Source organism: Canis aureus, chromosome 27 (assembly GCF_053574225.1).
Source record: "Canis aureus isolate CA01 chromosome 27, VMU_Caureus_v.1.0, whole genome shotgun sequence".
Lineage (NCBI taxonomy): Eukaryota > Metazoa > Chordata > Mammalia > Carnivora > Canidae > Canis > Canis aureus.
Window position 1 is genome coordinate 13,266,306 of NC_135637.1, and position 238,974 is coordinate 13,505,279.

At 41.8% G+C, this 238,974-nt stretch overlaps 2 protein-coding genes, 2 long non-coding RNA genes and 1 pseudogene across 11 annotated transcripts; 4 read left to right on the forward strand and 1 right to left on the reverse strand.

Annotated features, from left to right (window-relative positions):
- Positions 1 to 1,644: 1,644 nt before the first annotated feature.
- On the forward strand, positions 1,645 to 26,411 carry TRAFD1 (TRAF-type zinc finger domain containing 1). Of its 2 annotated transcripts, XM_077875680.1 has the most exons (12): positions 1,645 to 1,794; positions 4,107 to 4,172; positions 8,136 to 8,271; positions 8,382 to 8,435; positions 11,423 to 11,828; positions 12,877 to 13,083; positions 20,524 to 20,600; positions 22,148 to 22,378; positions 23,631 to 23,751; positions 24,608 to 24,947; positions 25,177 to 25,249; positions 25,480 to 26,411. In XM_077875680.1, the coding sequence occupies exons 2-12, from the start codon at positions 4,126 to 4,128 to the stop codon at positions 25,537 to 25,539; spliced, it is 1,752 nt and encodes a 583-aa protein (XP_077731806.1). In that variant the 5' UTR covers positions 1,645 to 1,794; positions 4,107 to 4,125; the 3' UTR covers positions 25,540 to 26,411. The 2 variants fall into 2 exon arrangements, with proteins under 2 accessions (XP_077731806.1, XP_077731807.1); XM_077875681.1 differs by lacking the exon at positions 12,877 to 13,083.
- A 17,429-nt stretch (positions 26,412 to 43,840) lies between these two features.
- On the reverse strand, positions 43,841 to 232,604 carry HECTD4 (HECT domain E3 ubiquitin protein ligase 4). Of its 7 annotated transcripts, none has more exons than XM_077875698.1 (77): positions 232,273 to 232,604; positions 178,924 to 179,441; positions 174,727 to 174,816; positions 173,988 to 174,118; positions 170,831 to 170,939; positions 170,001 to 170,139; positions 166,708 to 166,878; positions 150,566 to 150,758; positions 146,964 to 147,122; positions 143,104 to 143,217; positions 142,245 to 142,385; positions 136,934 to 137,166; positions 136,408 to 136,553; positions 134,783 to 134,853; positions 134,058 to 134,163; positions 133,361 to 133,481; positions 132,556 to 132,678; positions 130,350 to 130,474; positions 128,497 to 128,650; positions 127,874 to 127,974; positions 125,827 to 126,025; positions 123,366 to 123,512; positions 122,146 to 122,250; positions 120,693 to 120,856; positions 119,892 to 120,125; positions 118,527 to 118,719; positions 118,234 to 118,338; positions 117,637 to 117,725; positions 116,908 to 117,083; positions 114,779 to 114,914; positions 114,521 to 114,662; positions 114,252 to 114,418; positions 111,848 to 111,994; positions 110,989 to 111,173; positions 108,931 to 109,084; positions 107,761 to 108,041; positions 107,319 to 107,508; positions 107,094 to 107,168; positions 106,088 to 106,169; positions 103,879 to 104,081; positions 101,856 to 101,991; positions 100,846 to 101,028; positions 100,222 to 100,386; positions 99,660 to 99,829; positions 98,603 to 98,718; positions 91,303 to 91,406; positions 89,345 to 89,506; positions 89,089 to 89,237; positions 88,734 to 88,813; positions 86,295 to 86,458; positions 85,414 to 85,651; positions 84,489 to 84,625; positions 83,945 to 84,071; positions 80,170 to 80,307; positions 78,473 to 78,609; positions 75,625 to 75,785; positions 72,602 to 72,783; positions 71,202 to 71,407; positions 70,769 to 70,899; positions 70,279 to 70,484; positions 68,530 to 68,709; positions 64,638 to 65,944; positions 63,427 to 63,634; positions 61,246 to 61,469; positions 61,001 to 61,152; positions 59,012 to 59,118; positions 58,391 to 58,514; positions 56,249 to 56,439; positions 54,412 to 54,558; positions 53,478 to 53,597; positions 52,634 to 52,789; positions 51,017 to 51,120; positions 50,589 to 50,810; positions 48,661 to 48,827; positions 48,092 to 48,287; positions 47,340 to 47,562; positions 43,841 to 46,717 (listed from the first exon to the last, which is right to left on the reverse strand). In XM_077875698.1, exons 1-77 carry the CDS (start codon positions 232,447 to 232,449, stop codon positions 46,581 to 46,583), a joined length of 13,353 nt encoding a protein of 4,450 aa, XP_077731824.1. In that variant the 5' UTR covers positions 232,450 to 232,604; the 3' UTR covers positions 43,841 to 46,580. The 7 variants fall into 7 exon arrangements, with proteins under 7 accessions (XP_077731824.1, XP_077731825.1, XP_077731823.1 ...); XM_077875699.1 differs by having other exon boundaries at positions 123,366 to 123,485; positions 132,550 to 132,678; XM_077875697.1 differs by having other exon boundaries at positions 59,012 to 59,115; positions 132,550 to 132,678.
- On the forward strand, positions 102,487 to 103,675 carry LOC144299878 (protein MANBAL pseudogene; annotated as a pseudogene).
- On the forward strand, positions 110,981 to 115,131 carry LOC144299879 (uncharacterized). The gene is made up of 3 exons (XR_013366522.1): positions 110,981 to 111,182; positions 114,219 to 114,532; positions 114,829 to 115,131. It is a non-coding gene; the product is annotated as an uncharacterized LOC144299879 (long non-coding RNA).
- Positions 200,312 to 211,408, forward strand: LOC144299488 (uncharacterized). The gene is made up of 3 exons (XR_013366192.1): positions 200,312 to 200,544; positions 203,184 to 203,313; positions 211,265 to 211,408. It is a non-coding gene; the product is annotated as an uncharacterized LOC144299488 (long non-coding RNA).
- Positions 232,605 to 238,974: the final 6,370 nt, after the last annotated feature.

Genomic DNA, 238,974 nt, shown 5'->3' on the forward strand with positions numbered 1-238,974 from the left:
TTTGTTTTAAAGATTTTATTTATTTATTTAACAGAAAGAAAGCTCAGAGCACAAGTAGAGGGAGCAGCAGTCAGTGGGAGAGGGAGAAGCGGGCTCCCCAACAAGCAGGGACTCGGACTCGATCCCAGGACTCCAGGATCATGACCTGAGCCAAAGGTAGACACCTAACCATCTGAGCCACCCAGGCACCCCCAAATTCCAGTTTTTTGATGCTCTGTGCCAGGAACCTATGACAACAACTAGATCTATTCTTTTTAAAATTTATTTATTCATATTATTTATATATACATATATATTGCTTTACAAATATATACAATTTTTTGTTGGTAGATATATTCTTTATGGTGTTGTAGCATGTATCACAATTATTGTCATTGGGCCTGTCTCCGTGGTAAGCTCTGGGAAGGCAGGAATTCATCCTGTTTGCCATTGAAGCTCTAGAATCTTATTTGGGTCCTGTTAGATAAGGTACACTCTATACATTTGCTGAGAAAAGCAATGAGGTTGGCTCTGAAGTAGTTCTAGATTTCACGTATTGCTTATGCTATAATCAAAAATAACACTTCATAGCCAACATGTCTATCAGTAGAGAACTAGTTGAATAAATTATGGTCTGCCCATACAATGGAGTAACTATCAAAAAAGAATGAAGCTGCTGTAGATAGAGATGTGTTAATAATGGATAGATCTCTAAGATTATGTAGTATCACCAACAAAAGTGCAGAATAATATTGAGTGGTATACTGTTTTTAATGGACAGTGTAAAGTGTTTACATCTTAAGTGTACAGCTTAGTGGCTATTTACCAATACATCTGTGTTTACCACTTTGCTGATTGAGATCTAGAACATTTCCAGGACTTGGAAATCTTTTTCATATTCCCCTGCAGTCCATACCCTCCAGATGGAACTCTTATTCTGACTTCTCTCACCTTACATTAATTTTGCCTGTTTTTGAACTTTATATCTTTGGAATCCCACAGAATATGCTGCCTATTGAAATATTTTAGTCTGTTACAAATAAATAATGCTTTGTAATCTACTTTTCCTGCCTGGGCGCTAGCTATATCATGAACATTCTGCAATAAAAATCTGCAATAAAAATCATGATTTTAAATTTCTGCATTGTAGGTAGTATATTCTTGGTTATATTTAAATGTTTAATTCTATTTTTTTATTCATGCGGGAAGAGGGTTTCAGAGAGTCCATACAGGCATCTGTGGAGAAAATAGGGGTCAAACCTACGTCTCAGGTGCTCAATCTTCCACTACAAAAAGCAAAGTGCTCAAATATGGATAGAGCCTTGCAGAGGTCTTGCATGAGAGCATTATAATAGCAACAAGAATGACTAATAAGTATTAATAGCTCATGACAAGAGAACAAATGCTATTAATTGTCTTAATATATTAGGCATATTAGTAATGTTTGTGCAGTATTATTCACGCAAATATTACTAGCGTATGTCAGGGACAGCTGCTGAGACCTGAGAACCGGGCCCACAGCTCAGAGCCCCGTTGCCCAACCCAGATGTGCAGGGGCCGAGACTTCCAGGGATTCACGCCCGTGAAGCTCTGAGGAGCCAATCAGCACGCAGGAGGCGGGGCCCCGGGAGCGACAGCGGTGCCATCCAATGGGCTGATAGATGGGGTCGCCCCTGGCCAATGGGCGCGCTCCTCCTCGACGGTCGGAAGTGGGGAGGCGGCTCTGGGGGGCCGTTGTTCGGCGCGGGGGCTGCGTGAGGAGTCTCTGTGTGTGCGGCTAGCGGGGTCGGCTGCAAGTCCTTGCTATCGTCCCGGGTGAGTGTGGCCGCGACCCGCGCCCGGGGACCCCCGCTGCGGCTTCGGGCTCGGGAGGAGGCCGGCATCCCGAGGGCGGGGTGTGTGGGCGAGGGGGCTGTGGGCCCCGGGGGGTCGCAGCCGCCGGGAGAAAGACGGCCACGCCGCGGCGTCTCCTCAGGCCACCGGGGAGGCCACACTTTCTCCTCAGGGAACCCGAGCCTCGGCAGCCCCGGGCGGCGCCGCCCCTTCGCAGCCTTGGCCAGGGTGTCGGGGAAGTGGGCGTCGTCCGGAGCGCCGCTGTGGGCACCGCGCCCCCGGCAGGGCAGGGCCGCAAGCCGCCGGCTTGCGGTGTAGGGGGCGGGGGGGTGTCGTGCCGGCCCAGTGAGGGCTCAGGCCACGGACCGGTGTTCGAGTCCCCACTCCGACCAGCTGTGAGGCGCCTAACTGCCTCTCCAGAATGGGATAATAATGGCTTTCACCTCGTAGGGTTGCGGTCTGGAGGAGAGGGTCCGTGCAAAGCGCTTAGCAGCCAGACTGCTGCTAATTGCGAAGCTGGTGCCCTCTCCGCACCACCACCCCCATCGCCGAACTCCCCGGCGGGGGGGTGGCGGTTGGAAACTGCCGTCTGCGCCGGGACCCGAGGGGGCAGCGGCGCCCCGGATCCCTCAGAGGGGCTCCTTCTAAGGGTGAAGTCTTGCAGCACCAGGGCACGTCCTTGCGCTCGCTCGCTTGCTCCGTACAGCGGCCCTTTGAAGTATTGTCGGTTGTCTGCCTGAAGAATTCGAGGCCCAGAAAGGTTAAAACCCCGTTACTGCAGCGTGGCGGATCCACCCAGCTCGACCCTCGAGGGGCCCACTCCCAGCCCCCCTGCCGCCAGAGGGCACTGCCCTCATCCGAGGCTCTCGACTTGGTTTAGTTTCTAGAGCACACCTAGAAGCAGACGGCCCTGAGAAAAGGATCTGGGTTTCTCCGTTTGGGGAACGTGATTTAATTTCATAGGTCGCTACTTCCTTCCCCTTAGTTTACATTTCGTACGGGAGCGGTTATCTTGAGTCATGTAACTCCCTAATTTAAAAGCTTTCCGTTGTTTACCATTGCGCTTGGACTATAATCCGTTATCTTTTCTGCACTGCATGATTAGGCCTTCTTGAATCACTCACCTTTTTCATTATGCTTTTCCAGATGTACCTTTACTTTCTCTTTCATTACATTTTAGGCCCTCTAAGGGATTTGGTTTTCCCCCCACTCCAATCCTCTTTTCTTCCTCTTTGCACTTCAGGTCTTAGTTTAAATGTCATCTTCCCACAACATTCTCTCATCGCCCTTATCTAAAGTAGATTCCCTTCATCTCCATTTGTCTGTACTTTTCCATCAAAATACTCACAGTGAGGTATTATCTATTAATTTGCTTATTTTGCTCTGTCATTAATCTGTTAGACACTATATTTCTTTAATTTATGAAGTATTCTTAGTGCCAGTGTGGCACACAGGGTCTCAGTCGACCTGTTGAATGAGTATGTGCTTTGAAAAGTGAGTTCATTCGGCAATGTCAAAACCATCAAAGAGCCCTTTTGGGGCAGTATTTAAGACCATTTTTGTGTCATGGAAAAGAGTAACCTAAAGTAAATAGTGGTAACAAAATGGCCGGCATTTTACTCTGCAACTGACATCTTGTTTAAAACGAAGGAAAAACTTTACAGTGCACAGACCTGGCAGACACTCTCAACTAAGGATCAAAGTTAACATCATCTGTAATAATAAAACTGTTGACATCATGTGCTTTCTGATATAATGCACTGAGATGAGCACAACATCAGTTCTGTGGTATTCTTGCCAAAAAATGTATTCATCATGAGAAGACGTTGAACACTTAAACTGAAGGACATTCTACACTTAAGATTTTGAAAGATGAAGAAAAACTGAGGAAGTATCCTAAATCAAAGATTAAGGAGAGAGAAAAAGATTAAGGAGGAATAACTATATGTGATATGTGACCTTGGTTTAGGTCTTGAATCAGAGAAAGTGAATTAGATGATTCATGAATATGATTTATAGATTAGTTATTAACATTGTATTAGTGTTAGTTTCCTGCATTTGATCATTTTACTGTGGTTATTTATGATGTATTGGGTGATTATACAGGATTTTTTTGTGCTTTTGCAAGTCATTTTAAAATGAAAACAAAGTAAAATCTAAGTGTACTGGGTATTAAACTGATTTAATGTACTAGTTTGGTAACATTTTCTGTGTACTTGTTTTTTGTTTTTATGTTCTGCATGTCATCCTAAAAGCAGAAATGTAATTGAAAGTTTACACTTCTTCCTTTGTAGTTTTCAGGAAGAACTAAAGATGGCTGAATTTTTAGATGACCAGGACACTCAACTGTGTGACAATTGGTGAGAAATTAAATCTAAGAAATGTTGGAATGAGAACAAACTAGTTTCTGTTAAGGATTGGTTTATTTATTGGTAGGTTAAAATTGGAACCATATATCATGTGGAAATAATATGGGACTAAAGCCTTTTTCACAATTTCATATAACTATTTTAGTAATGTAATAAAATGGTAGGTTCAGGTAGCATAGAGAAATGAGTAGAGTGATGAGGTGGAGCTGGCAGTCTGGAACTCTGGTACCTACCTTTAGTTAATGACTTGGACAGTCATCCCACTGTTTTAGAGCCTCAGTTTCTCTTTTTTCTTTTCTTTTCTTTTCTTTTCTTTTCTTTTCTTTTCTCTACTTTCTCTATTCTTTTTTCATGAGAGACAGAGAGAGGCAGAGACACAGGCAGAGGGAGAAGCAGGCTCCAATGCAAGGAGGTCTCCAGGATCACACCCTGGGCTGAAGGTGGTGCTAAACCTCTAAGCCACCAGGGCTGCCTGAGCCTCACTTTCCTAATGTATAAATGGATTTTTTTTTGTCTCTCTGAAAAAATACATTTTAATTTTTTTTAATTTATTTTTTATTCTTAAATTTTTTTTTTTTAAGTAGGCACCATGTGCAGAATGGGGCTTGAACTCACAACCCTGAGATCAAAAGTCCCATGCTCTACCAACTGAGCCAGCCAGGCACCCCTCATCATACATTTTTTTAAAAAAATACAAAAAATATACAATGTTTGGATTAGATGAGTTTTTTCCAAAATGTGTTACAAAGATTTCCCTGTGTGGCTCTCTTGGAGATGATTGGGAGCAAGTTTAGTGACGTAGGCTCTACATCTAGCAGTGAGAGTAGTTCAACCGGAGCCACTCAGCTGTTTTATAAAAACATTTTGCTTCAGTAATGGTCCACTGCTTTAAATTAAAAAAAAAAAAAAAAAAAGTGAAAGTCTTCTGGCAGTCCAGCTTAATCATTATCACTTCATGATTCCAGAATTGTTTGTGAAGACTGAGTGTAGTCTTAGATGTTAAGCTTCCTATTTTGGTGTGTTTAACCCACGTGAGTGACAAGAAAGGGCAACTCTTTCTAGCTGAAATGAAACTTAGGAGTGTAGTTAATAATTTCCTAAGACTCTGGTATTTTAATGATATGTAAGTGCTCTTACAGAAAGCTAAAGAAGAAAGCAAAACGGAACTGTGTTTATGTACTATGTTTAACTTACCAAATTGTGGTAGAAGAGAAGAGATGTTGAAGAAGGAAAATAATTTGACTCAGATTGGTATAAAATTCAAGCCAGATAACAATTTTTATTTTTTATTGTCTTTTTTTTTTTTTTTTTTGCTCAGTCTTTCAGCAGAATTAGTATGTAATCAGAGCAACTGCTGGTTGCTATATTCTTTCCCTGAACAGAATTAAGATTTTTTTTCTAAGAGAGTATCCTGCCTTGTAGGGTATTTTTTTCCTATTATGCCACTATCACTTTTTGCCCCCCCCCCCCTTTTTTTAAGATTTTATTTATTTATTCATGAGAGACACAGAGAGAGAGACAGAGACACAGGCAGAGGGAGAAACAGGTTCCATGCAGGGAGTCCGACTTGGGACTTGATCCAGGTCTCCAGGATCAGGCCCTGGGCTGAAGGCAGCACTAAACCACTGAGCCACCTGGCTGCCCCCATTTTTTTTTTTTTTTTTTTTTAAGATTTTATTTATTTGGGGGAGAGAGCACGAACAGAGGGGAAAGGGAGAAGCAGGCTCCCCACTGAGCAGGGAGCCCAACATGGGGCTTGATTCCAAGACTCTGGAATCATGACCCAAGCCAAAGGCAGCCTCTGATGGAACTGAGCCACCCACCCAGGTGCTCCAACTTTCTGCCAATTTAAAAACCATTTTAGCTTTGTGTTTTATATGTACTGTTACTGATACAGAATAATCACTGATGGAAATAATCACAAGAAAACATTGTGATTGTGTAAGAAAGACATATTGGCAGTGACATCAGTTAAAATACTCTTATCGGTTCAATTTGAAGGAATCTCAAGGCTGGGACAACATAAATAACTATGCTAAGGGGGTTAAAAAAAATAAGTTAATGGAAAGCTAATGAAAACAGGGTTATTCAAAGCCACAGCAATTTATTTAAAGGAAAAAGATTAGCACAGAAGGGTGACTAAGCCAGCACAAACTTCCCATCTAAGAAACCATGTTTAAATTCCAGGTTTAAAATTTTTGTTTTTAGAGCCATATTTCTATTGTTCCCTAAGAAAAGTTAAGGTAATCTTCAAAATGTGACCTGCCAGGGTGCCAGCCTGATTGAGTTGGGCATAGAATTTACTAAAAATAAAATAATACATTTAAAAAGTTTAGAGGCACCTGGCTGGCTCAGTCAGTAGAGTATGCAACTCTTGATCTCAGGGTTGTGAGTTCAAGCCCTACATTGGGCATGAAGCCTACTTAAAAAAAAATTTTTTTTCTTAAGTTAAAATAATGAGCGGCCATTATATCCACTGGGCCAGTAAAAATAGTTTGTTATGATTGAAGATGTTCTTGGAAGTTCTCTCTCTTCTGTTGGGGTAGAGTGTGGTTCTGGGGAACAGGAGCTTCAGTGTTAGAAGGCTTCAACTTATAGGTGTGCATGGCTGGCTCAGTGAGTTCAAATCAAGCCCAGTGTGGGTTATAGAGATTACTAAAAACAATACCCTCCCCCACCCAAACTTCAACTTTTTATTTTTGCATGTATTCAAGAACTGATTTCTGGCTCGTTGTGTTTAGCATTTAGAAGGCTACTGAGAATTTTTCTGGAAGCTTTGGCTTGCCTTTCAGTCATTTCTATCTAAAATGAAATTTCATCTTTAACTTTCTAGTTCCTCCTTGGGGCTTTTAGCAGTTTTATCTAGGTACAGAATTGTGTGCTGTCATCTCATTTAAAACATCTTGATTTTATTGGTAGATAGGAAGCAAGTATATTGGTATTTTGTCTGGTTGGAATGTTTTATGGGACTATCTTGGCTGCTAAGTTTAAAAAGAAAATAAAACCAGCAGACGAATGTTACATGTAATTGTTGCAAATATCTCTTTCAAAGTTTCCCAAGAGGTGAAAATGTATCCTAGTAAATACTCATACCCTAAAGGTCATACCCTAATAGCTACATTTGATTCTTGTTGCTTTATGTTATGATTATGTGGTCCTCAATATTTTTTGGTCTAATACTAAAATTTTAGTAGCCTTGGGGATATAGAACGTTTCTGTGTCAATAAGTTATTTTGAATAGCCCTGTAAAATAAAAATTATAGACCTATTTTCTTGATTCTTACTGTTAAAAGAAAATTATTGTAAAAATTATGAATCTCAGCACCCTAAGCAGTAATTATTAGACAGCTTTTTGTGGCATTTGTGCATGTATGATGTATAATCATGATACAGCTCTACTTTCATTTTGTTGGTGTACATTTAACGTAGCCATTTTTTTTTATTATTTTTTTTTTATTTATTTATGATAGGCACACAGTGAGAGAGAGAGAGAGAGAGAGAGAGGCAGAGACACAGGCAGAGGGAGAAGCAGGCTCCATGCACCGGGAGCCCGACGTGGGACTCGATCCCGGGTCTCCAGGATCGCGCCCTGGGCCAAAGGCAGGCGCTAAACCGCTGCGCCACCCAGGGATCCCTTAACGTAGCCATTTTTTATTTATAAATAAAGATTTAATTTATTTGACAGAGAGCGTGCAAGCAGGGGTAGCAGCAGACAGAGGGAGAGGGAGTATCAGTCTCCCTGCCTAGCAGGAAGCCTGATATATAGGGCTCAATCCCAGGGTCCTGGAATCGTGATCTGAGCTGAAGGCAGACACTTAACAAACTGAGCCACCCAGGCGCCTCACCACTCTCTTAATATTTAAACATTTTTTAGTCTGGCCTGATTTTCATGTAATACCACTGTGCATAGTTTAGTCAGTAATGCTTGCCTTTCCCTTTGATCTGTTTCTGTAGCAAAAAAGAGATTCCTGTGTTTAATTTTACCATCCATGAGATCCACTGTCAAAGGAACATTGGTATGTGTCCTGTCTGCAAGGAACCATTTCCTAAATCTGACATGGAGAGTCACATGGCTACAGAACATTGTCAGGTGAACTACCAAGTACTCAAATGTTCATAAATATTATACTTGCTATTTTGCGATAGCAAGTGGTCATGTTGTCACAAAGCCAGTTTACTGATTGTCACTTCTTACCATAGGTGACCTGCAAATGTAATAAGAAGTTGGAGAAGAGGCAGTTAAAGAAGCATGAGGTTAGTTTCCTTGTACCATGAAGAGCATGAGTCACCATGGGCCAGTATTACTGAACCACATGCAGAGCAATAATCTGATTGAGTCTTATTTCTCTATCAGCTCCACGAACATTGTCTCTTAAAGCCTATTTAAGGCTTTGACTTTTTGCTGTCAGATTCAGCTATATGGCTATTGCGCCACATGCTCAGGCCTCAGAGCCTTTCTCTTTGGAACTGAGTCTGTCGTTTCTGTTGGGTTTTAGCTATTGGCAACCTCAGTGAGTGCTAAACCAAGCCTGGACTTGCCAGTGTAGTATAATCTCTTTAACACGGAGCTTGCCTAATATCTTGTAATTTCCTTTTGACTTCCTTAATCGTTCGGGTAACATGGTGTTTATTTTTATTTTATTTTATTTTTTTAAAAGATTTTATTTATTCATGATAGACACACAGAGAGAAAGAGAAGCAGAGAAACAGGCAGAGGGAGAAGCAGGCTCCATGCCGGGAGCCCGATGCGGGACTCGATCCTGGGGCTCCAGGATCACACCCTGGGCCAAAGGCAGGCGCCAAACCGCTGAGCCACCCAGGGATCCCCTAACATGGTGTTTACACCCAAAGAAGTTTCTAAGACTGTATTTGGTGAGAACAGTATCATTTAGTCCCTAATTGAGATAAAACTGGCCATAGTTAAGTGAACATAGTTTTTGTGAACGAGCATATTAATTCACCAGTTAAAAAAAGAATCCCAACTATTTAGTTGGTCACACAGTGTGTATATGTAAAAATTGATCAAGGTAAGCACTTAAAATTGTGCATTTCATTTTATGTACCTAAAAAGATAATTTATAATATAAAAAAATAATTCATATTCATTGTAGAAAAATTGAAAAATATAAGAAGAAAACAATAACCATTCCTAATTCCACAGCACATATTTAAACATCTTAGAAATACTTTGGCACTCTTATTATTTTTTCTGAGTATTCAACCTATGTTTTACTAGGCTTCACCAACAAAGGGGGGTTATGATGTCACATTAACAGTAATGAGTATTTCTCTGGCTCTAATTTTTACTTGCTGCATAAAACAACCTCCAGACAATTGTCCTGGCTTCCATCTTCTCCCCTCCAACTATTTTGAGGAGTAACATTATAATACATCAATTATTATAAAGGTACAAGCACAAAGTATATCCTAACATTACTGCAAATTAAACCAAGATGGTTGTAGACCAGAGATTAAAGAGCTTTTTAATTCTCAAAAAAAAAAAAAAAAAAACTTTATTTGGTGTTTTGATGAGTTACTAGCACTTTTTAGGACTGTTAACAAGATACTGTATTATCTGGTATGTGCCAGCAATTTTTGCTCTTGGCTGTTGAGTAACTCTTTTTTTTTTCCTTTTTTTTTTTTTTGGCTGTCGAATAGCTTTAAATCAGTGGCATTTTTCTAATTCTTTTTTTTTTTCCCAAAAAAGACCTTTCTGAATTAGTGTTACAGCTACATGGTATATAATTTTATTTATTTATTTATTTATTTATTTAATTTTATTTATTTATTCATGAGAGACACACACAGAGAGAGGCAGAAACACAGGCAGAGGAAGAAGCAGGCTCCATGCAGGGAGCACGATGTGGGACTTGACCTTGGGACTCCCAAGATCACACCCTGGGCCAAAGGCAGGCACTAAACCACTGAGCCACCCAGGTGTCCCTATGTATTATTTTTTAAAGATTTTATTTATTCATGATAGAGGGGGAGAGAGAGACAGGCAGACAGGCAGAGGGAGAAGCAGCCTCCATGCAAGGAGCCTGATGTGGGACTCAATCCTGGGACTCCAGGATCATGCCCTGGGCTGAAGGCAGGCGCTAAACTGCTGCGCCACCCAGGGATCCCTGGTACATAATTTTAAAGTTGCAGAAGTGTATATGTAAAAATTGTCTCTCTTCTATTCCTGTTCCTAGGCCTTCTTTAATCATTTTCTTGTGCTTTTTACAAGAGGTATTTCATGCATGCACAAAACAATGCTAAAAATGTTTAAAGTAGCATTTAGAATAGGACTTGGGTTTAGTTTGTATGAAAAGAAATGTTTGCTCTTTGGCACAGTGGTTGTAAAATACCTAAACTTTTGAAATGATGTTACACTGAAGTTCTGAGTTTAAGTTCTCAAGTTTGGAATGTGCCTATCAGGGTAACATATGCCTTTATGTCTTTTTAATTTTTTGATGTTTTAATTACAATTTCAAAATCAGTTTTGTAAAAAAAGTTCTGTCCTTCATCTGCTGAGTATTTACATTCTTTGGGTCATCTTCACTGGTAATTCATGGTTTATTTGATCATTTTAAAGCCAGTGCTATATACAAATGTGCAGATTAGAAAAATCTGTGTCTTTCTAAAGGACAGCCTCTTTTCTTCATTACTAGATGCTTAAAACAGATAGGAGTAGTAAAGGGAAATTGGGCTGGTAGAGCTTTGACAAACATACCTGAATTGCTGTGCTTCTGCTATTTGCTCTTGGGCTTTTCTGGCTAGTTTTGGGTTACTTTGTAATGTGTGCACAAAATGATGATAGGGTGGCTGAGTAGATTCCTTCTAAGAATTTCTCTCTGTTGGGCAGCTCGGGTGGCTCAGCGGTTTAGCGCCTGCCTTCAGCCCAGGGTATGAACCTGGAGTCCCAGGATCGAGTCCCACGTCAGGCTCCTTGCATGGAGCCTGCTCCTTCCTCTTCCTGTGTCTCTGCCTGTCTCTCTCTCTCTCTCTCTGTCTCTCAAGAATAAATAAATTAAATCTTAAAAAAAAAAAAAAAAAAAAAAAAGAATTTCTCTCTGTAGATCCTGGTGACAGAGACCAAGAGGGAAGCTGTGACTCTTAAATGCATAGGAAGAAGGCATGGCAGACAAAGCTAGGGTTGGAAGAGAATATTAAAGAAATATTTTTTACTTTCTTTTCTCTGCATTAAAACATAGCTTCTTTTGGATTGGCATACTAACTGCCTCATTACTGTGTTGCAGGAGACTGAATGTCCTCTACGGCTTGCCCTTTGCCAGCACTGTGATTTGGAACTTTCTGTTCTCAAATTGAAGGACCATGAAGATTACTGTGGTGCCCGGACGGAGCTTTGTGGCAGTTGTGGGCGCAATGTCCTGGTGAAAGATCTGAAAACTCATCCTGAAGTTTGTGGGAGATTTGGGGAGGAAAAGAAAGATGAGGTTGCCGTGCCTCCTAATGCATATGATGAGTCCTGGGGTCAAGATGGAATCTGGATTGCATCCCAGCTCCTCAGGCAAATTGAGGCTCTGGACCCACCTATGAGGATTCCCCGAAGACCCATGAGAGCCTTTGAATCAGACCTTTTCCATAGTAGGACTACCAACCAAAGGAACATGACAGCCCAGTTTCCAATTCAGAATAATCTATGTGAGTTGTGTTTGGATTAGAAAACGAATGGTATCAAAATCTTGGCAAATGATAACAGTTTTGGGGGCAAATAGATCTTAATTGTAGAAACCTGACTGTGGTTGGATAACATTAGAAAGAATACCTAACTTTACTCTAGATTGGAAATAATAGAACCTTTTTGCTATTGGATTATAGCTAGCATGGATGATGACGATGACAGTGACAGTCCTGTTAATAGCTAATATTTACTGAGTATACCCAGCATATGCTTCAGGCATTTGTAAAGGGCTTTATATATATCAAATGATTTAGTCTTCACAGGCATTCTTCTGAGGGTAGATAAGTGGTATAGCTGGGAATTGAATTCAGGCAGTCAGACTTCATGCTTCACACCATTCTGTTATAGTGTAGAAATCTATGAAAAATGTTTAGTAGCACAGTGCTTGTCTCATATAGCTCAATAATTTTGGGTATTAATAAAAACTAGAATAATGAACCTTTTATCACAGCAGAATTAATATTTGGAGCCCTGTGAGAACAGGAAGACTAGGCCTATTTTATTCCTGCACAGATGCCTTTAAACCTTGGATATTTGCTAGGCATGGACTTGAGTAAGGTAGCAACATCTCTATTTTTTTTTTTTTTAAGGTTTATTTATTTTAGAACGTGAATGCGAGTGAATGGGACAGGCAGAGGGGGAGAGAGAGAAATCTCAAGCAGACTCCACACTGAGTGCAGAGCCTGAACGCAGGGCTCAGTCTCATGACCCTGAGATGAGGATCTGAGCCGAAATCAAGAGTCAGATGCTTGGGATGCCTGGGTGGCTCAGCGGTTGAGCATCTGCCTTTGGCTCAGGGTGTGATCCCCAAAGTCTCGGGATCGAATCCCACATCGAGCTTCCTGTATGGAACCTACTTTTCCCTCTGCCTGTGTCTCTGCTTCTCTGTGTGTCTCTCATGAATAAATAAATAAAATCTTAAAAAAAAAAAAAAGATGCTTAACTGCACCACCCAGGCATCCCACTACTATATCTTGAATACTGGTTATTATTTTTTTTTTCTTCCAGTGGAAGAACAAGAAAGACAGGAAAAGAATAGAACCCGACAAGCCTCAAAAGAGGGTGGTGAAGACAGTGCAAACTTGGACTTCATGTTGGCCCTAAGTCTGCAAAATGAAGGGCAGGCCCGCAGTGTGGCAGAGCAGGACTTCTGGAGGGCTGTATGTGGTGCAGAGCAGTCCTTTGAAGGTTCCAGTGCTCTGAATGACATGAAGGGTAGGTTTGTTTATTCTGCACTAGCCCCTGTCTCTACAGGTTTTTTAACTCATATCTATATAATTTGTAGAAAATCAAGAATTTTTCATGAGATAAGATTTGCCTTTTTTTTTTTTTTGCTTTTTCCCAACTTTTTATTATTAAAAAACCTTAGAAGACTTTTAATCATAGAAAACTGGGGGGTGCTTAGGGGGGAGTGGGTTGGGGGGATGGGTGATGGACATAAGGAGGGCACATGATGTGATGAACACTGGGTATTATATAAGACTGGTGAATCACTGAACTCTACCTCTGAAGCTAATAATACATTATATGTTAATTGAATTTAAATGAAAAAAGTAATCAAAAATACAAAAAAAAAAAGCACTGACGGTAAAAAAAATAGTACAGTGAATGTCCATATACTCCTTATTTATATTTGCCAATTTTAGTATTTTCCACTTATATATTTTTATGTCTATCCCTGAACCATTTGAGAATAAATTGCAGGCATAACATTTTATTCTTACTTTAGCATTTATCTTAAGAACAAGGGTATTCTCGGCGCCTGGGTGGCTCAGTAGTTGAGCATCTGCCTTTGGCTCAGGGTGTGATCCTGGGGTCCTGGGATCGAGTCCCACATCAGGCTCCCCACAGGGAGCCCGCTTCTCCCTCTGCCTGTATCTATGTCTCTATCTCTTGTGAATAAATTAATAAAATATTTTTTAAAAAAGAACAAGGGTATTCTATGTAAACACAATATGCATATTAATTACTCTTAGGAAATTTAACAAAAGTTCCCTACTTAAACATAATATATCATTTGGAGCTTATTTTATTTACAAAATCCAAGATTACACATTGTATTTAGTTTTTTTAAGGTTAATTTAGGCCCCTCCACCACCACCCTTTTTTTCTTGTAGTATATGGATACTTTTTGAAGAGTCTAGAATAGTTGTTTTGCAGAATATTTCTTTCTCAACTTGGATTTGTCTGATTGTTTTCCCTTGGTTAGACTCAAGTCATGCACTTTTGGCAGAATTCCCACATTGGCGATGCTGTGTCCTTCTCAGGATTTCACTTTATCTTATTAAAATGAGATCTATTAAATACCTCCATTATATGAGTAGTTTTTCCTTTTATAATAACTAGGTGCAGATGTTATTTTGAGGTTGTGAGGGAATGAGACATTTATGGAATCTTTTATTTAGCAGTTTTTTGTATTCACTACTGTTTCTTGCTTGAGTTAGATATAACTGGTGATTGTACATTGGTGATTTTTCTGTTTTTTTTTTTTCTTTTTCTTTTATTTTAATTTTTTTTTTTTTTTTTAATTTATGATAGTCACACACAGAGAGAGAGAGAGAGAGGCAGAGACACAGGCAGAGGGAGAAGCAGGCTCCATGCACTGGAAGCCCGACGTGGGATTCGATCCCGGGTCTCCAGGATCGCACCCTGGGCCAAAGGCAGGCGCCAAACAGCTGCGCCACCCAGGGATCCCTGTTTTTATCCTTTGTTCTACAGGTTATTATTTTTTTTAAGATTATTTATTTTTATTTATGATAGACACAGAGAGAGGGGGGGCGGGGGGCAGGCTCCATGCCGGGAGCCTGACGTGACGTGGGACTTGATCCCGGGGCTCCAGGATCGCACCCTGGGCCAAAGGCAGGTGCCAAACCACTGAGCCACCCAGGGATACCCTACATTAGTTATTCTATAAAGAACTTTGCTCCCCTCCCTGCTCTCATTTAAAAAGAATTCTGGAGTGCCTGGCTGGCTTAGTCTCTGTGACTCTTGATCTTGGGGTCAAGAGTTTGAGCCTCAATGTTGGGTATAGGAATTACTAAAAAAAGCAATAGATAAAAACAATTGTGGCTTGGTGTTTTGGTTTTGGTTTTTTTATTATTATTATTTTTTTAGTATTATTGGACTATTGGACTCATGGATTAAAACTAAGTTTTTAAGAGTAAAAGTTGGATTGTGTTCAGTGAACCACCCCTTTGAGTCTTTTGTTTGGAGAACAGTATATTTGAGGGATGCATGTCATACATATATTAAGTGTTGGAGTTGTTAAGAGGGTTTGGGGACCTAAACTTAAGCAGCTGTCAGCTATAAGTTTTCTTCATACCACTATGTGAATAATAATTCCAAAAATAATAGGGTAGGGATGCCTGGGTGGCTCAGTGGTTGAGCACCTGCCTTTGGCTCAGAGAGTGATCCTGGGTAGTATAATTCTTCACATCGTGTTTATTTTTTATTTTTTAAAAGATCTTATTTATTTATTCATGAGAGACAGAGAGAGGCAGAGACATAGGGAGAAGCAGGCTCCCTGCAGGGAGCCTGATGTGGGACTGGATCCAGGACTCTGGGATTACAAATTTTCAACTACTGAGCCACCCAGGTGCCCATTTGTTTATTTGTTTTAATTGAAGTGTAGTTGAGAAATTAGTTTCAAGTGTACAACATAATGATGCAACCATTCCATACATTATGAAATGCTTACCACAATAAATGTATTACAGTGTTATTAATTATATTCCCTGAGCTGCACTTTCCATCCCCTTGAGTAGAGGATATTTAAAAACGATTTGCATCTATAATAAAAATGATTGTGTATGAATTAAATAGGTGAATTACATGGTATGAAAATTATATCCCAATAGATCTGTTAAAGAAAAAAGTAAAATTATTTTAAAGATTTAAGATTGTAAAAGTGTAAAAGGAAGCATAAGTCTCCTTCTCACCCACTGATAAGTCTCCTGGTTCTCCCCAGAGGTTACCACCTCCAGTAGCTAACAGGTAGCCTATATTCTTTGTACATCAAAGGATGTGAATATGTAATATGAGATTGTTTAAAAGCTGGTTTTATTAGACTTTCTGCATCTTGGGGAGTAGAACAGGGCTTGCCAATGTAATGTTTGGCTTTGGATTCTTAACCATTTCTAAGTTTGGCAACTCTTTATGGGATGTTGGTATTCAGGTTCTCCCCTTTATTACCTTAGATCTGTTTTTTTACCTAATAGTTGCTGCTGCTTTCTCTTAGGAAAATGCACTAGTCCAAAGAAAAGCATTTTCCAAAATCTGAGCATCATCTTTTAATGTGAGTCCCCTTATCAACCTTTCAGGCTTGACTTTTATGATGCTAAAGAAAGTAAAATGCAGTAGCATAGTAGTGACAGGTGAAGACTGGGTTCAGTCTTTATTTTCTTCTTTCTTGATCATACCTTAGATTGTTTTATTGACTTTTGTTTGTTTGTTTCATTCCATTTTTCTTCTCTGCTAGTTTGGAATTTATTTTAATGGATTTATTCATGAGACACACAGAAAGAGTCAGAGACCTAGGCAGAGGGAGAAGCAGGCTCCCTGCGGGGAGCCCAATGAGGGACTCAATTCCAGGATGCCAAAGGCAGATGCTCAACCTCTTAGCCACCCAGGTGTCCCTAGTTTAGAATTTATATTCTCTGTTCTTGTGATCGTTGCCCTGTAAATTTCAACATGTTTATTTACTTTAACAAAGATTGAAATCAACCTTGTCACACTTAACCCAATTAATACAATACCCTTAGAATTAGGATCATCCCTTTATAACTTAAAAACTACTGACGTATTGTTAGTGTTCTCGTTTTCTTTTTAATACCATGATACAGACATTTTTTTCTTTTTTAAGGTTTTATTTATTTGAGAGAGAGAACGAGTGATGGGTAGGGACAGAAGGAGAGAGAGAGAGAGAGAGAGAGAAGCAGACTCCCTGCTAAGCAGGAAGCCTGATGTGGGGCTCGATCCCAGGACCCTGAGATCATGACCTGGGCTGAAGGCAAATGCTTAACTGCCTAAGCCACCCAGGTTCCCCAGATACAGTCATTTCTTGTTTTATATACTCATTGTATTTGTTTATTATATGTTAACCATTTTCTTTGCTCACCCTTTCTTCCTTATTTCTCAGAACTTCCTTCTAGGATAAATTTCTTCTTAAGATACATTCTTTGGAAATTCTGTTGAAAGTGTCTGGATTATAAATTCTCTATCTTCTCTGTCACACAGTTCTAGATTGCCAATTATATTTCCTGAGTTCTTTGAAGATATTCTATTTCTTGGCTTCTCTTGTTGGCTATAGAGAAATCATCTGTTAGTGTTATTTCTCTATAGGTACTTTGTCTTTTCTGTCTGACTGATTTTAAGATCTTTTTGTCTTTGAGGTTCTGCAGTTTCCTGATGATTTCTCTGGCTTTAAATTTCTTGGGATTTGCTCGCCTTCCTGATTAGTAAATTTAGTATTTTTCATCTACATGGAAAATTGTGATATGTTATTTCTTTGGTTATTTTGCTTGTCTTCTATTCTTCGTAGTCTTTTTCTTTGTTTTTTAGAGATTTTATTTATTTGAGAGGGGAGAGAGCATGCAGGCAAATGCAAGAGGGAAGGGGTGGGGGAGCACAGGGAGAGGTAGAGAGAATCTCAAGCAGGCTCCCCACTGAGCACTGAGCCTGACACAGGGCTTGATCTCATGATCCTGAGATCATGACCTGAACCCAAATCAAAAGTCTAATGCTTAACCGAGTAAGCCAGGCGCCCCTACATGTTTTAGATTTTACTCTATCTCCCATGTTTCTTAAATTTTTTGTTTGTCTTCTGTGGTACATTCTGGGTAATTATAAATGTCTTTTTTTTTTTAAGATTTTATTTATGTATTTGACAGCACAAGCAGGGGGAGAAGCAGGCAGAGGGAGAGGGAGAAGCAGGCTTCCCACAGAGTAGTGAGCCCTATGTGGGGCTTGATCCCAGGACCCTAAGATCATGACCTCAGCTGAAGGCAGACACTTAACCAACTGAGCAACCCTGGCATTCCTTAAATGTTTGCTTTCTAATCTGTTGTTCAATATGTCCGTTGAGGTTTCCATTTCAGTGATTATATGGTTTTCATTTATTGTATTTGAGGTTTTTTTCTAAGGTTTTTAATTTATTTATTCATGAGAGACACAGAGGCAGAGACATAGGCAGAGGGAGAAGCAGGCTTCCTGTGGGGAGCCTGATGTGCGACTTGATCCCAGGACCCCAGGATCATGCCCTGAGCTGAAGGTAGACACTCAACCACTGAGCCACCCGGGCATCCCTATTCTATTTGAGTTCTGTTTGATTCTTTTTTTCTTCAATTTGCCTCATCATGTTTTAAATGATGGGCTCCATGCGCTCAGTGGAGAGTCTGCTTAAAGATTCTCTCCCTCTGCTCCTACTCATGTGTGTACATATGCACTTTCTCTCTCAAATCTTAAAAAAAGAAACAACCCAAAACACTTTTATATCTGGGGTAGTCATATTCCACTTCGTTTTTAAACATCTCTTTAAACATTTTAAATATTTTTCAGTATGGTTCTAAAATGTATCTAAAGTCTCTTTTGCTCTATGTTGTTTCTGATGACAGTCATGGTGGCTTACTGCCTCCTGCATGTGTATGGTTTTTTTTTTTTTTTTAATTAATTTTTTTTTTATTTTAGAGAGCATACAAGTGGGAGGGGCAGAGAAAGAGCGAGATACTTCCAAGCAGACTCTGTGTTGAGTGCAGAGCCTAGCACAGGGCTTGATCCCATGACCCATGAGGTCATGATGTGAGGCAAAATCATGAGTCAGACATGAAATGGACTGAGCCACCCAGGTGCCCCCTGTGTGTGTGTGTGTGTGTGTTTTAAGAATGTATATATATTTTTTATTCATGATAGACATAGAGAGGCAGAGACACAGGCAGAGGGGAGAAGCAGGCTCCATGCAGGGAGCCCGACATGGGACTCAATCCCGGGTCTCCAGGATCACACCCTGGGCCAAAGGCAGGTGCTAAACCACTGAGCCACCCAGGGATTCCCCCTTATGTGTGTGTTTTAACATTAAACTTGGGATCTCTGGGTGGCGCGGCGGTTTGGCGCCTGCCTTTGGCCCAGGGCGTGATCCTGGAGACCTGGGATCGAATCCCACATCAGGCTCCTGGTGCATGGAGCTTCTCCCTCTGCCTATGTCTCTGCCTCTCTCTCTCTCTCTCTGTGACTATCATAAATAAAAACTAAATAAAATAAAATAACATTAAACTTTCTTATGTGTTATGAGAGTATTTATATATGCTTCTGGCAGGTGCCTAGGGATACTATTGAGTGAATTGTTTTAATATTTTATTTATTTTTAAAAGATTTAAGACAGTGCAAGGAGGGAGGAGAGGGCAGAGAGAGAGAGAGAAAATCTTAAGCAGACTCTGCTGAGTGTTGAGCCTGACATGGGGCTCCATATCATGACCCTGAGATCATGCATGACTCAGGTACCCCCTAGGATAATTTTAATTGAAGTTTTGATTGGCTTGGGCTTTTAAACATTATAAGTATAAAATTATGTAAAAGCAAATATCGATTCTAGACTCATCTGGGCAAAGGCCAAATGCTAGCAACTGTTGGTAAACATTTTTTCTTCTACCCAGATTGAAGACCTAGGCAGGCAAGTTTTCTTAACTCTTCTCATTGTTTACTTTCTAGTTTGTTTTTTGTTTGTTTGAAGATTTCATTTATTCATGAGAGAGACACAGAAAGGGAGGCAGAGACTCAGCAGAGGGAGAAGCATGCTCCCCATGGGGAGCCTGATGCAGGACTCAATCCCAGGACCCCAAGATCATGAACTGAGTGAAAAGTAGACGCTCAACCACTGAGCCACCCAGACATCCCTGTTTACCCTCCAGTTATTCAGCAGTCTTATTAATGCTGTTGTGTTTGGGGAGTCCTGGGTTTAAAACTACTCTTATTTATTTACTCATAAAATTACTTTTATTGAGCATCTTTTTTTGTATTTTGTACTGGGAAAGATTTTTTTTTTTTAGGATTTCTGTGTACCAGTCCTAAGTGAGCCTCAACTTCTTGATCTATAAAATGAGGGTAATGTAGGATCTCCTTTTAAGTTTTCCTTGAGGATAAAGATAATACACAGAAGCTTTTAGATTAGTGCCTATGGTTTGTACACATTTACATTCTTCCTTAATTAGAGTAGTGGGTAAGCAACTACTTTACTCTTATTCAGGAAATTGTGGCAAGTAAATCTCCTTTTTCATGCTGGACCTTTTTCCCCCTAGGATTTGTCTTTTAGATGGTTCCTCTGGGAGGATTTACAGCCTCACAAATTGCTACATCTAAGAAATGTCATAGGAAGTCAAACTTTTTTTTTTTTTTAAAGATTTAATTTATTTGACAGAGAGACAGCACAAGTAGGGGGAGCAGGAGGCAGAGGGAGAGGGAGAAGCAGGCTCCTGCCAAGCAGAGAGCCTGACAGGGGCTTGATTCTAGGACCCTGGGATTATGACCCAAGCCCAAGGCAGACACTGACTGAGCCACTCAGGCACCTCAGAAGTCAAATTTATATATATAACTTCACACGGGGGATAAAAAGTTGAATCAAGTTCATTTTTGTCATTGAGTCTGACTGTGTGGCCTGATACTTAGGTGCAGCTGACCGGACCATGTTGCCTTGTGAATTTTGTGAGGAGCTCTACCCAGAGGAACTGCTGATTGACCATCAGGTGTGTTGTGAGTTATTTGAGGAATGTGTGCAGGCCATAGTTGGTGTTGTAGGCCACATGAGATCTTGAGCAAACTAATTTAATATACCTGTGGCAGGAGTAGCAACTGTGTTTCTTACCATGGTGTAACTGACCTAAGGTTAGGAGACCTTAGCTTTTGTTCTCTTTTGGAAAAATAATGTTCATTTTATTTTTATGTTTTTAAGATTTTATTTATTTATTCGTGAGAGACACACAGAGAGAGAGAGAGAGAGAGAGAGACGCACAGGCAGAGGGAGAAGCAGGCTCCATGCAGGGAGCCTGACATGGGACTCGATCTCAGGACCCCAGGATCATGCCCTGGGCCAAAGGCGGTGCTAAACCGCTGAGCCACCCGGGCTGCCTAATAATGTTCATTTTAGCAGGCCTGGTTGCTCTCATACTGTGGTGGCTAGTATACATTTCTACTGGCCATCTTAATCTGGTGTCATTTCATGTCACAATTTTGATTTATTGGAGGTATACTGAAATCTTTGTAGTTCCCTGGAAAGGTTAAGAATCTTTTTTGCGCCTTCTTTTTTCTGCCTGCAAGATGTGTGGCCATCCTGCTTCCTACTCCTGCTTCCTCAATACACCCAACAACACAGACCCTTTACTTGTAGACTTGGTTCTGACATGACTTTTAGGAAACCATCCTGAGGGATGTTCTGAAGTCAAGGTCAGAGGTCCCACCTGTGTCCTTCTTGAAAGTATGCCCACTTCTCTTTTAGCCTGTCATGGTGTGGTGTCCTGATTACCTGTTGATCTGCACCAATTGCTGAGTTCCTCGAGAAGGTTCTGTGTTTTCCTAGCTACGGAATCTCTCAATACCTGGTGTATGAAAGGCTGTCACATGCTTTTTGAATGATTGAAAAGTTCTTGAGCCATTTAGGAATGATTAGAGAATAACCTTTGTGTTTGAGGATTACCTGGTGGAGGGAACCACTCTTTACCTCAACACTTTTGCTCTCTCTCGTCCAGCATTTCTGTAACTATTAAGTACTTCCTGTGCTCTAGGTGGAACATAGATTCCCCCCATAAGTGGAATAATTACAGTATTTGAATATGTCTACTTTTTGTTTTGGGAGAGTAGCATAAGAAAACCCATTATAGTCGTAACAGCCTCTTTATGACTGTGGGAAGAATCTTGACTCTTCTCAGTTTAAAAAGAATCATTACAGGGCTCCTGTCAGGCTTAGTTGGTAGAGCATGTGACTCTTGATCTCAGGGTTATAAGTTTCATCCCACATTGGGTGTAGGATTACTTTTTAAAAGAAAAAAAATAATCACATGAACATAGTAAAAAAAACTTTAAAACAGCACAAAAATGTTTAAAATAAAAGTAATGTTCCATCTTCATTTGCACTAACCCTTTTTAAGTCTCTCCAATATTAAGCATTATTGACATTTTGTGACTTTTAGACTGTGTTTTAGGAATGTAGTGTTTTCCTTAATGCCTGCTTTTTTTTTTTAACATGGGTTTTTTTTTTTTTTTTTTTTTTTTTTTTTTTTTTTTTTTTTTGAGACAGACAAGCTGTAATCCTTCCTGTGCCTTACCTTCACTCAATATGGGCAGCACTTCCCCCAGAGGGGTGGAGGACCCTGATGTCATCTTCCAGAAGTTTTTGCAACAGGCTGCGAATAATCAGTTAGACTCTTTGATGGGCCTGAGCAGTTCACCCCCTGTGAAGGATAGTATCATCATTCCATGTGAATTCTGTGGAGTACAGCTGGAGGAGGAGGTGCTGTTCCATCACCAGGTAAGAATCCCTAGAGGACCTGTCCATTTCACTCCATGCAGATCCTTCAAATGAACCTAAAATTTTCAGAAGTGAGAATATTTCTTTAGCTTTTAAGTTGCATGCATACCTGACCTGGCTTTTGCCCTGTTCTGTGAACTATCTGAGGTGTACACTACCTTAGGCTTTCAGACTTTATCTCTGTCAACTAAAACCATAATGTCATTAAGTGAGGAACCGAGTAGACAGGACTCCATTTAAGCAGACATCCAGGACCTGGCAAAAGGATTTACTTTTTATTTATTTATTTTTTTAGAGGGTAGAAGAGCACATGGGGGAGGCAGGAGAGGAGGGGCAGAGAGAGAATCTTAAGCAGGCTTCACCCTCAGTGGAGCCAGATGCAGGGCTGGATCTTATGACCCTGAGATCATGACCTGAGCTAAAATAAGAGTCGAGTGCTTTAACCAACTGAGCCACCCAGATGCCCTGTGCCAAAAGGATTTTGATGAGTTTCCCTGAGGTCACTAATAAACATTTTATTTTTGACCAAGCAAATTCTTCCTGTTGTGGTGGCATTTGTGGTGGCATTCCAGGAGACCTGGAGGTCTGGTTCTGGCTTTACCTTTATGTTTGACCTTAGATAGGTCCTGTCCTCTCACTGGAGAGATCTATCAGTGAAGGAGTTAGACTGGACAGTCTGAAGCTCTTTTTCACCTTTGTAGTGTAGGATTCCAATCTGTTGCTAAAAAATACATTTTCTGCCTACATTTTCTTGTTTGTTATGAGGAGCTGATACTGGAGGTATGTTCGGGGTTATTTCAATAGTTGACCCTATATAGCTCTTGATAGAACATCACACATTTCATTTCTGTAAGAAGGATTTCTCCTTTTGGATCAAGCAGTAGACCCAGTAACTGCTTGTTGTCTCTGAGGGGAGACTATGAAATAAGTAACCATGCAAATATTCTATGATCAAAGTATTGACATGCTTTTCCAGGTTCTTAAGGCCAGCCTTCCCTTCATCCTGGCAGAGTCAGAGTGCTTCTTTCAGTGCCTTAGGTGCTAATGGGAATGATTGTGCCATTCCATATGTGTTTCTTCTTAGTCGCAGGCCCTTCCTCACAGTGGTTGTCAAAGTCATGTCTGTCTCCTCCCTTCCCCACTAAGATGTGTTTACCCAGCCTGTTCTTCCTTCCTTTCCTCTTGCTGCTCCCTCTCAGTTATCATAGGAATGATTCAATCTTGAGGAACTAATTCTGGTTTTTCTTGTTAGGACCAGTGTGACCAACGCCCAGCCACAGCAAACAACCATGTGACAGAGGGGATTCCTAGACAGGATTTCCAGCCTCCAGAGACCTCACCAGACCTGCCCAAGAGGCGTGTCAGACACCAGGGTATTAGCCAGGGCTGAGCCAAGGCCACAGGTCTGCTGCTGGCTCAGGCCTGCTTACCACTTCTCAACTGCTACTTTAACATGGGGGTTACCTGAATTCTGAATTACTAGGCACAGTAGGATCACATTGGGGACTCTTTTGAGGCTAATTGTGGTCCCATGTTAGACTGAGCTTTTTTTTTTCTTAAAAGATTTTATTTATTCATGAGAGAGACAGACAGAGACAGAGACACAGAGGGAGAAGAAGGCTCAATGCAGGGAGCCCGATGTGGGACTCGATCCTGGGACTCCAGGATCACGCCCTGGCCTAAAGGCAGGCGCTAAACCGCTGAGCCACCCAGGCGTCCCTAGACTGAGCTTCCTTAAGTGTATTTATAGGGTAATGGCTTTGGGGACAGCCACAAGATATGCTTCTCAGTGCTTATTCAGATGCAGGTCTCTTATCTGTGCAGTTAGTGGATAACTTGGAGATAATTTTCACACTTCACTATGTCTGCCCTGGGTTCCTGCTTCTAGTTGAACTAGGTTTAGGGTACTCAAATTTATTAGTAACATTATTTACAAACCTCATGAGGTGGCAATTAAGCTGTTTTTGAAACCAAACCACTACAAAGCCAATTGAAAATCATTTTTCGAGATTTGCTGGCACACCATTGTTGAATACTCAGGAGACTGTATTTGAGGACTCAGGTAGTAAGCGTGAACAAAGTGTTCCTAATCTTGTCCTGGAGATGTGTGTTTCAACAGTAAGGCAATTGTCTTCTACCCAGAATCCTATTATTCCTGCCCCAAATCCAGCACCAATAGCAAGAGCAGGCTTTTCCCAAAAGCTGGTGCTTTCTTTTTTCTCTTCTCAGGAGACCTATCTTCTGGTTACATGGATGATATCAAGCAGGAAACAGCTAAAGGGCCCACCTACCCTCTTCCCCCCAGCAGACCCATTAATAATATGACAGCTACTTATAACCGACTGTCAACATCCACATCAGGCCCCAGACCTGGGTGCCAGCCTAGCCCTCCTCGCATACTGAAGCTCAACAACTTAGACAGCCAGGATAGCCGGGGACGCAATCGAAACAGCCATAATGCGGCCATGGTCACCGGACATGTTCCAGTGATTCATCCGGGACGAAATCTCTACCCAGAAAACCTTGTACCCTCCTTCCCCCGTGCGCCCTCAGGGAGATACGGAGTAAGGTAAGAATCAGTAACCCAGGAGTGGTACTTGGGAGTAGCTCCGGAGAACAGAATATGGACTTTGCTTGTATTGTGACCTGATTCCAATATGTTCTTTTGCTTTCTGTGGGTTTTTCATTGTTCATTTTGTCTGCTGGTGGAAAGTTGCTATTGTCTGGTTCTGGCTGTTTCTGACTTTTATTCAGAGACATCTTAGGAACTAGTTTCCAATCCTTCTCTTTTATTTCAGTGGTAGGAATGAAGGTGGCAGGAACTCACGGGTCACCTCCACAACAGCCAACTACCGCAACAGAACTGCAAAGGTAAAAAAAAAAAAAAAAAAAAGAACTGCAAAGGTAATTGGGGATCCAGCCAGTAATGCTCAATGAGGACTCAGAAATGAGTGGGGCTGGCATGGTTCTTGGAGTCAGAAGAGGTGGGCATTGAGCAGTGGATGAGGTTTTCATAGAAGTTTGACATTTCTAGGGTTCTAAAGAAGGAGGGCTGCTTTACACTTCCTCCTTTCTACTTCATTTGTTCTCTTGTTTAATAGGCAAAACCCCCCAAGCAACAGGGAGCTGGAGATGCAGAGGAGGAAGAAGAGGAGGAGTAATGGCGTTGCAGAGAACCTGCACAGTGGTTTCATCTTCTCTGCAGAGCAGCACTTGTGTGGTTCAGGCCCCACCTCTTGGGCTCTATGGGCAGGGGAGGTTTTACAGATTTTAACTTTTTCTAGGTTATGGCCATTTTGTGTCTTTTGAGATTGTGGGAGTTTGAGGGTTCGGGGGGAGGGTTAGCAGGGAGGCTGTTGAGAAATGTTTCATCTTTAGCTGCTGCCTTTTGGCTGCACAGAAATATAAGTTATGACCTCTCAGCCCACCAGGGTTCCATCTTTTGACATACTATTACCACTGCTTCTTGGTGCTGTGAAGTCCTGGTGGAAAGAGGAGAGAGAATTCTGGAAACCTGGTACTCACCAGTGTAGTGATTCTCTTCCCTGCTGGGGCCTCAATTTGGGAACTTTTAGGTAACCTCTCCTGTGTACTGCCCCTCCCCAGTCTAGAATTTGGGCCTCTAATATGTATGGAGGCACTCTGGTACAGTGTTCAGGCCAGTTGCAATATATGTTAGGAAAAGGCTTTGGAAATGAGTTGAGCTAGAGGTGAGTGCACTAGTGGCTTTGTTTTAATGTGCTTCTTTGGCATTTGGCATAACTGCCTCCTGTTTCTGGTGGGGAGCACAGCTCCTTTGTCTTTACTGTCTTCTGATGGAGAAGGCTGGGGGCTCCCTGTTGCCACGAGGGCCACACTGAGCTCTGCCCAGATCAGGACTGAGGCCTAAGCTCCATGGCTTGCTCTGAAAGCCAAGTATCAGAGCCCCCATCCCCTCTTTTTATTTTACTACTACTACTACCATTATTATTATTATTATTATTATTATTATTAACATACTTGTAATAGAAATAAAGTTTGTACTTGGAGTTCAGCAGAGTCTTGTGGTTCCTTCTCCTTTGCGCTCTCTGGAGACCTCAGGGAAGGCAGAAAGAACAGGCTGGAGTCAGCCCTGAAAGGGGATGGGGAGCAGGACTAAGCTTTCTCTGTGCTTCCTGGAATAGTTCCAGCATGAGCTTCTTCTCAGAGCCAGACATTCAAGATATAGTTTTCTAGGGACCCCTGGGTGGCTCAGCAGTTTGGCGCCGCCATCAGCCCAGGGCGTGATCCTGGAGACCCGGGATCTAGTCCTATGTCGGGCTCCCTGCATGGAGCCTGCTTCTCCCTCTGCCTGTGTCTCTGCCCCTCCCTGTGTGTCTCTCATGAATAAATGAATAAAATCTTTAAAAAATATATAGTCTTCTATTGGATTTTGAGGAAATGGATGGTTTGTTGCAGCTCTGGTGATGATCTGCGATGGAGATGGGACTACTTCCAATTGAATAGAGAAAGGCAGACTTCTTTCTTTCTTTTTAAAGATTTTATTTATTCAAAAGGGAGTGAACAAGAGCACAAGGGAAGGAGGCAAGGGAAAAGCAGACTCCCCACTGAGCAGGGAGCCTGATGCAGGACTCCATCCCAAGACCCTGGGATTATGACCTGAGCCAAAGGCAGACATTTAATCAACTGAGCCACTGAGATTTCATGAAAGCCTTGGTCCTGAGAGTGGTTGAGCTTTAGCAGAATTATCCATTACCCCTCAGCACTTCACAGTTTCCACAGGACTTTAGTTCATGTTGGTCATGTTGAGCTCATTTGTTTTTCTCCTGACAACCTAGTGGGGTGGGAAGAGATGTAAGAATTGCCTTTTTTCATCAGTGGAAGAGAGTGATCTGCATAAGGTTATGCAGATTAATTCATGGCAGAGCCAGGTCTCAAATCCAGGTCTGAGTTATACTGAGAAAAAGAAGTGAGACCAGAAAAAAGAATATGGAATATAAAACTATAGGGTTTTTTGGGTATGCTTTATGTCAGTTATACCTTAATAATAGCTCAGAAAGAACTTCTTGTCTTTGATGAAAGAAGCCAGAAGGACTGAGAGACTTGTGCCACTTGTGGCATGATTGAAAATCCCCCTGGAACTTGAAGAAGGTGTGAGGAAGAATCCTGTGGCAGAGAGAGAGTGATTTGGGGCTTGTCACCTATAACTTTAGCTTTTGGGGATGGAGATGGATGAACTTGTTTTCCTTCGCTTTGGTTGGATTAGACATTCAGTAAAATAGTAATTTTTTTGGTTTTACTTTCTTTAGTATTTTCTAGTTTCTTTTTTTTTTTTATTTTTTTTTTAATTTATTTATGATAGTCATCAGAGAGAGAGAGAGAGAGAGGCAGAGACATAGGCAGAGGGAGAAGCAGGCTCCATGCACCGGGAGCCCGACGTGGGGTTCGATCCCGGGTCTCCAGGATCGTGCCCTGGGCCAAAGGCAGGCGCCAAACCGCTGTGCTACCCAGGGATCCCAGTATTTTCTAGTTTCTAAATGTTTTTATTTACAATGGATATACTTTTTGAAAAGTTTTTTGAAGATTTCATTTTAGAGCACATGGGTTGGGGCGGGGGAGAGGGAGAGAGTGTCTCAAGCAGACTCCCTGCTGACCCTGGGGCTCAATCTCACAATCCTGAGATAATAACTTGAGCATAAACCAAGAGTCAGATGCTCAACTGACAGCTACTCAGGCATCCCTGAAATATTTTTTAAAGAATTGTATGCACCTAAAATATGTATAGCTAAAAAGACTCAAGAAGTAATTTCTTGTTTTCTTTCCTCCCCTTGAAATTCTCTCCTAAAAATTGCTTCTTTTTTTTTTTTTTAAAGCTATTCTTCTGGTATTCACCATCACATTTCCAAATCATGGCATTTGACAGCATTGCTCTTATTAACCATTATTATATTTGCTTTAGCATTGTATCTGTAATTTTTTTCCTAAAGTCAAGTTAGAGGGAGTTTTGGATGTGGTGCCCTTTAATCACAACTGCTTTAAGTGTTTATTTCCTAAGAATGAGGACATTCTTTTAATTTAACCACAGTGCGATAATTAGGAAATTAACATTGATACAGTACTATTATCTTCTACAAACCTTTTTCACATTTTACCAATACCAAATTTGTCCCAGTAATGGAAAAAAAAAAAAAAACATTTTATTTGTTCTAATACTCAAGTATAGTTATTTTGCTGACAAGGTATGGTCAGCTGGTTCGTGTGTCTTTTTTTGGCGTGGCCAACTACTGCTTGAGCACATCCTTTCTGGCACAAGATACTCCAGGTTCATTTTGTATTTTCCTTGCCTCAGGGCCAGAATTCTCTTTCCCAGAAACCTTGGATTCTTTTGAGGAGAAAAGAGTGGTTAGAAACCATCATCTGGGTGCTTGCCATGTACATGAGGTTACTGTGTGGAGGCAGGAGTTAATTGTCCTCTCAGGAGACAGCTAGGAAATATGTGTGTTCATATATGTATTATGTATGAGTGTTAGAGATATGCATATACTTAATTTTAGGTCTGTGTATACCAGCATGAGTTCATAATCATACATCCAATTTCAGTCTGTCATCACAGGATTTGATTCTATCCTTTGCCTTCTCCAGCAATAAGAAATCTGGCTGGAGTTATTCTCAGTATGTTTACTTATTTGCTCAGTCCTCAAATACAGAGAAAGTGGTTTCAGAATTGCTAAACCTTACCACTATAGGAAACATAACCTACTAATAAACTAAATATCTGTTTATAACTCTTTTTACTTTATTATAAGAGTATAGTCAAAATGTGTTAAAAATTTTAAGTTCTGGGGCAGCCCCGGTGGCTTGGCGGCTTGGTGCCACCTTCAGCCTGGGGTGTGATCCTGGAGACCCCAGATCGAGTCCTGCGTCGGGCTCCCTGCATGGAGCCTGCTTCTTCCTCTGCCTGTGTCTCTGCCTCTCTTTCTGTGTCTCTCATGAATAAGTAAAATCTAAAAAAAAAATTTTTTCAAGTTCTTTTTTTGAACCCCACCCATCCTTTAGTGTGTTAGGTTATTCACTGGAAATACACTTAATCTTGGATTTTGTATTTTTAAGATTTTATTTATCTATTCATGAGAGACACAGAGAGAGCAAGAAAGAGAGAGAGAGAGGCGGAGACATAGGAAGAGAGAAAAGCAGGCTCCACCCAGGGAGCCTGATGTGGGACTCGATCCGGGGACTCCAGGATCACGCCTCAAGCCAAAGGCAGACGCTTAACCGCTGAGCCACCCAGGTGTTCCTATCTTGGATTTTTGTTTTTATTCCATCTTAGGGATTTCTCCCCCCACCCTCAGACTTGTTTATTGTATTTTACAGTATATGAAGTATTAGTATGGTTCCAAGTTAAAACTACAAAAGGTTTACTCAGAAGCATCCCTAGCCCTCATACCTTCCACTCTCATTCAACATCTCCAGCCTTTCACCTTGTTTCCACGCACTGTCTGTGGGCAACCAATCACATTAATTTCTATTTTATTTTTCTCCGCCTAGATTTTCTTGTGTCTTTTTGCCAAAATAACCAAATGTGTGTATTTCTTTTTTCCTCTTTTACACCAAAGGTAGCATATTATAAATATTCTTGAACTTTTACTTTTTTCACTTCACAGCATATTCTCAAGACCACTCCCATTTTATATATATTTATGATATACCTCATTTTAAGAATCCCGTCATTGTGTGAATGTCCTATGGTTTATTTGCCCACTTTCCTATGTGTTGTTTAGGTTGTTTCCAGTATCTTATTATTAAAAATAATGTTGCAGTTAATACATTCTTATTTTATTTTTATTTTTATTTTTTTTTGGAGAGAGTGCAGGGAGGGACAGAGAGAGAACAAGTGAGAATCCTAGCAAGATCCAAACCCAGCACAGATTCCCGTGTGAGGCTTGATCTCACGACCCTGAGATCATGACCTGAGCTGAATGAAACCGAGAGCTGAATGTTTTAACTAATTGAGCCATCCGGGCACCCCTTCAGAGAATAAATTTGTTTCCTTATTTGTGAGAGGCAGAATTTTAAGTTGGCCATGAAGACTCCTGACTCTTGATGTACGTAGCATACATGTAATGTACATGTACATGGTGCACCTGAGGGTAGGTAGGGCTGTGAATGATTGTTTTATGACAAAGGTGTGGAGAAATTTTGCAGGTGTAAAGTCTCAAATAAATTGGCTATGAGTTAAGGAAGATTATCCTGAGTGTGCCTGACCTAATCAGATGAGCCTTTAAAAGGGACTGGGAGAAATAGACCAATTTCTTGAAAATCACAAACTACCAAAACTCAACCATAAGTATGACACCCTTTATCAGATTTTACCAGATACTGCTATTCAGATCTTTTATTTTTCCTGAGTGAACTTTTAGTTTTGTCTTTCAAAGAATTTGTCCACTTCAGTAAGTTAAATTGGCACAAAGGTGTTCATAATATTACTTTATCTAAAAAGTATCTGTAAAATCTGTACTGATAACACCTATCATTTCTGATATTGGCTATTTTTTTTTCTTTTCTCCTGATTGGCTAGAGCAGTGATCCCCAAAGTTTTTCTTTCTTAAAGGCCAAATAGTAAATATTTAAGGCTTTGCAGACCATTACGGTCTGTACTACTCAACAATGCTGTTAGTGAACGTAGCCATGAATATTACCTACCTCACTTCCAGTGAGACTTTATATACAAAAACAGGCAGCTAGATTATGAGCCATGCTGTGGTTATTTATTTATTTTAAAGGTTTTATTTATTCATGAGAGACACACAGAGAGAGGCAGACACATAGGCAGAGGGAGAAGCAGGCTCCTCACAGGGAGCCCGATGTGGGACTCAGTCCCAGGACTTGTGACCACGCTCCAGCCGAAGGCAGACGCTCAACGACTAAGCCACCCAGGCATCTTGGCAACCATGGTTATTTTATTTTATTTTATTTTATTTTATTTTATTTTATTTTATTTTATTTTATTTTATTTTATTTTTATTTTATTTTTATTTTATTTTATTTTATTTTATTTTATTTTATTTTATTTTATTTTATTTTATTTTATTTTATTTTATTTTATTTATTTTTTTTTTATTATTTTTTTTATGATAGTCACAGAGAGAGAGAGAGAGAGAGGCAGAGACACAGGCAGAGGGAGAAGCAGGCTCCATGCACGGGAAGCCCGACCTGGGATTCGATCCCAGGTATCCAGGATCGCGCCCTGGGCCAAAGGCAGGCGCCAAACCGCTGCGCCACCCAGGGATCCCGGCAACCATGGTTTAGAGATTTATTGATTTCAAAAAATCAACTTTGGTCCCAATGATTTCCTTTACTGTTTTCCTGGTTTGATTTCATTGGTTTACATTCTGATCTTTTGTTTTCTTCCATTCTAATCTTTGTTTTCTTCTGCTTGCTTTGAGCTTTTTTCTTGTTCTAGTTTTAGGTCAAAGCTGAGATCGCTTGAGACCTTTCTTCTTTTCTAATGTGTTTAGTGCTATAAATTTCCCTAAGAACTTATTTGCCTGCATCTCACAAATTTTGGTGTTTTTATTTTCATTCAGTTCAAAATAATCTGATTTGTCTTATGGGCTATTAATATATAATTAGTTTCTAATATTTGGATATTTTCTAGATTTTTTTCCAGTGGGAAACAGGTTTATTTTCTTTTTTTTTTTACATTTGTTTTTATTTAAGACCGATTTGCCAACATATAACACTCAGTGTTCATCCCATCAAGTGCCCTCTTCAGTGCCCGTCACCCAGTTACCCCATCCTCCCGCCCACCTTCCTTTCTGCAACCCTTTATTTGTTTCCCAGAGTTAGGAGTCTCACATGGTTTGTCTCCCTCACTAATTTTTCCCACTCAGTTCCCCTCCTTTCCTTTATAATCCCTTTCACTATTTCTTATATTCCCTGTATGAGTGAAACCATATGATGATTGTCCTCTGGTTGACTTATTTCACTCAGGATAATACCCTCCAGGTCCATCCACATCAAATGGTGGGTATTTGTCCTTTCTGATGGCTGAGTAATATTCCATAGTGTGTGTGTGTATGTATATATATATATATATATACATACACACACACACACACACACACCACATCTTTATCCATTCATCTGTCGAAGCACATAATGGGTCCTTCCCCAGTATGGCTATTGTGGACATTGCTGCTATGAACATTGGGGTGCAGGTATCCTGGTGTTTCACTGCATCTGTATCTTTGGGGTAAATACCCAGTAGTGCAATTGCTGGGTCGGAGGGTAGCTCTATTTTTACCTCTTTGAGGAACCTCCACAGTTTTCCGGAGTGGCTGCACCAGTTCACTTTCCCACCAACAGTGCAAGAGGGTTCCCCTTTCTCCACATCCTTTCCAACATTTGTTGTTTCCTGTCTTGTTAATTTTCACCCTTCTCACTGGTGTGAGGTGGTATCTCATTGTGGTTTTGATTTGTATTTCCCTGATGGCAAGTGATGCAGAGCATTTTCCCATGTGCTTGTTGGCCATGTGTATGTCTTCTTGGGTGAAATTTCTGTTCATGTCTTTTGCCCATTTCATGATTGGATTTTTTGTTTCTTGGGTGTTGAGTTTGATAAGTTCTTTATAGATCTTGGATACTAGCCCTTTATCTGACATGTCATTTGCAAATATCTTCTCCCAGTCTGAGGGTTGTCTTTTAGTTTTGTTGACTGTTTATTTTGCTGTGCAGAAGCTTTTTATCCTTATTAAGCCCCAATAGTTCATTTTTGCTTTTATTTCCTTTGCCTTCATAGATTATCTTGCAAGAAGTTACTGTGGCCAAGTTCAAAAAGTTTGTTGCCTGTGTTCTCCTCTAGGATTTTGGTGGATTCTTGCCTCACATTGAGATCTTTCTACATTTTGAGTTTATCTTTGTGTATGGCGTAAGAGAATGGTCCAATTTCATTCTTCTGCAAGTGACTGTCCAATTTTCCCAGAACCACTTATTAAAGAGACTGTCCTTTTTCCAGTGTATATTCTTTCCTGCTTTGTTGAATATTAGTTGATCATAGAGTTGAGGGGCCATTTCTGGGTTCTCTATTATGTTCCATTGATCTGTGTCTGTTTTTGTGCCTGTACCACACTGTCTTGATGATCACAACTTTGTAATACAGCTTGAAATCTGGCATTGTGATGCCCTAGCATTGGTTTTCTTTTTCAATATTCAATATTCTGGCTATTCAGGGTCTTTTCTGATTCCATACAATTTTTTTTTAAGATTTTATTTATTCATTCATGAGAGACACAAAGAAAGAGGCAGAGACATAGACAGAGGGAGAAGCAGGCTCCATGCAGGGAGCCTGGGACTCCGGGACTCCAGGATCACGCCCTGGGCTGAAGGCAGGCGCCAAACTGATGAGCCACCCAGGGATCCCCATGATTCCATACAAATCTTAAGATTATTTGTTTCAGGGTAGCCCCGGTGGCGCAGCGGTTTAGTGCTGCCTGCAGCCTGGGGTGTGATCCTGGAGACCCTGGATCAAGTCCCACGTCGGGCTCTCTGCATGGAGCCTGCTTCTCCCTCTGCCTGTGTCTCTGCCTCTCATTCTCTCTCTGTGTCTCTATGAATAAATAAAATCTTTAAAAAAAAAAAAAAAAGATTATTTGTTTCAACTCTCTGAAGAAAGTCCATGGTACTTTGATAGGGATTGCTTTGAACATGTAAATTGCCCTGGTAGCATAGACATTTTCATAATATTCTTCCAATGCATGAGCATGGAATGTTTTTCTTTTTTTTTTTTTTTTAAGATTTTATTTATTTATTCATGTGAGACAGAGAAAGAGGCAGAGACACAGGCAGAAGGAGAAGCAGCCTCCATGCAGGGAGCCTGTTGTGGGACTCGATCCTGGACCCCAGGATCACGCCCTGAGTCAAAGGCAGACTCTCAACTACCGAGCCACCCAGGCATCCCATGGAATGTTTTTCCATCTCTTTGTGGCTTCTTCAATTTCTTTCAGAAGTGTTCTGTAGGTTTTTGGGTATAGATCCTTTACCTCTTAGGTTTATCCCTAGGTATCTTATTCTTTTGGATGCAATTATAAACGGGATTGATTCCTAAATTTCTCATTCTTCAGTCTCATTGTTAGTGTATAGAAATGCAACTGGGCAACCCTGGTGGCTCAGCGGTTTAGTGCCGCCTTCAGCCCAGGGCCTGATCCTGGAGACCCGGGATTGAGTCCCACGTCAGGCTCACTGCATAGAGCCTGCTTCTCCCTCTGCCTGTGTCTGCCTCTCTCTCTCTCTCTCAGGAATAAATAAAATACTTTAAAAAAAATGCAACTGATTTCTGTGCATTGACTTTGTATCCTGCCATATTGCTGAATTGCTGTATGAGTTCTAGCAATCTTGGGGTGGAGTCTTTTGGGTTTTCTTTTTTGTTGTTGTTTTTTCTTGTTGTTGTTTTTCTTTTGGGTTTTCTATATACAGTATCATGTCATCTGTGAAGAGGAAGAGTTTGACTTCTCCTTTGCCAATTTAAATGCCTTTTATTTCTTTTTGTTGTCTGATTGCTGAGGCTAGGATTTCTAGGACTATGTTGAATAACAGTGGTGAGAGTGGACATTCCTGTCGTATTCCTGATCTTAGGGGAAAGGCTCTCAGTTTTCCCCCATTGAGAATGATATTCACTGTGGGCATTTCATAAATGGCTTTTAAGATAATGAGGAATGTTCCCTCTATCCCTACACTTTGAAGAGTTTTAATCAGAAATGGATGCTGATTAAAACTTTCTCTGCATCTATTGAGAGGATCATATGTTTCTTGTTATTTTCTCTTGCTGATGTGATCATGATTGTTTTACAAATGTTGAACCACCCTTGCTTCCTGGGGATAAATCCCACTTGGTCATGATGAACAATCCTCTTAATGTACTGTTGGATCCTATTGGCTAGTATTTGGTGAGAATTTTTGCATTCAGGTTCATCAGGAATATTGGTCTATAATTCTCCTTTTTGGTGGGGTCTTTGGTTTTGGAATCAAGGTAACGCTGGCCTCATAAAACGAATTTGGAAGTATTCTGTCCCTTTCTATCTTTTGGAAAGGCTTTAGTAGAATAGGTATTAATTCTTTTTTAAACATTTGCTAGAATTCCCCTGGGAAGCCATCTGGTCCGGGACTTTCATGTCTTGGGAGGTTTTTGATGACTGCTTCAATTTCCTCCCTGGTTATTGGCCTGTTCAGGTTTTCTATTTCTTCCTGTTCCAGTTTTGGTAATTTGTGGTTTCCCAGAAATGCATCCATTTCTTCTAGATTGCCTAATTTATTGGCATATAGCTGCTCATAATACGTTTTTAAAATCGTTTGTATTTCCTTGGTATTGGTTGTGATCTCTCCTCCTTCATTCGTGATTTTATTAACTTGAGTCTTTTTTCTTTTTAATAAGGCTGGCTAGGGGTTTATATATCCTATTAATTAATTCTTTTGAAGAACAAACTCCTGGTTTTGTTGATCTGTTCTACAGTTCTTCTGGTCTCTATTTCATTGAGTTCTGCTTGAGTCCTTATTATCTTTATTCTCCTGCTTGTTGTAGGCTTTACTTGCTATTCTTCAATTCCTTTACGTAGATGCAAGATTAGCTTGTGTGTTTTTTTCCAATTTTTTGAGGGAGGCTTGTATTGTGATGTATTTACCTCTCAGGACCCTTTTTGCTGTATCCCACAGATTTTGAATGGTTGTGTCTTCGTTTTCATTAGTTTCCATGAATCTTTTTTTTTTTTTTTTTTATGATAGTCACACAGAGAGAGAGAGAGAGGCAGAGACACAGGCAGAGGGAGAAGCAGGCTCCATGCACCGGGAGCCTGACGTGGGACTCGATCCCTGGTCTCCAGGATCGCGCCCTGGGCCAAAGGCAGGAGCCAAACCACTGCGCCACCCAGGGTTCCCTCCATGAATCTTTTTAATTCTTCTCTAATTTCCTGGTTGACCCATTCATCTTTTAGTAGGATGCTCTTTAACCTCCACGTGTTTGAGTTTCTTCCAAATTTCTTCTTGTGATTGAGTTCTAGTTTCAAAGCATTGTGGGCTGAAAATATGCAGAGGGCAATTCCAATTTTGGTATCGGTTGAGACCTGATTTGTGACCCAGTATGTGGTCTATTCTGGAGAAAGTTCCATGTGCACTTGAGAAGAATGTGTATTCAGTTGCATTCGGATGGAAAGTTCTGTATATATATCTGTGTAATCTATTTGGTCCAGTGTATCATTTAAGGCCCTTGTTTCTTTGGTGATGTTCTGCTTAGAATATCTGTCATTTGCTGAAAGTGCCATATCAAAGTCTCCTACTATTAGTGTATTATTATCTAAGTATCTCTTTACTTTGTTTTTTTTATTTTTATTTTTATTTTTTTAAAGATTTTATTTATTTATTCATAGGGACACACAGAGAGAGGCAGAGACACAGGCAGAGGGAGAAGCAGGCTCCATGCAGGGAGCCCGACGTGGGACTTGATCCACGGACTCCAGGATCATGCCCTGGGCTGCAGGTGGCACCAAACTGCTGCGCCACCGAGCTGCCCTACTTTGGTTTTTAATTGATATACGTGGCGGCTCCCACATTGGATAGACCTTTAAGTATGATATAGTGTCCGTCTTCATCTCTTAACTACAGTGTCTTTGGTATAAACTCTTATCTGATATAAGGATAGCTACCCCAGCTTTCTTTTGAGAACCATTTGGATGGTAAATGGTTCTCCACCCCTTCATTTTCAGGCTGGAGGTGTCCTTAGGTCTAAAATGAGTCTCTTGTAGTCAGCATATAGATGGGTCTTGCTTTTTTATCCAGTCCAAAACCCTGTGTCTTTTGATGGGATCATTTAGCCCATTCACATTCAGAGTAACCATTGAAAGATATGAGTTTAGTGTCATCATATTACCTATTCAGTCCCTGTTTTTTTTTTTTTTTTTAATTTTTATTTATTTATGATAGTCACAGAGAGAGAGAGAGAGTCAGAGACACAGGCAGAGGGAGAAGCAGGCTCCATGCACCGGGAGCCCGATGTGGAATTCGATCCCGGGTCTCCAGGATCAAGCCCTGGGCCAAAGGCAGGCACCAAACCGCTGCGCCACCCAGGGATCCCCAGTCCCTGTTTTTGTGGATTGTTTCTTTGGGCTCCTTCTTTCTTTTACAGGATCCCCCTTTATATATCTTGCAGAGCCAGTTTGGTGGTCACATATTCTTTCAGTTTCTGCCTATCCTGGAAGCTCTTTATCTCTCCCTCTATTCTGAATGAGAGCCTTGCTGGATAAAGTATTCTTGGCTGCATGTCCTTCTCATTTAGTTCTCTCTCTCTCTCTCTCTCTCTCTCTCTCTCTCTCTATATATATATATATATATATATATATATATATATATATATATCCTGCCAGCCCTTTCTGGCCTGCCAGGCCTCTGTGGAGAGGTCTGATGTTAATCTGGTAATTCTCCCCATATAAGTTAAGAATCTCTTAAATGTCTCATGCTGGTTTAAGAATTTTCTCTTTATCGGGATCCCTGGGTGGCGCAGCGGTTTAGCGCCTGCCTTTGGCCCAGGGCGCGATCCTGGAGACCCGGGATCGAATCCCACGTCGGGCTCCCGGTGCATGGAGCCTGCTTCTCCCTCTGCCTGTGTCTCTGCCTCTCTCTCTCTCTGTGATGACTAAAAGAAAGAAAGAAAGAAAGAAAGAAAGAAAGAAAGAAAGAAAGAAAGAAAGAAAGAAAGAAAGAAAGAAAGAAAGAAAGAAAGAAAGAAAGAAAGAAAGAAAGAATTTTTATCTTTGAAATTTGCAAGTTTCACTATTAAATGTCAAGGTGTTGAACAGTTTTTATTGATTTTGGGGGGGTTCTCTCTATCTCTTGGATCTGAATGCCTGTTTCCTTCCCCAGATTTGGGATGTTCTCTTTCATGATTTGTTCAAATACAGTTTGTGGTCCTCTCTCTCTCTCTCAGCCTCTTCTGAAATCCCAATTAGACATATATTCTTCCTTCTCAAGCTATCATTTACTTTCCTAAGCCTTTCCTTGTGGGCTCTTTGTTTTTCTCTTTTTTCCTCAGCTTCCTTCTCACCATCAACTTGTCTTCTATGTCACTCTCTCTTCCACCTCATTAACCTTTGCAGTTAGAGCACCCAGTTTGGATTGCATCTCATTTAATCTGTTTTTAATTTTGGCCTGATTAGATCTCAATTCTGCAGTAATGAAATCTCTAGAGTCCTTTATGCTTTTTCCAGAGCCACCAGTAGTTTATAAGTTGTACTTCTGAATTAACTTTCTGACATGGTATTGAAATCCAAATTCTGTAACTCTGTGGCGGAGAGCATTGTTTCCGGTTCTTTCTTTTGTGGTGAATTCTTCCTTCTAGTCATTTTGTCCAATGCAGAGTGGCTGTATGAGCGGGCTGAGTAAAAAATATCAACCACGCCCTAAGTAAAATACACCCTAGATGTTTCCGAAGAGGTCAGAGACCAGAAAATAAAAAAAAAAGAATAGAATAAAATAAAACAAAAGGACCACTCGTGAAAAATTTTAAAAGAATGTAGTAAAAATAACAAGCCAAAAACCAAAAACAAAGAAGAAGAAAAAAGAAAAGAGAGTAAAAAGTGGGGGTGGGGGGGTGGGGGGGTGGGGGGGATGGTGGTGGTGAGGAAGTGGTAGTGGAGAGAGAATGTAGCCTACCTGAGGGGTCCTAGACTAGGGTGGTCCTCTTGGTTCTGAGTGTATTTTGTTCTGTATGTACAAAATGCTCAATCCCACATTTATATAAACCAGCAATATTATATAAAGCCCCAACATTGACCACAAAAACATAAACAAGAGAGGGGAGCAGAATGGGAAGGAAGAGAGAATATAATCTCACAGAATGAACCAGCATGGTGTTCCACTTGGTTCTGGGTATATTTTGGCATGTGTTAGGCAGGACCATTATAAGAAAAAAAACTAGGCAGAAAAAACAGAAAACAAATACCCATATCTTGTATACCTACCAAAATTAAATTGAATATGTTGAAGGGGATCCAGAAGTGAAACATATATCTAAGACGTAATTTTATTTTATTTTTAAAAATTTTATTTATTTATTTTTTAAACTCCATCTTTTTTATTTTTATTTTTATTTTTTTATTTATGATAGTCACACACAGAGAGAGAGAGGCAGAGACACAGGCAGAGGGAGAAGCAGGCTCCATGCACCGGGATCCTGACGTGGGATTCGATCCTGGGTCTCCAGGATCGCGCCCTGGGCCAAAGGCAGGCACTAAACCGCTGCACCACCCAGGGATCCCAAAATTTTTATTTATTTATGATAGTCACACCCAGGGATCCCTAAGACATAATTTTAGAAATATGAAAGGAAAAAGGAAAAAACTTAAAATAGTTGGTAAAGTATTGCAGTTAAGGTGGGAAAAGAGAAAAAATATTGGAAAATTTTAGTCTGATATAAAAACGAGTCGTAATGGAAAAAGAAAAAAAAAAAAACCCTCTAGTTCTAGTTCTATTTTCCCTCAGTCCTGGAGCTTTCCAGTACTGCTTGTTCAGTAAACTTTTTTTTTTTTTTTTTAAGATTTTATTTATTTACTCATGAGAGACACAGAGAAAGAAAGGCAGAGATACAGGCAGAGGGAGAAGCAGGCTCCATGTGGGGAGCCTGATGTGGGACTTGATCCCAGGTCTCTAAGATCACGACCTGAGCTGAAGGCAGGCGCTCAACCGCTGAGCCACCCAGGCTTCCCAAACTTGGTCTTTCCTTGTAATTTCTAGCAGTTCTTCTGGGGGAGGCATCTGCTGTGCTGATTCTTAGGTGCGAGTGACTGGGAGATGTCCCACCCCTTGCCGGTGCTGGGCTCATTATAAGCTGCTGTGAGACTTTTGTTCCCCAGAGGCCCTGCCTCTCCCAAGCAAAAGGTGAAACAAAGAGGGGAAAAAAAAACTGGCAGTGGCCAGATTTCCAGCTTTGGAGTCGAGCTTCCCGCAAGTAACTACCTGCAGTCTCCCAGTCCGCACTGGCCTAGATGCTCCAGGGCCAGTGCAGGTGCACTAATCACAGCTTGTGGTGGGCTCAGTGGCAGAAGAGTTCTCCCTTTCCTGTGCCCTCCCTGCTTCCGCCTATCCCAGGGGAATGGAAGATCACCGGGTTTGCCCATTTGGGTGCCCTGGGTTCTGGGGCCATGTGCCGTTGGACCCGGGCTCCCAGGCACCGCCTCTCCGGAAGGGAACAGGGTACAGCCACCTCCATCCATTGCTGGGATCTAGTGTAAAGGCCGCTCCGGAGCTGGCCCACCTAACCTACAGGCTTCTCCCAAATGCCCCGGAGGGTTGCGGCGCTCCAGCCCTTTACCAATATGGGACCGCAGTTTGCAGTGAGCTTTCCCCTGAGCGCCCCTCCTCTTAACATTCCTTCCCGGAATGTTGAGGCTTCACTGCCCCTCTTGCGATTCTGCCGGATTTCCCTGCTAACCACTTTTCTGTCAGGGAAAACTCCGGCATGGATTTTTAAAATTCCCACATCTCCAGGGCTGGGCTTTCATATCCTGGAGGCTTTCAACGGCTCTGCTTTAGCCCTGCTGGTTGCAGTTCCCCTTCCCTAATTCATTCCTTTTTTTTTTTTTTTTTTTTTGCCTTCCTACCTCATTAGAAGCGAAAACTTTTCTCTGTAGCGTTCCGGCTGTTCTCTCTTTAAATCTCAGGTCAAATTTGTAGGTGTTCAGGATCTTTTGAAAGTTATCTAGGTAAGTTGGTGGGACCATCTTGCCCCTCCCCCTAGATTTTTTAATTTCAGAAATGGGGTTTGAACTCATGACTCTGATTCCGAGAATCATATGCTGTCATGACTGAGCCAGCCAGGCGCCCCCAGATCATTTTTTAAGTAAAGCGCCACACCCAAGTGTGGTCCCTGAGGTTAAGACCTGAGCGGAGATCAAGTCGGACATGTGAACTGAGCCACCCAGGTGCCCCACATCAGGTTTTTTAATTTTAGTTGTTAAAGTGGGGAGGTTAAGTCTGGTTTCTGATTATCTATCACGGTAAGAATTGGAAGTGTCCTGAAAGCATTACCTTTTAGATTGTTATAAACCCTGATGCCAATTCTGATTTGGATGTAATTTTTCCCCTTGAAGCTTTTTAGGATGTGGTATTTAAAGACTTTCCCTTGGGGATCCCTGGATGGCTCAGCGGTTTGGCGCCTGCCTTCCGCCCAGGGCATGATCCTGGAGACCTGGGATCAAGTCCCACATTGGGCTCCCTGCATGGAGCCTGCTTCTCCCTCCCTCTGCCTGCATCTCTGCCTCTCTCTCTCTGTGTGTGTGTGTGTCTCTCATGAATAAATAAAATCTTAAAAAAAAAAGACTTTCCCTTGTATGTCTGTATGGATTTTTTCCATTTAAAGAGCTGGACACTTAGCACTTTGGAAACTTGTGACCTCTTGTTTTTCAGAATTATCTTGTGTTATTTTGGTAGTTTCTCTCATTTTCTCTTTGCAGAATTCCAATGATAGTTGGATGTTGGCCCTCTTTGATCCTTTTTTTCTTTCATAGTCTTTTTACCCTACTTTATGGGAGAGTTCCTCAACTTTATCCTTTCATCCTTACATTAAATGTTTCTGATATTTCCAAAACCTTTTATTCTCTCCACAGCCTTTTACTCAATGGGTGCAGTACTTTAAAGGTTTTTTGTTTTTTTTTTGTTTTTTTTTTTTAAGTAATCTCTACATTCAGTGTGGGGCTCAAATTCACAACATGACCAAGAGTTGCATGCTTCATTGAGCCAGCCAGACATCCTGATGCACTACCTGTTCTCATACTTTGTGCCATAGTTGTTTCTTAGATATCTTGTTCAACTCTGTAATTTTTATTTTGGTGTATTATAGACTTTTCCTCAAATCTGTTTCTTGGCTGTCTCTAAGACTGGGGCACTAAAAATGAGAAGCTTCCTTAACTGTTCACTGTAGGGCAACAGGCTGGTATTTTCACTGGAGAGCTCCTGCTGTCAGAATCTGTAGCTGCCTGAGTCCAAAAAAGGGTCTTCCAGGCTGCTGTGTAAGCCTAGGGTGGGGCTGGAGTCTCAGCTGCTCAGGTGGTTTCTCCTGGGTAGGACTTCTGGCTTTCTTCAGGGTGATGGGGTTGAAATTCTGCACCTTAATATGAATTTACAATCTTTGTTTTTCTCCTGGCACATGGGGCCTCTGATTCCTTCTTCCCTTTACAGTGTTTCATTTTTTTGAGGAAGGTACAAATAAGATTGCTTCCCATGATGTGCTCTTAAGTCATTTATTCTTCCGATAGTTGTTCTTTCAGAAATTGTGGATTGAAATGATTTTAGTTTCATGATGATAGAATGTGTGCTTTTATTTCTTGATGTTCTCATTTTGGTATACCTGTATTTTATGGTGGTGGTGGGAGGACACTGAGGCATTGGGATTTTTTGTTTTGTTTTGTTTTTTAAGTAGGCACACCATGCCCAACATGGGGCTTAAGCTTGACCCTTAGAGCAAGAGTGGCATACTTTACTGAAGTAGCCAGGTGCCCTGGAGTACTTGTATTTTTAAGAAACTATCCATACCGTAGCACATCCCTATAGAAAAGTGCATGGTAATATGCAGCTCACTGTGAACACATAATCTGTCCTCACCACCCATATCAAAAACATTAACCAAGACACCAGAACACCCCAGACTCCCATTCTCTTCTGGGACCCAAGACAACCACTATCTTGACTTTTAATGTTAAAATAGATCAGTTACTTTTCACCATTTTCACTATTAAATGTTTTGATATTGATCTAATGCTTGATTTCTTTTGTTGAACACTGTGTTTATGACTCATTCACATGGTTGCATGTAGCGATTGTTTGCTTTCCTTCCTCTACAGTATTCCAGTGTGTGCCAATGTGGCTATTACTATTACTGCTGTGAACATTCTATACACGACTTTTGGTGAACATGTGTATGTATTCTGTTGGATTACACCTAGGAGATTGCTGGCTTTAGGGGATGTGTAGTGGAGGGTACCAGTTTTCCAAAGGAATTGTTGGTTACCTTCCCCACATCAGTATGTGGTTGGTTCCACATATTCCCCCAACCATAGTATTGTCTTTCTAGCCCTTTTTGGTGGTAGCTGTATAGATTTTTTTGTGATTTTATTATGCATTTCCCTGATGAGTAATGAGGATGGATGCCATCTATTATTGGATAATGTAGTTTTGAATATACTTGCTTTTTTTAAAGAAGGAACTCTTTTAAAAAAAGATGGCCTCAGCCATTCTGGAGAGGAGAATCATTGCTGTGCTCAGCAAGGTGTCTCCAGTTGAGGCACCTCACTCCCCAGTTTCTCTTGTCCCACAGACGTCTTCTCTTAGCTGTGAGTGGTTGTTTTTGCTGTTTCTAGCACCCTGAGGCAACAGACAGAAGGAAAAGTTGCTTGTTCCTCATCCAAGAGGACTCTTGCTCTTCCTATAATAAAGACATAGGTGGGACACTTCCACTAAAAGTTAGCATTTATTAAGTACAAGTAAGGTACGGTCAAAGGAAAAAGAATTAAGTGGGTCTGTGGGAGGATTCCCATGGAGCAGGAGGAGGTGATAAGCAGGTCAAGGAGACTGGATTTTCCTGAATGCAGACCACAGGGTTCCCTTTGGGGGTGGCAAGGGACAGTTGTGCAAGAAGAGGACAGAACCATGGATCTTAGGAAAGCAGCACGAAGTCTTTTTATCTTCTCTGCATTTCCCATACAGTAGATAGTAGATAAATCCACTGCCAGCTCCCAAGGGAGGATATGTGGCCTAGACTCTTCCAATGCAATGATCCACTTGAGGAAAATCCTCACACTGGCATAAGAGGCTATACAGGAGCTCTACTATGAGCAGAGGACAGAACATGCAGTTAGGTTTAGCTCCAACTTTGGATTTCCATCCCTTCAATCACACTTCCTATCTGAAAACCAGCCTCAAAGAGTCAAATGGGAGGAAGGGGTAGTTTATAAGCATGATGGAGTAAGAATCACATCCAGTACGGAGGCCAAATTCCCAAACACTGGCCAGCACTTCAGTAGCACAGCCATCTAAGCCTGTCAGCCTCTGAGTCTTTTCAGTGAGTAGATGATCACACAACTCTTCAGGTAGATCAAAATTAGATGAAGGTTATTTATTGGTGCGACTTTTTTCCTGTAGTGAGCTTCCTTTACACAGCAATGGTGTAAATAGCATCAAACTGAATGAAAACTTTGTTAAATGCAACCATAAATAATTATAATAAATATACATCAAGTAACTTTACAGCACACTTTTTTTTTTCTTTTTTTTTTTTTTTTTCTTTCTTTTTTTTTTTTAGGGCCAAGGTTTGAATCGGTCTGGACCTCTCAATGTGCTCTCTGGGAGAAGCAGTCATGTTAGCAGCAGCATCTCACTCACAGCTGTCACCAAGTGATGGGCCAAAAGAAGCTTCCCAAACCCCCTTTGGGGAGGTAGCTGACAATTCGGAGTCCATTCAAGGGATGGGAAGGATTGGAAGGGACCAAGAATGTAAAAATACAGAGAGGAAGAACCACGTCTTCTAATCCAGAGGCTCTTTCGTTATGCAGAAATAAGAGGATCCTTGTCAGGACTACATCCTGGTGTGACCTCCACTCAATGGGGCTCTCACCGCTAGGAGGCAGCAGCCAACCCTCTTCCTTTCAAGCAGGGAAACTGCTTGCAGGCGCTCACCTCCATACCGGACTGCTCCTGCATCAAATGTAACCAATGCAGCCAGAAGGATTAATCCGGTTTTAGCTTTTCCTTAGGTTGGGGAATCACTTCTATTAATGGTCCTTTATGCATTTCCTAAGAATAAGAGGGAGGAGATGGATCCTAATGGCTCTAACTCTAAAATCCATACATCTTTCTGACAGGCCAGGGCCACAGCAGAGAAAGAAGCACAGCTTTCTCTCCCCAGCATTCACACTCCAGAGCCTTCTAGTCAGCACGCACTCCAAACTTTCAGTATTCACAATATTATACAATAAATACAGTGATGCAATTCCATGAGAACTGGCAGGGCCCTAAATGACAGTGTCCAACAAGATGGCATATGCTGCTTGTGAACAAAGTACCATCGGACAAAGACCTGTTTGGGGCACGAATGCACTGGGGGCAGTGGGTGAGCATGGAGCAGCTCAGCCCTGGCACACACGTTCACACGGGGTGGCAAGGGGGTGTGGGGTGGGTCTGGCCCAAGGGGCAGAATGACCCCACAGTGGGCCTTGGAAGGTCTTAGTCACTGAAGTTTACCCTGAATTGAGCAGAGCACCTCAGTCAGCTCTTTTTAAAATGGGGTGAGGCCCGTTCACAAACACTATGGTGAAGGTGGGCTGCTTCTGAGTATAAAACGGGGGGTTGGCTTGAATCATGTGCTTTCCTGTTCAGAATCTCAGAAAAAGGCCCCACTCGAGCACTGTCCCTCCTCCTTGTAGTGTCCCCCTCTGCTCCTGGAGCTAGACACGCCTGGCTATGCGCTAGGGTCAGGATGGACCTGTGGGCTTCTTGGAACACGCAGCAGAGAACTGTCAGACCAGAGGCCCAGAAGGGACAGCTGAGAGTTGTCTGGGGGGAGAAGGGATGGGGGAACCACTGGGGGCTTTTCCTCAGGAAAATACAGCCGATGAACCACATTCCAGAGCCAGAAGATTAACACGGGAAGCTTTCCCGGTGTAAGCCTCCCATGTCTGAGTAACTGACCCGGCCACCTCAAGATGCAAGGAGGGCTGCAGGAGCTGCGTCCAGGATCAACCAGCTCAAGGCAGGAGGGGCAGGGCCACAGGCTTAGTTGTGAAGATGCTCTGCAGAGAACAGGATGCATTTCCTGTGTGGCCATTGGCATCTCACCCCCGTCCCCCCCCCCACTCCCTGCTGGGTGGAACTAACCGGGGGCCTTTCAGCATCAGAATCCAGTGGCCATGAAAGACAATGTCCAGGAAGATCAAATGAGACACAGGCTGCCTGGGCACTAAGCTATCCTACAAACATACCACAAACAGGTAGTAAAAGAACCAACCCATCACGAAACATACAAATACAAAAGGTTAAGTCTTCCAGGAAGCCCTGGAATGTGGACAGGAGTTCAGAAAAGCAAAATGTCGCCAACTCCTCACGTAGGGCCTGGAGAGACGTGCCCTCAGTGGCAGGCTTCCCAAGCTGGCGGAGTGGTGCCTCAGTGACGGATTCACTCTGGGGCTCCCTTCCCTCAGCCACTTAGGGGGTCTTCACGGTAGTGAATGGCACAACGAAGTTTCTCCAGCATGATTTCCAGAGAGGAGTACTGGGGAAGTTTGATCATGAACATGCAGGTCTCCACTCGGATGTAGCGAGAGTCTGGGGAACCTGCAAAAAACCCCGCCAGGCCAGTATTAGGAGGCTGGGTTACGATCCCAGAGAGGCCTTCTCTGGGCAGCTCTAAACCAACCCCAAGGCCCAGCAGGAGGAGAGGCAGGGCGGGGGCAAAAGATTTCCGAGGAGAGAATGGCAGACACAACCGTTGTACAGCACAGGCACCACTGCTGACTTGTGAGGGACTCTGGTTGTACATAGGTTTGTTTGGCCAGCAGAGGGCTTTATTTTATTTTTCCTACATTTAAAAATTGGAGGGATGCCTGGGTGGCTCAGCAACTGAGCATCTGCCTTCAGCTCGGGGCGGGATCTCTGGATCCGGGATCGAGTCCCACATCAGGCTCCTTGTAGGGAGCCTGCTTCTCCCTCTGCCTGTGTCTGCCGCGCTCTCTCTGTCTCTCTCATTAATAAATAAATAAAATCTTTTTTAAAAAGTTGGAAAATTTAAAAAGCTAAAAATCCAGAAATGTTTTAAGTATCAGAATATGTCAACCTTAGGCCTGTACTGACTCTTGGCCAAGGTTAGGTTTGAGAGGCACATGGCACCTGCCCCCCACCCTTCCTCCCACAGGGCCTGTGTGTCCCCACTTGGAACATGCTGAGGTGAGGCCAGTACCTGCTGTGCCATCTGGGGGGGCAATCTTCATGGGGTAGGGGGGCACGTGGGCTGTGTCAGGGCCCCCATCTTTGCAGGGGCAGGTGAATGGGATGCGCTCCTGGTTGCAGGCAAACTTGATAAACTTGCACAGCTCCTCCTGGGCAAACGTCTCTAGCGCCCCCCAGAAGAACTCAATGTGCTGATCCGTCTCCATCAGCCCCACTTGGTACATGGTGTGGGCCTGAGGAAGAAAGGCCCCCCAAGATGTGAGCAGACCCAGGACCTCCCTAGGCCAAGCCACCTGTTTGGGTGACTGCTGCCTGCACATCAGTGCGGCAGGGAGGCTCGACCAAGGTTACCCCATGGACACGGGGCGGGGCGGGGGGGGTGTGGGGCGGGGCAGGTCCTATCACCGTTCTCCCTGGGTGGGAAGTCACTCAGGCAAGGTCTTGCAGCTGGAAAGAAGGAACCCTGGGAGGCCAGGGTCCAGCCCGAGAGAAGCTGGCTGGGGCATGGATGGGGCTCTGCAAGAATGGCCTCCACCTTGGCATGTGGCTGAAGACATGGGCCTGGAGGCCAGCGATCTGGGTGTGAAGCTGACCCTGCCACATGCTCCAAGGTGACTTCTGCTAAGCTTTGGCTTACTCAACTGTGACGGGGGGTGGGCATGGCTCCCCCACACATGGGGACAGAGCACCTGGCACACAGGGAGTACCCGGGCAGGTCCCTGCTGCCAAAGCCTGACTCCCCGGCCCACCCAGGCTGCTGACCTTGAGGAACTCGAGATTGATATAAGGGAGGCCGCAGGTACGCAGCTCCATCTCCAGCGGGCTGAGTGTGGTGAGCAGCTGCAGGGGGATGATGGCGCCCAGGCCTGCTCTCACGGCCGTCACACACTCAGCGTTCTGTAGCTCCCGCAGCCGTAGGCTCCGGATGGCTGCTGCATAGATGTCCTTGTTCTCCCACCTGCAGGTGCGGGGGGAGGGGGGGCAGTGAGGGAGGGGGCCTGGTGAGGGAGAGTGCCAGGGTGGCCCCTGGGTCTCAGGGCCACACCCACCCAGCAGAGGTCCCAGACACTGGATATCCTGGTTCTGAGAACCCGGTGAACTCCTCTCCTGCCTCTGGGTGTCACCCACCTCACAGCTGGAATTTTCTTAATACAAAGTCCTTTTGTTGAACATATTCCACCCTTGCTGGCACCCCATGTCCTGCTTCACATTCCTCTAACTGGTGACATCCATCTGTCACCCGCCCCAGCCCAGGCTGCCACAGTCCAGGTGCTGCTGGGACATCCCTTCAGCCAGACTGGTCTGTCCCCACCGTGTGCACACACACTCACGCCACAGGGATGTGCCGGCCACGGCTGCACAGCTCCACCTCCTCGCCCGTCATGGTCAGGTAGGTAAACCTGCAGCATGGCTTGTTGGGGCCCTCAGGGCTCTCGGTGGCCAGGTGCTGAGAGGCAATCTCGGCACACAGGGCCTCTAGCTCAGTCTCGTCGTTGATCTGGAGGGCAGAGGAAGACTGAGGCTAACTGCCTGGCCCTCCCAAGGTCCCCTGGAAGATGGAACTCCAGTCTCCAGTTGGGTAAATGCCAGGCACTATATGGACAGGGACTACCCTCGGTCATTAGGAAGGTGCACATGGCACAGGCCTGCCCAATCAGAGTTGCCATGAATTCAGGGTTGGGTATGTGGCCGAGGCCTGGCTAATGAGACCCAAATTGCACGGGTTTTTTCTGTTACCATTTGGAAGCAGCAGCCTTCTTTCACTGGTGTGGATGTGACTGTAAGATGGTACATCTTGTACTATTGGGGGCCATATTGAAACTAATTACTGATAATGCCATTCAGCCTTGCCTGAAGCCAAATCTATCCATATTTAGTTTTAAAAGCAAATCATTTTAAAAACCAAAATTAGGGTCCAAAAGACATTGATGTGCATGCTGGGCTACCGAGGAGATGGTTGGATCTGGCCCAGAGGAGAGTAGACCTGTGAAGGCTACAGGCACAAATGCCCAAAATTCAGAATATTTCTTCTTGGTTCGTGTGCCTCAATCCTGATACAGTTTGCTATCCCAGCACCCTCTGAGGCTCTGCCCAACCCCTTCAGAAAGGCCTTGGCTGGACTTCCTGGATGCTGTCTCAGATCCCCTGTGTGCCCCAGGCCCTTGCTGCTACCCACAGCACTGGGAGGACTTCTCAAAGCAGTGCCTGGCGGAGACTCATAGATCCCCAGCCCATGGGGGCCATACTGCTTTGACTTTAGACAACTCACTGTCATCCCCGTTTCTGCTGAGAAGCCAACCATTGATCCAAAAGCCTGGCTTTGGTGCTCCCTTGTGCTGGCTGATCTCAAGTGGTGGCTGAGGGGGACAGCAGAGCACCTGGCAAAAAGGCCTCCTTCGGCTGAGGCTCTGTTGAGAGCAGGCTACAGCCAGGCCTCAGACACAGTCTCCTCCCATGAACACAGGCAGTTGGCCTTCAAGGGGAGGGCTGGGGCAGAGGTGCCCCCACACCCTGTCTCTAACTTGAGGAGGCTTTTTAGCTGGACAGGCCTAGATTCCACTGGTGGCTCTGTTCCCAGCCAGCTCTCTCTGAGCCTCCCTCCCTTCTGGCCTCATCATGAGGACATGTACACACAGCCCTCCGTTACAGGGCCTCACATACCAGGTGAGAGCCCAGAGCCTGACCCACGGCAGGCCCCCATGACTGCGGACCAGCTGGCAGGCGGAGCACTGAGCACACAGCCCCTCGGGGGCTGGTCTGTGTGTGCAGACAGCTGTGCTCTCGCTATCTCTGTGTGTCTCAAGCACAAGGAGGAGGAGGGCCATGTTCCCAACCCCTTCCCCAGCCAATCTCAGGTGACCCCAAGAGCCAATCTGGGCTCTGAGGCCCTGAAACCAAGTTCTTAAAAGCGAAAGTGGGTCTGCCAGTAGTAGTTCCCCTCCCAGACCTCCGCCAGTCAGCTGCCGGGAACCCTTCACCCCTGTGTCTTTGGAAGGCCTGTCATGGCATGTCAGTCACTCCTACTCCACCACTATAAAACAGGAAAAGAAGCCAGAGGGGCTTCTGTCCCTATGACATAAGCTGGCAGAGATGGCTCAGGCTCCTTTCTGTTCTTTGAGAGATCCCCATCGGTCTTCAGGCAGAAGGCTGGGCTCCTGCGGCACAGAGGACCAGGGGACAGCGGGCTGCAGAGGCAGTAGTGAGCCCGGGGGACACTGCTCTGGAGCTCTGCTGTCCCCAGAATGTACTATGCACTTACACTCTCAAATTTCTTGACGTAATTGTAGGTGAGTATGTCTGCTTCCTGTAGGTCTTGCTCAGGGTCCAGGGGCTCCCCCACCAAGGTCTTCCAGAAGGAGGGCAGGAGGTCCAGGGGAAGAGGGACATCTGCTCGAATTGCAATCCCCAGCAACTGGCCCAGGAAGTGCAGCAGCTGCTCCTCCCCATAGGTGATGGGGCTAGGGGTCAGGATGTACTTGCCCTGTGAATGGAAGCAGAGGCAAGGTGACTGACCAGAGCTCCCACCCGGGAACAGGAGTCTCCAATAGGCAGCAGGAAAGCACCGCCAGCTCACGCCCCTGAGCCAGAGCCCTCCTGCTGGTGCAGTGAGAGAACACAGGGCCGATGGCGACACACACCCAAACCGGGGCCACTACCCCACAGCTGCCCGGGCCTCGGGCAGCTTACCTTGTTCTTGTTGACAGCGGAGCTGGGGCACAGCAGCAGAAGCGACAGCGAGGAGCTCTGCAGCTCTTTACACACCTGCCACAGGAAGTGCCTGAAAGAGCCACCTGTGGGACAGAGGGGGTCCCTCAGCATCGAGACCCTCGCAGCCCAGCCTGCCCGCAGGCCCCATCCCCAGCTGGACCTGGATGCAGCGGTACCAGAGGTGACAGAAAATTCACCCGAGGGTAGAGAGACTTTGGGTCAAGTCCTATGGTGCCACTTACTAGCTGGGTGGCCCCGGAAATCACTTCCTGGTGACCCAATCCATCAAACAGGAACAGTAACTGGACCTACATCCTGGGCTGGCTTCAAGGATTCAAGGAGATGAGATGCAGACCCTCAGAGGGGCCGCCTTCTGCAGCCAGAAGCTCACACTGATTTGCAGGCTTGTCTGACCGACATCTGTCACTATAGGTTGTACCAAGGACCACCCATTTTACTCAGCCCTGCACCCCACCCCCCCGCCACCCCAGTGCTCAGGATCTGCTCAGAGAGCATCTAAGTGTCTAACTGCCAGACTGATGCGGGGATGCCTACAGAGGGCAACAGGCGGCTGTGGTCCTCAGTGTTTCTAACTCCACACGTGCCTTTGGCTTTTTGGCCAACTCCTCTCTGTGGCTGGGTCTTCTCTCTCTGTGCCTCCCCCGTCAGTGCCCTAGGGGCGGAAGCTCTGAGGATAGTTGTGTGGACACATTGCTTGGTCAGAGCCAGGCAGAGGACCTGCTCAGGGACAAATTTCCTCACTCAGCTTCGGTGGGGAAGCAGATTTCTGCCTGCTGAAGTCACCAAGGGCTGGGCCGTGGAATCAGACAGACCTGGGTTTGTGCCCCAGCCACCTGCCTGACCTTGGGGAAGCTACCTGCTGGCGTGCCAGTTTCCCTATCAGTCAAGTCTCCTGTGCAGTCTTGGTGCTCCAAGGAAGGGCAGGTGTTGAGGGTGGGCCTGACATACTCTGTGTACTCAGTGGGTAAGAGCACTGAGAGGACTGGAGGCCCTGCCAGTACGGGATGCAAGGATGCGAATGGGGATGGGAGATGGAGTTGCCCCAACGGCCATCGTTCCCACTGCGTCTGGCTGAAGAACTGGGTCTCTTCTCTCATCCAGAGTGGGAAGTATTTCCTGAATGTCTGGGGCTCACTAAGCATGGCTTAAAGGGTCACCAGGGAGCATTTTCTGATGTTATCCCTCATCACCACACGGGGAAATGACAGAAGGGCTCCCCCAGCACCCTGTCTCTCACGGGACACACAGGGCCCAGCTGAACCCTGAGCTTAGGGGATGAGGCTAACCTGCACTGATGGCATCTCTATGGTTGCCCCTCAGCACTGATCAGAGGTGCGGTCCCTGAGCCCAGGTGATGCTGGGCTGAAGTCCCTGGCAAGCGCTGGTTCCCACCCAGGCCGGGGCAAGTCCCTGGGGGCTGGGGCTGGAGGGCCTGGACAGGCTGGTGGCTCTGGGGCCAGTCCTGGTTTCTGTGCCGCAGACTAAAGTGCCCAGGTATGCTCACACTCTCAAGAAAAAGCCCCCCTCCCCCTGCCCCTAACTGGCTGCAAGGAGCCGGCCAAGGGCTACACTCACTGGTGCCGTGGACCTCCTCCCCAGTAAAGCGGATGTTGAAGGCGTAGGTGGGGTCGCCACCACTAGCCAGCTTCACACAAAGCTGAGATGACGACACCGAGGCCAGCTGCCGGGCAGCCTGGCAGAAGTACGAGTTTTCCGAAGCTCTGATCTCCCCTGCAAAGAGACAGGAACCAGGGAAACCCTTCCAGCACTGTCATCTGCTCTAACACCCAGGACAGATGCTCCCCAGGCCTATGCCTACTTCTTGGCCCTTTCCCTGCCCCTGCTCCAGCCACCCTGCCTTCTCTCTGTTCCTGGAGTATCTTCTAAGCCTCAGGCACGTGGCTCCCAGACTCCTCTCTATCCCTAGGGGAGCACCCCGCACCCAGGTCCATGCTCTTCTCTCACTTCCTGTGTGTGCCCTCCATGCTGTGTGTGTGTTCACATGCCATGGCCACCGCCCGGCTGCCTCCTCAGGAGCCACTGCCCCCTCTCATTTGATGCCGGGACCCCAGCTCTAGCAAATCCATGGTCAACCAGAACAAATCTCCACATCCCACCCGCCCCCCACCGTTAGCTGTGGCCCCGTGCCAGCTCTCCAGTGAGCCGTGCAGGAGAGGCGAAGCTCCAGGATGTGGAGAGCTCCTTCTGCCTCCCTCCTTCCTCTTGTGCCCAGGATGCAGGCTCACCAGGGGACCCTGAAGGTGGGAGCCACGTGCTGGGACACTCAGAGGAGGAGGACAGAAGCAGCCAGATGAATGTCTGGACTCCCTTCTACAGGCCTCTTTCATGTGCAACAAATCAACTGCATCTTTTGTTCAACCATGGCCACTCTGCATTTTCTTGCTCTGCATAATCTTACCTCCCACGATTTCCAGTGGGTCCAGAGTGATCTCGGGGGCCGCATGGTCAGCCGTCCTCTGCACTGTGGCATTCAGGACCCGATTCATGACGGTCACCTTCGTGTCGTAAAAGATCAGCCCTGAAGGGAGTAATGTGGGCCAGAGGCTCAGATGCGGCTGCCTGCCTGCCTTCCTTGTCGTGCCCAAGGCCTGGCGGAGGACATGCTGCCCCTCTGGGCTGACTGGGGTCTCCTGGGACGCCCATCAGGTCCCTGACTTTCTGGGGACACTTTGTCAGTACTGGCCCAAATGGTAGCACATAAGCCCCAGACTGTCATGCCCAGGAAGCACCTTGCTGGCAGAAATACATAAAGTACAAGGAGGCTTGTTGTAGCATTTTCTGAAGTGGTGAAAAATAAAACCCCAGAAGATGAAGGTGCAGAACATAACATAGGCTAGGATATCATCCACTTTCGATTTTTAAAAGTATCATGTGTGTCTATTTGTATGTGAACAGGAAAATCTGAAAGGACAGATACTCAGCTATTGATGATGATCATCTCTGGGATGCAGAGGGCAGACAGTGAATCAGAGCCACTGCTTTTTTTTTTTTTTTTTTTTTTTTTTTAAGTAGGCTCCAATGTGGGGCTTGAACTCATGGCCCTGCGATCAAGACCTAAACTGAGATTAAGAGCTGGACACTTAACCGACCAATTTAAGTCAGCTCTACACCCAATGTGGGGCTTGAACTCACAACCCCAAGATAGTCACATGCTCTTCTTACAGAGCCAGCTAGGCGCCCCTGCAAACTTTAGTAAATTTAATTTTTCAGAGATTAACTGAAGTCACCACTCCGGGCTCTGTTAATCCGGGCCCATGTATGTTACATGTAGGGAGAGGGTCCTCCTAGGCTGGTAACTGTGGGGTGTGGTGCTGGCGGGCGCAGGTGCTGACCTTTGGCCTCCTTCAGCAGGGCTGCGATGCTGTGGGCATACATGGGTGTCTGGCGCAGCTCCACCAGGGGCAGGAAGAAGGTCTCCAGCGTGGTGTTCAGGGACTGGAGCAGGGCGAAGCGCAGGCGCAGGCTCTCGATGGGCACATCTGCAGAGCATGAGGGGCAGTCAGGCTGAGACTCTTGGATTGTGAAAAAACTCAGGTCACCCTTGTCATTGGAGGTAGGGGTGGGCAGGAATCCTGCAGGGGATTTTATCCCTCGACCCACAGATGCTGTGAGTGACTCCCAATCTGTCTGAGCCCGTGCCAAGCAGAAACAAAGGGTGAGGCCCAGGCTGGCCATGCAGGAGGCCTTCAGCTCTCAGGGATTCCAATGGCCCCCTGAGCCTGTCTTTAGGCTTATGCCAGGGCTGCATCCTATGCTATTTTTAACTATCAATTTTGAAATAATTAGACTTCTAGTTACTTGCAAAAATAGTACACAGTCCTGTGCATCTTTCTTTCATCAGCTTCCCCTAAGGCAACATCATAGGTCAAGACCAGGACATTGAGACACAGGAACACTGTCTTGTTTTGCCTCACATTTGTCTACCTTCCAGCTGTGAGAGACAGACAATGGAACAATTTCTTGCCCATGTCTATCTTCCAAGTATCTGGAAGAGAGCAAAGGGCCAGGACTTGTGGCCAAGCAAGGGTGAACAGACTCAAAAGCTGCCCATGGTAAGCGTGCACAGGCACAGAAACTGGTCCGGGGATCATGGTCAACATGTTGTAACAAGGGTCACCTTCCAGGGATGGATTTATGGAGAATATTTGTTTTTGGGTGTGCACGTGTGTGTGCAGGCACATTCCTAGCTTTTTATTTTTTTTAAGATTTTATTTATTAATGAGAGACAGAAAGAGAGAGAGAGAAAGAGAGAGAGACAGAAACACAGGCAGAGGGAGAAGCAGGCTCCATGCAGGGAGCCTGATGTGGGACTCGATCCTGGGTCTCCAGGACCAGGCCCTAGGCTGAAGGCAGGCGCTAAACCACTGAACCACCCGGGCTGCCCAACATTCCTAGCTTTTATTTTATTTTTTAAATAATAAATTTATTTTTTATTGGTGTTCAATTTGCCAACATACAGAATAACAACCAGTGCTCATCCCGTCAAGTGCCCCCCTCAGTGCCCGCCACCCGGTCACCCCCACCCCCCGCCCTCCTCCCCTTCCACCACCCCTAGTTCGTTTCATTCCTAGCTTTTAAAAGACATGCTGCTCTCTAGAGATCAAGGATAATGCCTCTAAGGCACGTTGCCGGCTCTGGTCCCTGCTCCCTCCCAACATCAGCCTGGCACTGGTGGTGGCTTCTAGGCAGGGGCCTGGGTGTGACAGCCTCCCAGCTAGCTGCATGCCTGTTTGCCACTTGCTTACAGGAACACGGAGAAGGCCTCACTCATTTAATTTAGTTGCAACAACAGCTTTGTGTCTTTCTCCCTTTTCTTTGCCCATATGGTTCATAGCAGGTGATCCTAGGACTCACTCGATGGCCACGAAAAGCACATCTAGTCTTTCTTTCTTTCTTTCCTTTTTTTTTTTAAGGATTTATTTATTTATTTATGATAGACATAGAGAGAGAGAGAGAGGCAGAGACACAGGCAAAGGAGAAGCAGGCTCCATGCCGGGAGCCCCACGTGGGACTCCAGGATCACGCCCTGGGCCAAAGGCAGGCGCCAAACCGCTGAGCCACCCAGGGATCCCACATCTAGTCTTTCTAAACCCCCTGGACTGTCGTAAGAGATGCCCCCAGGCAGCCTGGGGGCAGTCCCTGACAGCCACTTCCCCAGGACCCACATACTCAAGAGACAGGCCACTCTGGGGTCGGCGGCATCTGCAGGATCCAGATACACCTCATGGGGGTGGAGCCGTGCGGGTGTGATGGCAAGGTGGCGGCACAGCCGGTTGACGTACTGCACGAGCGCCACATCCATCTCCAGGGTCCATTTCCTTGATGCTTTGTGTGCATGTCGGACGTCGATGCAGGCACACCTGGGGCCGGGCAAGAAGGGCGAGGTGGGGCAGTGGCCACGTTCCAGCTCCCGACAGGTGTCTGGAACAGAGCCTCGCTTCATGGCAGGTTTCTTGGTGCTGGACCAAGGTGTTGACAGCCCCTGCGAAGGGAGGAGCTCCCCCACACCGCCCGGAGAAGCCAGCACAGTAGGCCTAAAGGGAGGAGTGGTGCCACCTCCCCAGGCTCTGGCCACATGCATCCATGTGGGCCTCCCTCCTGCATGTGGGCAGAGGGCAGACGGCTCAGGATGGGGCTCTAGAGTCCTTGGGTTGAAATCTAGGCTGCCTGGTGACCTGGGCCACCAAGGTGGCTGCTTTCAGAGCCCGGGTTTCCTCCCCTGGGAAATGGAGCTAGGGGGCAGCTTGGCCTTGTGTGCTGTCCCCAGAGGTGGCTGAAGGTGCCAGCCACTGGTCTCACTGAAGCCACGACCCTCAGCAGAGGTCTTATGTGAACCTACTTCTAAATACTGAAAAAATCCAGCCCCAGAAAATGTCAGGAGACACATTTACTGAAGCTTTACAAAATGACCATCCTGGGCACAGAATCATGGGAAATCTCTGTGTCCGTGATTTTTGGTGAGTGTGCCCCCCAGAAAGGCAAGCAGGCTGGCTGGCGGGTGGATGGGTACCTCCCACTCCAGAGCCCATGGCACCTCACTAGGCTACATGCCACACGGGGTGCCCCCTGGTAGGAGGGCCTATCTTGGGGCAGTGGCACAGCTTCTTGAGACAGGTCTCCTGGGTCCTTCCCAAGGAGGGCTGAGAGAGAGACAGCTTCCTCCAGAAGGGGATCTCCCCCTCTGCAGGAGGGTCCCCTCATAACACCCTGTAAGCTGGCTGACTACAAAAGATGCCACTGGCCCTTAGACCAGGTGTGGGGTAGGGAGGAGGTGGCAGGGTGCCAGGACGGGCCCCATGGGGCCACAAACAAGCCCTCTAGCTATAACAATTGGGAATTCATTTGCAGGACAATCTGTGCCCTTCGCACTTCAAATGCATTTTCTAATCCAAAACGGGATTCTACTACTCAAAAGCCCCCAAAGTCATCTGTCTTACTGGCTTCTAAAATAAATCAGAAAACTGGACCAGGGTCAGACTCTGAGCCTTCTGTGAAAGTACAACAGGACGGTGGTGAGCAGCAAAGAAGCCCCTGAACTCTGAAAACGGATTTTAAAAGAGATGCTTCCTTTAAAAGTGATGTTCCTTCCCTGATGCCCGAAACGCACTCCTTGCTGTGCACCTGGGGGTGAGCACCTGAGTGAGGGCAGGGAGGTTTCTTCTAGTTTGTAAGTACCACGCCTGCTGCCTGCCCGGAGAAAGGAGAAACCATGTTTGGCCCTGGGGACCTGGTGAGCAGCTGCCAGGCAGGGAGGGAGAGTGAGAATGGAGACTCAGAGACAAAGCAGGACTCTGAGGAACAAAGGGTCTTTGGAATGAGAAACTATCCCCCTTAGGGACTGAAGTGTGTCTGCCCATCCCCCCAATGTGTGAAGCCCGAACCCCCAATGTGTGAGGAGATGGGGCCTTTAAAGAGCTAACTGAGGTAAAGGAGGCCCTCCTTTACCAGCAGGAGGCCGTCCTCCTCAGAGGTGGGCAGCAGTGGGGACGTGCTGCACACTGGCAAGGTCATGTGAGCACAGGGAGAAGGTGACTGTCCATAAGCCAACGAGAGGCCTCAGCAGAAACCAACCTCCAGAACTGATGCCTTGACCTCCAGAACTTCGAGAAGATGAACTTGTTGTTTAGAACAGAGTTTGTTTCCAAGTGGGTTCTAAAACCCACTTTGACAGTTACAAAAAGTTAGAAACTCAGTAGGCCTTTAGAGCAGCAGATGGAATGGTATCCAGCAGGGATTTTCTTGGGGATGCCTCTGGTGGCTGAAAACAATTTTTATGCAAGGTATCAATTGGGTAGAGGGACAACTTCTTACCTCTCAAAGTGAAGGTCATAACCACAGGATAAAATTGCCCTCCAGACACTACGGATGTCTTGCTTGGCTCGGTCAATAACAAACTTGTGAAATCCTTCCAAGGTTAGATATTTCTCCTCAGGGACTGATGGAGAAATGTTGAGAGTTAGGAGTTTGGAAGAACCTCCCACAGCAGGGACCTCGCGGAATGCCCTGGTGGCATCTCTGGGGGGGCCCAATCCACCTGTGCCCCACCTCCTGGCCCTCCAGGGTCTGTCACTGGCCTCCACCCACCACCTGAGGCCAACCACAATCCCTGACCTCATGGGGTCAGCAAGCCACAGCCTGACTTCTCCAGCTCTGCTTGGGCTTTTATGAGGCTCAAGTTCTAATGCCCAGGTAAATGCCTCCGGAAGCAAATTTCTAAGCAGATTTCCAGATCTTTACTTTCAATCGCTATCATCTACTCTTTGCCCTGGGAGCATGGTATCTTGGGAGCTATTTTGACCTCCATAAATTCATGGTCAAAGATGGCATCGAGGATGTGCCTAACCCAAAGCCCAAGGGAGCCCAGGCAAGTTGGCAGAAGCCAGGAGGCTGGTCCCAGGGGCCTGCCAGTCCAGGCCCAAGCTGCTCATTCACCTTCTTGTTTTTTGGTGGGTGACTTCTCTGGGTCCTTCTCATCTGGCTTGCTCTTTTCAGGGGACTTTGGCTTCACAGTTGGCTTCTTCTCACTTAAGGCAGTCCTGCTGTAGACCAGAGCATTGCAATCAGAATTCCTGTGTTCACACCTCATCCTGACAGAGGATGCACTGAGCCTCATACATGCATGAGTTCGGACTCCCGCAACTACAGTCCCCGGTTCCCAAAGGGCTTCTGTTCCTACCAAGAAGTTCCCTGAGCAAATCAGGAGGACAAATGGATGCTTTCACTGTGAGACATGCTTTTCATTCCTTCTACAACCTTTAGAGCTGTACTAAGAAGTAGTCACTAGCCAGATATAGCTACTTAAATTAAAAAAAAAAAAAAATACAAACTCAGTTCCTTGATCACACTGGCCACATTTCAAGTGTTCAGTAGCCACATGTGACTACTGGTGACCGCATTCAATAGCAAACAGGGAAACTGCACAGATTTCCATTGTAGAAAATTTTATTGCACTGTACTGATTTATGAGCACAATTTATGTATGATTTATTAATAAAGACACTATTTTTCTGATTCTTCAAACAATTCCTATTGGAGACTCTCACCAGGTAACGTTTTGCTACCAAAGTTTCAATTTTGACTTCTTGAGTTATTTACCTAGGTCTACAGAAAATTCTATTAAATATCTATGCATATCCATACATGAAATATTATAGAGCTATTAAAAAAAAAAAGGAGGGTTGCCTGGGTGGCTCAGTCTATTAAGTGTCTGCCTTCAGCTCAGATCATTAACCTGGGGTCCTGGGATTAAGCCCCACATCGGGATCCCTGCTTAGCAAGGAATCTCCTTCTCCCTCTCTCTCTGCCCCTACCCCCTACTCATGCTCTCGCTCAAATAATTCCCCTCTCAAAAAGGAATGAGGAAGTTCTTTTTGTGCATATATGGAATCACCTCCCAGATTAGCAGTAAATGGAAACAGCAAGGTACAGGCCACCATGTGAGGTATGGGGACATCTGGGCATGTGCCCATTTCTTGTGTATACACAGAAGAGTTCTGGAAGGCTAGGGAAGTAACACTGGCAGTCTCATGGAGAGGGACAGGGAGCCTGGAGGATTAAGGGGAAGAGGAATAGCTTTTTGCTGCATATGCTTTTGAATTCTGTACTATTTTAGCCATTTAAAATTAATTTATTCTGGGACACCTGGGTGGCTCAGCAGTTATCTGCCTTTGACTCAGGGTGTGATCCCAGGGTCTGGGATCGAGTCTCACATCGGGCTCCTGCGGAGAGCCTGCTTCTCCCTCTGCCTCTTTCTCTGTCTCTCATGAATAGATAAGTAAAATCTTTTAAAAAAAAATTTATTCTTTTGAGAGAGAGTGAGCTTCTTGGGGGGAGCACAGTAGGGGAGAGGGATAATCTTCAGCAGGCTCTACGACTAGTGTGGAGCCTGACTCCACGCTCGATCTCACCACCCTGAGGTCACAGCCTGAGCCAAAACAGAGTTGGATGCTTACCTGGCTGAGCCACTCCGGTGCCCCTTTAGCCATTTAAAATTTAAGAAAATAATATATATATGCATCAATAAAAGCTTAGGTACTTAAACTGTTAAAAGTGTTTGCTATGTGTGGGGTAGTTATATATTTTTTCAATATGCATTTTATAGTTTTTCTATAATAACTATGTATTATTTGTGTGGTTAAAAGAAGTCAGATTTCCTTTTTTAAAACAATTCTGTACATTTTGGATGGTTTATTACTTCAGACTGGTCTGCTTTTGTCTGCCTGTGTGGTCCAGATTTTACTACACTTGTGGATAGAATGAAACATGCTTTTTCAGTTGATGAAGCTGGGGACCAAAATGACAGCTGCAAAGGAGAGCCAGGGTGTCCACTCCCCAGAGGCCCAGAGAGCCTGGCAGGAAGCCTTGGAGGAGGAGGCCCTAGGTCCCTGCCCAGCCCATCTTCTGAGTTCCTCAGATGCCCACCTGACACTGTTGAGCACAGCCTTGTCCTTGGCAGGTGGCTTGGTGATGGGCCGCTTAGTGCTCACCACTTTCACGGGGTGCTGCTCTTTCCCGCCTTTGCTGTACTTGCTCTTGTCGAACTTGGGTTTTGGCACGCCATATTTCCTCAGGATCTGCAGAGCACCAAAGGGAGATAGGGGTCTCCTCAGGGTCACCTCAAGGCGTGCCCGAGGCCCAGCCTCAGCATGGTGGGGATGGGTGGCTACCTGGGTGAGCTGGTCCTCCAGCACCTTTTTGGGAGGCCGGACATTGGTGAAGAAGAGGTGGAGGAGGTTCCCTGGTGTCTGGGAGTTGATCTGCTCTTTGCTAAGATAAATGTCCGACACTTTGATGGGCTTTGCTGGTGTAAGGCTCAGCATCTGCTCTGAATGGGCACAGCTCTTAAATATCTCTGTGAGCACCTCTCTGGCACCGGGCACCAGCTTCTCACCTGTTACAAAATGGGGAGAGGACAAAACAATTCTGCCATGAACATGCCACATCATGATAAGCCCTGCAGATCTCTGTTTCTCATATACAACTCCCGTTCTGAATGTAGGTAACAGACGTTGAGTGGTGATGACAAGCTACCCACTGAAACCTGGTTTCCCCTTTCTGGGCACACACTGCAGCTGCTGTTGGGTGTGGTCCTGTGATGTGGGACGTGAACCACTCCCAGTCTGCTCTCTTCTGCGCTGACCCCCTCCACTGGCTGCCTAGAAATGACACCCCCCTGGGATGGCAGACCTCGGCACTCCCCCTGGATTCTTCCACGTGCAAGAAACACACTTCCACTGCATTTGAGCCACTGTACTCTTAGGGCTACTTATTATAGCAGTTTAATCTACCTTAACACATTTGTGATGGGCTGTTCCAAAGGAACAGAAGGATACAGAGCCTGAAAGCATTGTTGGTGCAAAGCACAAGTCGTCAAGCAAGTTTCCTATTAGAGAGTATGGTTCAAAAATGGCACAATGAGCAGGGGTGGGAAAAGAAAGTTCTCACATATAAGAAAACTGTCCACGAGCACGAGAGAAAAAAAAATTTTTTGTTCCCAAACAAGTGCTCCAGAGGATGGGCCTCAGGAATCCATCAGAACCCCATCTGATGCTTTTCGTGGCCAAAGACCCAGGTACAGGGGCTAAAATGCCTTGCTCATCACTCCCTTCTCCTTCCTGCCCCGCCCACAGGGCTTCACGGGCCCCAGGCTGAGGAGGGAGTGGACTCAGCAGGACCCTAATTTAAGAGTCTCTAGCAAAATGTGTGTGGCACCAACATGGCCAAATGACCGAGTAGAAGGTCTGACTAGAATTGGACCAGGAACTAGATCTAAATTCAGAGTCAATGTACAAAAAGGTTGGCAGAGCATTAGTTATGGCAGAAAAAGGCCTCAGACCTTATGGCAGTCATCTCCACGTGGGCTGCAGAGAGCTGAGGGGCCAAATGCATAGTAATACGAGGCTGGTGCTAAGACTGGGATGAGGAGACCCAGGTGGCCCCCACAGGTGCAAGATTCCCCAAAAATGCAGTGATCAAGATTCATATTTCAAAATGAATCAGAAAAAGAAATCAAAATTAATATATCAACAGTACTGTGCCAGGCCATATTAGAGCCTGATGTGAAAGGAATAATCAGTAATACCGATTCCATTTTTATTTAAAATTTTACTATTTAAAATAGTAAAGTCTGTTCATTTGTGGGTATTTTGTCTTGATTTTAACTTCTATAAATATTCAGTTAAAGTGTTATTTTATCGGGACAGCTGGGTGGCTCAGTGGTTGAGTGTCTGCCTTTGGCTCAAGGCGTGATCCCAGGGTCCTCGGATCAAGTCCCACATCAGGCTCCCTGCAGGGAACCTGCTTCTCCCTCTGCTTATGTCTCTGCCTTTCTCTGTCTCTCATGAATAAAACCTTTAAAAATAAATAAGTAAAATAAAATACTATTTATCTAGGGATGCCCACTTAAAAATTTTTTTTCATTTAAATTCGATTTTGTTAATATAGATATAGAGTGTATTTGTATTATCAGTTTCAGGGGCAGAATTTGCTGATTCATCAATTTCATTTACAAGACCACTTCTGAGCCCGAGGCAGGCTGTGGCACATGGTTCCTGGCGCTCTCTCAGCAGGCTGGAGCACAGCAGGCTAGAGGCAAGGGTGCCCTCATGGTCCTCAGAGCCCTGCCAGCTTCCATGAGCCAAACAGAGAACATCTGTCCCATCTCCCGAGAGCCACCCAGCATCTTCTCAATTCGGGTGGCTGCCAAAATTCCTTTCTCAGGTAGGATATTAAAAAAGTAGTAGATATTGGGTACAGAGAGAGCAGAGGACTTTGGCTCATTTTTTCCTATAAATTTAAAACTGCCCCCAAAAAAGTCTGTTAATTAAAAAAAAAATTCCATAACCCACCTTTAATTGACTTATCATTGAAATAATCCTCTAACCCTGGGCTCCCCTGAGTATCAAACAGGCTCTGATTTACTACAGACACAGTGAGAATCTCTTCTGTTGACATCTCCATCAATTCATCTTCACCATCCAAACTTGACAAACCAATCAAGTCATTATTGTTAAATAAACTTGCTCGAATTTTCTCAATTTTGGCTCGGGATCTTATCTGTGTGAACAGAGAGAAGGGTCAGGATTGGAGTAATGACCTTGCTTGCCTTCCCACCTTTCCCTGAAATCCTCTCCTGGTCTCAGTGCTGTGAGTGCTGACTCACGCGAGCTGGCCTCACTGGGAATGTCTCTGCTTCACACCAACTGCAGTAACCTGGAGGGGGACATCTCAGCCAGAAATCTCTGTTGCTAAACCCCAATCAGGTCTGCAGCTTTACTTTCATGCCCAAGGAGCTAAAGTCCACACTCAGCTCTGAGAAAGCCCCCAGGAAGAAAGTGCATATATTAAGTGATTCCAGGGAATAAACCAACCACTGGGTTCTTGAGCTCTCCTGTTAGTGCTCTGGAAGAGCAAAGCAATACCCTTTCCCTTCTAGTGCCTTCCTCATCATATCCAATAATGGGAGGACAGCTTTATTCTGAGTCTGACTCCCCTCACACAAGGGTGAAGACACAGGATATAGGATTTCCTTTTCCTTTTTTTTTTTTTTTGGATGTAGGATTTCTAAACAAGGAGGCTCAAGAAGCAGATGGGATTTTGAAGTGGAAATGTGACCTGGAAACTCAGAATCACCCAGAACAGAATGGCAAGTCTGTTCTCACAGGATCAGCTAAGATCCCTCCCGCTGATAACAATGTTTAAAACCACCTAAGGCCACTCAGATATATACCGGTGGGCCTGAGCTGGAATGCACTTGATAAAGACCATCCACTGGGAAAGGTCAGGCCCTTGAACCCCTCTGTCTCCCTCCCATACTCAGCAACAAACCACATTTACTTCATGACATCAGGCTTGAATTCACTCTTCAGAATGTGACCTCAGACACAGATAATCAACATAATAAATCATGGCGGCTTCCAAGAGCTGCCTCAGGGAGCCCTAATATCACCTATCGCTTAATCCCTTGGAAATAATACTGGGATGTTTAACAAGGCGGGGGGAGGAGGGGAATTCAAGCTGCTCATGATTTTAGTGGTTGCCAAGGCATGAGCACTGTTACCTCCACGACTGCGAAGCCTTTGATGGGGCGTGCTGCGAGGGCCTGGTTGTCCAGGGATGTGACTGTGTACATGGAGCCCATGTCTGACACAGAGGCTGTCTCCGCATTGTCCAGTGGCTCCCCCAGGCTCCCCAGGCTCCCCAGGCTGCCAGTGCTGCATAGGGAGATGTCTAGACTCTCCTGGCTGGATACCACGTGGGGCTCCAATAAGCCAGGAGGGATGGGTGGCTCGAGGCCCGAGGGCAGTGGATCCACAGAGAGGTCACTGACTGTCTGAGAAATACCCTGGGAGCTGCAGATGGAGGCCTGGCTGGTGGAAGCAGATGCGCTGATGCTCATGGCAGGGGTCAGGCTGCTGGATGTGCTGACCTCCAAACTGTCCGTGCTGGGGAAGCCAAGGGTCTTCTCTGGTTCAGCTTTTCCATCACCACCCTCAGCCTTATCCTTTGGCTTCTTGGGGTCTTCATCCTGCAGGGGGATGTAGATCTCATCTTTAAAGACCCCACCGTGGGCATTGCAGGCCTTACGGATAGCACCCCTGACGACACCCTCGTCCAGGTGGGTGGGGATTCCAGAGATCACCAGCAAGCGGCTGTGTGCGGTGGGGCCTACCAGCGCCTGGCAGGCGTCAGCGATGGCATCGCTTGTCACACCCAGCCCCTGTGGGTCCTTCCTGGTGAGGTGTCGGAGAATGATGAGCAGGGTGAGGGCTCGATGAAACCACAGCATGTCTTCTGGCTTGCTGCCCCCAATGCTGAGCATGGCAGAGTCTGACTCCACCGAGCGGGACGACTGGCGTTTCCCAGAGGATGAGGCCTTTTCCCGCTTCATCTTGACTTTCTTCCTCTTAGACAGGAGGCTGGGGCTCTGTGGTGTCTGTCCCGGGGAAGAGGACGAGGAGGACGAGGAGTCACTGAGATTTGGAGTGGTTGTTGAGGTCACCCCGCTGGCTGTGACGCTCATGTTGGTGGGCAGGGTCACTTCGGCCACTGCCAGGCAACCTTCCATGAGTGCGTGAAAGTATGTAGAGAACCTGCCTTGGTCGGTGGTCACCGCTGACCCTGAGCCTCCGCATGTGCTGCCCGAGACCCAGCTCTGGGTCTCCTCATCGTATAGCTTATGGAGCTCCGACTGCAAAGCCATCAGCATGGCCAGACAGGGGTTCAGCTGAAGGGCAATGGAGGAGGACAGGCCAGCAGGGTGCTTCCTCTGCTCCAGGGCATGCACTGTGCGCAGCAGCTCTGCCAGGAGATGGAAAACAAGCTCCTTCACGCAGGCCGCCATGTCTGTGGTCCACAGGAAGTTTCCTGAGGCAAATATAAAACAATAATAGCAGCTGTCACTTGTATGGCACTTGTTCCTTACTGAGGACTGTTCCTGGCACTGTGTTATCAATCCCTATCTCACAGATGAAAAAACAGAGGCTCAAAGAGCTGAAACCTGGTTGATGGCCCCCAGAGTCTATGGTCTTAACCCCTATGCCACATGATTGCACAGAGCTGGGTTCTATGGCTCACACCAAAAAATATTTCTTTCTTTCTCATAAGGTTTATCAAATGAGTTGGTGACAAGTCACAAGAATAGTACTTCCCAAATCATGAGATGCTTACTATTGGGGACACACAATCCAATTTTATCAGACAACCCAGAACAACAAACTGACGAGATATTCCTTTTATTTTTGTTTAAGATTTTATTTATTTATTTGAGAAAGAGAGAGAGAGAGAGAGAGAGAACGAGCAGGGAGGGAAGAAGCAGAACCCCTGCTAAGCAGGGAGCCCAACGTGTGGCTCAATCCCAGGACCCTGGGATCATGACCTGAGCCAAAGGCAGACACTTAACCAACTAAGTCACCCAGGCACCCGAAGGTATTCCTTCCTTACTCCCCTTCCAGTCCTGATTTTGTCCACAAGAAAGTCTTACTGCAGGAAGTGTATCTTTCATAGAGAATGCGCCACAGACCCAGAGCCTCTGACAGGCAACAATGGTCAAATTTCCTAATGGAAACTATTTTATAGTAAACCTTCTAATTATGGCAAAGGATACTAATTTTTCATTTAAAGTGGCAACATAAAGTTTCCTTTAAAATTAAAGTTTAAAAAAAGGAGAAAAGAGCTGATTGCCAAAAAACCAAAACAATAAATACCAACAGGCACAATTCGTAGGCATGGCAATCACATAAAGATTGTAATGAGGAGGACTGAAGTTCAGGAAACAGGGTCTAGCACAAGAAGATGGGTCACAGGTTTGTTCCAAGATCCCCTTCGTGTCAGATGTGCATCTTAAATTCACATTAAGCTGCCTGATCTCCTAGGGGTGATGCTGCTTTGTAACTTAACTGAAAATAAACTCATGCTGGTCATGCCACGTGGGGTCCCAGGAAACCATTCACAGAGAACAAGCAAGTGCCTACGGGCCTCAGGGGCACCCCTTCAGATGCTCATGTGACCTCCTCGCCATCGTCCTTCCTCTGCTTTTTGCCACCTCTGTAAGAGGACAGCCTTAGAGAGAATTATCCTCCACCCAGATTGCAAATGGCAGCCGTGAGTGGAGACTGCCCACAGACCTCTCCTTCTCATGGTGGTTTCCTGCTCACCTTCCTTGATCCTATGCCCCAAAGTATTTTAAGGAATTTGAAAGGTGCCTGGGTGGCTCAGTTGGTTAAGCATCTGCCTTCGGCTCATGTCATAAGATCCCGGGGTCCTGGGACTGAGCCCCGCATCAGGCTCCCTGCTTCTCCCTCTCGCTCTGCCACTCCCCCTGCTTGTGCTGTCTCCCTCTCTGTCAAATAAATAAAATCTTACCAAAAAAAAAAATTTAGTTGCCAACATTGAAAAACTGGGAAATTCACATCAATATCTACATTACTGGCTTTTCTTGAAATAAAATATAATAATAGCTGGCAGGATCGGGGTCACCTTCTCATGTAGCAATGAGTGACAGGGCTCAGAGACTGGCAGAGCATGAGGTGCTCTGGCCCACTCTCATGTCCCCCACTGACATCATCTGTCTGACCCCTGAGGGCATGCAAGAGGACTTTTTCCCTCCTACATCATAAATAATTTCAAAAGTATAGGGAAGTTGAGCTACTTATACAGTAAACACCTGTGCATACACCACCAGGTTCTCCCAGTAACACTCTGCAGTATTTGCTCTTATGTAGCTACCTATCTACCCCTCTATTCACCCAGAAACTCATCTGGTAGTTATTTCAAAATAAGTTGCAGACGTTAGTCTGTTTTATCCCTGAACACTTAGGCAGATATATCACTAATGAAGTTCAATATTTATGTAGAATTTGAGGTGAATTTACATATGGAAAAATACACAACTCTGAAGTTTACCTTTCTATTGAATTTTACCAAAATGCAACCCCTTTTAACCTTTCAGGAACTATGAAGTTATAATGTTTGATCCTGCAACATTATTTACTCCTACACCACCTTTCATCTCCAAAGTTATGAAAATGGCACATATTCATGTTTTAAAGTATGATAAAAATAATCTAATTTTCATGATTAGTTGTCACCCCTCAAAATAATAATACCCTGCACTGTCATGTATGTAGAAGGTGAGATTGCAGGGACGTCTGTCGGGACACAGTCAGCTAAGTGTCTGACTCTCAGGGTTGTGAGATCAAGCCCTATGTTGGGCTCTGTGCAGAATCTGCTTGAGACACTCATCCCTTCCCCCTCCTATGTGCTCTCTCTCTCTCTCAAAATAAATAAATAAATCTTCAAAAAACCAAGAAGGCTAGGCTCTATATGACTGTCAACTCCATAAGCCCTTTTCAAATGACACCCACCTAACAAGAGACCACCAGTGACAAGCCCCTTCCTCAGGCACTGAGCTAGCTCTCCCAGCCCCAGTGTGGGAGGAAGGTAAGCCTTACCCAGCAGCTCCACAACTTGCAGGAGGACAGATGTGGGGATGGTGTCGGGCTCATCTTCGGATCTCCCTTCACCATCCTCTGACCTCCAGGACAGCAGCTGTTCCGTGAAGGCCATAGCCAGAGGGAACTCCAGGGGCAGAGAATGCAACACTAGCACAGCTCCAGGAGGTGGAGACACCCCTAGAAGAGAGGCCAAGGAAGAAGTCTCGTAATTGGCAGCACCTGATCAAAATAAGCCTAAGAAAGGGACCCACCAGGTGTGTGTGGAAGAACAGAGCTGGAAGGAAAGCCAACTTGCTCATCTGCTGGAGGCGAAAGGAAACATAACCCCCACATAGAGTCCGCTGCAGGTGCCGGAGAAGTCAGAGGCCATCCCTCCAAAGTCCATTTATCGGTGGAATGAGGGGACAACGGGCAGAGACGAGAATAGGGAGGATAAATACTCACTAGCTGCTTAGATACTGGCCAGCCTAATAAGTCAGCATGGAAATACTAAATCAGACCTTAAAGATGCTTCATTAGAATATTCCTGGCTTGGTAAAGGAATAATCAGCTGTTTATTAATCACCTGGATTGCAGCTGGGGTGTGGCTGCAATCCCATGAGACCAATAAACTTGTATCAGGTTACAGAGTAGACTAGCGCTACCAGACTCCTCAGCTTGGATTCTTCCTCATTACCTTGTGTCACTGCACGGCCTAAATCTGGCCAGAGATGCTACAGTGAGAGGGAAAAGACCCCAAGGCTTGACATCCACCCTCCACCACATCCTGCACCACACCCCAAGGCCCACTGCAAGCTCTGATCAGACATAAGTTAGGCCATTAGGGGTCTGGGGATCTTGGGACAAGTCAGGAGGAACCATGTTGGACTGGCCTGCATTTTGGGGTGAACGTTTATCTTGTGATAACTGGGGAGTGAGAAGATAAAGATCTTCTGCTTATTTAATTATAAAGTTTAAAGAACAGCTAGTAAAGGCAAAGCACTATAAATCAGCCCTAATGAAAAGATATCATCAAAGTGGTTTTTTGTTTGTTTTTCCCCAGAGGTCAAATAAATTTATATTTGTCTCTAATGAACATGGATCCATCCTTTCTCGTCAAACACGACAAGGAAGCGCAGTGGAAGTCTGACCAGGTTTTCCTTGCCTCCTTGTGTTCTCTCAGAAACAGTCAGCTGGCACCAGGGCGTGGGGCACACAAGCAGGGGTCAGCAGAGGGGGAGCCCCCACATAAACTTGCGCAGGCTTAGCAAAGAATGCCAGGAAGACAAGACCAACTGGGCCTGCTCCCCTGGCCACCAGGATGTTTACCTGCACCCCAGGGAGCCACCCACACCTGAGAGAATTAAATTTTAATGAACGCTGGAGGAAGGCCACTGGAATTAGGGCAGCTACATGACCACTCTGTTCAGGTCATTCCACAGAGCGCACGCTAGGAAAGGAAAGGAAAGGAAAGGAAAGGGAAGGGAAGGGGAGGGGAGGGGAGGGGAGGGGAGGGGAGGGGAGGGGAGGGGAGGGGAGGGAAGGAAATCCCCACTGAAGTCTAAGCAGCATCTGCCAGGCCTGCCCCAGGCAAGAAAATCATATTTCATCTCCTGCCCCTAAAGTACACTGTCCTGAGCACCTCTTGTTCTTTACTGGCCAGAAACTGGAACACAGCAAGGTACAAAGTCCTTTCTATTGTCAAAAAGAAGGAAAGCAAAAAATGACTTCATGCTGTTCTTATCAAGCACTAACTCAGAGACATACCTAGTTTGATGTGGACCTTGTCTGTGGAGAGGATCACAGAGGGGTACTGGTTGGCGGTAGGCGGCGGTGTAAGGCCAGTGTTGGCCGGAGACGCATCCCGTGGATAACAGACAGCCTCGATCAGGTTTAGCTGACCATTTCGCTTGACTTTGTGGCCCAGCCCGTACACGAGCACCCGCGCCCACGGCGCCTTGTACAGGGAGGAGCTGTGGAGGCGAAAGGGAGGGTCAGCAGAGCCCGGCCGCATATGCCAGGGATGAAATGGAGGGTAAGAACTGGGCATTTGGAGGTCATTTCCACCACACCTTAGAGGGTCATTCTGTATAAGGGTGAATTTCCCAAACGCGGAAATATGAGAAGAACTATAGACTATTTCAAATTAAGTACATGTGAAAGAGTAAAAACAATTTGAGTTTTTCTCCTGTCAGTTTCACCAGACTCCAGTTTTCTTTTTTCTCCCACCAGCTCTCCTGGAGAATGGGCAACTTACTCTTTACGGAATCCAGACTGACTTTCTTTGCAAGACACGACAACAAAAGCCGCCCCAGGGAAATTAACATCCATGTTGACTTTGGACTCCGAAATTGGGAACTCTTCAGAGGGGAACTGCTCAGGTGCTGTCTGCAAAGAGAGTTAACAAGGAAAGCCATGGGCTACACACAAGAGAGCGTATCATCCTCCCCAACTCCCAGGCAAAGGATGGAGCCAATGCATATGCAGTCACAGGCTCAGTGGGACAAGAAAGCCCTCGGGGAGAAAGGCCACTATGGATGGGACAAGGGAGAAAGCCTTGAGGAAAAGGAGACTGGTTTGGGGAGGGGGCAGATTTGGGGAAGAGAGAGTGTTATTTTTAGTAAGCCAATAAGACTTCTGATTAAGAATTATAACCCCAATTCAGGGAACTTAGAGCTTTAGACTTCTACCTGGAGGAAGGAGCAGATCTGTTTCGTCAGCTCCAACAGGCTCTCCTCACCCTGATGCAGAGTCCGGGTGATGGCCACATTGAGCCACTCTCTTACTGTCTGGGAGCTGCCCTGGTAGAAGAGGTCTGTGGCTGAGCAGTTCTGGGAGTGGACGCAATGGTGCAGAGACTGTGCCAAGAGGATGGAGCTGGAGCTGATGGTGCCATCTGGGGTCAGGGAAGAAAATCTAAGTTCACCAGAACAGAAGCCAATGGCGGGTAGAGCCTGGGTAACAATGAGCAGCCTGCCCAGTTAACCAAGACAGGGTAGCTCAGACACAATGTCTCGGATAAGACATTACCAATCAGATCCTATGGACTGTCAGGTTAGAAGAAGGGGTTCACATCAGTGGTCTAAAGTTTTCCTTTCTTTTAAGCAACAAAACTGTTTCCTAAAATCAAATCTGAAGTGGAGGAGCAAGTTTGTTTGTTTGTTTGTTTGTTTCTTTCTTTCTTTCTTTCTTTTTCTTTTCTTTTTTTGTAAGTAAGTTTCTTAAACAGAAGTGGAGCTGCTTAGATGCAGGGGTTCCCATAGCCTGACTTCATGTGTCCTGGCCCACCCCAAGGCTCCCCCAAGGAACTGCTGGGGAGTCTGTAAAGCAAGTGTTAGGTCATTACAACAAAGTTTCTTCCACACACACTTTAAAGCTTTCCAGATGTTTTAGAGCCTCTGTGTTCTTGGGGTGGGTCTGGGGACCCCAGCACACACACACACTGGCTGGGAGCCCACAGCTGGGAGATGCCTGCTAGGCCTATCTTCGTTTCTGGGAGGCCAAAATGAGCAGGCAAAGGCTGAGGTGCTGGGGGAAGACAGAGGGTCCTGGACTGGGCTAAGTAGCTTCACCATTTAGCATTTGCCAGGGAGCAAACACACAGCATCGGGCCTTGCCAAGGGCTCCAAGCTTAGCAGATACACACAACCTGGCCCATTGAAACAGCTCCACCGGAGGTCACAATGAACCAGTAAAGTCTGCTGTGGAGGAGCTTGTTAAAAAGAACATTTTCGTTTCTAAACAATGCCTGTGAGAATGTCTGTGAGAATTGTACAGTGACAGGACTTCCTAAGTGATGCTTAATTTTCCTTGATCCACAATTTGGTCAGGAAGCTCAATGAGTGCTTAACAAGTCAAGGACTAAACAGGTCATATAGTTTACTTCCATTTTTCAAAGTGAGCAAGCAGAGCCCAAATCATTGAGACTTTTCAGAGCTGTTTATCTGTACTAATCTGGAGGCCCTGCACCACATGGAGAGTGGAGAGCAGGTCCATCACCCTCCCAGTCTCCTGCCTAGGGCCAGCTCACTTTCAGGATTATCCCACCCTGAGCTGGTATCACCAGGTATGGCTGGAAGCTAAGGCTCACCTGGGAGGGGAGGAGCCAGGAGCTGATTGGAGAGCAGCTGCAGGTGCTCCAGGGTGATATCCCGGATGGCAGGGATGTGAAAGAGGCGGGTGAACAAGTGTGGCAGCTTCGGGGCAAAGATGTTGAGCAGGGCCATACGGCAGTACAGCCTGGCCAGCGCCGCCTCGCACCGAAGCAGCTCTCTACGAGGAAAGTGGGAGAAGCACTGAGTGCCGGGGCTGGGTTGCAAGGCCACTCTTCCAGTCTTGGCTTCTGTACACCAAGCTAGTCATTTGTGTCTTAAATAGTCATATTTAAGCATGTTTGGATTTTCTCTACTCAAAAATCACTGTGGAAAAAAGGAATGAAAATAGAGGTCCACACAAAAACTTCTACATGTATGTTTACATGAGCACTACTTAGAGTAGCCAAAAAAGGGAAACAACCCAAATGTCCATCAAGTGAAGAACAGTAAATCCACACAGTGGATAAAGCACTGACACCTGCTACGATGTGGATCAACCTTGACGACACCATGCCAAGAGAAAAAGGCCAGACGCAAAGCACCACACAGTATGTTATTACATTTCACAGACTCCAGAATCAAGCAAATCCATAGAAATGGAAGAAAGTTGAGCTGGAAGAGAGAATGGGCATGGAGTTTCTCCTTTGGGTTATGAAAAGGTTTTAAAAGTGATTGTGGTGAGTACTGCACACTTCTGTAAACATACTAAACACCACTGACTTGCAGACTTTAAATGGGTTCACAGTATGTGAACTATAGCTCACTGCAGCTGTTATAAAAAATGCTCTGTGAACACTCTTTATATGATTTCTGAAGTCACTGGCATTTGCCTTGAATAACAGCTCATTAGTGGCTAAGCAAGTCTCATTTAGAATCACATGTCTTGGCAAATAATCTAATACTAAGCATAGGGGAGGCTCCCTGTATTTCTTTAAGCTAATCACCATTATCAAAAATTCTCCTGATATTAACCACCTAACTAAAAAATCAAGTTAGAAGCAGCCCTATTGTCTCTAAAAAGTCTAGGTTTAAAAGCCACTTGGAGCCATAAGGGCTCATTCTGTATCACCTACTGATTTGAATTAAATTTACCGCTGGTCTATCATAACTCACATTTGGGCATAACGGCAATTAAAGAAGCCACATAAGATTTGATGAGTTTGTACAGCTAAGAAAACTAACACAGCTAAGATGCTGCATTTAGGTGGTTTATTTCTCATCTCCACTGGTCTCTAATATTCTTTTGCCAGACTTTAAAACAAACCACCTCTACCTTCCTCCTTCTGCGGAAGTCCATTTGTTGGTGGCACTAGCACAGCTCAGAACAGGCGAGGCAGTAAAACAGAGGAGGTCTGAATATGCAAGCTGAAAGCCGTTACTGACTCCCCACAGCTTTCCCTTCAGATTTCAGAGGCTGCAGTTGGCAGGGAGATTATTTTGGCTCTGCCCAGCAGCTCCTGCAGACTGCTAATGTCTCTGAAGTCACAGCTGAGCCCTCTTCTGCTTTTTCTAAGCCATGTGAGTGCCTTAGAGCATACCTCTGATGAACATCCCAGAAATTCAGTCACTTTATTAATCAATGAAACCCATGTGGCGGGATCCCTGGGTGGCGCAGCGGTTTAGCGCCTGCCTTTGGCCCAGGGCGCGATCCTGGAGACCCGGGATCGAATCCCACGTCAGGATCCCGGTGCATGGAGCCTGCTTCTCCCTCTGCCTATGTCTCTCTCTCTCTCTCTCTCTCTCTCTCTCTCTCTCTCTCTCTGTGACTATCATAAATAAATAAAAATTAAAAAAAAAAGAAACCCATGTGGCATATTTGCTAGTTCTCTTGATACTGAAATCTCCACAATACTGAGAATAAATGTCCTACACCTGTAGCCTGACTGTAACCTTACAAAGCACTTTCTTGCCTTCTCGTTCAGTTGCTAGTCAAAGGCCATTAAGTTACATCTATCAGAAACATTTGCCAAAAATACAACTGACTTATGAAATAAAGCTTTAAAAGCTTTTAAGACTATCATATTGATATTTAAGTATATATGTTTTGGGATCCTTTTCAACAGATATTTTGAGTTTTCAGTGTGAGCCAGGGTCCAGATTAGACACTGGGAGCCCTAGCAAAGAGACAAAGCCTCTGCTTTTCAGAGCCTCACAGCCGAGGAGGAGGAAACACAACACAATAAGTTAAACCAAACTAACAGGCAAAAACATCAGGTCCTGGAAAGGAAGTAAGATGCAGTGCTTTGACAACATGTGACTTCATGTTTACTTTAGATAGTGAGGCAAAGCCTCTTTGGAAAGGCGACATACTGAGATCCGAATGACAAGAAAGAGACGGCCACGCAAAGTTCTAGGCAAAGCACCCCAGACTGAGGGAAGAGCACATGTAGAGACACTGTGGAGGACACAAGTGTGTCTGAGACACCCCAAAAGGCTAGCACTGCTGACAGAGTACATGGAACAGCAGAGACTTTGGGGCCCTTGTATGGGTTTTGTGAGCCAGGTTAATGGTTTGGATTCTACTCCAGGGGAAATGGAAAGCCATAGAAGGTTTGAATTAGCAGAGAGAGACAACTTACTGAGGGCAAGCCCATGTTTCCTTGGTGACCTCCACCCAGTGCTAGGCACAGTGCATGCATTCAGAAAGAAAACACCTGGCTAGCTTAACGGACAAATGAGCTGGCTGCTCACGTGGGGCCTGGACATCCTCTTAGTTCTCTCTACTGGGCTGGCTTTGCTCTTGATAACTTTTCCACATTCTTCCAATCTCCAGCTACTCCTCAATACCATCCCCTCCCTGCCCCTGCTGCCGGCTCACAGCTGAGTGCCTGTGGCATAGTCCAGGTTAACACCAGATCCTACAACATTTCTTCCCAACTCCTGCAATTTTGCTGTCACAAGCTTCCTTCTCTCTTTCTCTTAGCTTTGAAGGAAAAGCTTATTTATGATGAAAAGTTCTTGTGGTAAAATATGATAAGTGAATTTCTGTGATCCAGTAGAAAAAAGGGCTTAATTCTACCTGTGTATTTGAAGGTTGGTATTGTCGAGTGTGACCAGCCCATTGGTGGCCGTTCTTCGGTAGCCTGCTGGGGGCCTTTCCAGCATATCAATGGGATACCAGTATCGGACCAGTACACCTTCACTTCGGAGGTATGTTTCTACCTGCACCAATTCGTTTACCTACAACAGTTAAAGGAAAGGCCTGTTTGATTTTTTTGAGCACTGACTTTTCCCCCTCAAGTTTTAAAATACATATATAGATTACAGTAATAAGTATTAGTTTCATGTCACTGAGTCTCTAAAAGGTCAAAGACATCTGGTTAGTATTAACAGCGTGTTTAGTTTTTTCATACTGGTTTTCAAATTTCAACTGGTATATAATCATGAATTACAAATTTAAACACAGGGATCCCTGGGTGGCTCAGCTGGTTAAGTGTCTGCCTCCAGTTTTGGCTCAGGTCATGATCTCAGGGCTGTGGGATTGAGCCTTCATTGGCTCCGCGGTGGGTATGGAGCCTGCTTAAGATTCTCTTTCCCTCTGGCCCTCCCCCCCCGACTCTAATAAAAAAAAGAAATTTAAAGACAACAGTGTTATATTTCAATAATTTGGTGCATATTATTTTATGTTGGTTTTATGTTGATAATTCTGTAAAAGCATGGGGCACCTGGGTGGCTCAGTGGCTGGGCATCCAACTCATGATTTGGGCTTGGATCATGATCTCAGAGTCGTGGGATTGAGCTCCGTGTGGAGTTCTGTGCTTAGTGGGGAGTCTGCTTTTCTCTCTCGCTCTTCCTCCTTCCCTCCTAGGTGCCCCCCCCACTCATGCTCTCTTCTCAAATAAATAAATCTTTTAAAAAATAATAATTTTGGAAAAGCAGAGAATCTGATAGCTCTATTTCATTGCACGAAAATAAAAAGTAAACTCATGCATATAAGCTTTGGATTCAAATACGAATGTAGGTTTTGTTTAGGGATTATTATTAAAACAAAAAAGACTCTACTTGAGAAATAACAGAATTATTATTTTAACAAAATTTTTATTTTTCTAATTTATACTTGCACATATTTCCAACTGCTGAAAAACACAGTCGGTTATATATTTTCTGACAACTAGAATCAGAAGGTTGTATCAGAAGGCAGTGGGAGATTAATAGTATTACTGATGGAATTTCCTACTTGGACCTTTACCTTAGTAAACCACCAGTCAATAGCCTCTCTAAATATTTAATAATTCTGGGGGCGCCTGGGTGGCTCAGTTGGTTGAGTGCTGACTCTTGGTTCTGGCTCAGGTTCATGATCTCAGCTCCATGTCGTGCTCTGTGCTCAGCAAATAGTCTGCTTGAGATTCTCTCCCTCTCCCTCTTCTTCTTCCTGCTGCTCATGTGTGCTCTCTCTCAAATAAATACATCTTTAAAAAATTTAATGATAATGATTTGTAATTAAGTTCGGGTAAAATAGAGTCAGTAATAATGTAAACTTCCCATTTCAAAACATTAATGGTACCTAACATTACCTATTTCTGTATCTCTATCTAGATTCTTTCTTTTCCTTTTTTTTTATTTTTAAAGATTTTATTTATTTATTCATGAGATACACCCACACAGAGATAGAGACACAGGCAGAGGGAGAAGCAGGCTCCCTGTGGGGAGCCCAATGTGGGACCTGATCCCAGGACCCCAGTATCACAACCTGAGCCAAAGACAGATGCTTAACCACTGAGCCAGCCAGGAGTCCCTCTATCTAGATTCTAGCTTATCTACGTGGTGATAGATCCTTTTTCATCAGAGACTCTTAGGCTTGAACTATGTGTTATCAGTTTTTCTTGCATGGGAAACATCTCAAATGCCAGCATGTACATGCGATCTTTCGATCGCAGTCATCACTTTCACACAGGACACTGTTTTCAAAAGAAAGCTTTGGCTTTCCCAACACTCATCTTCTGTTCCTTCTTCCCCACTCACGGTCCCTATCCCTGCTGAGAAGCCCATGGGTTTCATACACTCATGTTGCATACTGGGAAACGGAGGCTGAAAGAACCAGTGAGATGATATGATCAAAATTAAAAAACTATTTCTTTGACTTGTGTCTGTAACAGTCGTGACAAAGACAGATGATCCATTTATTAAGGACCATGGGAGAATGTCCCCGGGACTTGGGTGGGTAGAAGGTAGGGACAGTTTGAACATGGCTGACAAAATGATGGCAGAGGCAGCGTGGTCTGAAGGGGCTGACAGCACTGAGCATTAAGAGCTTATCATCAGGGAATCCCTGGGTGGCGCAGCGGTTTGGCGCCTGCCTTTGGCCCAGGGCGCCATCCTGGAGACCCGGGATTGAACCCCACGTCGGGCTCCCGGTGATGAAGCCTGCTTCTCCCTCTGCCTATGTCTCTGCCTCTCTCTCTCTCTCTCTCTGTGTGTGTGTGTGTGACTATCATAAATTAATTAATTAATTAATTAATTTAAAAAAAAGAGCTTATCATCAGCCCTGATCTGGGCCCATGAGAAAACCTCAGGTGAGCCATCTGGTGTGAGCATTCAGCTCACTTCCCTCATCCCTAGTCTGAGGAGGAATCCATCCGCATGATTATGAGTTTTTTAAAACTTTTTTTTTTTTTTAATTTGAGAGAGGGAGAGAGCATGGGTCCACAAGCATGGGTGGGGGCAGGGGCAGAGGGACAGGGACAAGCAAACCACGCTGAGCAGGGAGCTGGATTGGGCCTCAATCCCAAGACCCTGGGATCATGACCTGAACTGAAAGCAGACACTTATCCAACTAAGCCAACCGGGCACCCCAGCATGATTGTTTTTTAAGGCACATGGCATCTGGGCATGAAAGTTTCCATGTATATAAAAGGTTGTTTACTCACTGAATCAACATCTAAGACAACTCCATGAAGCCCAAAGGTTTTTAGCATCCCCCGGATGGCGAATTTTGGCAGAGCAGTTCCCACTGTACTGCTGGCTACATTGTTGCTGTCTGGAGAGCGGGTTACTACGGTGAGACCTGAGGAGGGCAGAGGGAGAAGGTTTTTCAGAAGCAAGTACCATTATTATTTTGGGACCCTGTATTTTAGGGCTGAAAATAGCTCTATAGCATCTAACAATATCTTAGTTTAGTTGTAACTAAAAAGGTATAAAGCTCAGTCTTGAAGATCATACAACTAAATGTTGTAAGAATTACTATAATAAAAAATAAATAAGCCAACTAAAAAATTGACAAGGAATTCAAATAAACATTTCTCCAAAGGAAAATGAAGATACAGATGAAAAGATATTCCATGTTATTAGAGAGACAGAAGACCAAGCCACAATGAGACACTACTTCACATCCACTAGGATAGCTATAATCTAAACTATAGGCCGTATTAAGTGTTGGCAAGGATGTGGAGAAACTGGAAGCCTTGTATATTTCTAGTGGGAATGTAAAATGGTGCAGTCACTTTGGAAAATCCTCTGGCAGTTCCTTAAGAAGTTCAACTTATCATAGGACCCAGCAATCCCACTCCTACATATCTACCCAAGAGAAATGAAAACACATGTCTGCACAAAAACCTGAACACAAATGTTCAGAGCAGCATTACTTCTAGTAGCCAACAGTTAGAAACAACCCAAGTGTTCATCATTTGATGAGTGGATTAAAAAAATGGGGTATTATCCACACAATGGAATATTATTTTGCCATAAAAAGGAATAAAGTACTAACACATGCTACAACGTGGATAAACTTTGAAAAACTGTGCTATATGAAAGAGGCCAGACACAAAAAAAACCACATGTTGTATGATTCCATCTATAGGAAATGTCCAGAAGAGGCAAACCTATATCTACAAAAAGTAAATTAATGAGGCTCAAGGGAAGGAGAAACAGGAAATGATGGGGGTATAGGATTTCTTTTTGGAGGCTGAAAGTGTCCTGGAATTAGAGGCAATGGTTTGGTGGCTGTACAACTTTAAGAATATACTAAAAACTGAATTGTATACTTTGAAAGGGTGAATTTCATGGTAAGTGTAGATTATATCGAAATGTAAAATGTAAATCATATCTAAAAAAGAGAAAGAAAATATATATTCCTCTGTTCCTGACATTCTCATATTTTTGTGAAAGTCTAATAATGAGTGGTTTCCATTTTTCTTTTTTGTGCTTTTCTGTGTTTTCATTTCCTCAAAATACACAATAGATTTTATCAAAAGAATAAATGTGTTCTATTAAAATTCTAAAAAGTAGAGTGCAGTCACACATTCATGATTATAGCTCAGCAGCCATGACTAAGGCTGGTAGGCCTATCTGGAAGCCTCCACCCATGCTCCACTTCTCCCTCTGCACAGGTGCCCTGTCTCACTCTGTGCATGCTAGGGAGTTCGGGGAATGTACAGGAGGCCACCAGAGGCCAGACCAACAGGAAGCTTTAGGGCCTCACAGAGGAGAGGCTGTGAGAGGTCCTGTCACTCCGAAAAAGGAGAGTCAGCCCATAGGAGCTAGCAGTTGCTCTGCTCACACTCAAGTGAAAACCCAACTTCTCATCCCATAGGAAGCTTCACAGATGAAGTAAGAGGGTAAGCAGAACCTTTTCGAACTTTATCAATTGTGAACTTGTTTGCTTCATCTTTAATGTCTTCAATGGTAGGAAGATACAGGTCTCTTGGGATGCCACCATTCTCCTCGTAGAGAAATTCAACTGTCTGTCGGGCAATGTCCACCATGCCTAAAAAACATAACCAGGCTGGTAACTCTCCGAAGAGTACAAGGTCTTTGGATCAGCCATAACACTGAGTCATAATGAGAAAGAAAATATAAGAGAATCTCTCAAACACCAGCCATGGGAGTACATAGCTTTTTGGGGAAGGTAATTATGGGGCATCTAGCAAGTTTAACACACTCAATGCCCTACTTGTAGGAAGTGCTCAAACTTCTCCTATAGAAACACAAGCATGAGTGTGTAAAGATATAAGTGTATAAAGATATAAGAACACTCTTTGCAGCACTCTGGAGAAATCCCAAAATGGAAATAATGAAGGTACTCATCAATACAGAATGGCTAAAAATCATGGGACATTATTATGTAATCATTTCAGTTGAGTCAAAAGAACCAAGTAGAGGACAAGTGGAGAGTAAGAAGTGAGGGAAAGGCTGCTTCTTACTTTGTACATTTTTGTACTGTGTGACTTTTTACAGCAAACATCTGCTGCTTCAGACAGAGCTCCACCAACTTCCCCTACTCAGTACCAGAATCTGCCATGTTCTTCCTTCCCAGGGAGAGAACACATCATTGAGTTCACCAGCAACTACCACTATTCATTAATAAATGCAGTCAAAGAATGTCCAAAGCCCTGAGGAGAGGGCACTGTGGGGTGTACAGAGACATGGGAAGCAGCGTCTCCATCTGCCAGCACTGCCTAGGCTCTCACTTGGCTTGGGAAGCCTGGGAGCAGACATGGGTGTGGCCACAGGTACACTCGCACGGGCTGATCTTCCTCACACTGGTCTCCCACTCCTTCATTTGCCAGCCTTGCTGGAGGGAGAAGGTGTGGTGATTTTCGAAGCATACTTTAGGAGGAGAGGGCTGCTAATCATACAAGGATGCCTAGAGAAAGAACTGTCAGAACAGACCAGAAATGTGGCCTGAAACTGGAAGATGATGGAAAAAGCATCTTTGCAACATTTTCCAAAGGAATTGGGGAGGGGAGAAAAAAATTCTCTGCTGTCTCCTTAGCAGGAATACAGGAGCATGAGGAGATTGCCGAGTTCAAGCACACTCAGCACAGGGGCAGTTTCATTAGCCTTCCTAGGGGACCTGACAACAGGAGGTTGATCCACCTCACCAAGGTGGCTCTTTGGGGACCACGAGCCACCCACCATCCTCTTTTTCACCTCTGCCACTGCTATATTGAAGGAGACTATATTCAAAAGGTAAATGCTTTGTGCTTAAATTAATATAGTTCATATGACTAGTCATAGTACACAGACGGATCCTGAGAGAATGCCTTGGCAAGAGGCCACCTCAGGGGTAGGAGGCGCTTCTGGGTGAATCATCAGTCTGCCTCTGGCCCAGGGGCCACTTTTGGATGATCAGATTTCCTGCTGTGCTGTCTATACCTTCCCATAATTGAACTGGGAGCAAAGGAGGAGAAGGCACACTTGGCCATAGACATTGAGGGTGGCTCTGGCATCAAAAGATACATGAAAAGAAATCCAAATTGAAGCAGAACTGATGTCAAAATGAAGGCATAGCAAACAGTGATCATACTCAAGAGCTTTCCATCTGCACACTGTAAATTTTATCCCCTTTCTGACTCTCTCCAAAGTACTAAGAGGCACTAGTCCCCTGGGCGCTTCACTGTTCTGAGTGTAAGCCAGCTGTCACTAAGTTATCTCCAGATATTCACTTAAATAGCAGGTTGCCAAAGAAGCCACACTAGATCAGGCTGGCCTAGCTACATACGCTGTGGCCTCTCGATGTACTGCACAACCCCGATCACATGCCATCTGCTGTTGATCACTGAATGTTTCCCTAGCCAGGGGCCTGACACCTGGGAGGTGCTTGCTGACTGCAGGGATGGGTAAGTGGATGAATGGATGGCTGAAGAGATGCCACTGAATTGAAGCCCTCCCAACACTGAAATCAATGCTGCATAGGTGCTTCGAGGCAGTGCATCTGGCATTACACGTATTAAGTGAGAGTCATTTCTGCATGAGAGAAGATCGGTTCTGCACTCTGACAAACCACATAAGGGCATTTCAGCTCTGATGTTGAAAACAAATGGGGAAGAGCAAATTCTCTTTTATTCTCTGGGATCTACTACACTGAATTATGTTGCTCCTTTGTTTACCACCTCCCAGTGGCTTCCCATCTTGCAGAGAATAAAATCCAAAGTCCTCATGTACCCAATGCTTGTCCCTGCCCCTTGCCTCGTGTCCTGCTGCCTTTCCCTCATGCTCTCCTATTCAGCTACACCTGCTTGGCTTTTTTGCTGGTCGCCCAACCACCCAAGTGCACTCCTGCCAAGGGACTTCCTAATGTTGCTCCCTCTGCCTCAAACTGAGTAAAGGAGAATTACTAATGATCTGCCCCAGAATTGGACTGGCAGCTGAACCCAGAATCTGATAAAAGCAGGAAGCAATCCCACCATGTCATAGGAGGTGTGACGTGGTTAGGATTAAACAAGGTTAAGTTTAAACAAGACCATTCCACTGTCATAGGTCTTAGCTTTGGGGAGAGACAGCATGAAAGGAAATAAGTAAATAAAAACCAGCTTTACACATACTGATCAAGTCCTGGTGCCAACATGGGAAAAAAAGTAATTCTGGAAATCTGGGACTCAATATAAATTGGCCAAAAAACAAAGGTCATGTGGGGGCTTTGCTCTTTATTGGTCCTAATCTCCAAACAAGCTAAAAGAGGAGCAATGCTGCTGACAGGACAAAAATGAAACTTCTTATACCATCCCTGAGAACACCATGTCGAGGGAAGAAAAGCAGGTATTTTCACAAGATGAGGAAAATCCTCAAAACAGAAATCAGCTGCCTGCACTCAAGACTCACTAACAAGGGGGCCTAGGTGGCTCAGTTGGTTAAGTGTCTGCCTTTGGCTCAGGTCATGATCCTGGGGTCCTGGGATTAAGCCCCACATCAGGCTCCCTGCTCAGCAGGGAGTCTATTTCTCCTTCTATCTGCTCATGCTCTCTTTCTCTCTCTCTCAAATAAAGAAAATCTTAAAAAAACAAACAAACAACAACAAAAACCCCACTAACAGTCCACCATCTGGGGTCAAACTTTGCATTATTCTTTGCTAGAGGAATCATGCTAGTGAAAGAAAAAAATCCCACCATCACTGTTATCATGGTGGCATCTAGAACTATATTAACTGAACACTACTATGTGCCAGGCACTGTTCCTAGGACCTTTACCTGTATGAAAGTACTTATTTTTCATACCCATATAAGGCGGTCACCAACACTGATTCCATTTTAAAGGCTAGTAAAGACCAGAAAGGTTAAGTAACTGTCCTCAGGTCATACAGACAGTAAGTAGCATAGCTGTGACTTGAGAGCCCAAATTATTTAACCATCAGGCCATTCAACTTTCCAGTGGTTGCAGTACAACAATTTCAGCAGCCCATCAACCCAAACATGGAGTTAGGTTGACAAGCAAAAGTCTGGCAATGAAAGCTGAAGACCACAGAGTTCAGTAAAAGCCTGGCTTTTACTGAAAAGTAAAGGACACGGCTAGGTCTGGCCTGACTCTAGGGGAGCCCTTCTTTTCTGATTTACATTTGAGTTTCAATATAAGCATAGCTCTTCAAGTTGTGAAGTAGCTCCCAAGAAAAGTGTAAAGCACCAGACCTAGTTGTAAAGCACCCTTTATCTGGTCCAGGCCCGATTTCCGTTCTGCCTCATTGCGGAAGCGTCTTCGGATAGTAGGAAACACCTTGGTCTCCCATGCTTTCACCAGCAGGGCGTAGTGGTCCTCCTGGAAGGAGAAGGCAAATGCATGAACAGAGAAGGAGTGCTTTGTGTGGTCGGCAGCCCTTCTCTGACCTATAGTTCTCAGAAACACATCCTCAGATATCAGGGCAGGCAATAGCCAGACTAGCAAGCCCTTTCTTTCCCTCTAAAGCTAAAGAAGCACTCCACACAGCCCCCAACCTTCCTGCTGAATCACTAAAGGTACTGCATTTCTCCCACACTCAGATCAGTACCAGGCAGAAGAGTCCAGAAGATATTGCTACTGATATGTGGTTTGAAAGATGAATGCTCCAGAGCTACCATTCAAACACAGTGACTATAACTAGAAGTGTAACCACTCCAGCTTTGCACCCTCAGATCAAAATCATTCCTGGTGGGCTCGTCTCACCAGGGAGCTGTGCAAGCACTGTGGACCTCATACCTGGGGGACATCGTCATCGTCCTCGTCATCACTTTCGTCGTCTGCGATGGGAGGTGGGTGGGGGTCTGGGCCCGAGGTTATGAAATTCTCATAGCTGAGTTCTACTTTGTAATGACAGGAAGTGTCACTGTCATATTCTGCAACAAAGCACAGTGACAGTGAATTCTAGGCAAGAGAAGGCCAGGAAAATCATGAACTTCTCCCCCTTAGACCAGAATCTATTTGTGTGAAAGACTCCTAGCACTTTGAAGGATTTTGAAGTGCAGAGCCATGTGATAACAATCATGTATCATTCTCCTGAAACCTAAAGTCCTTTTTATGGATATGATTCATTTAATTCAGAGAAGAATTAGGAAAAGTTCTTCATCAGGATAAAGAAGCAGACAGAGTCTTAGAACAGTTTGCAAACCAATATCCCAAGGGCCAGTTAAAGTCTGCACATGCCTTTAGTTTAGGAAGCTTGGTTTTATTCAATTATGAAATTTTTCAAATAATCAGGAAAGCTTTTTTAGTGCATACCTAATACCTACCACCTAGATTCCACAATTAGTGTTTCGTTATTCTTTCATGACCTCAGGTTTTTTTTTAATGACCTCAGTTTTAAAATAATTTTAAAAATTAATATTTTAAAAACAGAAGATTTCATATAAAATTCTGAGGTTTTTAGCTATCTTATAAAAAGCGATGGTCTTTCAGGCTTGCATTTCCATGTGGCAATATTTTGCTCGCACTGAGTAATGGCAGGCTTCCTGTATGTGGGGAATGCACTTTCTGCTCTGCCACACTTCTGCTCCCCAATTTCTTTGCACCAGGCCCATTACTCCACAGTCATGGGCACTACAGTATGCCTAAGTTGGATGGCCTTCTGAATTAGCAGCATCTGCATTCCCAGGAAGCAGTGGGGCCCTGCGAGGAGGCGGCTTACGTTGCTGAGCAGTAGCCACAGCAGCAATGCGGCAAGGTGGCCCATGAGTGCCCGGGTCTGATGCAATGCTGGTGCCGGCGTCGTTGTCACTATCGGATGCCATGGCAAAGGGCAGCGCCTCAAAATTAGCGCTGATCTCTTCTGCCAGATCGGTGCACAGGTCGGCAGCGTTACGGTGGGCCTGCCCTTCAGCATAGGCGAATGGGCGGGAGCCAAAGTTAGCACGAGTCTTGGTGTTCTGGGAAGGTAATCAAGTAAAGGATTTGAGAGGGGCTAGGTTTGTTTATTCATTTATTTAACACTCCAAGGTGAATGTTATTCAACATCAAACCAGAAGAAGGCCCCAGCTCTGGGAAAGCATTGGAACAAGGCAGAGTGGCTCATGTTAACTGAGAGCCCTGGTGCTGAGACAGAGCTCTGCACAGGCCAGCCCGCCTCCCCTCCCCTCCATCTCACTCTCCCAACCCTTTGCTACTTGGACAGTGACCTTTCCTATTTGTAACACTGTTCCTTTCTGCCTGATGCCACCACACAAGCTGCTCCCTTCACTGAGGACATTCTTCTCCAATTTTGCCAAGTTGAGACCAGTTAATAGTCTAGACCTGGCTCAAGCATTGCTTCTTCAAGGTAATGGGGACATGGGTCAGATCTGTTTCCATAAAGTCTATGGTTTGCAATCATACTGAGAAGCTTAATTTTATTGTCAGTTTAGCCACAGGATACCAGACTAAACATTATGGGGTGTGTCTGGAACAGTGCCTCCAGGTGAGATCAGCATTTGAATGGTGGATTCAGTTGAGTAGACTGCCCTCCCCAGCATGGTTAAGCATTATCCAAATTACTAAGGAGAATTTGTTTTCCTTCCCAGTAAGATAACCTACCTTCTTCTGAATGTGAACCACAGGCCACATCCCACCAGAGACGTCTTCAAGATATGGAGACAGACGCTGCCCGCAGTATGTGAAGTACACTCGGCCCTTGGCTGGCTGCCCTGGAGGAGGTGGGGTCCCCTCGCTTCTCTCCCAGCCAATTCCTGCCACGTCACCTATGGCAGAGAACAGGAAGGAAACATTTTGTTTTCTCATTTACTGATTACTAAATAAACTTCCAAACTGCAACCAGTGTGATGGAGCCACATATCCCTGACCCTCTTTATTTTTGCCATTATTTACATCCTGAAAAAGATATGAAGTTATGTATTGTACTTGAGTATAAATACAAAAGAAATAATTTTAAAAAGAGAAGTCAAACTATTCAGAAGAAAATGCCTAGGGACGCCTGGGTGGCTCAGCTGTTGAACGTCTGCCTTCAGCTCAGGGCGTGATCCTGGGATCCGGGATCAAGTCCCACATCAGGCTCCCTGCATGGAGCCTGCTTCTCCCTCTGGCTGTGCCTCTGCCTCTCTCTCTTTGTGTCGCTCATGAATAAATAAACTTAAAAATGCTTAAAAAAGAGAAAAAAGAAGAAAATACCTAGTGTCTAAGCCAGTTACCACAATTACACATTAAATTTAGCCTTTATTTTCCTGGAAGCCAAGACAGAAAGGGAAAACAATGGGTAGGATTTTTTTTAAAAATAGAGAAATACAAGTTTTTCTCTTTGACACATGTAAAATTACTTATGGCACAAAGGTAAAAAGGCAGTATTTTCTCAGTAAGTTTGCAGAAGATTTATAAATGGTTTTAATAATATAAAACCCAACCCACAACATAAGCTAGAGGTACATTGTTAAATCACATTATGTCCCCCCTGCTACTTTTATGTATCTAAGGCATTTTTGTGAGAAGCTAAGACAAGACAAGCTGCTTTCATATGAGGCAACTGAAGAGGGCGTAGTAGCTCAGAGACCAAGAGGGGCATGTCTACCACATCAGCAGTCACACACTGGCTGCTTCAGGCACGCTGCTTGCATAGGTAGCCCTATAATTAGTCTCTTATTGTGAACTCTCCAGAAAGTGCATGAAGTTCTACGATTCTGCTTTTGATTATAGAGTTTCCTATGCTTCAGATACCACTAGGATGGGCTTCCCAAAGGCTGAAGACTTGTCACTATTTATGTCACTATGCCCATGGCATCTCCAGGGCCCAGGAAAGTATCCAGCACACAGGAGATTCCCAGCAAGTATCTGCTGATGAAGACACCAGAAGTGTTGGTACAGAGGTTGACATTCAGTTGTAAAAAATGAGTTCTTGATTCCTACCCAGACACATTTCTCTAGGAAGAGGGTGGCGTGTTTGCTTGTGGTCCAGTCCCAGACTTTCTCAAACAACAAAATGTGATCAAACACAACAAATGAGGGCAACACATAAAAACTCTGTCTATGGTTGCCATGTGTTCCCCCAAAACACTTTGTGCCTAAAACACTTAAGTACTCAGCTGAAATGTCCAAGTTCTCCAGGAAGTGAAAGAGAAGTAACTGCCAGGAAATTATATTATCTCTAAGTCATAACTTGACCATAACTGAAAACACTACACTCCCTAAAAGGTGCAATGTTAACAAGCAGCTTCCTAAGTGATGGCAAAATGATCCCAGCTGGCTGTGTGAGGTTACCTGATGGACAGGGTGAATTATTATGGCCTGTCTGGGCAGCCCAGACCACCCACCACACAGAACAATATCTGCTTCATCAGAGACGACGCTAAGATGTACTATCTGAAAATAAGTAGCCAACATGTCTGGGGGTTTCTAACAGCAAGAGGACAATACCTACATCCTGCTCCTCTGGTGGAACAGGTAGGACTGATCCTAATTTGTCTACACAGAGCAAGATACTTATATGGAGGCTAAAAAGGAAAGGGAAAAGGATTTTTACTGTTGTTGTTGTCTTAATTGAATTGATGATCTCTGTGACTGAAACTTCTGGGCAAATTTGTTGAAGCAGGACCAGATATTTAGGCTCCCAAGAACCAAGTCCACAATACATCAGCTACATAACACATTCTATGAGTGCCTCAGGGCAAGTGGGAGAGCTCCTCTTTTATTTTTCCCCCTTTTTGGAATCTATTTATCTGCTCATCAATGAAAAGTTGACAGAAGGCTAAACTTCAAAGAAGCAAAATCTCAGGTTTTTCTAATGAGGGAGGAATGAAAGCAAATGTGACTCCTACCCTACCAATTGAAGGGTTCTCAATGATAAGGTCCTCACGAAAGGAGTGGTTTGGTGTAAACTAGCAGACAGCAGTGACCTACTTGGCTTTCACTAGAAGACAAATTGCCCATTTCCAGTTGCTAAGTTTCTTTACTTTTAACATATTTAGACAAAATGTGGAAACAACAAATACATAGGGTAAAAAAAAAAAAAGCTCCCACTGCACTCACCAGGAGAGAGAGTCACGTCCAAGCGCACGCTCTTCCACTGTAATAAACTGGAGCCATTGTAGTGCACAGCTCGGCCATTGCTATGAAAAAAAGCAAAGTCAAAGACAAGGCTGACTGACTGACACAGAGGCAGTTAAGTAGTGAACAGGCCTGAGAGCTTCTGCAGCACCAGAGTAATTAGAAGAGGAATCCTAAGAGCCGTTCTCTTTGTCTAAATTTGAATATATTTCCAACTGGTGTTTTATACATCTTTGGAGATTGAGATTATAATAATATTATTTTAGCATTAGAACACCCACCCCCACTATCTTTTTTTTTTTTTTTTTTGGTAGTAACAGCAATAGTAGCCACTTACTTATGGAAAAGACAAGTGCCCACTGGATTGGTCCAAGCCCCATCTCGTTTCTCTGCTTCTGTGGCAAAGCCAAAGGAGACTATTGGTCCAGTGTCATCATCAGTATCTCCATAGGAAACAATTTCAATTTCCCAGTAAAAAGATGGGGCCTGAGGAAACACCAGAAGTGGGCAATCAGAGGGCTCCTCTCGGGCCCTTAGAACTTGCTTCATCTTTCAAAGACGAAGGAAAGAGGCAAGAGACTGTGATTTCTTACCTGAACTGGCAGTGGCGAGGTGGCATAGATAAATGTGCCCCGGGGAAGACCACCCCCAGCGCTGGGGTCAGCCAGGAAGGTGACAGAAGTAAGATGCGATGAGAACATGCAGGCTCGGACAGGCGGGAACACTCGCGAGGGGCTCCAAGTGATCTCTTTGGGCTACAATGGGGAGAAAGTGCCTTGTTCAATACAACTGCAAACACTAATCTCTTTACAGTCTCGAAAAATTTTTATCTAGTGGTATTATAAAATAGGTACATCTTTTATTTAAGAACATACCTTGTATTTCCAAAGTAAACTTTATTTTTAAAAAGGCAGTCTCTAGGCCCAGCATTGCTCTCTAGAACCAATCATTCTGATACTTACCTCTATTCTCCTCCTAAGCTTATAATGCCATTTTTAGTTTTCCTTTAGGACATCACTTAACTTGTGTGATGACAAATGAGGTTCAATTCCTACAGCTCTCCTCCTTACACACATGCAGCATGGGCCCTCAGCCCCTCATCCTGGCTGTGTAATTAGAGGCCACGTTTCAGACCCATCAGTGGGCAGAATTTATATTCCTGTGACTTACTATTCAGCTCGACGTCAAGAAAGAGTAATATTACATTTCATTTTTTAACTTAATTGCTTCATTTTTTTCACTTATGTAATTTTAATAACTCTAATCATAAGGTTCATGCTTCTCTGTCAATAAAAGCATATTTTTTTAGCCCATTAATTTCGTTTTTATCCAAAGGACTGAAAGATCCATGTGATGATTAGCTCCAAGGACATCCATCACTGCTATGGTGGGAATGGGAGATGACACAAATGGGCAACAAGGAAAGCCTAAGTGGGGAAACTGAGGCTCAAGTGTACACTGGACCATGAAATTTCTATTGGTCAACATGGAAAGGCATTCATCATCTATGGAGGCAGAGTAGCTAGATGCAAAACAGAGATCCGTTGTCATGGAAAAAGTACAGGTGATCCAGCTCACTGACACACTAACAATGCTAAATGGAGATGTTGAGACTTCAGGTGACATTTTGTCTCATATAATTTTAATTTTTTATTTTGAAAGTTTCAAACCTACAGAAAAACTGTAAGAAAATGGCAATTTTTATACACTCTCAACTAAAGGTACTGAGCTTTTGAGATACAAATCACATAACACACACCCATTTAAAATGTATAATTCAATGGTTTTTGTATATGAAGAATTGTGCGACCAACACCACTGTAAAGTTTTAGAGTGTTTTTGTCCCCCTTAAGCATCTACCCCTTAAGCAGTCACTCCTCATCCCCCGTACCCCTGCAGTCCCTGGCAACCACCCATCAGCTTCCTGTCGCTAGATCTGCCTGTTTTAGACACTTCAAGTAAGTGACATTCCATAATATGTGGTCTTTTGTGACTGGCTTCTTTCACTTAGCATAATTTCAGGGTTTATCCATATTGTCACATGGATCACTACTTCCTCACTTTTTAAGGCTGAATAACATTCCATTTTATGGGGATACACCCTATTTTATGAATTTATTTGTCAGGTTATAAACATTTAGGTTGTTTCCACTTTTTGGTTATTACAAATAAGCTGCTAAGAACATTCACAGAGGTGCCAATTCTGAACACTTTGCCACCTTTGCTTTTTAATCACCTCTCAGTCTCTATTCATACATGTATCATTATAAGATGGACTACAGATCTAAAATTCTGAAAGTTCTTTTCCGTTATTGATAGAGTAAGAAATTATTTACAAATGAATGAGTTCTGCTCCTTTGTTGTCATCATTCATTATTCAGAATGTCAAATCAATGTACTCTGACATTCAAAGATAATAGCATGTCATCAGGGTGTGTACCTCCAAATGGATTTGCAAATGCTCACGCTAGTTACTAAGGTGCCACTTGGCATTCTCTAATACAGCATGCTGCAAATGGGCAGGCAGTGGTACGCACGGCATGGGGCTCACCTGTCTCCGGTCAGCCTGCAGCGGAGGTGGTGGCGGCCGAGCACAGTCACGGTAGAGCATTCGCAGCCGTTCACACTGCACCTCCACAACTGCCAGTCGCTCCCCTGGGAGGGGATACATCAAACAAGTGAAAATAAGTCCCAAAAGCCCCAAGAGAGCTCCAGCTCTTCTTGAGGAGCGTCAAAGCAATAAATTGCTTCAGAGAGTATTCAAATTCTTACCAAAAACAAACAGATTGAGGTATGTCTACTACACATAGCAGCACAGCAATGTGGTCAAGTGCATGAGTTCTGAAGTGGGGTTGCCTGGATTTAGAATCTGGCTTCCTTACTCAATATTTACCATCTCACTTATGAGAGTAACAATAGCACCTGTTCAAGGTCCTGAATATGAAATGAAGTAACACAAGTGGAGCTTTTGGCTAAGTCCCTGGCACAGGGCGAACACTCAATAAATGGAAGCTATTATTCTCATCATTGAAACTGATTTTTTAAAACTATCTATTTAACATCTCCTAAGAAAGGTACAGTGCTAGATGCTGGAGAATACAAAGATACATGAGCTCCTATTCTGGGAGGACAGATGAGATGTGTACATGCATTCACATGTACAAAAAAGAACATTAAGGACGACTGGGTGGCTCAGCAGTTGAGAGTCTGTCTTTGGCTCAGGGCATGATCCTGCGGTCCCGGGATCGAGTTTCATATCGGGCTCCTTGCAGGGAGCTTCTCCCTCTGCCTGTGCCTCTGCTTCCCTCTCTCTGTGTCTCTCATGAATAAATAAAATCTTAAAAAAAAAAAAATGAAAACGAAAACGAAAAAGAAAAAGAGAAAGAAAGAATGTGGTACAAGGCTGCAGTACGGGTCTCTTAGATAGGATCCAAGCACAAACATAGGCATAGAGGAGCAGGTGACGACTTCATTCCAGGACCCAGGAAGGCTTCATAAAAACAGACTTGAATTAGATCTTAGAAAAGGTAGGGTTTCAATAAGCAGAGAAGAAAGGGAACTCCAGGTAGTTTGGCAATATGAGCAATGGTCTAGGAGAGTCAAGAGTCAGGGGTCTTGGCAGTACCTCAATCAACACACAAAAATTAACTCAAAATGGATCAGTGACCTGAAAAAATGTTACAGCTAAAACTATAAAGCTTTTAGAATAATGGTGTAAATTTTCATGACTTCGGATTATGCCATGGTTTAAGATATGACACCAAAAGTAAAAACAACAAAAGAAAAAACAGATAAATTGGACTTCACCAAAATGAAACAGGTTTGTATTTCAAAGGGCACTACTGAGGAAGTGAAAACACAACCCCCCCCCCCCCGCAAAAAAAAGAAGAAAACACAACCCACAGAATGGGAGAAAAGATTTATGTACTACCCAATCAGGGACTAGTATAGCTAAAATTACAAAGAACTCTTACAATTGGGGTGCTTGGGTAGCTTAGTCAGTTAAGCGTCCAACTCTCATTCTCTCTTCCTCCATCCCTCCTCCTGCTCACATGTGCACGAATGAATGAATAAATAAAATTTTTTAAAAAATAAAGAACTCTTATAATTTTTTAAAAATTTTCTTTATTTGAGGGAGAGAGCAAGAAAAAACACGCACATGAGTGGGAGGAGGGGCAGAAGGAGAGGGAGAAACAGACTCCACTGAGTAGGGAGCCAAACATGGGGCTCGATCCCAGCACCCTGAGATCACTACCTGAATCAAAGGCAGACACTTAACTGACTGAGCCACGTAGGTACCCTAGAACTCTTATAACAATAAGATGACAACTCAATTAAAATGGGCAAGGGATTCAAATAGACATCTCTCCAAAGAAGATAAACGACCAATAAGTACATGAATGTATGCTCAACATCATTAGTCATTAGGAAAACACAAATCAAAACCACAATGAAATACTACTTCCTACCTACTAGGATAACTATAATCAAAAAGACAACACTAGTGCTGATGAGGATGTGGAATAAATAGGACCCCCATTCACTGCTGGTTGCAGTGTAAAATGGTGCAGCTGCTGTGGAAAACAGTTTTTCAAAAAAGCAAGCAGTTCCTCAAAATTTAAACACAGGATTACTATATGACCCAGCAATGCCACTCCTACATATGCCCAAGAGAACTGAAAACATTTGTCCACATAAGTGCTTATATATGCATATTAACAGCACCATTATTGGTAATAGCCAAAAAGCACAAACAAGTATCAATAAATTCATCAATAGGGATGCCTGGGTGGCTCAGTGGTTTGAGCATCTGCCTTTCGCCCAGGGTGTGATCCTGGAGTCCCAGGATTGAGTCTCATGTTAGGCTCCCTTCATGGAGCCTGCTTCTCCCTCTGTCTGTATCTCTGCATCTCTCTCTGTGTCTCTCATGAATAAATGAATAAAATCTTTAAAATAAACAAATAAATAAATTCATCAATAAACAAAATGCAGTTTATGCACACAAGGGAATCACATGCAACCATAACATGGTTATGGGAAGTACTGACCCATGTTATAACATGGATGAACCTTGAAAACATTATGTTAAGTAGAAGCCAGACAAAATAGGACAACTATTGCAGGATTCTGTTGATATGAAATACCCAGGATATGTAAATCCAGAGAGACAGAAAGTAGATTAGAGGTTCCCAGAAGCTGAGGGAAGGATGATGGGGAGTTAATGTTTAATTGGTACTGAGTTTCTGGTTGGAATGATGAAAAAGTTCTGGAAATATATAGTGGTAATGATTGCATAACTCTGTGAATATACTAAAACCCAAAGTGTGTACTTTAAAATGGTAAATTTTATGGTATGTGAATTATACCTGAATTCACATACTATGTGAAAAAGGTCTTAGGAAAAATAAAATATAGTTCAATAAAAGTAAAGCACAGAGTTTGTTTAGGATATTGAGAAATTTATTGACTTATACCACACCTACACCTACAGACACCTAGACAACTAATATAATCCAAGGATATGGATTAGAAGCCAACAGGAAAGAGGAGGAAAATATAAAACGGACTCAAAGTGAGGGGACCCTGGGCGGCTCAGTTGGTAAAGCGTCTGCCTTCAGGTCAGGTCATGATCTCTGGTCCTGGGATCGAGCCCTGAATCAGGCTCCCTGCTCCTTGGGAAGCCTGCTTCTCCCCTAGTTGCCTCTCCCCCTGCTTATGCTTGCATTCTTTTTCTCTCTCTCTCTCTAATAAATAAAATATTTTTTTTAAAAAAAGCTTATTCCAAGAGAATTTATACATAGAATACTGGATGATCCAATGACCCAGTGGGTAACATGTACAACAATGTCCTTTCCATCAAGCAGTAACCAATGTCACGGAGATATTTCAGTGGGATTGGCTAGAATCATATCAAATAAGGGAAAAGCAATTGTTAGGGTTAGAATGGGGGCTATCTGGCAGAAGTGAAGCATATCTGACATGAGCAGGCTTAACACAAGAGGAGATTTTACAGGATCTAGGGTGAGAGAAAAAGTTCCTATACTTCCAATTAAGGAAAGGCAAAACTGACTGTACTCTGGCCAGAGCAACAATTAACAGCCATAACTGGCTGTGAACTCATTCCAGTCTGTAAATGACAACTCCACAGGAGTAAGGATGCTTAGGAAAGGCAGCATCTCAGTGATAGCTTCATGCACCTGACAGTCTCTCAAAGCAGGGTTTCAGGAAGCCAACAGTGATGACAATGTGGAAAGACAAGGTACAGGAAGGAAAAGTTTGGAGCATAATGTAGATGTTTAAATACGAGAGAAAAGGCACCTGACTTAGGAAGCTGGTAGTGGAAATGAGTAGAAAAGGGATACATTTCAGAAGCATTTCAAAGGGAGATTAGAACATGGCAAATGGCTGGATGTGTAAGGATAGGAAGGAGGTGCCTGTCATATTTAACTCAGTATCTGAGAGTCAGAAATAGTCTGAGTATGACCTAAAACAGAGAGGTCAGAAAGGAGAACTGACTCCAGAGGAAATAATGACTCTGGTTTTAAATGTGGAGTATTCGTGAGGCTGGTAATCCTAAGAGCTACAGAGCCAAGAGGCTTGACTAGCAAGAGAGAGACTGCCCATAACAGAAGCATGGAAAGCACTAGGGAGAGACAAGCAAAGAAGGTGAGTCAACAAAGCTTAGAGCAGTTTCTTCGAGTGAGGTCTGGGCCCCTCCTAGCACAACTGCCCAGGCCTACTTTCAACTGAATATTCTGACTTTTGGGGGGAGCTTGGAAAGCATTTTAAACATGCTTCTGAGGGATACTTGTGAATTTTCCAAGTTTGAGAAGAACCTCTCTGGCTCAGGGAATATGAATATTTAGAAAGTAGGGAGTAGGAAAAAAACAAAAAACAGCTGGACTAGACAGGTTCTGGCTTCTATAAAAAATACAGTTGGGAATTTTTTTGTTTTGTTTTGTTTCTACATGTCTTTTCTTCAGTATTAAAATCTTTTTCTTATGCTATTTCAACCAAGGGATCCAGTGACCTTCACAGAAACATTTCTCATAGGGAAAAGCTCTGTGATGTAGTGCTATCTTCCCAGGCCAAATGGAATTAGGTATTCTTTTCCCTGGATTAGAGAAACTGTAATATTGAGATAGGAGTAAGTCAACATTAAAATGGCCAAGACTGGGGATCCCTGGGTGGCGCAGCGGTTTAGCGCCTGCCTTTGGCCCAGGGCGCGATCCCGGATACCCTGGATCGAATCCCACGTCGGGTTCCCGGTGCATGGAGCCTGCTTCTCCCTCTGCCTGTGTCTCTGCCTCCTCTCTCTCTCTCTCTGTGACTATCATAAATAAATAAAAATTTAAAAAAAAATAAAAAATAAAAAATAAAATGGCCAAGACTTCTGCTTAATTTATCCCAGAGGAAGTCAAATAATGGAAGAAATCATTGAATTTTTTTCCGCATTTTAAAGAATAAAAAATTTATTATTACCTGTAAATTTCGTGACATTTTCATACATGAAAGTAAAAGTCTTTATATATTCAAAAATAAAGATCAAAGAACTCTTTCTCTTCCACCCATCACCTTGAATCATTTATTAAACAGGATTTCTTCTAAGCACAGTCCAGGACTCTCTTGTGGGCTCTAAGAATCCACCATCATGTTAGAAAGTAACCCCGATGCAGGGTTTGTTGATTCATCACAGGTAAAGGACTGAGAAGCCGGCAAACTCTGATATATACCTTAAATGTCAGAGCTCTTTCTGGTAACTTCATAAGTGAATTATGAAAGTGACTATTAAACTTGACATAAGACACTATTTTAGGATATAAATTTGTGTGTATAAACTCACAGTCTTCTCTTTTATGGCAATTAATAAACACTTCCCACACATTTCTATCCAACTCTTATGACCACAGAGTTCTCTTCCATTAGAGAAAATGGGTTAGGTGGGTTATTATTAAAGCCATCTGAGGCCACTGCTCCAAATTACTATGATTCCTAGCTTGTACATTAAGTACAAAAGTTAATTCCACAGTTTAAGACTCCCTTATTTGAGAAACTGTATAAAAGGATACTCAGAGTCCTATAGAAAAGCAAGCAATCAATCAAGCAAGTACATGCTGGCTAAAAATCAGTCATGTAAGTCTTACAATGCCATGTAGGCCAAGAACAAGAAAAAGCAGAGGCAGGAAACGAAGGCCCAACCACAAGTACAAAGCTGAATTATGGGCAAACATTTAGTCACAAATAATTTCCCCTGAGAAGCCTAGCAAATTCCTTTTCTTCTGTTCTTATTCTCTATGCTCAGGATCTCTCTGAGCTTTATTACCAGCCACTGGTTCCACAGTGCTACCCTTAAAAGAGGAGGGAGATTTAAGGAGTAAGACACATATAGAATTAAGACCCAAAGCAAAGACCAACCAAAAGAAATTGGTGCCATGTGAAAAAGAACAAAAACTAAAGGACAGAGAAGAGATTAGGGAGTGACTGAAAAAGCAAATGGCATGAGAAATAGTAAATAATATGGATAATAAAAATGACCTCACCCCCCACACAAAGGATAACACTAAAACCATTAAGGAAGTTAAAGAATATTCATTTATTCCTTACAGCTTCATGAAAATGCTAACACAAGAGTACTGGAAGATGCTAATTTAACTCTGAACAATTTCATTTAGAGTCCAATTATATCCTTGGAGACAAAGCATAAATTTTCACTTAAAAATACCCAGGCCAACTAGCAATTTACAGGAAATCTAAAGATTGAGAGATACAATAAATGACACCATAGAGATACAATCAGCAAAATCCAGACTATAAGAAACCCTTCAAAAAATAAATTGCAAGGCAAAAAACATAACGAGGGGAATCTATATTTTAAAATAAAATGAAAAGACAGCAATGAAATTACAATGTAAGAATTTTATTTGAATCCCAATTTACATAAACAAATACAAAAACAAGTATGACTTTATGAGAAAATCAGAAAGTTGCATGCTGACAAGACAGTTAATATTAAAGAATTGTTAATTTTTCAGATGTGATCATGGTATTGCAGTTTTTTTAAGAGTCCTTATTTTTCAGAGACACATACTAAAAAATCTTTAGGTAAAATAATATCTAAGAATTTTCTTAAAAATAATCCAGGAGGGGGTACAGCATAGATGAAACAAGATTGACCATGAGTTAACTATTGAGCCTGAGGCTTCACTATTCTAGTCTCCCTATTTTTGTGTTTAAACTTTTCCATTAACACACATATATAGATACACACACATACACAAACAGGGATGGATGTTAGTGCAAACTCCGGACTGTGAATTCAAATGTCGACAATGACAAGAGTCAGACAGTATCTGCAATCCTAAGGGTTCATAAATAGTTTTTTTAAGATTCATTTACTTATTCATGAGAGACAGAGAGAGAGAGAGAGAGAGACGCAGAGACATAGGTAGAGGGAGAAGCAGGCTCCCCTAGGGACCCCGATGCGGGACTTGATCCAGGATCCCAGGATCACACCCTGAGCCAAAGGCAGATGCTCAGCAACTGAGCCACCCAGGTGTCCCCATAAACAGTTCTAACAGAGAAATTAATGCAATGAATTAATATGAATGGAAGAAAGAAAACACGCTGACACGGTCATCAATTAAATTGAAAAATGCCGATTTCCTACTTCGTATGTACTAAAAGCTATTTACATTTCTAGATCTGGGATAAAAGTTGTGATAACTGCTATCTGCAGAGCTCAGCTATTTGACACATGTGTGTGTATGTGTATATAAATGTTAGCATTCCATTATCAAACTGGAAATGTGCTGACAACACTTAGAGCAGTAAGGAGAGCCACAGGTACTTACCAGCACTGCATTCCTGGGCCACTAGGTTGAGCACTTCAACAGCTGCTGGACACTGTTGTATGAATTCTTCACAGAATAAGCTGTCTTCTAAAAGCTGGGCCATGACCAGGCATGCTCTTAATGTTAAAAGATTTATAATATTTCAAAATCATCAACGTTCATTCTCTAAAAAGTTAACTATGAAGAACATTTTAATCAATTTTGTTCCCTAACTTACAAAAAAGGTTTAAACTCCTCATTCCTCTTGTTTTTTTTTTTCTGAACTAGATTTGTATGGAAGCATAAGTAACTGTTCTTTTCCCCCAGAGTAACTGCTGACAGTGCATGGACAAGAAGAGGGGTAAATGGTTGCCATCTCTACTAAATGCAGATACAAAGTGCCAGGTGAGAAATTAGCATTATCTCTTAAAAAACATTTCCTAAACTGTGCTCCATGGGCAACATTAGTGCTCTGGGAATAAGAACCCAGACACTTAGAAAATCTGTATGCTGATCTCTTACCTAATTCATAACACGTATTCAAACTTTCTAAGAAGTCCCATTGCCAAAAGAGAAACTTGTTACTGTGGTAAATAAATGTATTCGCAAGAAAATGCTTTTTTTCCTTTTGACACCAACACCTGAGGGCATTCCCTAGTTTTCTCCTTTTCAGTTTGAAAAGTGATAGATCAGATGTATATTAATGTAGCCTGAACCACTTGAACAAGGTAAAGTGGCAGAGAGGTCCACTGGAATAGAACAAAGTGCTTTTACCAAAGCAAAGCAGTGGGAGCCTTGTGTATGATAGATCACTTTTTGACTGCTTGCTTATTATTTTGGGGGGAATAGCTAAACTGTTTCAAAGTGCAGAAATTACACAATGCAACAAAACTTGCAGAAATTGGGGAATATAACAAAAATGTAGTAAACACAGCACAAGAGAACAGTCTCTGTTCTCAGCTTGGCATGAACTTCATACTGTGGACACACTAAATCAGGAGTGGAGGGGCCCAGCAAGGACCCCTGCCTCTCTGGCCTGTACCACCTCAGCCTTAGGGGATTTCTGGGGGGTGCTCACCTTGTTCTTATTTCAGCCAGGAGCCGAACGACTGCCATCACAGGAGCTGACCCATCTCCTGTTGCAGGAAGTGAGGTATGAATAGAGAGACTTCCCTCCTGAGGAAGCAACATGGACTGGACTGCCTGTACTACCTTCTCAGTAATGGACAGTTTATGAAGAGGCAGTGCCTGATGGTGGTGGTGGGGGGCATGGCAAAAAGTCAAATTCAAGTAGTTAGTTTTTAAGAAATGAGGGTGTTATTATCTGGAGTTAATTCTCAAAATTTCAGTCAAAAAAATAAAATCACCATACAGAAAATTGCAAACTAGATCAAAACAATTAAAAATACAATACACTGTGGAATATTCCTAACCAAAGAAACGAGTGTTGTCATCTACGTAAAAATCTTCACACAAACGTTACTATTAAATAATTACACCCAATATATAAATACACCTCCCAAGTAACACTTAAGATAACCAAGTATTTGTGCCTCTGTACTGTGTGTGCACATATTTTTCATCACAGTATGGTTACCATTTGCAGTGACATTTAATAATGCATTTAAAAATCACCTTACCTCCGATCTCGGAACACAAAGTCTAGACAATGGAATAGTCAATGTGTCTGATGCTTGCGAAGTCTTTCTACAGTCTATGGGTGGGAATCTGACTGTAGCTATACCTTCCTGTTCATTGATAGAAGCCACTACTCCGATGCTTCCTGATATTCCTCTACCTAAAACCTAGAGACAAAGAGGGATTAGGATTAGCACTACTGACCGGCTCCGATGGTGTATACGACACTCTCATGGGACAGGTGTGGAAGAGTGAATTCTCAGCTGTTGTTAGTGGCATTATAGGAATAGTTTATCACAATGCAGATACCAAGCACTGAATGAGGAGTTAAAATAGTAGGTCCTAAAACCTATGTCAAGGTGACCACAATATGACAGAATCTCAAACTTCCAACTCTAAAACTTAAGTGACACCAAGGGACACAGATATCATAGTTAAAACCATACAGTACTGTATAATATTTGAATAACCTGCAGCACAGTGTGGATTAGAATTCATGAGTTTCTCAGATTCCTTGTTTAGCTTGAAGGAACAAGGATTCCTGTCCAACTGGGTGGATGATACAGTCTTTACAGATGATCAGTTAATCAATGGACGCAGGAACTTGGGAAATGCTGGCTGGTTACCTGAACCTCAGACCCTATCTTGATGGTCTCTTTGAAGCCTCCAAGGGCACACAGTGCAGCGACAGCCTGGCGGGCGATTCTCTGAAGTTTGGCAAGTTTCCTGCCACTACTGCTCCCATTTTCCAGAATGCTCTCTGCATATTTCCCCAACTGTGGAATGTACATCAGCGCACGAGACAGAACCTAAACATAAGAAGCAGCCATGTAGTAGGAGTTAAAGCTTTGGTCATTTTCAACACTAAGAGTGATGAAGTATCTGTTATCTTTAACAGTGGCTGGCTCCCATGTACTGCAGGAACTCTGGTTATGGGAGGGATGAAGTAACTATCAGGTGTGACCACAGACGTCTTGCCATATTTGCCTTATATAATGAGACAGGACTGGAAACACACAACCTCAGAATGTGGGAGAATCAAACACTGCGTTGACAAAACTCCTAAAATAAGGCAAAAGCTTATCTGAGGGAAAACCATCACAGCATACTGCCTACAACTCAACATCCAATTTTCTTAAGGCACTCACTTGAAAAATGACTGTGGGCAAATGGGAATTGATTACAGGTCCCTAGTTTTCAGGAAACCAGACTACTACGTGTAATGATGAATTACTGACAGAACATTCAGGGAGTATAAATCACAGAGGCCTTTGGACTTAGTATATACACTTAACAAATCCAATAAACCAAGGCTGTGTGATTTCCTAATGTCAGTACCAACTGAACATAGGCAAGAAGGAGAAACAAGGCATGCTGTTCCTTTCCCCGAGAATATAGTCTCATCTTCTGCAAAACTAATTTTGGCAGTGACAGGAGGCATAGGTTAGCGGAAGGGAAATGATTAAACCAAAGCAAATTTGACGGGGTGGGGTGGGGGGGGACTGCTAACAAGTCTGTCTGACCAATTTGGGAAATCTTTACTAGAATAGGATCCTTATTAGGCAGGATTCAAATGCTAAAACAGATCACAAACCTCCCCCTCGTTTCCCCAGTGAAGCAGGGACTCTGTGCTAACCTTTTCTGCTGTTGTGGTCCATATTTGGGCAGCATTTGACTCGGGGGCCATTAGCAAGCTATGAAGCAAGGCGATCACTTCTGCGGCCATGCTGTTCGCCACGTGCCCACTGATGAAGGGTCGGACGGGATCGGTCCTGCAAGTGTCAAGAGGGAAAGGGTCAATGTCCAGGCGATGGTTAAGAATGCAGAGGTGGCTTTTAGGGTTATCATCGGACGGAAAAATTTTCTAATGATACAAGAAAAAGTGGATTTCATTGACTAAGAAAAAGAACAGCTAAATTATCATGGAGGAAGCGGGGGGATCAGTTCTCTCACATTCTTTCTGTTAATTAAAGAATCCCCTAAAACAGCAGACCTCAAAACCTGAACGGCATAAACCATCAGGATCAAGGGAAGACCCTAAGGACCCTATGGCACACCAATTCCTGGCTTGCAAACATAGAACACTTCGCAAACTCCCTAGAAGCAATACTCTTTCCTCCTGTCTACTCCCAGAGAGAAGTTTATGTGTAGAGCTAGGCTGACTGGAAGGAAAGGCATCAAGACCTGAGTTTACTAATACTCAAAAAAGCTGTAGCTGGTGTTCCTGGTTAGTGGCCTTTCTCAAAAAAAGACCACCCTCGACTTCCGGGGGAGTGGCTGGGCGGTGTGGGAGAAGTTGGCTCTGGAAAGTGGTGAATCAGAGGAGACCACAGGCAGCTGCTGGCCGAGGCCATGGCCTCCGACCTGGACTTCTCACCTCCCGAGGTGCCTGAGCCCACTTTCCTAGAGAACCTGCTGCAGTATGGACTCTTTCTGGGGGCCATCTTCCAGCTCATCTGTGTGCTGGCCATCATTGTACCTGTTCCCAAGTCCCATGAGGTGGACAGGTGGCAGAGCCCTCTGAGCCCAGAAGTGTGGAGGTGAAGAGGAAGACCAAGACTGCTGCTCTTTCTGCCAGCAAGAGGCCCAAGAAGGAGGCAAAGAAGAAGCGGTAGAAGGGGAGGCCTGTAGAGCCAGGCGGGCGAGGCAGGGGCCTCGACGGGGAGCCCTCCTGGGACTCAACGTCCTGTTCCCTCCGACGTCCCAGGGTCAGGGCTGAGGTGGCTGGGCCACTCTCTGACCACAGAGATCTGGACAATCATGACAGTCCTCAGGCCCCAGCTGGGCAGCCTACCACTTCCTCTTCCTTCTGCTTCCAAGACAGTTTAGAGCCACAGGGACTAAACCCTGTGTGCAGAGGCTGTGCAAGAAGTCTGTCTGTCCAGAAGTAGGGTCAGCTCCGAGTGACATTTCCATACTTAATCATTGTGTCCAGCCTTCAGACCCACACCTTGTGGATTTACATTGCATTTTAGAGTCGTGATCTCATGCTGACACACACCGCCCCTCCCATCACTTGTGCACCACAGATCTGCTAATCAATCACCTTTGTCTCTGCCATACAGATGGGGTCAGGCCAGGCCTTCCCTGTTTGTTTAGGTCAGGACGCCATGGCCACTGAGATGTCAGTGGTCCCACAAGCATGACAGCCAGGTCCGAAGATGCCTGGTGGCTCAGGTTGGCCGGACAGGGTTTGCCTGGTTCTCCTCTGGCAGACAGAAGGGATTTGGCTACATGAGTGCATGTTCTTGGGCTCAAACTTTCTTAGCCTCTGAAATGGGGGGCTTGTCAGTCTCAGAGCAACCTCTTTTCAGCCTATCATGGCGTATTCAGTGTGTGCCTTTTGGCTTCATCTGTACACGTCCCCTTTCCCCTCAATTCTTTTAACTCTATAACAGTGAGGAAAAGTCATCTGGGCAAGTAAATGTCAATAAACTGCCTCACATGCTGGGGGAAAAAAAAAAAAAAGACCACCCTCTGGCTGTAGATGCCCACTCAGCCAGGAATGCTGCCCTATTTGCCCAGGACCACCTCAGATGGGTATTTTAACCCCGAAGTCCTCATTTCCAGCAGGTCAAGAGGATGATATACAATTAAAGCCCTAAAAACAAGTCCATTACTAAGTAGACCTTAGAAGAGTCTGGACAGGAAAAGACTACCTTGCAAGCTCAGAGTTCCTCTCTCGGCAAATGGAGGTCTGGGCAGTTTTCTTTTTGTCACCTGTGGACAGTCCGCTCACAGTCTCTGGGTTGACAGACTCTACAGGCGGCCCGATGCTGACGATGAGGCCTGACTGCGCCCACTTGGTTGCTTTCCGAAGAGCAGCTGCAGCCTCTTCTGTAATCACCTCACAACAGCCACCCTGTAGGGAGGTTTGAGACCGTCACCATACTCCGCTTCCTACTTTTTAAAACCTGCTTCCCCGACTCACATGTTAAAATACTATATATAGAAAGTTAATTTCCCATAAACATCCCATGTCCTCACCCAGTCACATATAACTGTGAATCCTCTAAATTTGTTTCCATGCAAATTCTGGCACACATAATCATGGATCACACTACGCACAGTTTTTCTGTTTAATTTTTCTCAGTTATCAAACTATCATGTGTTTTGATACTGATATATGTAGATTGACCTCACTCTTTTTATAATTGTATAGTATTTCATCATAGGCATACAACTTAAATTTTTTTTTAAGATTTTTTTAAAGACAGAACACAAGTTTTGTTTTGTTTTTTTAAAGATTTTATTTATTCATGAGAGACACACACAGAGAGAGAGAGAGAGGCAGAGACACAGGCAGAGGGAGAAGCAGGCTCCACTCAGGGAGCCCGACGTGGGACTCAAGCCCGGGTCCTGGGTCCCCAGGATCACACCCCAGGCTGCAGGCGGTGCTAAATCACTGCGCCACCAGGGCTGCCCCAACATAAATTTTTAAATTTAAAAATTTGAGGTATAAATGACATACAACAATTTCTTTAATCAATCCCCCATTTAGGGGTATACAGATTATATTTTTTTGTTTTGTTTTAAATAAATAGAGCTGTGCAGAGCATGGTTGTCTCTGGACCCTTGAAAATGCTTGTTTACCCTCACCTTGACAATAATGAGTATTATCGGGGTTTTTTTTTTTTTAAGATTTTATTTATTTATTCATGAGAGACACACAGAGAGAGAGACAGCGACATAGGCAGAGAGAGAAGCAGGCTCCAATGCAGAGAGCCGGATGTGAGTCTTGATCCCGGGACTCCAGGATTATACCCTGGGCTGAATGCAGGCACTCAACTACTGAGCCATCCAGGTGTCCCTATCAATTTTCTTTAACTTTGACAGGTGAAAAATTATATATTACTATTTTTATTTCTTTATTTATTGTATAATCTGTAAACATGAGCATATTTCAATGCTTTTTATGGGTTATGTATCTTTAGTTCTTTTATCTATTATTCTTTTTTAAAATCTATTACTCTTTTAACCTTTTACATATTATCACTTTTAAAGTATTATTATTTATGTATTTGTTTTTAGGGAGAGAGAGAGAGAGAGAGCACATGTGGGATGGGGAGGGGCAGAGAAGAGAGAGAGAGACAGAATCTTAAGCATGTTCCATGTCCAGTGTGGAGCCCGACACAGGGCTCAATCTCACAGATACTTAACGAACTGAGCCACACAGGTACCCCTCACTTTTAAGGCATTAATAGGCTGCAAAAAATATATATATATTTTTTAAAGATTTTATTTATTCATGAGAGACACAGAGAGAGAGAGAGAGTCAGAGACATAGGCAGAGGGAGAAGCTGGGAGCCTGATGTGGGACTCAATCCTGGGACTCCAGGATCATGCCCTGGGCCAAAGGCAGGCACTAAACTGCTGAGCCTCCCAGGCATCCCATAGGCTGCAAAACTTTCTTAATAAAACTAAGAAAAGGGGATCCCTGGGTGGCGCAGCGGTTTGGCGCCTGCCTTTGGCCCAGGGCACGATCCTGGAGACCCGGGATCGAGTCCCACATCGGGCTCCCGGTGCATGGAGCCTGCTTCTCCCTCTGCTTGTGTCTCTGCCTCTTTCTCTCTCTCTCTGTGACTATCATAAATAAATAAAAATTAAAAAAAAATAAAAATAAAAAAATAAAACTAAGAAAAAACTTCTAGGTCAAGAACGAGAATTCTCTTTTACATTTTAACATCAATGACAAATTGACTCTGACTGGTTCTCTTAAAAATGGCTTCAGTTAAGCCACTGACTTTAATTTCTCACTCTGCCTCCTTGTGGGAATTTTTTTTCTTAAATGTCTCTGAAAACCAAAAGCATGGCAAATGTTTCTCAATCAAGCATTCCTGTCAGAGCGGGTGTCTCCGAATTAGTTACCTTAGTCATGTCTCGATCCATTTTCACAACTTTCTCCATGTTGGCACCAGTGCCAAGTCTGAAGGGCCGTCCTTCTGAGCTACTAAAAGGGAAAGCAGAGAGAGGTGATGATCTTCCAGGCAAGGTCAAGGTCAGGCTGCACGCCATGGGGCAATCTAGTATTAACCAGAGCAGTACTATATGCTACAACAGGATTTTAAAACCCATAGTAAGACTCAATTTTTCAAAAAGGAAAGAATTTATTATTGTTTAATTACAGGACTTTTAGGGATCAAAACACCAGCTCTTTTTAGACAGTTGTAGTGATAATTTAAAAACTACATGAAAATGATGTACAAAATAGAGAGCTGAACAAAATCGAGAATCTGAGCCTACAATACAGGGAAGGCTGGGCTCGGTGAGTGATCTAAATCCCAAAATAAGGGAACTTTAACAATAGCATGGGTTGGATGCCTTGATGTTAATGACTGGATCTTTCTAAAAATTCAGTTTCCTCTGCTTCTTAAACCTGACCTCCAAAAACTCCTTCACCAAATTTGCACTGTCAGGTTTTGCAATGCCTAAGAATGTTTCTTGGTGGTTCCTGCATCTAGCACTGACCTGCTGGACCCCTAGTTTATGCCAGTAGCCCATTAGTGCTTTCAGTTGCCATGATGGTAGCCAAGGGACCAATTATGAGGATGACACCATCACCACATCATTTATTTGAAGAAAGAAGTCTTCCCCGGAGATATACATACGTGTCCTAAATTCCCTTATGTTCTGTGGAAGACCTTCCTGGCTCCCACTGACAGGGCTCCATGTTTAAAAAAAAATTTCTCTTATCTCTCCACCTCACAGTCAATGGTATCCTTAAATTTACCAATGGCTGAAGGATGCAAATGACTAAAACCAGACTGCATTATTCCTTCTTGAAGCCCAAATCACACTGTAGACTCTCCATTGAGCACAAACAATATATTCTCAACAGGGCTTTTGCTCTCTGTTGGGTTTGAAGAAACAGTACCGAGTTGTGGATAAAAGCTTGGGCTCTGTGGTCAGAGGCCTGCGTCTGTGGTTCAGCTCTGCCTCAGTTTCTCCACTGTAACAACAGGGATGACAGTAATAGTGATTACCTCTTAGGGTCGTCAAGAAGGCTGAGACAGTTGATGTATGTAAGGGGCTTACTGAGCTCAGTGCCTGGGACACAGTCAGTGCCTAATGACATGTGGCTATTACAACAGTCAGTCACCTTAGTAGCGGCTGGAGAACCTCATGGGATGATTGGTCTTCCCGCTTGTGGATAAAGATAGACAGCTTGCCATCCACTGCTTCACTCTCTTCTCCAGGATCTTTGTCTCCTTTTAAGGAATTCTTGGGGCTGGTTTTTGTCAATGTAGTATCAGGTTCAGAAGCAGTTGGAGAAAGAACTGTCTGACATCCTTTAAAAGCAAACAGAACAAAAAAAAAAAAAAAAAAAAAAAAAAGCAAACAGAACAATTGCAGTGTTATTGGTATAGCTCCCCTGCACAGGGAAAACTCTGGCTTTGGAATCTCTCTTCTTCCCTCTCCCACCTCCCTTTCTTTCATCACAGAAGGCATAGCAGCAGCAGCAGCTACAGACAGGAGGAAGCTCAGTGTGGCCGTCCACAAGAAGCAGGCACCTCTGTACCATCCTCCGGCCAGCCTCTCACCTGGGACCACGTAATCTGCCAGCTTTGCTAAGAGCAATGAAGCAATCTTGGATGCTGGGTCACTGGGATCCTCCTGCTCACTGTTTAGGGAAGGAACAGAGTAGCTCCATGGTGGGAGCTCCACATTCCCACAATCTTCTACACTCATCAGCGGGAGTGCAGCCCGGCACAGCTGAAGAATGATAAGGACCAGCTTTGGAGATGGGCGCTGGTCAAGCAGCAGGGAGAGGAGTTTGGACACACAAGCTGGCTGGCTCAGGATGGCTTTACCTATGTGACTCCTGGAAAAGAAGGAAAAAAAGGTAAATGACGTTGGGCATATTGGTCTATAGACATTCAGAAGCAATAATTCCCTAAATGAGGATGAACTGACTCACGAGGACAACATGGATCTGGCACTATGTTTTTAGGAAGGAGAATGAAGGTTTTGGTAAATATCTAATGTAAGTTCACAATTGACCAACCAATAATACTTAAAAAGAAAGATTTTTGAATATTTTCTGATCCCTAATGTTTACTTAACTGCGATGCTATAGTTCAGCACGGTTCATGGAGCACTACAACTGTATGAACCAAACTAGAGACTTTCCATTTAGTCTTTTATTTCCTATTAAGGAGTGTTTTAAGACCAAATATCTCACACAGGGTTACACAGGCCTCAACAGTGTGGAATATGACACAGCTGACCCTGTGGCATCTCACTGAGAAGAAAACAAAGTCCAGCAGGAGCCAAAGAACAAGTAGCCTTATGTGGACAAGCAGTTGTGGGCCTCACAGCTCACACAGGATGGTATCAAACCTCCACAGATTGTCTTAAGACACAGCATGAGAACATGAGTCAACTGCAGGTCCTGACTGATTATTCTTTATTTTGCTATAATGAGGGTAAGATTTGGGGTTACTCAATGTACCTGCATAGACCTGAAAGGCTAGCAGCTGTCACCAGCAAAGTTTTAAAGCAAATGGTATCATTTTATGAGGTAGAGATTCACCTAAACAATCCTCGCATTTTAGAGCTACTGTTTGTCAATAGTTTTGTTCTCTACTGTTCTGGAAGCAGAAGCATGTCAGAATGGCCTTGTAATTTAGATGTTTCAAAAGACAATCACCACCCAAGAGAAGCCCCGATCATTCAGGAGGAAAGCCACCTCTTTCCACAGCTCTCTATACCTTGAGAGATCATTGAGAAGACTAAGGACATCCTGGAGGGCATCATTCCCAGCAGCCTGGTTGCCACAGCACTCAGTTGCTCGGGCAAGATGGTTGGTGAGAAGGCTGGACACCTGACGGGCCAGACCTGAGTGCACTGCCTCTGTGGAGCCACCTTTAGAGTTCAAAGAAAGAAAGAAAGAGTGAAGTGAGAACTCAAAGAAGCCATGGTGAGCCTGCAGGTGTGGCAAGTCCTCCCTCTCTGTGTCCCTACTTAAAGCCCTTCTCTTGCGCCTGATTTTTCTTTAACCTGCTCAGCATTCCACTAGCTATCCAATTAGTGTCTCCTCATTAGGTAACATTTGCACATATAAAAGGTTAATGATTCAATGTTGGGGAAAGACATTATTCTTAATGAAAACTGAATAGAACTCATACAAAACAAGGAACATACTTTGATTAACAGGGAAAAATCACCATTTTTTTTAAACTGTCATGAACACACCTTGATTTTTAGCTCATATACCTTCTCTCTCCTCAAACACAATTAAAGACCTTTTCGGATCTTTCCATTTTCACTGTAGTTCCAGAAGCCCCTCCCTTCCAAGCAGCTCTTGTAAAAAATGACACAAATTAGTTGTCATTTCCTGAACTTCCCATGGTCTCTGGGATCCCTATGCCTACACACACTATTTATTGTGCATGGAAATATTCTTCATCCTTGTAAGAGTAACTCACTCGTCACCTTCTTGGGGGAGCTTTGCCTAATCTCTAGCACAGCTGGTCTGTAGGAACCTCTGTGCTCCCAACACTTTGCATGCACCTCAATTATGGCACTGACCACACCGCAATCATTTGCTCACTGGTCTATCCCACCACTGCATCATATTTCTTAAGAGCAATGCCCTTGTTCATCTTATGCCTGATTCTCAAGATAATAAAACACACAGTGAGGGGGAGGGGTAAGGGGATGGGGTAACTGGGTGATGGACATTAAGGGCATGTGATGACATAATGAGCACTGGCTATTATATAAGATTGATGAATCAATGACCTCTACCTTTGAAATTATTAATATACTATAGTTAATTAACTGAATTTAAATTAAAATAGTAATAAATAATAAAACACGCAGTGAATGAATAAACAAATAACCAAGGTATATACATAGGCCTGGGAGATGTTACATTATGGAGATGTTATCCTTCAACTTTACTTTTTCAGCTGGATTGGAAATAATATAATTTGGAAATAGCACTTGAAAATGCAACTAAATCATTTCATGTTATTTGTAGACTGTTAGCAGTGTTGACAAAATAGAAATGAAAAATATCTTCTCAATTTCCTGGCTTACTGTACTCTTCCAGAGTGGTTATCATTCTTCACCTCCACCCACAGCTCTATTGAGGGATGACTAACAAATACAGTTGTATACAATTTATATTGTATAATGTGATTTTTTAAAAAAGGTATACAACATGATTATATATGTAAATATGTATATACATTGTGAAATGATTACTACAATCTAGTTAATACTTCCATCACCTCATTAGTTATTGGAGTATGTGTGTGTGTGTGGTTTGAGAACATTTAAGATTCACTTTGTCAGCAAATTTCAAGAGTATGATTAAGTATTATTGACTATAATCACCATGCTGTACATTAGACCCAGAACTTATTCATCTTATAACTGGAAGTTTGACCTTTTGACCAACATCTCCCCAATTCCCCCTCCTCCTAAAATTCCTGGCAACTACCATTCTACTCTTGGTTTCTAGGAGTTTGGCTTTTTTAGATTCCACATATAAGGGAGATCATTCAGTATTTGTCTTTCTACGTCTGGCTTATTTCACTTAGCACAATGTGCTCTAGGTTAGAATATTATTTAATGTCATAGTGTAGCCATAAATTTTCAGAGAAGCATGCTGATGAAGAGGCTCTCATGAAATCATTAATTTGACCCATCTGATTATGTAATTTAATATAGCCTTTCTTTCCCCCAGCCAGCACAAATAATTAAATAGACATGTCAACAGAAGAAATCAATGAATTCTAGAATGGAATCCTGCTTCTTACCTTCTTCTTTTTCCCACTCAACACAGCGATTGGCAAGCACCTGGAAAGCTGCCCAGGCCATTGTGGCCACTTTCTGCTTCTTAGTTTGCTTCTCACTGGAGCTAGATTCCGTCTGACTGCTCAAGCTACAGAGTCGATCCATGAGCTGAACGAGGCCACTGCGCACCAGGCACTTCTCTTCGCTCCTGGGCCAGGTGGAAAGGGTTATATGAAATAAACATCACTGACCAGCCTTCGGGTTTAAGACCCAGGTTATCAAAGGGGCATAAAAACAGCATAGTTCTTTGTCTATTACTTAGGATACTACCATGCATAACTCAACACAGAAATATGTCTTTACAATGAGGATTTCCTTCATAAATAAGGAACTTCAAATTTTAGTTTGTTCATATAGAACAATAAGTAAAAACTGATAGAATCAACTCACGGTTCCCATAAGAGAAAAAAAACTACATAGAAAAAAAGGGGGATTTATAAGGTCAGTGAGAAAATAAATGTATTTGCAAAGATTTTTTGCCAAATGTTAAGTAATTTCCTAGAGATCTTTTACGTTCCTTTAAACCTCTCCATTTTGACAATGTAATATGATCCCTCTTGGCCACTCTTGATCATGTAGGAATTCAACAATCTGGAATTTATTTATTTATTTATTTTTTTAATTTATTTTTTTTTTTAACAATCTGGAATTTACACAGTAACCTTAGGTGTCTGTCAGGGAGGTAAGTTCATTTAATCACAGTGGTAGTGTCATTGGATAACCAAAGCAAAAAAAAAAAATCCCAATTTTTTAATTCAAAAATATTTTTAATTAAACACTGCAGTGTAACTTACTCACAATAAAAAGCATTGCCTTATTTACCTGGTATAAGGTATGGTACATAAGAGTCCGATGCTATTTGCACATGCAATAGGGTAACGAGCACATAGAGACACAACAGAGGTCATGGTCTCGCCAAAGGCTTCCTGGACCTGCTCGACCATCCCACCACAGGTTAGTTCTTCAATTCTATGAAACAGAACCAAAGTGCAGGCTTCTTGAACCACGGCAAGAAGAGTGATGGTAAACATAAGAACGTAAGAGCAGGAATGTTCTTGTGAGAAACCCAAGGGTGTCTAGATGAATCCAGAACTGAAGGGATCTTAGAAATTACTATTGTTTCCCAGACTCCAGGACCACACAAGACTACCAGACAGCATTTCTTAAGTTGCCTCAAAGACAATGCCCAAACTTTAGAAAAGTCAAGTTAAGCAGGACTACTCGGAGCCTTACAAGATTAAAGTCCACAATATCTCTAAGAGCAACAGAATGGTACTCCACATTTCCCAAATGCATTTAATAAGGAAACATCTGAAACTTGTCTACAATATCCTATGCAGCACTGAATTCTGTAAATGCAATTGTACTAATGAGAAAATCAAGGCCCAAATTGATTAGCTAAGTGTCCTTTTCAAGTTCACATTGTGATTATTAGCAGATTATGAGAATCCAATTGATATGAAATAAGACTTTCCCAATATAAACACACAACCTGGATTCTTTTTTTTTTTTAAGATTTTATTTATTTATTCTTGAGAGACAAGAGAGAGAGGCAGAGACATAGGAAGAGGAAGAAGCATGCTCCCTGTGGGGAGCCTGATGCAGGACTTGATCCTAGGCCTCTGGGATCACGCTCTGAGCCAAAGGCAGATGCTCAACCACTGAGCCACCCAGGCATCATCCGAGGGTAGATTCTACAGTAACTAATATTAGTTGAAAACTGGAACTGTGTGGATTTATCTACAAAGATATGCTATAGAATACTGTTTATAATAGCAAAAATATGTAAATAAAACCTAAGGTTGAAAATAGGGATTAAATCTGAATAAAGGTTCAGGAATATGATGCAGTGCTATACAACCACTAAAAACATTATAGGAGATATCTGTGGTTAGGATAAAGACAGACACATACGCTAGAATGTTACAGGTTTTATCTTAAGATGCTGGATTTACTTTATATATACTTTGGGATTTTCTGCATTTTTTCAAATGTTTGATATATGACATTAATAACCAAAGGGAAAAGGAGTAATGCTCCCAGGGTTGTGGAGAAATTATTCTGGGAGGAAGCTGTGGTGGCCAGTGCTACTCAATGGGCTTTCTGGGCATCCACTTTAGTTGAGTGAGCATGTGACTAGCCTGACAAGGGGACTGACAGCTTTTGAGACAGCAGTCTAGGAGGGTCTAGAACTCTTCTCTTACCCAGGCTCTCCGGGATTAGCATGTGTTGGGGCACACCTGTGCTGGACACAAGTAAGAACTGTTGTCTTGTTTTGTAAACCGCTGAGATATTGGAGAGTTTTGTTTCTGAAAAGTAACCTGGCCTCTCCTGATTGACACAGAAATTTCTCAAGATATTAGCTCTTAGTTAACACATTTTCCTCCAGCCACTGCTCTCTGCTTGCTGGCCAGAATTTCTCAAAAAGCTGTCAGGAGACACAAGTAGCCCCAGGCAGTTCTAGTCCAGGACCTGGAGACAGACACCTTTTCTATTTCTTTCTGAAGATCTTTGAAGCCCAGTAGGGAATAGTATAGCAAAACTCCCACAAAGAAGTTATTCAACCTTTTTCAAAGTTCGTATATACAATTATGTTTTTAGAAATTGATCCAGTAAAAATAAGCACAAAAATACACAAAAACATAGGTATAAGGATACTGACTACATCACTATTAATGCAGAAATAAAGCAGACAAAATGAAGGAGAGAAAGAGAAAATGAACCATGGTTCACCAGGAGGGGAGGAGTTAAATAAGACATAGCCATCCATATCTGGAGGTCCACAATGTGCTTAAAAACTATAAAGCAAACCCAAATGTACTGACATGAAAAGACAGATTTATCTAAGATATATTGAGCAAAATTATTTTCATGTCTGTTATATAACAGTATAACATAATCTAAATTAAGAAAAAAAATCCTACACATACACACTTCTGTGTACAAAGAGAACTAAAAAGCTACTTATGTGTGTATAGCTGATACAAGCAGCTCTAAGTGAACAGGGTGGAATTCAGGAAAGGAAGCACAGTAAAGAGACTTTTACTTTCTGCTACATAAGCTGAAGTTATTATAAAACTGTGGGATACTTTTGAAAAATAAAAGCAGAATTATTTTAGGGGAAAACATTAGTAAATACCACTATATTTGGCCTTAAGAATAATCTTTGGAACAAATGCCTCTTTCCCCCTAGACAGAACGGTATGAACTACTAGAAACAACTGACCTGGGTCCTCCCTGAAGGACCATAGTCACTGGACCCACAAGGTGTGTCACGCCCCCGACACGCACAGCAGCCGTCAGCAATTCCCGCATGTGCACCAGTGCCTGCTTTCGAGTATTTCCCCGCCGCCACCTCGTCTGTGCAGCCAGAAGAAAGCTGCTGCTGGACACCTGAAAGGCATGAGAAGGAAGTCCACCTGACTCTTCGTGACTGTTCCAGGCCCCCGGTGCTGTTAGGTGCTATTCGTCTGTAGTCAGCAAAACATGACCTACAGCTTGGTCAGGGTTAGTGCCAATGAAAGCAAACAGTTGCCCCAGCAGGACACTGTAAGTGGGCTTGTCCCTGCTATCCTCAATGGCCAATGACTGCAGGAGAGTAAAGGAGCTGCTGCGGTGGCTGGTCACATGGCGCCGCCTACAGGAAAACAAAATAGCACTAGATCACAAAACAAGAAACTCACTCAGGGAGTGTGTTTTGATGAATGTATTCAGCTGCATGTGGGAATCTAACCTTAGCCATTAGCCATTTACCTCTGATTTGCTCTAGTAAATTCCAAATCTTCATTACCAATCATTTCCAGGTCAGAAGGAGCCGACATGCTGCGAAGAAAAACAGGCTGCCGCACAGCATGAGATATCACCTTTGTTTCTGAAGCTGATTTACAAGCTGGAACAGAAAAGAATAAAAAGATTGGCATATCTGCTGTCTGATTTGTGAGGACAGCAACAACAGTTATGCTACTACTCTAAGAGTATCTTCGCTTTCTAGGAGAGTTCATCTACGAAACTAGTGAGTACAGCACACTGATGGTTTTTAGGCTAGATATTAGGGTAAAAAAATGTTTAAACCTAGATATTAGGGTAAAAAAATTATTTTAAGTGTGAAAAACCATAATCTTTTTATTAAATTTGGTTTTTTAAAAAAAGGCTGACTCATTTAATTCATAAACTCTCAATGTTCACCTTCATATAAGCATTCTAAAAAGCCAGAAAGGACAAAGTAATTTCTGGAATCAAAAATTTCTTAATTCAAATGAATTATTTGAATCTGTCTTAAGAATGATTAGGCAGGGGATCCCTGGGTGGCTCAGCGGTTTGGCGCCTGCCTTTGGCCTGGGGCGCGTTCCTGGAGTCCCGGGATCGAGTCCCACATCGGGCTCCCGGCATGGAGCCTGCTTCTCCCTCTGCCTGTGTCTCTGCCTCTCCCTCTCTCTCTCTATGTCTATCATAAATGAATAAACAAAATCTTTAAAAAAAAAAAAAAAGAATGATTAGGCAGTGTCAGTCTAAAAACAATTTTTGAAGATGTTATTTGTCAGCAAACTATTATTTCATGATCTCTGATGGCAAGAGCCTCTTGGAAAGCATCATCAGTCTTCCTGAGTAGTTAAGTCTTTATACGAAACCTTTAATTAACCAAGGCCTAATGTGACCAGGGACATGGTCAGCAGACCATCTTGGTATGTGATCATACTGCACACATTCAGCACACTTCCCCTGATGGTCTCAGCAAATGGTCTCCTTTGACCAGGGTTGGAAACCTCAATCACCCTAGACTTCTTTCCCATGTGAGGAGAGCCCTGGACACTCAACTAGGATGAAAACAAGTTCATGTGCTTGGCAGTGTCCATTGGACAATGGGGTTTGATAACCTGGAGTATAATGTTTACTCATCCTGCTCTCTCAAGGTAAGAATCAACACTTGTCATTATGGGCTATCCCCCAGTATTGGGGATCCTGCTTAAGAAAGAAGACTCATTGATTTCCCTGAGAAATGTCCTTTCAGGCTAACAATTAAAATGTGACCAGGAAAAAAATTAATAATGAAAATTCATGTTAGAAGTTTCCACATAATTACGAAAGGTGCAATGCAAACTTGGCTGTAAGAGGAAAATCTTACAAGATTCACAATGTCAACTGCCTAATCGTACACATTACTATGAAAATGACAAGCTGGGATGCCTGGGTGGCTCAGTTGGTTGAGTGTCTGCCTTCAGCTCAGGTCATGATCCCGGGGTTCTGGGATCAAGTCTCATGTTGGGTTCCCTGCTCAGTGGAGTGCCTGCTTCTCCTTCCTCAGCTTCTCCCCCCACTCATGTTCTCTCTCCTTCTTTCTGTCTCTCACTAGCTCTCTCAAATAAAGAAAATATTAAAAAAAAAAAAAAAAAAGAAAATGACAAGCCATAAACTAAAAGTAAGGGGCACTAGATTTTAAAAATAGACATCCCTGGGCAGCCCAGGTGGGTCAGCGGTTTAGCGCCTGCCTTCGGCCCAGAGCGTGATCCCGGGGATCCGGGATCGAGTCCCTTGTTGGGCTCCCTGCACGGAGCCTGCTTTTCCCTCTGCCTGTGTCTCTGCCTCTCTCTCCCTTTCTCTGTGTCTCTATGAATAAATAAATAAAATCTTTAAAAAAATAGACATCCCTGGGCTCCCAAGAAAAACTAAAACTAAACCCCTGATACTCAGTTGACTCACAAAACACACAAATTCAATGAAAAGTCCTTCTTGGCTGGAAAAAAGTAAAAGGCAAAAATTTTTTAAATGTTGACATTTCTTTTTCTCCCTCCTAGAAGAACACAAGAGTGATTTTTCTCTCAGTAGCTGATGTATATTTTATGAACAGACTAGTGCAGAATGCCTGCGTGGGGCTGGCTTTGTACCCGGTGTTTCCGCGGGGGTCCCCGAGATGCTTCTTGTGAGGCCAGACTGGGCCGCGATGGTGACATGTAACAACAGCTCGGCTCGGTTCATTAAACTCTTCACTAATGTCTTCGTTTTAGCCAGTGGGTGCAAGGGTTTCTGAATGAGAGAATTCACTTCTTGCAGGAACTTCTCCCTATAAAGAAAGGCTGATGTGCATTTAGTCGTTCTTAGGTTCACCAAAACCAAGGTTTTTAATTACAAAGGATATAAGTAGAGGAAAACTAAGCAAAAGTATCATTCCCCTTCCCGTTTCTCCAGCCAAGAGAACAGTGCTATAAATGGACTGACTTTAGTTCCTTTTGTCCAGTTTCTGATGCCTATATGCTAACTTTGGAAGGCTAAAATAAAAATTTCCAAGTTTACAAATGAGTTCCAACTCAAATATTTAGTAAATGTATACGATTTTTAAAAATATTTATTGTGGGACGCCTGGGTGACTCAGCGGTTTAGCATCTGTCTTTGGACCAGGGCGTGATCCTGGAGACCCAGGATCGAGTCCCACATCAGGCTCCCTGCATGGAGCCTGCATCTCCCTCTGCTTGTATCTGCCACTCTCTGTGTGTCTCTCATGAGTAGATAAATAAAATCTTAAAAAAAAAAAAAAATCTATTGAGACTAAATTTTCACATTTTGTTTTAAGCATCAAGGCAGTAAATTAATTTTACACAGTTATTAACATCACTAACCTTAGTGATAGGACCATGTTTTCAAGATCATTTCCATCAAAGGAGACTTCTTTCATTGAACACAAAAGTTCTAGTTCTTTCATTTTGTTCTAAAGAGGAAAAATCAAGAAAAGATGGTAGCCAGGATCTGTAAAAAGTGAGTTTTACTGTTCATGTTAAAAGGAGCAGAGAATTTCGGAGGGGGGTGGGGGGAGAACCACTACCTCTGGTCCATATTTCTATGCCAGAGCACATTTGCAAGTCCCTATTTAATATTTTTATGATTACAAATGGCATCAACTACTTTCTGTGGACTTCCTTGGTCCTTATAACTAATTGCTCTTTGTTTCCTAAAGTTTGCAATCAAAATTTGATAATGATGGTAACTTCCTGATAAAACTATCAATCAGTTAAAAATAACTTAATAATTTATATTTGGAATATTGATATGTTGATCTAATTGATTTTATTAACCTTTGTAAAGAATGGGCACATTTTGGCATGTGTAACATTTTAATAGGTAATATTATTTGGGCTCTACACACACACACACACACAAATACATACCTTTGCACTGTAAATACCAATGCCCAATGATAAATCACACAACTTGCTCACCTCATTGAAATGGTAATCATAGAAGAAAGGCATGTTGTTCTCCAGCTTCCCTTGCATGGCATCATCAACCTCGCTTTGCCATTTCTGTTCCAATTCAGCAACACTCTGATACATTAAAAAATAAAACAATGTGAGAAGGGATGCAAAATAAAAATGTGCCATCTGCAAATTTGGAAGTTTTAGTTGTAACTTTTTAAAAATTCAGGTCACTTTTTCAACTTTGTTAAATTTCTAGGGAAGAAATTATTTCTGACAGCTGTAAGAGAAATCTAAGCACATTTGCCTTCGCTTACCTGCAGCTGTCTCTCCATGGCATTGAGTTTCTTGAAGGTCTCACCCATAATTTTACATAGTAAGTCATATTCCTCTGCATGTTCTTCTTGATACTGGAAATTTATTAGAGACTGCAGTGCATCAACCAAGTTCAAGTGCTTAATAACACAGGATACCACCATTTCCTCCATCACATCTGGCTGAATTACCTCTCTGTGATTACAATAGAAACTCATCAGGTATATGCCATGCTCTCAAACTACCAATCCAGTATTCAATAGGTTGAAGGGTATAGGCTTTGATTTAAATATATTAAATATTCACCATACTTTCTTTATTACAATAAAGAGGCATGAACATCATGATAGCTTTCATATCAAGTGGGCAATAATGTGTAATATGTTTAGATGACAAAACTGACATCAGCTGATAAAATGAAAAAAATTAAAGAGACTTCATTTTTTATAATTTTTACATTTTTAAAAATATTTCATTTATTTATTCATGAGAGAGAGAGAGAGAGAGAGAGAGGCAGAGACACAGGCAGAGGGAGAAGCAGACTCCATGCAGGGAACCCGATGTGGGACTTGACCCCGGGTCTCCAGGATCATGCCTGGGCCAAAGGCAGCACTAAACCGCTGAGCCACCCAGGCTGCCCTAATTTGTACATTTTGAGCTAGAGTCATATTAAAGCTGGATGAGGTCTAAGACTAACAAAAGGTCTTTGGCACCATTCGTGTGCCAATTAATTTTATACAGTAGCATGGCTTGTAGTATTTCGTACATATGGATGTTGAGCTGAAAACGAATGGCGCTTTTGTATTTTTCATTTTAAATTTCAACTATTCTTAAATTTTTTCTTTCTGAAATGGCCCACCATGCCTCAGAAGACAGGGCAGAGGCCACCAAAATGACTTTAAGCAAGAATACCACAAAGACGTTTGTAGCTGCATGACTTCTCATTCCAGATTAAAGACCCCTCAACATCTCTCTCTAGACTAAGGAAACCAAAGTTGAGGACTATGAGGAGGCAAACCACCTGAGAAAAACTCAGAACTTGTCAAACTTTAGCATGCCTCAGCATCCTATGCTTGTCAAACTTGTCAAAACATCCCCACCCTCAGAGGTTCTGATCCAGAAGATGTGAGATGCAGCCCAAAAACTGACAAGTGCTCCAGTGGTGCTACTGCTGCTGCCCTGGGGCCTATACCTTGATATCAGATGGCCTGGAATACCCCCAGAGCATGTGGTTAGTGTTCATTAAGTAAATGTAAAATTAAAGGTTCATTTGCTACACTAGGATAAGAAATTTACCCCCTTCCATTGTTTAAATATTTTTTTCCAATGGGAAAAATAAAGCAATAGAGCACTATTTAGCAACATACTTTATACTTGGTCTGAATTGAGGTCTAGCACGCCCAGAAATTTCCCTGAGCTTTATCATAATTCCTGGAGGCAGCCTGATCCGGGGCAAGTCAAAGTAGTTTCCAACAGGAGGCACAAGAACATCAGAGGGGTAGGTGAATTCTCTGTCTTCCTCAATGGTCAGTGGCAGTGGAGATGGGCTTGGAGTCAGGGCAGGAGAGATCACACCATTGGCCTCCACCTGCCACTGGCACCTGGACAGACAGAAAAGAGGTTCTTCATTTCCTCTTCCATCTGGAAAACCACTTAAGGTTTGCAGATATATCAAACATATGAAGGATCACATCATGTATTAAGTATTTATCAAACATTTTCTAGAGTCTAAAGACCCAGGAGCATTATATGAAACCACATCTTTGGGAATCTACCTCCTCCCCAACATTTTCTTATGAAAACTTTTAAATATACAGAAAAACTGAAAGCAGTCCATGGTTAATGCCCATATACCCACCACCTAAATTCTAGAACAAACATTATGATACATTTGTTTTATCACTCATCTACTTATCCTTTTGGGGATCCTTTATTTAATTATACAATGTGCAGGTTGGAGAAAAGCTTATGAGCTATAATTTCAAATCTAGTAAAGTAAGGGCCAGAAGGCAGTTTGGTATAATTTTCACCTTCTTTCTTAACGACAATGGCACCCATGGGATCATCAGGCAGTATGCAGAATGAGCTGGGAAATGGACTAAAAGTAGTTTTCCACACGAAGTCCTTTTTCCTTTGTGAGCAAAGCTAGCCCTAGCTGAGCCTTTTACCTTTGTAAAAGTTTGGACCGCAATAGCTCCTGACAGGCTTCCTCTTCTTTGGTGATTTCTGGTCCATTATACAGGATTCTCAACATGGAACAAGCTAACACCGACAGACCTAAAGCCAGGTCTACCAGAAAGGGCAAGCCTCCAGATACGTCCTCCGATGACTCCTACAACGCAGACAGGAGCAAACCACACTGGTCAGTGTACATGGCGGGGCACTTCCACCTGTGCTGCACCGCACTGCACGGTCCCTGACCACAGAGGCTTACAGAGCAGCATCACATATCACTGCTATGGGACACAGGGACAGTACCCAATACCATGAGTAGCAAGATGGTAGCATGGAGAAATGACCACAGAGGGAAGTCTCAACACAATTCTGGAGAGAGAAAGAGCTGATAAGACTCCATATTAGAGACAGCACAAATCACATGCAAGATTCTTTGGACTGATTCCTTTCTGCTGTGCCTATCTGGGTATCAATCATTATTTTGCTTTGTCATCTCCATCCTGTGCTTGAGCCAAGATGTTGTCAATCCATCTACTGAATTCATTCAACAAGTACCTGAGCATATTATTCTAGGTGCTTAAAAAACAGCAGAAAAGAAGATCCCTGCCCTCATGGAGCTTCCATTCTGGCAGATACTTCTTTTTTTATTTTATTTATCTATTCATGAGAGACAGAGAGAGAGAGAGAGAGAGAGAGAGAGGCAGAGACACAGGCAGAGGGAGAAGCAGGCTCCACACAGGGAGCCCAATGTAGGACTCGATTCTGGGTCTCCAGGATCATGCCCTGGACTGAAGGCGGCGCTAAACCGCTGAGCCACCTGGGCTGCCCTGGCAGATACTTCTACTCTCAAGAGTGTTAGCTTGGTTAAATTCAAGCAATCTCCAAGCCTAAAACAGGTTTTACAAATCAGGCAACTCTAGGGTTTAGAAGAATTCCTACCACTCTCTTCTCTTTTTCCAGGTGAGAGAAGAATTTACATAGATTCCTAAGGGAAAGTTACTATTTGAAACTGCTAAAAGGAGTAGATTAAACTCATATACAGAGTATAACAGTGTAATTAAGCAGAGACAGACCTAGACTAGCAAGATGAGCCTTTGAGAATAGAATGAAAATGTGATCCCACTACTGTAAAAACCCAGAAGCCCAGTGCTTACTTCTATTAGGTGTTCGAGTCTTCTTCGCCCTATGGAAAGATGCTGGAGGCAGATCACCTCTCCAGGCTTTGAAGACAGAGCCCCTAGCAACAGATTCTTTCTGTGCTGCCAAATGGATTTTAGGTTTTATTCCACAAAACTACTACTTATGAGAGTCTACTAATGCCAAATGGAAGAGAGGATGAAACCATGGCTCATATTCTGCTCTGTTTCCAGGGCAAATATGATGTATGTAACCAAGGCACACAGGAGAAAGTACATTATGCCCACAGCAGTGGTTAGATTCAAGTACCTGAGCGCGAACTGTGCAAGCAAAGCCCCACATAGCTTTATCAGGAGTGTTGTGTTCACGGCCACTTCTCATTTCAAAGGAGAAGGTGACTGTATCTCCTTCCACCTTAAAATTTAAGGGGGGAAAATACACTTTAAAAACAAGACACATGACTTTCAAGAGAGCAATGAATTTCAGAGATTTACTTTCAAAAGGACCACAGCAATATTGTACTCCTTTTGTCAATCGCTTGTTTGACTCAAATTCCATCCCCTCTCATCTGGACACCAATCTTCCAGGTGTCTCTCCTGACCCGGTAGGTTTGGGGATGAGGCATCTGTGAAAAGGGCCACAAGTGCCCAATAGCAGGATCAGAGTAAAGATTAAATCTTGAGCATAATTTCAGTAAGTTCCTCAGGCTTCTAGTCTTTCTGCCCTCCCCCTGTCCACTTCACCACCTCACTTGTGCTGGTACGGCAGGCAAACGGCCCGTATCTTGAAGAACACAGAGTGCTGGAAGACCTTGCTCTGTATTGTAGAACCAACACCACAAGTAAGAAACAAAACGTAGGAAATGAAAGAACAATTAAAAGTGTCGTGCTGATGCAGATTTGGATGCATCGGGACTACATCGCTGGAAGTAATTTGCTGTCTGTGGCTCAATTAAAGAGGGTATGTAATGCATTTGAGAGCAAGGCTCCAAGAACAGACTGGAGAGTTTTTCAGGTTTTAGTGGGCATTTCAGTTCATATTTATATTCTAGGTAGATATGTTGTAGCTCCAGGGCCCTAATTACAAAGCATGGCTGATTATCTTATCAATTTGAGAATGGATCATTAGTCTTGCTCCAAAGGCTCAAATTCATTTGAAAACACCCATTCCACATTTTTTAACTGCAAAGGCCTTCTGGTTCTAGGATACCCATCACAGCAGAGGGCAGAGAAGAAGCAAAGTGGAAGAACTAGCAGGCCTTTTAATGGACAGGGAAGGAAATACTGTGAGCACTCAGTTCCTGGACAATAGATCCCAGTTCTGGAGTGGACAGGGGTCTGATGCCCTACAAGTGAAAGGAGGGTCATTCTGAATGAGGTCATGAATCTATAGGCCTGGCAAGAGAGCCCCAGCTCAACAAAGCACCCATGGACAATTTTTTTTTCTGGAATTGGAGTTAATGCTCGAGCCCAGAGGAAACGGGAGTTCATTTTTCTTTTCTAGGCAGTGGATCTGACTAGATACCATACCTTCACCAAGTCTTTGGGCCAGCCAGTTCCTAAGACACTACGGCTGCCATATCCCAGTGTGTTGCCTCCATACTCAGCAACCTTCCTACTGTTTGTGTTAGGCCCCGCATATATCACCAACTTCAAAACAGAAAATATACTGTTAGACTGTAAAAGAAAAACAAAAACAACATCTACAAATAAAAAGGCTGCAAAGAAATGTTTGTTTAAAAATACATTTATAACCAGGTACTGGTGTCATTATTATAGAACTAATATTCCCTGATTTTTTAGGTACAAGCAATACTGGTTTGGGTGCAAATATTGTCACAATTTAATTGCCTTGGGGAACCTCACATTAACATAGTTCTAACTCAGCTATTATACATTTATGTTTTAAGTAGTTATTTTAATGCTCAATAGTGATATTTAACTTATTAATAACAGGTACAGTTTGCCCATTAAGTCCTCCCCCAAATTAATAAAGTGAGCAAATACAGATGAAAAGATGGTTATATCTAACATAACAAAATAAAGGCAAAAACAAACAAACAAAAATACAAAAAAAAACAAAAATTCAATGAATGAGGATTTTAAAAAATGCAACAAATTGAAAATAAGCCATATATTTTTAGAATGTTGCTTAATGGTATAAAAAAGAAAATGACACAAATTTAGGCCAGAAAGGGGGCCACTGCTTCTTGGGTCAGTTTTCACATATCAATTCTTTTCTTCAATAAAGGTCATTCATTTATATCCAATTAACCAACTTTCTAATATGCAGGAGATATACTTAGAGGTCATTTGGCATTCAAATCCTTCCACTGGAAGAATGAGGCTCTGGGTTCTGTAAATACTAAATCCTGTCTTCTAACATGCACTCTGACCACTTCTGACTGCACAAGAGAACTCTGTGTGGATTTAGAAGCTCCATTTTGCCCTTGACACTTATCATGTTGTGCTCTCTTACCCTTTTGGACCTTTTGCTGACACCAACCAGGGACCACTGGAAAAGTAACTGTTACTTTTATCTGTTTAGTATGTCCCGCTGTGCCCCCACATTTAACACTGATGCCCCCCCCACACACACAGGTGTGGGCTAGCATATGACAGAAGACACAAATTACTTGTTTTTAAAGGGGAAACAAAATGACACCGACTGATATGGTGACCTCTCCAGTTCTATTTTATTTATTTTTATTTTTTCTTAAAGATTATTCATTTATTCATGAGAGACACAGCGAGAGAGAGAGAGAGAGAGAGAGAGAGAGAGAGAGAGGAAGAGACACAGGCAGAGGGAGAAGCAGGCTCCACGCAGGGAGCCCGACGTGGGACTCAATCCCAGGTCTCCAGGATCATGCCCTGGGCTGAAGGCAGTGCTATACCACTGAGCCACCCGGGCTGCCCCTCTCCAGTTCTATTTTAAACATTCATATCACTTTAATCTAGGAAATGGGGGTAGCTGATGGCAGGAGATTTATTCTTTTTTTTTTTTAGGAGATTTATTCTTTGAAAGGCCCACCAAAGACCACTGTCTAAATTCTCTTGCCTCTAGCTAAAGTTTTGGAGGTAAACCCTAAACCCCTCTGGACACCGGGAATCTTCAATATCCTTAAAGATGATGGGAAAGAGGATTCTATAATTGGCTCAGCGATGTGTTTCACCATCTCAGAGTATGTATCTTAAGAAGTTCTTTATTTTTGACCTATAAATCCCCCAGGATGGGATTTAAGACCTTTGCCCTTACTCAGTTCTTAGAGGAGATGACAGATAGCTAACAATCTACATAAAAATAGCCCTTTATATGTACAAAGCTATTAGATAATCTTTCAGTTGCTCTTGTATAAAGTTATGTGTGACAACTTCATTCACCTTTCATCCTAAATTCAACATGACAGTTTGCAATGCAACAATATAAACAGAAGAAAACACTTCTACCCCTCAAATGTTTCCTTTCACTTAAAATTGTTAAACCACCAGGTTGGAAACTACTTTTTCTCAAAATCTACATGGGCCTGGAGATCCTGACAACAAAGAAAAAATAATCTCAATAAAAATTAAACAGATCCTAGCATATCTGAAACTCTTCTAAAAGGCCACCCTTTCCCAAAGAATACACAAGAAGCAGTTATGACTTTTCTAGATGAATGTACATTATCTGTCTACAGGAATTCCAAGCAGAGAAGGCAGGCAGTAGGTAAGTAGTAAGGAAAACTTCCTTTAACTCAGATCTAAACTTCTGAAAGCTTACAAAAGTACACTTTCAACATGTCATGAAAACACAGTTCTTAGACCACAGAGGTGCTGGTTCTTTACTTCCCCAACCACTATCCTTTCAAGGCATATCTTAAGAAAGCTCTCCAAAGAGACATCTGCAGACAGAAATAAGTCAAGAATGGTGACCAGAAGCAAAGAAAAATAAGAAGCATCTAAGAAATCAGCTTATTGGAGGTAGAACCAATACTAAGCTAATCTTGCTTACTTTGTCATAGTCATATTGTGAAGAGCATCTGCTATCAAATCTAAGGTACAAGCAGCGAGCTCCTGGAATGTGGACAGTTTCTTTAAATTTATAGTTGTCTCTGACAGGGTGGACTGTTTCCACAGTCTTGCCGGCAGCCCATGGAGCAGGAATCTTTAAACCAGTGAGAAACCCTGGCTCTTCCTTTTCTTCCAGCATCCTAAAACCAGACAAAGAGGAAGTGATTTAGCTTAGTAGCAAGGAGAGGAAAAAGGAGGTGTACACATAGTAAAATGTAAAAGGTTAAGAAATCTTGTTTTACTTTTCCACATCCTCGCGGCTTTTAAATGCTAGGTATCAGTGGCAATCAGAAACATTTTTAAAACTCCTATATTTAAGACTCTTTTGTTGTTGTTGCTGTTGTTTGACAATGCATTTGCATTTTCCCCCTCTCTTTTGAAGAAGGAAAGCCCAATTTGTATCCAGGAGAGGACCACACCAACTCTCATTTCAAGTTTTTCAGGAAAAAAAGGATGCTATAAAGTGCCCTTAAGATTGGTCACTTTCCAAATCCCCCAGGATCAAGGTCCCTTTTGATGATATCTCAATGTCAATTGTTGAAAATTCCATCAGTCTACATGACTACTTTTTACTCAGACAAACATTTTATGGTCTCATTCATTTGGGGAATATAAAAAATAGTGAAAAGGAATAAAGGGGAAAGGAGAAAAAATGAGTGGGAAATATCAGAAAGTGAGACAGAACATGAAAGACTCCTAACTCTAGGAAACGAACTAGGGGTGGTGGAAGGGGAGGTGGGCAGGGGGTGGGGGTGACTGAGTGATGGGCACTGAGGTGGGCACTTGATGGGATGAGCACTGGATGTTATTCAATATGTTGGCAAATTGAACACCAAAGTCCTCTTACCTACTGTAATTAAACTCTCAAAGACCTCCCAGCCCAAGGCTGTGACACAAACTCCTAAAACTGATGCTTAGCTGTTGCAGAATGGATTCCCTTCTTTCAGCTCTGCGCTAGCTAATATGGCAGCCACTTAGTCAAATGTGGCCATTCAAATTGAATCTGAATTAAAAACAATTGAAAATTCAGTTTCTTGAGTACATTAGCCACACTGATGGTCACCAGTAGCAGTGTGTGGCTATGGCTGATGGTCCTGGACAACACAGTTGCAAAGTTTTGTCACTGCACAAAGCTCAGTTGCATAGCACACTGTTACAGAGAAACACAAAAAGTTGTCCCTTTCTGATCAAAGATAGCTTTAATAACATATAATTGACACATAACAAACTGCACGTATTTAAAGTGTACAACTTGGTAAGTTTGGACATATGTATATACTCGTGAAGTTTCCTCTTTCTTCTCAGTAATCCAAGCAATCACTTTTTGCTTTCTATCACTAGAAATTAGTTTGCATCTTCTGGAGTTTCATATATATGGAATCATACAGTATGTACTTTTCGGAGGGGTGGTCTGGCTTGTTTCACTCAGCATAAGGATTCTGAGATTCAACCATGTTGTTGTGTATATCAACTGTTCATTCTCTTTTATTGCTGAGTAGGATTCCATCATACGAATATATTGCAATTCATTTATCCATTCCCCTGTTGATAGACATTTGGGTTGTTCTTGTTTTGGGTTATTCCTAACTAAGACTGTTATGAGCTTTCATATACAAGTCTTTATAAGAACCTATGTTTTCTTCCCTCTTGTGTAAATTTCCAGAAGTGGAATAGCTAAGTCATGTGGTAAGTGTATGTTTAACTTCTTAAGAAATTGTCAAACTATTTGCCAAAGTCACATTTTACATCTCCATCATTGGTATATGAAAATCTGTCAATCTTTCATCTCTTAATCTGTGGGGAATTTACCCTAACCTGGTCCTGTAAATCTACAAAGCAACTCTATAATTATCTCTAAAACATTGACCCTAAAGTCTCTTTTTCCAGTTACATAATCCTTGCTAAAAACCAGTGTTGTAAAAGGAGAACTAGGCTTTCACCAGAAGAAAACAAGGCAGGGGTTCCTGCAAGAAAGCAGCATCTTTCACCTCTCATCGGGGAACAGCCTGCCCTTCTGGTCTGATGCACCACATGGGGAACAGCCCACCTCGGCAAAAACTGGACACTGGGTTTTAAGCAGCAAAGCCGTCTGAAACACAAAACCATCATCATGTCTTAAAGTGCTTACTGTCAGGTATCTGGATGGTACTAGAGCCAAATTTAGAATTCTCACTTAAGTCATCTTTTTACAATCCTTGTCTGCCCTCCTTCACGAAGAAATGCTTTGCTACTTAGACCACTTAACATCATTTTATTTAATGCCGGAATGGCACATATTCTTTCTATTAGTCACCAATAGCCGGCAAAGACTCAGGAGACCGAATATAATGGTAGGATCTCAGTAGCATTGTAGATTAGCATTTTTACAGTTACCCAGCAATCCATACTTGCTAGAAGAATGCAGTATGTAATTTAGTCAAACAGATAAAATGATTTTCCTTAATTTTTCAGTTTATTTTTATGACATGGTATTTTTCTTCATTCCATTGTTATTTCCCTTGGCTTCTGACAGACATGGTTATGTTTACTCGGCCTTCAATAAATGCACACAGCCACAATGTGAAGCAGGCCAGCCGAGGAGCAGCTCACTTTGGCACAGCGAGGATCGTACCTGACTGGTGTAGAGGACCAGCTGCACTAGCTGAGGCATCAGGGCATCGGCCATGGTCAGAGTCTGTAAATTTGGATGCATCAGTGAAGTCAGTAACACTGGAAGAAGGTGACCAAGCATAGTAGCCTTAGTAACTTGTTCCAAGCCCTTTAACCTACAAAAAGTTCAAGAAAACACATGGCTTAAGCAATTCCTAATCACGTGAACTGGCAACCATCATCTTTAACAAATTCTCTCATACTGCATTTCCTTGAGCTGCTTTGAGCACCTCTAGCTATAGCAATTCAGTCCACAAATATCCCACTGTCTACCATTGGGGGAGAGAACAGAAATCTAGTAATCCATGTCAACTTCAACCCGTGGTTTTACCAAAAAAGTGTAAATGGTGCATTTCACAGCACCTCTGAATCACTTTATAAATGGCTTCTAAGGGACGCCTAGGTGGCTCAGTAGTTGAGCATCTGCCTGCCGCTGAGGGCATGATCCTGTAGTCCTGGGATCGAGTCCCACATCGGGCTCCCTGCATGAAGCCTACTTCTCCCTCTGCCTGTGTCTCTGTCTCTCTCTTCCTCTGTGTCTCTCATGAATAAATAAATAAAATCTTAAAAAAAAAAGTTTCCCTCAAATCACTCCTAAATAAATAAATAAATAAGCGTTTCTAAAATACAAATGGCTACTCTAGGTAGTTACCATGTGCAAAGCTCCCCCTTGGCCCTGGCACTGTGGGCGGCTATGCTGTACAGAGTCTCTGATAGGGAAAAAATAACTGGCTATAACACAGATTTTTTATTTGTTTTTAAAATCACATTATCCCCTCCCCCTTTTTATTGAGCTACAATAAGATATATGGCTGTATAAATTTTTTTTTTGGCTGTATAAATTTAAGGTGTATAATTATTTGATATATGCATATGTCGTAAAATGATTACCTAAAATCACATTCTTAATATCCCAATCCTCTGCTAGAAGAATTAAGATATGTGACTCACCCAAAGAAATATATGGGTTATATAAATTCTCCAAGGCTACTTAGGATACTGGGATTGGAACAGGGAACAGACCTCACATCTCTCAGGCTCTCAGACTGTCCCTCCTCCCCAGGACAAAACTGCACCATGTGCCAGCAGTGGGCCCCACACATCCTAACAAGCCCCAGTGTAATATCTATCTGGGCTATACTGTCCCCAATTCCAATCTGGCCACTTACTCTCTTGGAAAAGGCAAGAAGCAGGGACATGGGGACAGACGGGATACAGGAGGAAAAATTACATGGCAGGGTTGTTTTGGATCAGCATCTCTAATGTTAAAATTGTCAATAAGCACATATGTAACAGCAAACTATAGCTGAAATGTTCATGGGGAGGACTAAGAATGAGCTTTATTACTGGGAAAGAGATTACCCTCTATATAGGTCACTCCTATATTTGCAGTAAAATTACAGTAAAATCTTAAGACATTGTGTCAACATCCTCTTTTGCATGGCAATTAATTTTCTGTATCACTAAGTCATCTCTGCCTCTCTAAAGTCCTTATCATGAGGAAATCCAGTGCACATCGTGCTGAGCCAGATAGCTGAAGGAAAGGCCCGTTTGGGAACGATGATGGTGGCAGACCCAAATGCCACCACAACCTTGCTGCCCCCTTAGACCATGGCTGTTAGCCCAATCTCACCTAAAAACACCATTAAAGAGTTTGATTGCACTTGGCATTGAAACAACTTGCTGTTTCAACCTATTATCACAAAAATCTTTCTATATTAAATGAACATTTGATGTTCTAAAAGATTTTGCTTTCATAAGCAAATTCTGTTTCCTGAAGGGCAGTGGGTCACAGCTCACGAGCTAGTTCCTCACCTCTGCTCACGGTCAGCTAGGTCACTATTTATGAGGGCAGTTGTGACCTGTTGTAGCATTTCCAACACTTCATCACATCCAGTCAGGATTTGGGTGGCAAGAGCCAAAATACTGACTTTTAGCTCCTAGGTAGAAAATATCACATTATTATTTTTAAGCTTTGTGATGAGTATACATTCACACTGACAACATGAAATGATGTATTTAATGACACATTTCCAAATTAAATAATGAGGTGGCCAGAATAAACCCAAAGCAGTAAGTTCCGCGAGGATGTCAAGTAGCAATTTGATTTGGGAAGCTAAGGTCTGGAGTGCTGATAGAAATACGCAGTATTTCACGGGGAGCACACGGAGTCCCTGGGAGAAAAGGCATTTCTCCCATCGCCTCCAGCACAAGAGAGCTCCCGGTGGCCAGCCCAGAAACTCTCCAGGTGGAAGATTGCCTTGGGTGGTATGAGGATAGCTAAAGAGAAAAACAGAACAGTAAAAGGCGCATGTATAGGCGGTGAATAAAATGAGACAAAACACAACATTCTGAAACAGTACAAGTGACCTTTTTACTTAATGTTTTAAACCATTACACTTGAAAGCAAGCAAGTTAAAAAATTCAGTTAAAGTAGCAGGCAGTTACAGGCTATCAAACATTAAAAATAACTATTAGAGAGTTCGTGGGCATACAAATACTAAATACTATGTTTAGAAGTACTAGTTAAAAATCATAGAAATGTTTAGTGTACAATTATTTTCTATTTTAAAAAAATACAACCAACCTAAACCTTTAGGTGAAAACTGAGTTTTTAATTTTTCCCAGAAATACTGGATACCTTGGCCTCTTCTGCCTTTACCATGAGTATTTTTCTCCAGGGGTTAATGAAGAACTTATGGAATTTAGCCTTTCAAAGAGAAAACGCTGGTTTTCATTGCTTGGACTTTTCTGGGGCCTTTCTTGGAATTAAGATGTTTTTATCATTAAGAGAAACGGAATTCCGAACCAGCAGGCTAAACCATGGTTTAAGTCACGCGGATCTTGTCAGCCCCTGCGTGCTGATTGTGGCACAGGGCAGGCATTTCACACACCTCCTCTCTGACCCTCACAGAGTCTTGTAAAAGGAGACCTATTGTCCCTTTTCACTGATTAGGAAACTAGGGCAAGAGAAGTTAATCAATTGTATCAGCAATTTGAAATGATTAATTCATGCATTTTTGCCTGTTTAAAAAAGGATTGTATAATAAGATCAACTCATAAACAGGAACTAGCAAGTGTATTGGTTTCACGGTACACATGCATAAAGGAGTAAGAAGAGGACTATGATGACTTGTAGCTTTATGGCTTCTTTGGTTAATTTTTCAGTATGTTTTAGTCAAAAGTTTTAATTCTCTCACAAAGAAGAGATTCTCAAGAACAATGCAAATAGGGACGCCTGGGTGGCTCAGCGGCTTGGCGCCGCCTTCGGCCCAGGGCGTGATCCTGGAGACCCAGGATCAAGTCCCACGTCAGGCTCCCTGCATGGAGTCTGCTTCTCCCTCTTACTGTGTCTGTGCCTGTCTCTCTCTCTCTCTCATGAATAAATAAATAAATCTTAAAAAAAATAAAAGAACAATGCAAATAACAGCCTCCAGCATCTGTCAAAATTGTAACCACCACTGCAATAAAAAAAAAAAATCTCTGAATTGCCATGTGGGAACAAATTATTCAATTTACACAGTAGCTAACTTAAAAATAATTACAGAGAACGAAATGAGCTGTAGGTTTAGAAAGTATTCAGCATAAAGGTTATGAGAAAATTATCACCTTTGAATTTATTTGAATTGAGAGAATATCATAAAACAGCCACAATGTCAAAATTATTCAAATGTTATACACCCAGATTTATTTTATCTATATATACATAACTTTCAGATGTGTATGAGATCACTTGTAAGTGCCATATTTTATAGTTCTTTAAAAATATGAAGATAAACAAGGCACAAAAAGATTGACAGGAGCACATGGATGACACATTATGAGAGTGTCACAAATATGGTAACCAGTGTGCAATGACATAAAAACCTATGAAATGAGTGACCTAATATTACCTCCCACAACAATATAAGCCACATGGTGAAATCTGACATCATAATACACAGAGATTTAGCCAATTAAGCTGTGCTTTACACACTGGGTAGAAAGCATTGTTAGAAGAAAGCTTGGTGTTTACCTGTACCTTCAATGTCTCTCCCTGCAAGGAGTTGTCACTGTCATCATTCTCATCAGGTTTAATCAAAATAGTGTTACTGAGAAGGTGGTTCTGAACTGCCATCAGATAGCGCAGGCAGGAGGATGCAGCCTTTAATACAAATAAGGGCATTTAGATGATCTACACCCTACTGAAAGAAGGGGTCATGTAATCCTCATGTGTTTATAAGATTTGGACAAGGGAAGCAAAAGAGAAAGTACAGAAAACAGACCAGGTTAGTTTCTCAGGTGACTTATTTCCACAGGGCTTTTGATACATCATTTGACATATTCACTGTAACTTTGTGCCTTCTGCTACATAATTCACACTAGTCATAGATACTTACTTAAAATTTTCCCTCTTAGTAAATCTTCTTCCCACCCTCATCCCTTCTCATGCTTCCACTAGAAAAGAGCCTACCCAAACCCTTAAGAGAATTTCTTGGTTCTTTCCAGTCTGTATAACAGTGATGCTTTAGAAAACAATGCTATATTAAAAATTAAAGCAGGGGATGAACAACGCTCTATTTTAAATAAAATGAAAACATCCAAACTCAAACAATTTACTGCATCAAGACATTTAAGCAGGAGGAATAAAGTCTTTAGAGAAAGTATTCCAAGTGGATTTGATCAGTTCTGTATTTCCAAGAGAAACAGACACCCACTACCTTTCAACTAAGACTGCCTTGGAGAGAGTGTGTTACAGCAGTGTGTACATACACACCTCAACATGGTAACATGAAAATAAGGATGTGTGATATAATTTTGCCTTCATTAAACACATTTTTACTTACAGGCACAGTTGAAAGGAGTTTTTGAAAATCTTCTTTAGAGACAGTTTGGCACTTGGTGATTAAGATACAGGATTCCCGTACAACAATCTTCAGAATGTAGTGTAAAAGTTCATCATTTAGTCTTTAAAATGCAGGAAAAATGTAACAATAAGATATTGATGGTTTAATAAAAAAGGATAAGTTGTATACAATTGGTACAAGATATCAAATAGAAGGCACAAAATCAGCCCGTTCTCCTAAGTAAATCATCTTATTCAGTAATGATGCTAACAACTGGGTGTATTATTTAAATCAAACTTACAGAAATACAATGGTAGCCAAACACCCAGTCCAAGTATTTTATAAACATCAAAGAAAACCAACACCTTCCTAGCTCTCACCACCTTTACCTTCTCTCACAGCCCAGTGATTTGGAGAGCACTCTTCAAGATTTTTAAATAAACTCCATCTGTTATTTCCACAAAGAACTTTCTAGCAGGCCTAAGTTACTCTGGTGATAAAACCGAAAAATGCTAACATCGCTTCTTAGGGCAAATACGAGATTTACCATCTTTCAATTGATCTGTGATTTCAATTTAACATGCTAATTATCATATCAGATATTACAGGAGACTAAAGTTGATCAAACATGTTTAAACGTAAATTAATTCCTAAGAAAAACACAAAGACGAGCAGTCAACAGCATAACTGGTGTCACCTGTAATGCTCATCCTCCTCGCTGCCAAATCGGTTGTTTTGAAGCTGTTCAGCTAAATTGGTTAGGATCACATCCCGCAGCTGTGAGAGGCCGCTGTTCCTCTCTCCTGACAGAACAAAGCTCCATAAGTGACCGTGGCAATCACACTTAGAAAATTGAGGCTATTAAAACAAGTTTTGAAACAAGCAGACTATTGACGATCTAGGGGATCCAGGCACACATACCTAAACAGCAGCAGCAAAAACATCGCAACCAGTCAGGCTTTTTTAAAAACCAGTACATCCCGATCTGAGTGTAATTCACCTCTTCATACATCATCAAGTGTGATTTCTAATTCCTTAAATTAATGTTGCTTATTAATGCAGAGTGTCTTTGGCAGGGTGAACTTTGTTGTATTTGTTGATTAACTTTAAAAGTCAGGTTTTGGAGAAAACAAATGGACTTAAAGTCCCCAAGAAGTCATTATCTTTAATGTGCTTCAAACTTCTACCATCAGGCACCTTCTGCTAAGTGGTGTGAATAGAAAAAGTTTCTAAAGCTTGAAGATACAGAGAACACAGTTTCTGCTCAGTCCAGTTTAAGTGTTGGCATATGTGCAGATATATTTTAAAAAGAACACTAACAAGTACAAAGAAAAGAAATATTATCTTTATATCCAGACGTCTCCTTGTGGAAAAAAAAAAAAAAGGATGGTTGTTCAAGGAGAATGCAAGGATAATTCTTACCTTCTGTTAAGACCAGCTTCAGTAAGTTATTGATTTCGGTTTCACCAGGGTATAAGATATTTAAACCCGAGCTGAAAGGACAGAAAAGTCAAAAGGCTTTTCAACAAATGTCCTAGAAAATCCAAACTCTAAATATTTTAATTTGTATTCATATTAAAGATGGCAGTGTGATTACATAAAATTCTGAGGGAAGTCTCATCACTGACCAAGTGGCTGACTCTAAATTCACTGTCACCATATAGCCCATTCACCTCCCTGCTAACTAGGCTCTCTCTCCTTCTCATGTCGACGAGTTACCAAATTAAGAACTTGTCTGAGGCTGGATATGGAACTGGTTAAAGAGAACTGAGCTATACAAAGTCAATGTAGTTGAGCCAGGTGTATATCCAGATTGTGACCAAAAGCACATTTGAGAAGTGGAATTTCTAAATTTCAGCTTTTCCAAAAGAACAAGAAGAAAAGCATTACAAGTTGTGTCAGAATTGTTACTTTCTTTTTTTATGAGGTTTGACATACAATAAAGTGCACATTTTTAAAGTGTAAGTATGACAAGTTTTGACATATGCATAGACCCATGAAACCATCACTACAATCAAGGAACTGAACATACTCATCACCCCGAGAAGTTTCCTCATGACACCAGATTTAAATTGCTGCCTTAGGGATCCCTGGGTGGTGCATCGGTTTAGCGCCTGCCTTTGGCCCAGGGCGCGATCCTGAGGACCCGGGATCGAATCCCACGTCAGGCTCCTGGTGCATGGAGCCTGCTTCTCCCTCTGCCTGTCTCTGCCTCTCTCTCTCTCTCTCTCTCTCTGTGACTATCATAAAAAAAAAAAAAAAGATAAAAAAAATAAATTGCTGCCTTAATATTTTCAATAGCAAGAGACCCAAAGCATAGTTGATTATTGAAGGGAAAAAAAATCTCCTCTCCTCTCCTCCCTCTCTGCTCACATTATAGTTCTTCCAGACCAAACATTCAGTTCTCTCTTGGTGACTAAATTATTCTTGGTCACAGGCTATATACCTGGATAAATGTTCATTGAACTAAAAAAAAAAGATTAAAAAGATAAACAGAAAATGGTCCATAAATCTGACCTCTTCTCTAACAAGGTTTTAAGCAGAATTTAAAAGGCTGACATTGTTGAGCACTTTGCATCAGGCTTTGTCTTATTAAAATCTCACAAACTCTTCAAGTTAGGTGTTATTTTTATGCCCACTTTATAGCTGAGGAAATGGAAGCCTTGAACCAAGCTAGCAAGTGGCAGAGCAAAGACTAGAACCCAGGTCTGCAAGCTGCCTAAACCTGCTTCTTTGACACCTTGCCATATACTCTCCCCAAATGACAAGAACATCTACTTGCAAGCCATCAAAATACCCTCTCAAAAGGTTTTTTTTTTCCTTCTCAAAATCCAAAAGGCAAGATGAGGAACATAGTTACACATACGGCTTAGGGCCCCTGGGAGTCGGGCCACAAGCCCTCTTCAATTAAATTATTCCCTATGTACAAGGTCCTGACCATGGAATGGGGTAAGAGACTTCCATGCTACTGAATTGCAGCAAAGATTACAATGCAGCACAGGAGAAGCATTTTGCAAAAACCATGAAGAAAATAATTTGCTGATTACCTGATGGCAAGACACACTTCCTTCTGAATTTCAGAGCAAATTTGATCTTTTGGTGCCATCAACAACTGCCAAAGCAATAATCCAGACCGTCGAATGATGTCGCGATTCCTTTCAGTTTGTGGGCTGAAGAAAAATTTAAATACCACCTACAGAAACATAAGGGGTATATCTAAAAATACTAATTCTACTAGGGATAAAATTATCCCTTTGAAAAAAAGCATATAGTAGATAGTCTTCTGAACAGATATGCAGGTGGATTTTTAACCACAATCTCCTTGATTGTGTAACAGTATAATTACAGTAAATATTTTATATATATTAACTGCAATGAGCTACCTACAGCAATACTCCATTAACTGTAATACAATGAGTATGATTAAAATTCTAATTACAGGATTAGAATGTGGTTAAGATACAAGACAGGAATGTTGTTAAACTTTTCTTCTGGTGAAAATTAGCTGGCTGAAACCAAGTTTTGGGTTTCTTTTTCTCTATTATCTTACTTATGTCAAAACAGTGCATTTACCTGAAAGACAACGAGAATACAGCGTATAATACAGGTGTCTCCATTAACCATGGCTTTCTCCATAATGTCACAAATACTGCTAAGATGGTGTGCTTCAATTGGATGCTGCTTGCCCAAGACACTTGTGATTGGAAGATTGGGGTTAGTAGCAAGAAGATTGAGTTGGTGTATGCACATCGCACCAACGTGGTGCAATAATTGGTTTATAACCTCATTCGTGGTTATAGCCTCTTCTAAAAAAATGAAAAAGAAACTCAGTGAGGAAAGACATCTCCATAGGTGGCCCCTAAGGAACAGAAAACTCTGATTTACAAAAGGTACATGCATACTAGTACTAGGAGAGAGTATGCTGGCTCCCATCTCTTCTACTGCTTCTGGAGAATCCTTTTCCCCTGCCATAATGTTGAGGTGAAAATGAAAATACTAAGGAATTCCCGTTTTTAAAGAGCACTGAGAGAGCCCTTTCTATATACTGGACAATAGGTTAAATGCATTGCATTACCTTACAACTCTGCTGTAAACTTAGACTATTTTAGCCCTGTCTTATAGAGGAGTAAATCAAATTTAGAGAGGTTAAGTAACTTGCCCTAGGTCACACAGCTACTAAGTACAGAGCTGGGATTTGGAGTCAGGCCATCTCTGCTCAGAGCCCATGCTGGAACCAGTCTAGTAAAATCTATCTTCTATGGTTCCTCCATGAGAGAACACCACCACCACCACCACCACATCCCCGCCCCCATGTCCATAAATACCTCCTCCCACAGTATCTCACCATTTTTATCTCATTTAGTCACTGCAACCTAGAGAGCCATCAGTTCAACCCTGAGGTTCAAGAGCATCCTCTTACATAATAATAAACACCCCATGGATGGTCACAGGCATTCAGGGAATGGAAGTGAAAATAATCTAAATAGGTAAAATGCAAAACAAACAAACAAATTTGCTTTTCCCTTTAAACCAGCTGAAATGAACTGCCTCAAAGGACCAGGAAGGCAGGGGATCTAGGAGAGGCAGGCCCGAGTAGAGGTTACTTGGAGTTTCCCAGACTGTGGGCACTGAAGACTATGACAAGAGGACTCAAGGAAAATCAAAGAGAAGGTGAACTTGGCCCAAACTGAATTTTCCAATTGTATGTTAGCTGGAGGGCCAGGCCGGGTTCCATGCTCTTACAATAGAATTCAGGTTAGTATTATTCATCCTCACCAAAGACTTTCTGAAAGCTAGCCTCTGGGACCTAGCCAAAGAAATGAGGTCTTTGATATTTATTCTGAGTTACATAGGAAGCCAGTGGAGGAGTCTGAGCAGAGGAGGGACAGAGCTGACTACCAAGACTATACAGGACTCTGGTTGCTGTGCAGAAATGAGCAAATGGGGGCAGTGGAGGGCAGCTGCGAAGGAAGGAGGAAGGAAGACCAGGGAGCTGGCTACCCGGTAACCTGGTGAAGCCACCAACACCTAGGCAAGAGTCATAGCAGCATTGCTGGTAGGATCTGGGGATAGATCTTGAGGGTCACAGCTGACAGTATTTGCTGATGTCCGTTTGGATATGAGATGTGAGAGAAAGAGAGTCCTAGGGAATTCTAATTTTGTGGCTTAAGCATATGAAGGAACTGTGATACCTATAGTAGCATCTAGGGGATTCAGCAGGTAGAGATTTGGAGAAGGGGGAAAATGGAGTATGTTTTTGACAAGATGAACATACCTATTAGATAACCGAGTAGAGGTGAATATACAGTCTAGAGATTAAAGCAAGAAGCTTGGAGAGAATAATTAGGGAGGCACTGATATATGGTTGACCTTTTTCTTATTTTTGCTCTTTTTTAAAAAAGAGATTATGAAAAAGATTATGAAAGAGAGAGAAAGCATGTGGGGGGGAGAGGGAAAAGGACCAGCAGGCCCTCTGCTGAGTGTGGAACCCCACTTGGAACTTGATCACAGGACCCCGAGACAGTGACTTGAGCTGAAACCAAGTCAGACACCTAATTGACTGAGCCACCCAGGGGCCCCTGATGTTTCTTTGTCCCTCAATAGCCTTATTAATATAGAACTTAAGATAAAATTCACCCATTCTAAGTGCACAATTCAATGATATTTAGTAAATCTGCACATACACCAAAATCAGGAAAACAGGGAAGTTACCACTGACCCTATAAAAATTATAAGGAAATAGTATGAGCAACTTTATATCAACAAATAAGAAAACTTAGATGAAATGCACAAATTTCTAGCAAGACACAAATTACCAAACTAACTCAAGAATAAAAAATCTGGTAACTGCATAGCCTCAAAGCATCACCTCCCTCAAAACATTAATTACTATAGCAATTAACATATGTCCACAAGTTCTTTGAGGCTCTTCCTTCTAAGAGGTGGAGCTTCATTCCCTTTCCCATAAGCTTGGGCTCAATGACTATCTACTAGTTGGAAAGGGAAAAATAAGGTAACTTTGCAGTGAAGAAAGCTGGCATTAAAACCAAGCAATTTTTTTTTTTTAAGATTTTTATTATGTAATCTCTACTCCCAAGGTGGGGCTCAAACTCACAATCCCGACATCAAGAGTCACACCTTCCACCAACTGAGCTAGCCAGGTGCCCCAAATCAAGTGACGGACTTTAATAATAAATCATGTTTATTATCATGTTTACATGATACCCTGTGATATCCTGTGACACATGTACCCTGTGATATAACAAAATGAGAAAAGCACTTTACCTCTGCAATACTCCTCCCTAAAATCTAAAACCTCAGTTCAAAATGAGAAAACTGAAGATGAACTCAAACTGAAGGATGTTCTACAAAATCCCTGACCAATACTCCCCAAGCGTGTCCTTTTCTGTTTTTCTAAAAGGATGACTCTCTCCATATATGTCTTCATTGCAGGTTTACTTCTCCCACCATTTCAAATCTGCTGCTGAGCTGCTCTTTGCAGTCACTGACCTTTTCAAATCCAGAATTTCCACTGTTTTCTTTTTTCGAAAATTTATTTGTTGAAATTCTCTATTTTTTTTTAAGTCATAGTCCTCATACTTGCATCTTTTCAACAGTTTCCTTTAGATCTTTCAATATATCCACAAAGGCTGCTTTAGTTCTCATCTTCTAAGTCCAACAGCTGAGTTCTGTCTATAGTATGTAGCCACTGACTTCTGTTTAGTTGGGTTTTTTTTCAATTCTTGTTTCTACTTTGTTACTTTCTTTCATTTGTGTACTTTTATTTTTTTAAATTTTAAGCCTGTCTTCCTAGGGATCATCTAGACTGAGTCAACGGGATCCCTGGGTGGTGCAGCAGTTTGGCGCCTGCCTTTGGCCCAGGGCGTGATCCTGGAGACCCTGGATTGAATCCCACGTCAGGCTCCCTATATGGAGCCTGCTTCTCCCTCTGCCTGTCTCTGACTCTCTCTCTCTCTCTCTCTCTGTGACTATCATGAATAAATAAATCTTAAAAAAAAAAAAAAAAAAAAAAAAAGAGTAATCTAGACTGAGTCAAAGGCTGTGCTCAAATACCTTGGGCCAGTAAGTTTGCCCCTCCGGCTGGGTCTGTATGTTTTGGGGTAGCACACCAAGTTTCACACAGGTTTAAACTCTGTCTTGGATTTTACTTTCTGTCAGGCCCTCTCACATCTCTGCATGTATGTGCAGGCTCATGCTCGGCCAGGCCTGTGTGAACAACCCAGGCTGGGCCCTCTCCAGCTTCTTCTATGCACATGTGCAGGTAGCTAAACAAGGCCCTCTGTAGCTTTCTCACTACCTGGATCTCATGAGTAAATCTCTGGCTAGTTTGCTGGTTCGCTGCTCACCCTAATCACAACCACAACCTCAAGTGAGCTAAGCCACCAGTCTTCTCTGTTGGTTTGCCACCAAGATTAGTACTGTTACTGACATTGTTGGGCAGGAGTTTTTCCCATGTATTGCTCCAAATCAGGTCAGCCCCTCTGGAAACAAGGCTGCTGGTTTACATGATCTGCCCCACTTTGATGGAATTATTACACTGACCAAGTTTAAGGTGGGAGACAGGAGCATCCTCAAGTAAGAGTACCACAGACTCCTATTATTTTTACCCAAGTTCAGTGATTTTTATGAATATTCACTTCTCAATTTGGTGTATGCCTCTGGTCAGTTTCTAGAGCCTAAAAATAGTTGTTTCTCATAATGATTCCCATTTTATCAATGCTTTATGGGAAGAGGATTTGCTCCTCCATACCACACTATAACTGACCTTGAAGCCAGAAGATTTTAAGTTAACAGTTATTTAATATTAAGACTCCTAATATTAAGAAATACACATATCTGGGGCACCTGGGGGGCTCAGTGGTCGAGTGTGTCTGTCTGCCTTTGGCACAGGTCATGATCCCAGGTTCCTGGGATTGGGTCCTGCATCAGGCTCTCCACAGGGAGACTACTTCTCCCTCTGCCTATGTCTCTGCTTCTTTCTGTATGTCTCTCAAGAATAAAAAAATAAATAAAATAAAATAGTAGCATAACAATTTTCTCTAAAAAAGTCTCAAATCCTCTGTTTATTTACATAATTATTTAATTAATCATAAACCAGGCATCCCTGGGTGGCTTAGCAGTTTGGCACCTGCCTTCAGCCGGGTGTGACCCTGGAGTCACGGGATCGAGTCCCGTATCAAGCTCCCTGCATGGAGCCTGCTTCTCTCCCTCTCTCTCTCTCCCTCTCCCTCTCTCTCTGTTATTCTCATGAATAAAATCTTTTTAAAAAAAATAATAATTAATCATAAACCAATCAGGTGGGGCACCTCAATGGCTCAGTCCATTAAGCGTCTGCCTTTGGCCCAGGTCATGATTCTGGGGTCCTGGGATTGAGCCCTGCATCAGGCTCCCTGCTCAGCGGGGAGTCTGCTTTTCCTTCTGCCCTTCCCCTTGATCATGCGCACTCTCTCTCTCTTTTTCTCTCTCTCTCTCAAATACATAAATGAATATCTTTTAAAAAAAAATCAGGCAACAAGGATGTTAGGTTTCAAGTTCAAAGAGGGAAAGCTACTGACACGTTTTGTTACTTGGGCAACGTTACCACTTACCCTACTGTGCTCTCTCATATTTGTTTTTTTTTTTTAATTTTTATTTATTTGTTTATTCATGGAGACAGAGAGAGAGAGAGAGAGACAGAGGCAGAGACACAGACAGAGGGAGAAGCAGGCTCCATGCTGGGAGCCCGACATGGGATTCGATCCCAGGTCTCCAGGATCACACCCTGGACCGAAAGCGGCACTAAACCTCTGAGCCACCCGGGCTGCCCTCTCTCATATTTCATTAGGGAAAAATATACTCCTCTAAGACCACAAGTGCACCTCACCTTTGGGCTCAGTGATGATGTGGCTGACTCCAAGTCTCTGACAGACATAATGGAAGGCCTGGTTCCCTGGATTACACCACTGATCAATATAATCATTTGAGCATGTCCACAGCATGTTGTTCACTGTATCATAACAGGCACCTGCAAAAACAGCACACTATTCAGCTGCCATGTCACCATCTGCCTGTATACATATTTCTCCAAAGCACTGCTAAAGAATAGAAGGGTGGTTCTCTCCACTGCTGACAATTCACATCCCTATTCCCATATATTTATGTAGCAAAACATTAGATTAGGGCTCAGCCAAAAGGAAGCACTCAATTTCTATTTTGCTTAACTCCTGTGTGAGAATGGAATAGGTCTCATGGAATAGATAGTTCTTAGTAACTGACTTATTTGTGACCCTTTTAATTCCGAAAAGGATTTAAATGGTTTAAACCAAAACCCAGGTACTAACAGGACTAATGAACATTAACACACAGTAGAAGCTTTAATAACCAAATCCAAAACTTAGATATGAGCTTCCTAGGAGCCAAGGCAAAGAGAATATCAAATATATTACATAATGTTCACTTCCTGACACTAAGAAGCATACTGATGCCTCATGGGAAATGAATCTCTTAAGGGTGCCTGAACTTTGAGAAATATTTGTTACAGGCATCATCATATAACCTGGACAGTATTTTCAATAGCAATTTAAGCAGAGGAATGGCATCTATGGTTATTTCTTATGTTGATCCTTAAAATTAAGCAGTGGCATCAAAAAATTATTTCTTACTAGGAAAAGGAAATTGGCAAGATTTTTTGAGAGAAATTGCAAAAACTTTGAATTTTCCAAGGAAAAGTGGGCATTTCTTACCCAATCCTGGTACAAGAGCACCACGACCCAGTGAGCTTCCAGCAGCATCTATGAGATCGGCACGACTTGTGAACTGACCATCCGAAATATTATATACCAAGCTAGAGGCAAGGACTTTGAAAACAAATATTAAGCTGTTTAATAAGCCTTACGGTGATGGTCTAGTTTTCAAAGTTTAAACTTTAGGCTCTTAAAAAGACTTTCATAAAAATCACACTTTTGCTGTCTATTGGTGGTAACAATGAGGAGACAGAACACAAACATAAGACCACAAAAAGGGGACAAGTGCTTGGCTCAGTCGGTTAAGCACCCAACTTAGGTCATGATTTCGGGGTCATGAGATCAAGACTCGAGTTGGGCTCCACTCAGTGGGAAATCTGCTTTTCTCTCTCCGGTCCTCTTCCCACTTGCAGGGAGCTGGATGTGGGGCTCAATCCCAGGATTTCTGGGACTCAGGGATCATGACCTGAGCCAAAGGCAGACACTTAACCAACTGAGCCCCCAGGTGCCCCTCCCAAATCCCTTCCTTCATTGTTTGCCATGCATACATCTTTCCCCAACTTGGCCACTTATATGCATAATATCTGTTTTTCATGACTTAAATTCAAGACCTCAGGATGTATCTGCTTTCTACCCCACTTCACAATAACCCTTTCTCTCAGATTCTGCAGCATTTCATCTGCTCCCCATGGTTCCAGGAAGTAATACATCACTGTGTATCATTTTCTATTTGTTTCACACACAAACAGTATTTCTCTCAACCAGATGAGGAGCTCCTCAAGGCAAGCACCACTTCCTACACATACTAGGTAGCCTCCACAGTGACCAATGTGGAACAAGACACAGAAGAAATTTAAGCATGTATTGATTTGTTGGCCTAGAGTAGAATCACTATGTATGTTATAACCTCATGAAAAAATGGCACTGTGAAGGCCTGCTTTAATCAAATGGGGCCAATTTGAGTTAATGACAAAGCCATGCCAAGAAGACTAAAAAGAATTTAACAAGACTAATGGTAAATAAACAGATAAATAATCCAATTAAAAATGGGTTTCAGGGGATCCCTGGGTGGCTCAGCAGTTTAGCGCCTGCCTTTGGCCCAGGGCGTGATCCTGGAGTCCCGGGATCAAGTCCTGCATTGGGCTCCCTGCATGGAGCCTGCTTCTCCCTCTGCCTGTGTCTCTGCCCTCCGCCCCCATGTCTCTCATGAATAAATAAAACATTTTAAAATAAATAAATAAAGGTTTCAAAAGATACTTATCCAAGGAGACATACAAATGGCCAATAAGCACAAGAAAAGATGTTCAACATCATTTGTCATTAGGGAAATACAAATCAAAACCACAAAGAAATACCACTTCATACCCACTAGGATGGCCATAATTTTAAAAAGCAGAAAATAAATGTCACGGAGAATGTGGAGAAATTAGACCCTTTTATGTTGCTGATGAGAATGTAAAACAGTACAGCCACTTTGAAAAAACAGCTTGGTAGTCCCTTCAGAGGGTAAACATACAGCTACCATATGACCAGAATTTTACTCCTATGTATATACACAAGAGAGGTGGACATATGCCTACACAAAAACTTAACATGATTGTTCATAGCAGTATTACTCAAAATAGCCAGAAAGTAGAAACAACTCAAATGTCAACAAAATGGGATATTATCCATGCAATGGAATATAATTCAGCCATAAAAAAGAATGATGTAATAATTCCTACTATCAAATGGATTAATCTTAAAAACATTAAAAAAGAAGAAAGCCAATCACAAAAGCATATATATTATATAATCCCATAAATAGGAAAAGTCCAGGGATGAATCCGTACAGACAGAAGTAGACAAATGGATACCAGGAACTGGGGTGAGGCAGGGAAAAGGGGGAGGGACTGCTATTGGGTATGGGGGGGGAGGTTGCTTTTTGAAGTGACAGAAAATGTTCTAGAATTAGATAGTGGTGATGAATGCATAACTCTGAATATACTAAAAACCACTGAACTGTATACTTAAAAGGTGTGGATTTTATAGTATATTATAGCTCAATAAAGCTTGTACTAAAAAAAAGAGACTAATAATAAATTTACACCATTTATTTTAAGTGCTCAAGGGACATCTTGGTCACATGATCTTTTTTTTTTTAAGATTATTTATTTATTTATTCATAGAGACACAGAGAGAGAGAGGCAGAGACACAGGCAGAGGGAGAAGCAGGCTCCTTGCAGGGAGCCCGATGATGTGGGACTCGATCCCAGGACTCCAGGATCATGCCCTGGGCTGTAGGCGGCGCTAAGCTGCTGCGCCACCGGGGCTGCCCTTGGCCACATGATCTGTTAGAGAAAACAAGCTGTTGAGAAAAAGTCCAACCAATTTGATTCTAAAAGCAAAAGAATGTTGAGTTATTACAAATATTTAAATCCCAAACACATACAGTGTGTTGAATGTACCTGAAAGGGCCTAAAGGTTTATAATAGACACATGATTTTGTATAAAGTGCTGAGGTCAAATTTGTATCTTCCCGCTTAGAGTATGAAATGCCTTTTAAAAAGACATTTGGGGCAGCCCCGGTGGCACAGGTTTAGCGCCTCCTGCAGCCTGGGGTGTGATCCTGGAGACCCGGGATTGAGTCCCACTTCCAGCTTCCTGCTTGGAGCCTGCTTCTCCCTCTGCCTGTGTTGTGTCTCTGCCTCTCTCTCTCTCTCTCTCTCTCTGAATAAATAAGTAAATCTTAAAAAAATAAATAAAATAAAAAGACTACATTTTAAATATAATCCTTTAATGGGATAACTGTAAGCAAATCATTTTAAGAGGACAGAATATGAAAATATTGGGAAATGAAAATAAACAGATTTTAAAAACATTTTAATTTTATGTGTCTAAACAAATTTCAAAAAAAAATCAAAATAAATAAATAAATAAATAAATAAAAATAAAAATATAAATAAATAAATAAATAAACAGATTTCATGGAAAAACACAAAAAGTGTTACCATATATGAAAGGAACATTTGAGTTTTTGTTTTTTGTTTCTTAGAAATACTCTAATATAACTTTATTGCATATGACCACCAAACAATAGTGTGAGATACTATTTTCCTTTTATTCTTTGCAGGTGGGAAACCTGAAGCTCAGAGGAGTTAAATGATGTTCCTAAGGTAGCAAAGCTACAAAATAGGAATGTAAAAGAAAGTTTTATTTTTTAAAGATTTTAAGTAGTCTCTACACTCAGTGTGGGGCTTGAACTCACAACCCCAAGAGTTACACACTCCACCAAATGGGCCAGCCAGGTGCCCTGAAACATTTTTTGACTCTTGATTTTGATTCTATATTTTATTCCATTTAACTATTTGCCTACTCTGAAGCCAAGATCACAATGCTTTAATTACTATAGTATGCCTCCCTCTTTTATATAAAAAAAAGTATATATACTTAATTAACAACATTAATTTCTGAATTAGATTTTTTTTGCTTACCTTTTATTTATGTGTCCTAAAATAGAGGCACTTCACATATTTTATTTAGTAATTTGGAATTTTATTCGTAGTGGGTAGAACTCTTGCTGTGTTTATCAGTAAATAATATGGCAATTGAGTATTTTATTTCCTAAAATAGTCCTGAATTCATTATTATTTCTAGTAATTTTATAGGATGATGGTTTTCAGAAGTGTACTACTGTATCACCTACAAAAATTATAGTTTTGATTCTTTCTAAACTATTGACTATATTGATAAGTTTTGCTGTAATCAAAGAGCTACTACAAACAACTTTAACAGAGTAAGTTTAATATTATTAATAGAAAAGCTTTAAATTTCACAGTTAGAGACAACTGGGCAGAATGCCACAAATAAAATGCACTTACTTTTTAAAGATGACAAACCACTTGTTCCACCAAAAAGAGAACGGGTGGCAGAGCTGCCTGACCCCCCTGGTGGTGGGACCAGCATCACTAAGTATGTGCCACAGGTATAGATGGGCGTCTTCCGAAGCATTTTCAGAGGTAGCCCACAGCTAGTATTTGCTGGTGAAAGGAATGAAAATAGTGATAAGTATTTGAAACACAGATTAATTTGAATGCCAAAGTAGATTACAGTATAATGAAGGAGCCCCATATTCAAACAAGGATATACCCAGATGTGGAAAATACAACAAGAAGCAGTAAACTAAAGAGAAATAATGATCTGGCCCAGTAGCCTGGCCCCAAGCTCCCTGTTTCATGAGCTGAACATTTCTCAAAGGTGTTCCCAATAATCAATATGCCTTTATGTCTCAAAACTTCTTTCAAAAGAATGAATCCTCACTTGGACTAGATCTCAGAATGAAAGAAGAATCCTACTGTTTGTGTTTCCCAGAAACTACACTCCAACAGACATCTTTTCATTTTATACAGAACAAATTCTACAGGTTGGGCTTATTACATTCATTACAAACAGCTCTGAACATGAAATCAGCCAGAAATTTCAATGTATAACTAATCAATAAAAGCTTTCACAATACCTATCACAGAACCATTTTATACCTTCATGATTTATAACTCCTTATATATATTATATATTTATAAAACATATATATTAAATATACATATATTTAAGGTCAGTGACATAAACTATTATTAAATAATTATTATTTCTAATCAAGAGGTAAAAGATGCACTCTAATCTCACCTCCTCACTGGGATATTTGAAAATACAAATTTAAGGACTTCCTATATACTACTCTAGTGAGGTCTGATCATGGCAACAGAAAGTGAGACAGAATGCTTAACCTAGGAAGCTGTCAGGGTATAAAACAGAACAGCTCAGATAGATGTAAAAATTGCTTTTACATGTTTTAGATTAGAAAAAGGAAAAAAGTGAAACCCAATCTGTCTGATTTTTGTTTTGAATGCTTGTGCCTCTAAACAGCTCCATTAGAAACTCCAAATTCTCAACAAGTATATTCTTCATCTTCATCCAGGACATAAACTCAAGGGCATAAATTTCCACAGGTAAGAAACCCAAAAGGGGCAATGATTGGAAAATTAGCAACTTTATGAATATAGCATTTTCACCATGATGTTTTAATAGACAACTTATTAATAACATGGTTACAGGTATTAGTTTATCCCAGAATAAAACATTCTAGACCCTTTGAATGCTGAATCCTCAAAAGTCAGCCTAATAACTGGTGATTTTTTATGCAACATCATGTTAATGAATATGCAGAGAATGTATATAAAAGTATGAGCTCACATGTTTTGAATACAACAGCAGTTTTCACAGAATTCTAAACATACCCTTGCCTTCTGAGTTCTTCTGATTTCACTCATATCTCCTTTTCCAACAAAGATTCCTTTAGTACTTCTATTGTTGGGATAGGATTCAGTTTTCTCCCAAGGATAAACTCAGATCAAGCCTTCAGCTTGGGGATGCCTGGGTGGCTCAGAGGTTGAGCATCTGCCTTTGGCTCTGGGTGTGATCCTAGGCTGCAGGATCGAGTCCCATATTGAGCTCCTTGCAGGGAGCCTGCTTCTCCCTCTGCTCATGTCTCTGCCTCTCTCTCTCTCTCAGCCTTCAACTTGTTAGGAAGCTATTTATTTTGTAAACCCACCATCCTCTACAAAGTATTCCTATCATTCTAATTATCCATATACCCAAGTCATGACAACTGTTAATAATCTCCCCACTTATATTTGATATAATAGAGACCCATGAAAATAAAATTATATCCTTAAATTCTAATATGAACTAAGAAGTATTTAATTTGATAGCCTTAAAATGAATTAATCAGTTTCTCTTCCCAACATTTCAGTATATAAAGGATAAAGCCTAAAATTGCATTAAATTCAATAAACATCTATTCATTCAGATGCATTTTTCTATATATACAGCATATGTTCTAGCCTTATCTTTTACTACAGTTCATGACTTGTTATAGAGTCACATAGTTGGTGTAATCTGAAAACTCATCAAGAATAATGGTTCTTAACCTTTCTTGGGTCAGAGATGGCCTTGAAAGTCTGGTGAAAATCAGGATGGATACACTTAAGATGTTGTTATGAAAGTTTGGGGAGTGCATTCATGAGCCTCTTAAGGGCTTATCTCAGTTAAGAACTCTTGCTTTCAAAGTACAGAATGGTGTGTTTAGTAGGCTGCCTTTTATTAAGAAAAGGAGGAAAATAAGGACACATAATTGTATTTGCATAAAGAAATTCTGTAAGGTTATATAAAAACTAATAAATATAATCACCTATAGGAGGTAGTGCAGGGCAAAATGTATAATATGCCAAGATACAGAAGAAAGATTTCTTTGTATATACCTTTTTATATTGCTTCTACTTTCAAACTCTGTACATGCGTTATTTATTTTAAAATATTAAGGTCCACAAACAAAAAATTAATTAATTAATTAATTAATTAATTAATTAATTATTAAGGTGCAAACAGTAAATGATAAATTCTAGAAAAAGCAATCTCCCTTGTGGATGTTTGCTTCTTATTTGCTTGGCCAAGAAGTGAAGACAATGCCAAACATGAGTTTTTTACATTTATGAAGCAGATGCTAAACATGAAATCAATTTACATTAACAGCAATGATAAGGTATTTACAGTTAAAGACAGAGCTATTTGGAATTATTATAGATTCATGCCAATTCATGTCCATAGCTAACAACATGTATTGGTTTGGAATTTAAAAAAAGACTGATAACTGGAGGGAGATAAAAAGGTGAATTATGTAAAGCAAAGTGCTTTGTATGACATACTGTAAGCACTCAAAAAGTACTGCCAACGGGGCGCCTGCCTGGCTCAGTCAGAGGAGCATGCACTCTTGGTCTTGGGATTCTGAGTTCAAGCCCCACATTGGGTATAGAGATTACTAAAAATAAATAGACTTGGGGGGAAGAAAAGTACTGCCCAAATTCCAGAGGGAGCTCTCACAAATCACAAGCTGAATATATCAAGCCATGAAAAGACACGGAGGAAACATAATGCATGCTACCAAGTGAAAGAAGCCAATCTATAAAGGCTACATGATATGTGATTCCAACTAGGGGGCATTCTGGAAAAGGCAGAACTATGAGGACAATAAAAAAGTCAGGGGTGGCCAGGCACAAGGGGAAGGAGAGATAAATAGAGCACAAAGGATTTCTAGGGCAGTGAAACTACTTTGTATGATACCATAAGGATGAAGACCTGTCATCATGTATTTGTCCAAACCCACTGAATGCACAACACCGAGAGTAAACTTGAATGTAAACTATGGGCTTCAGGTGATTAATGTTATGTCACTGTAGGTTTACCAACTGTATAATGGGAGAGAGCTGTGCATGTGTGGGGGAAGGAGATTTACAGGAAATTCTTTACCTCCCTCTCAATTCTATGAACCTAAAACTGCTCTAAAAAATAAGGTCTTTAAAAATATGTACGTAGCTGAATGGAGCCACACAAGGTGAACAAACACAGTAAGCAAAGGGCCGCAACATACCTGCTTGGTCTTCTTTCAGTGTGTTGGAGATGGTGGAGCCAGTAAGGGCAGCCAGTGTTGCGGACGGGGAAGCTCTGTAACGTGAAAGTCTGCTCAGAAGCATTTCATTAATGCTTTTGGCAGATTCACCTTCTTTTCTCATTAGAATTGTGCGTTCCTGAAGTGGATTAGCTACAAATACACCATTTTCGACCTAGTATTTGAAGAAAAAGAGGTCCTTCAGTGATATTGGTTTCTACCAATCAGTGGATTTCTATTTGAGAATTGCATCACTGTGATCTGGTTGCTCAAAAACATTTCCAAAAACTGCATCTGAGTAGATGTACACCGCAAAATTTAAGTGTTCTATAGAAACTACTGAGAACCAAAGAAAGACAAAAGGTAAGTTTAAGTTTTCATTTTTCCCAAAAGCACAGATTCTAAAAGCAGCAAGCCAAGTTTAATAGGTTCTACAAAAGGCTGTTGATTAAAATTCCTTATACTGCATTCCACAGGCAGCTCTCACTAATTACAAGCTTCTGACAGGTATAAGTAAGAGAAGAGGAAAACAAATCAATCCATTTTTGATTTACTATTAAGTACAACTAAGAAGATAATGTCTTTTGGAAATATAGTGGCTAAAATCCAAATTCTGTGTTGACAGCGGTTAACATTCACTGCATGGACACTGACATAGCAATCCTGGAGAAAGACAGATTTTGTCTGCTAAAAATACATGGCAACATCAGCTAGGTCCTTGCTGGTGCTGGCCAGTTCTTCCTTCAACACTTGATTCCCCAGCAGAATCTCTACATTGGGGATTCCAGAATTCTTTCACCAATTTTGGAGCTTGACTTTAAGCAGAGCACCTAACTGCCTTTCCTGCTAAAAAGATCCAGACCACTTACTGGAAGCTGCCCCCACTCATCCCTCTTCCAACTCAAGTATGTCTGTATCCACCCTCATTTATCCTTCCTTTCCTCTTATTTCAGAGGAAGAAGTGTTTTGCCTCCTGTGGTTTAAGGTTAACTCTTCTGCTTCGGTCTCCTTGTTTCTTGTTTTTGTTTTGTTTTGTTTTGTTTTTGTTTTTTAAGATTTTATGTATTTATTCATGAGAGACACAGAGAAAGAGAGCAGCAGAGACATAGGCAGAGAGAGAAGCAGGCTACCTGCTCCTGCAGGGAGCCCAATGTGGGACTCGATCCAGGACCCCAGGATCATGCCTTGAGCCGAAGGCAGATGCTCAACCACTGAGCCACCCAGGTGTCCCCCACTTCTGCTTCCTAACTGCTCCCTTAACTATCTCCTGCCCCATTATCATCAGTCTCCCTCAGGTCTTCCTTCTCCTTGGTTTCAAGTAGACACAGACTTGACATAGGACCTTGGTGACCCACTGCAGTACCATCTCTTTTCTCCACTTCCATTCACTGACAAATGTTTCAAATGACATCGCATGCAGCTTCTGCATCTCCCAGCACCGTTCCAGAATCAAGTTCCTGGATCTGGTTGGAACCTCAGAAACTGGTGCCACCAGCAGAGGCAAGTGTGACTGGCCTGCCACTGTGGGGCAGAAAGGCAAGTAAAAAGCAAAGGAGTCCAATGTGAAAGGTTGGTAACAGAGAAGCAGCAAGAGAAAGCAAGCAATTCAGAAGCACAGCTTTGGAAAGGTTCCCAAAGAGGGCTGCACAGAGTTGGGGAGACTTTTATGATACATTCACAAGTGATGAGAGAAAGGATTTCTTGGCGAATCCAAAAATGTTCTATTTCCTTGGCCATACTTCTTCCCTCTTTAGAGGGACTTAACAGCACCCCCTCTAACAGTGAACTTGCTTGATGGTCTAAGTGCAACCAAAACCATCTACCTCTTCCTTATCTTCCACGGGGGCGCAGCCATGGTTGCTAGCCTTCTTGGGGTTCTCTTTCCTCAGTCTTGGTAGCAGAACACAATCCTGGTTTGTGTCTTTTTCATATGAACATTTATCTCTGTGTAAGGTACTCTGCTAGTGAGCAGAATTGACACAAGTCCGTATCCCCACTTACTTAAACAGAAGCTTGCCTAGGATGAGACCCAGCCTCTGGTGTCTAAGACTTCTGCCTGGAACACTCTGTCCCCAGATCTTCCATGCCTAGCTCTTTCCAATCATTCAGGTCTCAAGTACAATACCACCTCCTCAAAGAGACCTTCCTGATCACCAGTCTAAAGAATAATCTCCTCCACCCCTCCCCAAGCCAGAGCACATCACCCTGCTCTGTTACCCACACAGCACTGACTGCTCTCTAAAGTCATCTAACTCATTGCTTCCTTTATTGTTGGCTCCTCTACCTCTCCCCCCAACTGAATGCCAGCTCCCCAAAAACAGATTCTGCCTGCCTCGCTCACCATAACATCTTCAGCACTCAGGAGACAGCAATAAATACTCAATGCCTTGCTGAATAAGCAAACCAGCATTCCCGCTTGAATCCAATCCCACCTCTTCTTGGTGTGACTCCCACGTTCCTATAAACAGACTTGTCCTTGCTACTGAGATCCAGTCCCACCCTCCCTGACTGCCTCCCACTCCCCGGCATTTCCTCCCGAATGGCCTACTGTCGCCTAAAATGCAACACATCCACGTTGTTCTCTCCCCACCCTCTGGCTAGAGCAACCCCTACCAAGTATAGCTATATTTAGGTCCCACAGCTCTAGGAAGAACCCTTCAAAGGCATCCAAGATAAAAATCAATCACTCTAAGCTTGGCATTCGAAAGCATTACCCAATCTGGTCCCATGAGAAAAATCAATGGAGACCTTAAAAAAACTATACCATTGTGTTCAAGTACTTTGAAAATACCAAGAAGCTGATAAAGCATCTGGGGAAGCAAAGAGGGCTGTGGTTTGGTGCACAAGTGGTAAATCTGGGAACCTCTACTTGGCAGAGAAGCTTTTCAGGATGCAAAAGCTACTGATCTAGAAAGGAGGGAAAGAGCCAGAAGGAGTAAGCAGCAGCGAGTTAGTGCCAAGAAGCTTCCCACCTTGCCGACACCCAGCACAGGCCACCATCCTCATAAGTTGAGGACTGACCCAGCCTCTTAACTGTTTCTCCTGTTTCCTTAACTGGCCTTCTGTTTCTACCCGGCACTCCTATGATCCTCTCTGCACACCAGCCAATGATCATTCACTAAAGTAAACAAAACTATGTAACTTCTGGTCTCAGAACCCAGTAGTGGTTTCCCAACACACTTAAGATAAAACCCAAACTACCATTAAGGCCCAAACGGCCCATCATCCACAGACCTCCCAGCCTCTCCTGCCTCTGCTCACCCTTACTACACTTTCACTTACAGCCCCATTGGCCTTCTGTCACACCTTCAAAATGCCAAGCTTCCCCCTAACTCTAGGCCTTGTGATTTGCTGTTCCCTCTTCCTGGATTAACAAACTGTTCCAGTTTGCCCAGGCCTGTCCTGGTTTTAGCAGTGAGAGTTCCATGACCTGAGAAATCTCAGCCCCAGGCAAACTGGGATGGTCAGTCACCCTATCCGTCAGGATGGATGGCTGCTTATCATCCAGGTCTCAGCTCCAATGTCCTTCCTTAGAAAGACCGGATCTGTCAGGTGAACTAAAGTAGACCCTCACCTCTGCCCCACTCACTATCACACCATCCTGTTTTATTTTCTCACCTCTTCTATTTATCACTAGCTGAAATGGTTTTGTTCTTGTTTGGTACAAACTCCCCACCCTAATATGAGCTCCTTTAAAACAAAGGCCTGTTACCCTGCTATTCAGACAAAGAAAGTCATATGAGGTACTGGATTAATACCAATGAGTGAAGGACATCTCAGACATCCAGATCATAATCTAAAGGAAATAATAAACCTGTGGGGAAATAGAAGGGACACAGAGTGTCCATTACTATACTAACCATATGTTTAAGAAGGGACACAAAGAGGACAAAATAGCAGTAAAAAGGTCTCTGAATCTCGAGAGAAGAACAATTTATGGAGAGAGTATGTATATGTGGGGGCAGGAAGAGCTCAGAACAAAACAGAAGATGTAAAAAAAGGTGCTCTGAAAAGGTGAAAAAGTTATAGAAGGTTCAGTGATTCTACAGTCTTAAAGGCCATAATCTAAGTGCCTTCTAACTTCAAAAGCCTAAGACTCCAAAGGGCTATTACACTGGGAACCTCAGGGAATGATGCATCCTGGAGTCATGCCCTGGTTTAGTTCCCTTGCATACCGACTCTGGGCTTGGCCATCAGAAAGCATGATGCAGGCAAGGCTTGAGGAGCGCTTATGCTCTGAAAAAGCTGGAAAATTAGAGGCTGTCTCGACTCTTACAGCCCCAATCAAGCTGTAATGAAGGTGCAGGTGTGATCTCAGCCTCCCCATATAGAGAAGAACCACCACTCAAATGAGCCATGTCAACCTCTAAGTCATTATTGCTCAGAGTCACTTAGTTTTGAGGTCGTTTGTTGAGAAGATAACTGAAATACCCCCAAAATCAGAGATTATTTCATATTAATAGTCAGGTTAGGTATTCTCTATATTCCCTTTATGTTGTACTCCAAATTATATTTCTATAGTCTACCTTCTATAATGATTACTTATCTGTTCCAACCTGAGTTAATAAGAAATCCTTTTTTAAAAAAGATTTATTTGAAAGAGAGCACAATCGGTGGGGGTGAGGGGAGGAGAAGCAGACTCCCCAGCAGACACTGAGCTGGGAGACTGACATGGGGCTTGATCCCAGGACTCTGGGATCATGGCCTGAGCCAAAGGCAGACGTTTAACCAACTAAGCCACCCAGATGCCCAGTAAGAAATCATTTTGAAGTCCTGGGATTGAGCTCTACACTGGGCTCCCTGCTTAGCGGGGAAGCCTGCTTCTCCCTCTCCCTCTGTGCTCACCCTGCTTGTGTACACTCTCTCTGTCAAGTGAATAAATAAAATCTTTAAAAAAAATCATTTTGAGAGACCAGCACAGTTAGATCCTGCTCTGATTATCTATTCATTTTAGCCAGACTTCAATCCTTTAGTTTTCCCTCAATCTTAAGTACCAACACATCTATTTTATAGGTCAAACTCAGCTGATTTTTCATTAAAAATGACAGAAGCTGGTGGTATTTGAAGTTCCAAAAATAGGTTTTTAATATTTAATTTCTCGGGCACCTGGGTGGCTCAGTTGGGTCAAGCACCTGACTCTTGACTTCAGCTCAAGTCATACAGGGTCATCAAATTGAGCTCTGTGTGGTGGCGATGGGAGTGGACTCTGCTTGAGATTCATTTTCTCCTTTTGCCCTTACCCCCAGCCTGCACTCATACTTTCTCAAAAAAATTATATATACACACACACATATTTCTCTCCTGATTATAAAATATATGGACTCTTCTATAGCTGTCTAGTCTCTTTAAAAACTTTAAATCCTGCTTTATTCTTGACCCAAAAGCTAATGTGAACTATTAAAACCAGTTCCTGCTCAATACTCTCTAAGAGTTCCCCATGTCCAATGGAATAAAATCCAAATACCTTGCAAGGCCCTACATGAAATGGCCTGGCTTACCTATCTGACCTTACCAATCACCACCCTCTCACTACTTATTTGCATGAGGCACAGAATGTGTATAACATGGGACTCTTGACCTCAGGGTTGTGAGTTCAATGCCCATACTGGGCGTAGAGTTACTTAAAAAAATTTTAAAGGAGGAGAGTGGCGCCTGGCAGGCTCAGTTGGTAGAGCATGTGACTTTTGATCTCAGGGTCATGAGTTCGAGCCCCACAATGGCATAGAGCTTACTTTTAAAAAAACATAACAAATTACCATTTGTGTAAGAACAGAAAAGGAAAAAATATACATGTGTATTTGTACGTGTTAATATTAGGAAGAATACAGGAGAAAGTATTAACATTATTTGCCTCTTGGGAGAGAAAATGAATTAGGAGGCAGGTAGGTCAGAGACTTTCGTAGCATTTGAATCTTATAACTATGTTAATAGGCTATTTTTAAAAATAAAATATTCAAAACAATGTAACCATCACTAAATTTGTAGAGAAATTTATCAGTACTTGCAAGTATCTGGGTGAAATAATAATTCATAGTAAACCTAATTCTTCTCAATAATTATCATTAGCCACATCTAAGTAGCAAATATTTATACTATTTAGAAACCAAAATTTTTCATGAATCAGAAAAATAAAGAATTTTAGTATTCAGCCCTTTAAAAAAGGAAATCCTGCCATTTGTGACTACATGGATGAGCCTTCAGAGTATTATACTAAGTGCATAAATCAGACTGAGAAAGACAAATATTGTATGATCTCACACTGGAAGATAAAAACAAAAAAGAAACTCATAGAAACAAAAAATTGTAGTTGCCAGGGGCTTTGGGTGGGAGAGGTGGGAAATGTTGGTCAAAGAGTACAAATTTTCAATTAGAAAATGAATTAAGTTCTGGGGATCTAACATATAGCATGGTGACTACAGTTAATCACACTATATACTTAGATGTTAGTTACTAAGAGCCTATCTTAAATGTTACCATACATGCAGACACAAATGTGGTAAACATATGAGGTGATGGATGCTAACTGGATTATGGTAATCATTTCACAATATATACATATGTCAAATCATCACCTTAAAATTATATTTTATTTGACAGCAATACTTCAATAAAGCTGGGGGGTGAAGGAGAGTTTCAGGGCTGGAACACTTTGAATCATCTACTGGAAATCCCTCATTTTATAAGCTTTTTTTGTCTGGTTTGGCCAAGGCAGTTCATCAGAGGGCTATGGCTAAGACCTGTGATTTGTCAATTTTGAAGAAAGTGTCTTTATTATCCATTCAATAATTTAAAATTTCAAAAACAGGGACACCTGCGTGGCTCAGAGACATGATCCCGGAGTCCCGGGATTGAGTCCCACATCAGGCTCCCTGCATGGAGTCTGCTTCTCCCTCTGCCTATGTCTCTGCCTCTCTCTCTCTCTCTCTCTGTATCTCTCATGAATAAATAAAATCTTAAAAAATAAATAAATAAAACAAAATTTCAAAAACAAAGTTAAAAATACTTCAGCCTCTCCACAGTCTACTTCACTATCTCCCTCTCCTTTCTCTTCTTTTTTTTTTTTATGACAAACCTCTGGAGAGAACTAGCTGTTCTTCTCATGTTACCCTCTTCACCATACTCAACCAATTCCACTTGCCTTCACTTCTCCAAACCCCCAGAACTGCTCCTGCTAAGGCTACCACCCATTGCCTCCATATTCTCCATTCAACAACTTCTTTCAGCTTCAATCTTGACTTCTTTACAGAATTCAATGCTATTAACCAAGTTCTCCTTTTTATAAAAATTTACTTGGGTGCCTGGCTGGCTCAGTCAGTGGAGCACGAAACTCTTGATCTTAGCATAAAGATCACTAAAAATTCACTTAAAAATTTTAAGCCCATTTTTAAGCTTTTAAAACAAAAAGATGATAGAAAGCAAGTCTTGCTAGGGGCAACTAATTTCTTTTTTTAAGATTTTATCTGAGGAAAAAAAAAAAAAGATTTTATCTGAGAGAGGGAGTACGAGAAGGGGGAGGGGCAGAGAGAGAGAGACAGGAAGACTCACTGCTGAGTGTCTAGCCCGACATGGGGCTCAATCCCAGGACCCCCAGAACCATGACCTGAGCCAAAGTCGGATGTTTAATGGACTAAGCCACCCAGGCGCCCCAAGGCAACCAATTTCTGATATTCCATTCATCCAACAAATATTTTGTAAACACCTACTGTGTGCCAAGCATTGTTCCAAGTGCGGGGGACATAGCAGGTAACGAAGGAGACGAAAATCCCTGCCCTCCTAGAGCATTCTAGGCCAAGGAAAGTCAACAAATAAGCAAATAAATGGATAGTAATGAGTTATAAAGAAAAATAAAGCAGGGTAAAATGGATAAGAAGGGATAGGATTTTATTTCATAGAAAATGTTTTATTTATTTAGAGAAGGAACACGTGTGTGAGTGGGGAAGGGAGGGGGTAGAGGGAGAGAGAATCTCAAGCAGACCTGGAGCTCAGCATGCAGAGCCCCACACAGGGTTTGATCCCATGACCCTGAGACCATGACCTGAGCTAAAATCAAGAGTTGGATGTTTAACCAACTGAGCCACCCAAGCACCCCACATATAAAATGTTTTCTATAGAATAATAAGAAAGATCTTTCTAATAAGGTGCTTATTTGAACAGAGATCTAAAAAAAGTGAGAATAAGCCACATGGTTATCTGTGAGAGGACAGCCCAGCATGATAGCGTCGAGGTGAGAGCACACTTGGTGTGTTAGCAGGTGAGCAAGGAGGCCAGCTGTGGCTAGAGTGGCATTACAGAGCTATAGTTGCAGACAGTGGCAGGTGAAGAGGGGGCCCCTTGAAGGTTCAGCAGACAGTACTTGCTGACTTAGACACGGAATTTGGGAGGGAAAAAAGGACTCAAGAGTGACACTAAAAGTCTTGGGCACCTGGGTGGCTCAGTCAGTTAAGATCTGACTTCAGCTCAGGTCATGATCCTAGAGGTCCTGGGACTGAGTCCCTTGGTGGGCTCTGCACTCAGCAGAGAGTCTGCTTGTCTCTCTCCTTCTCCCTCTCTATACCTCCCCCTGCTCATACTCTCTCTCAAATAAATAAAATCTTTTTAAAAGGGGATCCTTGGGCAGCCCGGGTGGCTCAGTGGTTTGGCACTGCCTTCAGTCCAGGGCCTGATCCTGAGGTCCAGGGATTGAGGCCCACACTGGGCTCCCCACAGGTAGCCTGCTTCTCCCTTTGCCTGTGTCTCTGCCTCTCTTTCTCTCTGTGTGTCTCACGAATAAATAAATAAAATCTTAAAAAAAAAAGGGGGGGGGATGCCTGGGTGGCTCAGCAGTTTAGCACCTGCCTTCAGCTCAGGGCATGATCCTGGAGTCCTGGGATTGAGTCCCACATTGGGCTCTCTGCAAGGAGTCTGCTTCTCCCTCTGCCTGTGTCTCTGCCTCTCTCTGTGTCTCTGGTGAATAAATAAAATAAAATAATCTTTTTTAAAAAAGAGTAGCACTAAAGGTCTCTGGCCAGCACTGGAAGGACACAGATGCCATCATTTAAAATTGGAAAGCTTCCAGAAGAGCAATTCTGGGGTAAAATCAGGAGTATGGCGGAGGGGCGTATTTATCTGGCAGTGATGATCAGACTTCCAACTGAAAAAGTCTCATATCCTGTGCACATACAAATAAACACCCACATCGATATGCAGCCAGAGCTCTAGGGACAGATTCTGGCTGAGCAGCAGATTTGAGCACCATCAGTACATTGAGGTGTTTAAAGCTCCATAACTGTAGGAGCCCAGCCACGAGGGAAGAGCAGACAGCAAGAGAAGGCCTCCTGGAAATAGGTCCGGAAGCACATACTTGTTGAGAGGTAGGGAAGGTGGGGCTGGGCAGGAACAACCAGTGGCAGAAGAAGCCCTGTGAGAGGTCCCACAAGCCAATTGAAACAGTTTCAGGAATGGGGGAGTGATAAGCCACATGAAAATACTCCTAAAAGGTCAAGTAAAAAGACAACAAGGTCGACCTTGAACTCAGTAACGTGCAAGACACTGGCAAATGTGGAAGAGCTAGCTGTTCTGGTGGAATGGGGTGCGATACAAGACCCATGGGAGCAGGCTCAAGAGCAAACAGAAAGAAAGAACATAGAAACAGTAATAAACTCTTTCAAAAGTAGTGCTATAAAGGGAAGCCAAAGATAGGAGAGTGGAGGTGAGTACGGGTCAAGGGAGGTTTTTTATTTTGTTTTACCTACAAGACAGGATATCCTCCAATGTATTTGTATGCTGTGGTGAATGATCGTTGAGAGGAAAGCTGTTAATGCAGGAGGACAATTGCAGAAGGAATCCCCTGACGCTCACCCCCGCCCCACCCCACCCCCGGCTTAACTTTTATTACACAGCAGGTAGTGAATACAGTGTTGTGAACCTAGCTTTTTGTACTAAACAATGTAACTTGGAAATTAGTCTACTTGGTCTATGCACATCTGCCTCATACTTTTTAATAGCTATTCAATGTTCCATTCCACAGAGGTACCATAGGCAGTTGGCCAGAGATCTGTGTTTAGTTTCCCAAGTCAGCATCTTAGAAGCTGCTAAACTAGTGGCTGGTGGTGCTTAATTTATTTGATGAAAAATTTCAAACATACAAAAATAGAGAATAGTCTAATGAACCTCCTTCCAGATTCAACTATAATCTAGATATTGCCATACCAGTTTTACCTATTGCTTTTTTCTTCTTAAGCGTTTTAAAGTATACCTCAGACAAGTAATTCCACTTCTGAATATTTCACTACACATCTCTAAAGATGTGAACAATTTATAGAACCACAATGCCATTCACATACTTTAAAAACAAATTAAAAATAATCTCTTGGTTTCATTTAATATTCATTTCAATTTCAAATTCCAAATTGTCTCTATAATGCTTTATAATGGTTTGATTCAGACTCCAAAAATGATTCAAAGGTTGTTCATTTAATCTAGAGCAGGTTCCTTCACCAACATTTCATTTTATGCCACTGACAGAGGCTATTTTAGTTGTTCTATTTCCTCCGTGGCAGGGATGGGCTTTTGATCGTAGAACTATATGGCTAAAAATATCTTTGTGGTCTTCACACTTGATTGGACCCTTTGGATGACTTAACTTCTGGGCTGGAAATCAGTTTCCCTCAGAATTTTGAGAGCATGACTCTGTGTATCCAATAATGCTAATGAATAGGAGGGTGCCTTCCTTATTTCTCATTTGTACATGATTTTATCTCTAGAGCTTCAGAACCTTCTCTTTACCCCTGATCCTGTGAAATTTCAAGATGATACGCCACAGTGTGGGGCATTTTTCATTCACTAGGTCAGATACCTGCTAATCTAAGACACCAGGGTCCTTTAGTCTGATGTTTTTCTTGTATTCCTTCTTTGATCACACTGTCCTTTTTCTTTCTGTTCTCTTTTGGGAACTCCTATTACTATGACTTTAGATGGATTGCTCCTTTACATTTTTTATCTCTTCTCTCATACTTACTGTTCTTTATTCTATTCTGTTCTATTTTCTGGGAGATTTCTTATCTTTAACTCTTTTATTTTTTTTAAATGTTGACAAACATAGTTTTAATTTCCAGGAGCTCTTGTTCATTTTCTGATCTTTTCTCATGACCTCCTGTGCTACTGTATGAATGCAAAATCTCATATCTCACATAGAGTTTACAAAGTTATATTCTACTCCTATTGGCTATATTTTTAATTTTTATACTGGAGGCTTTCCTCATTGGTTTTTTTTTTTTTTAATTTTTTATTTATTTATGATAGTCACAGAGAGAGAGAGAGAGAGAGAGAGAGAGGCAGAGACACAGGCAGAGGGAGAAGCAGGCTCCACGCACCAGGAGCCCGATGTGGGATTCGATCCCGGGTCTCCAGGATGGTGCCCTGGGCCAAAGGCAGGCGCCAAACTGCTGCGCCACCCAGGGATCCCTCCTCATTGGTTTTAGAAATCCTTAGTTGTCTGCTTTTAAAAAGTCTTTTTGGGGGGATGCCTGGGTGGCTCAGCGGTTGAGCATCTACCTTTGGCTCAGGGCATGATCACAGAGTACTGGGATCAAGTCCCGCATTGGGCTTCCTGCATGGAGCCTGCTTCTCCCTCTATGTCTCTGCCCCCCTCTCTCTCTCATGAATAAATTTTAAAAATTTAAAAAAAAAAGGGGGGGGATCCATGGGTGGCTCAGCGGTTTGGCGCCTGCCTTTGGCCCAGGGCGCGATCCTGGAGTCCCGGGATCGAGTCCCACATCGGGCTCCCGGGATGGAGCCTGCTTCTCCCTCCTCCTGTGTCTCTACCTCTTGCTCTCTCTCTCTCTCTCTATCACAAATAAGTAAATCTAAAAAAAAAAAAAAAAAAAAAAGTGGGGCAGCCCGGGTGGCTCAGTGGTTTAGCACTGCCTTCAGCCCAGGACATGATCCTGGAGACCTGGGATCGAGTCCCATACGTTGGGCTTCCTGCATGGAGCCTGCTTCTCCCTCTGCCTGTGTCTCTGCCTCTCTCTCTCTGTCTCTGTGTCTCTCATGAATAAATAAATAAAATCTTTAAAAATAAATAAATAAAAATAAATAAAGTTTTTAAAAAACAGTATTTTTTAAATGTGCACCAAAATAGTAACAAGCTTCCCCACGCACCCATCATCTGGCTTCAATAATTAAAAAAAAAAAAAGAAAGTTGGCAAAATACTGATAATCTATTTATTTTCCCCTCCACATATACCTCTCCAAGGCTTGGGGTTTTGTTATGTTGGGGTTTTTTGTTTTGTTTTGTTTCTTGGTGTTTTGGGGTGTGTGTGTGTGTGTGTGTGTGTGTGTGTATCTCCTGTTTTTTAAACGTTCAGCCCTAATGAGGAATGCTGTGCACACGGTTAAGCCTTGCTTACTGGAAGACATCACTTGTGGGTGATTCACTAGGACAGCAGACCTTTTCCTTAAATGAACCCCAGTGTCTGTACCCGGAGATCTTTTTTCCAGTCATTCAGTTTCTTCAGAAAATAAAATAGTCTTTCGCCTGGGCAGCCAGTAGCTGAGCACAGATGTGTACACCAGCAAAGGGGAAGACAGTTCTTTTTATTAACTTTCAGCCTATGCCCCTCTTGCCATGCATCCACACCACACCTCATGCTTCGAATTCCCAGGACTCTCCAAGGTTGGTAGGGGTGACTCATCTCTCTTCCTCTTGGATTTCCCCTAAATATATATGCACTTCAAGTCTAGGCTTGCCCCACACTGAAAGACAGGAAGGGACACTATCTCCATCTTCTGAAGACGAGGAACAAGAGATGCAGCCTAGAGCTGAGGAACAAGAAATACAGGTTTCACTGCAAGTTACAAAGATAACCAAAAGAGGAATTAAAAAGAATAAATATATTATGAGGAAGAAAAGAGGAAGGATTAGACCAAATCCTCATCTATCTCAGAGAGGAAAAAATATATATATGGAGTTCACAAATAAAAAAAACAGTAATAAGCTTTTTACTTAGCGAAATGAAGACAACCAATAGAAGAATGAAAACCGGAAACCATTAAAATGAGTACATATGAGAACAACCTGTGGCCAGCATGAGGGGCTTTCTCACTTTCCATGATGAACCTAGATGTGCAGAGCACCTGGATGGCTCAGCAGTTGAGCGTCTGCCTTTGACTCAGGGCATGATCCCAATCCCGGGATCAGGTCCCACATCAGGCTCCCTCCTTAGAACCTGCTTCTCCCCATGCCTGTGTCTCTACCTCTCTCTGTCTCTCATGAATAAATAAATAAAATAAAATCTTAAAAAAAAAAAACAAAAACAAACCTAGATGTGCTACCTAAAGCTCTAGTCCATGTTTGTGGATTTCTTTGATAGTTTTTTCTTTTAACTTAAAAGCATGTAAGAGAAAGGGGAAATTCTTCAATGTTTTCCCACTATACTTAGGATAAAGACCTGAATCATTTAGCCAGCTGGTAAATTTGTTAAAAACAACAACAAGGGGCACCTGGGTGGCTCAGTGGTTGAGCATCTGCCTTTGGCTCAGGTTGTGATCCCAGGGTCCAGGGACAGAGTCCCATATCAGGCTCCCCAGAGGGAGCCTGCTTCTCCCTCTGCCTATGTCTCTGCCTCTCTCTGTGTGTCTCTCATGAATAAATAACGTCTTTAAAAAACAACAAGCTTTTCTGACAATTAGGAATACATGTTCAAATAGTACAATCTCTAGCAGACCAAAGACTCATTGTAGCTGGAACATTTTGTTAAAGAAGATGATTAAAAAAAAAAAAAAAAAAGAAAAAGAAAAAAGAAGAAGATGCTTAAACTGTGAAAACTAGATAGAAAAAGAAGAGAATGTACCTTACAATACTAGACACCTGACTGATGGCTGACTGGCTGATAAACTTCCCAGCACAAATTTAAACCCTACTAAAATGTATTCAAAAATTACTTCAGTGTTTATTTTTTTCCTAGGAATGCGAATTTCTTCCCAGAAGGAGGCTGTAAATTACATCACTAAAAAAGGTTTTGTCACATATTGGTTTGGGGCAATTTCTTCTTTTATAGGCCTCTACAAATACTATCTAGACCAGCACTGTCCAACAGAACTTGATCTTCAACAATGGAAATGGTCTAGATCTCTGATGTTCAATACAAATCCAATCATATCTGTGCATAATTATACCTGACCATGGAAAAAATAAGTACCTCAAATGCATGCATTTGCACTGGTGATTCCAACTGCACAAATCTTTGTGCCATCTATGTATATATGTACTTTTTACATGGATTGACATGCACAGACACCATTTTCATTCAGTATGAACCTTGAGGCTGCTGCCGTTCTCCCTCTTAACCAAACCAATGCCTGTGTAAACAGCCTGGAGGTAATCCTTGAAAAATTGTTTCATAAGTCTTTCAAAAGTTGTTTTGCATAAATGTTAAAATTTCAAAATGCTGCAGGGTAATTTAATGTATAAAACATTAGAAGTATGTACTGCATACTTAATAGATCATAATGTATAAATTCTATTCAGTCGTGCTTTAGGTTTTAAGCATGAGGTTGTATACGTTTACTGTAAGTCCTTGCATCTGTGGTGCTACGTGAGTGTGAGAAGGTGTCAAGGACTGAAAATATTTTGTTGCCTAAAAAAAAAAAAAAAAAAAAAAGCCTGTTTGTAGGTATTTTCAATATGCTTATTTTAAGTGTCTCTCACTACCTATTACACACCATTGTTTTGTGAGTTTGTTTTGTGTGTGTGTGTGTTGTACAGTAGTTAAATCTCCACACAGAAAAATAAATGTCCTGAATTCTCATATTGGTATTCTTTATTGGTTAATGTATATCAGGCATGTAATTTATTCAGAAGTGTAGAAGATGTTTCTAAATGTAAATGTGTTTTTTTTTTTTTAAGGATTATACTAAGGTTTCTTTAATTAGATGCTGATTGTTTAGGCATAACTGTAACTTAAGAATGAATGTTAAATAAAATATACAGGTTTATTTTCTTCCTTATAGAAAAAAAAAAAAAAAAAAACAAATCCAGTCATATGTGGCTACTGAGCCCCTAAAGCATGGCTAATGTGAATGAGCAACTAAAGTTTTAATTTTATTTAATTCTAATTTAAATTTAAATAGCAGTATGTGGCTATGGGCTACACTGCAGTAGACAAGTGCAATTCTAGACTACCATGGTTCCTCCTCTCTTACACCAAGCTCTCCCCTCTACATTCTAGCCACCCAGGCCCATTGTCATTTCCTAAAATACACATGCTTGCTCCTGCCACAGAGCCTTTGCACCTATGGTCTCTTCCTCCTAGAATATTTGATTCTCCCCCACTCCCCAACTTCTTCATCTGGTTAACTACTACTTTTCCTTCACTACTTAAAATTATCCACTTACTTGCTCACTTGTTCATGGTTAATTTTTTATCACTCGACCACTACCAGCCCAACCCACCCACTAGGCAGAACACAAGCTCCATTAGAGCAAGGATCCTGCTCACCTTGCCCATCACTGTAGTCCTACCACCTAAAGGCAACACGGCCTGACTCACAGTAGGCATTCAGCTAGTATCCACTGAATGAATGCGTTCACACGATTTTAATCGTCTTCACTATCAGAGACTCCCAATGTGTACAATAGCCCCAATCTTGCCACTGCGTTTTAGCTCCATGTTTCCAAAAAGCCCCACAAGCATTTCTACTTAAAAACCCCACTGCCTGGGATCCCTGGGTGGCGCAGCGGTTTGGCACCTGCCTTTGGCCCAGGGTGCGATCCTGGAGACCCGGGATCGAGTCCCACGTCGGGCTCCCGGTGCATGGAGCCTGTGTCTCTGCCTGTGTCTCTGCCTCTCTCTCTCTGTGTGACTATCATAAATAAATAAAAATTAAAAAAAAAATACCCACTGCCTACACATCAACTATTATTATCTGCACTCTGTTGCCAGATTAACCTTCAGAAAGCTTGGCTCTATCTCTGTCATACAACACCAAACAAAACCTTCAAAGAAATCCAAAAGAATAACCAATTCTGAGGCAAAAGTAAACACACTGTACATACTCCAACTTTTTCAGGTCCTTTGTAAACCAATACAAAAAGAAGCCCAATGGAAATTTCTTGCAACACCACAAAATGAGAAAGTGAATCTCACCACAAGCTCAAAAATGTCCATGAAGACAGAATGTCCCTTAGGTGTTTTCTCATTCAGACTGGCAGGGGACCAGATCCAGTAGAAATAAGTACCATCTGAAGAAAGGTGCACAGTGCTCAGGGTGCTGCCAACAGGGAGATGATTGGCTGGCATTGGCACCATCTGGCACACCTGGACATGAGAGGGAAGAAAGTTTCATTAGTGCAACATATAACTTCCGATGAATTCTATCAGTTCCTCACCGATGCTATTATTCCAAAATCAGAATTCAATAGGTTTCCTGGTCAAAATAAAACAGGTATTTCTAACAGGTGAAAATTACAGGACAAAAATATAAAAATTCTACAATGGGCCATGTGACAGATAAAAACAGGCCAAAAGTATCTGGATCTGCTAAGCATGTATGTTTTATCAAACATTTATTTAAAACAATGCTTTAGGGCAGTCTGGGTGGCTCAGCGGTTTAGTGCGGCCTTCAGCCCAGGGCATGATCCTGGAGACTGGGGATCAAGTCCCATGTCGGGCTCCCTGCATGGAGCCTGCTTCTCCCTCTGCCTGTGTCTCTACATCTCTGTCTCTGTTTCTCATGAATAAATAAATAAAATCTTTAAAAACAAAACAAAACAAAAAATGCTTTAGAGAAATAGTACTTGCTAAAATTTCCTTAGTAACTTTTCCTTAGTAAGAATTTCAGATAATTAGTTATATTTAAAAGGGCAGGGATCATCTCACATTTACTTTTATATCCCAACACCTAATTCTGAGTCTAACTCAAAGTTACTTAATAAATGTGGAATGAAAATAAAATAAATAAAATAAAATAAAATAAAATAAAATAATAAATGTGGAATGAAGTGGAAAATGGGCAGAAGGAAGACAACAAGGGAGGCAGAGAAAGGAGTGAAGGGGAAAGAAGAAAGTGAACAAGCAAAGGCACATACAAGACCCTCACCCAGCACATGTGGGCTTACTGAGATGAACAATGTCCATCAGGAGGAAAAAGACAAAACACCTAACCTCTGTATCAGGCATGAAGCCATGTTTCTAATACTAACCATCTTTTGGTTTCAGTGTAACAAAGGAGCTTTGCAACATTTCACATTGAATGTGTAATTACATACTCATTTTCACTGCCAGAGAAAAGCCCTTAAAAAAATGAGAGAAAATGGGGACCCAAAAAACTGCTAACTAGGTTTTTCAAAAATGCTGAGGGTAGGAGCAGAACTGAAAATCCCCAAATAAAAATAATTAGAGAAGGTCAGATGCCTTCGGTAACAGTAAGAACCACTTTCAGTTACTCCATCTCTTGGGGTGAGTAACTCTTATTCCCAAGGTTACTTCTGACCCTTGAACTTATTTCATATGAGCTTTTTTCCAGACTTGTTTTGTCTATTTCAAAAGTTAAAAACTAATGTCATTGCTGTAACCACATTTTGGAACTTAATAGTACCACGAAATCTAGAACATTGACAGCTACTGATTCACCTAAGTTACCTCCAAATTGTTCCAATGCACATCACCTCGTTAGTGACAACACGGTTTTCTTGGACGAAATTGAAGTTTTTGCAACACAGAGGAAATGGACATTGCCTCAAATAAAAACCATGTCCCAAGATTTAACATCCGTTTAATTCCTAGGCTTATGACTCTACTTCAAATAAATATAGGACATATTCTCATCTGTCTGCATTAGTAATAAAAAATGAAGTAAAAAAAATGAAGTGAACTGGGCATCAATTTGTTTTTTATTCACTTAATTATTTTTTTTTAAGATTTTATTTATTTATTCATGAGAGACACAGAGAGAGAGAGAGAGTGGCAGAGACACAGGCAGAGAGAGAAGCAGACTCCATGCAGGGAGCCCGATGCGGGACTCAATCCTGGGACTCCAGGATCACGCTCTGGGCCAAAGGCAGGCACTAAACCACTGAGCCACCCAGGGATTCCCTCACTTAACAATTATTAAGCAGCTACTGTGTGCTTTGGAGATACAACAGTGAATAAGACTCAGTCCCTGTTCCCCAGAAAAGGCACAGTTGAGTGACAGACAAAAGGAGATGTAACATCCCTCGAAAGTTCTGCATAGGGACACCTGGGTGGCTCAGGGGTTGAGCGTCTGCCTTTGGCCCAGGGCGTGATCCCAGAGTCTTGGGATTGAGTCCCATATCGGGCTCCCTACGAGAAGCCTGCTTCTCCCTCTGCCTGTCTCTCTGTGTGTCTTTCATGAATAAATAAATAAAATCTTAAAAATAAAAAAAAAAAAAGAAGAAGAAAGTCCTGCACAGACTACTCCCAGGGCATTCACCCCACAGATGGGAACTCTAACCATTCAGTTCATCTTTGGTTGAAAAGCAGAAAGGTGTATTGTAAAAAGTTCAAACTTTAGTGCTAAGAACCATGTTCTTATGCTGCCATTATTGTGCGGCCTTGGGCAAGTCCCTTAACATTAGAGCTACATTCCCTCTCTCAACAATAAACACTTGCCAAGTGCTTACAATATGCCTAGCCTCAGTTGCCTTGTCTTAAAATGAAACTGCCATACTTCTACCTCATAGGTAGAAGTATATGTAAATTGCCTAGATCAGGGCCTGGCACAAGGACACTGATAAATGACAGTTACTATTATCAATCAAATGCAAGGCACTGTGCTATATCCTGAGCCCACGAAGATAGGTAAGATAGGGTCCAGACTTAAAGGTATGCATGGTAGTGAGGAAGAGACAAGAGCAGGTGATTTCAGCATAATGCAGCAAGTGCTATGATAGAGTGCTATATTTGGAAGCACTAAAGATGAGCTCCAAATCCCTAACACATAATGATTTTATCCAAACTCATTTCAAGGCTCCCATTCCCACAGAAAGGCTGTTTAGAATAAATCAAATAAGGAAATGATGTCTTCCCAAAATAGATATGGCAAAAGAAAAAAAAAGACAGCTAGTATGTATACCATTTTTGACACTCTAGAATTTTTTGGATCATAAAAGTTTGTTGATGGCCTTAGAATCTCTTAGAGAGCACATTCACTCAGCTCATGTAGGAAAACTCTAAGATATCAGAGGAAAAAACAGAGTGCCCAAATGGTGACAATTAAAAGGATGCTACCTATGACGGCAGGAAACTAGATCAACTGTGCTCTTATTCCTTCTGAGGAGGTCAAGAACTTCCCTCACTGTCTCCAAAATACAAAAGACAATGTCTTGTTTTTTTGTTTTATCTTTCTTTCTTTCTTTCTTTCTTTCTTTCTTTCTTTCTTTCTTTCTTTCTTTCTTTCTTTTTTTTTTTTTTTTTTTTACCTGAAGGGTATTCTGGTCAATGACCTGGAAAAGGGAGTGAGGTTTATTATCAAAAGATACAGGCCGGTGGAGAAGATTGCCACTGCCAAAAGCAACCCATCCTGGTTCCAGCTCCTCATTCCGGCAGTACACAAAACCTCTGCAGAGGAAAAAAAAAAAAAAAAAGGTATACAGGCTAAGAAGCCAGGCAGTGTTCAAAACCACACAATGAGCTACAACAGACAAACATTTTCCACCTAATTTTTAAAAATGACTAAGTATGCAAAATATTTAAAGAAGAGTAAATATACTACATTAACTTTGAGACTGACAAACTACAACAAATATTAATTTTTCACAACAAATTAAAGAGGAGAAAAAGTTGGGGAAAAAATCTAATTAAATATATATATATAAGGTTTTCAAACTGTGGTTTCTTCTGGCAGCAATTCACAGATCTTATACCCCAAATGCAAAACACTGCTAATCCAACGTGAAATCCAAGTACAAAAAGGCTTGACTAGAAAAATGTCCATTCATCAACATGGAGAAGTCACTAATATTACAATTCCAATCATAGAGGAATTTCTGGCTAGAAACAATGACCTGAGGGCTACCAAGCTCTTTAGAGTCAAAACAAAGCCGAAATGCATTAACAGAACAAGAGTCTACTAATCCAAGAAAACCCAAATTACACGAAGTTGTTCAGACTTATTTAGTAAATAGTCAGTCTTGGCGAGGGATGGGGGGGTGAAGGGTGGTATATGCATCCCAGGTGTCTTCTTCACAGAGATTTGTATAAAGAGGGAAATGTTCCAGCCAAATTATTCAGCAAGTTCCGTGCAACTGACCTGAGAGTACCATGTAATCCAGACCCCAATTTGCTTACTCCTCTTCCAACTGAGTTAGTAGTATACAGGTAAAGACCATCTGCCGTGAGACAGCGCCCCAAGTCAGCATCTGAAATAGTTTTTTCACAGGTAAATTATATACATGCTTTTTCTAATGAAATTATAAACGTGCTTTTTCTAGTGAAAAAGCCATTAGGAGGTGGAGTGAGAGATAATCTCTTCTCTCTTTAGAAGATAAGCACTTCTAAATAAGTGCTTCAATGTCATTTCCAGGAAAGATGGCTCCAACCCCCAAATCAAACATCTAAAATGCATGTGGGATCAGGAACCAAGATCAGGGAAAGAGGTCAGAGAGTTAATAGCAGGAGAACTTGGTTCTGCCTGCCAGAAGTTTTCTTCTTTTTTGAATAGCAAACATAGAGTCAAATTTATACCTTCCTAATTCTAATCTGAAATGATTCAGACTACAGTACTTTCACTAATGATTCTATAGTTAAAAGGTGTGAACTTTTAAGAGCATTGGCACTTATTAGTTGACCTTGGGCCTTTTTGATCTTCAGTTTCTTCATCCATAAGATGAGGATAATATGTACCTAAAGAGTCACTGTGATGGTTAAATGAGATAACACAAGAAAACATCCATATACTCTCTGGTACAAAAAAAATGTTCCAGATAAATGGCAAATGACATTATATTGAAATACTAATGAAATACATGAAACTAAAATCTGCTTCTGTAGACTTCCCATCCAGCGACTGTTTCCCCTTAGCTATATCCTCAGCCAGCTAAAACAGTATCACTCTGCAGAAAACAGTTTACTAATTTAACCTTCTAAAGAATCTGTCTTAAAAAGAGAGCTTATAAAACTTTCAGTATTTTCATAATCATTTCACTATGTTTATCTACTACTTGGCATATTAAAGGAAATGCACAACACAGCACTCATATTAGTAATGAGTATGCTGTTAAGAATTCAGTCTACTGGGTGCCTGGGTGGTTCAGTCAGTTAAGCATCTGCTTTTGGCTCAGGTCATAAACCCGGGGTCCTGGGATGGAGTCCTGCATCAGGCTACCTGCTCAGCAGGGAGTCTGCTTCTTCCTCTCCCTGTGCTCCTCCCCCTCTGCTCATGCAGGTGCACTCTCTCTCTTAAATAAATTTAATTTGACTTAATTTAAAAAAAAAAGAATTCAGTTTGCTAATCCAAGACAACTAGAACTTGTAACTACTGATTTCTCAAAAAACACGTAAAGTGAGTAATCATTTTTAAAATATTGGGAAGCGTGGGTGGCTCAGCGGTTTAGCGCTGCCTTCAGCCCAGGGTGTGATCCTGGAGTCCGGGAATCGAGTCCCACGTCAGGCTCCCTGCATGGAGCCTGCTTCTCCCTCTGCCTGTGTCTCTGACTCTCTCTCTCTGTGTCTCTCATGAATAAATAAATAAAATATTTAAAAATAATAATAAATAAAATAAAATATTAATTTCCCTCCTTAAAGATTTTAACCTGGAACATATAAATATCTGTTTATTCACCCCTCTTTAGATTGAGGCCAAGGCTTTCTGAGGAGTCGTCTGACACAGTGTGGTAGCTAAAGGGACAGATTAAACCAGACCGGCCTCAAGTTGATACCTTTTGAAGCTGAGTGACGAATACACAGGATTGACTAAAGCATTCTTTCAACTTCTATATCTGTCAAATGTTTCCATATTAAAAAATAAGATTATTTTTCTTGTAATAATTTAAAAAGTATTCTCAAGGTAGAAGCAAAATTAAAGGTACAAGGAGTGAAAAACAAGTATATCAGCTTAATTCCATCATCCTCAGTAAGAAACTACTCCAAGGGAAATATTTAAGTAAAAATGAGAAAATAAAGGGAATTTGCTTTTGTTTGAAGATGTCAATTTCAGCCTATAATATTTAAGAACTTTTTGGATATCACAAGCTTTTTGCTTCTCCCATGGACTCCAGTTGCATCATATCCAAAAGTCTTGCCTGCTCCTCTTATGAGCTCACATGACTATTTGTTACAACAGTAGATATGAACAAGACACAGGCCCCGGGATGAAAGGTGCACAGGGCTCCTGCTGCTTAGACTGCACCCCTTGTCCTTCTGGTTGCCCCAGAAGTCTGCCCCCATCAAAGGTTCTATATATATATATGTGCTGCCGAAGGGAGCACTCCATCATAAATGAAAGGGTGAGTAGTAGAGTAGGCTCTGAATCCCATACCTAATTAACATCAATTTCTTAGAGATTCATTTGTTTTTAAATATCTTTAAGTCTTTCAGTAAGAAAACTGAATATTTTAAAAACAATTTCCTAAGGTGTTTTAAATTTCTATTTCATCAGTTATGTAATGTTTAATGATACAATCATAATAACAATTCCAACAACAAACAGCTTTGAGAGCAGGGTGGACTCCTGGCAAGCCTGTGACTCCACAGGTGGGAGTGGCAGTGCACACACTGCCTAGAAGTGGCTGGCCTGCCATGCCACAGAACCACTCGGTACATCTACCACGCACAAAATGGAGAGGCCTCCTTCATCCCACAAGTCAGGCAAATGAAAGTCAATTAAGAGAGTTTCTGCCATTTTCACAGAAATCAGAATAAACAGATATGGAATACATGTGAAAGTGTAAAAACATTTTAATCCAACCCATTTTATTAAAGGAGATCTTAATTCAGGCTCCTTTGAACAATTCCTTCCTCTCTCTCTCTTTTTTTTTTTTTTTTTTGCACTTTTAGGATGGGAAGGTTCATCCAAACCCCCCCTGATAAATTACTAAAGGAAACAGTAAACAGCATCAGGCTCAGGCAGCAAGATCTGATATTCTGTTCACAGATATAAAAATTCAACTTGAGGCTCCCATGCTCAAACACAAATACCCAGGAGTCAACTTAAGTAATTCTGCCTCCTTGGCTAAAGTATATGGATGATACTGTTTTCTTGCGATAGCAAAACCTATCCATTTTCTTACCTCACTGAGTATCAGCTTTTACACTTTTACTGATAAAGCAGACAATGAACATACTGTATAGGAACCTAGTGCTTTTAATTAAAAGGAACACAGTTCTATCAAAATCATTTGCCACAATGATCTAAAACCACTCTCTTCACATCTTAATTTCAATCACAGGAGCAAAAACCCTTACATTACCTTTATTTTCAGAAGTGGAGCCAGTGTTGCTATCTGGTGCAGGTAACATGTCTTCATACCCCCATGATACTATGTGCTTGCCACCGAGCAAACAGGAGGGGGATCCAGGCCCCCCTTCCAAAAGTAACAGCCTAAAATTGGGGAGATGGGAGAATCATAAAGACACTAAGATTATCCATTTCAGCAAGAAAATGAAAGTAATCTTACAGAGCACACAACTAAAATAGGCTTATACAAATATATATCTGGAAAAAATATTTGTTTTTAAATTTAAAAATTACAAAGCAGTACTTATAGAAATGTTATAATAAAAGTACAGCTATGTGTACAATGTATAGGTTTTATATATACATTTATATATACATGGTGTGAGAGTAGGATATGAAATGAGGAGGCACTTATATCAAAACATTAGGAGTGGTTATCTTTGGATAATGAGATTATGAATGACTTTCAGTTTCTGCTTTACACCTTAACATATCTTAAAATCTGTAATAAGAATTCATTATAAGCTATTACATTTTTGTAAAAACCCACAAAATAAAAAATGAGAATCAGCATACCCTAGGAACACTTGCAAAGAAAGAAAGATGAGATAAAAATTTTAAGATGAATATACTTATTTTAAAATATGAATCATTCATTGATAAGGTTAGCAATCTCTTATTAAAATTTTATTACGCACAAATCTCCCTTATGTGGGGAGGAGGGGGGCTAAGGATCCAAAGTGATAGCTTACCTATATAGTACATCAGCTACAGGCAAGGACCCCAGATCAGTCTGTTTCTGTAACAGATGGACCGTATGGACAAAAGTTTTCAACGAGCCTCTAAAAATAAAAGGAGGGAACAGAAAATCGTCAAAATTAAGCCAAACAGGGGATCCCTGGGTGGCGCAGCAGTTTAGCGCCTGCCTTTGGCCCAGGGCGCGATCCTGGAGACCCGGGATCGAATCCCACGTCGGGCTCCCGGTGCATGGAGCCTGCTTCTCCCTCTGCCTATGTCTCTGCCTCTCTCTCTCTCTCTCTCTCTCTCTCTCTCTGTGACTATCATAAATAAATAAAAATTAAAAAAAAAAGAAAGCAAAAGATGTGGAATAATCCATTAAAAAAAAATTAAGCCAAACATGATTCATCTTATTAACCATGTGAGAGGGTGCCCAAAGGGGTCTATCTGCTTCTGCCGGTCAGAAGACTGTTGTACCAAATATACTAGATTCTTACAGATTACCACTGGCTCATACAAAAAAGTCACTATGTGAGTGGCACCTGTTATGCCAATTAGTATGTTCTCCTTGCATATGTAAAGGTAAACAATTTTCTCCCCAAAATAAAAGTTCAAAACCTAAAGATCAAACACAAAAAACCATGTGGCTATTATGCTTGAGTACTGTTTCATAAAGTCCTTCTCTAGTCTAGAGGAGAGATTTTATAGAAGGGGGCTATACTTAAAGTCTGACAGTGTTTCCAGGCTTTGTTTTTAAATATCTTTAAGTTCACCCATTTCTTTTTTTTTTTTTTTTTTAAGATTTTATTTATTTGAGAGAGAGAGAGAGAACATACAATGGGGTGGGGGAGCGGGAGAGTGGGAGAGAGGGAGAGAGAAGCAAAGTCCCTACTGAGCAGAAAGCCAGACACAGGGCCGGATCCCAGGACCCGGAGATCACGATCCAAGCCGAATACAGACGTCTGAGTCACCCAGGTGCCCCTCAGTTCATCCATTTCACATAACATCTCCCCAAACCCCATCACATTAAATATGACTGCAAAGGAATATTTTCAAATAATATATATATTTTTTATTAAGTAAAGTCTACCCCCAAAGTGGGGCTCGAACTGATGAGCCAGAGATCAAGAGTTGCAAGCTCTACCGACTGAGCCAGTCAGGTCCCCTCAATTAATAAGTATTTTGTGCTTAGAGGTGTTCTGCTTCCCTTGCTGTGAAGCATGTGACTATAACGCTCGCAGAGCTTATCATTACCCAATTTCCTTTTGGTTCTCAAGGCTCAAGACTCTGAGAAATCTAGAATATGGTCAACAGGATCTTTTTTTTTTTTTTAAGATTTTATTTATTTATTCATGAGAGACACAGAGAGAGAGGGGGCAGGGAGAGAAGCAGGCTCTATGCAGGGAGCCGATCAGATGCAGGGAGCCGATCAGCTTGGCAGGGCTTAGATCAGATGGGGGCTTAGGAGCCATAGGAGGACTACATTTTATTCTGAAAGCATGATTCAGTCTGGTAGGTTAACTATGAAGTAGGTATGATCTACTTCATAGTTGGTTTAATGGTCTTAAATGTTTCAGTGTGCTTTAGCCCCTTTATTTTAACCTCACTGCATGCCTGGGAGACAGCCCTGTTGGACAGATGAAGAAGCAGAAATCCATAGGAATTAGATGACAGGGTTGAGATGGGGCAGTTGGTGAGTGGCCCAACTCTCAACTTGAGCTTTTAGACCCTATCTGCTGCCTTCCCGCTTTATACTATTCTTTAGTTTTGATTTTTTGAACACCAGAGATAGTGAAAGGGGCAATTAAGTGGACTTTAAGCTAACTCAGTCCAGTGTCAGATCTTCCATTTCTTTTGGGGTTGAGCCATATGATGATACCTAGCAGTGAAAGCCTTGGCTGGGAGAAGGCAGTGTTCCAAAGTCTGCCTATCTGAAATAGGTGATCATGTAGTTCATAAAATGTTCTGTGGTGATTTATACCTGGGATCTGGCCAGGTAAGTCCTGTGCATTTTAAAAGCACCTTCTTTTAGATCTTGTTGACCAGGGACACCTGGGTGGCTCAGTGGTTGAGCCTCTGCCTTTGGCTCAGGGCGTGATCCTGGGTTCTAGGATCGAGTTCTACATCAGGCTCCTTGTGGGGAGTTTTCAAAAAAAAAAAAAAAATCGGTTGAACAAATAAATATTGTTATTCCCTCTGCTCATGGTCTCACTCTTTAAATTTTTTTTTAAAATATTTTACTTATTTATTCACAAGAGACACAGAGAGAGAGGCAGAGACATAGGCAGAGGGAGAAGCAGACTCCCCAGAGGGAGCCTGATGCGGGACTCAATCCCAGGACCCCAGGATCACGACTTGAGCCACCCAGGTACCCCTCTTTAAAATATTTTTTTAAAAATTGTTTTTGGTAAATTTTCTCAAAATGGGATTTTTTTTTTAAGATTTTATTTATTTATTCATAGAGACACAGAGAGAGAGAGAGAGAGAGAGGCAGAGACACAGGCAGTGGGAGAAGCAGGGTTCATGAAGGGAGCCCAATGTGGGACTCGATCCCAGGTCTCCAGGATCACACCCCAGGCTGCAGGCAGCGCCAAACTGCTGCGCCACCAGGGCTGCCCTCAAAATGGGATTTTTAAAAGATTTATTTATCTATTTGAGAGAGAGAGAGAACGTGAGCATATGCATGGGTGGAGGGGAGAGGGAGAGTCTCAAGCAGACTCCTCACTAAGTAAGCATGGAGCCCGACATGGGATTTCATTCCATGACCCTAAGATCATGACTTGAGCCAAAAATCAAGAGTCAGGCAATTAACCAAATGAGCTACCCAGGTGAGCTGAAAATTTGCTTTTAGATAGGATTATCTTTAGACAGTTTTGGAATGTCGATCAGGTCATGACCTGAGCCAAAAATCAAGAGTCAGATGCCCAAGCAACTCAGCCACCAAGGCACCCCTCCAAAATGGGATTTTTATATTAATAACAAATCTATTTAGGGCTTGAAATGGTCTTCTACAAATGCAAAATATCAATCCAATATAAAGCCTTTCCAGGAAAACTAATTTCGGTGCTACACAGTAGGGTCTCCAGAGTTAAGCTCATGTCAGGATTTCCACAATCTTCAGAGTCTTCAGAGATCTAAAACTAGGCTATGACAGTTTGCTCAGGGCAAAGAAACTGACAATAAATACTGGTGCCATTTTGCCTTAAGAAAGCCTGAGATTCAACCATTTGAAGGTCAACTTTGAAACCATAAAAATAAGGGAAAAAGTCGTCTTATAACCAAGAACTTCATAATCCTCCAAGAAGAATTTTCCCACATACGCTTTGCTAAGAAAAAAAAAAAAAAAAGAGAGAGAGAGAGAAGAAGAACTCAAAATTCTGAAGGGAATAGGACAGATTAGTGACATTAATTAGTGACAGTAATCTGTCAGACCACGGTCCTAATTGGTCTCTAAACAACTAGCTTAGAGGAAAGTAAGGGCAGTGAACCTTTTTCCTCACAAAAAATGTGCCAATGATCATACAGGTTACTGGGCAGGAGAATATAGAGACCCTCTCCTGTAAAAACACTCCAACATTTCCTATTGCTAGTAGTAGATCAATAACATCTGCTTACATCAAAGGATGGCACACTATTAAATACAGACATAAACAGAGAGATCTTTCAGTTAAATTAATGGAGACAAGCATCATGGTCAAGAAATATAATTTGTGAAAAAAAAAAAAAAAAAAGAAAGAAATATAATTTGTGACCAAGTCTGTGTCACTGAGTCTAGGAAATAACCCACTCACTTGCTGATACACTCCTCAAAGGCACCCACGAAATAAATTAAAAGCTCTACAAACTTTCTGACGGTCCTTCCAGGATAAATACAGATAGGCCATCCTCCATTAACTACTGGATGTAAAGCACTAATCATCTAGGGGGGTGAGTAGATAACAGCCAAGGGTTGGCTCTCCCTTTTAAGCTGTTTTAGCTTTATCACAGGATGGCAGACAGCAAATACTTGAACTTAGGCTCCAGCTCAGGTTCCTGGTGCCAAGCTCTGGTGAAAGTATCTTATGTACTGCTGATGAGGTGAAATTCAATACTGCCAACAAAGGACTACTGATGTTAAGACTTCCATCACATATGCTTGCCTCTCACTCACTCACTCACCCCTGGCAGCAGCGGCCACGAGGTCACTAAAGAGGGCTTTTGATGGTCCTTACCTGGCACATGCCAAAGCCACCAGAGCAGCAGCAGCATTTTCTTTTTGCTTATGTGGGATGTGTCGGCCTGTGTCAGAAGTGTCCTCTAGCCAAGAGCACAGCAAAGTTTCAATTCCATTGAGACAGTCAGCAGGCTCCTTGGTCAGGCTCAAAGGCTGGCAGTCGCGAAGGCAGTTCAATAGCACCTCAGCAGTTATGTTACAGAGAGAGGGGTCCGTTCTGCTCTGGGACTGAATGAGGGGGAAGACCAGCAGGAGCCCCATCCGAGATGTGAAGGGAGCTTGCTCGGGTTGCTGCAACAAGCCCTGGCGTTTGAGCAGAGCCAATGTTTCTTCATCACCCGAACTTTCTCTTTCATGCTGTTCTTCCAAGGCCAGCTGGCGCTGGGCATTCCATAGTCCTCGCAAGGCATTCAGGCGGTATTCTAGCAGGCGGGCATAGGCATTGCTCTGATTTCCACAAACAGAGCGCAAACGTTCAGCTAATTCCGTTGGGTTCTTGGTCTCAAATGTTAAAATCTAAGGGAAGAAACGATAAAGAAGTTGGTACGTACTGTTTTCACCATGGCTTTCATCTATAGAAGCAAATATATCCAATGGTATCTAAAAATATTCCACATAAATCATCTTAATTGTAACCCAATATGAAAAAATGTGCTGTAAAGCCAGGTATTTGCTGATGGAGATATTTTTTCAATGGCATTTCTGCTAGTGTTCCAGTTAAAAGCAATATCAGACCTAATTCAAAGAACCGAAATCATGAAAACAGTTAAGTATTGAAGTCAAAAATTAATTCAAGTAATTTTTTTTTTTAGAAAACTGAGGTACAGGTCTTTATTAAATGGTCTTAGGTTATAATATAAGTCTCTACCTCCCATTACCAGGTGGATTAGAAGTGAAAAGAACAAAATTTTATCCTCAGAATCAAATATACCTACCCATAAATGATTGATATTGTATTATTCTTTAATTTTGAAGAACACTCCATTCTTACTACTGCTAATCCATTATTTCAACTGGTGACATGGTATAGATTTATTCAGTTCATATTGATACAGGAATCATACTATTTTCTTGCCAAAATATACAATTAATTACCAGGAGGCCTCTAGATTTTCAGCAGTTAGGGGAATAAAACCATTAAATCCTTAACGAAAAGAAAGGAACCAGCTATCAAGATAGAGAATTTAACTTTATGATGCAAAAAGTTTATGCATATAACTTCAACTAGGTTAAAATGAACAGACTATTGTAAACAACAAAGGAGGGCACTCTGGGGGCACGCACAATGAAACAGACTATCAGGCGCCAAAGGTATCTGGTTCTCAGTAGACCAGAAAGTCAGGGTGAGAAGAGGTTTGAAATAAAAGCAAAGAAAATTCTGTCATGACACTGGCACTGACATTTTAAAAGGTTATAGATCACTTTATTTCTCTCAGAAACCTGCAAAATACTTTTACTACCTCAAGTTTTGCCCTTAAAAACTGTTAGCCCCATAAAATAACAAAAACTTGCAGAACAATGTAAACACTGTAACTGCCTCACTTAGCTATACACCAAGTCACTGAACTGAAAAAATGTTCAGGTTAAACAACAAGTTCTGGGGCGCCTGCTGGCTCGGTCCATAGAGCAGGTGACTTGATCTCAGGGTTGTGAGATCAAGCCCCATGTCGGGTGTGGAGCCTACTTATAATAAATAATTCCAATTCAAACAATGTACTTTATTTATTTGAAAAAAATGTTCATAGTGTTTCCAAAAAAGGTGAGCAATCTGAACTTCAGTGCCAGCCTATCAGATCAAAATTAACATCCAAATGCCTTAAGATTTCAAGCTTAGCAACAAGAAGGAATACTGATACACGCAACTTCAACGAATTTCAATGACACGGAGTTGAGTGAAAGCAGCCAATTTCAAAAGGCTGCATCTGTAGGATTCCATTCATAGGACTTTCTGTAAAAAATAGGAGAAAACTATAGTGATCTAGAAGAGATCAGTGATTGTCAGAGGTGAGGGGAATAGGCAGGGTATGAAGAAGTTTTTTGTAATGAAGAAATTATTCTATATTCTGGTGGTAGTGGTGGTGATGGGGATTAAATCCATATGTGTGCTAAATTCAGAGAACAGTACATCCCCTAAAAAAAAGTCACTTTAACTGTATGATGATTTTTTTTTAAGATTTTATTTATTTATTCATGAGAGACACAGAGAGAGACAGACATAGAGGCAGAGGGAGAAGCAGGCTCCATGCAGGGAGCCCGACACGGGACTCCATCCCAGGACTCCAGGATCACATCCCGAGCCAAAGGCAGACGCTCAAGGGCTGAGCCACCCAGGCGTCCCTGTATGACGATTTTTAAACAAATGGAAAAAAGTTCCAACCAAGCTATATCTGTGCTCAGCTAGGTATCATGGGTAAAGCTATATTGCAAGTCATATTAAAATTAATAACTAGGAAAAAAAAATTAATAACTAGGGTAATTTTTAGTTAGTTTTAATACAACAGGAACAATGATTAAATACCTTTCACCATCAAGTCATTCCAAACTATATTTTCCTACCTTTTGACTGAATTCAAACACAAATCACCATCACCCTTTTGATTATTTTTCACATTGCAGCAGATAAACTAACCAGAGTTCAAAAAAAAAAAAAAGAGGGATCCCTGGGTGGCGCAGCGGTTTGGCACCTGCCTTTGGCCCAGGGCGCGATCCTGGAGACCCGGGATCGAATCCCACGTCGGGCTCCCGGTGCATGGAGCCTGCTTCTCCCTCTGCCTATGTCTCTGCCTCTCTCTCTCTCTCTCTCTGTGTGACTATCATAAATAAATAAAAAATTTAAAAAAAAAGATCACATTTCAAGGGCAATCATCTACCTTGAAGCTGTAATCAATATCCAAGGAAGCGAGACTGCCTTTTTTTTTTCCTTTTAGGATCTCCCCTCAAAAACCAGCCTCTTCCATTAAAATCAACAGAGTGAGATGTTTTTCAATGTTGCTAAAAAAAAAAAAAAATCACAAAACCTTAAGTTTGTCTTCCCAGTTATGACACCTAAAACAAAATTTGTTTTTTAAGAGCATTCCAATATTGGTTTTGTGATTTCCACCCAATACAACTCCTTGATATAAAGTACATATGAAATATATTTGTGTGGTACATTGAACATCTACTTAGGTTATATGCAATAACTACTAAAAATTTAATACAGACTTTTATTAGACCCAAGAATCGAAGAACAACCCAGTAACATTAAACCCACCTATTTCCTTTTATTATCAATCTTAAAGATAAGTGGTTCTAAAATGTGATATTTTATGGTTCATAAAATGATGTTTATGACATCATTAAGACTAGCTGAAAAAATAACTATAAAATGCCTCACTTTTCTAGTGATTCTATTTTTATAAGTAATTCACTTATATTCTGGCATTCCACTTGAAAGACAAATATTCTGAAAGGATTTGAGTTATAATTAACCAAATATTATATGATATACACACTTAAGTGACTTATGTTTATTGATTTAGCAGTATCTAAGGCACATTATGCTTTCAGAAATCCATTAGACTACTCAGCATTATCCATTCCAACAGCCCCTCGTGAAAATTAAGAATTGTGTGCTACACTGCTGTTTTTCAGAATTCTAAGTTTGAAGGTCATGGCTGAAAAATCATTTCATAAAGACATCATACCTTTGAGTTTTAGTACATCAGCTATAAAGGATCTATTCTGGTACTTATGAATATTAAATGATTTGTCTCAGATCCTCATATAAAACCACTGCTCTCAGTAACTGCTGTTTAAGAAGATAAAAAGACCAGAATGTTATTAGAAAATGAGTATTTCTCTCTTTAAAAAGGGGGAAAGCTATTTAAGCAACAGGGAAGATCCTCGTCCTCCTTAATCAGAAGGAGGGCTCAATGACTGTACTTCGGTGATAATGAAGTCACCCAATGAAGGGAATGACTTTCAAAGCAACCTGTAGCCTTAATTTTTATCATACTTGACATACAAGTTTAAGCTAAGACAACAATAATCATCCTGGAAAGCCTAACAGAAGGTAGGCAAAATATTCTTTGCCAACCAAATCTGACTTTCAACAAGACTACAATATTTGATGTAAGAGCAATTACAGAGGATCAGCTCATTTCAGCCCATTTCTTTCCATTTTCCATGTGGAAGAATACAAGAGCATGTACCTGCCAGTCATGTGAAATGTGAAATGTCAACATATATTTCTTTTTTTTCTTTTTTCTGTGTGTGTGTGTGTGTGTGTGTGTGTCAACATGCATTGCAAGTAACTGCCATAGTGAGAAAAAGCACAGAGGGGCTTTTGAAGTAATAGAGAATGTTACATAAAAAGGAATTATCTAAACCAGTAATTAACAGAAAAGATACTGCACGAACTACAGTATTCCTCCAACTTTAAATATCAATTTCACCATTCAGAAAAGAGAAGTCTCTAAAAGGGTTAAAAAATTAAAAGACAGGGCAGCCCCGGTGGCGCAACGGTTTGGCGCCACCTGCAGCCTGGGGTGTGATCCTGGAGACCTGGGATCGAGTCCCACATCGGGCTCCCTGCATGGAGCCTGCTTCTCCCTCTCCCTCTGCCTGTGTCTCTGCCTCTCTCTCTGTGTCTATGAATAAATAAATAAAATCTTTAAAAAAAAAAGAAATTAAAAGATATATTAGAGCCTACCTCTGAAAGAATAGAAAGTAACCCCTTTCGAAGAACTTAACCTAAAAAAGTAAATGTGCAGAGATATTGCTGAAGTTTTATTATAATGGAAAAAGAAGAAATAATCTCAACACCTAAAAAAGAAGTGTTTGGGGCACCTGGCTGGCTTGATCAGTACCATGTGTTACTCTTGATCTTGGGGTTGTGAGTTCAAGCCCCAGTTTGGGTGTAGAGATTACTTTAAAAAATAAAATCTTAAAAAATAAAAATTAAAAGGGAAGTGTTCAATTAAAACATATGACAATGGAATATTATGCAATAACTAAAAAATTTTAAAACCAAACCAAAAGCAGAAAAATCATATATGTTCTATAAATAGGACTATGTGAAACATGTTTGTTCAATTTGAAATGTCATTAGTATTTGTGGTAATAGAAACATGGATTTTTCTCTATTTAAAAAAAGAAACAGTGATGACAAGTTAAATAGTTCATATTTAAGCAATCATAACTAGAGGGGATATTTTTCAAAAGCAAACACTATCTTTAAATAACTGGTAGTCAAACAAATGGTGACACAATTGGGACGCCTAGGTGGCCCAGCGGTTGAGCGTCTGCCTTTGGCTCTATTTGTGATCCAGGGTCCTGGGATGGAGTCCTGCATCAGGCCCCCTATGGGGAGCATGCTTCTCCTTCTGCCTAGGTCTCTGCCTGTCTGTGTCTCTCATGAATAAATAAATAATATCTTTAAAATAAATGGTGACACAATTGATATATTTAAAATTGGGGGGGGGGCATCTGACAAAAATCATCACAGTCCACAGGATATGTTGTCCTTAAAACAGCAAATCCATCTGCTGCACTTTGGCAGCAAATAACATAGGGCTGCTTAGATTCCTCGTTAGGAGAGAAGACTAAATAGTAGGCTGGGGAAGACCACAGATAATGGGAGCTATGAATGAACAATAAAACCTTTCACTCTCCAAAAAGAAAGGATACTTAAAATTCAGGATTGTGCCCACTTCAGCAGCATATACACTAAAACTCAGGATCACTTAAACTCCAAGCATTTGAATTCCATTACTATACTCCTTAGTATGGTACATTAACCAATTCATTATATGTACCTGTCAGCATAAAAGGAATTTATACCTGGGTTATTATTTCAAAGCAGATCAACTGGCCAGACTTATTAACCCAATACAAAACTTTTCAGGAAAGGCTATAGAATACTGAAATCCTCTCAAATGTTAGAGTGAATTTTTAAGCCCTTCTTTAAGTTTTCCCACTGTTTTTCACATTAAAAAGATGGCAATCATGGCCAAATTGAATTGCATATGACAATTCACAGATTATGAGATCAAGTGAACCAAATAAATGAATTGTGAATGGAAGGAAGGAATTCTATCTCTAATATGAAAGCCTAAATCAAGAGTGGATCACTTATCAATTAAATTAGACCCTGAAACTGCATATCCTTATCCAATCCTGAAAATATGTGTTCATTTGAATTCTCTTTCAACATCTCCTATTTTTAAAAAGGGTCTTTAACTTAACTGATAACATGATTAAATTTCACAGTTTAATTCATGAGTTTTAGCCGCTAGCTTAGTACCAAAACTAGAACCGCCCCTGACTGGTTTCCAGGTTGTTCAGCTTTGATCAACCCGGTAAAACCTGCTCCAGCACTCAGTGATTTTGCCCACATCTTCACACACCTGCTATTGATGGCAGACGTGTCAGAACCGTGAGGACTCAGAACTGGTAGAGCATGTTGGGCTCTATTGATCTTGGGGTCGTGAGTTCCAGCCACATGTTGGGCACAGAGATTAATTACTTAAATTTAAAAACAAAAACATTTGAGGACTCGATATCTAATCGCTTTTCCAATTCTTCTTGCATGAAAATTCCATCTTGACCTGTCCCCATCCAGTTTTCAATTTTTGTCATGTCCGCAAGACCAGGGTCCTATTTTTTCCATCTCCCAGCTTTTACTCCCACTGAGCCACCCATGTGCCCCTCTGCTACCTACTTTTGAAAAATTCTGATTTCCTGGGATGCCTGGGTGGCTCAGTGGTTGAACAGCTGCCTTCGGCTTGGGGCATAATCCTATAGTCCCGGGATTGAGTCCTGTACTGGGCTCCTTGCATGGAGCCTGCTTCCCCTGTCTCTCTGCCTTTCTGTCTGTGTCTCTCATGAATGAATGAATGAATGAATGAATGAGAAAGAAAGAAAGAAAGAAAGAAAGAAAGAAAGAAAGAAAGAAAGAGAAAAGGAAGGAAGGAAAGAAACAAAGAAAAGAAAGAAAGAAAGAAAGAAAGAAAGATAGATAGATAGATAGATAGATAGATAGATAGATTGATTCTGGTTTCTTTACTCTTTCTCTCTCTCTCTCTTCTCTTTTCCAGAATTAGTTTCTCTGTGTTTTCAGTCTCTAGCACATACCTCTATCAGACGATCCACTACAAACCGTAAGGAAAAATATGTCTGCTATTTCACAATAGAATCAATGATTCCTTAGGAGTAAAGGAAAAGATCTCTGAAGAGATGAACTTTCTTAACTGCTTACTTCACATACTTAACAACTATCATACTGTGATATGTTCAAACACTTAGCATTGATATATTTTAGAAAAAAAAACACCACTGGTTTTTAAATACAAAATGTAACAAAGAAGGAAACTGTAATATGTATAACACCTCACTACTATGTTGTTTGTTTACAGTCTGTTCCCTCTTTCAACAGAGTACTAAAAGAGGGAAACGATAGCTTTACATTTGTACCAGCAGAGCTTAGCACAGTGTCTGTCTGGCACATAAATGTTTGATAAATTAATGAATGAGAAGATACGTAAATTCCAAGAAAAATTCTCTTAGGACATACATCTGGTTTCCACTATACATCTGTGTAACCCTCTCTCAGTTACAAATCTAATTATAAATCTGCCTTCTGGAACAATGAAAAATTCTTCCTCTTCCACATAAAATGAAGAAATACATGTAATGGAAGGAGGAGACACCAAATACAAGTTAGAGCCATTGTTCTCAACCCTGTCTGCACATTAAAATTGGGAGCTTTTTTTTTCAAGATTTTATTTATTTATTCATGAGAGACACAAAGACATAGGCAAGCTTCCTGCGGGGAGCCCGATGTGGGAATCGATCCCAGGACTCCAGGATCACAGCCTGAGCTGAAGGCAGATGCTCAACCACAGAGCTACCCAGGCATCCCTGTTTGGGGAGTTAAGACAACACTAATAAATGGGTCCCACTCCAGTCAGATTAACTCAAATTATCTGAGGATGGGACTCAGGCCTTTTTTCATTCCACAAGTGATGCATGCTGCCAAGATTTCGAACCACTGAGTATAGGGGAACTAGGTTCCAGTCCAGACTCTGCAAGTAACAATTTCCTGTTAGGTATTTTACTTAAACTCACTCAGTCTGTGTGTCTACAACTATAAAAATGAGGCCAACACCCGCCTCCATTTACACAGCTAAGGTCAAAACACATGTTCAGGGAGTGCTCTGAAAAAGCTGAAACAGCTAAACAACAGTCAGGATTTCCTTATTTTAGACTAGATGACCACTAAGAAACGGAATTTTTTCAGATAACCCTGAAAAAAAGGAAATTCTGACTAGATAAAGGCTGGGAGTATTGGGGATGGGCTAAAGGAGGTATGGAATTAAACACATGCTTCATCTGAGCCTACACTGCTTAAAAAATGCTAATGTAATCTTAAAATGCATTGGAAGAATTCCAGTGTCAAAAGCAAGGGAGGTAATAATCCCATTTATATTCTGCAATCATCAAACTATAACTGGAATATCCTGTTCAGTTCAGAGTACCTCATTTTAGGAAGTCATTAACAGACCAGTATTAGTCCTGAAGAGGGTGATTTGACTAATCTGGCAATCATGTCACATGAGAAATGGTTAAGGAACTAGAGATGCGTGTCCTGAGAGGGATGAGTTGGAAGGGGGAGCAACCTTTATAAAATCAAAGGGCCATCATGTGCAAGAGGAAGACTTTATTACTCCAGAAGCAGCAAAAATAGGAAGTTACTGGGATGCACAGCATAACAAAGAACTTTTGATAATAATTCAAAACAGCGTGAACCACAACTCATGGATGCATTTACTTAAAAAAAAGATTCTTGGAATCCACTTACAAAGACTGTTTCAAGAAGTCTGGGATATGCCCCAGAATCTGCATCTGAAGCAGGCTCGGATGATTCTGAGGAGTCTTTAAAAATAATTTTTATAAAAGGTTTATTATAATAGTATTCACACCCCCCATAAAATTCATCCACTTAAAAGTGCAAAATTCAATGGCTTTTAGTATATTCAGAGTTGTGCAGTCATTACCACAATTTTAGAACACTTCCATCACCTTCAAAAGAAACTACCCATTAGCAATCTCTCCTATTCCCCCAAATCTTTTAGCTCTAGGCAATCACTAACCTATTCTCTATTGAGTTACCTATTCTTCACATTAAATATAAATGGAATCCTGTTATGTGTGGTATTTCATAAATACCTAGCATTGTTTTCAAGATTTGTCCATGCTTTAGCATGCATCAACATTTCATTCCTGTTTACTGCGGAATGATATTCCATTTTATGGACAGACCACATCTTATGTATTCATTCACTGGTTGATGGGACATTGGAGTTTCCACTTTGTGGCTGTTACAAACAATGCTTCTACAAACATTCAAGTTTTTGTGTGGACATAAGTATATAACCACGAGGGATGAAAAGCTAACAGTGAAACTGTTGAGTCTTCATAGTAAACTCCATGTTCACCCTCGGGAGGACTGCTAAACTGTTCTCCAAAGTGGCTGCATCATTTTACATTCCCAGCAGCAATGTATGAAGATTTCAGTTTTCCACATCATTGCTAACACTTGTTATTATCTCTCTTTTGATTAGAGCTATCCAAGTGAGCATGAAATGGTAACTCCTGTGGTTTGGTCTGCATGTCCCTGATGACTAGTGATGTTAAGCATCTTTAACGGGCTTATTGGTCATTTACCTATCTCTGGAAAAATAGTACTTTGAGAAACAATGACTTTGCCTTATCAACAAGAACAAGAATTTCAATGAGCAGAAATACATCAAAAAGAAAAGAAAGAAGAAACACATCAAATACATTTAAACCCACAAGCTTATCATGTTATGAGAAAGAAAAATCACCATTGGATGATGTTGGCAAGCCAACTCATTTTGAAAAGTGGTTAATACAGGGAAAAATTCAAACATTTATCCTGCCTTTCTCATATAATCTGTACACCTAGATAAGTAGTTGAGGAGAGAAAAGTTTCCTTCATGGAAGCATTCCAGCTAATGAAGGTATGAAGGTATAACAGATTATTACCATTTTGCTATCTGGATTTAATAGATCAAGGCATTGAGCGTTAGTAGCTGCAAACATCACAGGAAAGCAGCAGATAGGGATGCCTCAGTGGCTCAAGGGTTGAGTGTCTGCCTTTGGCTCAGGGTGTGATCCCGGAATGCCAGGATCAAGTCCCACCATCAGGCTCCCTGCATGGGACCTGCTTCTCCCTCTGCGTATGTCTCTGCCTCTCTCTGTGTGCCTCTCATGAATAAATAAAATCTTAAAAAAAAAAAAAAAAAAAAAAAGAAAGCTGCAGATACTATGCACCTACTGATAAAAATGCACACCACCGCCTATGAAGCAGTCTTACAAAAAAAAAAAATCAAACTTAAATCTGATCAAACCATGGTCTAGAAGAATAAGTTTCTTCAAATAAACTACAACGCAGGAGAGGGGAGAAAAGAGAGAGGAAACACAGTTTAAAAAAAACATCAACTGGAGTGCCTGGGTGGTGGCTCAGTTGGTTAAGTGTTTGTCACGTCTGCTCAGGTCATGATCGTGGAGTTCTAGGAGACCCATGGACAGCCGGACTCTGCACTCAGCGGGGAGCCTGCTTCTCCCTCTCCCTCTGCTGCTCCTCCCCACTTGTGCTCTCTCCCTCACTCTCTCTCAAATAAATAAATAAAATATTTTAAAAATTAAAAATGGACAATAGACATAAACAGACATTTCTCCAAAGACAAAGAGAGGGCCAACAGACACAGGAAAAGATGTTTATCAGGGAAATGCAAATCCTAACTTTAAGGACTTATCAACTCACACCTGTCAGAAAGGCTAAACTCAACAACCCAAGCCAACAACAAGTGTCCACAGAGATGTGGAGAAAGAGGAACCCTCGCACACTGTTGGTGGGAATGCACAATGGCACAACCACTGTGTAAAACAGTACGAAGGTTCTTCAAAAAAATTAAAAAAAGAACTACCCTACAATCCAGCGATCACACTACTGGGTATTTACTCAAAGAATACAAAAACACTAATTCAAATTAAAGGGATACATATACCTGTGCCTTCATAGCAGCATTATTTTAAAAAGCCAAATTATGAATGCAGTCCAAGTGTCCATTAATTGATGAATGGAAAAAGAAAATGTGGTATTTATGTATAATGGAATATTATTCAGCCATAAAAACGAATGAAATCTTGTCTTTGTAACAACATGGATGGAGCTAGAGAGTACAATGCTAACTGAAAAAAGTCAGAGAAAGACAAATATATGATTTCACACATGTAGAATTGTAAAAACAAAACAAATGAGCAAAAGGGAAAAAATAAGAGAGACAAATCAAGAAACAGACTCTTAATTACAGAGAACTGATGGTTACCAGAGGGGAGGAGTATGGGGGGATAGGTTAAATAGGTGATGGGGATTAGGGAGTGTGATGAACACCAGGTAATGTATGGAATTGCTGAATCATTATATTGACGCTTTAATATAATGCTATGTTAAAAAGTGATATGTCATGGATTTACTTCAAAATAATATGGGAAAGAGAAGTAGGTAGCAGAACTGAAACAAGATTGGCTATGAATTGAAAACTTGAAGTTGGTGATACATAAGGATCCATTATACAATTTTAGTTTGTTTTTGCAATTTTCCAGATGTTTTATAAGAAAAAGTTTTTTTTAAGGCTCAAACCCAAAACAGGGTATACTGTTTTAAAAGGCCAGTTGCTAGCCATAATCAAAAAGGAACAAGATGGCTCTTTATTACACATCTTGTAAATGACAAAGATTTCTTCTTCCAATGCTACGATTCTATTCAAACAAGCAGTCTTTTAAAACAGATTTAGCTAGATCACCTCAATTTGCCACTTCATTTTGCTAATAGAAACTTTTTCTTCAGACCCTCAAAACCATTTACATACAACTATTAATCCACTTTCCTAATATATTTGCTTAAATGCTTACCCTTAAGGAACACAACAGAAAAATTAATCAAATGAGAAGATACATTTTAAAATTACATTCAAAGTGCAACACCATGCACTTCACATGCAATTCACCTTAAAGTACAATTATTGTTTCTATGGGCAATATGTTTATCATCAAAAAATATGCTTCATGAATCAAGGTTGTAATATGTATTCTATTGATGACTAACATCTGCTCATTCAAAATATATGCATAAAAATATATGCACGAATATACTATTATTGAGCAAACAGGTGATAGTTACTACCCCTCCCCCCAATACTATTTTACCAGTCTAGTAGGTTTTTATTTTTTTAAGATTTATTTATTTGGGGATCCCTGGGTGGCGCAGCGGTTTAGCGCCTACCTTTGGCCCAGGGCGCGATCCTGGAGACCCGGGATCAAATCCCACGTCGGGCTCCCAGTGCATGGAGCCTGCTTCTTCTCCCTCTGCCTATGTCTCTGCCTCTCTCTCTCTCTCTGTGTGTGTGACTATCATAAATAAATAAATAATTTTTAAAAAGATTTATTTATTTGAAAGAGAGAGAAAGTGTGTACTTGAGAGTGCAAGTAGGGGTAAGGGGCAAAGGAAGACAGAGAGGGAAAGAATCTCAAGCAGACTCCCCACAGAGCCTGGAGCTAGATGCAAGACTCAGAACCATGACCCATGAGATAATGACCTGAGCCAAGATCACAAGTCCATTGCTTAACTGACTAGTAAAGCAGTGCCTGAGTAGCTCGATCTATGTTCAGCCAAAAAGATTTTGTAAAATGGGATGGAGTAAAAGTAAACCAAACAGAAACTCAAGAGTATGCCAATTCATGTAATAAATACCAAAGAACCACTGGATTATTTTCTAGAGAAGTGTATACAGAAAATACTTACTGGTTGGGAGATGAAGAAAGAGAAATAATAGATATAATACATTATCCACAGCATATTATAAATTTAATCAAACCCCTCAATTTCATTATATTATTTAATATCAACACTTTTACCTTCTTAGTGTACTCAATTTTTTTGTTTTTGAATTCTGAACTAAATTTTTTAAAATTTGTACTAGGTTTGGGGGGGCAAGGGAGAAAAAGTAATGCTAGGTTTTACAGAACTGCTCAGTAAAATCTGTTAGTAAAATGCAATAATACTAAATACTGACAAGAGTGTGAAACAATAGGAATTCTTAAACATTTCTGGTGGGAACATAAATTACCACAAACACCTCAAAAAACAATTGGCATTATCCAGTTAAATTGAAAATGCATTGTCTTAGTTTCCCATGGCTGTTCTAACAAATCCCTACAAACTTAGTAGCTTAAAACAACAGATATTTATCTGCTCACAGTTCTGGAGGCCAGAAGTCCAAAATCAGTATCCCTGGGCCAAATTCAAGGTGTTGGCAGGGCTATACTCCCTCAAGAGGCTCTAGGAAAGCATCTGTTTTCTGGTTCTTCCACCTTTGGACGGCTGCTGACTCCCCATCTGTGGCCACATCTCGCCCTCTGTGAGCACATGGCCTTCTCCTTTTATACTGTATGCAATCTCTCTGCCTCTCCTAAGGACTCTTGTGATTGCACTCAGAGCTCACCTAAAAATCTAAAATAATCTACCAAACACAAAATTCTTAACTAAAGACATCTGCAAAGAGCCTCTTTCCATATAAGGTAACATTTACAGGTTTCAGGAATCAGGGCATGATATCTTTGGGAATTATCATTCAGCCTTCTATCTGCTTATAGCCTACAACCCAGCAATCCACTCCAAGGTAATTCCCCGCTGAAACTCCTGCACATGAACAACAGATGACAAGTACAAGAATATTCACAGCAACATAATAACAACAGCAGCAACAAAAAACTGGAAAAAACTCAAATATCCATCAACAAGAGAATAGATAGTAATGTAGTCATATAATTAGGCAGCAGTGAAAATTAAAAGTAGAGTTACACACATCAACATAGAAGAATCATATAATACATGTGGAGCCAAGAAAAAAGCCATCATAAAATACATATGGCAACTACATTTATATAGTAAGGTCTTAAAACACAAACAACTGAGCTTTATAATGTTTAGGATTGTGTACATGATAAAACAATAAAGAAAAGCAAAAGACCATGCCGACTATGCTCTCAAAACTAACCTCACAAAATGACAAAATACAAGAAAAGGCAAAGATTCTCTTTATGCCCAGGGAAAGGAGCGTTATGACAGGAAGCAGAGTGGCTATGGTGGACAGACTAAGCTGATTTTCCAGAAAAAAGCTAAAACTACAAAGAGGATTGTGCTGAGGCTTGAATGTGTTGAGCCCACCTACAGATCCAAGAGAACTCTGGCTATTAAGAGAGGCAAGCAGTCTGAACTGAGAGGAGATAAGAGGGTCAAGTGATCCAGTTCTAAGCTTCATATTTTGTTATATTATGAAGACAATAAAATCTTGACACTATGATCACTTCAAAAAAAAAAAAAAAGAAACACAGAATTCAGAATAGTGGTCTCCTATGTGGGAGAGAAGAAGAGTTGTAGAGCATGCAGGGGGTTTGGAAGGTACTGGTATGGACCCATTTCTTAAGTAGATGGTGAGATCACAGAATATGTATTTTTTAAAATTAATTTTACTTATATATTCAAAAGTTCTATCCAAAATATATACACTTTTTGAATATATATTTTAAAATGTTGTAATTCCTTATTATTCCAGCCCTGAAAAGCAGATCAAGATCATTATCCCTACTGCTGATAAATACTTAGTGGTGGTCGCCTGGGTGGCTCAGTGGTTGAACGGCTGCCTTTGGCTGAGGGCATGATCCTGGGGACCCAGAATCGAGTCCAGCTTCAGGCTCCTCGCAGCCGAGAGCCTGCTTCTCCCTCTGCCTCTCTCTCTCTCTGCGTCTCTCATGAATAAATAAAATATTTTTAAAAAATACTCAGTGGTTTCTCTAGAGATGGCATCATTGCATAACAAAAGTATTCCCAGTATAAGGCATGAATAGCCCAAGTGCTTCACATTTTTAGGAACAGTGTGAGCTGACACACAAACTAAGCTTTGGGTGATTCTGTATTTGTCTCTGCCTCTGAAAGGAGCTGCTGATTGTTTAGGGAGACTAACGCTAGGGCACAAGCTCTTAATGGAGGCAAAGGAAGTGGGGGTGGGTAAAGATTGTCTCCCAGGGGACGGCTGGCAATTCCCAAACACATTTTTGGCTGTTACAAGTATAGAGGTACTACCAGCATCTGGTAGGTGAGGCCAGGAACCCTGCTCAATATCCTACAATGCATTGGAAAAGCCTCACAACGGAGAATCACCTGGGCAAAATAGAGAAATCCTGCTCTACTGTAACCATTTGATTTGAGAGCATGCAAATAAGCCTAACTCCTGCCACTTGACACTGAGTGTGACCACGAACTCTCCCATAAGGAATATTGAAAGCCCCAGCTGGCAAAATCTGTCAATCCTCAGAATTATGCACAGGAGGAGGGATTTTAATCATATGCTCAGCTAAAACACCAGTTTTACAGATGATTATTATGTACCAGAAGAATTCTGATAGATTGTAAACTCAAGGGTGCAGACTTAGATTCATTCATCTTTATATCTTCTACCCTAAAATCTCACTATATTTTGAATTGTTTCTCCTGAAATAAGGCACAGAGTACAGCACCTGACAACCTGACACATAGAGCACTCAGTAACATTAGTTAATATTATTTGAAATAAAAAAATTTTTTTTCGGGCAGCCCGGGTGGCTCAACAGTTTAGTGCTGCTTTCCACCCTGGGCGTGATCCTGGAGACCTGGGATTGAGTCCCACGTCAGGCTCCCTGCATGGAGCCTGCTTCTCCCTCTGCCTGTGTCTCTGCCTCTCTCTGTCTCTCATGAATAATAAATAAATAAAATATTTTTTAAAAATTTTTTTCAAATTTATTGCATACTCTGTCATTATAGTTAAAACGTTGTCTATTTTATTACCTTAATGTGTATCCCATGTACATAATCTGGCACATAATAGGTGTTCAATAAATATTTACTGAATGAGCAAATGACTGAAATGCTACCTAATGTACATATACAGCCCCCACCCCGCAAAAAAAAAAAAAAAAAAAAAAAACAGAAAGCAACAGATACGATGAAGAACCACTTCCAAACACACTCCCGGGTCAGCACTTCTATCTGGGGCTGCAGACCTCACCTCCCTTTGGTCAACATCAAGAAAGCTGGAATCAGTGTTATTCAAACTTTGATTATACAATCAGAGATTAATTCTAAACCCATGGCCTGTAACTATCAGCTGTGTTGGGCAAGAACATGAATATGCACCCAGTGCCTACTCAACAGAAAGTGCCAATGACCATGGCTAACAATGAATATTTCTAAGAAACGTGAGAAATGCTGCATCTCTTGTGCCACTGAATCTTGCCCTTCCTGTCAATTCCTGCTCACAGCTGTGCCTGGCTAATTAAAACTGCCTGGAAACCTAGTCTATCACTTTACTGGTTATTTCTTTTACTAAATCAAAAGACTCCACTTTAGGATTCAAATCCATCTGTCTCTCTCAGTCTGCAAAGAACAAATGTTCAGAAAAACTAACCAGATAGCTAAAATTAAATGTACCTTTCCTAGCTAAGACTTAGTATGTTGTTGGGGCCAGGGAACAAGGAATATAAGGATAAACCACTAAGAAAGAAGAGGGTAATACAGAGCTTACCCACAGAGATACTTACATATTCATCTCCTATCTTAGCAAACTGGGGACAAATACAGAAGTTCCTGGATAAAATGGATTTACATTTAAAAACAAAACTTTCTGGTGAAATTAACACCTATCAAGCACTGCTCATCCAAAATAACTACATGACTATCGACTCCAAAGTTTTGCTCATATATTTTCCTCTCATTTGGACTTTAGAAAGCCTAAATTTTATTTATGTCTTTTTTTATTGTATTTATTTATTCATGAAAGACACAGAAAGAAGCAGAGACATAGGCAAAGGGAGAAGCAGGCTCCCTGCGGGGAGCGTGATGGGGAACTTGATCCCAGGACCCCAGCATCATGACCTGAGGCGAAGGCTCAACCACTGAGCCACCCAGGTGTCCCTAGAAAGCCTAAACTGATTCGTAACCTATACTTTCACTTTCCATATCTGAAATATATAGACTCATTATTGAGCTACTGGTCCTGTCCCATGTTTGGAAAAACATAAGAAAAAAAGTCTATGCTTTATGGTCTTGATCTGGAACCTATGACTTTAAATTTCTAAGAGTTTTATCAATTATTAAAGCAAAATACATAAAATTCCCCCCTCTTAATGCTTTTACTGACACTTCTGAATTATAAAGTCCTTGCCTAGAAATGATAAAGGACAAACACATGAAAATATTCGACAGCAATGAAAAAGACATTAGTGCACTATGGATTTCAACAGCCAGAAATTGCTCCTGTGAGATTTTTTTACTAATTTTTGCTGCCAACATCACATATACCAAATTATACCATGTTTTTACACCTATGTTCTAAAATGTCACAAAAAATCTAAAGTTCAATGTCTCTTTCCAATATGATTTTTTACCAAAGGAATTCATTCTTTAGTAAGCAATGTAACAGACAACAAAATGAAGCATAAAAGCATAAACAAAAAATTTTACACCTTGGAAAGTTATTTCAAAACCACTGTAATTTACCACACTGATGCACATTTAACTTAGAACAGAGGTTACTAATAAAATGAAAAATGAGGTTCCTTCTTTTTTCAAAATCTGTAACTGTAATTTTATAATTTCATTAAAACAAAACTACAGGCAAAATCACCTCCAAAGACATATATCAATTGTTTTTCTTTTTATTGCACTGGAAATGTGCTCCATCAAACAGTAAGAAAATACATTCACCAACTAAAGCTTAAAAAATATTTTTGTTACCTGGATTTGTTGTAAAAGGATTCAACTCATATCCGTGATGTCCCAGAGCACATAGGTAGTGATACTGACATTCTCTCAAAATTTTTTGACAATACTAATACTTTGACAACTATTTATAAATTAAAATAAAACAGTATTCTTCAAATTCAATTCAACAGCTTCATTTATGATGTGGTTTCTGATGTGCAAAGTATTCATAAACACTGTGAGGATTTAGAAACAACTGATATACAAAGATATTGAACGTTGTTTTATTAGAAAAAAATTGGGGGCACCTGGGTGGCTCAGGCAGTTAAAGCATCTGCCTTAGGCTGGGTCCTGGAATGGAGCCCCACATAGGGCTCCCTGTTCAGCGGGGAGTCTGCTTCTCCCTCTCCCTCGGCCCCTCCTCCCTCCGGTGCCCCTCCCCTCAAATAAATAAATAAAATGTTTGGGGGGGAGAAAAATTGGAATCAACCTAAAATGTGTATCAATAGGAGAAGGGCAGGGCACCTGGGTGGATCGGTTAAGTGTCTGTCTTCAGCTGGGGTCATGATCCCAGAGTCCTGGGGTCTAGTCCCACATCCGGCTCCCTGCCCAGTGGGGAGCCTGCTTCTCCCTCTCCCTCTGCCCCCACCCCCTGCTCACGCTCTCATTCTCTCTTTCTCTCTCGCTCTTGCTCTCAAATGAATAAATAAAATCTTAAAGAAAAATAGGGCTAAATAATCTGAGGAAGTCTGAAAGAATGAGACTGAGCAATTCATATATATATTTGCATATAATTCATATTCATCTATATATAATTCATGTCCATACACAAATGAATCAAGCTCTAAGATATAGTGAGTAGAAAAAAACAAGTTGTAGAAACATGCATATAACATTGATCTTTGGGATCCCTGGGTGGCGCAGCGGTTTGGCGCCTGCCTTTGGCCCAGGGCGCGATCCTGGAGACCCGGGATCGAGTCCCACATCGGGCTCCCGGTGCATGGAGCCTGTTTTCCCTCTGCCTGTGTCTCTGCGCCTCTCTCTCTCTCTCTGTGACTATCATAAATAAATAAAAATTTTAAATAAAAAAAAAAACATTGATCTTTAAAAAGACAATACTAGGGCAGCCCAGGTGGCTCGGCGGTTTAGCGCCACCTTCAGCCCAGGGTGTGACTCTGGAGACCCAGGATCGAGTCCCATGTCAGGGTCCCTGCTTGGAGGTTACTTCTCCCTCTGCCTGTGTCTCTGCCTCTCTCTGTGTGTGTGTCTCTCATGAATGAATGAATAAATAAGATCTTAAAAAAAAAAAAAAAGACAATACTAGGGGCACCTGAATGGCTTAGTCAGATAAGCTTCTGACTCTTGATTTTAGCTCTAGTTGTGAACTCAGGGCTGTGAGATCCAGCCTCTGCACTCAGTGGGGAGTCTGCTTCCCACCCTTCTCTCTCTGCCCCTCCCCCTGCTCACACATTCTCTCTCAAATAAATAAATCTTAAAAATAAATAAAATGGGGATCCCTGGGTGGCGCAGGGATCCCTGGGTGGCGCAGCGGTTTAGCGCCTGCCTTTGGCCCAGGGCATGATCCTGGAGACCCGGGATCGAATCCCACGTCGGGCTCCCGGTGCATGGAGCCTGCTTCTCTCTCTGCCTGTGTCTCTGCCTCTCTCTCTCTCTCTGTGTGGCTATCATAAATAAATAAATAAATAAATAAATAAATAAATAAATAAATAAATAAATAAATAAATAAATAAATAAATAAAATGAAAATACTATATATATTCTATAGTGACATCTTCAGACTTTGTGACTAAACAAGCTAAGGATTGAAATGAACACACCTGGAGGAGGCCAATTACAGCAGGGAGACAACAGAATGGGATTTGAACAGGTCTGGATGTGAATTCTAAATCTCCCTCTACAAAAACTCGTGAGGCAAGTCTGTAGAATCACTTAACAAAATTTTGTAATAAATTTTGATTTCCATTTACTTAGAGTTGTCACTCTTGGGAAAATACAAATTTTTAAAAAGTATTTCCAACTCTTAATAGATTTAAGGAGAAAAACCAACAGCAGCCATAGAAATATCCTACAATGTCCAATTTTTTTTAAAGATTTCATTTATTTATTTGACAGAGACAGAGCACAAGCGAGGGAAGGGCAGAGGGAGAGGGAGAAGCAGACTACCCACTGAGCAGGGAGCCCGATGCAGGGCTCGATCCCAGGATCCTGGGATATGACCTGAACGGAGGGCAGATGCTTCACTGACTGAGCCACCCAGATGCCCCTACAATGTCCTATTTTTGTGAAACAACTAAAGTTGTACACCAAAAACTGCAAGGGTATTATGACTAGTCCTGTGATTTCTGAAACAACTTGGATGATGTTAAGTACAAAGAATATGGCCAAATGAGCAGCCACAATGTATGAAACTAAATAAGATAAGATGCCTTGAAAAATGAAACTCGGGATGCCTGGGTGGCTAAGGGGAGACACCTGGGTGGCTCAGCAGTCTGCCTTCAGCTTGGGGTATGATCCCAGAGTCCAGGATCGGGTCCTGCATCAGGCTCCTTGTGGGAGCCTGCTTCTCCCTCTGCCTGTGTCTCTGCCCTCTCTCTCTCTCTCTGTGTCTCTCATGAATAAATAAATAGAATCTTTAGAAAAAAGAAAAATGAAACTCTAGGACTGGGAATGACCTAGTGACTGAAGTACAAAGCCAGGTAAGTTTGAGGAATTTACTTACTCTGCAGTTACCTATCACTAACCATCAATATGCCAACAGATATTAGGAATAATATCAGACCCCTCTTGGATAGAACCTGGGCTATGATACACACCCTTCCTTCTATTCCGACACAGCTGAGAGAGAAATTACACTCTTTCCAGTCATGGTGGTTTCCTAAGGCAGTGATGCTAAGGGCGGGGGGGGGGGGGGGGGGGGGGGGGGGGCATGGCAGGTGTTAAGAATTGCTGATTTTGAACATAAGGACAGTATGTTGGCCCAAGACTTACTTGCTCACATGCCAACTGCTTGCCACATGAACTATAAACATTCCATTTATATGGGTGACGTATAATAGGACAATACACAGAATTCCCTGTTTAAGCAGTTTAAAGCTGTCACCTCATTGGCTCTGCCAAGTCCTTGCCCAGGCTTGAGCAGAAATGGTTCCTTCTTAGTTTGGACAGAGATCAAATGATGAGGCACGGTCACATAAAGGCTGAAAGTTTTATTTATTTTTTTTTTATTTTTTTTTTTATTGGTGTTCAATTTACTAACATACAGAATAACACCCAGTGCCCGTCACCCATTCACTCCCACCCCCCGCCCTCCTCCCCTTCTACCACCCCTAGTTCGTTTCCCAGAGTTAGCAGTCTTTATGTTCTGTCTCCCTTTCTGATATTTCCCACACATTTCTTCTCCCTTCCCTTATTTTCCCTTTCACTATTATTTATATTCCCCAAATGAATGAGAACATATAATGTTTGTCCTTCTCCGACTGACTTACTTCACTCAGCTGAAAGTTTTAAAGACCAAGCAATCTAACTGCAAGTGGAAAACTTTTTTTTTTTTTCAGTTTTTTATTCATTCAAAGCACTGCAGCACAGAGAAAAGTTATGATTGCTTTGACATTAAGAAATTAAAAATTTAAAAAAAAGAAAGAAATAAACCAGATTAACACAAGTGTTCTACAAGGCAATGCTTTAAGAGGATCATATATTTTGTCTCAGTGACCCTGGCATCTTTCCATTTTTGTAAGCAATCTCTAAAGCAATGGTTAAGGAACTGATCAATTTTATGGTTGAGAAAAATAAGCTACCAAGCAGAATCTAGTATGTCCTTGAAACAGGTTCACTCCTTGAATGCTGTATCAAAGACAACTATGGGGGCACCTGGGTGGCTCAGTGGTTGAGCATCTGCCTTTGGCTCGGGTGATGATTCCAGGGTCCTGGGATCAAGTCCTGCGTCGGGCTCCCTACAGGGAGCCTGCTTCTGCTTCTGCCTCTGCCTATGTCTCTCTCTCTCTATGTCTCTTATGAATAAATAAATAAAATCTTAAAAAAAAAAAAAGAACTATGGATCAAAAACTTAAAGCTTGGGGGAAGCCTAGGTGGCTCAGTCAGTTAAGCACCTGCCTTCTGCTCAGGTCACGATCCCAGGGTCCTGGGATCAAGCCCTGCATAAGGCTCCACACTCAGCAGAGAGTCTGCTTGAGGATTTTCTCTCTCCCTCTCCCTCGTCCCTCCCCTCACTCATACACACATGTGTACTCACATTCTCTCTCTCTCTGGAATAAATAAATGAATCTTTTAAAATAAATAAATAAAATATATTTAAAAACCTTAAAACTTATATGCACTAAAATGTTAGGAAGAATATAATCCTGGTCTTTACACGTGCACATGTATGTTTTATATATAAATACATGTGTGTATACTGTATATTTATAGAAGGGGGAGAGAAGTGGAACAGATTCAAAATCTTAACAATGGAAGATTATGGTTGATTTTTATCCTTTTTTTTTTTTTTTTTTTTTGGTCTTTATTTTCCAGGTTAGGTATAATAAACACAAACTGCCTTTGAATGGGATGGGGGTAGAATATCATGGGGAAAAATACTTAAAATATAACAGTAGGTGAATAAAAGAAGCTACAAAACAAAAAGTGAAATATTCTTACTACTTTTTTAAAAATTACACAGAGAGACCTAGCAGAAAATACTCTAAGATCAACATTTTAAAAATTTGCCACGATATTTCCATGTCAAATTATTCACCAGTGAAGAGTCTAATTGGCAAAGGTAAGTCATGATTCTGGGAGTAGAAGTCAGATGAAACACCTAGCTTCGCCTCTCTCTCATTGTTATATGAATCTCAACTTATCCATGCTGGGAACAGATGGCAAAAGAAACTGGTCCAGAATTCAGCTGTGGCAGTACAAACACGGTGGTCAGCAGGAAATACATTATTCTTAATTTTAACCTTTTCCTGGAAACAGTGCCTGGACCATTATGAAGTACAAAATGGAGGAGCAAGTATAGGAGGATTTTATTTTTGGTAAGGGCTGGGAGTAAAGGAGAAAAACCAATTTGATTAAGGGAGCCTACCTAATTCTAGAAAAGCAATAGAATATGCTGGTAATATCTCAAATAATTTTATATTTCTGAAAAATCTTATGTTTTTTTTTGGAAAGGCTAATAGAAACAAAAATAGCACTTTTTCTTTTTTTTTTTTTTGTTTTTAATTTTTATTTATTTATGATAGTCACAGAGAGAGAAAGGCAGAGACATAGGCAGAGGGAGAAGCAGACTCCATGCACCGAGAGCCCCATGTGGGATTCGATCCCAGGTCTCCAGGATCGCGCCCTGGGCCAAAGGCAGGCGCCAAACCGCTGCGCCACCCAGGGATCCCGCACTTTTTCTTTTGGTATTAAATGTCTTATTAAAAAAATAAAGAATAAAAACATAAATGTCTTATTAGACTCAAACCCCGAAATAAACACACCATTCTCACAACATACTAAAAGGAGGAAAGTCATAATTATTTCTGAGGAAATAGCTTATGTCATTAGAAAAAAATGTTATTTTGTGTAACATTTCTTGTTTTGGTTTTACTGATTTGGGGAGCAATACTGTCATATATCCATAAGCTTCTAAGCAGTCTAATGCAAATTCCAGAATTTGCTTCTTGGAAGTTTTAAAGTACCTATTTTGTTTTTCTTTATTAAGAAAACCCTTTATTAAGGGTATGAAGACAATGAAGTAAAAGAGGTACCCCCCAATTTCTCAGTATATTTTTATCTAATCAGCTTTATGCTTTAGTGTTCTTGGATGAATTCATTTTTCTAGGTTTCCAAGGCATCAAACTCCTTTACTGTGTCCCACAAGTGAGTAAGACTTTATTTCATTATAATAAAAAATAATTTAATTTTAAAAGCTTAAAGCTGCCAGCAAGGGGATCCCTGGGTGGCGCAGCGGTTTGGCGCCTGCCTTTGGCCCAGGGCGCGATCCTGGAGACCCGGGATCGAATCCCACATCGGGCTCCCGGTGCATGGAGCCTGCTTCTCCCTCTGCCTGTGTCTCTGCCTCTCTCTCTCTCTCTCTCTCTCTCTGTGTGACTATCATAAATAAATAAAAAAAAAATTAATAAAAAAAAAAAAAAAAAAGCTGCCAGCAAGACACACTCTCAATTTGTATTCTCCATACACAGTCTGCTCTGATTCAGGTTGCCAATACTTTTGGCCACACATTACACCACTCTTCTGTTCTCCTGGTTATAAGACCTTTCAAGAGAGAGGGCTGGGTCAATTCTTTTGGCTCACATGGCTAGCTCAGTCGATTAGAATCAAATACTATTAGAACCAAATACTAAGTTGTGGTTTGATCTACATTCAAGGCCTTTTAGTCTCCTTAAGAAGGAGCTCGACTCTGTGTCAGAAATCCAATTGAGTGTGAATGGCAACATAAATCATCAACTTCATTAATCGGCCACCTCATTTACTATTCCAGCCATCAGTTCAGCTTGGGTAAGTGTTTATTTTCTGTATCCTGCAGATCTAAAAGATCTGTACCTAGCTTTCTGTGCAGATGCATACCTGTCCTGCCTCCCTTTATTAGTGTTTACAAAGAATTCAAATCTCTCATGTCCAGCGTAATTACAAGTTTACTGTAAGAGGGATCCTCAGTGCATGAAGGGCAGGCTTCATCAATAAGCTCTGACTCTATCACTTCTTACCAAATACACCAGGGTGGGGTTTGTTTAGTGTCTGCCAGGACACAGATAAGGGTGTACAGCTGGCCCTCCTTCTGCTATCTCCGTATATGGCTCACAACACCATGAAGATCTTCTCTAGGTAACCAATTTAAATAATCTTTTAATAGTTAAAAAAAAAAAAAAAACAGGTGAGTAGTTTGGGAAAGAGAAGTATTTAAATACCTCACCAAAGACCACTATGGAGATTTCTACATCTTTTTTTTTTAAAAGATCTTATTTATTTATTTGTTCATTCATTCATTCGAGACACAGAAAGGGGGGGAGAGAGAGAGAGAGAGAGAAAGAGAGAGAGAGAGGCAAAGACTTAAGGGAGAGGGAAAAAGCATGTAAGGAGCCTGATGTGGGACTCAATCCTGGATCCCAAGATCTCACCCTGAGCCAAAGACAGACGCTCAACCTGGCTGAGCCACCCAGGCATCCCGGAGATTTCTAGATCTGCCTATAAACTATTTGTGGTGAAATAAACAAACAAACAAACAAACAAACAATTTGTGGTGGCTGGATAGATAAAAACAAATCTCATTCTTTAATAAACAAATTTCTAGGCAAGGGGGTGGAAGTGAAAGGTTTTAATTTAATGTGTTTAGTTGGTTTTTTCCCCCATTAAAGCTAAATCATGAAAGCTCATAACAATATTTTTACATAGTTTTTACACCACACTGCCTGACTTAAATTGTGCCAATGTGCAAGAAGGATACCATTACCAAAGACATATGTACCTACTTAGTAATATGACTTAGCAGATAAAATACCAGTCAGTGTGTTTAAGAGGCAGAAATTCTAATCCCAGGCATGTTGGCCACTAATCTTTGTGTTCCTGACTTTCCTAGTCTTGAAATCACAGAATGACCCATATGTAGTTACCTTGCAGAAATGTGAATAAATAAAGTACATACCCGTCATGCCCATTCCTCTTGCATATATTAGTGCTTTGGTTCAATCTGACAAATACTCAGCACACATACCACACTAGGTAGTAACAGGGCTGAGAAGCTCTCATTCACAAATGCACATGCAGTTATGAAGAAATTGAGAATGTTTCCCGTTAAGAAGCTTTTTGTTTTGTTATTTTACAGAATGTCCAGCTCTTAAAATATATCAGGGCGTATGTCACAGTTTCAATAAGACTTGGAGACAGGAAATAACATAAGACATAATATCAATAAACATAAGACATCTGTTTAGTTTGGGTTACATTAGGTAACCCTTGAAAATAAAAACATGGAAAAAGGAAAAAGAATAGGGATGCTTGGGTGGCTCAGTAGTTGAACATTTGCCTTCAGCTCAGGGTGTGATCCCAAGATCTGGGATCAAGTTCAGCGTCAGGCTCCCTACTAGGAGCCTGCTTCTCCCTCTGCCTATTTCTCTGCCTCTCTCTCTCTGTGTCTCAAATAAATAAATAAATAAATAAATAAATAAATAAATAAATAAATATTTTTTAAAAAATAAAAGGAAAAAGAATAATCCAAAATAAGATCACGGGGTATGCACAATCCTTGCTAACCCAGGGGTTGAAATCAACTATTAAAACATATTATTCATTGGGGTGCCTGGGTGGCTCAGTCAGTTAAGCGTCTGCTTTCAGCTCCAGTCATGATCCTGGGGTACTGGGATCAAGTGCTGAGTAGGGCTTCCTGCTCAATGAGGAGTCTGCGTCTCCCTCTCCTTCTGTCATTCCCCCTGCTTGTGCTCTCTGGCTTTATCTCTCTGTCAAATACATTTTTTAAAAAAAGAAAGAAAGAATTCAAAAAAAAAAAAGAAATAAATAAACATATTCCTCATAGCCCTCCTAAGTAATGGAAAAGCTGAGAACAGGAGGCTTGGAACAAAAACATCCAAGAAAACAAAAAATTATGTTAGACAAGTGAATTACTGTCACTGAATATTCGATTATACAGAAAAGGAAAAGCTTATAAATATGTTTTGGGCAGATTTTACTTTGTCAAACTACTGAGGATGTTATTTTTGTTTGTAGATGGTATAGAGACATATAGTTTCTATTCGCACAGAAACTACACCTTATGGTAAGGCTGTGTGCAAGCTGGTCTTTTTATTTCCTCATTTTTTTCTGCTATTTACTTGCATCCATTCAAACGTGTAGAAAGAATAACACTGAGAAACTGAGGAAAAGAGGAGAGTAAATGGGCATCAGAGATCTCTGAGCTGACTATGATTTGGGGCAAGAATACCTCTCTTCCCCACTACTTTGAGGTAGGTTTATAAAATTCCCCAATACAAGATTCATTTAGATTAATTATAAAAAATACATTCAAAGTTGTACTTTTTGGACTATGTTGTGAAATTTGAACAGGATGGGTAATAAGCAAAGAAAGGGGAGAAAAAATACACACTTTGGGAAGATTTAACATCTTGAAATCAAACACTAAGAACCAAAAATCTTTGATGGTTCCTTGCTACAGAAACTTAATCTACCTGCCAAAGTCTCTCTTTAGTATCCAAGAGTACAATTCAATATATAAGAAACTAATCACCAATAACTCCAAGCCAGGTAGCTGCACTGTCCCTTCTGCCTATGCTTTGAGGCCTGTCTTCTTCAATTTAATCCAGACAATCTGTTTCTATGTTTTATTTCTTCATGAAATGAGGTACCTTTACATAAGGGCTCTGCTTTTCCTTACTGCGGTCTAAAAGCTTTGCTCAGTTTATTTTTTTAAGGTTTTTTTTTTTTGAAGATTTTATATATTTTAAAGAGAACGCATGTGCAACAAGCAGGAGGGGCAGAGGGAGAGGGAGAAGCAGGCTCCTTGATAAGCAAGGAACCTAATATGGGGCTCAGTCCCAGGACCCTGGTATCACTTTTCTGAGGCAAAGGCAGACAGACACTTAGCCACCTGAGCCAACCAGGCCTCCCCCCGCCTTTTTAAAGACTTTTTATTTATTTGAGAGAGGGCACAAGCACGGGGAGGGGCATAGGGAGACGGACAAGCAGATTCCACACTGAGCAGGGAGCCCAATGTGGGGCTCAATCCCAGGTCCCCAAGATCATGACCTGAGCCAAAGGCAGGTGCCCCAGCTTTGTTCAATTTATTGATTTATGTTCGAGAGAAAGAGAGCACCTATGAGCAGGATGGGCAAAGGGAGAGGGAGAGAATCTTAAGCAGACTCTCCACTGAGTGTGGAGCCCAACACAGGGCTCTATCTCATAACCCTGAGATCATGACCTGAGCAGAAAAACCAAGAGTCGGACCCTTAATCAACTGTGCTACCCAGGTGCCCACTCAATTTATTTTTTTAAGTAAACTCTATGCCCAATGTGGGACTCATATTCACAACCCCAAGATCAAGAGTCACATGCTCTCCTGATTGAGACAGCCAAACACACGAGAGCTCTGCTCAATTTTTATAGCAAATCCTTCAAAAGCAGAGGTTTTTTGTTTTGTTTGTGTTAAAGATTTTATTTATTTATTCATGAGAGACACAGAGGCAGAGATATAGGCAGAAGGAGAAGCAGGCTCTCTGCAGGAAGCCTGATGTGGGACTTTATCCTAGGACCCTGGGATCATGACCTGAGCTGAAAGTAGATGCTCAAACACTGAGCCACCCAGGTGCCCCAAAAGCAGAGCTTTTTGAAGGAAGAAAGCTCTCTTTCTCTAGCTTATGATACCAAATTGCTTCTATCACAAAACTGTGGATTTTTCTTTGCCTTCTCAGAAGACCAGAACTTCATTTCCCCTTCAGAGTAAAGAAACTGGGCTATGATACGAAAAAGCACAGGAAGTATTATTTTCTGACTAGAACTGCATCTTAAAAAAAAAAAAAAACAGAATTGCATCTTTTACATATCTAAAAATATATTTAATATTAACATTAGTTTGAAGGTTTATTTTTAGATAAACTGGACTGTGTGTGAATTTATTTTAGAGTCTAAGAAGGAAGTGATAATCCTATCAGGACAGGAAGTTAGAGATTTCTCAGAAAAGGTTTCTTTTTTTTTTTAATTTTATTTATTTATTAATGAGAGACACAGAAAGAAAGGCAAAGACATAGGCAGAGGAAGAAGCAGGCTCCCTGGGGGGAGCCTAATGCAGGATTTGATCCTGGGACCCTGGGATCACGACCTGAGCCACCCAGGAATCCCTCAGAAAAAGTTTCATGTCTCTTTTACTAACATTTCAAATCCTGACAGATAAAAACTAGCTATAATCACTCAGATATAAAGGCTAGTTGAAGAAGTTGGCTTTAAAAGTCATAGGGGGAAAAAAAAAAAAATAAAAAAAAATAAAAGTCATAGGGGGGATAGCCTGGGTGGCTCAGCAGTTGAGTGTCTGCCTTCCGCCCAGGGCGTGATCCCGGAGTCCTGGGATCTAGTCCCACATCAGGCTCCCTAAGAGGAGCCTGCTTCTCCCTCTACCTATCTCTCTGCCTTCTCTCTGTGACTCTCATGAATAAATTTTAAAAATCTTTAAAAAAAAAAAAAAAAAAGTCATTGGGACGCCTGGGTGGCTCAGTGGTTGTGCGTCTGCCTTTGACTCAGGGCGTGATCCCAGGATCCCGGATAGAGTCCCAAATCGGGCTCCTTGCATGGAGCCTGCTTCTCCCTCTGCCTGTGTCTCTGCCTCTCTCTCTCTCTCTCTCTGTCTCTCTGTCTCTCTCATGATAAATAAATAGTCTTTAAAAATAAATAAATATGGGATCCCTGGGTGGCGCAGCGGTTTGGTGCCTGCCTTTCGCCCAGGGCGCGATCCTGGAGACCCCGGATCGAATCCCACGTCGGGCTCCGGGTGCATGGAGCCTGCTTCTCTCTCTGCCTGTGTCTCTGCCTCTCTCTCTCTCTGTGTGACTATCATAAAATAAAAATTAAAAAGGGAAAAAAAAATATCTTTTAAAAATAAATAAATAAATAAATAAAAGTCATTAAAACATTAGCATCACCTTGCCTCCTTCATGGCTATTAAAAACATTTCTAAGGCATAGAGAAGAAAGTAGGGATGGGGAGGGACAACAAGGAGGGAGGTGCATGGCCCAACCCAGGACAGAGATGAACTTTAGGACATCTCTACTCAAATATACAGAGTCCTTCTCACAGAGGGATCTGGCTACAACACAGACACATAACAAAAATTTGCTCTGCTCTGTTCAGGCACTTGAAAATATAGGAAGCAAAGGAAAACATTTTTGTTTCAACTCTGAATCTGAATTTTAAACACACAGATCATAATTCTAATTGATCCTCAAAAACTGGGCAGCAGAAACATGCAAGGCTCATGATAAGACCTTGTGTGCAGGGAAGAAAACTTCAGAATTCCTACCAGAACTCAGTCGCCAAAAGGATGGAAGCATCACTGTTTTCATGTTACACTGTTTTACATGTTATACACTGCTAAGGCAGTGTCCTTGCCTTAGCCCACACCAAAACAGAATGACAACCCTATAAGAATAAGCAAAAGGATTTCATAAGAACTAAGAACCCGACTAGAGAGCCCCCTGAGTAAGAGCCACCATTACCAAGTTAAAACAATGCTATATTGACAGCTCTGCAGTTCCAAGAAGGAGCATATGGCTTTATTACAATAAAGGAGTGGAAGGATTCCTACTAGGTACCTTTCCAAGTTAATGGATATTTCATTGAACCTGTACCATCTCCCTAAATTCTAAACATGCTACCTGAGAGAAAAGGCTCAAATTATTAACCTACTCACACACTACCTAGTTTTCATCATCTCTCTCACAGAAAAACATGCCATTAAGAGTGCCAGTTTCTTATTTGTCTTTCATACCTTCCAAAATGTGGCTCTTCCTTGGATTTCAACAATGACTGCAAACAGAGATAAACAGGAGTTATTTTAAGAAACTACAACTAGATCCTTTCATGCGTCAAAGCAAAATCCCAAAATAAATTCTAAACTCTGAAAGTTGGCTAAAAGAATCTTCATTTCCTGTCCCCCTAGGATCCATCCACCTGCTGGCTAATGTGATTACAAAATATAACTTTTAAATGTGAAGGGTAATTTTAATCTCATCAGGTAGCATTTGCCAAAATGTAATATGCACTCAACAGGATTAATAATACTGGTTCTTTTTTCTGAAGTTCTTCAGCCTGGCTCCTAAGAGACAGAAAGAGGGGAAAACCTGGCTGTGTAAACCAAATGCTCCTATTAAAACCAAGGAGCAATATTTTGAATCACCTCTTATTTTGAGTCATCACTACAAAACTACTTGCTCTCCACCAAGGTATATGCTAGTTATATCAAATCTTGATTCAGTTTCAAACTTCTCAGATGTTAAAGCTTTAAGCCTTAGGGCGCCTGGCTGCCTCACGCTATAGTATATGACTCTTGATCTCAGGGTTGCAAGTTCCAGGCCCACATTGGGTACAGAGTTTAAAATATATATATATACAAAGAATTTGAGCCTTGTAGAAATAAAAACGAAGCTCAAAACAAATGAATCCTGCCCTACAGAGCAAATATTTATTCTATATCTAAATAAGCAGATTAGGGTTGTTCCAAATGGGATTTTTAAAAAATAAAATGTATTGTTCCTTTTCATCATGATGATAAAGATTTATCCCATGATGTATACAATATCACACATAAAAACAATTCATTCAGGTTTCCATTTCAAATAATTCTTTAAATTTGCCAAAATGAAATCTAGTAAGTCAAAAGAGCCTCATTTCTAAGGATTCTTGGGTTGTAAAAAGAATTTTTAAAGGAGCAACATTTCAGGAGAGTCACTTGGCTCAGTAAATGAAGTTTCTTAATCCTAAAACAGGGAGTGGCCATTTCAAGATATTGAGTAGTATGAAAAATATGTCCCTTAAACCTGTAAACACCACAGTCAGCTAACAGCTTTTAATACTCTAGATTTATTGTATCCTATATAAGCTCAACTACATTTGATTTAAAAATTAAGACAAAAAAAAATTTAAAAAATAAGTAAAAAATCAGGACAAGCTACTCTAATTCCAAAGAAGAGCCAATGATACAGAAAATGAAAGGGCCACTGTTTGTGGTGGCACTAAAACTGAACTTCAAAGGGAATACCAAGTAATATTACAATTATGTACTTTCCAAATGCTACATGACATGAGAAAACTGACAAAACCTGAGTGCTTTTCAACAGATCTTTCCCTTTTCTTATCCAAAAAAATATAATGTAAATACTGCTATAATATATTCAAATATGTATGGATATGGCTAGCTACCAAAGTGTTTATATTCCTCCAACTTTGCAGAGCTAAGTGTATCAGTAGCACATTAAACATTATAACGTAGCTTCAAGAATCAATGCAAATATGTATTACATTTCTACTTTTATTTCAAAACCAGCACTACCAATTTTAATTCCTTTATTTCTATAAAATTTCATTCACCTGCCACTCAGACATCTAGCTAGCATCCTTACCCCAAATTCATGAAAATTTTTAAGACATGAGGAAGCTATTTGTTTTTGAGAGCCTACTATGTGCCAAACACCGTGTTAGATCCCCTGTATCAGGGCTTCTCAAACTGTGGCAAAGAACCAGGTTGCTGTTGTTTTCTTCTAATCTACTACAGAACAGCACTTTTATAAAATACAATTTAAAAGTTACTACAAAAATAATGTAAAAAAAAAAAAAAGACACAAAACACAAGTACCAGGTCTTATTATGTTCAATAGATATAAAATTAGTTTGGCAAACTGTTACGAAGTTTCTAAATGCTTCACTCTCAATTTCTGTACTTATCTTGTCTTTACAGGTTCATGATATGCAGACCACTTTGTGTAGCACTGCTCTCTATGCAAACTATTTATTTTCCAAAGAACTTTTAAGAGCCTTCAACACTTTGCATTGACCACAACAGGCTAAAAGGAACACAGCGCCCTCTGAAAAAAAAAAAAAAAAAAAAGCTGGATTAAATGATTTTAAGATCCTTTCAAAAAAAAAAAAAAAAGATCCTTTCAGCCCCACCAACTGTAGGATTCTGAATGCTGATGATGTGACGTGACTGGTAAGTAGAATCTTCATTGCCTGATGACAGCCATTTTTGTCACACACATGGAGTGACTGAAAGAGGAAAGGTGATAAAAAGTCAGGAGAATAACTCAGAGAAAAGGAATAAGAATTTAACTAGGAGGCAAACCCCAAAAGTGAGGAAATGTGGGTGAGCAAGAGGGAGGAAAAGCCCACTGCAAGAGCATTCACTTGGGAGCATTCAGGGTAGGGGGGTTCTCTTACCAATCAGTTTCTGAAAATGAAACATAGTGATAATTAAATCTAACTCATGAAAAAAAAGTTTAAATATCTTATAACCAAGATACAGAAGTTCTGGCAAGTGGAAGAACTGGGCTAAAAGTTGGCTGGGTGTGTCAACACTAAAACCTAGAGGGTTAACTACTAGATTCCCTCTACATGTACACACATCCCCTGAAGATTCCTACATTTTACAGCTCCAGTTTATTTATGTCACTGACTCAGTATACTATCCTTCTGTAAATCCCAAAGGGCACCATATTCTGTATGGCCCCACATGTTAGCATGTATTTTAAAAACAACAGGCAGAGGCACCTGGGTGGCTCAGTCAGTTAAGTGCCCACTGCTCAGGTCATGATCTCTCTAGGACCTGGGATTAAGCTCTGTGTTGGGACTCCTGCTCAGTGTGGAGTCTGCTCCTCTCTCTCGCCCTCTGCTCATTTTCTCTCTCTAAAATAAATAAATAAAAACAACAGGCAAAAAAAGAGCCATGTAAAATAAGCATTTTATACACTTAAAAAAAGATTTTATTTATTTATTCATGAGAGATAAAGACATAGGCAGAGGGAGACACAGGCTCCCTATAGGGATCCTGATGCAGGACTTGGTCCCAGGACCCCGAGATCATGACCTGAGTCAAAGGCAGATGCTCAACCACTGAGCCACTCAGGCATCCCAATTATTTATACACTTTTTAAAAACCTAGTCCTGTGTAAAACATGTGTTTATCATTTAAGTGCCTGTTTAACTCCAGAAGCAGAAGAGTGACATTTTAGCACCAAACAGAACAACTAGAGAAAGATAAATCTGTAGAGTCAGAATTTGGGAGGACTGTTCTAGTTAACACCATAAGTCCCCCCAATTATGTGGAATTACCACATAATCTTGCAACCAGAGAACCTTTTAACTAAAAGTCCTCTGTCTCCTTGACATTGTACTGGAAGTATCTATCTGTAGTCTCTGGAACTATGCTAAGTATGTAACTATGCATCTACAAGGATTCATTATTTTAGTCATTTCAAAGCTTTCCCACTGGTCTGCTAACAGAGCTAAAGCTGCCCTTGGTGATATGGCTGTTTTTGTTTTCTAATGTCAAGTTTCTGATTATTTCAGACTTTAAAAGTTTCAAAAATAACATCTCTACCACGTGTGTGGACTGTTGTTGCCTAATGGAAGCACACTTTGTCCAGAGAGACAAGAAAGGCCCTGAAAAAGGGAACCTTTAGGACCTGCCAGCCTGATCTATGATGAACACCAGATAGCCAAGGTGGATGCTGTGGAGTGAAGAAGCAGAGGTAGCAGAAGCTGAGGTCAGAGAAGGATCTGCTGTGCATCAACTTATATGTGCATCATATACCTCTGGGGGGCATGGATCAGCCAGTAACGCCGGCTGCTGCTGGGGAGACAGGGCTAGGAAGAAGACCTTTCCCTGAATTTTGTTTTGAACCTCCGCAATCTTGAACCATGCGTTGCTTTCCCAAAATAAATTAAAGCACCTCTGGAAGTAAAAGACTACACATATAATTTATGTATTCTATATACGACAGGAAAACTTTAGGCATATAAAAATGAACAATGTTATCAATATGTACAGTTAGAGCATAGTTCTAAAGGCTCATTCGGACTTACTGTAAATAATCCTAGAAGGTTACATATGTGTGTTATAGCCCACTTAGAAAAGTCTCACTAGGGCAGCCCAGGTGGCTCAGCAGTTTAGCACTGCCTTCGGCCCAGGGCCTGATCCTGGAGACCCAGAATCAAGTCTCACGTTAGGTTCCCTGCATGGAGCCTGCTTTTCCCTCTGCCTGTGTCTCTGCCTCTCTCTCTCTCTCTCATGAATAAATAAATAAAATCTTTAAAAAAAAAAGTCTCACTATTTATAACAATTTCTCTAATATTTTTTTTAATTTATTTATTTATGATAGTCACAGAGAGAGAGAGAGAGAGAGGCAGAGACACAGGCAGAGGGAGAAGCAGGTTCCATGCACCGGGAGCCCGATGTGGGATTCGATCCCGGGTCTCCAGGATGGCGCCCTGGGCCAAAGGCAGGCGCCAAACCGCTGCGCCACCCAGGGATCCCCCAATTTCTCTAATTTTTAAAGCTTTTTAACAGAATTGACTATCCAAATAGAGGATTGGGTAAATAAATCACTGAACATCTACATAATGAAATACCATGCAGACTTTAATATCTATGCAGGTATTAAAAAGTATATTCTCAACAATACTGAAAATGGAGAAATGACCCCCAAGTAGTATCAATGTTAAGTGAAAAGGACAAGACACAAAATGTATATACAATGATCCTAATTGCCTCGAATATGTTTGGGGTTTTTTTTTGTGTGTAAAATCTTTTTTAAGATTTTCCTTATTTATTCATGAGAGACCCAGAGAGAGACAGAAACATAGGCAGAGGGAGAAGCAGGCTCCATGCAGGAAGCCCAATTTGGGACTCGATCCGGGAACTCTGGGATCACGCCCTGGGTCAAAGACAGACACTCAACTGCTGAGCCACCCAGGCATCCCAACCCTAGAATATGTTTGTATGTAAGTGTACATATATACAAAAATCTCTGGAGGGGGCAGCCCCAGTGGCCCAGTGGTTTAGTGCCGCCTTCAGCCCGGGGTGTGATCCTGGAGACCCGGGATCAAGTCCCTGTGTGAAGCCTGCTTCTCTCTCTGCCTGTGTCTCTGCGCCAATCTCTCTCTCTCCTTGTGTGTGTCTCATGAATAAATAAATAAAATCTTTATGAATAAATAAATAAATAAAATCTTTTTTTTTTAAATTTCTGGAGGGGAATACATGAAAATAGGAACTATACTTATCTGTAGGTGGTAGTAATATAAGTGATTTTATTTTCTTCTTTGCATTCTTTTTTATATCTTGCAAATTTTCTAAAATTCTTTTTTTTTAAGATTTTACTTTTTTGAAGATTTATTTCTTTGAGAGAGACAGAGAAAAAGAGAACACAGGAGTGGGGTGGTAGAGCAGAGGGAGAGAGAAAGAAGCAGATTCCCCACTAATCAGGGAGCGCAACACAGGGCTTGATCTTACAAGCCAGAGATCACGATGTGAGCAGAAACCAAGAGTCAGGTGCCCAACCAAATGAGCCACCCAGGCACCCTAAAGATTTTACTTTTAAATAATCTCTAGACCCAATTTTGGGCTCAAACGCACAATCACAAGATCAAGAGTCATGCTATACTGCCTGAGGCAGCCAGGCACCCCAATCTTAAATTCCAATATTTTAATTTTAAAAGTTTAAAGTACTTTATAATGTTTTAAATAAATTATGACTAACAGCCTTATCATACTAATCAGTAACTGATTATGCTAAATTCTATAAAAAAAACTTTGTGACAGTTCCAGTCCTCAAGGCACTGCCATTCAGAAAAAGCTGAAGAATGAACAAAATTCACTGAAACCCCAGAAAAAAATAATCTCTACATGGAAATGTTCAAAATAAATACAACAGTGGTCAAGTTCAGGGCACCTGGTTGGCTCAGTCAGTAGAACAAAAAACTCTTGATCTTGGGGTTATGAGTCTGAGCCCCACATTGGGAACAGAGTTTACTTAAAAATAACACCTTGAAAAAATAGTGCTCACGTTCACTAACCATAGAACTAAGTTAAACAAAAATCCATTCAAATACATTAAGATTTTTAGAATGAGGGACGCCTGGGTGGCTCAGTGTTTGAGCACCTGCCTTCGGCTCAGGAAGTGATCCCAGAGTCCTGGGCTCAAGTCCCACATCAGGCTCCCCACAGGGAGCCTGCTCATCCTTCTGCCCATGTCTCTGTTTCTCATTCTGTGTCTCTCATGAATAAATAAATAAAATCTTAAAAAAAAAAAAAAAAAAGATTTTTAGAAGGATGATTAGAGCAAAGTATTTTTTTATTAACTCCATCTATCTAGCTGTTTTCACAAATCTCTCAGGAATCCATTATACTCTATGTAAAATTTGCTGGGCTCTATATAAAATCAAACGTGTTAACTCCATATTGTTTATCCACATTCCAGGGTTGGCAGCATTTATGACAACTGTTCCGATGTGTTCTTTCTTATCTAAAGTGCAAACCATAACTGCAATTAAAATTCCTAAAGGCGGGATCCCTGGGTGGCGCAGCGGTTTGGCGCCTGCCTTTGGCCCAGGGCGCGATCCTGGAGATCCGGAATCGAGTCCCACATCGGGCTCCCGGTGCATGGAGCCTGCTTCTCCCTCTGCCTGTGTCTCTGCCTCTCTCTCTCTCACTGTGTGCCTATCATGAATAAATAAAAATTAAAAAAAAAAAAAAAAAGTCTTTCCTTTAAAAAAAAAAAAAATTCCTAAAGTCTCACCTATGCTACTTTTGTTCATTAAAAATAACTATTCTTATCTTATTCTCCATTAACCTATGTCCTCAACACATGATATTATTTATTAAATCCCATCCTTTCAAATTTGTTCTAAATGCTCTCCTTAGCATTCAGTTCAACCCACATCTAATGCTTGAGCTATGTTAGTAGGTACACCATAATGTACACTAAGCAGGGGTTGCCCTCCAAGAGAGTATAATGATCAAGCATGCAAATAAATAACTTTATAAGGCAGTGTAAGAAATAGGGTGACAGTTTCTAACCATAGGCATCATGAAAATTTCATGGAGGATTGCCTTTTGATCTGCAGCTTGAAGGCTAAAGAGTAGGGTTCCAAAAGTAGAGTTTGGGCTCCCCAGAGCAATAGAACCCTATGAGCCGAGACTATAAGAGAGAATGTGGAAAATGAGTTTGTGAAATATATTTATTTCACAAACTATCGGGGGATAGAAAGTAAAGAGATAAAAGGCTAGAAAGGTAAAATGGAACCAAATCATAGCAACCTTGAATTATTATTTTGGTTCACAGGAAATAGGAAACCACTGAAGGTTTGGGCAAGCTGTGTGTAGGCCTGAGTGTGTAGCTCTTACTTAAAATAGGACCAATTAAGCGTTTTGGTGACGCCTTCAGCCCAGGGCGTGATCCTGGAGACCTGGGATTGAGTCCCACGTTGGGCTTCCTGCATGGAGCCTGCTTCTCCCTCTGCCTGTGTCTCTGCCTCTCTCTCGGTCTCTCATGAATAAATAAATAAATAATATTTTTTAAAAAATAGGAGCCATTAATTATTGTCCCAGAGATAACAGGTTATCAGCTCAAGTGCTTACTAAATAGCAGAGGTATAGTGGAAAATCACTCAGAACGAGAGTCCTAACCCTAGCACTAACTACTTACATGAACTTGGACAAATTAGTTGGCTTCTCAAAACCTTTTTCGTGAAATAATATCTTCTCTACTGCTTCATAGAATCACTGAACGGATGAAATGAAAATAGTATAAATGAAAACCCCCAGACTTGCTGGTCATAGGGTCTCTGTCACAACCATTCAACTCTGCATTGTAGCATAATGGCATACAAAAAATGTAAACTAATGAGCTGGTTTGCTCCAGTAAAACTTTATAAAAACAGACTGCTAGACGTGACCCTGAAGCCACAGTATGCTGAAACCACTATATAAGAAGTGCTATTGGGGATCCCTGGGTGGCGGAGTGGTTTGGTGCCTGCCTTTGGCCCAGGGCGCGATCCTGGAGACCCGGGATCGAATCCCACGTCAGGCTCCCGGTGCATGGAGCCTGCTTCTCCCTCTGCCTGTGTCTCTGCCTCTCTCTCTCTCTGTGTGTGACTATCATAAATAAAAAAAAAAAAGAAAAAGAAAAAAAAAGAAGTGCTATTCAATAGAAATATGTTATACATATATGGAATTTAGTATTTTTCATGAGCTACAATTACAAAGTTAAAGGGGGAGGTGCACACCTGAATGTCCATTGCGGTTATGCATCCGACTCTTGATTTCAGCCTAAGTCATGATCTCAGGGTCATGAGATTGAGCCCTGGGCAGGGCTCTATACTAGACATGGAGCCTGCTTAAGATTCTCTCTCTCCCTCTGCCCCTCCCTCCATACCAGCTCCCCCCCCCCCCCTCAGATAAACAGATAGGAGCACCTGGTAGTTCAGTAGCTGAGTGTTGACCTTTGGCTCAGGTCGTGATCGTGATCCTGAGGTCCTCAGATCGAGCCCTGTATCAGGTTCCCTGCAGGGAGCCTGCTTCTTTCTCTGCCTATATCTCTGCCTCTCTCTCCCCCTGTCTCTCATGAATAAATGAATACATTTTTTTTAAGATTTATTTATTTATTTATTCATGAGAGACAGAGAGAGAGAGAGAGGGAGAGAGAGAGAGGCAGAGACACAGGCAGAGGGAGAAGCAGGCTCCATGCCGGGAGCCCAATGTGAGACTCGATCCCGGGACTCCAGGATCGTGCCCTGGGCCAAAGGCAGGCGCCAAACCGCTGAGCCACCCAGAGATCCCCATAAATAAAATCTTTAAAAAAAGAAAAAAAAAAAGCTTCACTGTTAATGATACATGTTTGGCAAATGGTCAAAAATCAGATTATCCAAGAAAATTAATACTAGTTAATAGTTTGCAGTCAGTAGGTAATGGAAAAATTTGTAGGAGGATAACATTTTCTAACAGAGAAAATATTAAACTCTAACAGAGTTTCCAAAATGTGGTCACTTTTATTTCAGAAAATTGCAAACTATGCTGGTCTTTAGCAAACTTCAACTAAAACAGGAGAGATGCTGGGAGAAAGAAAGGCTATCTCGGGGGGCCCTTCACCATTTGCTTTCAGTGAAGTCTGTTGACCCTTCTCAGATAATGCTTGTAAATGTGTAAAATAGATGGGATTATAAACTTCAATTACAGTATACTGAAATACAGTTACCGAAATGCTTTATTTGTACTATTAATATAGGAGCTTAAAATATATATATAGGAGCTTCATTCTCAGTATATTGAATAACAAGATCCGATATTTACCCTAATTTCCAAGAGATGGTGAACATAAACAATATTTCAAGATATGTTTAACATCTACAATATGATATGAAAATATATATGATTTGTACTGGTCATAGAAAGTCACAGGTTCTACCAGTACTATTAGGATTCTACTACATTCATATTTGAAGGAAATGTTGAATTTCATCTAAGGTATGAGTAAATAAAGATAAAATTTTCCCCATTCTAGTTCATAGATCCCCTGAATTCTATAGATGGTGCCTGAATTCTATTTTCAGGTTCAGAACACCTGAGGGAAAGGAAACTTCTTTTATTATAAGCTCAAAACATGCTTCCTCCAAAGTTACCCACGTATATTTTTACCTTTCCAACCATTTTGCTCCTTTCTAGATTAAATAAACCAGTAGTTGTCATTCAGCTACACCACAACTGGATGATCAAAGGGAATCAGAATCAAGAAATAAAGAAACTCATTCTTCTATTATGTACCACGGTTTTGATGAAAATATGCTGACACAGATTTTCCTTTAACATTCTTAATTATTTTATCTCAACAGTAAGAAAAGCAAACATATGAAAGAGATAGGAGGTCCAGATTTTCTAGTCTGCCCTGAAAATAGTTACATCTATATTAGTCTTTGTTCATTTGAAATCAGTAATACAAACTACAAAGCACAAAGCAAATATAGTAAACACAGAAAAGATTCATTACAAATACAAGCTGAACATTAATATTTTGTTGGTATTTTTTTCTTAAGATTTTTATTCATTCATTTATGAGAGACATAGAAAGGCATAAGCAGAGGGAGAAGTAGTAGGCTCCCCGCAGGGAGCCTGATGTGGGACTTGATCCCAGGACCCAGGGATCACGACCTGAGCCAAAGGCAGATAGATGCTCAACCACGGAGCCACCCAGGCGCCCCAACATTTTGTTGATATAAAATACGCATCTGTAGTCATTAGAATTACTAAACCTACAATTTGCATAAAATGGTTTGCAAATTACACATCTCCTATTGTTAATCTAAAATTGCTACAAACTGTGCTATGACCTAGTAATTCAGCCAACCGCAGGTATCAGTAGAAACACAAGGGATTTAAGTGTGTCCATCCCAAGTGTCCCATCACGGAACATTAATTATTCTACAATTGTTCTTAACAGCACTTTATAAACTCAAAGCTCCTCAGAAATATTCAACATTATCAGGAAAGGAATCATACAGCACAATAAAAATCCCCTTAAATTATAAACTATCAGTAGCAATGGATCACAGAAACACATTTAAATAATTACTACAAATTTACAATTTATCAAACAACACTAAACACAAAAATTTTTTGGCCTCCTCTAAGCTGGAATTATCTTTGAAATAGCAGATGTGGGTGGCTCATTCAGTTGAGCATCTGACTCGATTTCAGCTCAAGTCATGATCTCAGCATCCTGGGATCAAACCCCAGGTCAGGCTCCCTACTCAGCAGTGAGTCTGCTTGTCTTCCCCCCTTTCTCCCCCTCTCCTCCTCCCCTCCCTCAGCTTGCACTCTTTCTAAAATAAATAAATGAATCTTTCTTAAAAATAAAATAGCAGATGTGAGGCACCTGGTTGGCTCAGTCAGTAGAGCATGTGACTCTTCATCTTGAGTTAAAGCCCCATGTTGAGTATAGAGATTACTTAAATAAATAAATAAATAAATAAATAAATAAATAAATAAACAAACAAACAAACAAACTTTTAAAAAGTGGGGTGCCTGGGTGGCTCAGTCGGTTGGGCTTCTGCCTTCAACTCTGGTCATGACCTCAGGGTCCTGGGATGGAGACCCACATCAGGTTCCCTGTTCAGCGGGGAGCCTGCTTCACTCTCACCCCCCTGCTTGTGCTCGCTCTCTCACCGTCTCTCTCTCTCTCTCTCTCTCTCTCTCTCCCTCAAATAAATAAAATCTTCAAAAAAAAAAAAAAAGAAAGAAAGAAAATAACCCAGCAGATGTGAGGAAAAAGCACTAAGATACAACAAGACAACCAAAATATATCCACAAATTACTATGTAGCCATTAAGAATTATAGTTTTTGGTTTTGGTTTTGTTTTTTTTAAGATTTTATTTATTTATTCATGAGAGACACAGAAGGAGAGAGAGGCAGAGACACAGGCAGAGGGAGAAGCAGGCTCCATGCAGGAAGCCTGACATGGGACTCGATCCCAGGGCTCCATGATCACGCCCCGGGCTGAAGGCAGCGCTAAACCACTGAGCCTCCCGGGTGGCCCGAATATGCGACTCTTACTTAATTGTGGGGTTGTGAGTTCAAGCCCCATATTGGATGTAGAGAGTAATTTTTCAAAAAGGAATAAAATAAAATAAATTACGTTTTTATTTTTTTAATATTTTATTTATTTATTTATTCATGAGAGGCAGAGAGAGAGAGACAGAGACACAAGCAGAGAGAGAAGCAGGCTCCCTGCAGAGAGCACAATGTGGGACTCCATCCTGGGACCCTGGGATCATGACCTGAGCTGAAGGCAGGTGCTCAACCGCTGGGCGACCCAGGCTTCCCTAAATTATGGTTTGTTTTTTTTTTAAGATTTTATTTATTCATTCATATGAGAGAGAGAGAGAGTGAGAGAGAGAGAGAGAGAGAGGCAGAGACGCAGGCAGAGGGAGAAGCAGCCTCCATGCAAGGAACCCAACATGGGACTTGATCCTGGGTCTCCAGGATCCCACCGTGGGCTGAAGCGGCGCCAAACCGCTGAGCCACCGGGGCTGCCCACCTAAATTATGTTTTTAAATCTAATTTGACAAAATTGTTCCCAATAAGTGCTTAAAGGATATAAAACTATATATAGCATTTAATCTCAATTTTATTTATATATAAATATATGAATGGAAGGAAATAGTGAAAAATTAATATAACTATTTCTAGATGGTACAAAGGATATTTCTTTTCTCTCTTACACATATAGGGGTTTTCTTTATTTTCTACATCTATGTATTACTTCTTTATAAGCAAAAAAGTTTTGCATAACATAAAAATACAATCAACTTGGATCCCTGGATGGCTCAGTGGTTTAGCACCTGCGTTCGGCCCAGGGCGTTGTCCTGGAGTCCCGGGATCGAGTCCTACATGAGGCTCCCTGCATGGAGCCTGCTTCTCCCTCTGCCTGTGTCTCTGCCTCTCTCTCTCTGTCACTCATGAATAAATAAATAAAATCTTTTAAAAAAATACAATCAACTTAATGTCAGTTATTTTTCATACAGGTTTAAAAAAAAGGTAGAATTACCCTTTATATTGGCACATAAGAGAGAAAATTTTAAGACAATCTGGGCCTAAACAGTCTCCCTAACAACCACCATGCACTCTGAACACACTTCAGGGGCCAGTGTGTCTCTTCCCAGAATGGGCAGCTCCCTGGCACTGCTCAAATCTGGCAGCATCCCCAGACTATCAGAATAAGAAGTTGCTCTCTCCTGCCTAAATATGGACGTGGTCTGTATTAACTGGATTACCAACCAAAATGAGTATATGTCAGGAGCAAAGATCAAGCTGCAAGAGAAGTCCTCTGAAGTGAAGTGATAAGAGGTAGGCAGCAAAACAGAACACTCTGGCTTTTTTCAGCTGACCATGGTTTAGCTAGTATTTCCAGGTACCCAATTACATCTATAGGCTTACTCTTTTGGAGAGAAAGCCATTGGCTTAAACAAATGATAAAATTAAGCAAATCCATGAATTCTAAAATAATCTCTTTGAGGGTGCAAGGAAAAGAGGTTCTACCAAACACTGTTGCTGGAGTACAAACTAATATGGTCAACTCTGGAGAGCAATTTGGCAATATCTAATAAAATTTAAAATGACCAGCCATCTGGGTGGCTCAGTCAGTTGAGCCGCTTTCTTTGGCTTAGGTCGTGATCCCAGGGCCCTGAGATTGAGCCCCGTGACAGGCTCCCTGCTCTTTGGGGAGTCTGCTTCTCCTTCTCCATCTGTCCCTCCATCCTGCTCGTGCTCTCTCACTCTCTCTCAAATAGAATAAATAAAATCTTAGGAAAAAAAAAATTTTTTTAATGGTCACCCATGATCCAGCAATTCTGCTTTTCAGAAACTGCTCTAGAGAAATATTCCAACATGTACACAACAGGCATGCAAGGATATATGCACTGAAGGACTTTTTTATTTTATTTTATTTTATTTATTTTATTTTATTTTAAAGATTTATTTATTTATTCAGGGGGGTGGGGGACAGAGGGAGAAGCAGGCTCCATGCAGGAAGCCCGAAGTGGGGCTCGATCCCCGGTCTCCAAGACCACGCCTTAGGCCGCCTGCAGCCTAAACCGCTGCGCCACCGGAGCTGCCCTGAAGGACGAATTTTATAAATTTTTTTTTAATTTTTATTTATTTATGATATACAGAGAGAGAGAGAGAGAGGCAGAGACACAGGCAGAGGGAGAAGCAGGCTCCATGCACCGGGAGCCCGACGTGGGACTCGATCCCGGGTCTCCAGGATCGCGCCCCGGGCCAAAGGCAGGCGCTAAACCGCTGCGCCACCCAGGGTTCCCTGAAGGACGAATTTTAATAGTGAAAACTGAAGGGGCAACTGGGTGGCTTAGTAGGTTGAGTGTCTGACTCTTGGTTTCAGCTCAGGTCATGATCTCAGGGTCACAGGATCCAGGCCTGCATCCGGTGCTCAATGCACGGTCTACTTGTCCCTCTCTCTCTCAAATAAAAAAAAATTTTTTTAAAAATAGTGAAGGGCAGCCCTGGTGGCTCAGAGGGAGGCCTGCTTCTCCCTCTGCCTGTGTCTCTGCCTCTCTCTCTCCTTTCTGTGTATTCTCATGAATAAATAAAATCTTTAAAAAATAAAAAATAAAAATAAATTAAAAAATAAAAAAAAGTGAACATCTGAAAACACCACAATGAATGAAAATATTCATTGTGGTGGCCTGAATAATGCCCCCCTACAGATATTTAAGCCCTAATCCCCAGAACCAGTAAATGTGACCTTGGTTGGCAAAAAGGACTTTGCAGATATGATTAAATTAAGGGTTGTTAGATGGGGGGGCAGCCCTGGTGGCTTAGCAGTTTTGAGCCGCCTTCAGCCCGGAGTGTGATCCTGGAGACCCAGGATCGAGTCCCACGACAGGCTCCCTGCTTGGAGCCTGCTTCTCCCTCTGCCTGTGTCTCTGCCTCTCTCCCTCTCTCTCTCTCTCTCTCTCTCTCTCTCATGAATAAATAAATAAAATCTTAAAAAAAAAAAAAAAGAAAAAAAAGAAGAAGAAGAAGAAGGGTCCTAACAAAAGCGATGCTGGAGGAGCCAAAGAGAAGACGTGTGATGACAGATCGGACACCAGGGCAACACACTCTCAAGAGAGAGGAAGAAGCACTAGAAGCTGTGAACAAGGCCAAGAAACAGATTCTCCCCTAGAACGTGCAGAAGGAAGCAGACCTGCCAGCAGTTGACTTTAGCCCAGTGAGACTCATTTTAGACTTCTGGTTTCCAGAAACATAAGAGCAAAGATAAGAATAAATTTGTGTTGTTTTAAGCCACTAACTTTGTGAGGATTTGTTAGCACAGCAACAGGAAATTAAAACACCCATCAATCAGGGAACAGCTAGATAAACTAGTATTTCTGGAGTCCCATGCAGCACTGAAAAAAAATGTGGTAGATCTGTATATGGAGTACAGGAAGATCAAAACACATCATTGGTGGGATGCCAGGGTGGCTCAGTGGTTGAGCATCTGCCTTTGGCTCAGGGCGTGATCCTAGAGTTCCGGGATCGAGTCCCACATTGGGGCTCCTGCGGGGAGTCTGCTTCTCCCTTTGCCTATGTCTCTGCCATATATGTGTGTGTGTGTGTGTGTGTGTATATATATATGTATATATATATATATATATCATTGGCTTAAAAAGTAATGAAAAGATATGTCTAGCATCACATCTTCTCTGTAAGAAAAAAATAATAAAAAGCATATATGCACACAAACACACATAAAAATACACATTCAAAAGTGATCTTGGAGGAGGCACCTGGCTGATTCACATGGTTAAACGTCTGCCTTCAGCTCAGGTCATGATCCCAGGGTCCTGGGATGGAGTCCCTCCTCAGACTCCCTGCTCAGCAAGGAGTCTGCTTCTCCCTCTCCCTCTGCCTCTCCCCCTGCTTGTGTTCTCTGTCTCTCTCTCTCAAATGAATAAATAAATATTTTAAAAATTATCTTGGGGCACCTGGCTGATTCTGTTGGTAGAACATGCAACATACAACTCTTGATCTTGGGTTTATGGGTTCAAGCCCCACCTTAAATATAGACATTGCCTAAAAATAAAATATTAAGAAAAAAACCAAGATCTTAAAGAACACATTAAAATTTTGAGTACTGGGATCCCTGGGTGGCGCAGCGGTTTGGCGCCTGCCTTTGGCCCAGGGCGCGATCCTGGAGACCCGGGATCGAATCCCACATCGGGCTTCCGATGCATGGAGCCTGCTTCTCTCTCTGTGTCTCTGCCCCTCTCTCTCTCTCTCTGTGACTATCATGAATAAATAAATAAAATCTTAAAAAAAAATAAAATAAAATAAAATAAATAAAAATTTGAGTACTGATTTAAAAGTGGTGAGGAAAAAAATAAAATAAAATAAAATAATAAAAAATAAATAAAAATAAAAGTGGTGAGGAGTGGATGGAGACCCGGATTAGGGATGGTATGTAAAAGACACTTCAGTTTCATCTGTTTTTCCACTTTTTATAAGGATATATTCATGTATTCATTTTAAAACTTTTTAATAGAAAAAAATAAAATTAAAAAATATTTTAATGGATCCATAAATTGTGTTTAAAAAAAAAAGCAGGATGAAAGTAATAGAGTAATAGTTATACAATATCTGCAATCTTGGGACACCTGGTGGCTCAGCGGTTGAGCATCTGCCTTTGGCTCAGGGCATGATCCTGGGTTCTGGAGATCTGGTCCCGCATCAGGCTCCTTGCATGGAGTCTGCTTCTCCTCCCTCTACCTGTGTCTCTGTTTCTGTGTCTCTCATGAATAAATAAATAAAATCTTATATATATATCTGCAGTCTTCTCTCCTTTGGAAGTAGCTATGCATTTATCCTACAGTTGATCACCTGCTATTATTTATATTTGTCTATAAATATTGACTAAACATCTTAAAAAGCAGACTATGCTCCTTGTGTTCATCCCACAAACACCACTGTAAAACAAGACGGAAAGAGGGGGAGGGAGGAGAGAGCATGGGGTCCTTTTGGGACTTGACAAGCCTTTCATAATTATCACTACAGATACCTTATTACTTAGGAAAGAACAGGAGCATGACAATCTACCTGTTAGCCCAGGCCAACAGGTGTTATTTTGTGACAGTCAATATGAAAGCCAAGAAGACAGATAATAATCAAAACTGATTTATTTAGCAAGACCTTAGACATACAATTGGAGGAAAACTGAAATGAAAACTATTATCTCATCTGCCTAGCCAGACTGCAAACAAATTGGGAAGGAAGAAAATTCCAGAGGGATCACACACACACACACACACACACACACACACCCTATCTCCACTATCCACTTCAAGAGGGAAAAAAAAATTTTTAAGATTTTATTTATTTATTCATGAGAGATAGAGAGAGAGAGGCAGAGACACAGGCAGAGGGAGAAGCAGGCTCCCCATGGGGAGCCCGATATGGGACTCGATCCCAGGATCCCAGGATCACACCCTGAGCCAAAGGCAGATGCTCAACCACTGAGCCACCCAGGCATCCTGAGAAGAAAGAAAATTTTGCCAATGGCACAGTTTTGCTTTCATATACAAAGGGCAGCTGACTGAATATGCAAAAAACAACTTTCCAGCAATGAAGCACCTTATAAAGACAGCCCATATACTCTAAGTACATAATCACATCCCTCCTTATCTAATCCTTACATTAACCCTATTATTACTCCCCTCCTACAAATGATGAGGTGTCTAACATAATTTTTGAACCTGGACCCTGGGCTAGAGTTGGACAGATCTATTTCACTCTCAGCTTTGTTAATTATATGACCTTTGACAAGTTACTTCACTTCCGTGCCACAGTCTCCTCATTTGTAAAATGAGGATAACGAAAGTAACAAACTTATAAGGTTTTTACAAGGATTGAATGAGATAATGGGTGTGAAGTGCTTAGCACAGAGCCTGGCACACAACATGCTGACGCTGTGGTCATGGCGATAAGTAGAGGTGGGGACAATGATGACAAGGTAGTTGCAGTGGAAGAAGAAACCAGGGATTACTAAAGGTGTGGAACTGCCTAAAATCATACAGCTAGTATGGGGCTAGAATTTCAGTCCCCATCTTACTCTTTAAATCTGATTTTGACCTTTAGGCAAATACTGCCTCCCACAGTCATAAGGTATTTCATTCTAGCCAGCCAAACCTGAGAGCTGGTTGAGCCATTGTTGCTCAAGCTCACAGAACACTGCACAAAGATTCAGTTGACTCTTCTTCCAATGCTCATTAATTACACTGTCATTAACTTTACTTGCAGCAAAGGTAGTTTTATTCATTTATTCATTACCTCTTCTAAATTTAGAATGTGGAATTCTATAAAAGTACATAAACCACTTCAGAATGAATCTGACCAAAGGATAAACTGGCTGGTGGTATCCTCCTAGGAGAATACATCAACATTTATAAATCTAAAGTATCCTCTCAGGGGATCCCTGGGTGGCTCAGCGGTTTAGCGCCTGCCTTTGGCCCAGTGTGTGCTCCTGGAGTCCTGGGATCAAGGCCCACATCAGGCTCCCTGCATGGAGCCTGCTTCTCCCTCTGCCTGTGTCTCTGCCTCTGTGTGTGTGTCTCTCTCTCATGAATAAATAAATAAAATCTTTTTTAAAAATTTAAAAAATAAAGCATTATCTCAAAGGCTTCATCTGAATGTACCCTAAGTATTCAAAGCCTTAACTCATTTCAGTTGATTGACTCCTTCCCTCATGTAGCAAAACAACAAACAGGAAACAAAAAACCCTCCTGAGCCTTTTCTCATTTCCTAAATAGTTCTCAAGTAAAGCATTCTGGGTTTACATAGGGTTTGTTCGTTTGCTTTAGTGAGATGTAACAGGCATACAATGAACTGCACATATTGAAAACACTCAGTTTGATGAGTTTTGACATATGCATAATATACAACCATCACAAATTATTGTTGCATTTTCTAGAATTTCACATAAGTGAAATCTTACAATATTTATTCCTGTTTATCTAGTTTCTTCCACCCAGCATAAATCACATCTGTTTAGATTGTTGATGGACCTTTAGATTGTTTTCAGTTTTTGACAAGCACAAATAAAGCTGCAATGAACCTTCATGTTCAAGTCTTTTGAATTGGCATAAGTGTGTGGGGATGGGGTGGGTTCTTATTAAAACACACACACACACACACACACACACACAATGAAAAATAAGAAATATTAACTTAAATGCCTGAGTTCAAAATTAAACTACAGGGTACAAAAAAAAAAAAAAAAAACTACAGGGTACAAAATAGCTTAGCCAATTTGGGCAAATCAATGAGCTTTTCTGTCAACATCCATATGTGCAATGCCCGTCCCCACTGGAGTCTGAAGCAAAATGAGATAGGAAACAGGAACCTTTTGGAACTTCCACAAATAAGCTATTCCTTTTTGTCTTGTAAATTCTCTTAAAAAAAAAAAAAAAAGACTAATGTTCTAGGAAATGTAATGCATAATGCAATATTTGAGTTGTCATTTTTAAGTTTTTTTTAACTTCTTAAATTAAAAAAAATAATTTCTTAAATTATTTCACACTTAAAAAAATAATTTCCTACACACCTTCACTTTCTGCCAACAACATGAAATTAAAATAAATACAGGTAGCTATTTTATTTTATTTTTTCAGGTAGCTATTTTAAACACCAAGAAAAAAAGCCCTCACTCTGCTTTTTTTTTTTTTTTTTTTTTCCCACTCTTCATTTCTAATACATTCCAGTGGATTCAAAGTCTTTATCTTGGGGCAGCCCCGGTGGCGCAGTGGTTTAGTGCCTCCTGCAGCCTGAGGTGTGATCCTGGGGACCCAGGATCAAGTCCCACATCGGGCTTCCTGCATGGGGCCTGCTTCTCTCTCTGCCTGTGTCTCTGCCTCTCTCTCGCTCTCTCTGAATGAATAAATAAATAAATCTTTAAAAAAAAAAAAAAGTCCTTATCTTCCAGCCTTACTTGATCTGCATCCACCACCACTACCACCACCACCCACCCCCCATCTCTCATCATCCTCCTCTTCCCCTTGGTTTACTGGGCTCAGAGCTCCAAACTAGGGCCTCTAATGATGCTTGCTGCCCTCTGAGGGCCCTAGCTCTTGCTGTCCTCGGTCTAGGATGTACTTTCCCCAATAGCCGTATGGTAGGCACACTCTCACTTCCTTCGGGGCTCTGCTCAAATGCCATTCTGTGCTCTCCTTTCCTGCCCATCCTAAGAGGGAGCCCTTCCCCACCATCACTCCCCATTCCTCCTACCCAGCTATATTTGTCTCCACAGCACTTATCAGGTATTATGTACATGTATACATATATAGACTACATATTTGATTATCATTATTGTCTATATCTTCCCACTCAAATAAAAGTTTTTTAAAGACAAAGGTTTTATTTTATCCTCTGCTGCATCTTCAATGCCCAGGACAGTGGGCCCAGATCACTTCTGAATTCCACAAATACTTACTGAAGAAATTTGTTGATTACACATTATTTATTGATTAAAAAAATAAACTCTGAGGAGTCTGGTTGGCTCTGTTGGAAGAGCACCTGATTCTTGGTCTCAGGGTCGTGAGTTCAAACCCCATCTTGGGTATAGAGAGAGATAGAGAGATAGATAGATGATAGATAGATAGATAGATAGATAGATAGATTAAATCTGTTTAGAATTTACTAGGAAGAAAAAATAGGAAGAAAAATTTTAATTCAAATGCTGGGCTCTTGCTTAAATTAAAATGCTAAGTCAATGTTAATCGACTTCATAGGATGGATTCTTTTCTCAAATGGACATTTAACTTTGAGCAGCACTTACAAAGTGAAAAGAACACTGGAATTCAAAGGTAGGAAAGCCTGGATCTAGTCACCTGTCCTGACATAACTAATTTCACTACCAAGTCATAACAGCTCCGGACCTCAGATAACTTTTTTCTAAAATGAGGAAAGTGATTATCTCTAAGGCCTCTTCGTGCTCTAAAATCCTGAGATTCTACTGCAATTAGTACACAGATATGCATTAATATTGCCAGTCATAAATTAGTCAGCTTAATCCAAATTTGTCCTAATCCAAAACTGTCAACGGAAGGATTCTAACTAGAAAAGCCTGTGAAAAAAAAATTGTTATCCAGCTAGTCTACTGGAAGAGGCTTAGAAGAGCATACTTCATAGGGGTGGTAGCATTTCAATGTTAGTTTTTTTTAAAAAGTTGATGAACCTTTAATCTTCCTCAAATATTAAAAAAAAAATAGATTACTAGAAAGGATATAAAAATATCTGGTTATTATCCTATCTGTATCCAGTTATGAAATTTTAGATAATTACAAATATGAGTATCATACATACAAGGAGGTAGTAGAATATTATGATCAGGAGCAGACATGTTAGAGACCAACAGACCCTAGTTAATGTCCAAGATCTCTATGTGTGACCTTGAGTAAGTCACATACTTAATCTGCATTTTGCTTGCCTCATCTGCACAATGGGTGCAACATTTATAGTTGTTCCAACAGGTAACAATATTTACCTACTAGGATTCTTTTGGGAACTTAATAAGATGATGTCTGACACATAGGATATACTTAATATTACTTAATAACCCTTGCAAACACAAATCTAACAGCCACAAAACTATTCTTAGCTATCCATTTCTACTGATACAATATAGCTAGCCTATATAGCAAATGGAAAGAAATGAAAAAAGTTCTTCACCACTGACAGTCATGGAAGGTCAGAACATACATTTTCTTTGAGTTTTTAAAAATCTACCAAACCAGGGAGGTTTTCTTTGAGATCATTCTTCTGTGGAAAGAGCTGACAAATACTCAATACATTTATGCAGTAAACATCTTGGGAAAGCCAACTTAACAGCTCAGTTATTTTGAACTATTCCTACCTTTTTAATCCTAAAAATAAACATGTTATATACATATCAAATTTTGGGATCTCTAAACTTAGTGTTTAAGGAACAAAAGAGCATCCACTTTCCACATTTCACATACAACAAAGTCAATTAAATAAAAAGATTCCACCATCATAGCATAATACCCGTTGACTTTTCAAGCCAATAAAACACTTGCTTTTTCTAGAATAGGCCCAAATGAGGCATAATAAAACCATAATCCCATGTTAGGAATTCCCTATCAACTTCTTCCCTTTTCGGTGGCCAAACTGAAAAATAAGTCAATTAAGAGTTCACAATGGGAATACTGCAACCTCAACCTCAAACCCAGACACAAAACACAGTGGAACGCATTCGCATCTCAAGCACGCCCAAACGCCTTGGCGAACGCGATCTGATCACTACCGTTTCCAGAAACACACTGTAATGTATTTTAATCCATTTCTATAAACGTTCCTTGTGCTGAAAGCCAAAGTGCATGCAAAACCGCAAAACACAAAAGATTTTCGCATTCCGTTTTTAGCCAGAAGATAGGCCATCCTCTCTGCGCCCTACCCTAGAGAGTCTTCCTTGCGACAGTAGGAATGACACCCCATGCTACCTACACATCAAAATATCACCCCAAAGTGGAGGGGGTGCAGCGTCAGCATCGGCTGGCCTGGATGAAAGGATACTGCCAGTATTCCCACCTCTGGGCAAACATGAAACCAAGTGAAGTCAGTGGAAAGTTCTCAACAACCGAGATATTTGGTTTCCTTCTGCTCCAAACCCAGCAGCAGCAAAAATGCGGAGATTTGCTTTTGCACCTGCCACGGCTCACGGCTTCCCGGCGACTCCCAAGCTCACGAAAAAGGCCTTGAGGCCTAAAGCGCCCGTGACCCCTTGCGGAGAGCGCACGGAGGGCCCCTGTAGCATCACCCTCGCTGTCCACACCGCTCGCTTCCCTGACAAAGGCCCCGTGTCGGTCCGAGGCACGACACAGAGAAGTTACCGGTTTGTCCATCACGGACCGACAGCTGCCAATACCCTCCGGGGGTGGGGGTACCGGCGAGGTGGAGATCAACATAGGACTGGCAATGAGAAAGGGAGAGGTATACAACGTTAAAATTAAAACGTCCCCAAAGCTAAGCAACCTGGGTGTGCCCTGCAAGTGAGTCCAGAGGGCTCGTGGGGGAGGGGAGAGAGCCGGGGAGGCGACGGTGGCTCCTCCAGGGCGTGAAGGCCGTGCCGAGTGACAGTCTAATAAAATGCTGGGTGTCAGAACGCTCAGAATGAAACCACAAATGCAATCCCCCGCGAGCTTGAGGCCCTGAGGAGGCAGGGAGGCGGGCGGGCTGCGGATCTGCGGCCGCGGCCCCCCACCTGTCCGCCCTGCGCCCACACACCTGCCGGGGCACACTCTGGGGAGCCTCGGGGTGGGGGTAAGGCAGAGGTGCGATGGCCCGAGCCCTGGGGTGCGGGGCGGGCGGGCTAACGGGCTGGCAGAGGCCGGGGAGCAGCCTCGCTCACCTCCAAGTCGGTGTCGGCGGCCTCCGGGGCCCCGAGGATCTCGCTCGGCAGCTCGGCTAGGTCGGTGACCCGGATCAGCCCGTCGTGCAGGAAGATGGTCTCCTCCTTCACCGAGAGCCACTGCGCCGAGTCCGCGGCCGCCGCCGCCGCAGCTGCCGCGGCCGCCGACGAGCCCATGGCCCTGGCTGAGGGCTGGACGGTGAGGGGCAGCCGCCCGGCCCGGGGGAAACGCGAGCAGCAGCCGCCGAGATCACCAGTCCATAGCAGCAGCAGCCGCGCCCGCCTGCAGCGCCCCGCTCGCCGCGTCGCCCGTGCAGCTCCGCCCTAGGCGGTCCGAGCCGCCATCCCCCCACCCCCGGCCCGGGAGACCCCGGCCCCGCCGCCACCGCCGCCGCCCTGAGGAGCAGGACCCGCCTCTGCCGCTCGGCAGCCAACTGTCAGTAAGACGCCATGTTGGGGGCGGGGCTCCCGGCATGCCCCGCGGAGCGGACAATACAGGCTCCGCCCCCCGCTTGGCCCCGCCCCCAGGCGGCCCGGGCCTCCCAAATCTGCAGGACCTCTATGCCTCGCCTTTCGATGGGTCTTGTCCTCAGACTGACCTTCCCCCTCGTTCTACCTCTAGCCACCCAGGGGCGCCCGGGATCTGCCGTGCGCCAGCAGAAGAAGCCGCCGCCTCCCCTCCTCTCCCTCCTCGGGTGTGCATCCTTCGCAGGGGCCAGAACGCCCCATCCTCGACAGAACTTAGAGGTTCATTTCCTGCTTTCATATTTAAATGAGGTATATGCAAAAATTGGGCACAGTGAACACTTGTTCATAAGCGCTCGGTAGAGCCTCACAGTAGGTGCTGCTTATTTTACTAAAGTGTCTGGTACTCCATAAGCACTCAAAACCTGATGAAAATAAAGCACCGGTCACAATGCTTGGTGCCCAGCATCTGGCACTTAGTAAGTGCGACCTAGTGGGAGTTGAACTATTGTTTTCTTTTTTTTTTTTTTAACTATTGTTTTCTTTCATCAGTATTCAACACTGATTGACATGCATCTTAAAAATACGCCCGCCATCCCATTTTATTAAAACAATAGAGGAAAGAAACGTGTGTAGAGAAAAATGTGTGGGAGAACACATTCCAAATTGTTAATGTGAATTGCCATGCAGAGTGGGACTGGTCTGTAATGGTTGCGGTGAAGATTGCTGTCTTTGTACTGCACTTACAATTTTATTTTATTTTTTAAAAGATTTTATTTGTTTATTCATGAGAATACACAGAGAGGAGGGGGGGGGGCAGAGACACAGGCAGAGGGAGAAGCAGGCTCCATGCAGGGAGCCCGACGTGGGACTCGATCCTGCGACTCCAGGATCACACCCTGGGCTGAAGGCAGCCCTAAACCGCTAAGCCACCGGGGCTGCCCTGCACTTAGAATTTTTAAAAAAGCACTCATTGATATAAAAGGACTTGAAAATGTATGTACACACACACACAAACCCATGCACACAGACGTTAATAGCAGCTTTATTCATAATTTTCAAAACTTGGAAGTAACCAGGATGCCCTTGAGTGGGTGAATGGATAAACTGAGGTCCATCCAGTCAATGAAATATTATTCAGAGCTAAAAACAGGAATGACTATCAAGTCATGAAAAGACATGGAGGAAACTTAAAGGTGTATTACTAAGTGAAAGAAGCCAATTTGAAAAGGCTACATGTGGGGCGCTTGTGTGGCATCCTCAGTTAAGCAATTGACTTGGTTTCAGCTCAGGCCCTGATCTCAGATCATGAGATGGAGCCTGCATGGGCCTCTGTTGTGAGATGGAGCCCCATTGGGCTCTGCGCTCATCTGTAGAGTCTGCTTAGGACTCTCTCTGCCCTTCCCCCTCTCTATAAAATAAATAAATAAATCATTTTTAAAAAGCTACATACTGTGTGATTCCAACTATAGGACATTCTGGAAAAGGCAGAAAAAAATCAGTGGTTGCTAGGGCTTTGGGGTGTGGAGAGAGGGATGACTAGGCAGAGCATGGAGGATTTGGGGGTAGTAAAAATAATCTGTTTGGGGACACCTGGATGGCTCAAGCAGTTGAGCGCCTGCCTTCCACCCAGGGCATGATCCTGGAGACCCAGGATCGAGTCCCACATAGGGCTCCTTTCAGGGAGCCTGCTTCTCCCTCTGCCTGTGTCTCTGCTTCTCTCTCTCTGTGTGTCTCTCATAAATAGATAAATAAAATCTTTAAAATAGTAATAATCTGTTTGGTACCATAATGATGGATTCATGTAATTATTCATTTGTCCAAAAGCTTAGAATGTACACCCCACCAAGAGTGAACCAGAATGTAAACTATGGATTTGGGGGATGATGATGTGTCAGTGTAGGTTCCTCAGTTGCAACAAATGTACCATCTAGAGGGGGCGGCGAAGATCAAGGAAGCTATGCATGTGTGATGGCAGGGAGCATATGCAAAATCTCTGTACCTTCCTCTCAATTTTGCTATGAACCTAAAATTGCTCTGAAAAAATAGTATTCATAAGGAATAAATAAGCAAATGAATCAGATGAACATTAAGATGCATACCCTCTGATCCAGTAATTTAACTCTGAAGAAGTTGTTCAAGGGAAATAATCAGACCCCTATAGTCAAAGTTGCATGTACAAGGATGTACAGGAAAAAAAAAAAAAGGATGTACAGGTCTGTACTGTTTATGAGCAGAAAAATTGTAACTGGCCTAAACATTCAACAATATGGAAATGGTTAACCATAATAATGGTATATCCATAAGATTAAATATTATGAAGTCATTCAGAATAATGTTTATGAAGAATATTAATGCAAGTGAATGTTCATGACAAAATAATACAAGCTATTGAGCACCTAGGAGTCAGAATACGCCTATTCATTTATCCACCAGAACACCCTTCAGAGTATTCGTTAACAGCCCCATCAAACAAGAAGTAAGGCTCAGAGACACCTGGGTGGCTCAATGATTGAATGTCTGCCTTTGGCTCAGGGCAAGATCCCAGAGTCCTGTGACTGAGTCCTGCATCGGGCTCTCTGCATGGAGCTCGCTTCTCCTCCCTCTTCCTGTGTCTTTGCCTCTCTCTGTGCGTCTCTCATGAATAAATAAATAAAATTTAAAAAAAGGGGGGGGGGAGTAAGGCTCAGGGGGGTGCTTGGGTGACTCAGTAGGTTAAGAGTCTGCCTTCAGCTTGGAGTCCCATGATCGATGAGCCCTGAGTCAGTAGGGCTTCCTGCCCAGGGGGGAGTCTGCTTCTCCCTCTCTTTCAGCTCCTCCTGCCGCTCCTGTTCTCTCTCTCACTCACTCTCTTTCTCAAATAAATAAATAAATAATCTTTTTAAAAAAATAACTGAAGCTCAGAATTAAGTGATTGGCATCTAAGAATTGGCAGAATTGAGATCTGAACCCATACTAGGCTCCATTCTTCACTGCCTCCCTCCTAAATAAATAATTCATATTCATAGCACTGTTACAATGATCTCACGCCCCTCATCATGATTTTAATTTCATTTTTTTGATACTTATTCCACAAGCATTTGTTAATTCCGTAGTAGATGTCAAATCCTGGGAGGTATATAGAATGGAGATATGAATATTATTATAATTCATAAATTATATGAATTAATATATGAAAAACTTACTCTCTGTTCTGAGACCTAGACAGCTATAATAGTCTTAGCCGTTCGGTTAAGTGTCTGCTTTGGGCTCAGGTCATGATCCTGGGGTCCCGGTTGGCTCACGTTAGGATCCTAGGGTCCTGGGATAGAGCCCCGCATTAGGCTCCTTGCTGAGCAGCAGGGAGCCTGCTTCTCCCTCTCCCCACATCACACCCCCGCTTGTGCTTGCTCTCACTGTCTTTCTCTCTCAAATAAATAGAATCTTTAAAAAAAAAACTGTTGAAGATATTCCACGGAAAGATGGCCCTTCTCTTTTTATTCATTCAACAAATATTTCTTGATTCTTGCTGTGTAACAGACATTGCTCTAAGGCAGAAAAGTCTTCTGGAGAGATAGTGACAATCAAGTAAGGGAGACAGTCAGGAAGCAAAGAACACGAAGTCCAGCAGTTCGGAGCAGATCAGTACCATGAAAACAATAAAACAGACGAATGTGATGAAATGACCATTTCATACATCCTCACAATAGCCCTCTGAGTGGAGTAACATTATCTTCCCTTCCAGTTGGGGCATCAAGGCTCAACAGGATTCTTTGCTCAATGTTCTCACAACCAGTAAGTATTAAAAGCTCAGATCTGGGGCAGCCCAGGTGGCTCAGCGGTTTAGCGCCACCTTCTGCCCAGGGCCTGATCCTGGAGACCCTGGATCGAGTACCACATCAGGCTCCCTCCATGGAGCCTGCTTCTCCCTCTGCCTGTGTCTCTGCCTCTCTCTGTGTGTGTGTCTCTCATGAATAAATAAATAAAATCGTTTAAAAGCTCAGATCTGAACCCATGTCTGTCTCATTCTACAATCCCAGCTTCCTTACCTTGTTTTTTTATTTTTAAGTAAGCTCCATGCCCAGCATGAACCCCAATGCGGGGCTTGAACTCACAATCCTGAGATCAAGACCTGAGCTGAGATTCAAGAGTTGGATGGTTAACCAACTGATGGATGGTTAACCACCCAGGTGCCCCTCAGCTTCCTTATTTTGGCTGTAAGGAAACTACTCTTTCCTTTTGCTCACAGTTTCCAAATCTAATGGCAACCATCACAATTTCTTAAATGCCCAGGTTTGAGAATCTAAACAACCTTCTTGTATAGCTCAGAGAAACATTCTCTTGCTCTTATCATTTATATTTCAAGATCAGGAGTCAAGACCACCAATAACTTTTGTCCTTCAGCCCAATTAATGAAAACAGCACATATCCAGGGCTGCAAGTCTTTAGACTGCATAATGAATAGTTATTTAATATTTTAGCAACAGTTATTAATTAGTCATAAGATTGCGTGGCTGCCACCGTACCATGATAAGGCAGCTGATGAATTAATATTTATAGAACCTCCTCTGGAAAAAGACTATTTATTGGGAATTTCTAGAATGGTCAGAAAGACAAAGAAAGTCCCTGGTCATAAGAACTCTTTGCTGCAAGCCTGGAGGCAGAGAATCCAAAATTAGTCAAGATCACACACACACACACACACACACACACACACATACCATGCACACAGGAAACATATTCATAGGATCATAAAAAGAAAAGGGTTGTGGTTGATTATTTTTTTTAAGATTTTATTTATTTATTCATGAGAGACAGACAGAGAGAGAGGCAGAGACATAGGCAGAGGGAGAAGCAGGCTCCACACAGGGAGCCCAAAGTGGGACTCGATCCCAGGACCCCAGGATCACGCCCTGGGCTGAACGAAGGCAGGCGCCAAACTGCTGGGAGCCACCCAGGGACTCCCTGTGGTTGATGATTTCTTTTCTTTAGAATTGTCCTCTCCACTCTTCCATTCGAGAATGGAGTTTGGGACGGGAAACGAAGAGAAGGTTTTGACTGAGTAACCCTTAAGTTGGAAGAAAGAGGAAACATGAGAAAACAGGAAGAATAGCTTTTGGTAGGTTGGACCTCAGTTTCCCTTGGGAGGCATCTCCTCAAGAGACAGCAAGCTTGTTGATGGAGACCATCTCCCTTCTGCCCTAGCTGCTGCTGATGTTCATTGGCCTCAGCTCAAGCTGGGGCCCCTCTGGGATTTTGCAATATCTCTCCCTTCTGCTGGCTTTTCTGTACCAGCTGACTGTCTAAAATGAGTCTGTAATCCTTACTGGGCTCACAAAAATGCGGTGTGGTGTGAAGATAAGTGGTCCTTGAAAAGCCTTAATAGAGCTTGAAATAGTTTTAAACAAAGCATCCATGTTAATTTTTAAGGTTTTTCAAAACACCAAGGAAAAAAAACACATGCACACATCTGCTATACAGACACACACCCTGACAGAAACTGTGGGGGAAATTGATTATTTCCATCTCACTAATCAGTCTCAAAGAGGAAACATAAACCTACTACTCAATATCTTTTTTTCCCCCAAATGATCTGGTAAGGTCCTGTTCTCTCTCTCTTTCTTTCTTTCTTTCTTTCTTTCTTTCTTTCTTTCTTTCTTTCTTCCTTCCTTCCTTCCTTCCTTCCTTCCTTCCTTCCTTCCTTTCTTTCTTTCTTTCTTTCTTTCTTTCTTTCTTTCTTTCTTCTTCTTCCTCCTCCTCCTCCTCCTCCTCCTCCTCCTCCTCCTCCTCCTCCTTCTCCTTCTCCTCCTCCCTCTTCTTCATTCAAGGAAGATGATTTCAACTCATGGGTGGGTCTATGAAGCAGCACGGAAAGGAAATCGGATGAAAGAGATATTTGAAAAGGAAGAGGGAGGGATCCCTGGCTGGCTCAGCAGTTTAGTGCCTGCCTTCGGCCCAGGGCGTTATCCTGGAGACCCTGGGTCGAGTCCCACATCGGGCTCCCTGCAGGGAGCCTGTTACTCCCTCTGTCTGTATCTCTGCCTCTCTCTCTCTCTCTCTCTCTGTCTCTCATGAATAAATAAATAAAATCTTAAAAAAAAAATGAAAAGGAAGAGGGAGAAATTCTCCTTGGTGCTCCTTTGAATTACCATAACTAAGGGACAAGCCTCTACGCTGATGAAAAGCCCAAGATGAAGCAGCATTAAGTACAGATCCTGTTGCTAATAGGAGCTTCAAGAGTTGTTGTGTCCTCTGGCG

Excerpts from the sequence above, each read along its gene's own strand:
- TRAFD1 (XM_077875680.1), top strand. The coding sequence starts at position 4,126 with ATGGCTGAATTTTTAGATGACCAGGACACTCAACTGTGTGACAATTG. Across the intron at positions 8,272-8,381 it reads TGGCTACAGAACATTGTCAG|GTGACCTGCAAATGTAATAA; the intron begins GTGAACTACCAA and ends TTCTTACCATAG. Across the intron at positions 23,752-24,607 it reads GAGGCGTGTCAGACACCAGG|GAGACCTATCTTCTGGTTAC; the intron begins GTATTAGCCAGG and ends TTCTCTTCTCAG.
- HECTD4 (XM_077875696.1), bottom strand. The coding sequence starts at position 232,449 with ATGGGCTCGTCGGCGGCCGCGGCAGCTGCGGCGGCGGCGGCCGCGGAC. Across the intron at positions 51,121-52,633 it reads GGAGGAGGTCCACGGCACCA|GTGGCTCTTTCAGGCACTTC; the intron begins GTGAGTGTAGCC and ends TCTGTCCCACAG. Across the intron at positions 48,828-50,588 it reads ACGTCAAGAAATTTGAGAGT|ATCAACGACGAGACTGAGCT; the intron begins GTAAGTGCATAG and ends TCTGCCCTCCAG.